Here is a 288,358-nt window from a genome sequence, read left to right on the forward strand (position 1 = left end):
AATGTTTTATAGTTCTCAGCATGTATTTTTTCACTGCTTTGGTCAGGTTTAATCCTAGGGGTCTTTTTGTTTGCTTGCTTGTGATTTTATTTTTGTTTATGGCTGTGTCTGGTCCTCATCTCTGTGCGTGGGTTTTCTATAGTTGCAGCAAGTGAGGGCTACACTCTAGTTGCGGTGCGTGGGCTTGTCATTGCTGTGACTTCTCTTGTTGTGGAGCCTGGGCTCTAGGGTTCCCAGGCTTCAGTAGTTATGGTGTGTGGGCTCCATAGATGCTACTTGAGGACTTTAGAACATGGGCTCAGTAGTTGTGGCTTTGTTGCCCTGTGACATGTGGGATCTTCCTGGACCAGAGGTCAAACCCAAGTCACCTACATTGGCAGGTAGATTCTTAACCACTGGACCACCAGGGAAGTCCAAGGTGACACTTAATTTTAAAAGAGAAAACTGAAGTGTAGTTTGTACAGCAACAATGACAATGACCTGATAATGATGTGGAGTAAGGTCTGATGGGCCTCCTGGACATGGAGGCCTTTTTGTCCCCCATTTCTTATAGGCAAGACTCCAGCCTCTAACACCTTCTTTGAATTCCAAAGAGCAGGTTCAAACAGTTGCTAATCAAGGGGCCACAAAACTGCCAGAGGCAAGATTAAAGAAATCAGAGAAATTCAGAGACCCCCACCACCTAAAACCCTGCTGCTGCTGCTAAGTCGCTTCAGTCATGTCTGACTCTGTGTGACCCCAGAGATGGCAGCCCACCAGGCTCCCCTGTCCCTGGGATTCTCCAGGCAAGAACACTGGAGTGGGTTGCCATTTCCTTCTCCAATGCAGGAAAGTGAAAAGTGAACATGAAATCACTCAGTGTCAGAACCTAAAATCCTGCACACACCCTAATCTTGTTAGCAAACCCACCCATCCTATTGAAATTTTGCAGAAGAAAGAAGAATGCAAGACTGTTACTTCCTTGATCCTTATCACATACCCTTGTCTAACTATATGTTACTGTTGTTGTTCAGTTGGACTCTTTGCAACCCCAAGGACCGCAGCCCACCAGGCCCCCCTGTCCCTCACCATCTCTTGGGAGTCTGCCCAAGTTCATGTCCATTGCACTGATGCCTTGTTGTGGCGAAAGGGCTTGCATAACTCAATGAAGCTATGAGCCATGCTGTACAGGGCCACCTAAGACAAATGGGTCATAGCAGAGAGTTCTGACAAAACTTGATCCTCTGGAGGAGGGAATGTCAAACCACCTCAGTATACTTGCCACAAGAGCCTCATGAACTGTGTAACTGCCTGACTATATAGCCTCTCTCTATTCCAGGGATTGGAAGTGGGGGTTGCACAGTTCTTGAGTTGCTAGCCTACTTTGTTCTTCCTTTTTCTGGCAAAGAAATAAAGCCACTCCTTCTCCTTCATAACTCTGTCACTGTATTTCTGTACATAGAGAGCCAAGATTTTGGCAGCAATGACCTCTCCAGAGATTTTTGTCGGCATCTGCTGGTGCAGAGAGGTTGGTGGCAGCAGTAGGTAAAGGTGCCACTTTAAAAGGGGCTATTTGTGGACATTCCCTTTCTAATATTTCTTTAGTTGGTATAAAGAAATGCAACCAACTTCTGAATGTTGCTGAATTAATTGATTAGATCTAGTAGTTTGTATGTGGAGTCCTTATGATTTTCTATGTATAGTATCATGTCATCTGCCTATAGTGACAGTTTTACTTCTTTTCCAATTTGGATACATTTTATTTCTTTTTTTTTAATTTATAGTTTTTATTGAAGGGTAATTGCTTTATAGAATTTTGTTTTCTGTCAGACCTCAACATGAATCAGCCATAGGTATACATATATCCCCTCTCTTTTGAATCTCCCTCCCCATCCCACCCCTCTAGGTTGATACAGAGGACCTATTTGAGTTTCCTGAAAGTGAGTGAAAGTGAAGTCGCTCAGTCATGTCCCTCTTTGCGCCCCCATGGACTGTAGTTTACCACACTCCTCTGTCCATGGGATTTTCCAGGCAAGGGTATTGGAGTGGGTTGCCATTTCCTTCTCCAGAGGATCTTCCAGACCCAGGGATCGAACCTGGGTCTCCCACATTGTAGGCAGATGCTTTACCATCTGAGCCACCAGGGAAGTTGAGACATACAGCAAATTCCCGTTGGCTATCTATTTTACATGCGGTAATGTAAGTTTCCATGTTTCTCTCTCCATACATCTCATCCTCTCCTCCCCTCTCCCCATGGCCATAAGTCTATTCTCTATGTTTCTCCATTGTTGCCCTGTAAATAAATTCTTGAGAACCATTTTTCTAGATTCTGTATATGTGTATTAGAATATGATATTTATCTTTCTCTTACTTCACTCTGTATAATAGCTTCTAAGTTCATCCACCTCATCAGAACTGACTCAAATGTGTTCCTTTTTAAAAAATATGGAACGCTTCACGAATTTGCATGTCATCGTTGCACAGGGGCCATGCTCGCCTTCTCTGTACTGTTCCAATTTTAGTATATGTGCTGCCGAAGTGAGCACCAGTTTATTTCTTTTTTATGTCTGATTGCCTTACTGTTTTGAATAGAAGTGGTAATAGTGTGCGATTGCCTTACTGTTTTGAATAGAAGTGGTAATAGTGTGCATCCTTTGACCCAGATTTTAGTGGGAAGGCTTTTAGCATTGAATATTATATTGGATGTGGGTTTGTCATAAATGGCTTTCATATGTTGAGATATGTTCCTTCTATACCCACTTTGGTAAGTCTTTATCATGAATGGATGTTGAATTTTGTCGAATGCTTTTTCTGCATCTTCTAAGATGATCATATGTTTTTGACTTTTGTTGCTGTGGTGTGTTACATTGACTGATTTGCCTATGTTGAGCCGCCCTCGTGAACTTGGGATGAATCTTGCTTGGTCATGGTGTATGATTTTTTTTGTGTGTTGTTGGATTTGGTTTACTAATAATTTGTTGAGCATTTTTGCATCTATATTCATCAAAGATATAGGCCTATAATTTTTTTATTTGGCAATATCTTTGTCTGGTTTTGGTATCAGGGTGTTGGTGGCTTTATAGAATGTCTTTGGGAGTATTCTCTCTTCTCTAATCTTTTGGAAGAGTTTGAGAGGGATGAGTATAGGTTCCTCTTTGTATGTTTGGTAAAATTCACCATGAAGCTATCTGGTTCTGGACTTTTGTTTGTAGCGAGTTTTTCTTTTAAGTCATAGGTTTCAAATTTAGTTATTGGTCTATTCAAATTATCTATTTCTTCTTGATTTAATATTGGTGGTTTGTATGATTTTAGAAAGTTGTCTATTTCTTCTATTTTATCAAATCTGTTGGCATGTTTTGGTATATTGTCAGTTGAGATTTATCCTTTTTCATATTTTACTTTATTGATTTGAGTTCTGTTTCTTTCTTGCTGAGCCTGGCCAGAGGTTTGTCAATTTTGCTTACCCTTTCAAAGAGTCAGCTCTTAGTTTATTGATTTTTGTTTTCTATTGTTTTTTAATTTCTATTTCTTTATTTCCTCCCTGGTCTTTATTAATTTTTATTTCCTTTTTCTGACTTTAGTTTTGTTCTTCTTTTTTCTAATTCTTTTAGGTTGTATGTTAAGTGTTTTATTTTTTCTTACTTTTTGAGGAAGGCCTATCTTGCTATGAACTTCTAAGCTTTAATTCTAAGAACTTCTTTTGATACATCCCATAGATTTTCTATGGTTGTGTGTTCATTGTGATTTGTCTCAAGGTATTTTTAAATTTCTTTTTGATGTCCTTGTTGACCCATTGGTTTTTTAGTAGCATTTTGTTTAGGATCTATGTAATTGGGCTTCTTTCTCATTTCTTTTCCTGTGATTGATTCCTAGTTTCATGCCATTGTGGCCAGAGAAAATGTTTGAAATAATTTCTATCCTCTTACATTTTTTGAGGTTAATTTTGTGCCCTAGTATGGGGTCAGTTGGAGAAGGCAATGGCACCCCACTCCAGTACTCTTGCCTGGCAAATCCCATGGATGGAGGAGCCTGGTAGGCTGCAGTCCATGGGGTCACTAAGGACTGAGTGACTTCACTTTCACTTTTTACTTTCATGCATTGGAGAAGGAAATGGCAACCCACTCCAGCATTCTTGCCTGGAGAATCCCAGGGACGGTGGAGCCTGGTGGGCTGCCGTCTATGGGGTTGCACAGAGTCGGATACGACTGAAGTGACTTAGCAGCAGCAGCAGCATGGGGTCAATGGCACCCCATTCCAGTACTCTTGCCTGGAAAAATCCCATGGAAGAAGGAGCCTGGTAGGCTGCAGTCCATGGGGTCACGAAGAGTTGGACACGACTGAGCGACTTCACTTTCACTTGTCACTTTCATGCATTGGAGATGGAAATGGCAACCCACTCCAGTGTTCTTGCCTGGAGAATCCCAGGGATGGGGGAGCCTGGTAGGCTGCCGTCTATGGGGTCACATGAGCCAGACACGACTGAAGTGACTTAGCAGCAGCAGCATGGGGTCAATCCCAGGGAATATTCCATGTACACGTGAAAGAATGTGTATTATGGGTTTTTTTGGGGGGGGAGGGGATGTAATATCCTGAAAATGTCAACTAAATCGAACTGTTCTATTGTATCATTTAGGATCTGTGTTGCCGTATTGATTTTCTCTCTAGAAGATCTATCCAGTGATGTGTTAAAGTCTCCTGCTATGTTCCCGTCACTTTCTCCCTTTATGTATTTAATATTTATTTTATACATTTGTATTCTCCCATATTAGGTACATATACATTAATGCCAAAGAAACTTTAAAAGAAAAATGTATTTTCTACTTGATATACCTTTCACAATGTCCAGTGATCATAGCTTTTACTTCACCAGGCAAATCATGAAAGCTTTAACAAAAATCTTGCAAACTTCTTGAAATTATAACTGTTCCTTTCACCTTCAGTCATCAGACATGGCCAGTGAACTAATAGAAAAACTACACTCAAGCATAAGAATTAATTGCCTAAGATTGAATGAACTGATAAATATGATTATAATTTTTTATGATTTGGTCTAAAATATTACTGATTTTTAATCATTTGTTTCCCAGATATAAGGAAATTTTTTTGTAAAACTTAAAACAATTTAGTAAATTAAAACCTTGTAAGCAGAATTGAAACATTTTTCTTTTTCTCCTTGATTTCTCCAGAATTCAGAACTCTCAAATTAAGCCCTTTTCCTGAAGCTAAATGACTTGATATAAACTTCAGAGAACTTGCCACAGCTCATATTTAAACAGTCCTCATGAGCCACTTCAGAAAGTTTACTTGAATACCTGATGGTATCATTAGAGGCATTTCAAACTGCAAAGGAAGCTTTCACTCTGACATCTAGACATCCTAATTGACTGTCTCTTGGACCCAGAAACTGGGTTATAAGTTGCTCCAATTATGAACTGTTGTTTTTCTTTTATTTCCATGAAAGTGCCTCTTATTAAATACCTGATTGCACCAGGGGCCTAGTTTTGGGAGCCCAGTATATTCATCACCTCCTACAGTGAGATGTAGGCCTTAGTTGTTCAGTCATGTCAGACTTCTTTGCAGCTCTTTGGACTGCCAGCCTCCTCTGTCAGTGAGATTTTCCAGGCAAGAATACTGCAGTGTGGGCGTGTGTGGTCATTTCCTCCTCTAGAAAATGAGATGTAACTATTTAACTAAATTGACCTGTTCTCAGAACTGAAAACTGGTTCAGACAAATGGAGGACTCTTCTAAACCATTGTTTCTTCACAGTTACCAGCTCATTTTTTAATATGTGAAACTTTTAGAAATGTTTTAGAAGATGGTGCTATCGTGGACCTAAGCAAAAGTGAAAGTCACTCAGTTCAGTTCAGTTCAGTTCAGTCGCTCAGTTGTGTCCGACTTTGTGATCCCATGAACCGCAGCATGCCAGGCCTCCCTGTCCATCATCAACTCCCAGAGTGCACCCAAACCCATATCCATTGAGTCGGTGCTGCCATCCAACCATCTCATCCTCTGTCGTCCCCTTCTCCTCCTGCCCTCAATCTTTCCCAGCACCAGGGTCTTTTCCAATGAGTTAGCTCTTTGCATCAGGTGGCCAAAGTATTGGAGTTTCAGCTTCATCAGTCCTTACAATGAACATCCAGGACTGATTTCCTTTAGGATGGACTGGTTGGATCTCCTTGCAGTCCAAGGGACTCTCAAGAGTCTTCTCCAACACCACAGTTCAAAAGCTTCAATTCTGCATTCAGCTTTCTTTATAGTCCAACTCTCACATCCATATATGACCACTGGAAAAACCATAGCCTTGACTAGACGGACCTTTGTTGACAAAGTAATGTCTCTGCTTTTTAATATGCTGTCTAGGTTGGTCATAACTTTCCTTCCAAGGAGTAAGTGTCTTTTAATTTCATGGCTGCAATCACCATCTGCAGTGATTTTGGAGCCCCCAAAAAGAAAGTCTGACACTGTTTCCCATCCATTTGCCATGAAGTGATGGGACTGGATGCCATGATCTTCATTTTCTGAATGTTGAGCTTCAAGCCAACTTTTTCACTCTCCTCTTTCACTTTCAACAAGAAGCTCTTTAGTTCTTCACTTTCTGCATAAGCGTGGTGTCATCTGCGTATCAGAGGTTATTGATATTTTTCTCAGCAATCTTGATTCCAGCTTATGCTTCTTCCAGCCCAGCGTTTCTCATGATATACTCTGCATAGAAGTTAAATAAGCAGGGTGACAATATACGACCTTGACATACTCCTTTTCCTATTTGTAACCAGTCTGTTGTTCCATGTCCCGTCTACCTGTTGCTTCCTGACCTACGTACAGGTTTCTCAAGAGGCAGGTCAGGTGGTCTGGTATTCCCATCTCTTTCTGAATTTTCCACAGTTTATTGTGATCCGCACAGTCAAAGGCTTTGGCATAGTCAATAAAGCAGAAGTAGATGTTTTTCTGGAGCTCTCTTGCTTTTTCAATGATCCAGCAGATGTTGGCAATTTGATGTCTGGTTCCTCTGCCTTTTCTAAAACCAGCTTGAATATCTGGAAGTTCACGGTTCATGTATTGTTGAAGCCTGGCTTGGAGAATTTTAAGCATCACTTTATTAGCGTGTGAGAGTCGTGTCCAACTCTTTGTGGCCCCATAGATTGTCCATGGAGTTCTCCAGGGCAGAATACTGGAGTGGGTAGCCTTTCCCTTCTCCAGGGGATCTTCCCAGCCCAGGGATCAAACCCAGGTCTCTCCCACATTGTAGGTGGATTCTTTACCAGCTGAGCCACAAGGGAAACCCATAAGTAGGCTACCCCAAAATATACCTTAATGGCATATTGATTCTTTTGAATTAAAATTACTTCAGAAACAGCCAATGCAAGAGGGCCATTCTCATCCACCTTTCTGTCTCCCTGAAAGCAGGAAATAAATCTGCCATGTGAAAGGTACACCCCCACATCTGGAAGTAGAAGGACACTCCTATCTCCAGAGATCGAAAATTCAGGCCAAGAAGCCTATAGAAACAAATATTATATCTTTAAATTACTTTCCCCAACCCAAACTCTGTTAAATGTAAGCAGTTGTAATTCTGGTTATTGTAACCAAGTTTCTTTATTGATTATATTATAGCCAGATGTTTAACCATGCCTTTTAAGTCTTGTAATTTATGGACAGTTATATTGTATTCTGATGCTGTTGCAAAAGTGCTTCATCTTCAAAACAATTCATAGGAAGACTATAGAAGCAGTTACAATAGTTCCACATAAAGAGGATGTTTATGCAAGGATTCCACCCATAGGGACTTAACACAGGAGCTGTTCTGCTCATGGGGCCTGTAAAGCAGGTATCCAGAGGTTTTTACTCCCTGATAGGCAGGGTCAATGCCCCTGCTTAGCCTTGAAGCAGCTATAGGAGACACCGTCTGTCACCTCCCTGTTTCCCGTACAATTATGGGAGTAAAATCTCTGAAGAGGGAACGAGACAAGGGAACAGGGTAGGGCAAAACCATTAAGAGAATGACACAGCTATTGAGAATATGACAAAAACCGGTTAAAACCAATTAGGTCAGAAGAATCGACTTCTGTAGACCTTGAGCCTGATCATACACTCACTGTAATATATTAGCTAAATGACACACCGCAGGCACCATGACAGTTCTGAGGCTGACCATAAACAGCAAGAAGTGAGTGGTGGCCAAATTCTGGAAATTTCCACCTCTTCCGTCAAATAGTTGGAATAATCCTCCCTCTTATCAGCCTATGAAATTACTCACCCCATAAAAACCAACCACCCTCCACACCTTGGGGCTCCTTGCTTTCTGAGTGGGTCCACACTCTGTATACAGAGTGTGGTGTCTCCTAGGGCCACTCTCACCTTTTGAAAGAGACTTCACTCTGTCTATGGAATGTGTATCTCTCCAGGTATGCCTGCTTTCCCACTTAGAGCAGCCTTGCCTGGCCCCTGGAATCTTTCGCAAGTGTCCTGTGTTAATAAGTCTACTCCTTGTCTAGAACTTCGGCTCTCACAGAATTCCTTCTGTGTTGTAACACACAAACCCTGAGCTTTAGTAAGTCCTGAGACCGGGTGTGTGATTTCAGCTGAGAGATTGTGGGTTCAAGTCATCTGAAATGTGACTGTGTTCAAGTCCCAAAATGAGGTGTGTGGTTTCAATTACATCCCCAAGGGATCAACTAACTTTGATGGTAATCAAAACATAACCTGCTTGAGACCATAACCCTCTGGTCTGTGTGCTCAAATGTGACCCGAGCCTAGAATGCACGCTTCTTGTCCCTCCTCCTTGCAATGCAAATTTCCCGGGCCAAATCCATCCCAGCCCTGAGGAACTCAATAGATCTGGAGCAGGTTATTAGCTATTTTGGCAATGAAAGGACCTAACAAGAAAAAAATGGATCATCAGTGCTTTCCAAAGGAAAGAATTCAATGATAACATATTTAAGATCAGTTAAAAATTAAATGGGGTAACGGGTTTTGTTATCCAAAATGGAGCTTGATGGCCATTGTGGATGTGTTTTCAGACGTGTTCCTGCATCACTGAGAACTTGAATTTTCTGAGCTGTGTCACAGTCAAGGATACCACCAGCCATTTTCAAAACAGTATCTGCCAGGAGCTGCCAGCTGCAACCTTCTGGTCTCAAAATCTTTCCCTGAAACTGTGCAGCTATTTTGGATACCAACTAACCTTGCTTAACAAGCGTTCTTCTTGCCGACTCCAATCCTACTTCCTGACAAACAACTTCTGTAACTTTGTGGGGTTTGCCTATATAAGCCTCCCTCTTTTTTGTGGTAGTCAGGTGTGAACACAGTTCAAGTGCTTCTTGAATCTGTGTCTCCCAGGCTATGGTCCTCAGCTTGGCTTGAATAGAATGCTCTTCTATTCCTTAAAATAGATTGTTTATTGATTTTTGTGTTGATGATAGCGTGGGGTAGAGGCCATGATTTGGATATCCCATTGCCCAGCACCATGTATTGAAGGGGCCTGAACTACAGTGGTGGCTTTGTCATCCTCAGGTGGCTGTGTAAGTGCAGCTATCTTTTCACGAGAGGAACTGGTCTATAAATTCTTTTTAATAATGTTTGTATTGATTTTTTTAAAGAGAATGTTGTCCTCATAAAAAGCATTGCAAAATACTCCATGTTTTTCTAGTCTCTGGAAAAATTTATATAAGATTGGTGTTATTTCTCTTTGAAGTATTTGGAAAAATCAGGAAAACACTTTGGGGTTGGAGCATTTTTTGTTGGTGGTTTTTAATTTGTCATACTTTAATAGATATAAACTATTCATTTAAAAAAATTTCCTTGTATCATTTTTGTTAAATAGTGTTTCTCAAGGAATTTATCAACTTTAAATTTTCAAATTTATTGGCATGAAATTATTCATAACATCCTTTTAACTGTCTAATATCTGATGATGAAGTACCTGTGTCCTTTTTTTCATTCCTAATAATGGTTGTTTGCTTCTTCTTTTGTACTTATTTATTTTTTCCTGATCAGCTTGGCTAAAGGTTTGTCAATACTATTAGTCTGCAAAAAGGCTCAAATTTATCTTAATTTCTTTATTGTATTTTCTCTCATTTCTGTTTCTTTGGATATAATTGTTTTGCTTTTCACCTTCTTGCAATTGATGCTTAGATAATTAATTTTCAATCTTTTGAAATTGAAAAATCTTCTAATATGTGCATTTAATGTTATATATTTTCTTTTAAGTATGAGTCTATCTGCATCCTTCACATGGTATTTTTATGCTTATTCAGTTCAAAAATATTTTCTCATATCTTTTTTTTTCTAGTTTAATTCCTAGTTTAATCTGATTATTCAGAAGTAGTGCATTGCTTAAATTCTGAGCATTAAATGTTTGGGGATTTTTTTAAATTTTCTTTTTTTATTGATTCACTGTTTAATGTAAGAGAACATATTTTTTATAATTTTGGTCTTTTATTTAAAAAGCATTTATTTATTTATGACTGCATCTGGTCTCTATTGACTTCCCTAGTGGCTCAGCAGTAAAGAATCCTGTGATTCAGGAGATGTGAGTTTGATTCTTGGGTCAGGAAGATCATCTGCAGAAGGAAATGGCAGCCCACTCCAGTACTCTTGCCTGGAAAATTCCATGGACAAAGGAGCCTGGTGGGCTACAGTCCATAGGGTTGCAAAGAGTCAGACGCTACTGAGCACGCATGGTGGTCTTGGTTGTGGCACAAGGCTTCTCTCTAGGTACCAAGGCTCAATAGTTGTGTGGATATAGTTACTGGGTGGCATGTAGGATCTTAGTTCCTGACCAGGGATCAAACTGCTTTCCCTGCATTGGAAGGCAGATTCTTAACCACTAACCTGCAAATAATTTTATACTTAAGCCTGGGTATATGGTAGAGGAGTCATTACTTTTTAAAATTTATTTTTAATTGAAGGATAATTATAATACTGTGTTGGTTTCTGCCATACATCAACATGGATCAACCATAGGTATACATATATACCCTCCCTATTGAGCCTCCCTCCCACCTTCCTCCCCATCCCACCCCTTCAAGTTGTCACAGAGGAAGAGTCATTATTGGAAGTTATTCAAATTTATGGGTAAACTTCTCTGTGGGTTTTATAAATTTATTGGCAAGCTCTTTATTAGTAACAATGATTAGGTAGGTGAGAACATAACTGACTTCAGTGGACTAGGGCCAAAGATGTTAAACCATTCTGTAAGGCTTGGGACAGTCCTTTAAAAGGATAAATTGTTATGTGTTTATTTGGATATTTATTTGGGAGATACAGCTGTTAATGATTTTATGCTCTATGCTCACTCTCTTTTATAAGCCTTAAAATAATTGTGTATCCTCTAGACACTGAATTCTCCATAAAAAGTATACAGAGGGAATACTGTTGTTTGTTTTTTAGTTGTGACCTATGGGCTCTAGTTCCCTGACCAGGGATTGAACCTGGGCTCCCTGCATTAAGGGCAGGGAGTCTTAGTCACTGGACCACCAGGGAAGTCTCACACTCACCTATATTTTTTCAGCTGTGCCTATGTTGAAGAGGATTCTACAGATAGATGCAAGCATCTGATCATTTCTTTGATCTATGTTACATAATGAAACATTTTGTTATACATCTCCTCTATTCATTCTTTAAAGTTGGAGCTTTATTGTGTATTTGAGTTAAAAATTATGTGTAGGCACATGATATTCCGTACAATTTTAGCTCAAGGCAATATTTTATTTCGGGATTTTTGTTATAAAAAGAGGGCAGGAATCTGATCAAAACAATAAGGATGTTTGATAAGACACAACTCAAGCCTTTTTATTACTATTATTTGTTGTTGATATCATTTTAAAAAGCTATTATTGTATGTGTAAATAACGTCGTTTTAGGCAGAGCAGCCAATTGCCTGCAGGTCAGGAACGTTCCTTTACCCTTCCCAGGCAGTTCAGGTTGAGATCTGGCCGGAACCTTGGCACCGCGACGCCGGTTTCCGGCGGGCTCTTTAGAGTGAGGAACAGCTTCGGGCCGAAGGACCATGAGAGGGCCGGATCCGGGTCCCGAACCTACGATGGAGGGGGACGTGCTGGATACTCTAGAGGCGCTGGGGTGAGTAGTCCTGGGATCGCCTTTCCCCGGAAGACGTAAGCTGTCTCTCTCCGTGGATGCCGCAGTCTCCCCCATGTGGGCCTCCGGTGGGCTCCTGCGGCTCGGTGCAGGCCTCCTTCCCTGCCTCGCTGCCTCCGGCGCCGACGGAGTTAAGAGGGAGGCGGGAGAGAAATCCGTTTGAGGGGTGGAGCAGGCCTGAAAAGCTAGGGCGCGTGGCCCCCTTTTCCGAACTCCTTGTTTCGAAACTCGGCAATGGGGACCCATGGCGAAGACGCGGAGGGGCCCGGCTGGCAGCACTCCTTTGGCAGAAAGTGTTGCTGCCTCGCGGGGGCTATTTTTCAGAGGCTCTGGAAGTCCTGAGTACAGCTGTTGTCTCCTACCTCTTACAACGTGTGGCTTAATTAGGGCCCCGGGGCAAATCACTCCTGCTTCCTTGACCAGAGGTGTTTTTAATTCAGTGTGAATCCATTCATTCAACTGTTTCTTCCATCCATTAACAACATATTAATTTGATGTTAACTTGTATTCACTAATGTGTATTTTATGTGCTAGGCCAAGGAAAAAGAGTTTTCAGATTACTAGTAGCTTAACTAGTCGTGAAGTGTATAGTCTGCTGGTGTTTGCAATTCAGAGTGGTGAGTGCTGTGAAAGCTCCTGGAATGATGTTAATACTTAAAGGCATGGGAATAAATACATGCAAGATAGATTCTTCCTCAGCCATAATCCTGTTTTTCTTCACAGCCTTTATCCCTATTCCAGATTATCTTGTCCTTCACATTTGTTATTGTCTCTTGAAAATCCACCCTCTCCACTCGCTAATACACACGCAAAAATCAGCTCTGGGAGAACAGGTGCTTTACCTGTTTTGTTCCTCAGAACATCTTACAGTCAGGTCTAGTACAATAAATAGTGGTTGAATGAATGGGTGAATGAATGGTGCTTTTAAACTGTGGTGTTGGAGAAGACTCTTGAGAGTCCTTTGGGCTGCAGGGAGATCCAACCAGTCCATTCTAAAGGAGATCAGCCCTGGATGTTCTTTGGAAGGACTGATGCTAAAGTTGAAACTCCAATACTTTGGCCATCTCATGCAAAGAGTTGACACATTGGAAAAGACTCTGATGCTGGGAGGGATTGGAGGCAGGAGGAGAAGGGGATGACAGAGGATGAGATGGCTGGATGGCATCACTGACTCGATGGACATGAGTTTGAGTGAACTCCAGGAGTTAGTGATGGACAGGGAGGCCTGGCGTGCTGCAATTCATGGGGTCGCAAAGAATCAGACACGACTGAGCGACTGAACTGTACTGAATGAAGAAAGGTTCAAAGCACAGAGTGCACAGAGGTAGGCATAGGGCCAGACAGTTGAGGGTCAAAAAAGGGAACTTGAGGTAGGCTGATACAGCTGGAGGGCAGAGAGCAGGGAGCAGTGTTGAAGACTGGATTGATGAGATTTAGGTGAGGCACAGGGCTTGCAGCACCTTTTAGGCCATAACAGAAGTGCAGCATGATTAATGAATTTGAAAAGGGGAGTGTTTAGATGTCTAGTTTAAAAAGTTCTGTCAGCATGGTAGAGAATAGATTGGAGAATTTTTTAGTAGTCTAGGCAAGAAGTGATGCTTGCTTAGTGGCAGTGGATATAGAAAGAAGTACATTACTCGTCTTGGGCTCACTAGGTGGCACCATGGTAAAGAATCTGCCTGAATGCTGGAAATGCAGGTTTGATCCCTTAGTCGGGAAGAAGTAGGAAATGGCAACCCATTCCAGTATTCTTGCCTGGAAAGTTTCATGGACAGAGGAGCCAGACAGGCTACAATCCATGGGGTTGCAAAGAGTCTGCACACCTGTACACATTACTGGTCTTAGTGATTAATTGGATTAGATATTAGAGCTGAAGGAGATGATGATATTGATGATTCATTGATAAGTATTTATTGAGCAATAAAATAAAATGATACACTTTGGAATCTCAGTTGGACAGGGAAGAAAGTGAAGACAGTCAGGAGCTAGTAAATACAGAGAATACAGAGGAACCATAGAAACAGAGGTAGAGATGGTATCAAATGTGGTCAAAAGAGCAAGTTGGAAGGTAGAATAAGTAGGGTGTGGTCAGGGAGTGACTTGTTCAGATTCGTGATTTCGGATGTGGTTTAGTTCCAAGTGATGGTGTGGCTTATTAACGTGTAGTGGCAAAGGTTGGAAAAGAGGCTGAGAACTCAGGGTATTGGAAAGGGTATACATATGGATTTTGAAGAAACTCAGTATCATTGAAAGACAGTAGGAGTGGAGAGGAAACTGAGCACAGGGAATGCTGACGAGCATCCAAGAGATTGATCAGTGAAAACCGTGAGAGAAAGAGGGTGGCACATCTGGCAGGCCTGGGCCTGGGGCGAGCAGGGGACATTCACGAGAAGATGGAGCCAGTCAGAAAACAGGCGGATGCTCTAAGTAGACGTTTCTCCAGGGAAGACATGCACACGACCAGCAAGTACGCGAAAAGTGCTCAGCATCGTTCATTATTGGAGAAATGTAAAAGCTACAATGCAGTCACCTCGCACTGGTCAGAATGGCCATCTTCAAAAAGTTTACAAGTAGTAGGTGCTGGAGAGGATGTGGAGAGAAGGGAGGCCGCATACCCGGTTGGTGGGGATGTAAATTGTTAAAGCCATTGTGGAGAACAGTATGGAGGTTCCTTAAAACAAAAAATAGAACTTCCATATGATCCTGCATCCCACTCCTGGGCATACATCTGGAGAAAACCATAATTTGAAAAGGTATATGAATGGCAGTGTTCATTGCAGCACTATTTATAATAGCCACAATAGGGAAGCAACCTAAATGTCCATCGACAGAGGAAATGGATAAAGATGTGGTGTATTTATACAGTGGAATATTACTCAGCCATAAAAGAGTGAAATAATGCCATTTACACAACATGGATGGACCTAGAAATTAAGTGAAATAAGCCAGTCAATGATAAATATCACATAGTATTGGTTATATGTGCAATCATATAAGTGATACAAAAATGAACTTACGTACAAGACAGAAGTAGACCCACAGGATGTAGTAAACAAACGTATGGTTGCCAAAGGGGAAAGATGTTGGGGGTAGGGGTAAATTAGGAATTATATATATAAAATAAACAGGGACCTACTATATGGCACAGGGAACTATACTCAATATTTTATAAAAATCTATATGGGAAAAGAATCTGAATAGAAAGATACGTTTGTACATATAGCCGAGTCACTTTGTTGTACATCTAAAACTAACAACATTGTAAAACAACTTTTCAATTTAAAAACAGATAGGAGCAGTGAGTGATATGGGATGCTGTATTGGGAAGCAAGGAGAGCAAAACCCCACTGTTTGACATTTAGGCACTTATGAGAGAAATACCCGAAGCTTGGAGTAGTGGTTATAAATCTTTCTGAGAAGACATTGACAGAATAGGAGAGTTGTTCTTTATGGGTGGAACATAGAGGAAGAGTTTGGGAAATAGGAAGAAGTGGAGAGCTGAATCAGAGACAAGCCAGTGGGGTGAGTAAATGATGGGGTGGGGGGTGGGGGAAAGGGGGTCTTGTATTTTATATGTTGGCTTATGAAAACAGAAAAAAGAAAGTAATTGAGACCTTGACTATGTCCTTTTGAAGATCTGCCAGTGGCCCTACTGGACTGAATTTGGTTCACCCAGCTTAAAGTGGTGTCATATCAGCAACTGTGGTTCCACTGTGTATGGCCCTGGGGGAGTCTAGGCCTAGGGGAGTTGTCTCCAGTGTTTGGAATTAGAGTGGCACTTTCCTAATTGAACAAGTGATAGAACAAACTGGGCATGATAATACCTCTCTTATAGGATATTATTATAATGTGTTAATATACATACAGCATGTAGCACTGGCCTAAGATTAGTTTATAAATGTTAGTTGCTATTATTATGATTGTTATTAACTATTCATGTTAAATGCATTTATTTTTCTTTTTTACTTTTGCCTGTTTTAATGAGCTGAGGCATTAAGGATTGTGTATTCAAGATTTAGTATTTTGGGTGATTTAGTAAATTTTTGTTGAATTTTACAATTGGCATTTCAGTAAAAGTAACATCACTAATAATATAAATTACTTAAATTTTTTTTGAGAGCCCATGATTGTTGCTTTATTGCAGAAATGAAAGCAAGTAGGGAGAAACAAGATGCTTACTATGAAATCTGAATGAGAGGCTCTGTAAGTCATGGTAGCAAGGTAACAGCAGGGGAACCAGTCTTGGTTAGAGGAACAGAGAGATGGTCTAGTGCTAGCTGACTGCATTGCTTGGCCAGGTTATTTACTTTGTTTCCTTGTTAGTGTGGACAGAAGTTTGAGTTCACATCATGGGTCATCATGGGTCAAATCTGGTTTTAAAACAATGTCATCACTTGTTTATCTTCTGATATTACCTTGTGTAGTATAGTGTTAGTTGCTCAGCTGTGTCTGACTTTGTGATCCTATGGATTGTAGCCTGCCAGGCTCCTCTGTCCATGGGGATCCTACAGGCAAGAATATTGGAGTGGGTTGCCATTTCCTTCTCCAGAGGATCTTTCCGACTCAGGGAGTGAACCCACGTCTCTTATGTCTGCTTCCTTGGCAGGCAGGTTCTTTACCACTAGCGCCACCTGGGAAGCCAGAATTAAGATAATTTTAACTTGAAAGCATTACTGTAAAGAGGGGATGATTGTAATATTCCTCTGGCCTGCTGCATAAGGCAGGTATCCTAACTTCATTAAGCCCTAATTTCTTATCTGCAAAAGGGGACTTGAAAAAACCCTTCCTAAAATATGACCAGAGAATTTAGAGAAAAAGGAATGCAAATCACCTTTAAATGTATGAAGAGGATACAGTCTTGCCATAAGAGAAATGTAAATTAAAACTATATTGAGAAAACCATATGGTCAACAATCCAAATGTTTGGCAACTTTGGTGAGTTATGGGTAATGGATACTCTTGTATTTTAATTGTATAATCCTTGTATAGGAAAACTTTATAGTATCCAGCAAAGTTACATATCCATTTACCCTTTGATCCAACAATTGCACCTCTAGGAATCTATCCCAGATATACAGTGACAAAAATTTGCCCAATTTTTTTTTCTTTGTCTAATTTTTGATAATAGCAGAGCACTACAAAAAAACAAACTATCCTTCAGTGGGCGGATAGCAAATAAAATATGGTACAGTCCAGACAGTGGAGTACTGTACAACCATAAGTATGACTGAATAATATCTCTGATTTCCAATATATATAGATATGTGTGTGCATGTATATATGTTTAAAAAAAGGAATAAAACAGTAGATAGTAGGCTGCCTTTTATCTAAACAAGTACATGTTTGGGTGTGTGCATGCATGTATGGACTCCCCAGGTGGCGCAGTGGTAAAGAATCTGGCTGCCAGTGCAGGAGCTGCAGGAGACGTGGGTTTGATCCCTGCATCGGGAAGATCCCCTGGAGAAGGAAATGGGCACCTTCTCCAGTATTCTTGTCTGGAAATCTCATGGACAGAAGAGCCTGGTGGGCTACAGCCCATGGGGTAGCAAAGAGTCAGATGCAACTGAGTGACTAAGCACTCACGTGTGTGTGTGTGCCTGTGTGCCTGTGTATACATTTTTTAAAACATGGTTTGACTCCCCAAATTAATCCATGTGATTTCCTGTGAGGAATGGAGGAAACAGCAGAGGGAAGAGCATTAAGATTACGAGCTAGATTTGTCTGAATGTGCCATGTGCTGTTTTTGACATTGAAGCCATATAAATGTTTTACATAATGATAAAGCAAACCTAGAATGAAATCAAAACATAAAAAGACAAATCTCTTTTTAAAAAAAAGCAAAAAGAAAAAACTCTGTCAATATATTGTGTAGGATTTAATCACATGGAAAGAAATTGTTTTCCTATACACCGAAGAATTGATGCTTTTGAACTGTGGTGTTGGAGGAGACTCTTGAGAGTCCCTTGGACTGCTGGGAGATCCAGCCAGTCCATTCTAAAGGAGATTGGTTCTGGGTGTTCATTGGAGGGACTGATGTTAAAGCTGAAACTCCAGTACTTTGGCCATCTGATGCGAAGAGCTGACTCATTTGAAAAGACCTGATGCTGGGAAAGATTGAGGGCAGGAGAAGGGGACGACAGAGGAGGAGACGGCTGGATGGCATCACAGACTCGATGGACATGGATTTGGGTGAACTCCGGGAGTTGGTGATGGACAGGGAGGCCTGGCAGGCTCCGGTTCATGGGGTCGCAAAGGGGGACACGACTGAGCAACTGAACTGGAATGGATTCTAGAAACAAAAATATAAATTGTTTTCAGTAATTTTATTAGTAATAATGCTGTTTTTTCTATTCTGAAACTATGTAATTTATATTTTTATATTTGTTGCTGTTTAGTCACTGAGTTGTGTCTGACTGTGCGACCCTCATGAACTGTAGTCCACCAGCTCCTTTGTCCATAGCATTTTTCAGGCAACAATACTGGAGTAGGTTGCCGTACTAGGATTTTATGTCATAAGAAACCAGAATTTGCATTGTAAGAGAAAAACAGATTAAAATGTAAAGCAAAATAGGTAAAAACCCTATAATTCTAAATCTGAATTGAAAATAGCAGTGTGAACTCCTGATGTAATTTCTCTTAAAAAGGTACAGTTGCAGTGACTAACCTTTACTGCCAGATTATGTACTCTAAATAAATACCATTGAAGAGAATCAGGGCTTCTTGGAGAAATGGCCAGTTGCAGGTAAAAGGCAAGAACATATTGTCATAGAAATCAAGAAAAATATTCAAAGAATTCTGGGAACTAGTCAGAGAACTCATTGACTAACATGAATGGGCTCCCACTAATCAGAGATAGGACAATTTGATTATCAAATGAAAAATAACTGCAGTGGGTTGAAACCCAGCAGATGTGCTAAAACTTAAAAAGTTTGTAACGGGGGGGGGGGGGGGGGAGTTCAGGTACACTAAGAACAATAAAAGAAAACTGATACAAATTCAATTAACATACGTAAAAGTGGTTTGAAAATTTAAGGTTCTATTCAAATATACTTTGTAGCAGTGTTTAAAAGTATAAACTTACAAAAGAAATAAGAGTAAAATAATCTCATACATCCCTTTCGGCTTTAAGTTTTTAAATTTAAAATTTGCATCCGTTCTCCTTTAACTGTTACTTTTTTCTTATTCCTGTAACTGGTATAGTTATTACTCTGTTTGACTTTGTTATATGTAATATTTATCTTAAAATAGGTTGATAATTTTACTAAAAAACTTTGAAACAAAAAAATGAAATGTTAGTTACCTAGAGCAGAAACCAGCAAACTATTTTTATAACAAACCAGAGAGTAAAACTTTTAGGTTTTGCTGGCCATGCTTTCTCTGTCACAAATATAGGGAAACAGTCAGATAGATGGATACATTTATTGCCTGTGTTCCAATGATATTTTATTCACAAAGACAAGCAGCAGACTTTGATTAAAAAGTATTACATGTATTAGGGTTTTGCTTATTGTTTTAATCTTTTATATTTTCCTTTTTAGGTATAAGGGACCACTGTTAGAAGAGCAAGCACTTACAAAGGCAGCAGAGAGTGGACTGTCTTCACCTGAATTTTCAGAGCTCTGTGTTTGGTTAAGCTCTCAAATAAAATCACTGTGCAACTTGGAAGAAAGTATCACTTCAGCTGGTATTGCTATTTAGTTTTATTTATTTTTCTGTTTACTAGTAAAATTAAATGATAGGTTATGATTTACAGTTTTATCTATAATGTGCTCACTGTACAAAGAAAAGTCGTTAATACAAAGAACTTCAGTATGTGATTTAAATATCTTTCAATTTAATTTCATATTGATTAACCCAAAATTATTTCTTAAATTTATACAAAATTATAAATATTGTTTATCTGCTGTCTTGAACTTAGTATTGAATTTGGTTATTAAAAAGTTTAGTTTTTGAATACTTCATTTTTGGAATTAAGGTTTTTTTTTTTTCCTGTAAAGTATGTGTAATCCCTAATTTAAGTTGTATTACCAAACCTATAACTCAGGACATGGATTCACATAGGAATACATTTATAAAAAATTCCGCTGCTAGTTTACAAGTTTTAATTCATTACTATTGGTAGCTGGAATTCTTGTGGGTCTTTGGTAGAAAATAAAAGTGTGTTGGGCATTTGCTATAAGATAAAAGTAGCATTCCCTTCTGATGCTATTCTTAACTTTTCAAATTGTTTTTTTTTTCCTTGCCAAATCTAATAGAATTCACCTGAAGTAAAGTAAAATAAGCTGCATCAGAACTTATGACACAAGTTCCCACGTAATTTGATTATGAAAGGACAGGTGCTGAGGTTTAATTAGATGATTGCATTTATTATCTAAACCCATAGAAATACAATAGAAATGGATCATTTGCTCTGAAGCTAATTAATAATTATAGCCATAATAATGCTGTAATATTTCAGTTACTAACATAAAATATTTCCATTTTATCAGCTTTTATGGAAAGCCCTTTGGAAGATACTTATCAGAGATTTAAATATAAGAAGATTTACAATTTCATGATTAGATACTTATGTTCTTGAATTTAAGTGTCACTTTCTATATGTAGAAATATGTTTTGGTTACTTTAACCTAAGCTTACCTAATATGTTACTTTTGGTCACACATTTAAGGATTTAATGTTGAAGTGAAAATTTAGAATTGATATAAAATTAAAATCAACTAGTAGATTTGATAGTATCAGATTATGTCATAAATATTTAGTAAATGTTTTATGCCTCTTCTTTTTTAAAGGGAGAGATGATCTAGAAAGCTTCCAGCTTGAGATAAGTGGCTTTTTAAAAGAAATGGCATGTCCATATTCTGTACTCATATCTGGAGATATTAAAGACCGCTTAAAAAAGAAGGATGATTGTTTGAAACTACTGTGTAAGTTACATTTCTTTGAACAGTTTAAATGCCTGTGTTTGATCTGGTTTGTGTTATTTTCAAGTCAAGATTTATGAACTATAATTAATGAAGCATTAGACATTTTGTGTATTAGGTTTTAATATTTGGCTTAAAATGTGAGACTGACTCAGATATTTGTATCAATGTAGGATAAATTCTACTAATGTACTCTCTAAGATTTCCATAACACTTATAATTTATTTGGCCAGTGTAGATTACCCTTTGTTTATGACTAGTACTTTAGCAGTTTTTCCTTCACCTAATTCATCCCTTGACATTTATTACTAGTTGGCTAAAGTGGTGATCTCCAAAGTCCTGTTTAATGTTAAAACTCTCTGAAATTAGGCTGCTAAGCAAATTATTAGATGATAGGCACTTAGTGATAGTTCAGAAAATTTATTGATCACTTTCTGTTGTATTAGAAACTGCTCTAAGCATTAGGGATATATCTGTTTAAAAGAAAATTGTGCCCTTGTGCCACTTGGATTCTGGTGCATGTGGCCTGTGTTTCATCAGGGATGAACTTGAAGTACAGATTACCCTATGTCTAAACAGTTACTATAAATAACAGATGCATTTGTTTACATTGGGTCCCTTAAATTTTTTTCAAATTTAGTTTAATTTCATGCTATTTTGAAAGTTCTACAAACAGTGATCTCTTGAAAGAATTTTTCTAGCATCTTCTATTATTGAAGATTTCTGTTATTTTAGGCTGTACCATTTATAAAAAGATGCGCATGATCTATTCCTTTATGCTCTAGTGTTAAGATGTTAATTTCATTACAGCAGAAATCATGTTTATGTGTTTAGTGGTGATAATCAAAATCTCGACAGTTGAATTATCTTGTGTGTTGGGGAGAATGAACATTATGTGCCCCCATTTCTTACACTCTTTCCTTGTCTTCCTCCCATTCAGTGTGAGTCACTGACTTAATGAACCATTATTAATGGGAGGGCACAATAACCCATAAGTGTATTAGGACAAGAGGAAGCTAAGAAGCACTGGCTATGAGGAACTTGTATACTCTTTATATTAGTCAATGAGAACTATGTAAATCATGTTTCCCTTTTTGCCTTTGCTTCTAAGAAGCTCAGCAATAATAGTACTGTAAGTTTCTGATCCAAGTAAAGTATAGAGGAACTATAAGAGAGGTTGGTATAGTTTTTTTTCTGATTTATAAAAATACATGCTTGAGAGGTAGGGTGAAATGGAGAATTAGTGTAGGGAGAATTAGTGTAAATGAGTACAGAGTTTCTGTTAAGGAAAATGAGAAAGTTCTGGAGTTGGGTGGTGGTGATGGTTATACAGCTATGTGAATCTACTTAAAGCCACTGTATACTTAGAATAGTAAATTTCATGTTACTTGTTGGAAAATTATATTCTCATCATAGGAATCTTACAAAGTAGATAAATACGTAAAAAAAATAATTTATCATTTCACTCCCCAGAGACAGTCATGAATAACTTTTCAGTGTATTTCCTTTTCCTTCTTTTTCCTTTGTACACACATGTTTAAATAAGATTGAGATTTGTTTCATGTGTAATTCTTGCTCTTCCTCTTTTTCATTTAATGTATCTATTTTCCCATCACTTAGTATTTTTTGAAAAAATGGTTTAAATTGGCTACATAGCTTTCTACACTATGGACATTTTTATTTAATAGATTTCAAATTTAGAGGTATTTGGATTTTTTATATTTTAAGTTAATTACTTTGTTCATATTTTTGGATGCTTTTACTTAGAGATTATGAACATTAAAAAAATTCTGTCTGGATATATATTGCCATATTTTGTTCCAGAAAGATCCTTTTAGCAATCTTACCAGCATATATTTCATCTTTAGTTTTACTACCTTTAAAACATACTGCTTTAATAAGTGGCATGTTCTTAGAATTGTTGGCATTGTGTGTACAACTAAAAGGGCCAAATTGCTTACTATATGAAGAGCTTTTATAAAGATAAAAACTCACTGGGAAAATATGTAAAGTACATAAGGCATGAAATGGCATCCTACAGAAAAAAGTTTTTTAAAAATTGCTTCTAAGCATTTAAAGATGCACAAAGTTAGAGTTGCAAAAAAAAAGAAATCATTTTTCACTTACCAGGCTAGCAAATACCAGGAAAAAAAAGTCGTAAGGAAGCATTCTCATATGCTACTTCCAGGTATTGAAGTGTGGTGGTAGAATAATTGGGACCATTTTTTTGGAAAGGCAAATTTTCAGTAACGCAGGTAAAATTCATCTGTTGTTTGAACTGGCAGCTCAGTGACTAGTAGTTCATACTGAGTGTACGGAGATATACGAGAAGAGTGTTCATTATGGCATTGTTTATTGTTAAATAGAAATAGTACATCTTCGAGTGATACCATGATCAGTTCAGTTCAGTAGCTCAGTCGTGTCCGACTCTGCGACCCCATGGACTGCAGTACACCAGGCCTCCCTGGTCCATCACCAATTCCCAGAGTTTACTCAAACTCCTGTCCATCGAGTCAGTGATGCCATCCAACCATCTCATCCTCTGTCATCCCCTTCTCCTCCCGCCTTCAGTCTTTTCCAGCATCAGGGTCTTTTCAAATGAGTCAGCTCTTCGCATCAGATGGCCAAAGTATTGGAGTTTCAGCTTCAAAATCAGTCCTTCTAGTGAACACTCAGGACTGATTTCCTTTAGGATGGACTGGTTGGATCTCCTTGCAGTCCAAGGGATTCTCAAGAGTCTTCTCCAATACCACAGTTCAAAAGCATCAGTTCTTTGGCGCTCAGCTTTCTTTACGGTCCAACTTTCACATCCATACATGACTACTGGATAAACCATAGCCTTGACTAGAGGGACCTGTGTTGGCAAAGTAATGTCTCTGCTTTTTAATATGCAGTCTAGGTTGGTCATAACTTTCCTTCCAAGGAGTAAGCATCTTTTAATTTCACAGGTGCTGTCACCATCTAGAGTGATTTTGGACCCCCCAAAATAAAATCAGCCACTGTTTCCACTGTTTCCCCCATCTATTTGCTATGAAGTGATAGGACCAGATGCCATGATCTTAGTTTTCTGAATGTTGAGCTTTAAGCCAGCTTTTTCACTTTCCTCTTTCACTTTCATCAGGAGGCCCTTTAGTTCTTTTTCACTTTCTGCCATAAGGGTGGTGTCATGCCACCCTGATACCATGATAGAGCCTTTAGAATGAGAGTAGATAAAATGTGTAAATATGGAATGATCTCTAGAATATATTGGCAAAGAAATACACAGAAGATGTATACTCTTGTTTCTGTAGTAGAAATAAAAGTGTATAGATGGTAGAAACATATACTAAATATACATATACATATATGCTTTAAAAGATACCCAGAAACTAACATTGGTGATGGCTTTGGGGTGGGGAGTCTGAGAATCTGTATGAGAAGACTTATCACAGTATTATTGTCCATCTGCGTGGATTAGCATTTTAAATACTAGACTGAACTCTTGTTTGTACTCTTATGTACAACATGTTTCTGTAGAACGAAGACAGACTTCAGCCGTGGTTCCAAAATATAAATTTTTGAAGAACGGTGATCTGTTTTAATGAAGTTTTAAAATCAGAGGGACCTTGGCATAGTAGTCATAAGCAAAGTTTGATATGTATTGGTCTTAGCTTTTTGTGGATTCCTTAGACTATTATGTGTAGATTACATGGGAAAACCTTAAATTAGTGGCTCTCAATCCTGTCCGTGAGAATCACCTTGGCTCTAAAACCATACAGATTCCCAAATCGAACTTAAAATGTTCTGGTTCAGAATCTCTAAGGGTGGGATCCTTGTACTTTTAAACAGTTTCTCAGATATCTTTTCCTGCTCTACTGAAGTTGAAACTATTATATTAAATTGTGTGTGTATAAATTTAACTGAAATGAAAACAAATGAACCCCCAGTATCTGTCTTTACTGTTCTGAAAGTTAATTTAAAAAAGACTAATGATTTAATTTTTTGCTTTCCAAAATGATGTGGGTTTTTTGTTTTTTTTTTTACTATTTTTTTAAATTGAAATATCATTCATATAAATATTATGTTAGTTTCAGGTGTACCACATAATGATTTGACCTTTGCATATGTTGTGAAATGGTCACTGTGGAAATTGTAGTAGCCATCTGTTTCCATAAAAAGTTATTACAATATTATTGACCGTATGCTTTAAATTATATATTACATCCCCGAGGCTTATTTCTTTTCTAAGTGGAGATTTGTGCTTTTACCTGTTATACCCCCACCTCCACAGCCTGCTCTCAGCCACTGCCTTTTACTTCTCAGTATGTGAGAGTCTGTTACCGTTTTGTTGTATTTTTTCTATCTAAGATTTTTGAGTAATTTTTAGAAAGATGACTGTTGAAAGGATGAAATGGTGACTGTGAAAGGACTTGTGAACAGTCTGGAGTGGTCTGTCCTAAAGGCGGTTTTACAGATTGCTCTCTCTGCTTATAGATCACTTAAAGCTATACATTCTCCCTTGGCTTGAGCTCTGCATATCAGAGAGAGAGTAATTTTTCAGCTCTATACATTCTTGAAGATTTTAATGTTGTTCTTTTACTGATGGGTCCCTCCTACTAGACTTTAGACTCTGAATAGGCACTATTTTTAAAATTTCTTTCTGCCCTTTTTTAAAATTTCCTTCTGCCCTCTTTATTATTTCTTTTTGTGATAAGAATACTCAATGTAAGATTTACCCTCTTAGCAAATCTTTAAGTATACAACACAGTATTGTTAACTGTAAACTGTTACAATGAAACTGTTAACTGAATATAATACAGTATTGTTATGCTGTAAAGTAGATCTCTAGGACTTATTCATCTTATGTAACTAATATATGTCAGACTTTGCTTATGAGGACTGTGCCAAGATCCCTCTGATTTTGAAACTTCAATAAAATGGATCTGCTGTTCTTCAGAAATTTGTATTTAACAAATAACCCTGTTTCTTCCCTAGATTGGTGACCACCATTCTACTTTTCTGTGTTAGGAGTTTTAGATTCCTCATAAAGATGGTGTCATTAGTATTTGTCTTTCTGCATCTGGCTTGTCTCATTTTGCATTTTCCAGGTTCATCCATGTTGTCACAAATGACTGGATTCCCTTCTTTTTAAAGCTGGGTAATACTCCATTGTATGCACATACCACATTCTCTTTATCCATTCAGCTGTTGAAGGACACGTAGGTTGTTTCCCTGTCTTGGCTATTATGAACAGTACAGCAGTGAATATGGTAGGGAAGACCTCTTCGAGATCCTCACTAAAGGTCCTTTGCATGTGTACCCACAAGTGGGATTTTTAAAGCATTCTTGTGCATTTTAACATTATTTGTTTTTCCCTTTTTTTATTATAGTATTTTTAAGTACAGAGCTTCAAGCTTTACAGATACTACAGAACAAGAAGTGTAAAAATTCTCAATTAGATAAAAATAGTGAAATTTATCAGGAAGTTCAGGCTATCTGCGATACCCTTGGGATTCCCAAGTCAACAACTTCTGACATTCCGCTTATGCTAAACCAAGTGGAATCAAAGGTATTGTATTTGTTTTATTTTTTATTTCCCCCGAATTCAATTAAATGCTAACATGTAACGCTGGCATGCTGCAGTCCATGGGGTCTCAAAGAGTCAGACATGGCTTGGTGACTAAATAACAGCAGCAAATGTATTAAACTTTATTTATTTATTTTTGGCTGTGCTGGGTCTTCATTGCTGCGCAGGCTTTTCTTTGGTTTTGGAGAGCGGGAGTTATTCCCTAGTTGTGGCATGCGGCCTTCTCATTGTGGTGGCCTCTCGTTGTGGAGCATGGGCTCTGAGGTGCGTGGGCTCAACAGTTGTGTTGCACAGGCCTAGTTGCTCCATGGCATGTGGGGTCTTTGTGGATCAGGGATCAAACCTGTCTCTCTTGCATTGACAGGCAAATCATTTACCTCTAAGCCACCAGGAAAGCTCCTGTACATGTATTAAGGATGAAAATACAGTTGACCTTTGAATACTGTGTGGATTAGGGGTGCTGATCCTCTGTGGAGTCAGTAATTAACATACAGCTTCACAGTTGGCCTCTGTATCTTCAGTTGGTATTTGTAAATTCAACCACCTGTAGATTGGATGGTACTGTAATTGTTTTTAGTGAAAAAAATTCATGTAGAGGCGAACCAGCACAATTCAAACCCATGTTGTTCAAGAATCAACTGTATTTCCTTTAAGTACAAAATATACATTCTAATTAGACAGTAATCTTCGTGTAAAGCTAAATTTTTCACGTAAAACTAAATAGTAAGCTTTTGACTTTATTTGCCTATTACTAGTATTCAGGAGGGAGAAGGCAATGGCACCCCACTCCGGTACTCTTGCCTGGAAAATCCCATGGACGGAGGAGCCTGGTGGGCTGCAGTCCATGGGGTCGCTAAGAGTCAGACACGACTGAGCGAGTTCACTTTCACTTTTCACTTCCCTGCGTTGGAGAAGGAAATGGCAACCCACTCCAGTATTCTTGCCTGGAGAATCCCAGGGACAGGGGAGCCTGGTAGGCTGCTGTCTACGGGGTTGCACAGTCGGATACTACTGAAGTGACTTAGCAGCAGCAGTATTCAGGAATCAGGTCTTAATGACGAAGTGCTAGTCTGAAAGTTTGCTGTTTGCCCTGATAGAAATCTCTGTGCAAATTTAAGGGTCCAGTTTCTAACCAAGGTTGAATTACAGTATAATGAAAAAAGTAGAGTTTTTCTTTAAAGGCAAACTGAATTTCTTTTTAATGGATGCTGTTAATAAAATTTCAGTGTGATTGTCTTTGGCAGTGAGCAAAGAAATCTGTAATTTCTGATGGATAAGTGTTTAGGAAATGTTTGTTGTATAGTTAATAAATGAATGAGTACCTTGATGGAGTAATTAAGAACAACTAATTAACAAGTAATTAACAACAACAAAATGATATCTCTAGCTTTTGAATTTTTTTTTTCCTCATTCCCAGTCAAGGCATAAATTAGAGAGAATACTGCCCTTGCAGACCAAATTCTAGCCTAATTTCTAGGTTTTGTAGGAGTCCTCTAGGAGAATAATACAGGATTCATTTTTCAAGGAAAAGAAAATTTTCACCCTCAAGAATAGGCAGTAAAACTGTTTTTAGACTTGCTGTTTTAAGCTATATTCTTGAATAAAGTACTCTTTTGCACTGATAATTTATGAGCTGGAAACAAAATTTGTCTTAATGAATGTAAGAGAATTTTAGTATCATTAAGATAAAACACAGTATTAAAAAGTTTTGTTTTGTTTTTAGAACTAGCAAACCAAAAAATAAGCCTGTGAATCCCAGCTCAAGAATATTGTTCTGTAGTTCATAAATTGCTCTTCAGAATTTGTTTCTCTGGATTAAGAATTATCTGGGGTTGCCTAATACCTGCGGCTGTTTCAGATTGAGACAGATTTCTAGACTCTTCCTAATCTTCCAATGCATCCACATACTGATCCAAAAGATATAATTGAAGTGCCATAAAGTATGCCCATTTAAGGTGTACAATTCAATGGATTTTGTTTATTTACTTGTATGTCATCATCAAAATCTAATTTTAGAATATTTCCATCATTCTCAAAAGAAGCCATGTACCCACCACTTAACAGTCACTTTGCATTACCACCACCAATTTCCGAGCTAATTTTGTGTTCATAATCGTTAATTCTTTTTGAAAAGAGATCCCCCAGTATTAAGCTTCATACTCCTCAAATGTGACCTGTTCCTATTTTCTCTATTATATTATAAACTAAGCAACTGTATATATTTCATCCTGTTTAAATGACTTCTGATATTGTAAAGCAAAAGCAAATGTCTAAATCTTGTTCACCAAAAATAAAAATGTTTCAGTTCAAATCAGTGGCTTTGCAAAAGTGATGAAATGTGCTGCTGCTAAGTCGCTTCAGTCGTGTCTGACTCTGTGCGATCCCATAGATGGAAGCCAACCAGGCTCCCCCATCCCTGGGATTCTCCAGGCAAGAGTACTGGAGTAGGCTGCCATTTCCTTCTCCAGTGCATGAAAGTGAAAAGTGAAAGTGAATGGTGACTAATTGAGGGCTTACTCTCTTTCATTGTCTTGGTGAACAATGGAATGTGTACAAAATATTTAGTTGAGTAAAACCAACATACTCGGGGCTTCCCTGGTGGCTCAGACGGTAAAAAATCTGCCTGCAGTGCAGGAGATCTGGGTTTGATCCCTGGGTCGGGAAGATCCCCTGGAGAAGAGAACGGCACCCCACTCCAGTATTCTTGCCTGGAGAATCCCATGGACAGAGGAGCCTGGTGGGCTGTAGTCCATGGGGTTGGAGAGAGTTGGACACGACTGCAACCTACTCAGCAAAGGTTTTATTTATTTATTTTTTGTCAGGATGTAAGAGTGTGCTGTCCTAAGAATATGAATTTATTTCACATGGAACTTAGATTCTCATAATAAAGTCTTTTGGTAGTTACTTCAGTTGTCCATGTATGTTATTTCTTACTTTGGAAAAGGTGTGCTATAGCTTGGATTAATGTAACTTGCTTCCTTGAGGAAGATACTCTGCATTGTAGTGAAAATCTTTCTTAGTACGTGAAGTGAAGTTGCTCAGTCGTGTCCAACTCTTTGTGACTGTGGACTGTAGCCTGCCAGGCTCCTCTGTCCATGGGATTCTCCAGGCAAGAATACTGGAGTGGGTTGCCATTTCCTTCTCCAGAGGATCTTCCCAACCCAGGGATTGAACCCGGGTCTCCTGCATTACAAGCAGACACTTTATCCTCTGAGCCACCAGGGAAGCCCTTAGTATGTGAAGGTATGTTTTAATGATTTCTTGTTAACATTTGATTAATTCTCTGGCATTCACAACATTTTAAGCATGAATAAGATTGTTTTAAATTGGGGATATACATTTTCACAATCTTCTATGTTTAATTTTAGGTGAAAGATACTCTCTCAAAAGTCCAGAAAAATCATGTGGGAAAACCACTGCTGAAAATTGATTTAAATCTGGAACAGGCGGTAAGCCATCCCCCCCTTTTCATTAGTTTTATGTAATTAGCTATATTAATATAGCTTAATTTTATGAATGGACATCTAGATTTTTGCATGCTTTTTAAAAAATTTTATATATATATGTTTTTGCTTTAAAAAAATTCATTTATTTTAATTGGAGGCTAATTACAATATTGTAGTGGCTTTTGCCAAATCGACATGAATCAGCCATGGGTGCAACATGTGTCCCCCCATCCTGAACTCCCTCCCCACTCCATCCCTCTGGGTTGTCCCAGAACACCAGCTTTGAGTGCCCTGCTTCCTGCATCAAACCCGGCATTGGTCATCTGTTTTACATATGGTAATACACATGTTTCAATGCTTTTCTCTCAAATCATCCTGCCCTTCCTTTCCCATATAGTCCAAAAGTCTGTTCTTTACATCTGTATCTTGTGCTGTCTTGTCTGTTCAGTTTAGTCGCTCAGTCGTGTCCGACTCTTTGTGACCCCATGGACTGCAGCATGCCAGGCCTCCCTGTCCATTGCCAACTCCTGGAGCCTACCCAAACTCATGTCCATTGAGTCAGTGATGCTATCCAACCACCTCATCCTCTGTTGTCCCCTTCTCCTGCCCCCAATCCCTCCCAGCATCAGGGTCTTTTCAAATGAGTCAGCTCTTCACATCATGCGGCCAAAGTATTGGAGTTTCAGCTTCAACATCAGTCCTTCCAGTGAACATCCAGGACTGATCTCCTTTAGGATAAACTGGTTGGATCTCCTTGCAGTCTAAGGGACTCTCAAGAGTCTTCTCCAACACCACAGTTCAAAAGCATCCATTCTTGGTACGCAGCTTTCTTCACAGTCCAACTCTCACATCCATACATGACCACTGGAAAAACCATAGCCTTGACTAGGTGGACCTTTGTTGGCAAAGTAACGTCTCTGCTTTTTAATATACAGTCTAGATTGGTCATAACTTTCATGGCTGCAGTCACCATCTAGAGTGATTTTGGAGCTCAAAAAAATAGCCACTGTTTCCTCTGTTTCCCCATCTATTTGCCATGAAGTGATGGGATTGGATGCCATGATCTTAGTGCCGTCTTGTAGATTTTTTATATTGGAGAATTAAAATGGATTGATATTCTAGAGCAGTAGGTCCTAATGTTTCTTCATTAAGATTTTTAATTAAAAAAAAAAATTGACCAAAAGTATTTACGGTGCCTAATATGTTAACATAGTTGTAATTTGAAAAGTATAGTAGCTCAGTGTCAATAAGATGGGAAGTTATTATTTTCTTTCCTTACTGGTCCAGACTACTTTGCAAATATACCTTTCACTTAAATTAATATATTTGATTGAAGATCAGATAAACTAAAAACTGTTGAGTTTAATTTGCATGTTTGATATCTGTTGAATATCATAAATGTTCTATCAATTATCTTAATTATTTAAACAATTTACTGTTAGGTCTTACGGGATCAAAATGACCAAGTACCATCTTTTGAATTAGTAGGAAACATTGACCACAATTTTTAAGATTCTTTTATGTGCATAATTTTAGGAAAAACTGGAAAGAATCAATGATGCTCTTTCAAGTGAATATGAGTGCCGCCGGCGGATGTTGATGAAACGATTAGATGTGACAGTGCAGTCCTTTGGGTGGTCTGATAGAGCAAAGGTAAGGCTGTTTTCCCACTTGTGTCCTGTAGGTGGTACTCTGTGACAGCTCTTCAGGCTCTCTCGTCTGTTATGTAATGATGCCACATTTGCACTTTATTGCTCTATCTGAAGTTCCTGCCTAGAGCAACTACTGGTCTTAAAGAATCCTGGTCTGTGTTCATAGATATGTTCATTTCTGACTGTATCTCTCACATTTATTTAAAACTCAGTTGTTATGATTTATGCAAGGATACGAGGAAGTCTGGTGGGGTTGCAAAGAAATGGACACGACTGAGCCACTGAATTGAATTGAACTGATACATAAAAGAAGGCATCATATGTGGCAGTGAGATAGATATAATGAGCAACTGGTCAGTTAGGCAGCACTGATGTCTGAACAAATCTTAAAGGTGTCTTAAGGCTGTGAACTGTGTTCCAGTTGAAAAGGGTTGCAGGGTGGGAGCATTCCCAAGTATGAATCTCTTCAGATAGTTTTCTGGAGAGCTGTCATCCATCATTCCCTTTTTATGCCTTTAATCTGTACCCAGGCTTCATCTGGGATCATCCACCCCACCCTGCATTACAGTCTGGAATCACTCCAGACAGTAAGCTGGGACAAATATAGGAAAACATTTGCTTCTCCTCTTAGAGGGATCATTGTCCTATGCTTCTGGATATCCAGTGTCTGAAAATCACTGGTTTGTGTGGATTGTCCAGTTTTATAGTTGTTTCAAGTGACAGGGTAAATCTGTGCCTGTTACTCTGATACTATTATTACATTCTTTAGGTAAGTGGGTGGTTCTTCTGCCCCATATTGTATCAGCTGAGGTCACTTGCGCAGCCTCATTCAGTGGGTACCTGGGCTGGGGTGGGTTGAAACATCTAAGATGGTTGTCTTGCATGTCTGGGTTCTGCTGGTAGCAAGGGGTGCCTCACTTGTCATCTGTGCTCTTAGGTGGTCTTTCTCTCCGTTTGGTGCCCTATATTGGTTTCCTGTGGTTGCTGTAACAAACTACCGCAAATTTAGTGGTTTAAACAATACACATGTATTCTCTTACAGATCTCAACATCAGAAGTCCTAAAATGAAGGTATTGGCAGGGTTGCACCTCCTCCCAGACACTGCAGGGGAGATTCTGTTTCCTCGCATTTCCTACTTTCCAGATACCACCTGTGTACCTCAGCTTTTGACCTGATTCTCCATCTTCAAAATTAACTGTGGGATCTTCCAGTCTTTCTCTTTCTGCTTCCATCGTCATATGCCTTCTCCTGTGTCTCGCTTATCAAGATCCTTGTGATTACGCTGGGCTCACCCAGATAATTGATCTCAAGATCCTAACTTAACTTGCATTGGTATCTGCAAGGCAGCATATTCACAGGTTCCAGGGAGGATGGAGACATCTCTGGGGAGCCATTCTGTTTACCAGATGTTTTATCTTCCTTTTAATGGATTTTTTTTTCCCTGCATTGTATTTCTTTACCATATGCTGCTGCTGCTTTTTTCTTCCTTTCCTTTATTTGTTTTTAAAAATCAGGTATTCGGATGAGTCCTTTTTTTCTGTATTCTTTCACTCTAATGGCTTGTATCCTCCTATTGCAGTTTGGGCCACTTGCATGAGTACCTATCCTTGGGTACTCCACTATTTCCTGGATCCCATGCTCTTCTCTTTCATTGTTTTTTTCCCTCAACCTGCCACAGTAAATGCACAAATAGGGGTGTTTTTCTGAATCCTTACATTATGAAAATATGTTTATTCTGCTGCCACATTTGATTGATAGTTTGGGTAAACATAAAATTCTAGGTGGAAAGCATTTTTCTCGAAGAATATTGAAGGCATTGCTTCATTGTTCTCTAGCATGTAGTGCTGCTTTTGAGAAACCCAATGCCATTCTCCATTCTTTTGGATGAGCTTTTGTTTTTCTCTGAGAGCTTTTAGACTCTCTTCTCTCTTTCACAGCATATGTCAGTCAGGGTCTTTTTTTAACTCATTGTGCTAAACATTAGGTGGGCCTTTCAATTTATAAACTCAAACTTTTATATTTCTTTTATATTTTCTCTTTCTGAAACTCTTATTCAGATATTAGACTTTCTGAGTAGATCCTCATAAGTTGCTTTTATTTTTTTTCTCATTTTCGCTTTTCCTTTTTGATTCACTTTCTTGGAATTTTCCTTAATTTTATTTTGTGCTTGTCATTAAATTTTTGTTTCTGCCATCATTTTTTCCTTTCTGGGAATTTTTTTTTCTTCTTGAGTTTTCCTTTCACGTGTTTGTAATTTTTTCTTCTTGTTTTATGACTGTGCTATCTTCTTAAATGGGGATGAAAAAAATTTTTTATAAAAGGTATTTTGTTTTGTTTTTTCCGCTTCAATTATTTCCTATCTCTTCCAGGGCAATTTTTGATTTGTTTTTCTTGGTCTTTGTCTTGTGCAGGCTTTCTTCAAATGCATTATGGTCTTTCGTTGTCCATATTTAAGACAGGACACTGAAAAACTGATTGGGAACTAGTCATTGATCAGGATTGTTGATGTCAGGTTTTGGGGCTGGCTACTGTGAACTGGAAATTTCTAATGCTCACTTGTAGAAGTGTGACTGCTCATTTTTTTAAAGAAAGGAAGCCTCATTTTTTCTGTACATTATTCTCATTTGGCCAGGGGAGGAGTGGCAGCATGGCAACAATGGTTGGAAGAATAGATTATTCCACAAATGGACTGAGTTAACCCCTATTTTTGGCTCTTGATCTCATTTTCTAATATGTTGGTTCTCTTCTTACCTGTATCCTTCTTTCTAGTCTCTTTATTGTAGTATATGTGTACTTTTTTTAAATAATTTAGTATGTGTAATCTGACTCATTTACCTAAAAATACTCCCTTATGTATATACGTAGTTTCCTTCCAAACACCTAGCAGACAGATGCAAAAAAAAATTAGAGTGATTAGAACAGGATTGTTGGTGAACTACTGTTATTTCACAGGAAAAAAAAAATTTTTTTTAGCATAGTAATAGAATAGCTGTAAGGGGGAGTTGAGTACTGTCTTATGTGTATTTTCTTTCAATAAATATTTACTTAGCACCTCACATGTTGCACACATTACAATGTACCTGGTTCTGGATGAGCATCTCATTACCTTATATGATGAGATGTAGAACATTTTTAGAATATTTCACTGTCTGTAATATCGAATTGGCTTCTCAGAAGATTAAAACCTGTTTCTCTTCTGCATGCATACCAGGATAAATTTTAGACACGTGTGTCCATGTGTTTGGAGTAACCGTTGTATGTGAGAAACCTAGATGTTCCTCTAAGAGGTCTGAGTTACCAAAGAAGTAGATGACATGATTGCTGACTTAAAGAAAGGAAATAGAATTTAGATATATGCAAAGTATGAGTTTTACTGACCCCTGGAAACTTAATAGAGGTTGTATACATATTGGGTATCCAGTTTAATCTGCTAGAATTTTAATGAGAAAAGGAATTTAGGAATATAAAGAACATTGTGAAAGGTACTGCATTAAAAGTATCTTAACATACTAAATTGGAGGATATTTTCAGTGTTGTCCTTAAGCTTATAGAAGAACCCAAAACAAATGAGTTTTGCCATGCTCTTTGACCATTCAGAGTGGCACAGACTCATGGTAATGTGTACTCTTGACTAGCCTTAAACTTAGAGACTTTGAGAAAATACTTTTAGGAAATACCTTGATATTTTTATCTTGGTGTTTTTTCATCATGTTTTAGGACAAGGAGATTATGTTTTCAGTTTTCTTAATTTTGGAAGATTTTTTAAATGTTTTTTTCTTAGATTATGATCAAATTTTGGCCTTTCATGTCATCCTTTTCACTTGTATATAAGGAGAAGGAAATGGCAACCCACTCCAGTATTCTTGCCTCTAGAATCCTGTGGACGGAGGAGCCTGGTGGGCTACTGTCCATAGGGTCACACAGAGGTGGACATGACTGAAGCGACTTAGCATGCATGCATGCATACGCATTTATACCCTGAGTTTTCTTGTTAAATTTAATGGATCTTTATATTATTCTTCCTATTTCATGTGTCTGATATTGTTGAATGATTGATCAACTGTTGTTCTATAGCATTTAAACTCTTTCCACATTTTATCATATGGATATACTCTATTGATTTTGAGGTTTCCTTTAATTTTGTCATCTTTACCTGTAATGAAATCCTTGACAACTACATTTTTGTTCATGTACATGATATATTCCTTAAAGTGTAATTTCTTGATCAAAGAATATGCATTTAAAAAATACTCTTCGTACACCCTGTGTAGAGTTGCCCTTCAAGAAGATTATACACATTTATTTGTATGGTTAATCTGGTTTCTCTATTACTTTGCTAGTATTGAAATAAAAGTATAATTTTATAGTTTGATTTTAAAAATGTATAATTTAGTGGGTTTTAGTATACTTTATTGGAGAAGGTGATGGCACCCCACTCCAGTACTCTTGCCTGTAAAATCCCGTGGATGGAGGAGCCTGGTAGGCTGCAGTCCATGGGGTCGTGAAGAGTTGGACACGACTGAGTGACTTCACTTTCACTTTTCACTTTCATGCATTGGAGAAGGAAATGGCAACCCACTTCAGTATTCTTGCATGGAGAATCCCAGGGACGGGGGAGCCTGGTGGGCTGCCGTCTATGGGGTCACACAGAGTCGGACACGATTGAAGTGACTTAGCAGCAGCAGTATACTCTCTGAATTATGTAACCATGATCTAATTCTAGAACATTTCCCTCAACCCCAACAGAATTATTCCTTTCAGTGGTCATTCACAGTACCCTCACCTTCCTTTCAGTTCAGTTCAGTCGCTCAGTCGTGTCCGACTCTTTGCAACCCCATGAATTGCGGCACGCCAGGCCTCCCTGTCCATCACCAACTCCCGAAGTTCACTCAGACTCACATCCATCGAGTCAGTGATGCCATCCAGCCATCTCATCCTCTGTCGTCCCCTTCTCCTCCTGCCCCCAATCCCTCCCAGCATCAGAGTCTTTTCCAATGAGTCAACTCTTTGCATGAGGTGGCCAAAGTACTGGAGTTTCAGCTTTAGCATCATTCCTTCCAAAGAAACCTTCCTTTACTATAATCTAGTTTGTCTCTCTTTGGATTTGCCTGTTCTGTGTATGTCATATATATAAGGAATTATACAATGTGTGGCTTTTATGTCTGACTTCTTAGCATAATGCTGTCAAGTTTCATTCATGTTTCCCCACATAACTGCACAATCAGCCTTTCATGTCTGCAGATGTGAAACCTGTGGATTCCTAAATGGAAATTCACTGTCTCAAAGGTTATGACTCTTAATGGTCTTGATTCACACGGCCAGATTGTTTTTTAGAAATTTTGTATGAATTTAAACTCGTACAAATAAGGTCAATGCCATTTTGCTTTCACTTTAGCCCCTTTAATATTTAGAATATTGTCAATTTTATGGCTAACTTGATGGTTAAAAATGACTAAATTGTTTTCATTTGTTTATTTGTCTTATTAGTAAAGTTGAACTTTTTTTCATAAGCTTATTAGTCATTTGAATTTCCTATTTTTTTGAAATTTCTATTCGTGTCTTATATTTTTTTTTCCCCTGAGGCCTTCCTGTTTTCCTTCTGATTGAGCTTTTTATATATTAAGGAAGTTAGCTAGTTGCTTTATTTGTTGAAAATATTTTCCCCAGTTGTTGTTTCTGTCTTTTGATGTGCAGAAATTGTAGTCTTTATAACATAGTTAAGTTTTTCAGTTTTAAAACTTTAAAAAAAAATAACTCTTTTAAAAAATTTTTTACTTTTTTTTTATTGGAGTACAGTTGATTTACAATGTTGTGTTTCTCTTGTACAGCAAAGCAAGACAGTTATACATATGCCTACATCCAATCTTCTTCAGATTCTGTTCCCATATAGATCATTATAGAGTACTGAAGAGAGTTCCTGTGTTATATGTAGGTTCTTACGAGTTGTCTGTTTTATGTACAGTAGTATGTATATGTCAGTCCCAGTCTCCCAATGTATTCTTCCCTCCCTTCGTCCTTAATAACCATGTTTGTTTTTCTACATCTGTGACTCAATTTCTGTTTTATAAATAGGTTCATTTGTATGATATTTTTAGATTTCATGTATAAGCAGTATCATATGGTATTTGTCTTTCTCTGTCTGACTTAACCTCACATAGTATGATAATCTCTAGGTCCATCCTTGTTGCTGCAAATGATACTAGTTCTTTTATGTGGCTGGGTAATAGTCCATTGTATATATACACCATACCTTCTTTATCCATTCCTCTGTTGATGGACATTTAGGTTGCTTCCATGTCCTGGCTATTGCAAACAGTGCTGCAGTGAACATGGGGGTGCCTGTGTCCTTTTGCATTACAGTTTTCCAGGTATATGCCCTGAAGTGGGGTTGCGGGATCATGTGGTAGCTCTACTTTTAGTTTTTTTAAGGACTCTCCATACTGTTCTCCATAAAGAAAGTGAAAGTTGCTCACTCGTGTCTGACTTTTTGCTACCCCATGGCCCATGTAGTTCATGGAATTCTTTAGACCAGAGTACTACTAGAGTGGGTAGCCATAGTAGTGTTAGATTAATTTACATTCCCACCAGCATTGAAGAGGGTTCCCTTTTTTCCATACCCTCTTCAGCATTTATTGTTTGTAGATTTTTTGATGATGGCCATTCTCCCAGTGTGAGGTGATAGCTCATTGTAGTTCTGATTTGCATTTGTCTAGTAGTTAGTGATGTTGAGCATCTTTTCATGTGCTTTTTAGCCATTTTTATGTCATCTTTAGAGAAATGTCTCTTTAGATCTTCTGGCCATCTTTTTTTTTTTTCATGTTGAGCTGCATGAGTTGTTTGTATATTTTGGAGATTAATGACTTGTTCACATTGTTTGCAAATACTTTCTCCTATTGTGTGGGTTTTCTTTTAGTTTTGTTCATGATTTCCTTTCCTGTGCAAGCACTTTTATTTGCCATTTGTTAATTTTTGTTTTCATTACACTTGGTGGTGGAACAAAAAAGATCTTGTGATTTATATCAGAGTGCTCTGCCTGTGTTTTCCTTTAAGAGTTTTACAGTATCCAGTCTTACATTTAGGTCTTCAGTTCATTTGAGTTTATTTTTCTGTATGGTGTTAAAGAATGTTTTAATTTTATTCTTGTACACGTAGCAGTCCAGTTTTCCCAGCACCACTTCTTGAGGAGACTGTCTTTTCTTCGTTGTATATTCTTGCCTTCTTTATCATAGATTAGATAACTGTAGGTGCTTTCTATCTGTTTGATCTATATACCCTACTAGTTAGCATTGTAGTATAGTTTGAAGTCAAGGAGCCTGATTCCTCCAGCTCTGTTTTTCTTTCTCAAGATTGCCTTGACTTTTTGAGGTCTTTTGTGTCTTCATACAAATTGTAAGTTTTTTTTCTAATTCTGTGAAAAATGATATCAGTAATTTGTTAGGGATTGCATTGAATCTGTAGATTACTTTGGGTGGGGTATAGTCATTTTGAATATTGATTTTTCCAATCTGAGAACTTGGTATGTCTTTCCATCTGTTTGTGTCATCTTTGATTTCTTTCATCTGTATCTTACAGTTTTCTGAGTACAGGTATTTTATGCTTTTTGTGCTCACTCAGTCATGTCTGACTCTCTGTGACCCATGGACTGTAGCCCAAAGGCTCTTCTGTGCATGGGATTCTCCCAGCAAGGATACTGGAGTGGGTTGCCATTTCTTCCTCTAGGGGACCTTCCCAACTCAGGGACTGAACCTGCATCTCTTATGTCTCCTGCATTGGCAGGCAGATTCTTTACCACTAGCACCACCTGGTAAGCTCTTAGGCATTTTCATGTGATGGTAAATAAGATTGTTTCTCTAACTTCTTTTTCTAGTCTTTCATTGTTAATGGATACGAATGCAAGAGATTTCTGTGTATTAATTTTATATTCTGCAGTTTTGCCAAATTCTTTAAGCTCTAGTAGTTCTGGTTGCAGCTTTAGGATTTTCTATGTATAGTATTATGTCATCTTCAAACGTGACAGTTTTACTTCTTTTCCAATTTGGATTCCTTTTATTTCTTTTTCTTCTCTGATCACCATGGCTAGGCCTTCCAAAACTATGTTGAATAAAAGTGGTGAGAGTGAACGTCCTTGTCTTGTTCCTGATCTTAGAGGGAATGCTTACAATTTTTCACCATTGGGAATAATTTTGCTGTGGTTTTGTCATGTATGGCCTTTATTAAGTTGAGGTATGTTCCCTCTGTATCCACATTCTGGAGAGTTTTTATCTGAAATGGTATTGAGTTTTGTCAAAAGCTTTTTCTGCATCTGTTAAGATGATCATACGGTTTTATTCTTCAGTTTGTTAACGTGATATATCAAATCGATTAATTTAACCTATGTTGAAGAGTCCTTGCAGCCCTGGGATAAATCCCACTCAATCATGGTGTCTGATTGTTTTAACGTGTTGTTGGATTTGGTTTGCTAGTATTTTTTTGAGGATTTTTGCATCCATGTTCATCAGTGATATTATCCTGTAATTTTCCTTTTTTTATGGTATCTTTGGTTTTGGCATCAAGGTGTGGCCTCATGGAATGAGCTTGGGAGTATTCCTTCCTCTGCCAAGTTTTTGAAATAGTTTGAGAAGGGTAGGTGTTAACTCGTCTCTAAATGCAATTCACCTGTGAAGCTGTCTGGTCCTGGACTTTTGTTTGTTAGAAATTTTTATATTTACTAATTCTGATGATCTGTTCATATTTTCTCTTTCTTTCTGGTTCAGTCTTGGAAGGTTGTATCTTTCTAAGGATTTGTCCTTTTCTCTAGGTTGTCCATTTTATTGGCATATAGTTGTTCTAGTTAAACAATGAACTTTTGTTATATTTGGAAACCCTTGTTATAGGTTATGCATTATTACTATTACTTTACAAATAGACAACAGTTCATTCCAGCACCATTTAAAAAAATGTTTTCTCATTGATCCTTTTTTATGTTTTAATATTCTTTATTTTTTAGAGCAGTTTTAGGTTCATAGCAATATTGAACAGAGGGTTCTGAGATTTCCATTTAGCCCTTGCTTGCACACATACTTAGCCCCATCATCAACATCTGCCACCAGTGTAGTAAATTTTTGCAGTTGATGAACCTACATTGATACATCATTATTATCCAAAGTCTGTAGCTTACATTAGGTTTCACTCTTGGTGCTGTACATTCTATGGGTTTGAAAAAATATGCAAAGACGTATATCTACCATTATAGTATCATACAGAGTATTCTCACTGCCCTAAAAATGTTCTCTTCTTTGCCTATTCTTCCTCCCTCCCCGCAACCTTTAGCAACCCATTGATATTTTGTATTATCTCTATAGTTTTGCTTTTTTCAGAATTTCATATAGTTGGAATCATACAGATTATTATTTTCAGATTAGCTTCTTTCATTTAATAATGGGCATTTAAGTTTCCTCCATTTCTTTTGTCTCACTGATCTTTGATGCTTCCTCTATCATTTATTGTATTCATACATTTATGAGGCCGGGAATCTTAACTGCCTCTTTTGTTTGATTAGTTCATTCCCTCCCCTCAACAAGTTCCATTTAATTAGAGTGAGGTAGGATAGTGTACCTGTACAACCACTCTAAAAGGATGTTTTGAGGATTAAAGAAATGATATTAAATGAAGAATATCATGGCACTTTTAACAGGTCGTCAGTGAATGTAAGTTGTTAAGGCAGTGATGAATAATTTCATATTACCTGTTAATAGATGATAAAACTCTTTACAAAATTGTTTTAGTCATTTCGTACATATTTCATTTCTGAGTTAACTGTAGGTATCCCTTACCTCCCTGCTCCACTAAAAATACATCCCAAGACAACTGCGGTAAATTGTATAAGTTAATTTCAAGGAAGACTGGCAGTACTCAGTGTCCCCATTCAGAAACATGGTGTTTCTCTCCATCTGTTCAGGCTCTCCCTTTGTTTTGTAGGTTTACTAATGTTTTCTTCTTAAAGTTTCTGTATGTGTTTTCAGTAGAGCTATTTTTAGGTATTCTGCTCTTTGTTAATATGAGTGGAATCTTTTTTGTGTTACTTTTAAAATGAGTTGTTATGGGTAGTTACGTAGTCTTTTAGCATTTGTTGGTCTCTTTTTTCCCCCTTCATTCTACTTACAGATTATCAGATATTTGAATGTTTTGCTGTTTATTTCTTTGCTTGTGTTTTATCTTTTTTTTTTTCCCTGAAGATTGATTGCCATTGCTCTTTCATTGAAATGTTCTTTGGTTCCTTTTTCCCCTGACTTTTGTCATTTAGTTAAAAACAGATGACATAGCAAGAATTTACCAACCTAAGCGTTATGCTTTGTCACCCAAGACAACAATAACCTTGGCACATTTACTTGCTGCCCGTGAAGATCTGTCGAAGATCATCAGGACAAGTAGTGGATCCAGCCGGGAGAAGACAGCATGTGCCATTAATAAGGTTGGTTTTTCTTTTAATACAGTGGAGAAAGAATTTATAATAGCCTTGATTGATGTTTTTACAGATTTAATCCATTTTTCATCCCAGTGAACTCTTAGAAAAGAGAATCAGTTTAGGCTTACTAATGTTTTCTATGTGCATGTTTATTTGAATTTCTGTATTCATGAATCAGTTTTATCTGAATTAGAGGAATTAAGAATTATTTTTATCAGTATCATTAGCCAGAATTATTTGCCTTCTTTCCAATAATCTTACCATTTTTTGTCAGTAAAAAATCTGTAGGAGTCATTTTGTATACCCACACGTACTCCTTAGATCTTTGGTACAGAGGAAAACGTATGTGCTTTGGAGTCATACAGGTTTGGGTTCACATCCGAACTCTGTTTACTTAGAGAAATCACTTCTGCAATTTAGAAATTGCAAAATCTCTTGGATGTTCCATTTCCTGATTCAGAGTACAGGTCCATTTCTCTGACAGTGGTCTTAAATCAACTCAGAGTCTGAATTTTTTCCTTTACAACAGTGGCAGCAACAATAAGATAATTTAGAATGTTTATATCAGCTTGTCTAGTATATACTCTTCCGTTAGAGCACTCTATGACAAACTTGAGGGCCAAAAGTCAGAAGTATGGGACTTGGGTAATTTTACAATATCAATTCTCAGTGCAGTGAGAAAGGTGTCCTGTAGCAGGAGATGGTTGTATATAAAGTCAGTTTGCTAATTATCGTTAAGTTAGGCACCAGTGTTTGGGCCTTCCTGCTTCCATTTTAGATCAGCCTCCTCTATTCTGAAAGTGTTCTGTTTTTAAATATGTTACTTTATATCTTGCATCAAGGTCTTTCTGGATTAAGAGTTCTCTTAAGTGATATTGCCCGTCTCTTTTCTGAGTTTGTAATTGATAGTCTAATTATTTGAGGGCAATCTTATTATCAGATCTTGGAACATTGAATGTTTGGTGGAGAGACCAATGAGGATAACAACCAAGAAAAGCTGTTTTTTGGATTTGGTAATTAGGACATTATTGCCGACTTTATAGTGTACTTTGAAGAATATATGTGTACTTTGAAGCTTGTCCAACAGTGAGGAATTTGTACTTTTTTGTCTTCATTTATGATATAAAGTAGTAAAACATGATTTTGATTAGAGGATCAGGAAAGTAGAACACAACTGATTCATAGGTCATTTTGGCTGAGGCACATTTGGCTTTATCTTTACTGAAAGACACTAGCAGGAAATGATTTGCTTCCTATTGGTCTCTGTTCATGGACATATAAAGTAGCTCATTTCTACAGAAATTTAGGTACTTGAAGCAAACTCTTCCTTAGTTTATCCTGTGAAATATTATGAAGCATGGTTAAGGAAGTATATTGTCTTTATTTTTTTAATAATATAGTAACTAGTATCATTGAAAGTTAGCTTAAGTTTCTCATAAAAAAGGGAATAGTTCATTGAAAATCCTTATAGCTCTTTGCAGTTGATAACCTTTGTCTCTGCCTGTATTACACCCACGTGTTATCATATGTACTTCATACTTTGTTGAAATAAAATGTGCTTAGAAATAGTCTTTTATGAGGTAGTCTATTACCAAACCAGTGGCAATAGAAAGTCCAGAGTTGTGTGAGTGAATATGGAGTTAAGTTGTATAGGGTATGAAGTTTATGTACATGGTAAATGTTTTGCTAAAAAGTTTTCTTAGTGTGATGGGTACTACATTTGTTATAAAATTTACTAAAAAGGTTTAAACAAGTTCTTAAGTTTCATAAATATTCTCTCACACTGTTTAAAAAACAGCACATTGTGAGCAATTTGTCACACATCACTTTTATATTTTCAATATTAGTTCATATTGCCATGTCTGGTACTTTCATGTCCTAAAATATTTGGCTTCTGTTTCTTTATTAGAACAATAACTTCAATGTTGCTTGCATCCTTTAAGTAAATTTTGACTTTTGCAATATTGGACACTGAAAGAAAATATTTCTTCACACAGGTGCTGATGGGAAGGGTACCTGACAGGGGAGGACGGCCGAATGAAATTGAACCACCACCCCCTGAGATGCCACCTTGGCAAAAGAGACAGGAAGGCGGTGGAAGGGGTGGTTGGGGTGGGGGAGGTGGCAGAGGAGGTGGTGGGAGTGGGAGAGGTGGTGGAGGGGGGTGGGGAGGTGGTGGGGGAGGGGGAGGGGGGTGGGGGGGTGCTGGGGGAGGGGGTGGTAGAGGAGGAGGTTTCCAAGGCAGGGGAGATTATGGTGGGAGGGGAGATTATGGTGGAAGAGGAGGCTATGGAGGAAGAGGCGGCTATGGTGGAAGAGGTTATGGAGATCCGTATGGAGGAGGTGGTGGTGGATATAGAAGATACTAAAAGCCACAAAATTTAGATAGCAGTGCTTACTTCTTGATAGGTACATTAGGCATAGTATTCTAAACAACTACTTGAGTGTCATCTTTGAAGTAAACACCATGTTAGATTCCCTGATGGTATCATTCTTGAATTGGCTTGACTATGTAAAAGAACATTGTTTTATATTACTGTTTGATCTCTTAGACAAAGTGATGATTTTTTCCATACTCTGTGTACTCTTGAGCATGTTCAGTCTTTTTAAAAAAGAAAAAAAATGAGGAAAAAATATTTTTAAAAGTGTAAATATATTATTACCATCAAACTTGGAAAATGGAAAGTATTTTATTGTCATGATTGAATTTAGATTGTTACCTGTATTTTATTCAGGTCTGAGACACATAAATGACCCCACTTGTAGTGGAAAGGAATATAAACTTATTGCCTCATCTGTAGTCCTGTGGCTGTTTTGTATTTGTTAATTCTCTTTTACAAAATAGGAAAAGAGACTGATAATTGTGTTCAGTAAGTTGTCATGACTTGTGTTTTTCTTTTATTCTGAGCAATTCCTCTGGCCAGGTTTCTGTTAAAATTCCAATAATTGAAGCCCAAGTCTATTTTTTGCTACACATATTTATTTTCCAACTGGATTTGAAATCTGTATGATTTTGTTTGACAGAGCAGAATTAAAGACTGAGGTCAGAATTACTGTAAAGGAACAAAGACATGAACCAATTTTACATGGTGTTGTGAGAAAAATTTCTGCAAATTGGTTTCTTCATTTGTGGCATCACTTTAGGTATCCAAATATTAAAAGGCAGGTTGCTCTGTGCTGTACAGGATTAGGACACTTATATCCGGTTTTATCGATCAAAGGTAGGGCCATGATATCCTTTGGTAATTATGATTCACAGTTAGATTTGGGAAACACAGGGTTAGAGGATGTTTAAATGTGATTTGTTGGTTGGAGCAGTCAAAGGCTTGGAAATCAGGAGTTGTGAATTTAAATCATGGCACTAGCCCAGGGCGGGGGCTGTAGGCTTAAATGGCCATAGCTCTCAGAGATTAATTTGTCTTCTTTTTTCAAACGAGGAATGCGACACTTGAGCCTTCTCAGGTTGTTTTATAAAGACCTAAGTACAAGTCCAATTTGTTGAGAGTTTATAGAGGCCCATTGTGAAAGGTGTAAAAGGTGGCCCAAGTAATGCATTTTTCATATAGTATATAAAGAGAAAAAGATGTAGTCATATAAATTTTTTCAGTTCCACTTTAAAATCTGTAGACTCCTGGTGTAGTAACAACTTTCTGTAGTCTAACCAACTCAAAAGATAGAAAGCTGAGTACCTGTGGACAAATGGATTTGGCAGTGTTACTCTTGTTTTACAGTAAACCCCATGGTAAAATCTAAAATGTTAAAACTTTAAATATTGTGTATACCATAGTCTTGGACATGTCTTTTTCAAGCTAACCCTTCAAAGAAATTTGTTCAGGAGAGGAAAACATAAAATTATTTTATTTGTAAACTTAAAAAAGATTTATATTTATTGAAGAGAGAATTTCATTTGTGATAGTTGAAGAAAAAGTCTTTCCATATAAGGAGCTATGAACTCTGAAAAATGAATAACTTAAAAATATATAAGCAAAGACCGCTGGAGTAAAATATTTCAAAAAATTATTAGTTAAAATATTCATTTAAAAGCTTTAGATTTCAGTTTCATTTCTTTTCAGGAGCTTTAGTCACTGATACAGAATGGGTTTACAAGTATATTCAGCTTTTTTTTTAATCAGTAATGGTAGAAAAATCAGTTTATTAATTTCTGTAGGATTTCTTTGTACCTGCATAGGCTTGCTGTTGGGTTATCTGCTTCTCACTGTAAATCTTACCCAAGTTTAGCTCTTGGCTCCTGGAATCATGTTCAAGCTGGAACCACTCTTATTTACACATTCTTAAAAACTTTACTTGAATGAAAAGTAAAGTGGTCCAGACCCTAATATCTTTTTCTTTCCTGTGGGGGTAGAGTTTTCATGATAATCTTCTCTTAGCAAAAACTTCTTTTGTAGAAAATTACTCAGTAATATCTAGAATAGCAATAAGGTAATTTGAAGGGCCTTAATGTTATAGGTCATAATGTGAAAATGCTTTATAAATTGAGTGCAGTCAAATGTAGAGTATGGTGAATGGCACTTAAATGCTTCCTGAAATCTAACACTTTTTTCTGTGCTATCTCATCATCATTCTTTTTGCCTAGTTCTTAATTTTATTTTTTCCTGCCACCTCATTTTCCCTCCCCACTTTTCTTCTCCCTGTCTTGGTCTATCCTGTGGTACCTAATAGCACCTATAGACATATTATTGGGAGTATCTAGAATAAAGAAGTAACTGATGTCTACCCATGCATAACTACCGCACTGTTACACATAAGCTCTCAAAGATGGAATGAGGCATTTCCTTTTAACCCGTTCCCTTGTTTTTTGCAGATCAAGGAAATCTTGCCTCACTAAACAGAAAAAAATGTTTTAAACCAAAACTATTTCATTACCTTTTTGTGTGTCAAAAGAAGGTATGGCTAACACCCAAAATATCTGAGATGGAAAATGTTCTGAGCAGTGATGCCATCTGTTCTTTGTCAGGGACACAGGGGTGGAAGTATTTGGAATGGGAATTGGAGACAAAGGAGGGGGAGGTAGTTTAGTCTCTCCTCTTAAGGGGCAATTGTTATTGTAACTTGATTATTTTCTATGAAGTGTTGAAGTATTGAATTATTTTCTATGAAGATTTGAAAAGACACAAAAGGCAAAGGAGAAAAGGAAAGATACTTTGCATTTGAATGCAGAGTTCCAAAGAATAGCAAGGAGAGATAAGAAAGCCTTCCTCAGTGATCAGTGCAAAGACATAGAGGAAAACAATAGAATGGGAAAGACTAGAGATCTCTTCAAGAAAATTAGAGATACCAAGGGAATATTTCATGCAAAGATGGGCACAATAAAGGATAGAAATGATATGGACCTAACAGAAGTAGATTTTAAGATGTGTTAACAATACACAAAAGAACTATACAAAAAAGATCTTCATGATCCAGATAACCACAGTGGTGTGATCACACACCTAGAGCCAGACATCCTGGAATGTGAAGTCAAGTGGGCTTTGGGAAGCATCACTACCAACAAAGGTAGTGAAGGTGATGGAATTCCAGCTGAGCTATTTTAAATACTAAAAGATGATGCTGTTAAAGTGCTGCACTCAATATGCCAGCAAGTTTGGAAAACTCAGCAGTGGCCACAAGACTGGAAAAGGTCAGTTTTCATTCCAATCCCAAAGAAAGGCAATGCCAAAGAATGTTTAAACTACTGCACAGTTGCACTCATCCTACACACTAGCAAAGTAATGCTCAAAATTCTCCAAGCCAGGCTTCAACAACACATGAACCACGAAATTCCAGATGTGCAAGGTGGATTTAGAAAAGGCAGACGAACCAGACGTCAAATTGACAACATCCGTTGGATCATAGAAAAAGCAAGAGAGTTCCAGAAAAACATCTGCTTTATTGATTACGCCAAAGCCTTTGACTGCGTGCTGCTGCTGCTAAGTTGCATCAGTTGATTCCAACTCTGTGCGACCACGTAGACGGAAGCCCAGCAGGCTCCCCCGTCCCTGGGATTCTCCAGGCAAGAACACTGGAGTGGGTTGCCATTTCCTTCTCCAATGCAGAAAAGTGAAAGTGAAGTCACTCAGTCCTGTCTGACTCTTCGCGACCCCATGGACTGTAGCCTACCAGGCTCCTCCGTCCATGGGATTTCCCAGGCAAGAGTACTGGAGTGGGGTGCCATTGCCTTCTCCGTTTGACTGGGTGGAGCACAACAAACTGTGGAAAATTATTCAAGAGATGGGAATACCAGACCACCTGACCTGCCTTCTGAGAAATCCATATGCAGGTCAGGAAGCAACAGTTAGAACTGGACATGGAACAACAGACTGGTTCCAAATAGGAAAAGGAGTACGTCAAGGCTGTATATTGTCACCCTGCTTATTTAACTTATATGCAGAGTACATCATAAGAAATGCTGGACTGGATGAAGCACAAGCTGGAATCAAGATTGCTGGGAGAAATATCAATAACCTCAGATATGCAGATGACACCACCCTTATGGCAGAAAGTGAACAGGAACTAAAAAGCCTCTTGATGAAAGTGAAAGAGGAGAATGAAAAAGTTGGGTTAAAACCCAACATTCAGAAAACTAAGATCATGGCATCTGGTCCCATCACTTCATGGCAAATAGATAGGGAAACAATGGAAACAGTGACAGACTTTATTTTCTTGGGCTCCAAAATCACTCTAGATGGTAATCCAGATGGTGATTGCAACCATGAAATTAAAAGATGCTTACTCCTTGGAAGGAAAGTTAGGACCAACCTAGACAGCATATTAAAAAGCAGAGACATTACTTTGCCAGCAAAGGTCCATCTAGTCAAAGCTATGGTTTTTCCAGTGGTCATGTATGGATGTGAGAGTTGGACTATAAAGAAAGCTGAGCACCGAAGAGCTGATGCTTTTGAACTGTGGTGTTGGAGAAAACTCTTGAGGGTCCCTTGGACTGCAAGGAGATCCAACTAGTCCATCCTAAAGGAAATCAGTCCTGGGTGTTCTTTGGAGAGACTGATGTTGAAGCTGAAACTCCTAAGGCTTGACTTAGGCTACCTGATGTGAAGAACTGACTCATTTGAAAAGACCCTGATGCTGGGAGATTGAAGGCCTGAGGAAAAGGGGATGAGAGAGGATGAGATGGTTGGATGGCATCACTAACTCAATGGACATGAGTATAAGTAAGCTCTGGGAGTTGGTGATGGACAGGGAAGCCTGGCATGCTGCAGTCCATGGGGTCGCAAGAGTTGGACATGACTGAGGGACTCAACTGAACTGAACTGATTGAATGCATTCCACTATGGAGTTTGAGTGACTAGACCATCCCCCTGTTCCCCTTCTTTGGTCTAGTTAGACAAAAGTTGCCTGGGGATTAAGGAAAATTCATGGGTATCTTTAATTACTCTAAATGATCACTAATCATGAGCACAAATGAATTGCTCTGGGTGATCTGTACACTAGATTGAACAATCCTTTACCAGTTCCATCCACAGTTTCAAAGTTTCTCTTTTCTTGCTAGTTTTCTTAGAATTGTGGATTTAAAGATGAAAGCTATAGAGAAATGACCACCTCAGACCTGTCTCCTTCATGTTAAGTGGTTATAGACTTAATATTTGGGGATCACATTTGGAGATCACTGTCATTATGGAATAAGGTGGGAAATGATTGAATATTTCTATATGTTACTAGTTCATGTTACATATTTAGAAAAATGTATACTAAGTAATTAGTTGCTTTGCTTTTCCTTTCAGGACACCTGGTTTGGTTAATAGAATTAGGGAGTGGTCTCAGCTGTTGATTATAGTAAAAATTCAGATGAAGCATCTACATGTTTATGAACTAGAAGAAACACAGGACATCTTTGTTGTAGGGAGTCTACTGTCTTTTATCATATAAATATTACACAAAACTTATATTAGGTATCAAAAAAAAAAACCACCTTTACAATCTGTACATTTGTTTTTTTTCCTTGCAGTTCTTTTACATTATACATCTTTAAATGGAAATTCACAAGTGCCCAGTAAAACAGCAAATCAATTTACCAATGAAAAGAAGTGACACTGTTGTTAATGAAACAAGATTTGTCCCTGTTTTGATGGATAAATATATGCCCAAAGTTATTTCAAGTTGATACAAGATACATAAATTTGTACTGTAGGCTTGACAAAAAATTTGTTCCGGATTATTTCTGTAGATTCTACTAATCCCACATTACTCAGAGCAAATAATACTGATTTACACACTATACTTCTTTGGCCCTTGCTGGACTTGTGGAGAAACTACTGCTTCCTGTCCATTTCAGTGATAAATTCTGGAAGGCCTGAGACCTTCTAGCCATGTTAGTTAGACTGCCATGTTAATTAGACTAAGGAGACAGTGACCTTTTGAATTCCTCTAGATTACAAGTTATTTACATACACTAACCTGGGCTCTGTATTTTGGATGGGATATAAGAGTGAAAAAAATTCAATGGTGTTTTATAACTCCGCATAAAGAAATTGAGCTATACTGTCTTTGGTTTGTATTAGAGGAAATGAATAAGTAAAGTATTTTAAGGATGACTGTAAACTCATTTGTTCGATATAAGGTAAGTAGCAAAGTACTTTATACATGATTATATACCAAGTAGTGGACCTAAACAGCCCTGCCATGGGGATTTCTGAGTTTGGATGTAGAAAAAGGTAAATTTGTGTGTACAGTGCTTTTTTAAAACACTAAACACTAAGTGAAAGCTAGTCATTTGCTTTTTCACTAAAGCTCAGTACAAGGGGGTATGCAAATGGGAACTGGTCTTTCATGAAAGAAACTTCTTAAATGGTCTGAATCCTCCCAGGAAACTATACTGCATATATAGTTTGTTTCTGACTAAGACTTGGTGTTGCCAGTTTGGAACTTTTGGTTGTTGAGATTATATTCTTGGCAGTTGGTCAGCTTGTGTATGAATTTTAAGTTAGCTCGGCATCAGGCATCCAAGCATGGAAGGTAAGTTCATGGGCAAAAGAAAAGGATCATATGAATTTTTTTAGAGAGAAATAGAGGCTGACAGAGAAGTTTGTGAACAGTTGCCCAGATAATTAATTGAGCCCATTTATCATTAACCTTCATTAATAGAAAACTCACAGGACTCTTGTGATTTTGCCAAACAATATAATTTACATTATAAGTAATTTCTTATATTGTAACAAACTGAACTTTGTGAATTTGTATACATGACCAAAAGTCTAAATCACTTCCACATCTGAAGGAGAAAACAGAATTCCAAGCCACATGCATGTCTGATGTTGTATATATACAATATGTACATATGTACATGCTGTCAGCTATTATTGAAACCTCTCATCCAGTTAGCTTATTCTAAATAGTATTAATAGTGAAGACAGTACAAGCACAACTTCAGTTCAAAAAAGTTACTTCAAAAGAAATGGCACATGTAAGTTAAACAGACTTTTTTTTAAAAAAGGTATAAATTCTTAATTATATCCATTGTAGATTATGTAAGGGGCAAATGTTTGTGTTGTTATATTTATTTTAGCCAATTAGCCAGCCATGTATGAGGTGGTAATAGCCACGTTTCCAGGTACTTAATTTGGCTATTTTATCATGATTGTGAGACTAAAATTGAGTTGACTTGTAATTGGATGATGTCATGTTGTTTAATAGCTCCTTCCTGCCCCCCACCCCCAAATTTATGGCTACATCTCTAGAAGTTCTCTTCTAGATAGATATCCTTCTTTGTGTAAGAATATAGTGAGGAAGGAAGGGAAAAGGCAAATTGATTAGATCTGAGGTAGTGAAGTGGGAACCAGATTCGTAAAGAATGCTGAAATACAGAGGAAGTGATTTTCCTTTTGGAATGTGGGTATTTTTCCATCATAAGCAAGTTTTGGATGGAACAATGCCTCAGAAAAAGCCAGGGAAGGAAACATTCATTTTCCAGGGATTTTAGTTCTAAGGAAGAAGCAGCTGGACAGGTCATGTAGAAGAAGCTACCTTGTCAGAAAACTATAGTCATGTTTTTACCATGCTTTTGATATTAGTCCCAAGGGGAGAAAAAGTTTGTGGAATGAATGGCAAATATTTTGCATTCTTCAGCTTTCCTCCCTTTGATTCAACTGACTGGAAGAGAAAGCCTTACTGCACAGTAAGAATCTTTTAAGTAAAAAAGTAGCTCCTTTTCTTTAAAGTACCCTTTTTAAAAGCCAGTCAGTCTAAGGTTCTCCGGGTCTTTGTGTTGAGGTTTAGGAAATGAGATCTCTGATATACTCTACAGTTTGTGTTTCTTGAGTTTCTGAGCTAAGAACAGTCACCCTGCTCCATCTGAGCCAATACATGATTGTTTCTTGCAAGTTGGAGGGTTTCTATCTTCTTTTGTGCATATTTCAGTTGGATCTTTAGAGCATTATTATTTGCTTTCAGGGTATTTATTTCCTAAAAGAAAAGGAGAATGAGGTATGTTAATAAAGCAGCAATAAATGGCAGATTAGTTACATCAGGAGTACTACACTTGACTGGCATCTTTTCACTGTAGCTGCGAAACTGTTTTCAAGGTAGTTATTTTGCCCTGAATAAAAGCTCAGTTAAATACTTATCAAATGATCATGTGTATCAGTTTTATTATATCACATCTTTGTTATATCAAAGATGTGAGTGGCTAACAGGCAGAATAAACCATTCATGGGCAGTAGATGGATAATAAAATCTTTGAATATTGTGTAGCAGACCGAAATGTGGCAGAAAAAGCCTTGGTCAGGTTTGAGGTATGAAAGCAATGACTTTGGAATGTACTCTGTGCTAGTACAGTTCACAGAGGAGATTACATACAGTATCACGTACTACGTATTTTCTTCTCCAAATCATTGAAAACTAACAGACTTGAGAAAGGTGAGAATTTTATCCCATCCCCTTAAACTGGGATTTAATTATCTAATTTGCAGTGATTTGGTTATAGAGGCAGCCATTGATTCCAATGTTACAAATAGAAATTCAGTTTTTATATGGCTGAGTAATATTTCATTGTGCATATGTATTGATATATGTATATGCATTTACACACACATCTTTATCAATTCATCTGTTGATGGACACACAGGTTGCTTCCTTATCTTGACTATTTAATACTGCAGACACTGGGGTGCATGTATCTCTTTGAATTAGTGTTTTCATTTTCTTTGGATATATACCCAGGAGTGGAATTACTAATCAAATGGTAGTTCTTTTTTCAGTCTTTTGAGAAATCGCCATAGTGTTTTCCGTAGTGGCTATACCAATTTTCATTCCTACCAACTGTGTACAAGGATTCCTTATTTCTGCACATCTTCACCAGCACTTGTTATTTTCTTGATCACAGTCATTCTAACAGGTATGAGATATCATCTCATTGTGGTTTTGATTTTCGCTTCTCTGATTAGTGACATGGAACATCTTTTCATGTTCCTATCAGCCATTTGTATGTTTTGCGGAAAAAACCTATTTAGTTCTGGTTTTTAGATTTTGCTGTTGGTATTGAGTTGTATGAGTTATTTACATATTTTAAAGAACCCCTTATTGGATATATCATTTGCAAATATCTTCCCCCATGCAGTAGGTTACCTTTTCATTTTATTGATGGTTTCCTTACTATGCAAAAGCTTAGTTAATGTAGTCCCATTTGTTGATGTTTGGTTTTGGTGTCATGTCCAAAAATTCACTGCCAAAGACCAATGAGAAAGAGCTGCTTCCCTACTTTTTTTTTCCCCTAGGAGTTTCATAGTATCAGGCCTCATGTTTGTCTCTGATCCATTCTGAGTTAATTTTTATGAGAGGTGTAAGATGGGGGTCGAATTTCATTGCTCTGCATGTGCTGATCCAGTTTTCCCAAGACTATTTGTGAAGAGACTATCCTTTTTGCCTTGGGTGGTGCTCTGGGCTCTCTTGTCAAGTATTAGTTCACTGTATCAGTTCAGTTCAGTCGCTCAGTTGTGTCTGACTCTTTGCGACCCCATGAATCACAGCACGCCAGGCCTCCCTGTCCATCACCAACTCCCGGAGTTCACTCAGATTCACGTCCATCGAGTCAGTGATGCCATCCAGCCATCTCATCCTCTGTCGTCCCCTTCTCCTGCCCCCAATCCCTCCCAGCATCAGAGTCTTTTCCAATGAGTCAACTCTTCGCATGAGGTGGCCAAAGTATTGGAGTTTCAGCTTTAGCATCATTCCTTCCAAAGAAATCCCAGGGCTGATCTCCTTCAGAATGGACTGGTTGGATCTCCTTGCAGTCCAAGGGACTCTCATGAGTCTTCTCCAACACCATAGTTCAAAAGCATCAATTCTTCAGCGCTCAGCCTTCTTCACAGTCCAACTCTCACATCCATACATGACCACTGGAAAAACCATAGCCTTGACTAGACGGACCTTAGTCGGCAAAGTAATGTCTCTGCTTTTGAATATGCTATCTAGGTTGCTCATAACTTTTCTTCCAAGGAGTAAGCGTCTTTTAATTTCATGGCTGCAGTCACCATCTGCAGTGATTTACACAGGTTTACTTCTGGGCTGTCGTCGGTTCCACTGGTCTATGTGTCTGTTTTTGTGCCGGTACCATAGTGTTTTTACTACTGTAGCTTTGTAGTATATAACTTGAAATTAGGAAGTGTAGTACCTCCAGCTTCTTTCATCAGGATTACTTAGGTTATTCATAGTCTTCTGTTGTTCCATACAAATGTTAGGACTTTTTTTCTCTTTCTGTGAAGAATTCCATTGGTATTCTGATTCAATCTGTAGATTGCTTTGAGTAGTATGGGCATTTTAACAGTCCTTTTAAAAAATTGACTTTATTTACAATGTCATGTTAGTTTCTACTATAAGCAAAGTGATTCGGTTATACACATATATATTCTTTTTTATATTCTTTTCCATTATGGTTTGTCACTGGATATTGACTATAATGCTCTGTGCTACACAGTAGGACCTTGTTGTTTATCTAATCTATATGTAATAGTTTACACCTGTTAATTCCAAACTTCCATTCCATCCTTCCCCCACCCTCTCCCTTGGCAACCACAGGTCTGTTCTCTTATGTTTATAGGTCTTTTCTGTTTCATGGATAAATTCATTTAGGTCATATTTTAGACACCACTGCTGCTGCTAAGTCGCTTCAGTCGTGTCCAACTCTGCAACCCCATAGATGGCAGCCCACCAGGCTCCCCTGTCCCTGGAATTCTCCAGGCAAGAACACTGGAGTGGGTTGCCATGTCCTTCTCCAGTGCATGAAAGTGAAGTTTCTCAGTCCTGTCTGACTCTTCACGACCCCATGGACTGCAGCTTACCAGCCTCCTCGGCCCATGGGATTTTCCAGGCAAGAGTACTGGAGTGGGTTGCCATTGCCTTCTCCATTAGATGCCACATATAAGTGAAATTTTTTTTTGTTTTTCTGACTGACTTCATTTAGCTATGATAATCTTTAGGTCCATCCAAATAGCATTACACACACACCCACCCACACCCACACACACACCCATCTTTATCCATTTATCTGTCAATGGATACTTAGGTTGCTTCCATGTCTATTATAAGTAGTGCTGCTGTAAGGTGGTACTTCATTGCAGTTTTGATTTTCATTTCTCTAATAATTGTCTCATGATGATGAGCATCTTTTCATTTGCCTGTTGGCCATCTGTATGTCTTCCTTGGAAGAATTTAGGTCCTCTGCCAGACATTTCAACAGTCTTAATTCTTCTATCCATGAACACAGCATGTCTTTCCATTTGTGTCTTGGGTTTCTTTCTTCAAAGTCTTTTGTTTTCCTTGTATAAATCTTTCATTTCCTTGGTTAAATTTATTCCTAAATATTTTGTTTCTGATGCTATTGGAAACAGGGAAGTTCTTTTTCAGATGTTTCGTCCTTAGTGTGTAGAAACACAACTGATTTCTGTAAGCTTGTTTTGTATCCTGCAGTTTAACTGAAAATGTTAGCTGCAACAGTTTTGTTTGTTGATGTTTAATCTTTGGGGTTTTTCTATATATGGACTCATCATCTGCAAGTAGTGACACTTTTGCTGTTACTTTTCTGATTTGGATGCTTTTTATTTTCTTGTCTTGCCTAATTGCTTTAGCTAAGACTTTCAGTACTTGAAAAAGTGAGAGTGGGCATCTTTGTCTTTTCTTAATCTTGGTAGAAAAGCTTTGAAATTTTTTCCACTAAGTATAATGTTAGCTGTCAGTTATATATGGCCCTTATTATGTTGAGGTATATTCCTTTTATCCAGTCTGAGCAGGGTTTTTATCATGAAAGAATGTTGTATTCTGTCAAATGTTTTTTGCATCTGTTGAGATGACCACATGATTTTTCTTTCATTTTACTAATGTGATCCAGTACATATATTGATTTGCATATGTTGAACTGTCTTTGCATCCTAAGAAATAAATCCCATTTTTCATAGTGTATAGCATCTTTTTGATGTGTTCTTAAAAAAATCAGGTTGCTAATATTTTGTTGAGAATTTTTGCATGTATACTTGCCAGTAACATAGGTCTATAGTTTGTGTTTCTTAGTGTTCTTATCTGACTTTGGTATTAGGGTAAAACTACCCTGATGGTTTGAAAGTATTCTATTTTTTAGGCGGCTTTTAAGAAGGACCAGTGTTAATTCTTTGAGTGTGAAGCCGTCTGATCCTGGGTTCTCTGTGTTGGGAGGATTTTGACTACTGAGTCAATGCCTTTGCTTGTTATTGGTCTGTTTAGATTTTCTGTTTTTTTTTCTGGATTCAGTCTTGGTCATTTCTGGAAATTTATACATTTGTTCTAGATTATCTAATATGTTGGCATATTCATAAGTTTCTTATGGGTCTGTGGATTTGTGCAGTAACAGCTGTAATGTTGCCTTTTGTTTTTTTAATTTTACATATTGAAGCTTCTCTCATTTTTTCTTAGTGTGAATAAAGGTTTGGCAGTTTCACCTTTGGTTAGTGGGCCTGAAGTTTTGGTTCATGATGGTGCACCTTTTTTTTTTTTAAGGCAAACAGTCTTGCTTAAATGATTATTCACAACTGTCAATTTTGTTCACCTTTTTTTTTTTCTGGTCTCTCTTTTTCTTCCTGATAGCAGTGAATCAGCATGGAGTAGGCTAACCAACTCCCTTGGGTTCAAAGCCCTCTGTGAGGTCCTGTGTAGTACTTTGTGAAGGCCAGGTGGGTAGAAGTCTACTGGGTGTTGTGGTATAAGATGCACAGTCACTTTTGTTTATGAATGACCAATATGGTTGTAAATAAAAGGGGAGATTTAAAAAGGAGTGACACACACTACTATGATGCCAGCGTCCCTGGGTTTTGAGACTTTGATTCTCGTGTTCTTACCTTGCTTATACTGTACTGATTACCCCCCAAAATATGGGGGTAATCTGAGATACATGAGTTACTTCTCAACGTAAATTACCTATATAGCTGTCTGTTAGCTACTACGTAGTACTGAGTATTTGCTATGTGCAGGGTAACTGTGTTGTTTAGTCATGTCAGACTCTTTTGCAACCCCATGGGACTTCAGCCTGCCAGATTCTTCTTGCCTGAGAAAGCCCATTGACAGAGGAGTGGGGTGGATTGCAATTTCCTTCTCGAAGGGATCGTTCTGACCCACAGATCAAAACTTCATCTCCTGCATTGGCAGGCGGATTTTCACTGAGCCACCAGGGAAGCCCCAGGTACTGTGTTACATGATGATAGAGGTGGGTATAGTATCAGACTGGTGATTTGAATCTAAGAGGCATTGTATTTTCTGTTGTCCTCAGCTGGTTTAGAGGTATAAACATACTTATTGGCAGTCCACTCCAGTATTCTTGCCTAGGGAATCCTCTGGACAGAGGAGCCTGGTGGGCTGCTGTCCATAGGGTCACGTAGAGTCAGACACGACTGAAGCAACTTAGCAGCAGCAACAGCAGCATACTTACAATATTAATATGTATTGTACATTATTTTAATATTACATATTATTTTAAATACTCTAAGACAAGGATAAAAATAGAGTTTACATGCTCTGGTATTACTGGGTGGGAATTAGTTCTGGACCTAACTCACTTATCTGAAATCTTTCTACCACTCACTCCTTGCAGCAAGAAGTCATTGTTGCTACCTACATTACTCCTTTTCATGGGCATGTAAAATGTCAGGATCTGAAGCAAGCTGTAGAGAGCATGGACAGCTTCTGGCTTTCTGTATTTTAGAGAGGACCAAACAGGTCACAGAGTGTAATAGCAGCAGTAAGAAATAGTTTGGATTAGGAGCCCAGATGTTTGTCACCAAGACTGAGATTCTTTCTACTCTATGAAGTTCACTTTTCAAAGTTTCTTTCATTGTTCTTAAAAGTTGATTCTGGCCATTTTACCCCTAGGGAGAGCTCAGGGTAGCCCACATTGTGCCACCTTCTGTTTCTTAAAGCATGTCCTAAATATTCTGAGTGAGAGTACTTTTCATCTGGAAAATCAAGTGTGTGCCTCCTAATATTATGTTCTTTGTTCTACGCACCAAACCAAGAGTTTCACAGACATCATCTAACTTGTTTCTTTGATTCAGTTCTTGGGGGTCTAACAGGGAAGGTGCAACACTGAGGACCAGGTAGGGAGTCCTGAAACCCTAATGTTGGTTTTGTGTTTGTACTGATAGGCCTCCCAAAACACATTGCTGACCTTGATGTTCTGGGCATAAAAAGCAGACAGGCCTTCTCCCCTTTAATAAGGTGAATGATAATGTTGGAGCTAATGTGTCCTTGGAATCTCTACAATGACTAAGTTACCTATCTTTGATAAGAAACTACCGTCCCATTACAAGAGGTCTAACCAGCTCTCACTCTGAGCTTTGTATTCTACGCAAAAAGAAGTACATTAGTGATGACCCTACAGAATTATTTGGACAATGACCTGCTGTCTCCAGTTGTCCTAGCTCCTACTTACCTTTCCTTTCTTTTTTAACCTTATTGTGTCTTTTCTCATGCCTCCGTTACGTACATTATAATTAGGACATTATGAGCCTAATAGGAAAAAGAAAACTCTTGGTACCACAGCTGTTACCAATTAATAGATTATATTGCTATATGTAATAATCAACTGTGCCTTTCCAGCTACTGTTGATTTAGCTATTCTAATGTATAAATATGTAAATCAGTACATCTTAAGTTTTAGAGGAAAGCTCTCTCATTTTACATTAAGGAGAAGGCTTTCTGTGCAGTGAGCTAAATAGTCTTTTGATAGCATGATGTTCACCTCCCTTGTTTTAAGAAGATGCCCAGGTAACCTTCATGAAGTACTCCCCTCCGCAAACGTAACTCTGAATAATGTAACAAAGACTTCTAGGGAGGGAAGATTTAGGTGACTTGCTTTCAAGTCTAGAGAAAGGGTGTGGTGTTACCACAGTAAAGCTGATCAGTAGAAACTGGTTTTCCTCAAGGAGCCTGCTGTGAACAGAGCTTTGGACCTTGGTACCAGCACTTTGAGACTGTACCTTTATGGCAACAGGGAGCCCTGTCTATCCTGTCCTAGATATGTAATGCGAACCAGGGCCCTCATTGGTTTCTTTGAGACAAAGCAGAATCCTTTTCTTACCTTTTTTCCTTTTCTTCCCCCTTGATCTTTCTAATAATCAACCTGGTCAGAATCTTCAGTTTACATGTTCTTCCCTTGTTAGCCCCACTTTCTCAGAGTCTGAAAAAGAGAAAAAGGAAGGTACCTGTTCCAGCTCTTGGTATGTTGGGAGCTTGAGGTGACGGAGCTCCTCCTTTGATTTTATGAAGGATTCTTTGTTCTCCCACTTGACGAAAGCCCGCTTCCTGACCAAGACTGGGCTGGGGCACGGAGACGTAGGGCTGGGCAGCACATACAGAGTATCCTGGGCTGTCCTCCTTGGGGACGACAGTACCAAGTGACTGGAAGGGCCCTCACTGCCAGGCCAAGACAGTGCTTCAGTCTGGGTGGCCTTATGGGTGACAGTCCTCTTCAGCCGAACAGAAATCTTCTGCGAGGATACCCCCATGAGCATGATGGTCCGATCCTTACTCTCCTCACTGTGTTCCGCAGCCTCCCCGTTAGGGAATGTGAACGGTCCTTCCTCAGGTGCTGTAGGAAGAAGACATGTTGGTACTTTAGCTTAGAAAAGCAGTCACTCGAAATTTACATATTAGTATCAGTTGAGGCTTTTGCTACAGGAGTCCACGGGCCCAAAGTGGACTTACTTTCAGGCAGCCAGTTTAGGGAGTGAGGCAGCTGAAATCCAGAGGCCTTGCTGGCCAAGCTATGGCTGTTGGTGTCAGGCTTCATCCACCATGAGAAAAGGCCATCCTTAAAGGCTCCTTTCCTGTTGGTTGCTTTCTTTTGCTCCCCAAAAGGCAGAGTGCCTAAGATTCCATCCCAAGCTTTTTGTATGTCTAGGAATTTGATCTAAGTCACAGAAGGGTTTACTGGGCATCACTGTTACCTACTAACTGGTGGTCAGTTTTTTCATTACAAGCAGACCTTGCCTTAGAGCACTTCTACATCAGTGTTCATTTGTTGCCCATAGTACACCCGTGTTTAACTTACCCATTCTTCTTCCCGGAAGTTCTAGGAAAGTCTCAGAAGTCCTAGCATCACTACTGGACAAAGCTTTGGGGACAGGTGGCCTGCGGGTGCAGCCCCTTTCCAGGCTTCAGTCTGAGGCCTCAGACCTTCATGCTGTTCTCTGCCACCTTTCTCCTAACAACGTCTGCATTGTGTGTGACAGAACTGTTGCGCCCACAGGTGACAAGGAACACTTAATAACACAAGGTGCATAATATAGTTTCCAATACGAGTAGGAAGGATAGAGAGAATCTTTCCTTCCCAAAAACTATATTCTTCCGACTTCATTTTCCAAGATGAATGTTCCCAGTGCCTGCTTACCATGGAGCAGATCTTTGGCTCCCAAGGAGCAAAGGTTGGACGTTGGCCCCACAGAGGTGCTGATCTCTGTGGGAGCTGTTGAGTTCTTGGCTCGCTTCTTGCACTCAAACACAACCAGGTCTTTGCACTGTTTGTGGCAGTTCATCCCACAGTCTGTGGACAAGACAGCCTGGTAAGGAAGTCTTTCACTTTCTCCTCCAGCATCTCAAAGCCACACCCAGGCACTGTTCCTGTCACATATGCCTTTCCTAAGTTCTGGAGCTCGGGCACCTAACATTTCTAATGAACTTAGCATTCTCCTTACTGGGTCACCCCTTGATCTCGGTCTTGTCACAGCCCTTATGAGTCTGAGAATCAGAAGTGGCACCCTGTTATCTCGGGCAGAAGAAGGGTGTCTTTTTTGGTCATCCTGCACGTACTGCCCACTCTAAGGAGACCTCTAGAGACCTCTTTCTTCCTTTCAGTTAAATGTCTTTGCTCCTTTACTCTTGAACTTTTCTAATCACAAGGACAACTATGGTAAAAGGGAAGCTGACAAGGGCCTTTGGTAATCACTTATCTTCTGTTTCAAAAGTGATTCTGTGCCTGTCTTTGGAGACCCATGACCACATGAGAACATAATCTAGCAGTCACCCCAATTTCCAGGGCAAGGCAGGCAAAGAGAGGATCTTGTAACAGAGGCTGCATAACTAGCCACCTAGGGATTCCTCTCTTTATGGTGGCAGTCACTCTCAGGGGTGCTCTAGGGAAGCCAGTTAGGGGATGAGGCTGTGAGTCAAACATGCCTTACAGGAGAGCCCCTAGGACTAGGGAAGACAACATGCTGGACAAAGCTGTGCCTTACCTTTACACCGATACCCTTGTTTGATCACTCCCCAGAGCTGTGAGACAAAGAGGAGATGGTTAGAACGTGCTGCATGTCCATCTTACCTGGTATGAACCTAGACACTGAGATCCATTCTTTTATTTCTCTGCATCTGTCTCTGCCTCAAGTGGGAGGGAAACCTCCTTTATCTCTCATGTGTCTTTATCCCTCCTGGTCTTAACTCTGATTGGCACAGACTTTTCCTGTTTTCAGTTTAAGTGTTTAAGAAGCTTATTACTACAGTGGATTTATGACACAGGTCTGAAGTGGATAGATCACAGGACAAATAGGATTCTTGAGACTCCAAACTAAAGGGCAAGAATATAGAATCCTGGGGTCAGGGAATAAGTTTAGGAGGAAACTGTTGGTCAAGGATGGGGCAGCCACCCAGGTGACTTCTTTTGAAGGGGGAAGGATGTGTCATATTTCTATTTTCTAACATCTAAAACAGCATATGGATATAATACTTAAAAACTATAGCCTCAGTTCAGCATTTCCTTACCATTTTATTTGAGGCCCCACCTACCAGAGGGAAAAATAAGTCAGGAAGAAATGGGAAAAGATGAGTGAAAAGTAAAACCCACGCATTTAAGGACAAGGTTACCATAGGTGTTTCCTTAGACTCTAGGCTGGGACAAGTTGATAAAATGTGTGTGAGGTCTGTGCCTGGTTAATCTCTTAAACTATCTCATACTCCTCCCCAAGTTCAACCCCGAAGCACTCTTAAGAACAACTCACAAATCCAGCACAGTTGTCACAGAAAGTGGGCTTCAGGTAGGTGGTCTCTTGGAAGTTGTGAGGAAAACCCAGGCCCAACTTGGAGTAGATGGAGCTGGCCCTCATGAAGTAGGCTGTGATCTCGTCTCTGCTGATGAGGCCTTCCCTGCCAGCAAATGAGAGATGAGGTGTGAGTGGGGTTGGGTCACAAGGCTCCTTCTAGGCTTAGAAACTTACTTTCTCTGTATCCTTGAGGGGTAGTACAGTATATATTACCTGATAGTTACTTCCAGCAGCCCTTCTCTTAAGAAGGATGCGTAGGTTGCATGTAATAATTAGGTAAGATGACACTGCTTATCTCCACAGTTACTCTTTGGCTAAACCAAAGAGCAGGTTTGGTTCTAACTAATTTAACCACTATCCATTAAGACTTTAAAAAGAAGTGATGGAAATGTGAGTATAGGGAGACAAATACCTTATGCTGTAGTTTCTGGCTTTAGACAGTACATCTACACATAACGAACCCACCAATCAAACATTTGGTTTCACACAGAGAACCACCAACATAGAACTCATGTAATCTTGAGACAAGTAAATATGCAAAATATTAATAATATTAGTTTTTCATGATCTGTAAGGAAAGCAAGAAGGGATTTAAACTTTTAAACTTTTTTTTTTTTTTTTTGAGTTGACGGTTCCTAAACCGGCAGTTATGGAATCTTCAACTCAGCATTTTAAAAAAGCATGCATTTTCTCATGCTCCATTGTGGTCCAAACTGAAGCCAGACAGGCATTTGCTTGATGATAGCTCTCTTAGTTCCAAAATTCATTCTGTGACCACAGTAGCATATGTAAACCTATCTGAGTTTATAGATTCTTCTGGCAGAACATTCATGAGGCATTCTCATCACCAGGCTCATAGCCACATATTCCCATGCACAAACTCTCACCTGTCTTTGTCCATCACACAGAAGGAAAATGGAAAACTTGCAGCAATCTTTTCAAATTCTTCCTGGGAAATGTATCCATCCTGGTCATGATCATAGTTCTTGAAGACAGACTGTGAAAAAAGGTGTTTCTTTGGTGATTACGAAGAGAGAAATCAATCATAGCCAAATGACGAAGGGGCTGGAACACCTGATAAAGGCCTCTCCTCAGTCCTGAGTGACAGGAACAAGGAAACCTGCTCCTTAAGGTGCTGCAGAGACTTGGTGGGTCACATCCCAGGTCTTTGGCAGGCACAGCATCTATAGGGTGGCTAGGTGCTTTCAATCCCATTAGCATGGCAATAGGATGCTCCCCCACGGCCCCACCCCCACCCCCGCTCACTGTGCCCTTAGTGCACCACACCGAGGGACGTTCCCCCCCTCCACTCTGCCCTTCCTTCACTGCACAGCTCAGGCTGCAGTGTAGCTTCTACTAGCAGCCTAAAGTGCTCCCATTACTTGCTGGCTTGTACTTTTCTTGTTACACTGGAGTAGTCCACAGGATAAAGAGAGAAATATGAAGGCATGTAGCACAGTGAATTGAACCAAGCAGTGCCAAACTTTTTAGATTCTCCTTATCACCTTTAACTTAAAGCTTTTCTAACCCCTCTCTGCCTGCAAATCAACTGACAGCCTTTAAATGTATGCTCTCTTGCTAGGCTTTTAAGAGGTACACTTCCCTCCATGAGGCCCAAGTGTGTTGGCAAAATATAACTTCTGAACTGTTCTGCAGCCACAATATGAGAAGTGGTTCCCTGTGCTCACATAGGAAAGTTCCAACTTTCTTACCCTTTTTGTTTCTACCGCTGTACTCCCCAACCACCCCCCCCCCCCCCCGCCCACACACACACTCCAACCCCCAGAATTAAACCAGGCAGTACCTTGCTTTTTGCCTGCATGGAAACATGGCTGTACTTACATCTACCATCCTTTGGACGTGTTTGCTTATGGTCTTTGGATCAGGTTTGGGAGATACTCCAGACGCCCAGTCCACTACTACTGGTGGCTTTGAAGGTGTTAGTGGCTAAAATGAAAATATTCAGAGAAATCCCAGTAACTATAATGCAGTCTTAAAACCTACAGCTCGCTCTTTTCCCATTACCTGGTAGTTGCATCTGTATCCCTCAACTATGCAGTGGCAGGGAGCAGAGGGCCCACATATAATCGAAATCTAGAATAGTTCTTTCTCCATTAAACTTTTTGTTGAAGCTATTAACAGAGTAAAATAGTAGTTAATTTAGATTTCCTCCCTGTAAAGCAACTAGAGAAAGAATGAAAAAATAAAATTGATAAACCTCTAACCTTTAGCCAGACTCATCAAGGAAAAAGGAGAGGGCTTAAATCAATAAAGTTAGAAATGAAAAAGGAGAAGTTACAACTGACACCATAGAAATACAAAGGATCATAAGAGACTACTACTACAACAACTATATGTCAATAAAATGGACAGCCTAAAAGAAATGGACAAATTCTTTGATACAATCTTCCAAGACTGAACTAGGAAGAGACAGGAAATATGGGCAGACCAGTCACAAGTAGTAAAATTGAAATGGTGATTTAAAAAACTTCCAACAGACAAAAGTACAGGACCAGATGTCTTCACAGGTGAATTCTATCAAACATTTAGAAAAGAGGTAACGCCTATCCTTCTGAGGCTCTTCCAAAAAACTGTAGAGGAAGGAAGACTCCCAGGCTCAATCTATGAGGCCACCATCACCCTGATACCAAAACCAGACAAAGATACCACACACACAAATATTACAGGTTCATATCAAATATAGATGCAAAAATCCTAGGTGAAATATTGAGTTGGCCAAAAAGTTCATTTCCATAACATTTTATGGAAAAATACAAACTTTTTGGCCAATCCAAAACTAGCAAACCAAATCCAACAATATATTAAAAGGATCATACAGTAAGTAGGATTTACAGCAGCAATACAAGGATTCTTAAGTATCCACAAATCAATGTGATATATCACGTTAACAAACTGAAGAATAAAAACCATATGATCATCTCAATAGATGGAGAAAAGGCTTTCAACAAAATTCAACAGCCATTTCTCATAAACTCTCCAGAAAGTGGGCATAGGAACTTACCTCAACATAATAAAGGTCATATATGACAAATGCACAGCTAACATCACTTTCACTCACTGGTGAAAAGCTGAAAGCATTCCCTCTAAGATCAGGAACAAGACAAGGATGTTCACTGTCACCACATTTACTCAACATGGTTACGGAAGTCCTTGCCATGGCAATCAGAGAAGAAAAAGAGAAAAAATCCAAATTGGAAAATCAGTGAAACTATCACTGCAGAGGACGATACCATACATAGAACATCCTAAAGATTCTACCAGAAAGCTAGAGGTTGTCAATGAATTTGGTAAAGTTTCAGACTACAAAAATCTCTTGCATTCCTATACACTAATAATGAAAGATCAGAAAAAGAAATTAGGGAAACAATACCATTTACCATTGCATCAAAAAGAGGAAAATACCTAAGCATAGACCTACCTAAGGAGACAAAAGACCTGTATGCCAAAAAATGTAAGATGCTGATGAAAGAAACTGAAGATGAAACAAACAGATGGGAAGATATGCCATATTCTTAGATTGGAAGCATCAGTATTCTTCAATGACTACCCAAGGCAACCTACAGATTCAACACAATCCCTACCAAGTTACCCATGGCATTTTTCACAGAACTAGAACAAACAGCTTTAAAATTTGTATGAAAATACAAAAGATCCCAAATAGCCAAAGCAATCCTGAGAAAGAAAGAATGAACTGCAGGAATTGGACTCCTTGACTTTAGTCTATACCACAAAGCAACAGTAATCAAAACAGTATGGTACCGGTGCACAAACAGAACTATAGATCAATGAAACAGAATAGAAAGCCCAGGAATAAACCCACACAATTATGGTCAATTAATCTATGACAAAGGAAGCAAGAATATACAATGGAGAAAAGAGTCTTTTCAGTAGGTAGTGCTGGGAAAACTGGATAGCTACATGTAAGAGAATGAAATTAGAACATTCTCTAACACCATACACAAAAATAAAATGGATCAAAAACCTACATGTAAGTCCAGATTGTATAGAACTCCTAGAGGGAAGCACAGGCAGAATACTCTTAACATAAATCACAGCAATATCTTTTTTGATCCACCTCCAGCAGTAATGAAAATAAAAACAAATGAAACCTAATTAAACTTAAAAACTTCTTCACAGCAAGAAAACCACAAACCCACCAAAGACAACTGAGAAAATGGAGAAAATATTTGCAAACAAAGTGACAAGGGATTAACCTCCAAATATACAAACAACTCATGCAGCTCTCCTTAAAAACAAACCCTATATATATATTATATAAAAGGCAGAAGATCTAAATAGATCTCCAAAGAAGACACAGAGATAGCCAAAAAGCACAGGAAAAGATATTCAACATCACTTATCAGAGAAGTTTGAATCAAAAGTACTTTGAGGTATCACCTCACACTGGTCAGAATGGCCATCATCAAAAAGTCTACCACCGATAAATGCTGAAGAAGGTGGGGGGAAAAGGGCGCCCTCCTACACTGCTGGTGGGAATGTAAATTGGTACAGCCACTATAGACAATAGTATAGATACTCCTTAAAAACTATAAAGAGAACCACTATATGATCCAGCAATCCCACTCCTAGGCATATATCTGGAGAAAACCATACTTTGAAATGATGTATGCACCCCAGTGTTGATTGCAGCACTATTTACAAGACATGGAGACAACCTAAATATCCACGAACAGATGAATGGATACAGAGAAACAACTGACGTGAGGATGCTTTATAATCAACAAGAGGGCAAGGTCACTCCAGCCCACCATGCTATATCCCCTCTCTAACTAGTAAACTACCCTCAGATTCTCCCACTTCTGACACTCATGGCATATTGTTATTTACTGTTCACATATGAGTCTTAACCCCTTGAGTACTGTGCAGGCTCTTTATGGTCAGGAAATATTCCTCATATGTACTCAAGTTTTCCTTATTCCTAGCACAATGTTAGGCACATAATAGAAACAATATGCTTCTTAAACTGAACTAAAGTCTGTTCCAAGATTAATGACCTTGATGAGCAACTTGTAAAGCACCTGTTACATATGGGAGGCTTAATATGAAAAACTCACTGGGGCTTTGTGATTCCTGGGTTCCCGGGCATAGGAAAGTTCGTAGATTTCATCTTCAGTGTAGTAGAGATCTAGGGATAACTGCGAAGCAAAGCAGAACAGAGTTAATTGCTAGGATGCTGTTTGCCAGTGCTTCTTTTCTGGTGTTCCCTCTTCCAGGCTGTAAATTACTTGTTAAAAATTCACAAAGTTTTGGGGATATAACATCTACTGGAGTAGGGCAAGCATTAGTTCTTCAAAATGTTTTTAAATTTGGAGAAGTTTCTTTTAAACTATAGTTAAATAGCTAAGCTTCTATGTAGAGCTTAGACCAAAGGCCCTATCTGGTCAGATGGTCCACACCTCAGGTGTTCTCTCCCAAAGCAGACTGAAAGGACAGTTTTCATGGCCAGATACTATTAAAATTTGATTCCAGCAACAGAATTCCATCTAGGAGACATTATCAAATGATATTAAGAGTTTTATATATCTTAGAACTTTAACATTTTAGAGGACAGCAGTCTTAGAAATAATCTTGTTCTTAACCTAATTCTGTGGATGGACTTCAGGGGGTTAAGAACTCAAAAACATGCACATGTATTTTGAGTGCGGTTTATGTATGTTTGGGGTAGAAGAATGTTCACTGCTTTCCTCACAAAATTTGTGATCCAAGAAAATTAAGATTGTGCCTGTTTTCTCAGATGTTACTGTCTTAAGGATGAGACCAGCCACAGTCACCTGGCCAATTAGTAAAAAGGCTGGGATTAGATACTAGCTGAATGCAAAGCCTGAGGAACTATCAGAATAGTCCCCTGAGGTAGGAAGAGGCTACAGTGACTATTCCATGCTGCAAAGAAAAAGGAAAAAGAAAAAGCACAGATTAAAAATTGTACAATTTTAGTACTGAAAGAGAAATGAGAAGTCATCACAGAGATGAACCCCTCTGATTTCACAGAGAAGGAAACAGAGTTCTGTGCCCACAGTCACACAGCTGGTGAACTACAAAACCACAGTCTGGAAGGGAGTTCATCTGCTCACACACCGCACCCAAAGGGCACATCCTGGCCTCCCGCACCAGACAGGCGCTCACCTGCCCTGGGCTTGAATGTCTCTGGAATCTAAGCCAGTGATGGCAGGACCCAAACAATGAACCTGTTTTTGTTTTTTTTTTTTAACTCACTGACATGTCCCCCCCAACGCCCACCATTTTTTTTTTTTTAAATGAAAACCCACTGTCTCCATCTCTTACCAAGTCTTGTATCCTGGTTTGCTATCAGCTCCTCCCAGACAGCTTAGGACTGGCTTTTCTGTGAGGAAGGGAATTCTCCTAGAAGTTGAAGGAGCACAGCCCTGGAGCCCCACCACCTGGGTCTAAGACCAGGCTCTGCTGCTTAATAACGTGCAGCCTCTGCGAAGTTATGTATTTTTGCCTCAGAATCCCCATCTGTAAAATGGACGTAACGATAGTATCCACTTCACAGCTTTGTGAGGCTTCCCTGAGCCGATATCTGATAAGGAAGTGCTAGTAATCTGTCTCCCACGGAGCCTCACCGTCAGCAGGTGCACCAGGTCCTTGTTGGCCTCCAGGGGCGGGGCTACCTCCTGTAGCTGGACTAACTCATTGATGTGGTTGTACAGGGCCAGCAGCTTATGGACGTTCACCTTCCCCTCCTCCAGGTAGTCAGGCATGGCTTCGTACAGGGAGATGAGGTCCTTGAGGTGCACCCCCAGGATGGGGATCTTGAAGTGGGTGCACTCCCCATAAGCACGCCGGTAGTTGTCATAGTTTCTGCAGGAGGACAGCAGCTCAGTCATCTCACCTAGAACCTACAAAACAGAAAAGGAGAGCTGGTTACAGGTACCCTCCAGGCGGGCTCTGCTGTCTGCAGCAGCCACCTGTTTACTCTCAGCCCCTACCACGATCACACCTGGTCCCTGATGAGTCAGGCATGGGGCGATCCATCTCAAGGTGCAGGTTCTGACTCTCCAGTGACAATGCCAACTTAACGTTACATGTCACGGAGCAGGCTTACCAAGCGCAAGGTGTACTTTACTTCATAGCTGGAAAATTCTAAGTAAGGTTTTAATATTTTTATGTTAAAGTTGTTCTTTTAAAAAATAAGTGATACAAGCACGTGATACATTTTTTTTAAGGTACAAGATTATACAGTGCATGGCAAGTGTCCCTCTGAACTCTGTCCGCAGTCCCCTTCCCTTGTGTCCTCCAGAGACAAGTGAAGTGTGCTGCCCACAGCTGGCGTACATTAGTGTCTGTGATTCTCTCCCTGTGTCACCTCTGTGATTTGGAACAATATGTGCCTCTTCACTTGTTCTGCCTGGTCTCAGCCAGCACGATCAAAAAGCTATAAGGTGATCAGACCACTGGAAGGTGTGGGTGGAGCGGCATCCTCCAACCCCAGTGTTGTGAGAGCAGGGATGGTTAATAAGAGACTTCCTGAAAGAAGGGTGAACACCTGGGAAAAACAGATGGGGCAATGAGGCTAAGATATTTCTTCCCTAAGAAGAGAGTCTCCTTCTGTATCAGCTCGGAGGTGGGGGCTGGGGTTTGAGTTTAGTAAGAAAGGCCCGATGAGATGAAATACTCAGAGCAGTCATCATCAAACCTATATGATATATAGCTGCATTTGTATCTGCACTGTATCATAATGGTTTATATGTATAATAATAGTCCTGTATCATAAAGGATTAAAGTCTCTATAAAATCTAATGTAGGAAAGTACATAGGACACTTAATAAATACCAATAAAATACCACCTATTACAAAATTGTACCTGAAAAGCTTATTTCCAACTATCTGGGAAAGTTCAACTTTCCAGAATGTCACTCTCCAAGGTTTCTGGCTAGTTAGATTTCTAACGTGTCGCTATATAACCTCACTTGACATGCAAACTGAACTATGGTCACTGAACCACCACTGTTCCTTGCTCAAGCAAGGGAGTCAGTACTAAAGATGGTGGCTCTGGACACTCAGTGGCCAATGAGCATGGAGAAGAGGCACATGTGGTTCCAAATCGCCAGCGGGAAGGAGGCGGTAACACTGGCCAGACTGACTCAGTCATCTGCAAATCTGTGACGTCTTTTCTTAAGGGCTTCTCTCCTGGGTATTCTGCCTGGTTAAAAAAGGGATGGTGTGGCTTGGAAATGGTCTCTGGGTTGCCCCTCAAGGAGGAAACGCTGACACTGGTCCTAGGAATGCTGCTGAAGGGCCCTAGAGGAGACAGGAGCACTGACCTTATTGATTTCATGCGGGACATGTGAACTTGTCTCCTTGAGCCTGGAAATAGAGCTGTGACATAACCCTCCGATCACGGCCATCAACGTATTGAAGTTCTGCAGCTGATGGAGCTTCTGTGACACAGAAAACATGCTAGCAGAGTCACTGTACATGTCAGTTACGTGGGAGCTTGAGGGTGTCTCTTGTCTCTATGCTATGAGTATTCCTAATTCTGGCCAAAGGCTAGGGATCAGGTATTTCAGTTTTCCAGACATTTCTTTCTCAGGCTTAGTTCCAGACCAGCAGATCCCAAGTCTAGCAAAGCATCCCATCTTCTTCCTTTCATTTCAGCTCGTCTGCAGACAACTCTCTACATCAGTGGTTTCTAAGAAACACACATTCTGGACCCAAGTCCTGATGTTTAGATTCCCTGGATTTGGGGCTGAGCTTTAGGGATCTATGATTTTAACATACCTTCAGTTAATATCAGAGCAAGTGGTCCATGTACCACACTTTAAGAAACATTGGTTTAAGAACATATAAAGCTAGAAAAATATATCATTCAGTGTAATCTTTTATATCCTTTACCCCAAGGTAACCAGACTGCTTTATTTTTGAGGGCAACACCATGGCTTAAAAAGGACTGTAACCAACTGGGATAGAGTGCTAGAATCTCTGTGAAATTTCAGATATGTATTCACAGTCTCTGCTTTTCTCTCATCAAATGCTTAAAACCTACTCCTTAAACACTAAACCCAGCCATTCAACATAACTTGGGCTCACAGACCTAAATCAAGTTGGCCCAGCTATACTGAAATCTGAATTACCCTTTCCTTTGCTAAGTGGACCACATTAGGTAAAACAAAGTTGGCTGGTAATCATCTTCTGAAACGTGTTAAAGATTTAAACAGAACTAAAGCTGTACCCTGACTCTGAAGATGGCCTACGTGGCCCTCTCCATACTGATCTCATATGGGATGTAGAAAAGTCATCACATCGAGATCTGAGGACAGGTGAAGGTGCACAAACCCCACCAGGAGATTCATGAGGGGAAAGCAGCTCTCAGGGACAGGCTAGGCTGAAGGGGGAGGGAGTAATTTACCCGGTAGCCCAGGCCTCAATTCTTCATCCAGTCACTCACCTGAGCTACCTGGATGAACTTGATGAAGACTTCAGCTCGGAGCTGAGGGGTGGGGCGGCTGAGAACCATCAGCTGCACCCACTGGGAGATGCCGTTGCACAGAGCAATGGACCGCTCCATGGTGGGGTTCTCCTTCACGCAGCTATTCACGAGGTAATTCTGATAATCAGAGAACTGGGGAAAAAGAAACTCATCAGCACTGTGCTCCAGCATTCCTGGAGACCCGAGGGGCGTGCTACCTCTGCTGAGCTGATGACCAGAATCTGCTAAGGGACAGAGGAGCTCTTGGGCCTCCTCTCCTTTCCTGCTGACAAGGATGGCAGGAAGGACACCTTTCTTATTCCACCCACAGCATGCCCCTCTACATCAGAAGTCATTAGGCATACATGGATGTGTACACATACTGAAAGTGAAAGTGAAGTCGCTCAGTCGTGTCCGACTCTTTGCGACCCATGGACTCTAGCCCACCAAGCTCCTCCGTCCATGGGATTCTCCAGGCAAGAATACTGGAGTGGGACATACTAGTTAACCCAAATATTATGCTGAGCAGATATGGATAGGATCTTGTTTAAACTCTAAAGAGTACAGTATAAAAGAAAAATCTCAGAACTAGTTCCAGCTCTGCTGCTGAAGGGGAAGAACAAAGACAATCTCACAAAATCTATTATGTCACTCTGTCTCTCCAGCGAAGCTCTGTTGGCTTCAGTGGAAGCGAGTTCTCTTGCAGGGAGCTAGTGTTCTTTGGTATCACATATAGCGTTTCAAGGAGCAAGGCCTCGATCAGCAGAGTTTATCTCTAGGATCAGGGGTGACTGTGGGGCCATGTCAGCAGCCCTTCAAGAGTTTAGGTAAATTCTGAACTAGACCAGTAGCGTCTGATTTATTTTGAAATTTCCCCCAGCCATCCAAAGCCTATTCTAGAATGAATTCAAACTCTTACAGGACTTATCCTCATTTTGGGGGAGGAAAATTTTAAAGAAAATTTCAGAAAGACTAGTGATTATCAGGGGAAAAGTGTGTGTGTGTGTGTGTGCGTACACATATGTTTTGTGTGTACACTCATGTGCACAGGGTATTGTGTGTGCATAGTACTACCACCTGAACAAGGCGTGGGGAAGGGGAGGTGGACCTGGAGGGTGGAGCAGGGAGCAGAGCAGGAGGAACACAGCCCAGCAGCGTGCCCTGACTTGCCCAACTACACACAGCCTGACTGGAAAGCCCACCAGCCCAGACAGGACTTCAGGGGGAGGAGGCGGGCGGCCTGTTGAATTCCTCTGCTTACTCAGAGCTGTCGCAGGGCAGCTTTTCTCCAGCCCTGTGGGTACATACCGATATCCTCCGGAAGGACTTGAACTCCAGGTAAGTGAGGTGCTCAGACAGTTCTTCTGGCTCCAGATGGTCAAAGAGCAGGGAGACTTTCCGCTTCTTGCTAGTATTCGATTTTATCCTTTGGGTCAGTTTTCTGGACCAGTCACGGGCATTGCTTTTGTAAGTAAAAGTGAAAAGGGAGAAGACGGGGGAAAAGAATAAATCAAATTGCTTTTCTAATGCAAGTAAATCCATGAACGTTTCTCACAAGAAGATGCAAAGCACCGTTAGCTAACTTTCCGGGGCCAAAACAATGCATTAACAGTGTCCTTTAATCAGCTTTTCCTGTGGTGACAGCTAGGGAGCCTTGATGGTTCCCATGAGCCTCCTGAATGTGCTGTGGGAACTGGGTAAAATGTGCTGATCTTAAGGAAGTGGGAACGACACAGCCCTGGTCACGGTGCCCTGGCCTTCAAGTCCTGGCCCTGTCACATATGTTCTCTCCATGTCCACTGGGTGTTCCTTCATCTCATGAGGGTGATGGGGATTCTTATCTGGTTGGAAATCCCACAGTTTGGGGGCAGTTTCCATGCCAGAAGAGCACAGAGAGAAGATGCCATGCTGGGGAATCATGTGTAGGAACACATGGTCCTTCTGGGCAGACTTGTGACATTTTCCTCAAATGTCCCCAGGAACTGAAATGACCAAGGAAGCCTCGCTAACTCTAGAGTTGGCCCCACACACATTTTCTTGTAATCGACCCACATATTTCTTATTCAGTTTCCTTCACTAAGGAAGCAAAGAGAAAGATAGCAGGTTGCAGACTGTGTTTCCCAAACAGGGATTGCTGAGAACCTTGTCTCCTGACTAAAGGGTTCTGTGGTCAGACAAGTTTGGGAAATGCTACAAATTCTGCAGCCCTTTTAGCCAAAGAGACTACTGAGATGCATTGAGACTTGAGATGCGTTGCAAAAGGGAAGTTCAGTTCACTATTTCTCAAGTATATCTGGTCAGGCAACATCCCACTGACTAATTCCAATTCCTAAAGAACATACTGTGGAAAATATTGGTAGAGGAAAGTCAGCTAGGGGTGTACTGGGACAAGGAAGTCAGGGTTTCAAAACTGTCCCAGGCCCTGTGTGCTGCATTTTAAAGAAGATGTTGCTATTGCAAAACCTTTTATCTTTCACGTTGTTATAGTTCTAAGGAAAGAAGTTCAGAGAGTCCAACCTGTGAGGGAGATTTAAGTGGGACTCTGGTACGTGATTTGGAAATCATTTCTATGTGGCTGTGGCACAAGGCACTAGGGGCTCTCATAGTGCAGCTTCTGCTGTCATTAACTCAACTAGCTCTGTATCCCCAGACGAGCCAGTCTTGCTGAGCCTCACTTTCCCAAGATAAAAGCATCTTTAAAATATATTTCAGCACTAGAATTCTATATCCTAGGGATCTGTATTATTCTAAAATAAAGCAACCACATTATGAAAACCTTGGCAGAAAATGAGTGTACTCTCCTCCCCTCAAATTAGGACAGGCATTCATTTTTTTCAGTCTGGGACATCTCATAGATAAGAAATCCCTAGGAACAATATGATATATTCCTGAGTACTTTTCCACCTCTGCACAGATTGGCGTGTCTCTTGCAGATGTACCATGTATGTTATAAACCCTCTGAGGGATCCATTTTCTAGTAGTATCTTATGTATTTGTAAGTTCAGGGTGCCTCCAGGCATTGGCTGCTGAAGAAGCACCAGTTTAGTCACTGCACTTTCAGTTTCTCTGGATTTGTAGAAATTTTAATCTGCGTCTTGCTACCTGATTTCTTTTTCACTGAGACTTTTTTTCCTGCTCTGAAGATAGAAGCCACATACAGCATTATCACCAAGGACTTCTCTGCTTTCCTGGTACATGGCAAGCTTTTTTCTTTGGTAAAGCCACTGAACCTGCCTGAAGGCTTCTTGGGTCACAGCAGGACACAGAGCCTTGCTGAGCAGCCTGGGTTATATTACAGGAGGGAGGTGGTTTTGAAAGATAGGATACTCACATTTGTGTTGTGTCAATCAGGCGGCAGTGGAGCTCCTCGCCATTTGCTTTCACCAGTTCCTGAAACTCCTCCATGGTGCTTGCCAAGCTGGTATCCATCTTAAACATGATCCAGAATTCTGTTATCCAGTACCTACATGGTGGGAGTCACAAAATAAGCCAAAACTGAAGCCAAGGACTCACATTTTGGTAGGTTCTTCCCACAAGAAGGACTCAGAAAAAGATGGGCTGATTTGTCCTGTATTTCTGGAAATAAAGACTATATATTTCTCTCTACAGAATATATGGAGCTGGAGCGGGGGTAGGGGGAAGAGAAGAAAACCACCCACTGACAATCAGCTGTGGGTCCCCACACGTGCCCATATCAAATGCTGTGCTATGCTAAAGTGAATCATAACCTGGGAAGCCATGACAAAAGGTTTAGGCCCAACAACATGTGGTTCTTTTGTTTCACCCCACCCCACAAAGTCCCAAATGTATGCAGAAATGTTACCTTACAAAATAGCAGATCTTCAGGCAAAGCCCTGGTGAATTCTTTGCCAAGGCATCCTTATAGGTAGGGCTGTGGTTAAGGGAAATGGAAGCCTCTGTTATAGAAACCAAGCAACTTCTTATCTTTGGGAGATTTGCTAAAACTGCCCTCCCCCAGCCCTCCTAAAATTTTCTTTTAATTAAAATGTTTTCTTAGGTCTCTGGACCTAGGATAAAACCAACTTGATGTGTGTAGCTGTATGCTTATTATCACCTAGAAGGGCGAAAGTTGTGACTTTATCTAGCCCATGCTAAAGTGGCTTATGGAAGAATGCCACAGCATCTCCTCTACAGAAGGAGGAAGTCACCAGCACAGCAAGGCACGAACAAAGAGATCTGTAAGAAGTGAAGAGAGGCCTCTGCCCACAGCCAAGACTAGGAGTCTAGTCTGCCAGAGAAAACAAGCTAAAAAGAAGAGCCCCTTCTTTTCTTTCCAGCAACTGATTTAAAACAAAAAACACCTTATGCAGTGAATTAGAAGAAAAAGAAGGAATAAATATTCAGATATAATGAAAATTCAAGCAATAATAGGAAAATGATATGCATAGAGGGTGTCAGTAGACTGATCTTACAGGTTGTAATGGCAAGTCACAAAAAGTCATGTGAATGACCCAAATACAGTTGGAGAGCATGTGAAGGATCAATATCATTGGGAATATTCCATGAGAATGATGCCATCCTAAGAACACAAAAGAACAGCAAAGGTCCACCAAGTTCACATGTCTCTAGCGATATAAGCAAAGAATATACATTTATTGCAAAGGTCAAAGAAATGCAAAATCCAATCCAGTGATGAAGCTGTGTGGTTGTACTCTGTTCCATCAACATACTGAGGAATACTATGCGGGCTGTGTGCTATATAAGCCACTGCCCTCCTCCTCTTAAGAACCACCAGAACTCTGTGAATTCCAGCAGGTCCCTGAGAGGACTCCACTGAGCAGCCAGCAGATGTCTCAATTAAGCAGGGCTGAGCAGTCTTCATTCACTGGGTATGCATGTTTTACCCCTTGGAAAACACAGATGTAGATATAGTAAAAGACAGTCTAAAGCTTATTACCTTTTTAATTAGGAAGGAGTCTGTGTATTTTGAAATCGTACATACCTGTAGTATTTAAGAGCATATTAGAGTGATAGCTGTGAAACTTCAATTTGGAATATATAATTTAGGCTTTAAATTTTAAATTCAAACCTTACTAAGTTTATGCATAGCTTTGAAACACCTAAGATGTCAGCTTTACTGTTTATAATTTTAATCTACTGAAGTTAGAAGCCTATTTAGAATTCAGAAAGGTCCTTGAAATAGTTTAAAAATCTAAAATATAAAATTCATAATTATGTAAGTATATACCTATCAATAATTACTTTAAATGTAAATGGAATAAATGTTTCAAACAAAAGACACAGAGTGGCTGAATGAATACAAAAGCAAGATCCACATATATGCTGCCTACAAGAGATGCACTTCAGAATCAGACTGAAAGTGACAGGATGAAAAAAGGTATTCCATGCAAATGGAAATTAAAAGAAGGCCATGGCAGTGATACTTATATCAGACTTTAAAACAAAGACTGTAACAAGAGACAGGAGGACATTACAGAGTAACCAAGGGGTCAATCCAAGAAGAGGATATAATAATTGTAAACATATATGCACCAAACATAAAAGCACCTAAACATACACAGGAAATGTCAACAGACATAAAGCAAGAAATTGACAATAAAACAATAGTAATAGGGGATTTTAACACCCTTATATCAATGAACATCATCCAACAAAAAAATCAGTAGGGAAACACTGGCCTTAAGTGAAACATTGGCTTAGGTGTGTTAAGATAAACAGAGAACATTCCATCCAAAAGCAGCAGGATACATACATTTTTCAAGTGCAAACAGAACATTCTCCAGGACAGATCACAAGCTAGGCCACAGAATGAACCTCAGTAAATTTAAGAAAACTGAAATCATACTCACCATTTTTTCTGACCACAATGCTGTAAGATTAGAAATAAGCTATAGAAAAAAAAATCACAAATGTGTGGAGACTAAATAATATGCTACTATACAACCAATAGATCACTGAAGAAATCAAGGAACAAATAAATACCTGGAGACAAATGGAAACAAACCCACAAAATCTATGGGGTGCAGCAAAAGCAGGTCCCAGAAGGAAGTTTACAGTGACACAAGCTCATCTTAGGAAACAAACAAACAAAAATTTCAAATAAATTACCTAGCCTTAAACCCAAAGGAACAAGAGAAAAACAAACACAACCCAGTTAGTAGCAGGAAAGAAATTATAAAGATCAGCAGAAATAAATGAAACAGAAGCTAAAAACAATAGGAAAGATCAATGAAACTAGGAGCTGTTTTTTTTCAAAGATAAAACTGGTAAACCTTTCTAGACTCTTAAAAAAAATGGAGAGGGCCCAAATCCATAAAATCAGAGATGACAAAGAAGTTACAACGAGTACCAGGGAAGTGCAAAAGATCATAAGGGATTACTACTATATGATGATAAATTTGACAACTTAGAAGAAATGTATAAATTCCTAGAAATGTACAATTTCCCAGGACAGAATCAAGAAGAAATAGAAAATATGAGCAGACTAATTACCCATAACAAAACTCAATCAGTTAATTTAAAACAATACAATGAACAAAAGTTCAGAACCAGATGGTTTTACAGGTGAATTCTACCAAATATTTAGAAAAGAGTGAACACCTATCTTTCTCAAATATTCTAAAAAAAATTCCAGAGGCAGGAATACTTCCTAACTCATTCTATGAGGCCAGCACCACCCTGATACCAAAATCAGACAAAAAGTTCACATAAAAAGAAAATTACAGGCCAACATCACTGATAAAAATGTGATGAACACAGATGAAAAAATCCTCAACAAACATTAGAAAATCAAATTCAACAGTATATTAAAAGAATTATATATGACAATTAATTTGAATTTATCCAATGGGTACAAGGAAAATTCAGTCTCCACAAATGAGTCAGTGGGATATACCCTACTGACAAATTGAAGAATAAAAATCATATGATCATCTCAATAGATGCAGAAAAAATATCTGAGAAAATGCCACATCCTTTTATGATAAAAACTCTCCACAGTGTGAGTAACGAACATACCTCAACATATATGCCACATATGACAAGTCCATAGCTAACATCATACTCGATGGCTGAGGAGCTTAAAGCATTTCCTCTAAGACCAGGAACAAGACAAAAGATGCTCACTCTTGCCACTTTTATTCAACATGGTATTAGAACCCAGCCACAGCAATCAGACAGTAAGAAGAAAGGAAAAATTTAAAACTGTCACTGTTTGAAGATGACATAATACTATACATAGGAAAGCCTAAAGATGCCACCAAAAACTACTAAAGCTCATCAATAAATTCAGTAAACGTGCAGGGTACAAAATTAATGTATTGAAATCTGTTGAATTTCTATATACTAACAAGGAACTATCAGAAAGAGAAATTGAGAAAACAACATCATTTACAATCACATCAAATAGAGATAAAAGACTCATACTCAGAAAACTTTAAGACATGGATGAAAAAAATTGAAGATGACAGAACAGATGGAAAGGGATACTTATGTTCATGGATTAGAAGAATGTTGTTATGACGACCATACTACCCAAGTCAGATTCGATATAATCCTTATCAAAATACAAATGGCATTTTTCACAGAATTAAATAATTCTAAAATTTCTATGGAAACACAAAAGACCCTGAACAGCCCAAACAATCTTGAGAAAGAATAACACAGGTGGAGTTATCATGCTCCCTGACTTCAGACAAACTACAAAGCTACAGTCATCAAAACGGTATAGTATTGGTTTAAAAACAAACGTGTAGATCAATGGAACAGAAGAGAGAACCCAGAAAATAACTTTGAAACTTACAGTCAATTAATCTAAAACAAAGGAGGCAGGAATATACCATGGAGAAAAGACAGTCTCTTCAATAGATGTTACTGGGGAAACTGGACAGCTCCATGCAAAAGAATCAAAATGCACTATGCAGTCACACCATACACAAAAATAAATTCAAAACTGATTAAGAACCTAAAGGCCCAAAACCATCGAACCTATAGAGGAAAACATAGGAAGTATGCTCTTTGGATATGTCTCCTCAGGCAAGGAAAACAAAAGCAAAAGTTAAGTGGGATTATATCAAACTAAAAAGCTTTTGCAAAATGAAGGGAATGATCAACAAAAAAGAAAAGGCCACCTACTAAATGATGGAAATATTTGCAAACAATATGTCCAATACAGGGTTAATATCCAAACTATACAAATAACTCATACAACATTAAAAAAAAAAAAAACTGAGGATCTGAATAGACATTTTTCTAAGAAGACATACAAATGGCCAACAGGCACATGAAAAGATGCTCAACATCATTAATCATCAGGAAAATGCAAATCAAAACCACAAAGAGATCAACTCATACCTGTTAGAATGGCTATTATAAAAAAGACAACAAATGACAAGTGTTGGTCAAGATGTGGAGACACTGCTAGTAAGAATATAAACTGGTGCAGCCACTATGGAAAACAGTAAATAAGTTCCTTAAAAAATTAAAAATAGAACTCCTGGGTATTTACCTGAAGAGAACAAAAACATTAATGAGAAGAGATATATGGAGCCCTATGTTCAATGAAGCATTATTTACAATAGCGAAGGTATGGAAGTAAACTAAGTGTTCATCAAGAGATGAATGGATAAAGAATACTTGGTGTACACGAACACACAATGGAATATTACCCAGCCATAAAAAAGAACAGAGTTTTGCCATTTGCAACAACATGGATGGACCCAGAGGGTACACACTAAGTGAAAACAGTCAGAGAAAGAAAAATACTGTGCTTCATTTATACATGGAATCTAAAAACACTAAACAAATGAATATAATGAAAACAGAGTTATGTGTACAGAGGACAAACAGGTGTTTGCCAGAGGGGAGGAAAGAAACAAGTGAAGGAGATTAAGAGTTACAAACTTTCATTTGTAAAAATAAATGAGTCATGGATATGAAACGCATTGTATGGGGAATACAGTCAATAATTACGTAGTATCTTTGTATGATGACATGTCATAACTAGACTTATTGTGATCATTTTGAAATGTATGTGTGTGTGTGTTGCATTGTATCCGACTCTTTTAGACTCCAGGGACTATAGCCTGCAAGGCTCCTCCATCCATGGAATTCTCAAGGCAAGAATACTGGAGTAGGTTGCCATTCTCTTCTCCAGGGGATCTTCCTGACCCAGGAATCGAACTCACATCTCCTGCATTGCAGGTGGGTGCTTTACCATCTGAGCCATATCAAATCACTGTTAGGTGACACGAACTAACATAACGTCATAGGTCAGTGATACTTCAAAAACAAATAAAGAAAAAGAAATCAGATTTGTGGTTACCAGAGGTAGGCGGTGGGAAAAGGGGGGAATGTAGGAAGGCACTCAAAAGGTACAAACTTCCAGTTATAAGACAAATAAGTACTAGAGATGTAATGTACAACATGATTAATTAACAATGCTCTATAGTATATGTGAAAGTTGCTAAGAGGATAAACTCTTAAGTAATCATCACAATAAAACTTTCATCTATTTTCAATTTTGTATCTATATGAGATGATAGATATTCACTACGAATCATGCTTTAAACCTTAAACTTTTATAGTGCTTTAAGTCAACTTTATCTCAAAAAAAGAAACCTGGAATAAAAAATAAAATCCAAGTTGCAGTTTAAAACCATTGTAAGTATTTAATTAATTGGCATTATTTTAATTAACCAAACATTTTTAAAGGTCCCTTACAAGTGCTTAGAGGGACACTCTAGACCTATGGAAAGAACAAGATTAGCAAGATAAACTTGAACCCCTAAAGAAAAACTATGACTGTGAAATTTGTACTTTTCATAAAAGGAGTTTAACTTAAAAAACCTAACTTTTGATAGACTTATTGTTTATAAAATCGATCCTTAAGGGCATGAAAACCAAACAGAAACACAAAACATAAAACCACACACACATACACACATCAATAAAGATAATCAGTATAAAAAATAAGCCCAGGTAAATGTCCTGAAGTGAACGGTTCCGATCCTTGCCTTTCTTTGGGCACAAAAGGGAGGAAAGAGAATGAGATGATTTTATATTTCTTTATGACACGTGTTACTCATCCCTTCAGTGCAAAGAGAGTCAAGCATAAGGCATATTCAAGAGAAAAGTGTTCCAGAGTCTGTATTTTTATTATCTGATCTAGTAGTTGAAATTTTTAACTTCTTATGAATGAGGAAGGCACACAAAAAGAGCCACTTTTCTTCCAAAACGATTGGATGGACACATGAATCGACACGGTGCCTCTTACTGTGGAGTCTGTCTTCTTCCTGGTCGCTCCCCATCCCTCTCTTCACATGCCTGTTCCCCTGTGCACAGTGCCGGCTACACTGTGCGCAGCAGGGTCTGTGGACCCCGTGGGTCTTCATCTGCAGGCCAAGCCTGTGGGCACCCAGAACGTCACTCAGGAGGGCAGAGCCCCCCAGGGTCACAAAGAGCGTGCCACAGTGGGGCCACCTGAGCGAGGCAGGCGCTGCTTCTCACTCGAGGAGATGAAGCAAGCAGCAGCACGTGCAGGCCACGACTGAGGCTCAGGCGTCTGCGGGGGCAACCGTCATTGTTCGCTGGGAGCTTCAGGCGCCACATCTTCATAGGCAGTGCTGTGGCAACAAAGTACCAGGACAGTTCCAACTGTACCTTACAGGCATCCAAACTATGCAAAGCACATTGTTAAATTTTTCTCCCTCAACCATGGAAAAACAGGAAACAACAGGAAACGATCCAAGCTTTTTTAATGATCAATAAAAAGGACCCACTCCAGTCTGGTGTATTGAGAAGTCTGGCATGGAGGAGAGAGGGTTTCTGAGAGAGCTGAGGACGGAGCAGGCAGGGCACACAGGGTAAGCTGAGGGTCTACCATCCCCCTCTATCTGCAGAGGCTCTGAAGCAAGGTCTCATTTGCTTCTTAGGAAAGTAACTGCAGGGCTGGATAATAAAGGAGGAGGTGGCTGTGCAGATGAGCAGCCCCGCATGGGACAGAGGCCGAGGAGAGAGACTTGGGGCCCAAAGGAAGGCGGAGGCATGGGAATTGAGAGGAGAAAAGAGCTCAGAGTCATTTCTGAAGCAGGAACCCTGGGATTGGGTGACTGGCTCCGTGGGAAGTGAAAGGCAGAGAGGATCATAAGGGCTTTGATGTTGCTGCTTCAGGCCATCAGAGGGGCAACGACATCATGGACTGAAATTGAAAATGAAAATACAGGTGTCAAAGCAGAACTAATGGGGTAGTAGTAGTGGAGGTGGCAAGTTAAGTTTTGAGTATATTAAGACTGAAGTGTCTATAGGACAAAAGGGTCCCAACATTTTTTTAAAAAATGGTTTGAGTTAGAGAAATATGGACTTGAAGGTCATCAGAGGAATGGTGGTGGAAATCTTGGTGATAAATCACCCAGGGAAAGGATAGAGCGAAGAAAACCAGAATGCTATCTCATTTTGAAGGGGTTCTCAAAGAAAAGGCTGGATGGAGAGCTGGAGGCGGGTGTCCCAGGAGAAGGGAGACCCAGGAAGGTGCAGTCCAGAGCCCTGGAAGGAGTTTGGAGAGGTGGGGTGCTGTCAACAATGTCTCTACCGGGAGGTCGCTATAAACGAGGATGGAAAATAAACTACTGGGCTTGACAACCAGGAGGTCACTGGTGACATCAGAGGAAAGTCTGAGTACAGGGGTGGAGGCCACAGTCGGGTGAAGGAGTAAGTGGGAGTTGAGAGATGGGAGATAGTGAGCGTGGACTATTTTAAGAAGTTTGTGCATCACATTTCTAACCCTAACAATGGAGTGAAGGGGAGGCAGGGTTGAGAGTTTATTTTTAGGTTAGGGAGATGTGAATGAGTTTTAGACTGAGGGGCAGGTGCCACTGAAGATGCAGGATTTAAAAAGACAGGAAAGAGGGGAGATAAACTATAGAGAAAGATTCTGCAAAAGTGGAAGGGAGGATAGCAGGGAGGAGGACTCTGGGTCCACAGTGAGGGCCACAAATTAGTCCTTGGAGAACAGTTTTTTCTTTGAGTATTTAATTACTGACACTATTGAGAACTGCTGCTACATGGAGTTCTAGTATGGTTTTAGAACGCTCTGTAGATTAGACATCCATTTATTACCTGTACCTCTCATTACGTGGACTCCTCCAAAGGCCACTGAAATGCCACTGAAAACGGCTTCTCTGAGAGGTTTATAAGCAGGCTTAGGGAATGGATTCAGTCCTGATGGCTTTTATGCTATTGCTGAGTGCCATGAGATGAAAAGGGAGGGCTGGGGAGAGCGGTAAAGAATTAGAAGAGCTCTACAGCATGACTCAGTGCCCAGGACCTGGGCTTCAAGGTGCTAAACAGTCTCACCCCACCTATAGCCCACAGTGTCATCAGGCATCAGAAAGAGAGAAAGCAGTCGTTTTGCCCACCTCACTCAATTTACAGCCCAAAGAAGGTCAGAATCCAGCAGGGTTTGCTTGGCACAGCCAGTGCCTCAGTCTAAAGCAGAAAGGCACCAGCTGCCCTGGTGTCAGGAAACTCTCTTCAAAACCTGGGAAGGTTGAAGAATTAGACAGGAAAGCCAGAATGCAGCACCCGTGTCAATTTGCATGTGATGAATATGAATTTGGATTAATCTTCGGGAAAAGTATTTTTCACTAGCAAGAGCAAACGAAGAAGACCGTGTCTGCATGTTAATCTCTTTGACCTCTTCCCAGAAAAATCAGCATCAGTAACACTGCCTTGTCCAGCAGAAGACACATATGCACACACAACACATATCCCCAGACACGCATGCCATTCCCTGAAAGGACACACCACTCAGGGTCATGCCAAACCGACCAAAATGAAAGCATCATTCAAATTTCAAGATGCTTCTGAATCGATCCTATTTGCAGATTGCTGCCAGGCACTGAGCTAAAGGATATAGAGTGATAACTTTTTGGAGCAGTTCAGCAGAGGAAATGAGAATTCGGTGCATGGTCAGCATGACTTGCAACAGGTGGTTACTTCGACACAGGTTTCCGTCTGCATCTGAAAACACAAAAAGCAGCATCTGAGGAATTAGTTACCCGACGGGACACCTGCCAGCTCTCATCAGTCGTGGGGGAGAGCAGAGAGCAGGCTCTGCCGGCATAGCGCCTCCTCCGTGGCCTCCGGCTCGGCACACCCCTCGCTTCTTTGCTTTTCTTATCCTCCTGCTGCATACTCCCCTTCCCCAAATGCCTGTTTTGATGCTCACTAATCACCCCGCCAGAAGGCGGCAGGATCGTGGGGAAGCGGTACCATTTGCACAGGTACACGAGTCTGCTGAAAGCAGAAGCAGATCCAGGTTTGTGGCTCCCAAAGGGCATGTGGTGGGGGGAGGGAGAAGTTCCTTCTAGGATCCCAGTGAAACGAGTTATAGTCTTATTAGACCACAGTTAACATGCCTTGCTTTTGTAAACTGCACAAAAACATATGACCATATGAATGCATTTCTAGGGCTGGCCCATGATCTTGGAAGGGCTCGTGCCAGAGAGGGGACCTAAATTGCAAGTCTCCCTAATTTCACGGGCAACGCGTCTCTGGATGGGCATAAAGGAGGAAGACTATGGGCAAATGTGACTTTGGGAGATTATGGGTGGGTTTACAAGTACCTATGATGATTTGTATCAAAGAGCATGGGTAGCTTCTTAATTGGGCTTCCAAATCCCACTGGTATCAGACAACAAGATTTTTTCCATACACTGGCACTGGGTATAAAGATTCCCCCTAGAGTGGTTTTCAAAATCTTTTGACACTTGTGGGAGGAAGTGTTAGGGGCTGGTTGTTCACAGACATCTATTCTCTGTCCTCCACCATGGATTGCATCGCCAGTTCCCTTGCCAGTTAATCTATAGTTGGGTTCAGCCATTGGGAAGCATCAGCAAGAGATGGGAGGAGAGGGAAGTCAGGACATTTCTCTCCTTCCTTCTCTGCTTTGGTACCACTTTTCTGACAGCTGCTACAGGTCTCTTCGATAAATGATAAATACTGTTTGGCCCCTCTTTCAGGGCTCCAGCTCTCACTGGGATCTAAAACTATTCCTCTCCCTTGACTTTAGTCCTAAGGATGGAAGCACCCTTTGGCTGTCGACAGTCTCTGGGTATCTGGGTCCAGTATCTCCACTCCACTCTCTGTAAGTAGTGCCCCTTCATTAAAGTGTCTTCACTTAAACTGTGTGAATTCTGTTCCCTCTTGGGAACTTTAATGATTCAGTGGAAAATATCAAATGAAAGAATATACATGAATTGTGTTTTTTTTAAATCATTTTTTGCTCTTTAAAGCACATTATACAAAAGGGGTTGTCACTTTCTAAGTGCACCAAATTGTAAATGAAGGACACAGTCCATCTGGGCTCAGAATTCAGAAGTCTGGGCTCATCTTCAAATGGTGATCTAAAGTCATAGTTCATTGACTACAATGACTACATAGTTCATTAACTACTTGTGAAAACATAAGGAACCCTGACGAGATCACTCCCCTTCTCCTCACCACATCCACCAGTTCACCTGCATTCTGTTACTCTTACTTCTCGCCTTCCTCTGTTACCATGGAAAGCACTTCAGAAGCCAATGCCTCCACTGAGCTCTGAGGATCTTTTTCTTAAGGACAGTGACACCATCTTTGTCCACTTTCTCTCTCCAATATCAACTTTTCTCTCTCCTGGTTTACTTCCATTGGCATTTAAATATGCACCAGAACCTCCTATTTGAAACAAAATGAAATAAAGCAAAACCTGAAACCCTTGTCCACTCTAGCCATCTCTCAATTTTGCTCCCCCTTTCAGTAAAACTTCACTGTCATCTATTTCTCATCTCCCACCCCCTTTCAACCATTCCATTTTTGACTTCTACTTCCATTATCCTACTAAATCTTTTATTTTCAGGGTCACTGATCAGGTCCATATTGCTATATCTAAGAGTTCATTCCTCTGTCCTCATCTTACTCCATGACTCAAGTTGCATTCAATCCAACCCAAGCCAAGCTGACAGCTCTGTCCTCCTTCCTGAACACTCTCTCCTCTTGGCTTCCTCAGCATCACACTCTCTCAGCTTCTCTCTGTGCCTCTTGTTCTGTCTCCTGTTCCTTTGCTGAGCTCTTAAATGTCACCATGCTGTGGCTTACTCCTCCCACTTCTTTTCCTTTTCTAACAATTTTTAAAAATTAAAACTTAAGTTTTAAATTTACAAAATTAATTTATTTCTTCTAGGCAGGGAAATTCATCTATAGTCCTTTGGGATAAAATACCACTGATATGCTTGTGACTGCCCAACAGACATCTTCAGCCTTACTTGGTGAATCCATATAGATGTCTAATTTCAGACTCAGCTCATCCAAGCAAAATTCTTGACCTCTCCCTTCCCCAGTTCACTTCTCCTCCATTCTTCCTCATCTCAAGAAATGGCAGCACAACCATCCTTTCACTTATCCAAACAGAAAACCTAGGGGTCACCCTTTATTTCTCATTTTCCCTCATATCCAATCCATTAGTGAGCCTTGATTCTACTTTCAAAACAGGTCTCAAACCTCTCCGTGTTCCCGCATGCTTGCCACCATTCTAGTTGTGATCATCACCATGGAGACCTACTTGACCTCCCTGTTTTCACTGTTATCCACCTACCCACCATCTGTTTTCCACAAAGCAGCCAGGAGTGAGCTCCTAAAACCCACAAATCAGGTCATGTACTTAGTATGCTTCAATGGAGCCCATTACCCTTGCAATAAAGCACCGACTCCCGACTGCAGGCCACAGAGCTCTCCCCATTCTGGTTCCTTTCAGTCTTCCGTTTCATTTCATACCATATTACTCTTCTCCGTACTCCTGTCTATACTTCCAACGTGCCAAGCTTATTCCTACTTTGCATGTGTTCTTTCCTTCAATGTGGCCTTTCTTCCCTTGGACCATTCACGTCATTCACGTCTCAGTTTCAACGTCACATCCTCAGAATGGTGACCCTTAATCTACCTCTGTGCCTGTGACCCTGCCCGAGTTTCTTCAACGTCACATCCTCAGAATGGTGACCCTTAATCTACCTCTGTGCCCATGACCTTGCCCGAGTTTCTTCAACATCACATCCTCAGAATGGTGACCCTTAATCTACCTCTGTAGCCGGGACCCTGCCTGAGTTTCTTCATAGCACTTACCAATGATCTGAAGTTATCTTTTTTATGTGTTTAATTTTCATTTTCTGAGTCTCCACTAGAATACAAGCTTCATGAGATCTGACCTTGACTGTTTTTTTCATAACCATATCTCTAGGGTCCAGAACAGTACAGATACATGCAGTTACTTACAGAGTAAATGAGTGAACTATACCAAACAGGAGACCCCTTAACTTTTCATGTTGCTTTGGATATTGTGTTTGCTTTTTTCATTAGCTATTTCATTAATGATACTTAATTGTTGTTGTTATTCAGTTGCTAAGTTGTGTTCAGCTCTTTTGCAACCCCAAGGACTGTAGTCCGCCAGGCTCCTCTGTCCATGGGATTTCCCAGGCAAGAATACTGGAGTGGGTTGCCATTTCCTTCTCCAGGGAATACACCCAACCCAGAGATCTAACCTGCTTCTCCTGCTTAGCAGGCAGAATTCTTTACCACTGAACCACCTGGGAATGCCCAATGATATATAATATACACACTTATTTTCTTCTTGGCCACAGCTTATAAAGTTACAATTAACAAAGTTATAATTTGATAAATCATTTTTAAGAAGTATTTATCTAGCCTGTTACAGTTTTGTAAATCTTTCATTACTTGTTCTAAACTTACCCTCTGGTGAGAGAGGGTTAGTACGGCTAACTCTCTGTTTTCTAGCCCACATAATTTCCGTAATATATATCTCCTGCCACAAAAATTCTGTAAAACAAAACATCCCAAAATTCAGTGATGGAAAACAATGATCTTTTATTTTCTCAAGTGTCTGTAAGTTGGCTGGGGGCCGGCTGATATTGGCTGGGCTTTGCTGGGGCTCCTCCCCTACATGCCCCAGCTTCCCTGGACCAGTGGGCTAGCCATGGTATGTTTTCATGGTGACGGCAGGGTGCTGTAGGGTAACTGGAACTGTCCAAGGCCTCTATCCTACCCTTGGAGCGGGCATGCTGTCACTTCCCCTTTATTCTGCTGGTCAAAGAAAGTCACTGATGAACCTCCAGGCAAAGGGCAGGAACCTCAAAGTCACATGGACAAGATCACTGACATGGAGAAGGCAAAAAGCTGGAGGAGGGGACAACAATCCACTCTGCCACAATTATGGGATGTAAGTGTTCAATTTGGCATCTGACAACATAGCTGTTATAATGCACCTCTCCTCACAGAAGCAGGAGTGCTCCTATCCCCATACATCATGGCACAAAGTGGGAAGGTCTGAAACGTATTTGTAGGGCGTGCATCAGAATGTTCACAGGAGTCATGGACACAATCGCAGATGCACTCAGTATGGACAGAATCTAAAACCGGTTCTCTCAACTGTTCTTTGTGGTTGGCAAGCATCTTTCCAAGGACTCTCACGTATTAGGGAAAGGGGCTTAGACGTGTCCTGAGTCAGATCAAAACATATAGAAAGATATAGAAAGATTCAGGGACCCAAATAGGTTTATTATGGAGAAGATTCAGGAGCGATATTAACGTTATCTTCAAATATTTGTAATGCTATGTGTAGGTGGTTTAGACTTCTTCTGTAGGGCCACAAACTGTGGAACCAGAGAGGATGAATAGGAAAAAGTGACAGGAAAGAGAACTGGGCATAACACAGGGTGGAAAAGTTCTAACCCTGAAGCCTGCCCAACAGTGGAGCCAGTCCCCTCACAGATGCATTCAAGACGAGGTGGGCCAGGACATTTAACCACATCACTGTATCTGGCTTAGCAGCTGCTATTTACTGAAATGAAAGTAAAAGTGTTAGTCACTCACTTATGTCCAGCTCTTTGCGACACCATGGACTGGATGCACTGTAGCCAGCCAGGCTTCTCTGTTCCTGGAATTCTCCAGGCAAGAATACTGGAGTGAGTTGCTATTTCCTTCTCCAGGGGATCTTCCTGACCCAGAGATCGATCCTGGGTCTCCTGCATTACAGGCAGACGCTTTACTGTCTGAGACCTGAAGTCCTACTCAATACAAGGGACTCTGCTAAGTACTTTAACAATTTTACTTCTAATTCACACAACACATCTAATGTTGTCGGTCCTGCTTATAATTTATAGCTGAGAAAATCAACACACAGAGAGATGAGTTCCTTTGTTCTGTCTGGGTCAAAGGGACAACGGGTGGAGGAGCTAGGATCTGGCTGCTGGTTGGTTTGATTCCAGATCCCCAGCTCTCCATGACACTGCACAGCCATTTGTCAGAACAGGGAATTCAAGTATGAAAAAGTGGAAACGGCTAAAGTAGATAAGCTTTATGATCTCTTCCAGTCCTGAGGGCTACAAGACTAAGAGATACCACTGGCATATTGGATTGGAACCAATTAATGCACATTTGAAAGGACAGCTTTTTGCATCTGACGATTTCTGAAAAACTCTCCTATATGCCTTGGTGGATGGACTCTGATCATTCAAGTTGCCTTTAAAATAAGAAGGGTGCTGTGCCTAAGACTCACAGTCATAGTCACTCTCCACTTGTACCTTGCACTCTCCTCTTCCCCAGGGTTCTGTGATGCCCCCGCCCCCCACACTTCGGGCATGTGTTAATCCTCACATGTTCTGTGGGAGGGCGGGCTGGCAAATGGTAAGGCCGGGAGGGAGTGACTCATCCAGCAAAGGGAGGCAGAGACAGAGGAGGGAAGGTGCGTCTCGGCATCTCAGCCGACACCCCGCTCCTCTGTGCCCCCTTTTCCACAGGAGAACATCCTGGTGTGTGCATTTGCCCTCGTTCCCACCGCTGCCTCTCCCTGATGCGACCTTCAACATCTGTATGACTGCATCAAGGAGGCACTCGCCTCCTGTCCTCATCTCAGAGAGCAGCGCTTCTTCCTTCTTGAGGGGAAGAGCCTCCCTCTGAAAGGCAGATCTCAAAGTGGGTGATCCAGGGGATCACCTCCCAGTCTTCTGGATTTTATTTTGATAGTTTGGTATAACTGCTGTAAGCTGATTTAAATATTTCAGTGAATAATTTAATTTTGTTTGCAGCCTTAGGCTTTTGAAAAACACAGGATGTCATACTAAAAATTCTAATAAGTGAAATGTGCAATGCATAATAAAATGTGCATATTTTCTCATTTCCATCTGCTTCTCCTTCTACTTCAGAGGAAGCCTGCTCTAAAAGGTTAACCTCAGTGGGACATAAAATGTCAACCTTACGTACTCCATCACGCGACCTGAGGAGCAATGTGCGCTGCTAGTCAAAGACCCACCCGACCTGTGGTCCATCTGCTCCACAGAACAAACAGGAAAGCCATGTGGCTTCTAGAGACATCTCTCTGTGAGCCAAAAACGGGGTTTCCATCCTTCGATTCAGTGCTGGCAGCAGCCACGCTTCATGGGATCCAAGCATCTCAGGGTGGAAATGACTCTAGCTACCTTCCACCTCAACCTTCTAACTGATGCACGACCCCCTCCCCTAAAGGCATCACAGGTAACAGGCCCTACCTGTACCCTTCCAATGACAGGACACAACTCTCTAACTACTCTACAGAGCAACTTTTCACTCTATTTCAATTAAAAACATTTTATCATTAACTGACTCAGTGCAAGGTATGGTCCTAGGTACCAAAGGAGGTATGAGGAGCTACAAGAAAACCCTTGTACCCAAGGAGCCCAAAATCTAGTGGGGAAATAAGACACACACTCAAGATACTTGAACATCATCTCAGGCGGTCTATGCTAGAGGTGAAACCTGTGAGACCATGCTGAATTGGTGGTAAAATTCTGGGGAAGAAGAAACCCTATCCAGTCGTGGTAACTCGGGAAGCATCTCTTGATATCTGAAGTGAGGTGACCCCCAACGTTTCAAGAGGCCATCTGGTCCAGCCCTCTGCCTCTCGGTTGGCCTGTGGACGCTGTTCTTCCTTTCTGTGGTTTAATCTTAAATAAGCTGTTTGCCTCTCAGGGTGACTATCTTCTCCCTGGTGATGAGACTCCTGTGAGAACAAAAAACCTGCAAAGGGCTGCATTCTAGGCCCCACTTCTTGCTGACAAGGGGTGGGGGCGACTTTCCTACGTGACGGCTTATCTGGGGGGTGAGGTGGGAATGACTCATTGCAAGACGGACATAGAACATATCCACACCACAGAAACTCCAGAGCAGAGTCTCTTTTCCCCCTCTGTTTTGGTTACCATGGAAATCTCTTGAGTGTGAAAGGGTTTGGTAGCTCAGTTGGTAAAAAATCTGCCTGCAATGCAGGAAACCCTGGTTTGATTCCTGGGTGGAGAAGATCCCATGGAGAAGGGATAGGCTACCCACTCCAATATTCTTGGGCTTCCCTAGTGGCTCAGATGGTAAGAATCCGCCTGCAATGCAGGAGACCTGGGTTTCATCCCTGGGTTGGGAAGATCCCCTGGAGACAAGAACGGCTACCCATTCCAGTATTCTGGCCTGGAGAATTCCATCAACTGAGGAACTTGGCAGGCTACAGTTCAAGGGGTTGCAAAGAGTTGGACACGACTGAGCGACGTTCACTTTCAAAGGCAGAAAGTCAGAAATTGGTATCCTGAGGGTAAGAAAGCTGTCAACACTGGGTGGGGGCGGGGCACTGGGCTTAGTCGCTCAGTCATATCTGACTCTTTGCGACCCCATGGACTATATCCCACCAGTCTCCTCTGTCCATGGAGATTCTTCAGGCAAGAATATTGGAGTGGGCTGCCATGCCCTCCTCCAGGGCATCTTGCCAACCCAGGGATCAAACCCAGGTATCCCGCATTGCAGAAGGATTCTTTACCAGCTGAGCTACCAGGGAAGCCAACACCAGGTGTGCTGAAACCAGAGGCCAGATGGTGGTAACGGGAAAGCTTGCATCGGAAAGCTGGGGGGCAGGGTTAGAGCTAGAGCCTAGAGCAGGACTGCCTCTGCTCATGCAGATCAGTGAGTCCAGAAACAGAAGAGGCTGCTCCACATAGAACCTGCCAGGCACACCCAGAGTTCTGAAGGGACTACAAGGCGATACATGTTCCAAAGAAATGAACCCTCCTTGACAGCAAGACTGTTATACTCATCAAATCCTGTCTGGAGAGTGCAGAGAAACTGGCAAGCTGAGAGCAAGTTTACTGGTGTGTTGTTTGCTTGGTGGGTTGATGTAGAGCCTAGAGCTGCAGCTGGGGCAGGAAGTGCACGTGAAGAATGTGGTGGCACGCACATACGCTGAATTCTCAGAGCTCCTGCTACCTGAGCAGCTTACGACATGTGTCAGTGCCACCTTAATCTTTCTTTCTGGTCCTCAGCCCCTCCAGATTTGTGGGAAGACTACAATTAAGAGAAAGTAAGTGATTTGCTAAGAACGGAGTCTCACTTCACAGGGCAGGTGTGCTAACCAGCGTGGCTGCTGCTGGGGATGCGCTGTTTAAACAGCAGCTCTCCTTGGAGAGTGAGGGGGACTGCAGTGTTTGCAGATTTCTGTGGTGTTAACGCTCCCTCTATGGCCAACGCCAAGCCACCAGTATGAAGTCAGGGTGGGGAGCTGGGAGGAGAGGCTGGCAGTTGGCTCTCAGGCCGGGTGCAGCTGCTCCCAGATGCCATGGCTGCCACTCGCACCTATGGACCTGGGGTCAGCTTCCTTCCTACCTGGGCATCTCGTTCCCAGTGCTCCCAAATTCACTTTCCTCCTCAATCCTGATCTCGTGCCCTCTGGGCTTGCCTGGGATTAACTGACCAGTTAATCTCTATCACTGCAGGCCCTGGGAGGAGAGGAAGACATACGGGAGCACCCTTTTAGATGTCTTCATTGTAACAGTGACTTCTTGGAGTGCTTACAGCTCTCACCCAAGGATGAGCATTTCAATGTAGAGTGGGAATTTGGGACAAGGGAAGTGCCCAGCTGCCCATGCCTTGTTCTGGGTCCCTCTGGGGTAACTTGGTACATCATACCCAGACCCATAGTGAGTACCCAGACCACATGACTGAGAAAATCTAGGTCTAGTTGGAATATTTTCCATTCCTTGGCCCAATATACTGTCCAGGAGCTCTGAAGACCTTGGTTACAAGTAGGTTTTAATTACTTATTTGCACTGACTGGAGGACACCATGATGCAGGACAATACAAGGCCTCCATTTAACCATGACCTGCAATTTCACACTTTTGCAACAACCCTTCAAGCAGCATCCCACCCAAGTGGGAAAGGGCCGGCTGGGCTCATGTCTTCTCAGTGGGGCTGCTGACAGTCAAAGTCAGGGATACAGAGGACAGGAAAACCTGGCTCATTGATCCTTAATTTCATCTAATCAGGCTTCTCTCAACTACTGTCCCAGATAGGCCGACCTGGAGGCACGTTGTAAAGGAAAGGGACTGTATTTGCTTCCCATGAGTTTTTGGATTTATTCACCATCAGGGCTGGGGAGCAGGAGGTGGAGAGGGCGTTCAAGTTGCCTAGCATCTGGCTATACACACCCATCCGTGTACATGCACAATACATGTACATGCATAACACGTGCACACACAGCTGCCCCTGACACCCCCAGAAGCTGGAGAACCCTTAAACCCGCCGCTTGTCCTGACAACACGAGGGCTATCATGGGCACCATTTGGCTAGGATGACCAGACCCTGGAGAGCCTGTGGCCAGTGGCTGCACAGGTGAAAATGCCCAGTCCCCTGAGAGCTCATAGCCCCCATGTGGCCCACCCCTCTCTCCTCTTGCAACAGACTCTCCACTCCCTCAGCCAAACCAGTCAGCCCCGGGGACGGTCCTCCCTGGGCATGGCTCTTCTTCGAAGCATGAAGCTCTATGTAAAGGATGACCTAGATTTCTTGGATGAGCGACTGCAGTCTATAAATGTCTAACCATGCGCACAAAATCGCCTGAAGTGGAAAAGAGCTTTTAGCTCTATTGCCTTGACTGAGCCAGCCAATGGCCTTCCTTGGGGACTGCAGCCTCCATCCGGACCGTCAGGTCTCAAGAATGAGGGGTCTGAGAAAAGTGAGGGAAGCTGCCCTCTTTGCTTCTGCAAACTGGAGACAGTCTTGGGTGTGGGCGTGGGGAGGCTGCACCAGCACTAACAGGCAAGCGGTGGAAAGATGCGTGACCGGTGCTGGGCGGGCCCGTGTTGGGACTCTTGGACGAAGCTGTGACTGCACATTCTAAAAGCCGCTTTGGAAGACAGCGCCAACTGAATACCCCGGGTGGGTGGCTGTTCCTCCAGGGAACATCCAAGTCCCTGGGGAAAATTGGATTATCTGGCTAGGTAGAGACGCTGGGATTTGAGTCCTTGGTGATCTGCTGTCAACGCAGCCTACTTGGCTCATGACGTGACTGTCCCCCGACAGGAATGTGCCTGGTGGGGAGTGGATGGCAGTAGGGACCCAGCTCAGCTTCCCAAGGAGGATACAGAGAGCTGCCCACAGATGGCTGGAGGCAGGCCAGGCAGAGAGGGGATGGACCCAAGACAAAGACACGACACAGAGGAATCTGGGGCAGGGCACACTGTGCGCTCCTCTTGCTCACTGGAGCGTGCTCGTATTGCTGCAGTCTTGTCTGCTAAACCCTGGGCCTTTTCTGGGGCATGTTTGTTGACAGGCTGAATAGGTATTAAGAAGCAACTTGGAATGTTCCAAACATTGACTCAGTGAAATAACACAAGGCCTGAGACTTACTGGATAGCCATGAACTCAGCCTTCTTCAGAAAGTTTTTCTCAATATTGACTTGATCCTAACAGCCACCTAGATAACCTCATTCCAGTGTACCACAACGGGGCTGACAACACAGTCTCACTGCAAACTCTGCTTTCACCATAGAAACTGTCCTTGGCTCATAATTCTCTGCAGTGAACAGTCCTGGACAAAAACCATCATCGCACCACCATGTAATCAAGAGAATTGAGCAAAGCCTTCTGTAATCAGATAGAAGTTATTCTGAAAGCCTCCTCACCCCTTCGTTGGTTGTAGTTAGGATTAAATTACCTTTGATTAAATATAGGAAAATGCTTAGTAATCCATTAAGCACTGTAACGGTGGTGACTATCCTTACTTCTCTTGCTGGATTTGGAACAATATTTTGTTTTTCTCTTTGCTCCTGCTAGGCTTTGGTTATTCCAGAGTGGGACAATGATTTTTCATGAAATACGTCTTTATAACCAAAACTGAAAGAGGGATCCACAGCGGTTGGTCACACTGTCCATGCCCATGAGATGGGGCATGGTTTCCTCTAAGCATGGTCCCCATCCATGGCCGAGGGAGCAGGGGCGTCCGAGTTTCTTTCCAGTTCTAGGTTCTAAATGCAACCTGTCCCTCAGGCCCTCAAGGTCTCAGAAGGGTTTTTCAGGGTTTACTGAGGTACTGCAGGGAAATCTGCATGAGGACCCATGACTTTGAAACAGAGAACTTCACAGGTGGGTAAGGAACTTCTTACTACAAATGAAGCAAAGGAAAACAACAAACTGCCCTTCAGTCAGGTGCCAAGAGCCAAATAAGAAAACATTTCATACATCCCCAGTCAAGAAGCAGGGCTGTGCCACCGACTTACAGACAGCTAAAACGCAACACTGAAACTCTCAGGGCTGGTGTTAATTGGAACACGCAAGAGCCAGGAGCAGTGTTTGGTACTGCTGGAGGAAAAACATCTAATGGGAACAGATGAACTACATTCAAAGTCTCACCTGACTCTCTCCCCCTTGCTCATTGTCTCTCTCTTTCTCTTGTTGTTAAACACCCACAGAGTGTTTCCTGGATACCAGGCAATGTCCCGAGAGTCTTCACATGTGTCAACTCTACGAGATAGGTGGTACTGTCATCTGATAGATGAAGAAACCGGGGTAAGGTAACTTGCTGGAGTTCAGCTCCTAAGCAGCAGTCCTGGGATCTGCACCCAGCTCCCGGCCCTGGGAGAGCTCTGTCATCTCCGAGCCTCCACGTGCTCACTTGCAGAGGAAGAGCTTGATAGCATCTTGCTTCCATCCCTCTCAGCAGAGAGATAATCAGGAGATCCGTCAAGATAAGGAAAGCGCTTTGATATCTTTTGGGGAAAAACAAGGTCCTGAACTAAGTCCAAACCACTGTGATATCTGGGTGACTGGAAGGTCACAAATGCCTACGCTGCCTGACAGTCGTCACGTAGTGCCCAAGCCTTCACCGCACTGTTGACGTCCTAACAGCGTACATTTATGATCGCTTTCTCTCCTCACAGGTTAGCTCATCTCACACCAACTCTGCGGGATGAGTATTATCTTTATTATTCGATAGATAAAGAAACAGAGAAAGGTGAGGTGAGCTGCTTAAAGGCACACAGTGACTTACAAGTGGTGAAGGTCTTCAACTCAGCCCCACCCTTGCTGCTGTATCCTCCTGTCAGTCACTCTGGGTCGTGAAGATTAAAGGCACCTCCTTTCTGTCTCAGCTCTGGAGGGTTTCTGGTGCCAGTCTACCTGGGAAAGTAGCTGAGCATCCCCTACGCCTGTGGGTGGGCTAGGCTATTGCAGTGTAAGCTCTGATCGTTGTTTTTTTTTTCTTTTTTGTAGTACAAGTGCCTGACCTAAGCTTTGATTGCCAAGGCGTCCATTTCAAAGAGGCGACCTTGGAAGATGGCTATCTCGCAAATAAATGCACTGCCAGCCACAAGGCTAGATAAAAAGCCAGGCTGCCGACTGGCTCTCCACCCCAGGCTCCTTGGTTTTAGAGACTGTGGTTGATTTCAATAACTGACCATTGAGCTACTTGTTTTTCCCTTTCATCATGCTTTAAACTCCAGCCCTATGTTTAAAGTTCAGCAACGAAGAGAGAGACCTGCCCCCGCCCTCAATCCCAATAAATGCAGAACCCCTGGCCTCTTGCTCCTCTTTTTCTTTCCTTCCTTCCCTCTCTCTTCCCCTCCTCTCTCCCTCCCCCCCACCTTGCTGTGTGGACTGCCTCTGGCATGCTGTGTAATTTCCAGGTCTTGTAAGTAATAAACTTTTATTTTTTCAAAGTTTCCTGATGGCTATTACTGCACGGTATCTTGTACTCATAATAAGAACCACACAGGCTGGTCCAGCCACAACACTGGTAGCTGACAGCCTGAGACACACACAGAGCAGCCGTGACACAAGCGTTCTAGTTTTCGCCACACTCACGCTGCTCCGTTTCACGCGAAGAAACGGACTCGAGGACGGCAAAAATGATCCATCGGTGGTCTCACAGTTAGGAAGGCGCAGGAAGGGGCTACAAATGATTGTTCTGGTTACTTTCTCCAGGAATACAATAGTACTATTATATTTATAATATGAAATATAATATTGTATCAATATAAATATAGGACTCAGCCCTATGTTCTGAGTCTGGGGCCGTAGTCTCTGGCAGACCTGCACTGCCTTCTAAATGAGGATCCTCTGAGGATAAGGACAAGGGTTTCTTGACTTCCTGTCAGTTCCCTGGAGTCTCCAGTCTCGGGCTGTGCCTAGAACTGGGCCATTTCTTTCACCCAAATCACACGGCAGTAGTCTTTATCTACATCCACGGTAGACATGTTCCACCACCCCCAGTGGATGCCTGCAAACAAAGATAGTACAAAACCCTAAATATACCACATATGCTTTTTCCTATTCCAACAACTGGGTAGAGTCTACAGTGTGGATCTGCCGGATGATTCATGTCCCGGGCAGGACAAAGCAGGACAAAGTGTGAGATTTCATGACCATACTCGGAATGGCATGCAATTAAAAAACTAAAAATAGAGTTACATATGATCCTGCAATCCCACTCGTGGGCATATATCTGGAGAAAGCTCTAATTTGAAAAGATACATGCACCTCAGTGTTCAAAGCACTATTTACAACAGCCAGCACATGCAAGCAACCTAGACGCTCACTGATGGATGAATGGATAAAGAAGATGTAGTGTGTACACACACACACACACACACACACACACACACACACAATGGAATATTGCTTGGCCATAAAAAGAATGAAATAACATCATCTACAACAACATAAATAAACCTTGAGATTATCATACTAAATGAAAGTTAAGTCAGAGAAAGACAAATATCCTATAATATCACTTATATATGAAATCTAAAAAATAGATACAAAATGAACTTACTTATAAAACAGAAATAGTCTCACAGGTAGAAAACAAATTTATGGTTACCAAAGGTGAAACAGGAGGAGGGATAAATTAGGAATTTGGGATTAAGATACATGCACCTCAGATACACACCACCATATATAAAATACATAAACAACAAGAATTTACTGTACAGCACAGGGAATTGTACTCAGTCTTTTGTAAGAACCTATAAGGGAAAGGAATGTGATGAAGAACATGCATATATATGTAAGTAGATTCATAACTAACTCACTGTGCTGTATACCTGAAATTAAAAAGATACTGCAAATCAACTATATGTAAATAAACAAGTTATAAAGCACATATTAAAAATGTCACATAAAAATAAGAAAATAAAACCTACAAATTGCTTATTTCTGGAATTTTCTATTTAATATTTTCAGACTGTGGTTGACTGTGGGTAACTGAAACTTCAAAAAGCGAAGTCTTGGATAAGGGGGGACTGCTCTGTGTAAGAACAGATGTTGACTAGTAGCCAATGATAAACAGGAACAGTAGCTGTGAACCTATCAGTTCAGTTCAGTTCAGTCGCTCAGTCGTGTCCAACTCTTTGCGACCCCATGAATTGCAGCACGCCAGGCCTCCCTGTCCATCACCATCTCCTGGAGTTCACTCAGACTCACGTCCATCGAGTCGGTGATGCCATCCAGCCATCTCATCCTTGGTCGTCCCCTTCTCCTCCTGCCCTCAATCCCTCCCAGCATCAGTCTTTTCCAATGAGTCAACTCTTTGCATGAGGTGGCCAAAGTACTGGAGTTTCTGCTTTAGCATCATTCCTTCCAAAGAACACCCAGGGCTGACCTTTAGAATGGACTGGTTGGATCTCCTTGTGTACTTATAGGAAGAGTTAAATGTCTTTGGAAGAAAGATGTAGTGAGGGTTTGTGTTTTGGAGATGTGAGAGAATGCAAGGAGGTGATGGTAAGGGAATGACCACAGGTTTTAGAAGAAAGGGTCAAAAGAAATCAAGGAACTATAAGGACCAAGCAGGACCTAAGATTCAGGCTCTTTGTTCAACCTGTGTTAATGCCACTGGCACTTAACTCCATTTACAGATCTAAACACAGCAACCCCTTGACTCGGTGACAGTCAAGATTCCCAGGTATCTTTACGGGTTCTGAACTTTAAAGCCACTGTACAACAGAACAAGCCTCCTCAAGTGAGAAAAGCTTAGACTACAGTTTAAAAAGGCTTCCTGGGCTTGCAATCTTGAAAAGAATTCCCAAATCATCCACTGAAAAATTGACATTTTCGAGACTGAAATGGCAAAGGAAGATGCCTGAAGAAGCTGATAGCCTAAGTGTTTGTGAGATCTAACAGGCTGATGCCAAGGTTTTGTTGGCTTGTGTCTGATCAGCAGCTTGTGGTCAGCTCTGAAGTCTGCTCTGAGCAGAACAGAGCAGGAGGGAATGCCAAGGGCAGGGTCACCAACCCCACATGGCACTGAAAACGCCATCAAACAGCCAAACAAACACACCTGATCTCAGCACTTTCCATCACACAATTCTTCCACACACTCGGCCACATCTGACCATCATATCCACTGAGGTGGGCAGGGACACAGCCACTTGGCAGATCAGAAAGGCACAAGGACAGGGCTGATCTTCAATCTGTCTAAGTGGTATCTGCGCGGACAGACGGGCCTGTGCTGTACCAGTTAGTAAGCATTTTGAATGTCACCCTGGATGAACAACTGGCCCATGGATAACATCACCAGCAGTGACAGGGCTGGTGCTCCAAGCTCAGATGCTCTCATCACAAGTCCAGGATCTTTGTTCTAAGAGAGCTGTGCCTGGTACTGAGCGGGGAGCAGATAACCAAGGTCCTATTCTAGCAACCGTCCAGAAGCTTCCAGCTATAACATGGTACAGAACACAAGGGCCTGGAGGAAGGTTGAACAAAACACTAAGGCAGTGTCGGGGAAGGGGAAGGCTCGATCTGACTAGGAGAAATGACTTAACTTTCATGGAGGGGTGGCGTGTGAGGCGGGTCTTGAAGGAGGGGGTCAAACCTTGACAAACTAAGATGGAGGTAAAGACACTCTGGGTGAGGGAAGACATGGTTTCTACTCTTGGAGATGAGAGAGTTCAAAGTATATCCAGGAAAGGATTGTGAAGCCAGCTGGGTTGAATCAGAAAGCACCTGTAGATAGGAGGTATGGAAACACGGGTCAGGGTCAAAGTGTTGGGGACCTAATATACCAAAGTGGGGAGGGGCCCTTACTCTGATCTTTAAAATCCTGCAAAAGCAGATGGTCTATCCACACAAAGAAGAAGGCAGCAACCTCTCACCCAGTAATCTTTTAAAACTGCAGGTGGTCGTGTCTTACAACCTGAGCCCTAAAGGCTCGTTTCAAGGTGGATCATTTCTAAAGAGCCTAGAACCTTAATTTCTTTTTGCATCTTTTCCCTAACTGCATTGCTACCAAGGGAATGCTGGAGAGTGTGTGAGTGGGTGTGTGAATGTGTACGTGGGCATGTATGCATGCTTGCTGCTACAGTGAGGTCATATCAGAGCATGAAATAAAGGCTGGTTTTGCCCAATTTTGCTGTAATTCAGGAAGCTCAGTTACTTGAAGTTAATTTTCCTCCCACACTTTGCCAGCATGAGCATCTTAACTCTCAATTTCCTTCCTCGTCATCAACCTTCCCAGACGACTTTAGAAGCCAAGGAACCATACGGAAGGCCATCTGATCACAAGAAAGCCATGACTCTAGGGCTTCCCAGATCCGTCACAGGGATGCTGGCTCATCCACTTTCAAACAAATTCAGACCCCCAAAATGTACAAGACATCAGCAAAGACGGGACTGAACGTTGGCAAGGTTTGGCTTCAGATGCTTGATTAAGAGTTTGGTCACAGCAGGGTCAATATCATTATTTCATCTTTGTCCCCTCCTAGGCACCAGCTGGCAACTGTGACCCTGATTCATGCTCGTGAGTCAGGTAAAATTATGATCCCATAGCCATTCTGGATAAGTCTAGAGCAGACGGAAAAGCAGGAAGCACTTCAAGGCTTTCCTCACTTCGTGTTCCCCTTACCTCCCACCTTCCCACACACCTGGTCACCTGTGGAAACCATAGGAAAGATCTATCTGTGTTAAGGTAGTGAAGACTTCAATTTCCCTTCATTCGTATTTGCATAATAATTTGTCATTCTGAGAGAAGATAACATAATGAAAAAAATCCACACCAGGTCAAATTTTCAGCTTTAGTGGGTGACTTTGTTTTGTTTTTCTAGTGAGGTGGCCTTAATGGTAATGGAGAGTTTCAGGGCAAAGAAAAAAAAAAAAAGGTTTTCTATCCTAGGATGAGTATGTTCAGACTTATCCAGAAGCAAGTGAATATATTAAGTCTGACTCACATTTCAAGTGAAAATAGCTTAAAAATAAGACAAAACAAAAAAATAAACCAAATGACCTCCCTCAAAATAAATCTCAAGGTCTTATCTCTTATCTATTCCATCAAAATATTCAGGGATGGACATATAATTTATATTTTAAAAAATCTCTCCAAAAGTATGATGGTCGCTCAAGTTTGCTTAGATTGCTTTAGACCACTTACTTTATTCCTTGCTAAGGAAGGGGCAGGTCTGCAAGCTACTAAATAACCTTTGAAGACATTTCTAATTTCAGCAGTCAATGGTGAGGTCTTCCAGTTGTCATCAGGACTCATGAGGAAGTGAAGTGAAAGTGAAGTCGCTGAGTCGTGCCCGACTGTTTGCGACCCCATGAGCAGTAGCCTGCACCAAGCTCCTCCATCCATGGGGATTTTCCAGGCAAGAGTACTGGAGTGGGTTGCCGTTGTCTTCTCCAGGGAATCTTCCCAACCCAGGGATCGAACCCAGGTCTCCCGCATTGTAGACAGACGCTTTACCGTCTGAGCCACCAGGGAAGTGCTTAACAAATAGGTGATCTGGTGCCAACATTTACAGACTCCTCAGTGAGGACTGGTTAGTTTTAATTCATAAAGCACAATCAGAACCAGATCAGAAATCAATCTGGGGGACTTCCCTCGTGAATCAGTGGTTAGGACTCTGTGCTGCCAATGCTGGGGACCTCGCTTCTATCCCTAGTGAAGGAACATGCCACATGTGGGATTCCACTAAAGATTCCACATGGTGCAACAAAAGATCAAAGACCCCATGTGACACAACTCAGCCTCGCCACAGCCAGATAAATAAATAAATAGATATATATAAATGAAAGAAATCAATCTGGGGTAAACCAGAGGACCACGAACCTGTTCTGACCCAAGGGAGTTCCTATTGTTTAGCAAACCCCTCTCTTCCTCGGGCTTGCACAATCATAGTCTAAGGGGATATTTTATCTCTGAAGCCAGAGATCAGGGCCCTGCACACACTCCAACATAAAGATGCCCATTCTCCCAGGCCTTTCCACAGGCTTTGCTGATTAAGGGTCTTTGCCTATCTGGGATATCTTCTCTCTCCCCTCTGCCCTGGAACCCTGGGAATTGTCCACTCTTCTCGGGCATCAATGTAGGGATGACCCTGCTCTTTGGTGTTGAGTCAGGGGCATTTTATCCATAGTAGGAAAACATGTTTTTTTCTCCCTTTTCCACCATCCAATTCTTGGGCCTTTTACCACTCATAATATTTCTGCCAGAGAGAGGACCCATGAGGAATTGAACACCAGTCATTTTATACTATTTCAGCCACTCCAGTAAAACAGCTGGAACAGACGCAAAAGTATGATTAAAATGAAATGTGTGGGTTCTTGGTCAGTTTCAATGAACCTCTCTTCTGCACCAGCGTTGTTTCGCGAATTAGCTTTCAAGGAGTTGGCCATTTCACCTCTTTGGTTATTGTGGTGCTTCATAGAGCATTTCACTAGCACCAGATCACCTGATTAAACAAGGATGTTCTTGGTAGAGTCTTATTTATCTCCCTAACCCTGCCAGTATTTATCAGAAGAAGGGGCTCTGGTTTCTGAGTCACTAGACATTTTGTTCCTCAGATCTTGGCCCTCACTTATTTAATCAACACACAATCACAGAGGAACCCAAAGAATTAAACCAGAGGTGAAAGAGAAGTTAGTCATTGCTATCTGGTAGGCACTGAAAAGTCTTGGCTTTGCCTTCTAGCAAGCTCTACCACATGGGACTAGATGTGAAAAGATTTCCTCTCACTTGAAGTCCATACAGAAGGAACTTTTTATGCTAGCCAGTTTGCATTTTTTTTTTAATAACTTTTTCTCTTATTGAGGTACGGTGAAAGGCATATGTTTTAAAATATAGTTTGATGTCTTCTGACAAATACTTACATCCTGATAACCCAAACCCCTCTCAAGATTTAGCATATTTCTATGACCCAGTAAGTTCCCTTATCTTCTTGGTCAGTTCCTCCTACTCACCCAACCATAAAACCATTTTTCTTTTTTTCTTTAAATCATAAGTTAGTTTTACCTATATTAGAACTTCATATATTGGAATCATACAGTATTTATTTTTGTGTGCAACACTTCTTTCACAAAGCAAAACATTTTTGCAATTAACCAATGCTGACTCTTTCAGTGGCTCAATCCTTCTTATTGATGAGTAGGTATTCTGTCGTATACATGGCATATTGTTCATTCTTTATGATGTTGTGTGATATCTGGGTTGTTTCCAATTTTGGATTTTCATGGCAAAAGCAATTAATATAATGATTTAAAATTCACAGTCTGAAACCGTAATTACTTTTTCATCAACCTAATATTATGGACTTTCTTGTATAAGTCATATCATATCTTGTATAAGTCATAAGTCCATGATACGACTCATACTTTTCCTTTCTCTTGCATGAATGCCTAGGGGTGGAATTGAAGGGTCAAAGGGTAGGTGTATATTTATTAGAAGTGGCTAAACAGTTTTCCAAGGTGATTATATCATTTCCTCATCTCATTCATAATGTTCAAGGGTTCTAGATGCTCCACATCCTCACCAACAGTTGATGCCGTCAGTCTTCTGATTTTATTGTTTCCATTTATCTATCGAGTTACTCTTCTGTTTTCCTTACTTCAAATCCTTCAACACATTTATAACAGCTATTTTAAATTCGCTACTTATTAATTTCAACATTTGCATCATTTCTGAGTCTAGTTTTATTAACCTTTTTTTCTCTTTTGGTTATGGTTCACACTTTCCTGCTTTTTTAAATTTCCTGTAGTTTTACATTATAAGCTAGGCACTGTGGATACAATGTGGAGAATCTGTATCATGTTAATTTATAGCCACATTTAATTTACGGGGGCTTTAAAACTGACCCTGTCAAAGCTTGGATTTAGGCTTTGTTAGGGTGGCTCAAGAGCAGCACCTATCCCAGGGCTCTAGGACTCCTCCTCCAGTGGTGTGATCTTTTGGATGTCTCAACTGAATGCCTCAGGTGTTATCTCCTACATTCTGGCTGGTTCCAAACTGCAATATTTCACAGACTATAAGACCTCCTTTGACTTACAGAACCCCAGTAACTATTTGGTACTATGGAGTCTTACCACATTTGTACACAATTTAATACCTTGCAAAAGTCTAAAGGAGAGCCCTTTTTTCCAGTACCCTATTCCAGAAATTCCAACCACCCCAGAAGCCCTGAACACAAACTCGACTTCCTCTGCCAGGCAAGATGCTGAGTTCCAGTCTTCTGTGTAATAATTTTTAAAGTGCTTCCAGGAGGATGTCAAGATGAGTTCTGAGGTTTCTGCATATCTTTCCATTTTATCCATAATCACAAGTCTGTCCTGTTTTCTAATACCTAAAAATAGTTGTTTCACATGTTATATCCAGTTTTATAGTTGTTCACAGCAGAAAAATACTTCTAATACTCAATAAACCTTTAGAGCCAGAACTGTTTTGATATTTAATACTTCTATAAATTGGAAGCCTCAGTTCTTTGGTGAAATTTTAGTTCATTGACTCTGTATCTGTTCTCCTGGAGGTAAACAACTCATACTATCTCTTCTATGCATAACATTATCAAGACAAACACATGCTTAACACTGTTAAGATTAAGAACTGAACTGAAAAAAACAGAATTTGAAAAAAACAGTTATTTGTTTTCTTTTCAGCTGCTGTCATCTTATATCCCCATATAATTTATTTCTATATCATTCATTAACTGTTTATATTCTCTGTACTCTTTCTAGCCTTCCATTCTTATCTTAAAACCCAGAGACTAAACCTAAATTTAATAATACCCTACACTCTATATTGTTTGGCCAGATCTTGCTGTAATAGACAGATACTGTTTTAATGTGCCCCGAACATCAGCAAACATGTAGCAAAATTTTTTTCCCCAAATTCAATCATGTTCTACTCTTAAATTACTCCACCCCTGTGGCCATAATTGATTGGTTTAGGTAGTAGCCATCTACCCCAATTTGAACTAATCAAAGTTCTTCACTGACAGTTTTTCACTAACTTGAGGAAAAAAATATTAAATCTCTAATGGTTAAAGACACAGGATTTGAAGCTGTTAAGTGCCACATTCCCTGACTTGGGAGGAAACAAATCTTCAGTGAAAGAAAATGATAAGCTGATAAGCAGAGAAGCAAGTCAGAGAAAGAAGAAAGAGACAGAAAATACATTTTGGTATCTCATGATAGTGTTCGAGTCCCTAATTCTAGAGGTTTCCAAGGCCTACAGGTATCTTCTACTCCTGTTCTTCAGTTATATCAAATACCTGTATTCCTTCAATAAATTGCATAAGAGTCCATATTGGATTTATCACTGCCCTAATATTTGAAAAACAATGAGAAAATCACTTTTCGGGATCTTATTGACTAAATACCTATTAATATAGCTCATATTCATGTACAATGTAAACTTCTAGTACTACCTGCTAGGTCATACTCACATGTTCATACTTGCATGTGTCCATTATGACAACATCTGGTAATTTTTTTGACCCAGCCATTTTGACCAGATATCTCCATGATGCAATTCTGGATCCTTTGATAGTCTGCATTATTAATCTAGGAAGATGATACACTAACATTCAAGTCTATAAACTAACCCTAAACCCTAACCCCAACATTTTGCTTATCTACTATTCTTGATTACCTACTATAACAACAGTGTTAATTACTCAGTCATGTTTGACTCTTGACAACTCCGTGGGCTGTAGACCACCAGGCTCCACTGTCCATGGACTTCTCCAGGCAAGAGTACTGAAGATTCCCTTCCCCAGGCGATCTTCCCAACCCAGGGATCGAACCCAGGTCTCCTGCATTGTGGGCACATTCTTTACCGTTTGAGCCACCAGGGAAGCCCCGTCTACTATAATAGTTTCTGATGATATTTTACATAAATGATTTCTTTCTACTTAAGATACGCACTTCACAACAAAACAGAGGTTATGTATTAAATTTCATGTTGATAGAAACTGAGTCTCAGAAATGTTAAGAAACTTGCTAACGGCAAAAATGTTCTTATGTGTGAGCATTAGGACTAGAACTCATAATTCAATCAAGGTATTAGTCCCTTAACCGGAAAAGTCTATTTCTATTAATGCAATTTCAGATTATGTTAACTTTTTGAGAAGTCACATGGCACTAATGGCTCATACTGAAGTAATAATCTACTAAAATCCTTTGATATTTTTCATAAGATGACAATCTATTTTTTTTCTATCCAGAATATATACAAAGCAACATTACTAAACGTAAGTGCGAGACATTTATTCTTATTGAAGTGTCATCCAAGTTCTTTGTTCTTCCTTATTGGTCTGCCTGAACATTGATTTTTATCTAATCCATAAATCCATCTAATCCTTAGTATTTCCATCAGTGTGTCTAACAAAAGCGCAGATTGTGTTTAAATTTGATGAAATGTCCAGAGCCGCTCATAAGTGTTTACATCTGCAGAATGACATCCATCCATGCCCATGTTTGTATGCGCACACTTTGATTTTAGTTGCTAACCAGTGCTGAGTCTATCCAGATCTATCTGCAGCCTGTGCCTGCCCATCCAACAGTTACTGAGCACTTAGTTTTGACTGCAGTAAAGCCATCAGTGCCTCACCCATATACTCTTAGGCCTTCCCATTACAGTATATGCCCACCCAATTTCCACCGGCCTGAGGGCTTCCTTGGGAGGCCCCTTCCATCCTTACCTGTGTGCAAGGCAGCCCAGACATGGTGGAGAATTAACATCCCTTAGAAGCAGTCCTTAACCATGTAAGTACCCCAGCTCCTTTACCTTAAGTAATAGTTCTGAAACCTCCTACCCTGACTCCAGAGTAATAACCCACTTGACAATGCACCCTTCATAAACTGCCTTCCCAGTTTTTTCCTAGAATTATCTTTGACGTAAACTATTTGTATTCAAACTCTTGTCTCAGGATCTGCTTCTGAGAAAACCAAGCTAAGACATTTGATTTTCACCTAAACAAAAATGACCTTTAAAAGCCTTCACCATTATTATCTGTTTTGCAGATGAGAAAACTGCAGTAAAGTAAGTTGCCTAAGGCCCGCAATTGGTCAACAGAAGAGTCAGGAATGGATTCCAAAGACCACGACGCAGAGTGGCTTCACATGGCCTCTACTGTAATCCGTTCACTGCCTTCTAGGATCAAGTTCTACCATGACCACAGCATTCCCGTGATTAAGGCTGGGGTGTGGGTGTGGGTGTGGGTGTGGGTGTGTGTGTGTGGGTGTCCGTGTGTGTGGGGTGTGTGTGTGTGTGTGTGTGTGTGTGTCTCTGTGTGTGTGTTTCTGTGTGTGTGTGTGTGTGCACGTGTGTGTGGTGGGGGTGTTGTGGCGTGGGGAGGAGTATGATACATTCTCTCAGTCACTTAACTCCAAGTCCTTCCTCTGCCTCTGACAGTAGGACTGAAGATTTAAGTCTGCAGTTCTATTTCTGGTCTTTCTGGATACTAGGAAATCAGCATCTCAGTGTTGAACAGGGAATGGGCTGACTGTGGGATATCACGTGCAGGACATGAATAAGTATTTCAGTGCTATGTAACCAAAGTTGTTGTTGTTTAGTCACTAAGTTGTGTGTGACTCTTTGGGACCCCGTGGACTGTAGCCCACCAGGCTTCTCTGTCCATGGGATTTCCCAGGCAATAATACTGGAGTGGGTTGCCATTTCCTTCTCCAGGTGATCTTTCCAACCCAGTGATAGAAACCATGCTCCTATACTGGCAGGTGGATTCTTTACTCTGAGCCACCAGGGAAGCCTGTGTAACCAAAGTATCTTATTCTAGACTCTCCTCTTTTCCTTCTTTAAGAAAGGCATAGCACTCTAATCTCTAATTCATCACCCAAGAAATTAGACTAGATCCCTTTGAATTTTCTGGAACTTAACCATCTGTTTTTCTATGCTCTGAGAATACTTTTCTCTTTAAGATGGGGTGTTGTGGCGTGGGGAGGAGAATAATACATTCTCTCAGTCACTCAACTCCAAGTCTGTCCTCTGCCTCTGACAGTAGGACTGAAGATTTAAGTCTGCAGTTCTGTTTCTGGTCTTTCTGGATACTAGGAAATCAGCATCTCAGTGTTGAACAGGGAATGGGCTGACTGTGGGATATCACGTGCAGGACATGAATAAGTATTGGAAAATTGGAAATTTAGAATATGGAAAATTATAGGCATATACCACAGTAGGCAAAAATAACGTAAGGGACCTCTATGGACCTACCCATCTTCAACAATGATCAGTACATGGCTAACCATCTATACCCCCACTCACGTCTCCCTCTCATGTTTTTCAAAAGCAATTCCCAAACATGATATGTCATTAGTAACTATTTCAGTATGTATTTTAAAAAAGAACTTCTAAGAAAAAAAATGCACCATTAATCTGCCTAAAATAAAATCAATAGTAATTACTTAATATCATCAAATATCTAGTCACTAGCATATAAATTTCCAAGTACATATAATTATAAAATAATTATGCCTATATTTGTGTATATATTTAGAAAAATGGTTCACAGATTATGACTGGTTGACATATCCTTAAGTCTCATTTAGTCTAGAGAATCCTCCTCTGTCTTTCTTACAAGTTTCAGGGTACACTTTCTCAGTTAACTGAAGCTAAGTCTATCTCAGGCAGACTTGGTGCTTGCTGGCCAGGTAACAGGACTCTGGCCATGGACAGACAGGCTGGGGGAGTCATGGGCACAGTAATTGCAGGGAGGGGGTCCTTCCAGGTTGATTTAAAGCAGTACCAGTCAGGTGAACTCCAGTCACCAAGCGCTCAGCTCATCCTTGGCAACAGCAGAGGACAAAGTCCAGCAGCCAGGACTGTGGGAACTACAGCTCTCTTCTGGGAGGCAACAGTCAGAAGCTAGAGTGATTCATGGTGGCCTCAACCACCCAGGAGTGAGGGTCAATGAGGAACCCACCAAAGCAGATTTGGATGGAGTAAATCTGGAGCCCAGGATGCTAGTGAGCTAGGGAGAATGAGGGAAGGGAGCATGAAAACATCCCTATGCGTCTGGCACTAAATAAGTGAATGCAGAATTAACCAAAGTAATTAACTGCTCATCAGATTTAAGGACGCTCTGCAGGCTGTAACTACAATCTAACAAGTCAGTTCAGTCACTCAGTCGTGTCCGACTCTCTGCGACCCCATGAATCGCAGCACACCAGGCCTCCCTGTCCATCACCAGCTCCCAGAGTTCACTCAGACTCACGTCCATCGAGTCAGTGATGCCATCCAGCCATCTCACCCTCTGTCGTCCCCTTCTCCTCCTGCCCCCAATCCCTCCCAGCATCAGAGTCTTTTCCAATGAGTCAATTCTTCACATGAGGCGGCCAAAGTACTGGAGTTTCAGCTTTAGCATCATTCCTTCCAAAGAAATCCCAGGGCTGATCTCCTTCAGAATGGACTGGTTGGATCTCCTTGCAGTCCAAGGGACTCTCAAGAGTCTTCTCCAACACCACAGTTCAAAAGCATCAATTCTTCGGCACTCAGCCTTCTTCACAGTCCAACTGTCACATCCATACATGACCACAGGAAAAACCATAGCCTTGACTAGACGGACCTTTGCTGGCAAAGTAATGTCTCTGCTTTTGAATATGCTATCTAGGTTGCTCATAACTTTTCTTCCAAGGAGTAAGCGTCTTTTAATTTCATGGCTGCAGTCACCATCTGCAGTGATTTTGGAGCCCCCCAAAATAAAGTCTGACACTGTTTCCACTGTTTCCCCATCTATTTCCCATGAAGTGATGAGACCAGATGCCATGATCTTCATTTTCTGAATGTTGAGCTTTAAGCCAACTTTTTCACTCTCCTCTTTCACTTTCATGAAGAGGCTTTTTAGTTCCTCTTCACTTTCTGCCATAAGGGTGGTGTCATCTGCATATCTGAGGTGATTGATATTTCTCCCGGCAATCTTGATTCCAGCTTGTGTTTCTTCCAGTCCAGCGTTTCTCATGATGTACTCTGCATATAAGTTAAATAAGCAGGGTGACAGTATACAGCCTTGACGTACTCCTTTTCCTATTTGGAACCAGTCTGTTGTTCCATGTCCAGTTCTAACTGTTGCTTCCTGACCTGCATACAGATTTCTCAAGAGGCAGGTCAGGTGGTCTGGTATTCCCATCTAACAAGACAGACTCATAAATCATAATGCTGGGACATTTCCTGGCTTCTTAAATGTCATGGCCCCATTTAAAATGGGGTTGTTCACAAGATTACAAAAACAAGTCCTAGAGGACAGAGGTTAAGAGACATCAGTGCAGGGAAGCCAGACATAGTGACCTTTGCTCCTTCACCCAAGAAATTCCCAAATGATTTCACCCCTGGCTGCCTTACTGCTCTGGTTATTCCACGCTCACCTTCACGCTAGAACTGCCCATCTCTGCTTCCTCTTCCTCCTGAAGAACAGTGCTTCTGGTCCCCATTCTCTGTTCATGTCAATTAACCACTGTCATCTCTACAATGGAAGCTCCATCCTGGCAGCATCTTCTGCCTGAAGACTTTGGTAAGAACCTCAGCAGTCTCCCTAGGGCCCTGGACCACTCTCTGGAAAAACCAAAGCAGACAACACGGCCTCCCCCACACCACTGCCAACCATCTCTTCTACTCCGCAGAAGATTCACAGATGTACCAAATTGTAGCATCTCTGAGTTTCTACTACGTATCTTTCCCAGTTGTTACTTCTTAAGAGTCAGCAAGTTAACAAGGCCCTAAGATTTTTCCTGGTTTCTGAAAGGAAAGCTTCCCTTTAGCAAAAGCAATCTGACTTTTCCTATTCATTAGGGAAAAAAAAAAGAAGCTCACCTCAAGACTTTTAAGTTAATGGGAGCATTTGTTTCCTTCGTTTATTATAACTATAATCAGTCATAGTTATCATAACTTAATTAGCATTTAGCACTGAAAAGAAATGAGTAACTACTCTTCTTTTCTTGTAATGTCTTTAATTCCTCATTAGAATCATTTTAGTTGCCAAGCAACCTTCACTTTTATGCCTCATACATGAAGAAATTATGCCAGAATTATTTTTTAAGATCGATTTTAGGATGGAGTAGCAACTCTGTATGCTAGTACACCTCTTTATAAATATTGATTTCAAGATCATAATTGTTTACAATGTGAATTATGAAAGGCAAAGAGTTAATTATAGTCAACCTACCAGAAAAAGTGAATATGATTGCAGAACATAAATATGCATAGAATAGAATCTAGGAAGACACACCCAACTGTGTCAATAGCGTTTATCTTGCTTTTGGTGGTAGAATGGATGAATGCAATTTTCTTCTTTTTGCAAGTCTGTGTTTTGTAAGCTTTCTATAGTGAATATAATTTTAAAACCTATTAAAATTTTAAAAGTAAGACGTAAGAACTGAGTTACAATTAGATCTTTGTAAATACAAGAAAATGGATGTTAGCTAAACTTACTGTGGTAATCATTTCACAGTATATATCAATCAAGCCATCATGCTGTACACCTTCACCTTACAAAGTGATGTACGTCTATTTCTCGAAAAAGCTAGAAAAATGTAAGTATGTGCGTTAGTCAGATCTTTGTAAATACAAGAACTTATAAAGTGACAAATTTTATGTTACGTACACTTTACCACAATAAAAGCGCCTATGCAAGTACAACATAGATTCAGTCTAATAATTTAGGGGAAAATGGATTTAAATTTGGTTGGCCTTCTAATTTCTCACCCCAAGATACTGACTCTTCTAATAATCAAAAGTACTTTCTTTAAAAATACACAAGTTCCCAAAGGACTTTCAAGTTCACATTCAACATCATAATTGAAGCCTGATTATGGTATTTTCAGTCTCAGAAATCATTTCAGGAATATGACAACAGGGGAAACTGAGGCTCGGAGTTACAAAATGATAAGTCTAAGTGCTCTGGATTTAAGCCAATGCCAACCTCAAAAACAAAACTGAAAGTTTCTTATTTTTTCACTGAAAACCACCAATAAACTTCTACCAAACATCCACAACAGTGGAATATGAAATTACATCATAAAAAGTGAAGTGAAGTTGCTCAGTCGTGTCCGACTCTTTGTGACCCCATGGACTGTAGCCTACCAGGCTCCTCCATCCCTGGGATTCTCCAGACAAGAATACTGGAGTGGGTGGCCATTTCCTTCTCCAGGGGATCTTCCCGACCCAGGGATTGAACCTGGGTCTCCCGCATCGCAGACAGACGCTTTACCCTCTGACCCACCAGAAAGCCCTCATCATACAGCGGATTTAATAAAACTTTGATTAAAGTGACAATGGAGGGACTTCCCTGGTGGTCCAGTGGTTAGGAATCTGCTTGCAACGCAGGGGACAGGGTTTCAACCCCAGTAGGGGAACTAAGGTCCCACATGATGTGGAGCAGCTAAGCCCGTGCGCCACAACCACTTAGCCTTTGTGCCACACCTAGAGGGACCGCGCGTCGTGCCGCAGCAACAGGAAGATCCCACATGCTGCAACCAAGGCCACAGCAGCCAAATAAATGGACGAATAACAAAAACGACAATGGAACAGTCACCAAAGCTTTGGAACAGGGACTTTTTGTTTTTTCAAGTTTAGAGTTAATACAGGAAAAGATAACAGATAAAACAAAACATCAACAATTTAACTACATAAAAATGTAAAATTTCACTTCATTAATAACCCAAAACCAACATAAAAATGGAAAGGAGTGAGGAAAAAAATGCCGGTAACAAATACCCATCAAGCAGTTAACAGGCTTAAAAAATAAAATAAAATAAAGCTTTTGCAAACCTCTAATAAGAAAATCATTAAGCAAATGATAACTAGGCAAAGGATATAAACAGTTCACAAAATTAGAAATATAGTAAGCAGTAAACTTATGAAAACACATTCAACAAAAGCTTGCTTTTATGTATCAATAGTACCTGTGACCACATGGAGAGATAGGAAGGCAAATGATTAAGCAGATGGAATAAGAAACAAAGAGTGACAGCATATAACATATAAACACATGAAGAACAGAGACACAAAACTGAGGTTTAGTTGACCAGAAATAAGGGAAAATTTAATCACGGAGAATTTTTAGAGGAGGTAAATTAAGAGAACAAAAACACAGAGTGATAACTTTGACTCTAGAATGAGAATCTCTCAGTATTAAAGTTCCACTGTGACACCTTTTTAATGTTATATAGGTTTCAGGTATACAGCACTGTAATTCAGTGTTTGTATACACTACACAGTGACCACCTCCAAAAGTCTATTTACCACCTGTTACCATAAGGTCCGTCTAGTCAAGGCTATGGTTTTTCCAGTGGTCATGTATGGATGTGAGAGTTGGACTGTGAAGAAAGCTGAATGCTGAAGAATTGATGCTTTTGAACTGTGGTGTTGGAGAAGACTCTTGAGAGTCCCTTGGACTGTGAGGAGATCCAACCAGTCCATCCTAAAGGAGATCAGTCCTGGGTGTTCTTTGGAAGGAATGCTGCTAAAGCTGAAACTCCAATACTTTGGCCACCTCATGCGAAGAGAAGACTCATTGGAAAAGACTCTGATGCTGGGAGGGATTGGGGGTGGGAGAAGGGGACAACCGAGGATGAGATGGCTGGATGGCATCACCGACTCAATGGACATGAGTCTGAGTGAACTCCGGGAGTTGGTGATGGACAGGGAGGCCTGGCGTGCTGCGATTCATGGGGTCACAAAGAGTCGGACACAACTGAGCGACTGAACTGAACTGAACCATACGACTGACCCCCTCACCTCCTTCCTCCAACCCCCACTCCCCTTCTTCTCTCGTAACCACAGAACTGTCACTTCTTTAAGAAAATATCTCAACTTCACTGATACATAACTCTATCTCTAAGGTATACTGTTCCTTTTCTTTGAAGAACACATGGAGAGTTGTTCTATAAGATACTTAGATGAAAGAAAGAAGTAAAACAAAGACAAATAATAGTTCTCCTAACCAGGTAACACAAAGTAAGAGTTCCAGTTTTCAGCTTCCTACCTTGGCCCTTTGCCATGTAAGCATCCTCTGTAGCTGGGGAAAGTGCTAGTAAATGTTTAACAATGTCCTCTTCAGGGGTGGGTTGAGAAGAAGCCCTGATTAGTAGTGTTGGCCCATTTCCTTGGTGTAAATACTCCCAAAGCAGGCAACATCAAGCTCCTGGCATTTCTTCATGACCATGGAGCTGGGAAGAGATGCAGGTGTGTCTACCCACTGTAAGTATTCATACATGCATGACATGTATGTGCTATGCATGAATACCATAGCGCTACAAAGCATTCCTGGGCTTCCCTGGTGGCTCAGACAGTAAAGAATCTGCCTGCAATGCCAGAGGCCTGGGGTTTGATCCTTGGGTTGGGAAGATCCCCTGGAGAAGGGAACGGCTACCTACGCCAGTATTCCTGCTTGGCGGACTCCATGAACTGAGGAGCCTGGCAGGCTACGGTACGTGAGTCGCAAAGAGTCAGACGTGACTGATTAACTGAGCACAGCACACACACAGCATACAGCATTCGTCCCATACAGACACAATGAACATCATCTCAAGATAATGGATGACAGTAAAATGTGATGACATATTAGGAAATGATGAGTTTTGAGAGTTTATTTTTGATATAATTGTGTTTATACAATTTAATCTTTATTGATGGTTGCGTTTAGCAACTGGCTGGCCAAACTCCTGAAGATGTAACAGAGTAAGCGTAAGGCTTTCAAGATTGTGACAGCATCCACTCGAGTGTGGTGCCCTGCGTATCTGCAGAGGCTGTGTGAAGCTCACCTGCTTCCACTCTCGCACTTTCCCTGCTGTCTTCCTCCTAACCACTTTAGGACAACCACATCCAGCTGGCAGCTCAAACTATCTGCGGACCAGGGCACTAAGTCCAGCAGCCGTAACTACTCCAGGAAGAAATAGGCGGGTCCTGCCCTCAGGAGCTGGGCCAGAGGTGGGGCCCGCACTTCAGATGATCTTCCTCGGTGGTCTCACCACCCATCACTGCTGGTTCAGCCAACAACTGAACATAACATATTGCTCTTTTTGGGGGGCCATATTGTGTGACATGTAGCATCTTAGTTCCCTGACCCCGAATCCAAATCTGAGCCCCCTACATTGGAAGCACAGTCTTAACCACTGGACTATAAGCGAAGTCCCCTGAACATATTGCTTTTGCTTTCACAATACTTCCTAACGTGTTTCCATCATGAATTTAATAACCTTCATGTCAACAGAGGGCCTTAAAAAGTCTGCTGGGAAAGCAGCATTCCTGGAGCAGTGCTCAGAGGCGGCACTGCTCCAGTTCCCCCGGCTAAGCCACTACTTCCGAGTCTTGACCTGTGGGGAACAGGCACACTCTAAGAAGCCAGGCCCCCCAGCACCACAGTGAACTGGGCTGAGTGTGGCTTACAGGTGGAAATGCAGGTTGGGAATGCTGCCTTTACGGGCCAGGAACCAAACTACAGTAATGGCAGACACCCACTTTCTGTTTATTCCATGGCCGAAAGACTGACAGGCGGGAGTTTTCAAGAGAGTTCCTACAGCTGAGAAGGGATAGAAATGCAGGTAAATCTGAAGGAAGTGGGCACAGTGTTACAAACCTGCTCAGGGGCAGGGGCCTTTCTCTTGTTAGATCTGGACGGACTGCTTCAGACATGCCCAGGAGGCTGGCTCCACCTCACGACTGTCCGGTTCACGGAGCTGAAAAGCTATTTGCTCTATCGTTTTTCAGAGGATTTGTGTTCTTCAAGCTTTCCGTGTTTCCTTAGAAAGCCTGAGAGAATGCTCTGATATGTCCAAGAAGCAGGTATGTGTGCTGTAGGATGGTATTTCTCAAAATCAGTTTGTGGGTCACCTCCTCAAAGCCACAGTGCCTGCAGGCTTAATGAAAAATCCTGGAGTTGACCCCCAGGAATCTGAACGCTGAACACACCCCACAACGATGACTATTCCTGTTAAAGTTGGAGAACCTCTGGTAGAGTGGAGAGAACAGGAATCTGAGACCAGAGTCTAGACCTCAGCAGCTCTCCCACTCATGAGGGAGGCCACTTTCCACAGGTTAATAATGTTCCTGAGCTTCAAATGCCCATTAATTTTTAATTAACCCTCACAGGGTTGTTGTGAACGTGGATGAGACCAGTCCGGGTGAAGGCCCAGCGCCCTGCTGAACAGGCACCAAATAAGTGTCCAGCCACCGTCAGTCTCCTGTCTACCTGTCTCTTTTCTCTCAGTAATCTCACTTCTCTGGCTGGAGTTTCTGAACTAAAATGCTCAGCCCTCCTGAACGCTGTCAACCTTACGCATGTACACTGTGAGGACCACCTCTCTTCTCTGTTGCAGATGGAGGTCTGCTCTAAACACCATCGCACAACACAGCACAGATGCGAGTGGAGGGGACTGCCCATCTCCTCCTTTCTCAGGCCTGGCAGTCACTGTGTCTCACACCCAGGAGAGGGCAGACATGCCAGCCTGGAAAAATCCAGCAAAGAGGCTCCTTAGAGTACACAGCATCCCCATCACACAAGCTCACTCCGGGGGCTAAGAATGGTCATACCTGGGAGCTGCTCTAATGCCCAGAAGCTTCAGGACGTGGGTGCCTTAAGGACCATCCTCTACAGTGAAATCTTGTAGCTATGACTCCCAGAGATGGGACTTCCACTGAGGAGGCTATTGGTACCTCTGTGGTCTTCACAAAGGGCCTGTGCTCACGACGGCCAGTCTTCCTGACCATACACTTGGTTTTGTTCCTTGGAGTTGCTGGTTCTTGGGTCTGAGTGCCCTTCAGTGTCATGGCCCTTGGCTTCTGGCCTTGTGCCTCTGTTGCCTCTGGACACCTGGCTTTGGTGCAGACTAAAGCTGCAGAGTGTGGAGGAACCCTGAACCTTGCCTCTGCCATGGTGGGGACTGTAGTCCCAACAGGAGTGTGTGTGCTTTTTTGGTTCTAACTTTAAAAACAGATGTAGTGTTTTATCTTTAATTCGCTGAGGTCTATACAATGCTTTTAACAACCGATGTCTATACAAAGCTTTTAACGACCAACTGCAGGAAATATACCTGTTAGTGGTATGGGAAATAAATCTACCAGTCTCGGGGTTTTCTTCTTTGGGAGACACAATGCATACACTAATTTTAATTAACTCAGAATTTGTTTGAGAGAGAATTTCAGGCAGATACCTGGTATATAGATAGAGCTCAATAACTATTTCCTGCATTGAATGGAATTTAATTTCTAATCCGGGGGACACTAAGCCTGCAGATCGTGGGCACAGAGAGCAGATGTGTTCTGTGTGGCCTGAAGGGCTCCCCTGAGTGAGGGGAGGCCTGCCCTAGGAGAAGAACCCAAGCATGGCCCAGCTCAGGTTGCAAGAGGCTTCTGGGAGGGGAGACATGAAGGAAGTTTTTTTAATTCTCATAGGTTTTATTTTCTTGTTTGTCCATGGAGATAGTAATACCAGACCTGTTTCACAGTTGTTTTTAGTTTAAAAGAAAATCAATACATATAGCCTTCAACACACACATACACAATAAATAAGATACCACTGTGTTTCCTCCCTCATTGATATGTAAGACAAAGATGCTGAGGTTCTTCCCACACCCCACCTGGGAGCAGGAGGACTGCCTGCTGAGGGTCCCTTACTGGGGCATGCCTGCAGTTTTCTTTCTGATGCTGTCACAGTTGTCTTATGTTCAGAGAGGGGCAGAATTGGGATATCTGAAACCTTCCATTTGGCTCTCAAAGCTGGCAGCCCTCTTACAAAGTGAAAACATTATAAAGAGCTCAGATGATCTCACAGGTCTTTCCTACCTCTGAAACAGATGGTGTGATTCACATACATTTGACATAAACGTACCAGGTTGTGATGATCTGCCTCGTTATGCTCACTGGAAGAGTGGATTCACCAGCAATAATACGGTGAGGATATAAAAGCATGACCTCTGCTTAAAACAGAAGGTGGGAGTGGGTTGTTTCATGGTGAAAGCAACACACGATGACTCAAGGCTCTGAATTTCTAATCACAGATCTGTAACCTTGTGTGTGACACTGGGAGGCTTACTAGTACCTTCAAGAGTACCCTTAATTTGCACGTGCTGGTCATCCACCCTTAAAAGCCTTGTAATAAGTCCTTCCTCTGAGAACAGTGTGGGAGGTAATTAATGGTTAATAATTCTAAAGGAGAAGCCATCTGTGTAGACTGCCAAATACCTAGGATGCCTTAGAGTCTAGTAGCTGGAGCTGCTAGAAGAATGTAAATCCCACACTGCTTTTCCCCTTTGAGTCAACCGTCCACCCAGGCTGGCAACACTGAACAGACTTTCTGCAAAGAAGGGAATATTTTCTATTTACTCTGTCCAGCAGCAGGTACCACTCATGACTCTTGAGCATTTGAAATATGGCTGCTGAGGCTCAGGAACTGAATTTTACATTTGATTTAATTTTAATTAAAATGTCTACATAAATAGTCACATGTGGGTAGTGGCTACCATATTGGATTGCAAAGCTATAGCCAATTCAAAGCATCTACACCAAGGTGAAGTTGAGAAAGTAGTAAAAAATAAATTAACTAATAAATTAACTTATCAGTCTTTATGTTCAAAAGAGTTTTTTTCCCTCTACCTTTTTTTCCAAGTTGGTGGGAGGAGTGGCTGAAACCTGAGTCTAAAGGGAGAGATTACCCCCCAAGAAAAACTTCCCCCACGTTTCAACAGTGCTATTTCCCTCTTTTTGTGGGTATTCAAATAAGAAGACTTCTAAACTCACGAAGAAAAACTAAGCCAGACTGTTTTATTCTAAAGCAAAACTCTTCTATACTAAACAGAGAAAATAACCAGTAAGATGTCTCAAAAAAATTAAAAAAATTAACCTCGCTCATTACTATTCTCTGATCATCTCCGAGGAGACCTACAAAGGCAGAAGTGACACGGCTGGCTGCCTGTCACTGTCCTGCTTGAGTCCCCAGCCCCACTCCCCTCCAGCTCCACACCCCTCCTCCACTGGACAACTCAACTGAAAACCAAAGTCAAAATCACAGACGAAAGTGCGGGCTCCCATTCCCTCCAGACATAGGGTGTCTTTTCTTTTCTGCCTCTTTCATGTAAATTCTGTGGCAGGAAGTCCTTCAGGACATCACGTGCAAAGCCTTGCCTTGAGATGGCTCCTTCCTGCCTCCCGCAGCATTCTCACAGTCCTGCTCAGAGATTTGAACAGAGAGTGGCTGCTCTCCCCAATATGTGTCCTCATCCCTAGAGTGAACTTACTCCAAGTCTTCATGGTTTAACGAGTTTATTCTTCCTACGTGCCTTAGCTTATCACTGCCCTGTCTTTTGCATATTTCCCCCCCACCTTAATAGTGCATTTCTCAGGAATTCTAAGCTTGAATAATGGAAAAAGGGGTTTGGTCACTGTAATTCCTCTCATGCAACAGCCAGTCAGGTGCAATTAGGGGCTTAATTAGGGACTATCTATGCTTCATGATAATGGTTAAAAGACCATTAGACTCAACCGGATTTTTATACCTTTGGGATTTTAAGGTACTTTTCAGTTCAATATAACCCAGGAAACAAAGTATCTTTAGCCCTCTTAGGGTTCATTCATTGAGGAGATGGGTTAGGCTTGCTTATTCTGCAGGGGTTCAGAATCCCTCCTGTATTTTTCAGGTTGACGGCTGGACAATTTGAAGGTTAGAAAAACAGCCCTGAACCCAGAGGGCAACTGCATGACTGGCACAGGAGGAAGAAAGACGGCAGGATTGTTGGGTCCTATTTCCTCAACAGTGAAATGCAAAGAGGATAAAAATGCTTATTCATGAAATAGCCACAGTGCCCTGCCAAAGACCGATAAATAAGATGACCATGACTGTGTGAGAAGCCTTGCAGCTTATGAGCTGGGAACCAGGTGAAAGTCAAGTGCCTGATGAACAATGGCTCATCACCGCCATGCTTCCCCCCACCCCGCTGGCTTCTAGTTTATGTCCTTGTATGGCTATTTTCCAAAGGGGTTAAATAGAAAACCATTTATTTTGCTCCTGAATTCATCTTTAGCTGAAGGACTAAAGTATAAATAAATAACAATTTAATTAAAATTTAATGCTGAATTATTAAAAAAAAAAAATGCTCATTCTTTTCCAAGTTAAAAAGTCTAAAACAAAAAAGCAGTGATTCTCGAAGTGAGGTTCTTGGATCAACTGCAGCAGCATCACCTGGGAAACTGATAGAACAGTAAGTTCTTGGGCCCCACCTTGGACCTTTGCAAATAGCCAGTCTGGGGGTGGGGCCCAGCAATCTGGGTTACCACAAAAACCACCACACGATTTCACAGGAACATTTGAGAACCGCTACTTTAAATCAATGTAGGAATCATGGAGACTATTCAATGCTTTGCTAAATCCAATTAAAGGAGAATCCCCAAAACGCCCAGTTTTCCTAAGTCTACAAATAAGGTCTGACCGAGCACTACATAGATCCAGTGAAAGTCACTGAGTCGTGCCTGACTCTTTGTGACCCCATGGACTATACAGTCCGTGGAATTCTCCAGGCCAGAATACTGGAGTGGGTAGCCTTTTCCTCCTCCAGGGGATCTTCCCAACCCAGGGATCGAACCCAGGTGTACCACATTGCAGGTGGATTCTTTACCAGCTGAGCCACAAGGGAACACAGATCCAGCCAATGAATAAATCCCTCATTGGGAGTTCTAACAATCCCGTAGTCATGCTACCTGGGATTCTATCAAGCACCTGGAATCTGATCAAGTCTTCCAGAACACCTGGAAGGTGCCAGGGTGGGGTGGTCTGGGGCTTCTGAGCTGAGCCACACAAGCTCATCGGCTTCCCAGTGGGAGACAGGTCCCAAAGGAGCAGAGTGGGTACCAGTGATAACGGAACTCTATGAATTTTCCATCATTCCTTTATCAGGGAGGGGAACAAATGTTTAGTGCGTTTCCATCACTATTTCACATATACAATCAAAAGAGCGTGCCTACAATTTTTTTTTTTTTTTCAAATAGGGCATCTTTGCCGATAACCCTTGACAGCTGCGCTAAGCTGCTCACCCCTCATGGTGTGTCGGGTGACGACAGAGGGCAGCATCCAGATAACTCCCTGCTAACACGTCTGGCTGCTCCTTTCACACATCCCCAGTCTTCGATCGCACTGCTCATTTGCCAGTAGCTCCCAGGCACAGTTTGGCCTTACTCAGTCCTTTCCTACTCCGCCACAACCACCCTTCGAGACTGTGAGGGGAATTATTCAGACTTTGCCATCCAATGACCCAAACTGCTGTCTGGTAACAGCGTTTGATAGTCTTTGTGTGCCCCCAAGAACAGAAAAGCGCCAGATGCACCACTGCATTTTATGATATTTTTCATCACGAGAAAAACCTCCATCCTGAGAAGATTGGAAACACAAACTCTCCTCACTAACTTTTCTCGCTTTAAATCGCACCTCTCATCACGACCTATTACACCCACACAGTCATGTGCCATAGGCACTGTCTCCAACATTTCAAAGGCTCGAAAGCTATTTTTAAACCCCAAATGCAATGTAGGTTGCTATTCTATAAAACACTTTTTAAGGAAGAACAAAGTAAAAGAGCCCCATTTATGCATGTGGGCAGTTTGCCAACTCACCAAAAGATTGAACACAGCTGTCGATGAGATCGTCCAGGCTGGCTCCTTTGGCGAAATGTCCCAGAGGCACCATCATTCGGAACTGGGTGATCTGGGCCAGGCCGGGATGGGAGGGAAGGGGGCTGCTGGCGGGTTTCGCCTCTAGTCTCCCTTTAGGGGCTGCTCTGCAGCCATGAGATGGTTTCCTAGGGAAAGAGAAGAGGCAAGGAATGAGAGCAGAGCAGCCACGGGACAGACCACACTGACAGCTCCGCACTCTGTAGGCAGACAGAGCAGAAAAGGAGATAAAACAATTAATCCCGGGAGTTGGGCTGATAAGACATACCCCTCTTACTTGGTAAAGGCACCAAGTGGACTGGTTAGCTGTTAAAGGGATATCTCCCAAGTAAACAGCAAGGTGAGATTTCAGGGCTGCAAGCAGGGCTCTTCAGCCTGAGACTGGGGTTGCTTTGGCCTGCTTTCTCCAGTTCTTGAAGGGGAGAGGCAGATGCAAGACAATCCTGGCAGGTTTTAGCTCCGAGCAATAAATTTTCATTTTAGCCCAGAGACCACTGACTTGGGTCTTCAGAATTGTTTCAGTTTGGTCCCATCTTCAGCTAAATTCATCCATCTTGAGCAATACCAGAGTTATTGTCGAAAGTCAGGTAGCCTCAAAAACATGTTTAAGGATGTGGGGAGGAGAAGACAAAGACTGAGGACCTGTGTGCAGGGGGTGAGGGTTATGGAGGTGGTGTTTAGATAATAAGCTAAATCTTGGTGGGTTCTAAGATTCTGTTTTTCATTATTGATAGTCATTGAGTCATTTTTATCATTAAACATCATTCTATCAGTCCTTACTGATTATAAGAGCTTTATTCCAGATGTGAATGCAAAAGGACAAGTCTGAATCTGGAAATGGCTTAGTAGCCCAATAGGTCAGCTTCATCCACTTTCACTTAGCTTTATCTTTGGTCATGAGTTAAAGTCAAGTTGTTGCAAAATATCAACAGGTTAACTGAGCATTTATTTTTTCTTCCATTAAAAAATAAACATAACATACACAGAGACATATCTATCATCTCTGAAGGTTTACTAACGATAGGTATTGTTGCTCCTTTGAGCATATTCTCCCCTTCCTACTGTGCCTCTGGCTATCATGTTTATTACCAGAGAAATATACCTTAGATCCATAACTTCAATTACACATATTTGATAAACATATGACGGCATCAATTAATCAATAAGTACTTATTCTATGAGTAACACACACGTGACAGACCAGAGAGGACCCGTGAGACAGTCTGTGAAGGTACTCTGCAAACTATAAAACACACTCATTATATGTTAGTTGTTGTTGTAGTATGAAGGTCATCTGCAAGTTCCTTAATACAAAAATCTAGCTGGAGAATGAGAAGCAGACCAAGAAAAGATAGCTCTACAAATCTTAAATAACTGGCCCGTGAATGTCAAGGGCAAGAAGTGTGATGTTCTCAGAGGAGGGAGAACCAGTTCCAGGTGGAATGTTGGGGAAAGCTGTAACTGATAAGATGTAATGTCACCCAGAAGGGGCTGAAGAAGTACTTGGCTCAAAATAAAATATGGACATACACGTGGATTTGGTGAAGCCACCCTGTTAAAAGACAATGGGACCACTTACTGCACAGCCAGACTGTGGAGGGAACACCAGCCCCTTCGAGTTCCTTTTCAAAGTAGCTCCGGAACACTGGTCTGGCATTGGCTGCTGCCACCTGTTCTGACCTAGGATGGGCTCAGTGAAGTCCAGTCAGAAACTGGCTCTTAGGATCTGCTAGCCCAAGGCAGTGATTGCTGAAAGATCAAGTTGGTATTATAGGACTTGATCAAGTTTCTGGCCACTGCTGATTTTCACCCAGGCCCTGTGATGGCCCCAAGATCAGATCAGTATCTGAAACTGAAAGGAAACAGTAATGGCCACCGGAACGAGTACCTCTGATAACAGCAGGCTCTGTGAGGGAGATTTACATAGTCTTCAAAGCTTACAGCCAAGATGTTATCTCCATTTCACAATTTGAAACTGAGTCTAAAAGAGGCTAAGTGACACAGACAAGGCTGTATAACTCATATGTACTAGATCTGGGACTTGTACTTGGCACCTCTCTGATTCTGTTTAATAAATATTTACTGTGCCTGGAACTGTGCATCTTTCACTATTTCAGAATTAGCAAAAAGCTGGATAGCCCCTCCGAGGTCATTCTCCCAGCCCTTCAACCATGCCTGTGGAAGTCCAGGCTTGGAAAGACAATGGGATGGGGCACCAGTGCCGAGCCAGGTAGAAGCTAGGCCTCCTCTGCCCATGTCATGCTCTCTTCCTACCGCAGAAGCAGTGATGATCCTAAACTTGGCACTGGTTATCCACTGTTGGGATGAGTCAGCTTTTAGCCTTAGCTGCTGCCTGTTCACCTTTAAGACCTCCTCCCAAGGCAGAGCTGGGAAAGATGAAAAGAAAGTCCTTCTGGTTAGAAGTCTTTTTTTTTTTTTTTTTTAATCTCATACGCCTTCCACAGTCTCTTAAGCTCAGAGAGATGAGGCCACGGCAATGAGGCTGTCTCCATATGCAGCTCTTCCCACTAGGACTGGGAGGTGGCTGTCCACCTCTGTCTCTCAACTGGCCAATCCAGGGAAAAATTCCATTTTCTCCCTCAGTTGATAGCATCAACCATTCAGGACTCTGAAGACTGCCCTGACTCTAATCTGAGTAATGTTTCCCAGTGTCACCTGAAGGGGAAACCACTTTGGTCCAGGAGGGGATTCTCAAAGGTAGATGCTTTTACCAGAACTAGGAGGGGCTGGTAACATTAACCCAAAACGAAGGGAGTACTTAGGGAGGAGGAAGGTAAAAGGAAGGTGAGAGATGCAGATGGCAGAGAGGCTGCTAAGACTCAGAGGGCTTGGGCAGGAGAAACCGGGGAGAAGAGAAACTGCTAAAACCCAGGCAGCATTCAGAGAGGCGGGGAAGATGAGAAGTATGTGCACCATAAATTAGGAAACTGGGCAGTTTTGTTGTGCTGTCTCTTGACTGGCTGCTTTGTGACAGACCTTCAAATTGTTCTGTCTTTTCTCGTGAAATGGCTATACATAAGAATTTATAAACCACTTTCTTTTAGGCAGGTCTAAGGGTGTTTTTCCAATCCATAGAACCAACAGCCTCTAGTCTGTAAACGCTCATGTATTTTTAAAGGATGGTAGGCAAATGTTTCCTCACCAGCTTAACAACAACAACAAAAAGGCCGGAGAGAAACAACTTGTAAATGTTCCCTAAGGCTACACCTGGTTAAGGCCCCATCTAGCTTGCGGAAGGAGATTTTCAAAACTCTGAACTGATTCAGGTGCAATCCTCTCCAGCCTCAGGTACCTCAGTGGAGGTCACAATTTCGCGCTGAACTTTTAATGAAATTCAGCCCAGAAGAGTGAGGGGAGAAACAGACACAGAGAACGAAGGGAAACTCCCACAGTTTTCTTTAGTGAAAGAGGGCTTTTATTGGCTTCTAGTGAGGATGTCTTCCCGTCCTGTCCCCTCCCTCCTCCCATAATACAGGCTGAAGTTAATTTACCGGAGCCCCCTCCTCTCAATCCCAGGCAGAAACAGCGCTGGACCTTCACGGGCAGGGCGGGGGAGGGCATAAGGGGCCGAGAGGTCCCCCTTTTAGTTCCAGGAGGTCCAGCAGGGCAACGCTTCCTGCTGGACGGGGCATGTCAGGTGCAACAGAGTCTGCGTGGATGGAGGTGGGAAGAGCCCAGCTCGCCCGGCCCTATGCTGAGCTCAGGCAGCCGTCCGGTTCTGGCCCTTTGGGGAACAAACTCAAAGTTGCCCGGCCCTTCCGGGCCTCTTTACCCTGCCAACAGATTTTGACTCACGGTCACTCTTCCGTCATTTTCTGTCACCCCAAGTCCCTCCTGAAACATGTCCCTAGGATCGCGGTGGGTGAGGGGAGTGTAGGTTTCCCCCCAAACGGTTGCGTGCCTCGCCGACCCCTGCGCGCTGACGGCAAACGCAGTTGTCCTTCCAGACATCCGCGGAGCCGGACGGACCGCCAGGTGGCGCTGCCGGGGCCGCGGCAGGTGCGCGGGGCGCGGAAAGTCCGCGAGTGGGAGTCCCATGGGCCCAGCGCCGAGGGACCCCGGATCCAGTCGCTTACCGCGATTCCAGGTCTCGCCGGATCCACTCAGGGCGCGCGTCCGCACAACCGGGCACCCTCCCCAGCCCGTCGGGCGAGATGCGCTGGGCCACCCGGGCGCGTCCGTCCCTCGAGCCCGTCGCCCTGGACTAACCCGAGACCCCGGGAGGCCGCCGCCCTCCGCACCTCGGGCCCGCAGCTTCCTATAGGAGATGGCGCCGTGCCAGCCATCCGGCGAGGTCCCGGGGTCGTGCGCGCCGTGTCCCCCGCCCCAAGAAAGGAAACAGGCGCGCCTACTCACCGTGGAGCTTCTCTCGCTTTGCCCAGGGTGCCCATGGCCGCAGCCGCGCTCCCCGAGCCCCCTCACCCAGCGCGGCCGGACTGGCTCGGCGGGGCGCGGCGCATCGCCGCAGTCGCCGCCGCCGCCGCCGCCTGCCAAGCTCCTCCGCGCCGGGTCTTCTCGTCCGGGCCGCCCACCCGCCGCTCTCCCAGCTGGGCGAGCCGACCGCGGCGCACCGCAGCACAAACTTTGTGTGAGCGCGCCCCCTCGCCCTCCTCCCTGCGCGCGCGCACACTCTGCCGCACCACCACCTGACAAGCGCTGATGGTTATCGCCCGAGGAAATGTGTGGCGCTCTTCAGCTCTTCCCCGAAACCTGCCCTCACGACTCCGTAGTCCCCGGAGGCCTGCGCCTCCCTCCACTCTCGCCTTTTGCTCCCGGTGCCTGCATCGGCCCGGGGCTGAAGTCGGAAGCGGAGCTGGAGGGGCGAGGAGGCTCAGGTGCCCTGGATCCCACCCGGCCCGCGCCAGGAGTTCGGGTGGGAGCCGGAGGAAACTGGCCTCGCTCGGTGGCTCTCAGGGCAATCCCCACCTCCTTCGCCTTCCCGAATTTCAGTCCAGGCTCCCGAAGACCCCGTATCCCCTTGCCAGCCCCTCTAGTATACATCGGAGCGCAGAGTCGAGGGTGGGGTAAGGAACGAAAACAAAGTTGTGGGTCCGCCTTAGCCTGTGCTTTTGAGTATCATCTTGTTAGTAATTAGCAACTGGGCTGGAGATACTTGTTCTGCACCCCAAGGTACACTCCAGATGCGATCCATATCAGGGGAGACGCAGCTGCGCGGCCTCTGTTGGGTATGGGACTGAAGGGCGCAGAGTTGGGGAGGAGTGGGAGAACTTTCTGACGGCAGATCTGATCACGAATGGTAAAAAGATAGTGATGACAACAGCAAATGTTGACTGAGCACCTTGTGCTTAACTGCTTTCCTCATTTACACCGTGTCCCCCAAATACCAAGAGGTCACTGTTTTAAAGATGAAAAATATTAATATGCTTCCCATCATACAACTAGTACACACCAGAGAGAACCACGACCTGTGTTGAGATCTGGCTGACTCCCTGTAGTGGCTGCGGGACTGTCCTAATAACATATCCATTATCACGGTCACATGCCTTAACTCCAGCCTCTTTAGTAAGTTCCTTCCCAGCCATGATGTTCTGGACCTTAAAGCCTCATATGTATATGCCACCTTATCCTAAAAAGGAAATTCAAGATAGCTTACAAAGTTGCATAATTCACCAAAAGAAGTGTATGAAATGACATGAAATGTGAAATTAAAGTACATAAAATAGAGACAGAAATGAAAGGTTGCTGATCTTTTGTTTTTTAAAACGCAACTCATAGAACAAGTGGGACCAAAGACTTTTCTCCTGGATTTTGAGTAGTCATGTTCAAAAAGGAGGCCTTGTCTAAAGTTCAATTTCTGTCAAAAAACTGACAGAAATGCAAGACAAAACAAACACAAAAACAATTGCTCATGAGATCAACTCTTCTGATGCTGAGACCAAAAAGAAGTTTGAGAATGCTCATGAACATTGGGTAACAGACCGAAGTTCTCAGTCACAGCTGTATACACAACTGAAGAATATTTGGATGCTTAATATTAAACTATGACACTCTTCCAGACTTACACTGAATATGCATATGTATATACACTAAGATGATAAACACACACCTTTATATGAATGCATAATTATATGAAAATATGTTTAAATAGACAGACTACTGGGTGTATACACATAATACTGAGCACAATTTCAGGCAGTTGCATACAGCTACAAGCCCGCAGTTCATTATGTAATAAGTACAGAAATGATTAGCTATTAGTTCACTCAAGAAACGAGTCTTGCTGAGTTTTCTAAAGAAAGAGGCCTGCATCTGCCTAGGAAGTTGCTTTTTCTCAGGCTTCCTAAGTAAGAGCTGTGCATTCTGCCTGCACCTGACTAGGTTTCTGGGCCCAGCTGAACTCTTTGAAGGGGCTTTCTGGTTGTTCCTACTTGAGCAATTTGTCTTTTCCAAACATAAAAATCAGATGTTAGCTCCATCTCTTTATTCATCTTCAGCCATGTGGTTAGTCTCCCTGGTCCTGTCTGAGGCGCCTCTGACCTCAGGAACAAAGCACTCCTTCTTTACTTATGTTCTCTTATCCTTTTTTCTGCTTCTCTAAACAACCCTCTGATGGGCAATAGTCAATGTCTCTGTAACAGCTGAGAAAGTTTGGGGCCCACTGTCGTCATCTGCTTACCCTTTGGGTAAGGTCATTCCTTGGGATCCTTTCTCTGATATTCTTTCTTCTCCCAACCAGAGGCTCTTCAATGATATCCCTGGACCTTTTGCTCAGCTTTTTGTATCTGAGAAGCCTCTGCCACTAAAAATGCCTGCTCTTGTCAGATTTTCTAAATGACCCACTACTCAGATGTTTTGTGTTTTTTTTTTTCCAAATTAGGTGTTTTCAATTTCTTCTATGACTTCAGCAGGACCCAAATGACTCCTGAGTCTGGATATCTAACCTTGATATCTAACATCCCAAAACATGTTTCCAACTGGTCACCTCCTTGAATCGTCCCTCAAGGTTTCCTCTCCATCTCCACCCCCACATGTCTTGGCCCCAGTTATCTCTAAACCTGAACATGTGTCCTAGCTTCATAAATGGCCTTCCTAGGCCATGGCACCCCACTCCAGTACTCTTGCCTGGAAAACCCCATGGACGGAGCAGCCTGGTGGGCTGCAGTCCATGGGGTCGCGAAGAGTTGGATACAACTGAGCGACTCCACTTTCACTTTTCACTTTCATGCACTGGAGAAGGAAATGGCAACCCACTCCAGTGTTCTTGTCTGGAGAATCCCAGGGACGGGAGAGCCTGGTGGGCTGCCGTCTCTGGGGTCGCAGAGAGTCGGACACGACTGAAGTGACTTAGCAGCAGTTCTCTAATCCTTTTTTCCTGTTTTCAGAATTACCTGATCATGTCATTTCTTTGTTTCCAAACTGCTGAGGATTTCTCTGGTTGCCTACAGAATAAAAGACAAAGTTCTTAACGTTGCTCACCTTCACAAACTAACCAAACCTGTTCTGCCTGGCAGGTACCTGACCCCTTAGGTCATGACCTGGTCACTGCCGTAATTGCTGTGCCCTTGCAAGCCTCAGTGCTTTGGCTCCTGTACTTGCTCCCACCTGTCATCTCTTTTCACCTAGATGCACAAAGGCACAGTTATACCAAACTCATATCAAACTGGCAGTTCGACCTATAGAACACACACAGGGCTGCTTCCCAGGGGCAGAGGGATTAAAAACCCACCTTGCAGAATCTGCCTGATGACTGGTTAGGCTTGGAGAAGCTATTGTCTGCCAGAGCTTCCACTACGTGGTCTAACATTTTTTCCATTCGTTTGAGATACGTTCACTGGTTCCCTACTGAAGTGTCAATGCTTGGCATTGAGAATCTGAAGGAGACCAGGACAGACAAGAGCCTTGTTCACATGATCTTACACGTCTAATAAATAGACAGTATCCAAGTCCAAGTATGCCATGATGTTACATCCTGATTTCCAGAAGCTGCCCCTGCAGTCGGGTTACCCCTGCCCTCATGGGACACCATGGGCTATAGAGGTGCCCACATGCATCAGTGAAGACAGAGCTGCCATTTACAGGTGGCTCAGACGGTAAAGCGTCTGTCTGCAATGCTGGAGACCCGGGTTCAATCCCTGGGTCGGGAAGATCCGCTGGAGAAGGAAATGGCACCCCACTCCAGTACTATTGCCTGGAAGATCCCATGGACAGAGGAGCCTGGTAGGCTACAGTCCATGGGGTTGCAAAGAGTCGGACACGACTGAGCGACTTTAGTCAAATCCATCAAGCACTACAGGAGAGTGAAGAGAGATGGAGATGGAAAATGAGGGAGGGGATTGTGGCACCACCATTTCCTCCTTTGCTGAGTTGCGCTTCTGTTTCTGAGTTGGGAGAATTGGCCTCAGTATTTTATTATTGCGACTGGCTGCCTTGCAGGGAACACTGCATTCCTGTCGCTGCTCACCTTGACCAAAGCTAGAGAAACTGTCCATGTGAGAAGCAGCTTCATGTGCTACGGGCCTGTAGTTTGGCGCCTTGCGGTTGGACTCCCGCATGATTCTTTGTCCTCAGCATCTTCTTGTGGGTGCAGCCCATGGTTTTCTGAAAGTCTCTCCATCCACGGGCCAGCTCTTCTGGAGAGCATTCTATCTTCCTCAGATACCCCCAGGATTCTCCGTAGGGAGTTTGATGAATGTCATGTAAATGATATTTTCAGATAAATCACCCCATACCTAGACTCTGCGCATATCCACTTTTGTTTTCAGCTGAAGGATGCTGCTTGTCTTTGTTGAAATCCCTTCCCAGAGGCCCAAGCTCCCTTACAAGTCATATTTCTTTACATCATGGAGCCCATATTTTTCATTTGATTTTGGAATTGTTTCAGGATATTAACAAACAAATAGAGATATATGTTGTCTCATGGATTTTGCTGTTAGGGGGATGGGGGTCCCTGGAAAACTTTGAACAGAGGAGGGAAGGGATCCAAATTGTGCTTTACTGGGTCTGGCTGCTGAATTCCAAAGTGACTCATGGGAAGTAAGGGCAGGAGGTTCTCTGTGGAAGGGACCTTCATAATTTTCAGCTTCTGGGTCTGCCCAGTTGGTGGCTGTCAAACAGTTTTTAGTATTACTCCGTGGTGAGAAGTGTAATATCACATTTTACACTCTGTGACTCAGATGTACATTTGTGCTATGCGTCAAACTGAAACACAAGTTGTGTGAAACACGATCCTTTCAAAAATTTTTTAAATGGTATTAAAAAACAAATGCAGATCAGGACCCCTAACATTGATCCATCAGTCGGATGGGATCATATTATACAAAATGCAGTTCCAAGGCTTCCTCTCATGATAATAATACATCTCAATAGTTATCTCTGGGAAAGGGGAACTAGGTGACTCTGAGTAGGGGGACTGTTGCTTTCCATTGTTTCCCCTTCTGTAACTTTTATTTTTGTATTGTGTGCAAGCATCTAATCCATCAATAAATCCTATTTTGAATCATTCTGGCATAGAATTTCTTGCTTTCTGTTGCTGGCCCAAATGGCTAAAAAAAAAAAAAAAAAAATACAGAGGCTGAGACCAGGAAAGGTAACTTGTCAGTGAAACTGATTTGTTCAAGTTAATATATATATATATCAAAGAGTATGTTTTCCACAAATACTTGGGAGGCAGAATAGCACAGCAGTTCAAAGTGTGAGCTCTGGAGTTAGACTGATTTTGAATTTCAGTCCTCATGCTTCCTTTGCAAGTTAACTTTTCTAGCCTCAGTTTCCATACCTGTAAACATGGGTACAAACAAGCCCTACCTATGCAATTTTGCTAATGATTACATGACACAGTTCATGCCTGGCATGGACTGACCACTGTGGACACATTGATGTTTTTAGTGCCTGGTTACAGGGACATGAGGTGAATGTTTCAGTAACCTAGTGTTTTGCCACATTGAAGGGATACCTGCCCTCGTCTTGGTTGATGGGAGCCGACTTCTCAAAGGAAGTGAGGTGTGGGTTAAGATATAAAGGATGAGATGAATAGTGAACCAAAGAGAAGTGAGGAGCGAGGAGAGGTGAGGCGAGGCTGGTGTTTCAGAGACAAGGAAGATGCAGAGGTAAGGAAGAAGCAGAGCCTAGGGCTTTGCTCTAACTGAACACAGGAACTTACTCTGATTCTCTCCCACTCCCTGCCGATACATAAATAAGGCTCTCAAGTCTGACAATCTCACTGCCTTTGCAGAAATCGAGAGGTTTCTCATCTTGAAGAATCCCCTGTGAGCTCCTTGAATCCCTTGCTCCACTTTAGATGTGATTCAATTAAGGCTACTTCCCAAGTTTACCTTTGTTTGCTTGAGCTGAGCACCACTGCAGAGGGCTGAGTTAATTACCATTCAACACTGAGCTTCTTTTCAAATGGCTGCCCTGCAATCAGAACAGCAACAGTTGAAAAGCTAAAACTAGTTTAGTAATGCAACTGCTATTTTTAAAATCCCTATTGTGCACCCAGCACCACCCTAGCACTAATACTACTTAATCACTTAACACCTACAAAGACACAGGTAAAAGCTTGAAAAAAAAAAAAAAGTTAATAGAAAGATTCAAATGGCCTGGACCAACCAAAGGATGTGGTTTTCTGAATACAAAACTGTTTAATATGCATTCAAAAAAGTGCTGTGATAAGCATAGTATTGAAATGAAAACTCCTGAGTATTAATAAAGACACTTTGCATGTGAGCAATGGAGAAAATAATTGTAAATTAATATAGGTGGGTGCTTCTCATTCTCACACTGGGATCATCAGCAGACACGTGTTTAGTCCTTAAGGGTCTAGAAGACTTTTTTCCCTTTAAAAGGGGTCATATTTAAGAAATAGTAAAGTAGGCTGCTTCACACACCACTTACATTTTTACCAATTGATCTGACAGTGTTGGTTACCCCAGCACACTCCTTTATGCCAAAGCCTAGTTTTCCATCCCACATGGGGTGTTGTGTCTTCTTATTCAGTTGGAATCTTTGTTGTGGGAATAGAGAGTGAAACTCTCAAAGGCAGATAACACGTCTAGGAAAGTATAAATTGGGATGGAATAGTCTGGCTTGCCTGACTCTGACATTACCTCTGGATGTAGAGCTATGAAGTGAGCCCGGCTAAAGAAGAGTGTGACTTAACCTTGTAGGCAGACTTAACCCCTGTATCCCCTTGCTAAAGAGATGGTGTTTCACAGATAATCAAGTCACACCCAAGAGAGCAACATAAAATTAGAAGTGCATTGATTAAAAAACAAAGGTGAAGGCTTACATTTCCTCCAAGTATTGATCAAGATTGATCTGCCACCATGTCTAATTGGCAACAGACTCAAACACTTTGGTTGAAGTAATTTCTTGGCATTCGTTCAACTGAAAGCCAAAATTTACTGTAAAAGGAAACTATCTTTTTATTTTGTGTTGTTTTGTTTCTGCACCTTACATCAAACTGAGAAAACTTCCCTCTGAACTGTGTGTGTGCAGCTGGGGGAGTCAGCCTGGTGGCTTCATAAGTATAAATAGAGACCTAACTGTCAACAAGGCAGTCAACCAAGTGTTCAGCTTAATTGATTCTTAAACTAAATCAATCGGTGAAAAAGATTGCCATATGTTGTGATAAATCCAATCAGTGCCTATTTATGTATGATTTTCAAGTCCCCAGAAATGAGGTTTTGCTTCCTGAGGAAGGTTACCTCATGCTGGCTCTCAATTTGGCTCATGCAGGTGTGTTCCCAAGGCAGTGTTATTGCTCTGACATTGCCTGTCTTTGGATGGAAGTGTAAAGAAGTCTGGGTTAGACTTGTTATGGAAAGAGACAAATTCTATATTATCAATATTGCAATTGTTTAAAAATTCCTCTTTTCTAAAAAACTGAAGTATAATTGATTTACAATGTTGTGTTAGTTTCAGATGTACAGCACAGCAATTCAGTTACACCCATACATACATATATATATGTATCTATTTTTTAGATTCTTTTCCCTTATAGGTTATTACAAAATATAGTTCCTTGTGCTATATAATAAAACCCTATTAAAAATCTAAATTGCTGTGACTTTTGTTCTGTACCAGCCAGAGGAAGCACATGGGTCATGTAGGAGGTGGGGTCCAGGTGGGTGAGTTTGCCCCAGGTTCTCCCCACCTTGGACCACTCTAAACTAAACAGGAGTGGCAGGGCCACAGTGTGATATCTGGGGGCTCCTTCCTCAATACAAATATATTTTAAAATAAATTCTATGATTGCATTGGCATAAAGATGAATAGAATCCAGATCAGATTCGTTATTATACATACAATCTTTGGTTTTTTAAAACTGATGAAAACCTTTCTGTGGGCGCCTCTAAGTATTGCAAGCTCTCAGCCCCATACCTCCTGGACGAGTCGGCCCTGGGAGTGAGCCTGGTTCCCTCGTGAAAGATAGAGTGCTCTTTCCTGGCTCTGAGAAAGTAGTGGTTTCTGGCTTTTGGGAGATGTTGGTATAAAACAAGGGGAAAAGCGAGTTTCAAGGAGGGACTCCCTCTGTCCCATTTGAACATACAATAGGCAGGCATATGAAAGGTGACCTGTAGGGCAGTGAGGTGAGAAATGGCATGGAAAGTGGAGGTTTGCCTGGGGATGAGAAATAAAACTAGGGGCTTTGCAGGGTCATTCAAGGCCACAGGGCCTAGCTTGGAGGAACCAAAAACATAGTATTTACTGACCAAGTGGCTGCTGGTGTAGGGAAAAACAAATACTAGTTCTGTGCCAGAGAGTAAGTACCTACTGCTTTCATGTTAGACCTGGACTTGGCACTAGAGTACTCAGAGACCCAGCCAGAAAGGATCTGGCAGTCCTTGGTCTATTGCAGAAAGCAGGTTAGGCTACTGGGAACAATGGGTCGGCAGTGAAAACAACCAACAAACTAAACCAAAAGGGGTCAACTTACATCTTCAGCTACGCGGAGCTGGATTCTACGATCAAACAGAACGTTTTTTATTTTTTTCCGTTTATCCTAGATTCCTCATGCTGATTCTATGAGCTGACATATTGAGCACTTCCTACATGTCAAGTACTGAGCCAAGAAATAAGTACACATTATTTCACATCATCCTTGCGAAAAGACTTTATGATGATTTACCATAGTTGTTCTCACTTTATATAGATGGTGGGGTCGCGGGAGGTTTAAGGCTGAAAAAGGTTAAGTGACTCACCCAAAAACACGCAACTAGTAAAATGTGAGGCTGGGTTTCAATTCAGTGTGATTTTGGAGCCCAAGCTTATCACCATTTAGTTACACCTCCCACTCATGATATATTAGATTTTACACTCAAAACAGTTGAGTTCGTTGGCTATTAGAACCTATTAGAAAATTCTATAACCTATTAGAAAATTCTATAACCTATAGAATTCTATAACCTATAGAAAATTCTGGGTGAGGTAAAGAGGATCATTAACCAGAACTAACCATATTGTTCATGGCCTCAATGAAGTGTTGAGCTTTCAGCTGTCTTATCAACCACAAGTTATAAAACAGAGCATCAAAGGATCAAAATTTTGGTCGAGTGACACTGCTCCTTTAGAGCTCAAACTAGAACTGCCTCTAAAAAGATTTGGCCATTGGTTAGGGGAGGGAAAGCCAATGAATTAAGACTTCTTCAGGCTCATGTTTTCACTTTGAGCCATATGAAAAGTGAAAGTATAACTATTGTCAATGTGCTATTAACGCATTGGTCAGGGGCTTGTTACCTTATTATGTCACTTCTCAGATAACGTGTACTACATCTCTTGTGTACATGTGTCTCTGCATCTGTGAATGTTTCCTTAGCAGACTGGGCTAAAAATGCAGTTCCTACTATGATTTCTTCCCCATGATTCCTTGTCTAGAGATTTTGGTCTTCTCTTGAAAAAAAAAAAAAAAAAAACAACCAAGGAATTGTTGTATCAAGTGATTCAAGCATTATTCCTTCAGGCTTTCTTACTACAACCCGAGAGCTCTGATTTGTTTGCTTGTTTGTTCATTTGTGCAAATAGAGTTTTAGCTCATCATTATACTTCAAATAAAGATCTCATAACTGAGTTACTATTGGAACTGTACTCCAGTCTTAAAATTTACCCTCAACATGTGTGGATATCTTTCTGAGGTGCTAATATGAGTTTAGTCATTTGGTCTAACCTGTCAAATTGGGAGTGAAGACTGATTCTGACTTCTGGTGTTTAGATTATTTTGTCTAGTTCCTCAGTTTCCCATCCTTTCCTGGAACATCCCAGAAAGCCAAGGTTCCCCGGATCCCCCCTCCTTGTCCCACGTAGTATGCCTACAGCTTCGGATGCAGATTTGGACACTGAAGAAGAAGGGACTCTTGCCTACCTTGATCTCAACATAGAGCGATTGCATGCTGGGAAGTTCCTGACTCAGTGGTGCTGCTGCTTCTCCTGTTTCTCAGCCTCTCTGGGAGACTCACAGGTGACACATCAATTTCCCTTCCTTGCTATTTCCATCAGTGTCTCACCTTTCCTTTTACTCTTCCAAGACATCTGAGGACCACTTCTTATTTTACTCTTCTGTCCAATGTGATGTCTAGGATCTCTGCCAGCCCCAAGTGCACGTGTGCATGTTAAGTCGCTTTAGTCTGCCTGACTCTGTGTGACCCTATGGACTGTGGCCTACCAGGCTCCTCTCCATGGAATTCTCCAAGCAAGAATACTGGAGTAGGTTGCCATGCCCTTCTCCAGGGAATCTTCCTGATCCAGAAACTGAACCCTGGTCTCCTGCTTTGCAGGTGGATTCTTTACCATCTGAGCCACCAGGGAAGACCACCAGCCCCAAGAGTGCATGCCAAATCCTGCCCTTACAAACCTGGAACCCACGCAGGAAGGGTTAGATGGCCAACCATCCAAGATGCCTGTTAAATCGGGGCTGGAGATAAGGAAGTATGTGGAGACACATCAAGTAGGAAGCCTTGCCTACTTTCCAGCTTCTGTTACAAAGAAGCATGATGGGTTCAGTCTCCTGAAAGCTTAGCTATGCCCCATCCTATTTCATCCTCCCGGGAAAGAGCTTTTCCTCTTGTGTTTTTTCTCTTGTCACTTGGAGGCAGGGGGTTGAGCCGCCTGAAGTTGACAGCAGTCTTAATATTTGTTACACCATGACTTTACTAAGGCTGGTAGGCATCTGAGAGTCAGGGCTTGGCTTTTGATTCAGAATCTCAAGACCCAGTGTTTTTAGCAGATGGAGCTCTTTCTGAACAGCAAGTCATTGTTGAGTGACATGGATAGGACCAGGGCTAAAGGAAATTAGGGTTTCAAAAGACTGTCTAAAACAAAAGACCTTTCTGTCCTTGGTATTCAGGATTTCATCCCTCTCTGAACCAAGGTTGCCCATTTTGCTGGGAGAAAGTACATGAAACTCTGCTGCCTGGAATCCAAGCACACTCTGATTTGCAGGTCAGCCACCATAGGAGAGGTGCCAAAAAGTTGCTTGCCATAAAGTTCATCAGGAAAAGGAAGAAATCAATAACCCTTTCAAGTCTTATCTGCACTTACTCTCACCTTGTATTTCATGAAGGGCATGGCTGTTACTACAGGCGCAAATCAAACAAAAAATAACATCATTCCAGTATCTTTGATGAATACAGACGCAAAAATTCTCAACAAAATATTAGCAAAGAGAATTCAACAACACATTAGAAAAATCACACACCACACCCGAGTTGGATTCATCCCAAGGACACAAGCATGGTTCAACATATGCAAATCAATTAGTGTGATATTCTACATCAATAAAAGATGAAAACCATGTGATCAACTCAACAGATGCAAGAAAAGCATTCAATAAAGTTCAAATACATTCATTATAAAAACTCTTACCAAAATGAGCACAGGGAAAACATATCTCAACATAATAAAAGCTATTTATGGCAATCTCACAGCCAATATAATACTCAATGATGAAAAGCTAAAAGCCTTCTGGCTAAAATCTGGAATAAGACAAGGATGTTCACTTCTCTTTAACATAGTGTTGGAAGTCCTAGTCACAGCAATCAGATAAGAAAAAGAAATAAAAGGTATTTGAATTGGTAGAAAAGAGGTAAAGTCATCATTTCATGCAGAGGACATGAAACTATATATAAAAAACATGAAAATTACTAGAACTGATAAACTAATTCATCAAGGAAGCAAGATGCAAGATTAACATACAGAATTAGTTGCATTTCTTTACATTAACAATAAAATAACAGAAAGGGGATGTAAAAAAAACAATTCCTTTTAAAATCACATCAAAAAATACTTACAAATAAACCTCATCAAGGAGGTGAATGACTTTTATGCTGAGAACTACAAAGTATTAGTAAAGAAAATTGAAGATGACTCAAAGAAATGGAAAGATATCCCATGTTCTTGCACTTCAAGAATTAACTAGAGTCTTTTTGTGTTTTTTTGGTTGCACCTCGTGGCATGCGGGATCCTAGTTCCCCGATCAGAGAGAGAACCCATGTCCCCAGCAACTGAAGCATAGAGTCTTAACCGTGGACCATCAGGGAAGTTAGGCTTGGAAGAATTAATATTGTTAATATTACCATATAATTCAAAGCAGTCTACAAATTTAATGTGATCTCTAACAAATTATCCATGACATTTTCCACAGAACTAGAACTAATAATCCTAAAATTTTTACACAGGGCCACAAAAGATCCAGAATTGCAGATGTAACCCTTAGAAAAAAGAAGAGAGCAGGAGGCATAGCCCTCCAAGGCTTCAGACAATACTACAAAGCTATGATAATCAAAGTACAATGACATTTGTAAAGTATATATATAAATCAATGGGACATAACAGAGAGCCCAGAAATAAGCCCACATGTTTATGGTCAATTAATCTTTGACAAAGGAGGCAAGAATATACAATGGGGAAAAGACAGTCTCTTCAGCAAGTGGTGTTGAAAAAAGTTGGACAGCCAACTTTAAATCAATGAAGTTAGCACACACCCTCACACCATACACAAAAATAAACTCAAAATGACTTAAAGACTTAAATAAAAGACATGTCACCATAAAAATCCTAGAAGAGAATATAGGCAAAACATTCTATAACATAAATTGTACCAATGTTTTCTTAGGTCAGTCTCCCAAGGCAGTAGAAATAAAATAAAAATAAACAAATGGGATTTATTCAAACTTACAAGCTTTTATACAGCAAAGGAAATCATAAACAAAAGGGCAACCTATGGACTGGAAGAAAATATTTGCAAATGATGTGACCAACTAGGGCTTAATTTCCAAAATATACAAATAGCTCATGTGACTCAATATCAAAAAAACAGAAAACTCAGTCAAAAATGGGCAGAAGACTCAAGTAGATATTTCTTCAAAGAAGACATACAGATGGCCAATAGGTACAAGAAAAGATGCTCATCATCATTAATTCTTAGAGAAACACACATCAAAAATACAGCGAGGTACCACCTCTCACTGATCATAATGGCCATCCTTAAAAAGTCTACAAGTAGTAAATGTTGAAGAGGGTATGGCAAACCCCTCTTACCCTGTTTTTGGGGACGTAAACTGGTGCAGCCATGATGGAAAACAGTATGGCGGTTCCTCAAAAAACTGAAAATGGAGTTGCCCTGTGATCCAGCAATCCTACTCCTGGAAATATACCCAGAGAAAACTATAATTCAAAAAGATCCACACGCCCTTATGTTTATAGCAGCACTGTTTACAATAGCCAAGACATGGAAACAACCTAAACATTCGCCAACCTATAAGGGATAAAGAAGGTGTGGTAAAAATATATAATGGGATATTAAGTGTAAGTTGCTCAGTCGTGTCCAACTCTGTGATCCCATGGACTGTAGCCCATTAGGCTCTTCTGCCCATGATATTCTCCAGGCAAGAACACTGAAATGGGTAGCCATTCCCTTCTCCATGGGATCTTCCTGACCCAGGGATCAAACCCAGGTCTTCTACATTGCAGGCAGATTCTTTACCACTGAGCCACTAGGGAAGGGGATATTACTCAGCCGTAAAAAAGAATGAAATAATGCCATTTGCACCAACATAAATGCAACTAGAGATTATCATACCGAGCAAAGTAAATCAGAAAGACAAATACCATATGATATTACTTACATGTGGGATCTAAAATATGACACAAATGAAATTATCTACAAAACAGAAACAGTCTCATAGATGCAGAGAACAGACTTGTGGTTGCCAAGTGGGAGGAGGTGGGGAAAGGAAAGGATTGGGAGTTCAGGATTAGTAAATGTGAATTACTATACCTAGAATGGGTAAAAAACAAGGTCCTATTGCAGGGCACAAGGAATTATATTCAATATCTTGTGGTAAACCATAATGTAAAAGAATAGGAATAAAGAATATATATGGATAACTGAGTCACCCTGCTGTACAGCGGAAATTAACACAACATTGTAAATCAACTATCAGTTCAGTTCAGTTCAGTTCAGTCGCTCAGTTGTGTCCGACTCTTTGCTACCCCATGAATCGCAGCACGCCAGCCCTCCCTGTCCATCACCAACTTCTGGAGTTCACTCAAACTCACGTTCCTCGAGTCGGTGATGCCATCCAGCCATCTCATTCTCTGTCGTCCCCTTCCCCTCCTGCCCCCAATTCCTCCCAGCATCAGAGTCTTTTCCAATGAGTCAACTCTTTGCATGAGGTGGCCAAAGTATTGGAGTTTCGGCTTTAGCATCAGTCCTTCCAATGAACATCCAGGATTGATCTCCTTTAGAATGGACTGGTTGGATCTCTTTGCAGTCCAAGGGACTCTCAAGAGTCTTCTCCAACACCACAGTTCAAAAGCATCAATTCTTCGGCGTTCAGCTTTCTTCACAGTCCAACTCTCACAGCCATTCATGACCACTGGAAAAACCATAGCCTTGACTAGACGGACCTTTGTTGGTAAAGTAATGTCTCTGCTTTTGAATATGCTATCTAGGTAGGTCATAACTTTCCTTCCAAATCAACTAAACTTTAATAATATTTTGAAAATTTTCCTTGAGAAAAAAAAAGAATGAAAACAAAATAAATGAATTTTTAAATTAAAAAAAAAAAAGGCTGAAAGGAGCTCCAAAGGAGCCCTATGGAGCTAAAATCAAGATGCTGATATAAATACTTTCCTTATGGAGGCTCCAGGGGAAGATCAGGTTTTCTTTCCTTTCCAGCTTCTAGAAGCTGCCAGAACTCCTTGGCTGTGGTCCCTTCCTCCACCTTCAAAGTTCAGCACTCCAGTCTCTACTTCCACCATCATATCCACTTCCTCTGACTTTGTCCCTCTTGCCTGCTCTTAAAAAAACCCTTGTGATTACACTGGGCCAACCAAGATAATCTCCCCATCTCAAGACCCTTCATCTCTATCTGCAAAGTCCCTTTTGCCATATAAAGTAGCAGATTCACAGATTCCAGCAGTCACATTTTAAGGGGGGCAATATTCTGTCTGTCACACATTCCCAATCCCTAAACATTCCACTACCTGTTTTCCTTGATTTTGTTGTTCAGTCACTCAGTCAGGTCTGACTCTTTGGGACCCCCATGGACTGCAGCATGCCAGGCTTCCTTGTCCTTCACTATCTCTTGGAGCTTGCTCAGACCCATATCCACTGAATCAGTGATGCCATCCAACCATCTCAGCCTCTGTAGTCCCCTTCTCCTCCTGCCTTCAATCTTTCCCAGCATTAGGGTCTTTTCTAATGAGTCAGCTCTTCACATCAGTATTGGAGCTTCAGCTTCAACATCAGTTCTTCCAAGGAATTTTCAGGGTTAATTTTCTTTAGGATTGACTGGTTTGATCTCCCTGCAGTCCAAGGGACTCTCAAGAGTCTTCTCCAACACCACAGTTCAGAAGTATCAGTGCTCAGCCTTCTTTATGGTCCAAGTCTCACATCCATATATGACTGCTGGAGAAACCATAGCTTTGACTGGATGGACCTTTGTCAGCAAAGTAATGTCTCTGCATTTTAATATGCTGTCTAGGTTGGTCATATCTTTTCTTCCAAGGAGCAAGCGTCTTTTAATTTCATGGCTGCAGTCACCATCTGCAGTAATTTTGTAGCCCAGGAAAATAAAGTCTGTCACTGTTTCCATTGTTTCCCCATCTATTTGCCATGAAGTGATGGGACCAGATGCCATTATCTTAGTTTTTTTAATGTTGCGTTTTAAGCCAGCTTGATTTTCACTCTCCTCTTTCACCTTCAGTAAGAGGCTCTTTAGTTACTTTTCACTTTCTGCCATTAGGGTGGTGTCATCTGCATATCTAAGGTTCTTGATATTTCTCATGGTAATCTTGATTCCAGCTTGTGCTTCATCCAGCTGGCATTTTGCATGATGTACTCTGCATATAAGTTAAATAAGCAGGGTGACAATATACAGACTTGACGTATTCCTTTCCCAATTTCCTTGATTTCTGTACATGCAAATACTTACTGTTATAAATTGAGAGGAGCTCAGTTTTTCTTTTTTCTTCTTTTAATGAGAGGCAGAATAAGTAAAAGCAGAAAGAGAAAATGGAAGGTTCTGGGGTATCTATTCTAGTTCTGGCTGAAGAACTGAACTTGAGACCTGCTGGATAGACAGTGATGGTCAGAAAGGGATGGAATCACTTAAGAAAGACTATGTAGCTCTGGACACTGCTTTAGGATCAGAGGGAAATGTGACTTAGAGTTACCTGTTTTAGCCAAGGACACAGCAGACTGCCTATGTACAACAAATGGCAGTGTACAGTGAGAAGAGACAGGTGAACGTGTACATCAACTGTACTCCATCACAAGCAAAACAAGGCCCCATTTAGAGTCTTCCAGAAAGTCTTCCTATGACATGGGGGCAGAAGCAGAACAAACGTGTGTGTGTGTGTGTGTGTGTGTGTGTGTGCGCGCGCGCGCGCGTGTGCACGCGCACAGGCACGCACGCTCAACTTATCAATATATTATGAGCACATTTTCCATATAAGTAATTTCCTTCTATGATACATGGGATATCCCAATATTATATGTTTGAAGATGTACCAGTATTTGTCCAACTACCCCTCTCTTGCTATGGCTTCTAATTTTTCCCCCTATTTTAAACCGTAGTAGGGTGAACATTCTTGAAACTCAGAAATTCACAATTGCTTTCTTAGGATAACTTCCCTGAAAGTGGAAGATCTGGATATGAAGGGGATGGGACTCATTCTGAGGTTTTTGAAATATGAATTATAGTTCCTTATCTATATAATGAAAGGGTAAGATGAAATTGATGGCTTTCAAGAATTTCTTTCCTTTTTCGCCACTAGATTCTTCTTCCAGAAGAAACATCTGCTGAAAATTGGGAAGTGAATGAATCAGAGGTGAACCCACTCTGGTTTGAAAGGCCCATTTGTTACTGTCTCCCTGTCCTCTCAGCTGCCAGGGGCACTGAGGAACTTCCAGGTCTCTGAGGTACACAGTTTGCAAACCACGGGGTGAGGTGACTTCACATTCCTTTCCCCTGACATCTTGCTATCAGGCGCCTTGCTGTCAATGTCTAGACGGGTTTGAGATCACCATTGCTGGGGCCTGCCATGCCCTCTCCCTAATTGGGCAGTAGGTACTTGTTAGTCTTTGATAAAAGCCAGTTCACAACTGATATGAGGCAGCAAGGATCCTGCAGGCCAAGTTGAAAGGTAAGAAACTGGGGCACACCCACTTGGGGAAGATGAGTCTGGGACCGAGATGAGACAGATGAATTAGGGGAATTCCTGTGACTCTGCACTTGGGGAATGCAGATTAATATATAATAAAAATATCATCTCAAAAAATATCATCTTCAACCTTCTCTTTTTGTAGATGAGAAACTGGAACCAGAGTAGGTAAACATCTCACCCCAGGGCATATCCAGCAACTTGGTGGTATAATCAGGTATCCTGAAAACGACATACAGGCTTTTTTGCTTTTACTCCTTTGATCATTCCTCCCACCCCCTATAAAGGGAAAAGAACAGAGGGGAAGAAAAAACTAACATTTACAACACCAATTATAGCCAGACAATGATCTAGACACCTTCCTTATACTTTGCTCATAATCAGGATAAGGTATTGTGCTAATGTGCATGTGTGGTCTTTGCCTCAGAAGCTCATTCTGTGCTCCATAGGCACCCAGGGGTAAATGACCTTTTGCAATTTGAACTCAATCTCTCATTCCAAAGACCATTCTGTCCCAACTTGAATCTATTTTATTAAGCTAGAAAGGTACCTGTTGCCTACATATCAGATTACAGAGGAATTTGGGAAGTATTTGAAGACAAAATAAGGTAAAAGGCAATAACTAAGAAACTGATAATCAAAGCTATGGCTTCTCCTGTAGTCAAATACAGATGTGAGAGCTGGACCATAAAGAAGGCTGAGTGCCAAAGAATTGATGTTTTTGAACTGTGGTACTGGAGAAGACTCTTCAGAGTCCCTTGGACTGTAAGGAGATCAAACCAGTCAGTCCTAGAGGAAGTCAACCCTGAATATTCCTTGGAAGGACTGATGCTGAAGCTGAAGCTCCAATACTTTGGCCACCTGATGCGAAGAGCCAACTCATTGGAAAAGACCCTGATGCTGGGAAAGATTAAGGGCAGGAGGGGAAGGGGGCAAGAGAGAATGAGATGGTTGGATGAAATCATTGACTCAATGGACATGAGTTTAAGCAAACTCCAGAAGTTGATGAAGGACAGGGAAGCCTGGCGTGCTGTAGTCCATGGGGTCACAAAGAGTTAGACACAACTTAGTGACTGAACAATTAGCAACAAGACTCTAAGTAGGATGTAGACACAGTGATTTGATTCAAAAGCATCAATTTAGGAGTATGTGACCAGACACCCTGCCCAGAACACGATCTTAGGAGGTCCTTCTTGGCATGAAAGTTGGTGCTGCAGGAAGTGGTGTAAGAAATAGAGAGAAATCCTCTCCCTCAAGTCAGATTCCTCTTGGAAATTCCATGCAGAGGATGGCATTCCATCAACATACTAATGTTCTCTCTGCTTAGGAACCTTCGGTACACTTCATAAGAACGTGAGGTTTAGGTATAGGTCTCCAGTCATTCAGCAGGCTTGGGTACCCAAAGTGCAGGCACAGGGATGTAATTCTTGGGGAGAGGGGGCGTTGTGGAGGCCAGGATAGGTACACTGCTACCTTGAGCTTGAACTCTAGCACCACCTTTGGTGCAGCCCAAATCTACAGCAGATACTGTGGCCAGAGCCCTGCTCTGCTTCTCCATTCCTCCACAGAGTGGATTCACTCTGGATTCCACTGTCCTTTGCTTAGGTCACTAATACTTACTTACTCAGCCTTTTATTCCTGAAAGCTCCAAGCTGCTACATCAGTCTGGAATGCTCTCCATTGCCTCCCAAACTCACACCTCCATAGAGGCCTGTCTTCTGCTGCCTTCCTGGCAGCATCACCCTCTGCCGTTTTCTCTGTGTGCATCAGTTACATCCTTCCTCTCTTAAACCTCAGAGATTGTCACTAGCTGCTATATTATATTGCTCTCTAATTTTTTCATGTGTGTGAATCCCACTGAACTCATAGTGTACACATATCTTGAGATTAAGGCAGAGGTGTGGTGATGAATTTGACTTTCATTTCAGTGCAGTAAATCTTAGAGAATGGAGAGCAGGACTTTAAGTCAGAGTGCCCAGGTTTCAGTGCAGATTCTGTCTGCCTTGATCAAGTTACTTAACTCATCTGGGCTCCAGTCTCCATATCTGTAAAATGGGCACAATAGTGGCTCCTACCTCACAGGGCACGGATTAAATCAGAGAATTCATATAAAGTGCCTGGCATATTTTAAGTCTTCCGAAATGTCAGCTGCTATTATTTCCATGTGCCAAGCGCTGAGTAGGCCATTTTCATCCATCATCTCATCTGTTTATCCCAAGAACTTTGTGGGGTGATGTAATAAACACCACTGGTTGCCACATCAGCCAGCTACTGCTTCTTCCTCATCCATATAAACCTTTAGGTTTTTGTCCTCCTATCACCCTATCTTTGGGGAGGGTGAGTCTGCCCTCACCCCAGGGGTAACTGCTGAATATTTTAAACCATTTATGACCTCTGTCACCAGTGCCTGGGTCATACATGGTCATGTGATCACCTTCAAGGGAGTGAGAGGTTTGGGAAGACTTCCTCAATGAAAAAGACTTCCTTAATGAAAAAGAGATTTTGTGACAAAGGTTTGATCCCTGGGTTGGAAAGATCCCCTGGTGAAGGAAATGCCAACCCACTCCAGTATTCTTGCCTGGGACATCCCATGGAACGAGAAGCCTGGTGGGCTACAGTCCATAGGGTCACACAGAGTTGGACACAATTGAAGTGACTTAGCATGCATGCACGGGAAGAGATATTCCTTCTCCCTGCTGCGGTGTCTGGATGTTTGCCTGGTACTTCTATGTAAAGGAAACCGACACAGATGGAGGAGGCCAGAGCCAAGTGAAGCAGAGACAGGCCCCAGGTCATGGCGTACCTGTGAACTTAGTGACAGGTGAGATGATTGTTAAAGCGCTTGAGTCATGCTTTTTCTGTAACTTGTGCCACCAGAAATAATACACTAGTACATGTGAGTATTTTGCTCTCAGGACTTCCCTGGTGGCCCAGTGGTTAAGAATTTGTGTGCAAATGTAGGGTACTCAGGTTCAATTTTTGGTCCAGGAACCGAGATCCCATATGCTGTAGAACAGCTAAGCCTGTGTGTTATGACTACTGAGCCTGAGTGCTCTACAGCCCATGCTCCTCAACGGGAGAAGCCCCTGCAATGAGAAGCCCGCACACTGCAACTAGAGAGCAGTTCTGCTTGCCACAGCTGGAGAAAGCCCATGCACAGCAGTGCAGATCCAGTGTAGCAATAAACAAGCGAACAAATAAACTAATTAATAAAAAAGTATTTTACTTGCTATGTCCCAGACAAGGAAACAGAAGTTCAAAGGGATTTGCATTATTTACTCCAAGTCAGACAGATAGCAAGTGGCCCTGCAGAGCAATGTCCTACATCCCTTGTGGCCTCTAGGGCCTAGGACATCACAGGACCAATAACTGTTGTTTAATGAGTAGGCAGCATCTCAAAGTCTCCTGATGCTTGCCAGTCTGCCTTACCTGCAGGTGGTCCAAGACTTCTGTGGCCAGGAGCAGGGAATGTGATATTCTTGGGAGGTTTTAATGACATTTCACCACAGCGTGCATGGCGAGTCTCATGAGTTCTCTAAAAAGCAAGAAGAGTGATTATCTAAAGTGATTTTTGTTTCCAAGGCATACTTCAACACACTCAGCTTTGTCATAAGTAATGATTGCTCTTTACTTAAATGATAGACTTTGGTTTGGTAGTTAGCACTTCTTAATGTCATCTTCTTTTAAAAAGATGAGATTCATACTACAAAGGCTTTATGAAGTCTAGGTCTCCTTTTCTGCTGTAAATTGATCTTGATGTTTATCTCCACTCTAGAGTCCTCCACCTGTGGGTCTAGTAGGAAAGCTTGGGGTGGGGTAATAGAAAAACAATATCCAACTGCAATGGGAAGTGGATGTCTCAGATTTTTCTTATCTGAGGAGTCTGTGTCATGTCTTAATAGATGCCACTCTGATTTTCGTCAGGAGATAAAACACCAAAATACACCTTTAATTCTTTTTTGTTTTTTTTGTGGTGTTGGATAAGATTCTTTTTTTTCTTTTAATTTTTATTTTTACTTTATTTTACTTTACAATACTGTATTGGTTTTGCCATACATTGACATGAATCCACCACGGGTGTATATGCGTTCCCAAACATGAACCCCCCCTCCCACCTCCCTCCCCATAACATCTCTCTGGGTCATCACCGTGCACCAGCCCCAAGCATGCTGTATCCTGCGTCGGACATAGACTGGCGATTCAATTCTTACATGATAGTATACATGTTACAATGCCATTCTCCCAAATCATCCCACCCTCTCCCTCTCCCTCTGAGTCCAAAAGTCCGTTATACACATCTGTGTCTTTTTTGCTGTCTTGCATACAGGGTCGTCATTGCCATCTTTCTAAATTCCATATATATGTGTTAGTATATTGTATTGGTGTTTTTCTTTCTGGCTTACTTCACTCTGTATGATCGGCTCCAGTTTCATCCATCTCATCAGAACTGATTCAAATGTATTCTTTTTAACACCTTTAATTCTTTTGGAAGCTCACCAAGGGAAAGTAACTACCAATGACGTACTACACAGTCTCAGAGGCATGACTGGGATCCGTTTTGTGCCGAGCTCTAACCAAGCTCAGTCCCCACTGAACATGCACCTGGGTAGAACTTCAAGGACAGTAACCTTGACTGATAGGGCCAAATGAGGAAGTTAGGGGCCAGTGGGCTAAGGTTGTAGCTGGGGAAATGCCTCAGTATTATTCCCATGACTGCCAAATCCATTGTTAAACTCTCCTCCTATGTTAAGAAATAATCATAGGCAAGAAGCCAGTAATAATAAGGGTGACAGTTAATACTTCCTGAGCACATAACACACATCAAGCTCTGTTTTAAACTCTATACATGTATTGTATTTTTTTTTAAACAACAGAAATTTGTTGTCTTACAGTTCTGGAGGTCAGAAGTCCAAGATCAACATGACAGCAGTTTCAATGACATTCTCTTCCTGGCTTGTAGATGGGCACCTTCTCCTCAGGTCCTCACATGGCCTTTTCCCTGCTTGTGCTGTGGGGGTAGTCATATATATATATATATACAAATTGTAATTTTAAAAATATTTATTTTATACTGCTGCATAGTTGGTTAACAATATTCTGTTAGTTTCAGCAAATATATTGTTATGCATATGTGTGTACATCTATATATATCTATAGTTTTTCAAATTATTTCCCATTTAGATTATTATAGAATACTGAGCAGTGTTCCCTGTGCTATATAGTAGGTCCTTGTTGATTACCTATTTTAAATATAGCAGTGTGTACATGTCAATTCCAAAGTCCCAATTTATCCCTTTTCCGCAGTCTTCCTCACTGGTTATCATAAGTTCACTCTCTAAGTCTGTGGGTCTATTTTGTAAGTAAGTTCATCAGTATTTTTTTTTTTTTAGATTCTGCATATATAAGTGATATATGATATTTGTCTTTCTATGTCTGGCTTGCTTCATTTAGTAATCTTCAGGTCCATCTAAGTCACTGCAAATGGCATTATTTCATTCTTTTTAGTGGTTGAGTAATATTTCATTGGCTATACCACATCCTTTTTTATCCATTTCTCTGTTTATGGACATTTAGGGTGCTTCCACATGTTGGCTATTTGTAAGCAGTGCTGCAATGAACATTGGGGTGCATGTATCCTTCCAAACCATACTTTTCTCTGGAGGTACACCCAAGAGTGGGATTGTGGGATCATATGGTAGCTCTGCTTTTAGTTTTCTAAGGAATCTCCATATTGTTTTTCACAATGGCTGTACTAATTTACATTGCCACCGACAGTGTAGGAGAGTTCCCTTTTCTCCACACCCTATCCAACATTTATTGTTCGTAGATTTTTTGATGATGGCCATTCTGACTGGTGTGAGGGTATCTCTCATTGTACTTTTGATTTGCATTTCTCTAGTAATTAGTGATTTTGTGCATCTTGTCATGTGCCTCTTGGTCATCCGTGTGTTTTCTCTGGAGAAATATCTATTTAGGTCTTCTGCCCACTTTTTGATTGTTATTTTTTTTGGTATTGAGCCACACGAGCTGTTTATAAATTGTGGAGACTAATCCCTTGTCAGTCACACCTTTTGCGAATATTTTCTCCCATTCTAAGGGTTGTCTTTTCATTTTTCTTATGTTTTCTCTTGCTGTACAGAAGCTTTAGAGTTTAATTAGGTCCCATTTGTTTATTTTTATTTTCATTTCCATTACTGTAGGAGATGGCTAGGAAAAGACATTGCTGTGATTTATTCAGAGTGTTCTGCCTATGTTTCCCTCAGAGTTTTATACTATCTGATCTTACATTTAGGTATTCAATCCATTTTGAGTTTATTTTTGTGTATGGTGTTAAAGAAGGTTCTAATGTCAGTTTTTTTACCTGCAGCTGTTCACACCATTTGTTGAAATGACTCTCTTTCCTCCACTGTATAGCCTTGCCTTCTTTGTCATAGATTAATTGACCATAGCTGCATAGGTTTGTTTCTGGGCTTTCTGTCCTGTTCCACTGATCTGGAAGTCTGTCTCTGTGCCAGTACCATACTGTTTTGATGACTGTAGCTTTGTAGTATAGTCTGAAGTCAGGGAACCTGATTTTGCCAGCTCCATTTTTCTTTATCAAGATTGCTTTGGTTATTTGGAGGTTTTTTTTTTTTTAATGTCTCCATACACATTTTCAGACTTTTTTGGTTCTAGTTCTGTGAAAAATGCCACTGGTAATTTGATGGGGATTGTATCAGATTTATAGAATGCTTTGGGTAGTATAATTGTTTTGACAATGTTGATTCTTTCAGTGTAAGAACACGGCATATCATTCCATCTGTTCTTGTCATCTTCAATTTCTTTCATTAGTGTCTTACAGTTTTTGGAGTACAGGTCTTTTGTAGCCTTACGAAGGCTTATTCCTAGTTATTTTATACTTTTTGATGTGATGGTAAGTAGGACTGTTTCTCTAGTTTCTCTTTCTGATCTTTCGTTGTTAGTATGTAGAAATGCAACACATTTCTGTGTATTAATTTTGTATCCTGCAACTTTACCAAAATCATTGATGAACTCTCTGTGTATTGTAATTTGAATTCACACAAGCTGCGTTAGTTAAACTGTCACAGTTTGTATTAATTAGAATATCTCTCACAATAATAATAGTAGATACCATTATTACACATGAGAAAACTGAGGTACTGAGATACAAAGCAACTTACCCAGGGTTTCAAAGCTAGGAAGTTTCAAAGCTATTTCAGAATTTAAATCCTGGTTGAGAATCCAGCTCTACTCACCACTCTCTAGTGCCTTAATAGCCAAGATTATTCGTGAGGAAGAACAGATGGTTTGAAAATGGTAAGCAGATGGTGAAGAGCAAACACTTTGATCAAGCTCATTTCATTTCTCCGTCTTAACTGTGCCCGAGAGGCAGTGGGGCAGCGGGGAGGGCCTACATGTCGAGATACCTGGAGCCCAGTTTGGATCTGTCCTGATTTGTGTTTAAGACCCCTAAAGGATAAGCACCATCCTCCCCTCTTTTTGCTATTTGGGCTGAAATGTAATGACCTAACAAACTTTGAAGTACATTTGAATCACCACTGGTTCACAACATTTAGGAGAAAATGAATCTACATTTCTAATAAGTTCTCCAGGTGACTCAGATGCAAGTGGACTTTAGATTGGCCGGTTGATCCCTGGGGTTCCTTTCAGCCACTTATTTAGTGACAGCAGATCAGTTACCCTGGTGGTTGTATTTCTGGTCTGCTTTTGTCTGTAGAAAAGATCAGGGGCAGTGGGAAAAGCAAGGCTGAGAGTCAGCAGTTTGTGACTCTAGCCACTGTTCACTGCCTCCAATCTTTTTTATCTTGTAAAGTAGGATAACAGAGAAGGCAATGGCAAGCCACTCCAGTACTCTTGCCTAGAAAATCTCACGGATGGAGGAGCCTGGTGGGCTGCCGTCTATGGGGTCACACAGAGTTGGACACGACTGAAGCAACTTAGCAGCAGCAGCAGGATAAAGGAGACCAAAAATCAAAGGCATGAAATGAAACAGCTGCTCGGTAATGTCAGCAGCCACCCCCTCATCATTACAGCCACGTTCTGGTCTATGTTGCCATGCTTGAATTAAGAACAGAGAAAAGTTGGAATCTAAAGAGTCCCTAATTCTTTTTCTTTTAAAGTTTGTTACTTTTACTGATTGTGGTAAGAACATTTAACATGAGATCTATCCTCTTATCAAAAATTTGTAAGTGTACAATACTGTATTGCTGACACAATGGTATACAGCAGATCTCTAGTAACTGAAACTTTACACCCACTGTATGGTAATGATATTTTCCCTTCCCCTTAGCCTCTAGCAACCATTTTATCCCCATTTCTATGATGATTTTAGATACTTCATGTAAGTGAAATCATGCTGTATTTGTCCTGCTGTGACTGACTTATTTCACTTAGTATAATGTCCTCTAGGTTTATCCATGTTGTCACCATATGGCAGGATTTCCTTCTTCAAAAAAACTGAATGATATTCTATGGATCTTGACAATGATTTCTGGTATATGACACCAAAAGTGCAAGCAAAAAAAAAGAATAGGTAAATGGGACTATAAAAGTACACTAAAAAGAATCTCAGTTCTTAAGTATCTTAATAGAATTTAGAACTCTCTCCATATTAGTTTTCTCCACCCCTCTCTTAAAAAGATTTTGTCCAAACTCTACTAGTGTGGATCTAGCGTACACACAGTGTACTTGCAGACATACCTTTCATATCCTTTCTTTGACTGCTAATTGATACTTTCCTGTTGGTTCAGGTTCATCTTAATGCTCCAGGAAGTCTCTACCAATGAATTAAAGGTGCTTTGTAAGTCCTAGTCCCAGGGTTAGGGAGGGATGAACTGGGAGTCTGGGGTTAGTAGATGCAAACTATTACATTTAGAATGGATAAACAACAAGGTCCTACTGTATAGCACAGGGAACTATATTCAATATTCTGAGATAAACCATAATGGAAAAGAATATAAACAGGAATATGGCAACATTGACTCAATGGACCTGAGTCTGAGTAAACTCCAGAAGATAGTTAAGAACAGGAAAAAAAAAAAGATAATTAAGGACAGGGAAGCCTGGTGTGCTGCAGTCCATGGGGTTGCAAAGAGTCAGACACGTCCGAGTACTGAACAGCAACAATAACAGATGTATAACTGAGCCACTTTGCTATACAGCCGAAATTCACACAACATTATAAATCAACTGGAGTTCAATAAAATAAATACGGAAATAAATAAACAAATCCCTAGTCCCCTTGCAAGGAATCTTTTAAGACTTTATTTACTTTTAAAGCTTGCTCTTTTTGAGAGTCAGCATGATCTGGCATCTGGTCTAATCTTAATATTATACTCTAGAACAGAAGAGTAAGAAAGGATTTTTATTATTAGCTATCTATTGTCAGAGAATGATTTTTTAAAAAGGTAAAACTATGATGCTCACACAAACTGAATACACATCAAACACTTTATTTATGAATATTGAGAAAACTAGTAAGATATCGGACTTCCCTGGTAGCTCAGTGGTAAAGAACCTGCCTGTCAAGCAGGATATGTGGGTTTGATCCCTGAGTCGGGAAGATCCCCTGGAGAAGGAAATGGTAAACTTCTCCAGTATTCTTGCCTGGGAAATCCCATGGACAGTAGAGCCTGGTGGACTACAGTCCATGGAGTCAGAAAAGAGTTGGACATGACTTGGTGACTAAACAATAACAACAACAAATAAGATATCACAACTAGTCCAAAGGTAAAGCCAAAGTCCAGTTATTGATTTAAATTTGCTGCTGCTGCTAAGTCGCTTCAGGTGTGTCCGACTCTGTGCGACCCCATAGACAGCAGCCCATCAGGCTCCTCAACAGCCTTTTCCACAGGGTGAAAATCAGTGCCCCCCCACCTCACCCCCCGCCTGACACACACAAGAAAAAATTCGTTTGATTTTTCATGGACAGGAATCATTTGCATTGCTCTCAGCTTTCCATGGGTGAAAGTCTGTCTCTGCAGAGTTGTAAAATCTTTGAAGACCAAGGAAGGACAGGCCTCTAATGAATCAGACAACCCTAGGAGGGTCTTCAAGACAGTATCTTGCATTTCACTGAGAGAATGCTCAATAATCTTGCACAGAGTTTTTCCATTTTTCTTGACCCTGCTATATGCTTCGATCTATAGGAATGCTGAACATTCTTTGAAATCATGGCAGGAAATCCTTGGTGGCACTGATTTCCTTTCTGCCACATTGTTATGCAGTTGAAAACAAGTTAAAATGAACATTAAGTTATCCTTGAAGCTGGTACTTGCCCTGCATTTCCTGCTTCTTGTCTATCTGTCCCAGCCACTGAGACCTAGTGCTAATGACCAGGCCCCAGGAGATGGTTCTGTCTCGCTTTCCCTGACCCGCAAGCACCTTCTCAGGGGGTCCACAGCAAAGAGGTCAAGGATGAAAAGGGAGAACAAGGGGCAACGTGAGTCTAGATTAGAACTCAAGTCTTCTGATCACTAATTTGCCTCAATTTTTTAGAAAAGAACTAATTCTAGAGGGAATGCAGGGAGGCAAAGTTGCTGTGTGTGTGTGTTGACCAAGATTCTGTCTTCAACCAAACTTTGGCCAGGCATCTCTCTCTCCAAGCCCTTTCTCTAGGAAGTCCTGTCTGGGGCCTATTTGGTGTGGTTTTAGCAAGAATCCTGATGAGTCAGTTGAGCAGGAACCCCCGACACCCTTGCTATCTGGTGTGCCTAGTGCCCCATCTTTGATATCTAAGTGACTGGCCTGCAAGTTTAGCAAGAATACCCCTACCTTTGATGTCTCCTCTTAGTAATTTTCCATCCAATGGACCCTCCTGGATTCAGTCCCCACCTGTCCTGAGCACAACAGACCCAGCAGCCCGTCTCGCCCTACAGAGAGTGAATGCAGGGGGAGGAGATAGGGTACCTTCCTCCCAGGTTTCTGTTCCATTTCCAGGTGACATGTAACTTCTTAGCTCCAGGCTCTTTCTTTCCTCTCAGTGAAGGGGACACCAAAATAGAGAGTCTGAGACAAAAAAAAGTAATGCTAGCTCTGCCATTCACTATGCTAGCTGAATAGGGGATTTACCTTTCTTTCCCTCAGTTTTCTAGACTGCAAAATGGACATAATAAGAGTACCTATCTCATAGCATTGTTATATGAGTTTATTAACATTATACTTTTGAAATATAAACATTAGTATTTATAAAGTATTTATGTACATTTCACATATATGTTTGGTTTTGTTATTAAATAACTATTTAATAGTTAAAAGTATTTTCTTACTCTTTAAGAGTACTATTATGAATATTTTTAACCTAGGTAAAGTGATATAAATGGTACAAAGGACATCACAAGCAGTGAAGAATGGGAATAATTTGAGGAGAGGTGCTTTTCTCTGCTCTGAGTGGTTAAATCCTCAAGAAAGCGTCCTTCACTCTGTAATGTCTGCTGCTAAGTCGCTTCAGTTGTGTCCAACTTTGTGCGACCCCATAGACGGCAGCCCATCAGGATCCCCCGTCCCTGGGGTTCTCCAGGCAAGAACACTGGAGTGGGTTGCCATTTCCTTCTCCAATGCATGAAAGTGAAAAGTGAAAGTGAAGTTGCTCAGTCGTGTCTGACTCTTCACAACCCCATGGACTGCAGCCTACCAGGCTCCTACGCCCGTGGGATTTTCCAGGCAAGAGTACTGGAGTGGGGTGCCATTGCCTTCTCCCCTGTAATGTCTAGCAAGTTAATTTTGCTCTTCCTCTGAGCAAAAAAGAGAGGTAAAAGAGATGGTAGCCGACTGGACTTCCCAGAAAGGTGACTCAGAAGTGCTCAGGGTTAACCGCAGAGTGCCAACCAAAAGATGGAGTGGGGAGTCGTCAGGCAGCCAGTGTCCCCGGAGAGAGTGGAGGTGGGAAAGGCAGAAGACGTGGGAAAGGGGGAATCCCTTTTCCATCTCTCAGCAGGCACTCAGGAGGATACTAACCAATGTCACTCTTGAGAAGCCCTCCTAGAAGAAACATATTCCTTGTTTGTGGAGGACAGTCTGGACCACTGATGAAGTGATATCTGCAGCTTGCAGGTGAGAGAAGGGGCTGCCCTCTGCCCTCAATGTGTTAAACACTGAGACTGTTCCCTGGAAGAACCACCCCAAGAGTACAGAAGAAACCTTAGAGATGAGAACCTGATGGGGAGAAAAGCTCTGGGAGGCCCAGGCCATTCTGGATCTTGTGAGAAGGAAAATACAATACAGAAAGCAGCCAGTCTCCTACCCCGTCCCTCCAACCAGGGTGAGGACAGAGAGGAGAAAAATCACCTTAAAATATGACTGCCTCTGGGAGTGACCACAGGCAAGGAAGCTCAACTGTTTCCCCACGTGGGAAATCTGTGCAGTAAATTGGATCAATGAGTTTTATCTGGATGTAAAAGGGGTCGGGCCAAGAGGTGTCAAAATTAATTCTTCTGAGGAAAGTTGTTTAGCTTGATAACTGGGGAGCTCCTGCCACTGATAAGTGTCATGCTACTTGTCACACTACTTGTGACAAAGGAGTGTGATCAAGAAGGCCTCTCTCTGCTTGTGCTGTGGATTTCAGTTGGTTGGTGAATTAACAGTCCCCTTTTCCTTAATGCCACCATCATTGTTTCTGGCAAACACAGGGTGGCCATTCCATCTTATGTAGAAGATGTTGATCTCCTGAAAGCCAGTTCTCCCCGGGGATTAGAGAAAGGTCTCTTTGGGGCAGGGGGAGCCACAAGATGAAGAAAGGAAGGGGAATCCTCTCATTGCTCACACCGCTGACATCAACCCAGATAAATGAAAACATGTAGGTGGAGGGGAAAACTGAAGACAGAGGCTACCTGGACTTTCCACCAGAAGCTGGAGATAGAAATTCTATTTCTGTACTAATCTGCCCTCTTAATGCCTGCTTCAGATCTTTCAAGTTTTACCTACCGCCTTTATAGGCTTCCTAATAGCATGCTGCCTGTCCAGAAATCTTTCTGAGAATTAGTATTACTTCTAGAAATTAGTTTGGGCTTCCCAAGTGGCTTAGATGGTGAAGAAACTGCTTGCAATGCAGGAGACCTGGGTTTCATCCCTGGCTCGGGAAGAGTCCCTGGAGAAGGGAATGGATACCCACTTCAGTATTCTTGCCTGGGAAATCCCATGGACAGAGGAGCCTGGCAGGCTACAGTCTATGGGGTCGCAAAGAATCTGATATAACTGAGTGATTAACACTAAGAGAGGATGAAGCAAAATAGAATGAAGCATAATTTTTTTCACTAACTTACATATGTCACTGAATGATTGTTTTTTAACATGGTCTAAAACATTTTCCAAAGAATATTCCACTGTAAGATATTAATAAATAACATACCCCAGAATATGGTCAAATTTTGAGGAATACAGGGTTAATATGAATTATATAGGTTTCTTTGTGGTAAGACTGCTCAGGTGAAAGTGAAAGAGAAGTCGCTCAGTCGTGTCCGGCTCTTTGTGACCCCATGGACTGTAGCCTGTCAGGCTTTCCGTCCATGGGATTTTCCAGGCAAGAGTACTGGAGTGGGGTGCCATTGCCTTCTCCAGAGGATCTTCCCGACCCAGGGATTGAACCTGGGTCTCCCGCATTGTAGGCAGGTTGCTCAGGGCCTTTAATAAAGTGATGGGTATTATATAAATCAAGATGATCTATCTAATGAACAGTAATTCCCAAGCTTACTCTTGGAGTTTCATGACACAAAAGTGATAGAAGGAACATGTTTTAAGATAGACCAGTTATTTCTCAGCTGGTAGATTTCGTTATTTGGAAGGTTACTTCTATATTAATAGTTTTCACCAGAAGCACACCACAGGGAGACATTATGGGGCAGTGAATTGACTCATGAGTCAGGAGATGTGGCTTCTAGTCCTTCTAGTCCTTCTTACCAGCAGGGGCAAGAGTACTAATTTGCTAGGCTTCAATTTTATCATCTGTAAAATTGGAGAGTAGAGGCTTTACTTTCTTTGCAGGGCAATGGTTGGGATTGGGAATCAAATGAAAAATCTGAAATAACACAAACATAAATTGGTGGCAGTTGTGATGCCTGGGCTGAGAAATCACTTATCTTGTTTGTCTGGATGATGCCTTGGGGCAACCCTGCCTGTTTCTGTTCTTAATCTATTCTGTATTATCAACAAAAGTCAGAATACCTATTTGGCATAAAGCACTGTTTGCATTGAACCTAGAAGAGCTATGCAGTCTTCTGGAAATGCTTAAATTCCCTAGCTGGGTGTGGTGTCATCAATTAGGGGTATTATGCAAATACATAACTCACTCTTCGTGTCTGGACAAGTTCAGTCTGCTGGTTTTTTCCACCTGTTGTTTATCGTCATTAATGAAAGATTTCCTTGTTAAATGGACCAGTGGAGCAAAACCTGTGCCTTCAGGAGCAGAATTTGATATCAGGCATATCTGCCTATCGCTTCTATGAACTCCACTTTCTTCCTTCAAGATCTGGTTTTGACTACTTTCCCAAAGATAGCATTGGTTTGGGTCACTTGAGGATGGCCCTGGACATTTTCAGACTGGGAGTCATCCACCTCTGTTGTCTAAGACACTAGTACTAAGTCACTTCAGTCGTGTCCGACTCTGCACAACCCTATGGACCATAGCCCTCTAGGCTCCTCTGTCCATGGGATTTTCCAGGCAAGAGTACTGAATTGGGTTGCCATTTCCTTCTCCAGGGGATCTTCCTGATGCAGGGATTGAACCTGTGTCTCATGTCTCCTGAATTGGCAGGCAGGTTCTTTACCACTAGTGTGACCTGGGAAGCCCTGTTGTCTAAGGGTATCATCAAACCTGCACCAGAAAAGGATGTGTTTCCAGAGACATTTGAGTTTGGTAATTGTTGAAGCATGTGTTCTTGAAAGAGGTGAGTCAGGTAAACAAAGTTGGGAGTCAAGGGCATAGCATCCCAGAAAACTGGAGCAAATACGGTTGTAGAACAACTTGAAAAATGATACTATTCATGGCAATTACTTTGTATCAGGCACTGTCCTATGCACTTCCCATAGTTTAAGCCCTTTAAATCTCAGTATAGCACCAGGAGGTGTGCCTTTATTAGCCTGATTCTAGACATGAGGGAAGCAGCAAGTTTCCTATGCCCTCTCCAGGGCTCTATTTCCAAGGATAATAAGTGATGTCCCAAAATGATGGACGTATCTGGCAATTGACCTATGCTACCCATAGTTCTGGGGTGACTCTCCTGGCTATGGTCAGTTGATTCCTGCATAGATACCTGATGCAAACACAGCCAACTCATTGGCAAGTCATAGACACTCAAGAATTTGGATTGGGAGTCATAGAGATAGGGGTATCCACCAAAGCTCTGGGGACCCGGCAGCCAGTAGATGAGAAAGTAGAAGGAGCTCTTCCACTGAGCAAGGCAAAGAAGGAAAGAGCCACATGAACTTAAGAAATGACAAGACTGCATAAACACTCCAATTCTGGGGTCTCACAGGCCAGGGGTCTACTCTGGACTCAGTTATCTGTGAACATGGACAAATTGCCTAGCTTCTCTAGGACTCAATTTCCTCCTGTTATAGGAGTGATGGTATTGCATCAGGCAAATTGCTCAGCACAGTGCCTGACACAGGATATGCACTCAAAAGAATAGCTATTATCATTATTGTTACTATTGATGATGGATTTTCAGTTCTCCTAAGGCTTGACTTAATTTCTTTTCTAAGAGTCCATAATCTTGTTTGCTTATCATAAACCTCCTTTTACTAGAGTGAGACGATAGAAATGCATGAGTTGTCAAGTAACACAGCAATAACCTTCTCTCTCATTTTTCAAAAATAAACTTAATTTTTACAGCAAGACTGATCAGATGGCACAGAGATTTCCCATATATTTCTACCCCCACACATGCGTAACCTTCCCCATTAACAACCTCCTCCAAAGTGGCACATTTGTTATAACTGAAGAACCTACGTTAACACATCATCACCCCTCAAAGTCCATAGTTTACATTAGGGGTCACTCTTGGTGTTTTATATTCTATAGGTTTGAACAAATTAATAATGATATGTATCCATTCTATTATAGCGTCATACAGAGTAATTTCCCTGGTCTAAAAATTGTCTGTGCTCCATCTATTCATCCCTTCCTCCCTACAACCTCTGATCTTTTTACTGACTCCATAGTTTTGCTTTCTCCAGAATGTCAAAAAGTTGGAATCATACAGAGTGAAGCCCTTTCAGACTGGTTTCTTTCACTTGGTGATACGTATTTGAGCTTCCTCCATGTCTTTTCATGGCTTAATAGCTTATTCCTTCTTTGGCACTGAGTAATATTCCACTGTGAAGATGTAACATGGTTTATTTATCCATTCGCCTACTGAAGGACATCTTGGTTGCTTCCAAGATTTGGTAATTATGAATAATTCAGTTCAGTTCAGTCACTCATTCATGTCCAACTCTTTGTGACCCAGTGGACTGCAGCATGCCAGGCCTCCCTGTCCAATCATCTCCCGGAGTTTACTCAAACTCATGTCCATAAAGTCAGTGATGCCATCCAGCCATCTCATCCTCTATCATCCCCTTCTCCCACCTTCAATCTTTCCCAGCATCAGGGTGTTTTCCCATGAGTCAGTTCTTCGCATCAGGTAGCCAAAGTATTGGAGTTTCAGCTTCAGCATCAGTCCTTCCAGTGAATATTCAGGACTGATTTCCTTTAGGATGGACTGGTTGGATCTCCTTGCAGTCCAAGGGACTCTCAAGAGTCTTTTCCAATACCACAGTTCAAAAGCACCAATTCTTCAGTGCTCAGCTTTTTTTATAGTCCAACTTTCACATCCATACATGACTACTGGAAAAACCATAGCCTTGACTAGATGGACCTTTGTTGGCAAAGTAATGCCTCTGCTTTTTAATATGCTGTATAGGTTGGTCATAACTTTTCTTCCAAGGAGTAAGCGTCTTTTAATTTCATGGCTGCAGTCACCATCTGCAGTGATTTTGGAGCCCCCCCAAAAATAAAGTCTGACACTGTTTCCACTGTTTCCCCATCTATTTCCCATGAAGTGATGGGACCAGATGCCATGATCTTCGTTTTCTGAATGTTGAGTTTTAAGTCAACTTTTTCACTCTCCTCTTTCACTTTCATCAAGAGGCTTTTTAGTTCACATGAAATTATGAATAAAGCTGATATAAATATCCATGTTTAGGTTTTTGTGTTCATAAAATTTCAACTTACTTTAGTAAAAACCAAGGAGTATCACTGCTGGATCATGTGCTAAGAGTATGTTTAGTTTTTTAGGAAACTTCTAAACTGTCTCTCAAAGTGGTTGTGCCATTTTGCCTTCCCACAAGCACCAAATGAGAGTTCCTATTAATTTCCATCTTCATCACGTCAGTGTTAAGGATTTGGCCACAACCCTCCCCTTTTAAGCTCAGCTCTTTAGAATATGGTCTGGGGCATATATAGGATTGGTTCTTCATAGAATCACAACAAAATGATGGCAATATACATTATTCACTTTCCCTCCATTCCATCTCCTTCTTTCCTCATCAGGTATGGCAATATAGTATCAGTGATTTATTATATCCTTACTGTGTACTCAATACTTCACTGGACTTTGTGTATGTGTGTGTGTGTGTGTGTACACGTACACGTGTGTGTGTATGTGTGAGCGAGAGAGAGAGAAGAAGAGGGAGAAAGAAGCCCTGTTTCTGGCCAAAAGAGTTGATGGGTTTGTATGAAAAACTAAAGTAGCAAATTCCAAACAATAAAAACCCTTATGACAGTATATCAAATGCAACACAATTCTTTAGAGACCAGTAATTCTTAAATGAGGGTCTACAGGTACACCAAGAAACAGGCAAATCCAAATCCAAACCAAAAAGACAGATTTCCCATCCTCGCTTCCAAAATTACAAGTCCAAACAATCTGAGGAGGGGGATAATAAATATTTTAAGAACTCCTCTGAAAATTTTGCTTTGCCCTGGATTTCAGAAGCACTGTTGAAATATACAGTTAGGCTTTCTGGTGTTCAGAGTTGTCTAGTATGTCTTGATAGGAGGTTGAAAGTTAGACTTGGATCTTAGAAGATGTGAGCTAGAGAAACAAAGGAGGGAAAGATTCAAGAAAAGCAGGAGCATATGCAGGGAATTTGGCCTCTTCAGGGCACCTGTTAAAGGCTGGCAGGCGGAAGAAGGAACAAGACTTATGAAACAGAAGCAGCAGGCCCAAAGGGGAGAACCACTGGAGTGGCATGCTTACGTTTTGCATTTATATTTGCAGAGTCAGCATCATCTTGGCCTATTTTTGTTGCAGTCTTTTGTGAGGTGGGTGGAGCAGTGCTCCTCTTGGCCCTGGTGGTAAAGTGAGGTAACCTCGAGCTAGCTCTGAGGAGGTCTCATTTCTGCTCTTAGTCTCTGCTGTCTGTGCCACAAAGTAAAACCAGCCCCAAGTGAGAGAAGGGGACCAGTGGTGTTAGCTGCAGTGCTACCTCATCTTTGCAAGAAAGTTCTGGATTGGCGGGTTCAAGACACCTGGAAAAGTCACTTCAGGCCAACGTGAGCCCAGCCTGGGGCTTGGTGGTGGCTTCCAGGAAGTTGGCAGCTCAGCTGACTCACTTGGTTTTGTGGTGCTGACAGTCTCTACAGGACAGGTTTATGGAGGACACAAGAGTCTTAGCTCAGGAAGGCTTCTGAGAAACTAGACCATATTTAACAGAAACATTGGCCCTCTGTCTTTGTTATATATAGCTGTGCGTGAACACAGGGCTGCCGGCTCCCTTCTTTCCAGGGACCAGCCGCCTGTGTGCTAATCTGATGTGGAGTCTGTCTTTTCTGAGGGATCTCTTTCTCTGGGACCCGGCCTCCTGCAGCTTTGCCCCCATGTGCTCTTCTGTGTGTTATCCCAGAGTCTGGACATGGTCTTTAGACTTCTCCCTTGTCAGGTGTCACCTATCCTGTGTTATTCGAGATCAAGCTCAGATCAAATCTGTGCAGAGTAAGCCCTGTAGCAAATATTGCAAATGTTATAGCAAATTCTATAGTATTGGAGGCTGTGACTGCTCTCGGAATCAAAGCATTGCGGGCCCAGGGACTGACACTATCAACCATGATTAGAATTTCTGATATTCACTGACCTTCGTGGCTATCTAAACACAGAGCTCCTAGAGATATCCTGCCTTAGCTGAAGCCCCACAGTGAGGATATCTTGGTTTGTGATATGGAGGCAGGGGAGAAATGGTTTCTCAGTAGAGGGCCTTCCAAGCCCTGTAGCCTTTAGGTCGTCCTCTGTGAGGCGCTGTTGTTCAGTCACTCAGTGTGTCTGACTCTTTGTAACCCCATGGACTGCAGCACACCGGGCTTCCCTGTCCTTCACCATTTCCTGGAGTTTGCTCAAACTCATGTCCATTGAGTCAGTGATTCCATCCAGTCGTCTCATCCTCTGTTGCCCTGTTCTCCTCCTGCCTTCAATCTTTCCTAGCATCAGGGTCTTTTTCAAAGAGTAAGCTCTTTGCATCAGGTGGCCAAAGTATTGAAGCTTCAGCTTCAGCATCAGTCCTTCCAATGAATATTCAGGGTTTATTTCCTGTAGGATTGACTGGTTTGATCACCTTGCTGTCCAAGGGACTCTCTAGAGTCTAACGTATTCAGACTCAGGTATTCTTTACCTCCAATGTTCAGGTATGATCTGCCTTATTGTCATTGTCCTCCCAGCCCTCACAAAGAGCTGCATCAGAACAGCAGTCCTATGACTGAGAACCTCAGTGAGCCACGCTCTCTTACTAGAAGTGAAGACAAGAATATTTGCTATGTGAGAGAGATTTTTTTTCTTCCTCTCTGTGTGCACAGACTTGATGTCATTATTGGGGAGCCCTAGGTTGGGTGTGTACTCAGGTAACTCATGAGGAGGAAACATCCCTTTAGGGAGCATCACCTTTCTCATGGAGCATGAAATAGTCCCCAGTATTAAACTTACAGGACAGCAGGCCTTCTTTTGAATAAACTGTGCCACTGAATGAGTGAGTCCACATTAGTAAAACAAGTCCGAGTTCTCCGGAAGTATTTGTGGCACTGTTTAGAAGTGTGGTGGACCTCCATGATAAGCAGTGAAGAATCTCACTGTGCCAGTTCACGGGGTCACATCTCTGAGGGGCCCAGCACAGATGGGACCTCTGAGGGGCATTCTATGAGGTGCTATACGTTCCTTGTGTATAAGTTCCTTGAGGCATGAAGGTGAAGGCCTCATCTGTCTTGTTCATCATGGTGTCCTCAGTGCCTGTAGTAGTTGCTCAATAAACACATGTTGGATAAATGAACTGTTTGTCTTTGATGGACCAAATATGGTGTTAGAGGTATGAGTTGGGTAATATATGGGTGCTATGCTTGAAGAGTTCTCAGGCAACTATGTAAGGCAAATAATAGGGGAAAAATACATAATGTAGTTGTTGTTCAGTTGCTAAGCTGTGTCTGACTCTTTGCGACCCCATGGACTGCAGCACACAAGGCATCCCTGTTCTCCACTATCTCTTGGAGTTTGCTCAAGTTCATGTCCACTGCGTTGGTGATGCTATCTAACCATATAACTATAATATAGTAACATAGATATATAAAGGTCCCAAGGGAGTTTGAGGAGGGAGTTAATTGTGTTAGGGGGCATGCACGTGGATCAGAGCTTTATGCAAAAGGCAAACTTGACAGCAACATGTGAAAGTTTGAGAAAGATGAGAAGGATTGAGAAACATTATACAGTCAGAAAGACTCTATGCTTCTCCATAGGAATGGGAGACAGGATGGACCTTGGGAGAGAAGCACAGCACAAGCAAGGTTTCTATCGCTGAGGAGCTCTCTGTAAAATGGAGGGTCAGGGCAGATCCCTGTGAAGGCACATCAGAAAGCATAGCTACAGGATGTTACAATGGGACCGTTCCTGCCTCTGTTGTGATGAAGTACCAACATAATAATTACCAGCTGCCAAAGGGAGTAAGAAACAAACCTGCCACATCCTCACACTTGGTACAGAAGAACTAACTCTGAGGATGTGTCGCGTGTGTTCCAACTCCTCTGGCTGGATCAAAGACTTTTCAGGGCAAAGCTGCCATAAATGTTGCCCTGTGTCCTATGGACCAGATGAATGCCACTTGGGAGAGAGATGCGATGGAGCCATCTCAGCTCCTGTCCAATCAGAGAGGTCCTGTCTTGAGAAGAGAGGAGAAATTCCGTTGAAAGCAGCCAGAGATGCATTGCCCCATGCCCAGAGGATGAGGGAGGAGCTGTGAGAGGCCACCGAGAATAGAGATGTATTCACCAGGTCAAACAAGACTGAGAGGAGATAAACCTAGAGGAAGAGGTCTCCCGCCCAGGGCCACCAACATTAGCCAAGTACCAGGCCGGGAGAACACAGACCACCCATCAGGTAAACACTGTCCTAGCCCACACCTCTCCCCACTCCCTCCTCTCTTTTCGGCACGATGGTAAGGGGGTGAGGAAGATCATGAAGTGGAAGGCTAAAGTGTCAACCTCTTTCCCCACTCTGGGGTCCCAGCTTGAGACAGACCCAATGAGAGGGGATTCAACACTAAGTCGAGTTAAGCTTCTTGATTATTGCAGAGACTTGGACATTATCATGAGAATGTCTTTGTGATTTGAAGTGACTGTAATGCTGTTCTGTTCTCTAGGAAAGAGCAGAAAATCCACTTGACAAGGTTTTTATCTAGAGGCAGGAAAAGTTAACCCACTGAAAAACCAGTAAGCAACTATGGGAGACACTTATACTGTCAGTGGGAATGTAAATTGGTGCAGCCACTACAGGAACAGGATGGAGTTTCCTCTAAAAATTAAAAATAGAACTATCACATGATCCAACAATCCTGGGCGTGTATCCGGACAAAGCTCTAATTTGAAAAGATACATACAACTCAATGTTCATACCAGAACAATTTACAAGAGCCAAGATATGGTGACAACCTACATGTCTATCAATAGAGGAATGGATTAAGAAGATATGGTACACACACACACACACACACACACACACACATAATGGAAAATTACACAGCCATACAAAGAATGAAAAAATGACATTTGCAACAATATGGATGGGCCTAGAGATTATCGTACTAAATGAAGTAAGTCAGAGACAGACAAATACTATATGATATCACTTACACGTGGAATCTAAAGAAAAAATGATACAAATGAACTTATAAAACAGAAACAGATTCACAAAGAAATCAACTTATGGTTACCAAAGGGGAAAAGAGGTAGAAGGGATAAATTCAGAGTTTGGGATAAGCAGACATAAACAACTGCATTTAAAAAAGATAAATAACAAGGTCCTACTATATAGCACAGGGAACTGCATTCAATATCTTATAATAATCTATGATGGAAGAGAACCTGCAAAATTATATATCTATATCTATATACATGTGAATCACTTTGCTACACCAGAAACTAACAATTAAATCAACTATACGTCAACCACAACAACAAAATAGCGACAAAACCAATTCTGAATAACTTATAAGTACTTATTCGACATGCCTGTTACAGATACAAACTGTGCTTGGCTTGCATCCAGTGTTCAACAAGTATCTTTTTACTGAGTAACGTCAAAAGGTTTAACAATTGTACCAGAACTCTCTACATGGAGACAAAGACATCACAAGAGCACCAAAAGTCGAATCTAGAAGTTGTGTTTTAGTTGCTATGAACTCTTCAAGCACTGTTAACTATCTGACCTCCAAAGGTCATGATTACAGAGTGCCAGCAGTGACCTTGTGGCCTTTGAGCAGAGTAGAGTATCTAGGGAGTCAAAATCCTTATATTCCTTTGTGGAAGACAACTAACAATCAGTAACTCCTGCTCTTCCATGTCTACAGAAAACACACAAAAGATGTTTGACATCTCTTCACAAGTAAGGATACAATGCTACCTCAGGATTGGCCTGAAGATGCTTACTTTGCAATTGATAGAAGATAAAAGGATAAGACTTTCTCTGAGGTTTCATCCAAGGAGATTATGGTGAGACGGCTCATCCATTCATTCTGCCCTCCTCCCACAGCGCTTTCTTCTGTCCTGCAGAGGCTGAGTGTCTAAAAACTACATTTTTTCAACTCCCTAGAAGGTAGGCTTTGTGAAGCGATTCAAATTTGATGAATTAGTGACACTCCTGCAGATCTGGAAGACGGTCACGGGTCAGGAGCCATGCTTCTGAGGGCCAAAAAGTATGTGGACCTTTTCAGAGTCTATTTCTTTCATGGGTGGTGAAAGGCAGAGGATGGGGCATTTATCCAGAATACTGGAGTGGGCTGCCATTTCCTTCTCCAGGGGATCTTCCTAACCCAGGGATCGAACCCGGGTCTCCTGCATTGTAGACAGACGCTTTGCCGTCTGAGCCACTAGGGAAGCCCTCATATTGTAGCAGGTGTGTTGTAATCTGAGGCTGGCAGTCGTGGAGAATTCCAGGTCTTAGAAGCTTCCTGGTTGCTGTGGCAGCAGCGTGATTTTGCTGGAGGTAGCTTCCTGGTTAGGGAAGAGGCGGCAACTCCCTTGATGGGCCAGTTCTGCAGAGTGCCTCTGGAGTCTTTCCTGACAGCTCAACCTAGAGTTTGTTTCTTCAGGCCGCACTGTGATTCTACCAGCCATTTACTATCTTGAAACAAATACCTTCCTACTTAAACTAGTTTGAAGGGACTATGTTCTCTACCACCAAACCCCAAATGGATACGGCATGGCATGTAAAAAACAATAAAGAAAAAAAAATCAAAATATGTTTGAGAAGCTAAAGATGGAGAGGAATAAGTATAAGAGAGAACTGTTTTATCTAGAGGTGGTGGGTAACGTTCATCTTTTCATCTGCTGATCCATTCATCCCATATTTTTTGAGGTCTTTCATATCCCAGACACTGGGATCAGCAAGCCATTCACTAGAGGGGTGGGGCTGGGGACCGTGGAATCCCATATCCATGGCGTTCAGAGTCTCATGGGTTATCTTTCTCTCATTATCCTCCCTATCTGGCTGAGAACATTGTTTACCCTTCTTTTCATTTAGTAATCAGAGAGTTGAGTGACTTGCTCAACCGAAGTATTTGGTTCCTAGAGAGCTAAAAGCCCCAGGAGCAAAGCTCTACCCTCAACTGTCCAGCCAGAAATACGCGTGATTGAGTTTTTCCTATCAGCTACACCAATAATTAACTAACAAATAGAACCTACAATTAATGTTATCTTAAGATCAGAATTTAGTCCCCACACGTGAAGAACAAGTTTCCGTCATCTATCAGGACAGCAGATTCCCCTCTAATTTCCTTTATGTCAGGATGATGCATGTGTTTGGCAGCCATGGAGATGTGTTGCTCAGATCTCTCTTTAAGAGAGAACTTGTCATGAGGCATGCTGTTGCAGCAGGTTCCTTTGCAATCTGCCTCAGCTTTGAAACCCATTAAGCAGTGCCCAGGCAGCCTGGGCCGTCACTGAGCTCATTAGGGACAAGGGCCAATCACGTCTCCTCTGTCAGCAATCTGAGCCCCCAGATATTCTACCCAAGCCTCTCTTCTATTCTTCTCCTGTTGGGTGTCAGACCTCTATCACTGTCTGAAGCCTTTCTGCCCTCTTTCTCTTTCATTGGTCTTACCTTCAACAGATTTCTTGGACTCTCACCTCTGTCTTAGGTATCTGTTTTCTGGGGTACCCAAGTAGCCCACTGTGCAAAAATATCTTGTCTCTTCAGAGGTTTACCTATTATTTATTATTGGAGAGCTTTCCCATTTATGTTTGTCTTTCTTTTCCCTGATAAAGACAACTTGGGGCTGCCCAGATAGCTCAGTTGGTAAGAATCTGCCTGCAATGCAGGAGACTCCAGTTCAATTCCTGGGTTGGGAAGATCCACTGAAGAAGGAATAGGGTGTTCTTGGGCTTCCCTGGTGACTCAACTGGTAAAGAATCTGCCTGCAATGTGGGAGACCTGGGTTCAATCCCTGGGTTGGGAAGATCTGAAGGGAAAGGTTACCCACTCCAGTATTCTCACCTGGAGAATTCCATGGACTACAGTCCATGGGGTTACAAAGAGTCGGACATGGCTGAGCGACTTTCATTTTCACATTCTTTTCCCTGAATGAAGACTTCCATATCTGAGACTCTGGTTTCTCTAATGTAGACCCACCTCCATTCCAGCAGTAAAAGAGTGAAAAAGGACCTTTGCAAGTAATCAGAGTAAAACAAATAAATGAGGGGAAATATTGGGTAACTGGCATTTGGCTCAAAAACATCCCTGACCCTGGCACAGATTGACAGAGCCCCGAGTTCCCCTTCATGGAGCCAGAACTTCTGTTGTGATGGGAACAGTCACCAGTGGACATCGATGTATAGCCTCCCCTCTAGCATGTGCTGTTCAACTTGTTTGCACAGAGAAAAACTGACCAAGCAGGAATGCCTGGGCCAACATCGGTACCCATAGCAAGCTGCTTATTCTCTAAGGTCCAGCTTGTCGTCTCCTTGGTGAAAGCTTTCTGCTCTCTCAGGAGCATGGCCCAGCCCTGCGATGCTCTTACTGCTTGCTGGGTGGACACAGTCCTCATGATGCAAGGGGATTATCGGAATGTGTGACTCCTCCCTGGTTAGGTTGTAAATCTTAAGGGAGGGATGGTGTCTCTCTCAGGAATCTTAACATCCTCCTCATAGGTGTGGACCTGACACTTTGTAGGTGACCAGTAGTTGTTGGGTGAGTGGAAGGTGTCTGCCTGTCTAGAACATGGCAATGGGCTGGTTAGGAAGTTCCCTGGCCTGTGATTCCGGGCTCAGCCCAGGGCATTCCTGTACATCCAGTTGGTTCAGTGAGTATTGACCCCTGTTCACAGCATGCTGATGAGTAAAGAGAAAAGGTAGGTGGCCAGGCTGGGCTGCTCATTGTATTTCAATGTCCTTATATATAACTCAGGAAATCTGCTATGTCTGTAAGGACTTTCTAGCACCACGACTCCAGGTATCTGTGTCTGAGGACATGCAGCTGTGTCATCTGCCAGCCTGTCTATTTCCAAGGAGGCTGTATCTGATTTAGAGATGACATGTCACTCACCGTGACATGAAAATCCTCCATAACTACTTGCCCAGGCCAGGGAGGAGGGACTCTTCTGCCTACAGTAATGAGCTTTCACTTATACTCAGAACTGAAGGGTCGTAAAGAGGAAGAGGAAACATTTGTTGGGTACCTACAATGCCTGCTAGCTGCTTTTACAAATGTTATTTGAGTTTTGTCTCAGTCTATGACAATTCTGCAAAGTTAATAAGATCCCTCATTTGAAAAGTAGAGAAATGAGACTCAGTGGTTTAAAAAATCTTGCCATGCATCACACAGCTAGTGAACTAGTAGTAGAGGTGGGAGTTCAAGCCAGGTGTTTAGACCTCTAGACGGATCTTCCTCCTGCTGTGATTCCAGGCAGATGGCAGGTATAAATGAAGGTCCTACCCTGGAAAGTCATGGAGAGAGTTGGGAACTTAGGGAATGCTTCAGGTAGAGGGTGGAAAGCAGAGGGTTTAAAGGGTAATGGAGTGAGACAAGGCTGGCATGGTATAGTGGGTGTGCACATCAACCAGGGACAGTAAGCTTGATGTAACTGTCTGCACCAGAGAACCATAGACAGTTCCAAGTACAGATTGAGATACTCAAAATCATGTATAATGAAGGTTAACCTGGCTTTGAAGTAACATACAGATTGACTAGGGGAAAGATGAGAGACTTCTTACAAAACCTATGGAAACAGCCTTCCTCCATGATGACTCATTTAACAGACAAACGGCCTCTATGTACAAAACTCCTGAGTTGAGCTCCACACTAAAAGATACAGAGATGAAATAGACATGGGTCTGCCCTCAAGGACAGAAACGGTATGGACCTAACAGAAGCAGAAGAGATTAAGAAGAGGTGGCTAGAATACATAGAAGAACTACACAAAAAAGATCTTCTAACCCAGATAACCATGATGTTGTGATCACTCACCTAGAGCCTGACGTCCTGGAATGAGAAGTCAAATGGTCTTTAGGAAGCATCACTATGAACAAAGCTAGTAGAGGTGATGGAATTCCAGTTGAGGTATTTCAAATTCTAAAAGATGATGCTGTGAAAGTGCTACCCTCAATATACTAGCAAATCCGGAAAACTCAGCAGTGGCCACAGGACTGGAAAAGGTTAGTTTTCATTCCACTCCCAAAGGCAATGCCAAAGATTATTCAAGTTCAGTTCTGTAGCTCAGTCATGTCCAACTCTTTGCGACCCCATGGATTACAGCACATTAGGCTTCCCTGTTCTTCACCGACTCCTGGAGCCTACTCAAACTCATGTCTATTGAGTTGGTGATGCCATCCAACCATCTCATCCTCTGTCATCCCCTTCTCCTCCTGCCTTCAATCTTTCCCAGCATCAGGGTCTTTTCCAATGAGTCAGTTCTTCCCATCAGGTGGCCAGAGTTTTGGAGCTTCAGTTTCAGCATCAGTCCTTCCAATGAATAGTCAGGACTGATTTCCTTTAGGATTGACTGGTTTGATCTTCTTTCAGTCCAAGGGACTCTCAAGAGTCTTCTCCAACACCACAGTTCAAGAGTATCAACTCTTTGCCTCTCAGCCTTCTTTATGGTCCAATTCATCCACACATGACTACTGGAAAAACCATAGCTTTGACTAGATGGACCTTTGTTGGTAAAGTAATGTCTCTGCTTCTTAACAGGCTGTTGCTGCTGCTGCTGCTGCTGCTAAGTCACTTCAGTCATGTCTGACCCTGTGCAACCCCATAGACAGCAGCCCACCAGGCTCCCCCGTCCCTGGGATTCTCCAGGCAAGAACACTGGAGTGGGTTGCCATTTTCTTCCCCAGTGTAGGAAAGTGAAAAGTGAAAGTGAAGTCGCTCAATTGTGTCCGACTCTTCGCGACCCCATGGACTGCAGCCTACCAGGCTCCTCTGTCCATGGGATTTTCCAGGCAAGAGTACTGGAGTGGGGTGCCATCGCCTTCTCCAATATCCTGTTAGGTTGGTCATAAGTTTTCTTCCAAGGAGCAGGCGTCTTTTAATTTCATGGCTGCAGTCACCATCTGCAGTGATTTTGGAGCCCAAGAAAATAAACTCTGTCACTGTTTCCATTGTTTCCCCATCTATTTGCCATGAAGTGATGGAACCAGATGCCATGATCTTAGTTTTTTGAATGTTGAGTTTTGAAACAGCTTTTTCACTCTCTTTCACTTTGATCAAGAGGCTCGTTAGTTCTTCTTTACTTTCTGCCATAAGGGTGGTGTCATCTGCGTATCTGAGGTTATTGATATTTCTCCTGGCAATCTAGATTCCAGTTTGTGCTTCATCCAGCCCAGCATTTCACACCATTGTGGTTATCTGGGTCATGAAGATCTTTTTTGTATAGCTCTTCTATGTATTCTTGCCACCTCTTCTTAATATTTTCTGCTTCTGTTAGGTCCATACCATTTCTGTCCTTTATTGTGCTAATCTTTGCATGAAATATTCCCTTGGTATCTCTAATTTTCTTGAAAAGATTGCTAGTCTTTCCCATTCTATTGTTAGACAGAGTGCCTAAAACTATGGACAGAGGTTCATGACATGGTACAATGATCAAGACCATCCGCAAGAAAAAGAAACTCAAAAAGGCAAAATGGTTGTCTGATGAGGCCTTACAAATTGCTGAGAAAAGAAAAGAAGCTAAAGGCAAAGAAGAGAAGGAAAGGTATACCCATTTGAATGCAGAGTTCCAAAGAATAGCAAGAACAGATAAGAAAGCCTTCCTCAGCAATCAATGCAAAGAAATAGAGGAAAACAATAGAATGGGAAAGACTAGAGATCCCTTCAAGAAAATTAGAGATACCATGGGAACATTTCATGCAAAGATGAGCACAATAAAGAATGTTCAAACTAGCGCATAAAATTCTGCAGGAGAGGCTTCAACAGTACGTGAACTGAGAATTTCCAGATATTCAGGCTGGATTTAGAAAAGGCGGAGGAACTAGAGATCAAATCGCCAACATCCATTGCATCTTAGAAAAAGCAAGAGGCTTCCAGAAAAATATCTACTTCTGCTTTGTTGACTATGCTAAAGCCTTTGACTGTGTGGATCACAGCAAACTGTGGGAAATTCTCAAAAGAGATGGGAATAACAGACAACCTTTCCTGCCTCCTCAGTAATCTGTATGGAAGTCAAGAAGCAACAGTTAGAACTGGACATGTAACAATGGACTGGTTCCAAATTGGGAAAAGAGTATGTCAAGGCTCTATATTGTCACCCTGCTTATTTAACTTATATGCAGAGTACATCAAGTGAAATGCTGGGTTGGATGAAGCACAAGCTGGAATCTAGATTGCCAGAGGAAATATTAATAACCTCAGATACGCAGATGACACCACCCTAATGGCAGAAAGTAAAGAAGAACTAATGAGCCTCTTGATCAAAGTGAAAGAGGAGAGTGAAAAAGCTGTTTCAAAACTCAACATTCAAAAAACTAAGATCATGGCATCTGGTTCCATCACTTCATGGCAAATAGATGGGGAAACAATGGAAACAGTGACAGAGTTTATTTTCTTGGGCTCCAAAATCACTGCAGATGGTGACTGATCTAGTCAAAGCTATGGTTTTTCCAGTAGTCACATATGGATATGAGAGTTGGACCATAAAGAAGGCTGAGAGGCAAAGAGTTGATACTCTTGAACTGTGGTTTTGGAGAAGACTCTTGTGAGTCCCTTGGACTGAAAGAAGATCAAACCAGTCAATCCTAAAGGAAATCAGTCCTGACTATTCATTGGAAGGACTGATGCTGAAACTGAAGCTCCGAAACTTTGGCCACCTGATGGGAAGAACTGACTCATTGGAAAAGACCCTGATGCTGGGAAAGATTGAAGGCAGGAGGAGAAGAGGATGACAGAGGATGAGATGGTTGGATGGCATCACCAACTCAATGAACATGAGTTTGAGTATTCTCCAGGAGTTGGTGATGGACAGGGAGGCCTGTCATGCTGTAATCCATGGGGTCACAGAGGGTTGGACATGACTGAGTGACTGAACTGAACTGAACTGCCCTCAAGGTGCTTACTATCTCATAGAAGAGATGCATTACCAAGACTATGTGTTCTTATATTAATAGATGTCAGTGCTAAGGAAGAATAGCCACATTTCCAGTGGACAAACCCTTTCTTTTTAAAGGGGCCAGAAGTGAGCTTTTGGATATCTCTGTGTACAAATTATGGCTCTCTGCCTTTTTTCCTTCTCCTTTAAGCCTCGACTCTCCTTTCTGTGTGGGTCCAGGTATCAGAGAGTGCACTCTAGCCTACGTTTGGACTGTGGTGCAGAGCTCCTCTCCCTGGCATCTTCACGTGTGATTAAGGGACCTCCTTACTGGCTCCTCCTCTTCTCCACTGAGGCCAGGAATTCTTACATATCCAGGTGCCCTGAGTTCACTACTGGCCTTGAATCCCTTGTTCTCAGGAGATGTGGTGTGGCTCTTTCCTGTGTTTTGTCTTTGGCTTGGGGCTTCCCTGGTGGCTGAGAGGATAAAGCGTCTGCCTACAGTGCAGGAGATCTGGGTTTGATCCCTGGGTCAGGAAGATCCGCTGGAGAAGGAAATGGCGACCCACTCCGGTACTCTTGCCTGGAAAATCCCATGGATGGAGAAGCCTGATAGGCTACAGTCCATGGTGTCGCAATGAGTCGGACATGACTGAGCAACTTCACTTTCACTTCACTAACTCATCTAATGTTTGTTGCCCCATTGGTAGCCTGCACGTCATAGCTGGACCTTACCTTCAGTCACCCACTGGGTACTTTATCATCAGTTCTTGGATGTTTAAATAGCAGTTTTAGAAGGGCCACTCCTAGCTTTTAAATAGATCTTGGGGCTTGGTTGGGGGTCCAGTGGCCAAGACTCTGTGTTCTCTATCCAGGGGGCCCAAGTTCAAACCCTGGCCAGGAAACTAGATTTCACATGCTGCAACTAAAGATCCCAGGTGTTGCAGTGAAGATGGAAGAAAGATCCTGTGTGCCACAACTAAGACCTGGCAGAGGCAAGTAAATAAATAAAATAAATATTAAAAAGTAGATCTCCTTTGAGTGGGACATAGAGGCAATAGAGAAACTGCCACATTATTCTTATGCTTCTTCTGTATGTTTAATCCTTTCCTCTGTACCCAGAATCACGGAGAGGTGGAGCAGGAGGCAGAGTTGTTTATTTGCTCATCAAAATTTTACAGAATGCCCTCTGCCAGGCACTCTCCTCTCTGGGAGTCCAGTTACTCAGCAAGGAGCTGCCACTGGTTCACTTGGTGCCCATGCCATTAGCTCTGAGTGGCTGAAAATCATTCTGTCTTCTTCTCTAGAAGTTTCCCTCCTTCTTAAGAACCACCTGCATCGCACACAGTAACTACTAGGGAGAAAAATCCCATGCGAAAAGAACTCTGAGGCCAAGAGGAATTCCAAATCAAAAATTAACAACAGACTTTTTACAAGGCTCTGTACCCTGGCTGTTGCCCTTGACATTGACTTTTCCTTACTGAGGGACCCAGGGAAATATTTGTGCTAATACTGATATGATTGCCCTTATCATCACTACCTGACTGTCATTAAATATTTATGGAGTTCCACACACTGCAAGGAGCTATTTGCACGTAGTTCTAAGTAGAGGCCTTCACAAAATCACCCCAATTGCAATGTGGAGGAGGAAAAGCTTTGAGCATCAGAAGGGCCGGGTTTTGGTCCCCCTTGTGGCACTTTGCCCTCAGTCTCTGTGCTTTCAGAATGGGTTGGGAAAATGAGTTTGTATTTTTGGTTTGGGATTCTGTGATCCTGATTTCATCACTTTTTTTTTCATATTCTATTATCACTGTTTTCTCCCTTCTTCTTATTTTAACCATCTTCTCTCTGTGTCCTCTTTTTCTCTCTCTCCCTCCCCCTACTCTAATCAGCCTAGCCTACCATTAACCCTATGGTCTTAGTTTACAAGAAATAGCTTCTGGAAAACAGTTCACAAAACACAACTGTTATTCCAAGCTCTGGAACTAAGACCCTTTTCTCTTTCCAGTCCCTGAGCAAGTGGGCATCAATCTGCTTGTTTTCCTCTTAGCTGTGAACTTTAAAAGAGGTTTTAGGGGAAATAAAAGAAGGCAGAAATAAATTATGTTTTGCCAGATCCTTCTGTTCTCCAGGCCTCTCTCCTTGTCATGCAGTTTACCTGGGCTGTTTGTTACGACTTCTACCCAACAGGGTAGAAAGCTAAGCTTGTGATGACCAAAGGTCATTTATTACATTTTTAGTTGATTAGAACATCATGCTTGAAGCTGCATTAAATTACAAGTTTCTCAAGGACACATGGCACAGGTCTGGCACATAGTGGGTATGCAGGGAGCACTTTATTTTGGACTCAGTGATATTCAAGGATACATTTCTTGCAACTTTATCAGAGACAGAGGCTATTGATGATAATTACATTTTAAAAACAACACTGGGAGACACTGTTGGCCATGTAGGTATTTCTGATTTTGGAACTTACAATAAATTGTGAAAGTATAACTATTAAATTTGCTTTGTTATGCATTAAATGGATCACCTTTATTGAAAAGAATATGCATATACAAATTGGGATGATATCAGAAAATTGAACAGGTTATGTCATGCTCGTGGCTTACAGAACTAGAAGCTCGCTACAACATGTAAAGGATTTAAAAGTAACATCTTAGAAGAAGCAAATACAAATGTTGTCACTTAGTGAAGTCACAACTCAGGAATGGCTGCAGGATTGGTATGGGCACTAGTTAACGCATCTGTGGAACTTCTGGGTTCCAGCTGGAAGCAGGAATCATATAGAAGCTTCTTTGTGTTTAGTCCCAGGTGGCTAGAGGGGATGATCCTACCAAAGTATGTGAAACATGAACAGACAGAATTCATATTTGTAAGCTGGTGTTGCCAGCTTAGAGAAGCCAGCGGTTGGGGGCTTCCCTAGTGGCTCAGATGGTAAAGAATCTGCCTGCAATGCAGAAGACCCAGTTTTGATCCCTGGTCAGGAAGATTCCCTGGAGAAGGGAATGGCCACTCACTCCAGTATTCTTGCCTGGAGAATTCCGTGGGCAGAGGAGCCTGGTGGGAGCTATAGTCCATGGGGTCGCACAGAGTCGGCCACTTTGTTGTTGTCTCAGCCTCACTTTCTGCTATTTCTGACCAACTAGGATTTAGGGTTAGGATCCTGGAAGATGACGGAAGGAAATGGAATGTCTCACAGTACCTTTTCTGGGTATTGAAGAGCCTTCAGGAAAATTTCATTCTAATCCTCATCACCTGAACACAATGAAATGAAAAAGACAGACATCCAGGGCAATATTCTACTCTGTGAAGGCTTCAGCTAAGATGCACTTGTCTGGAGTGACACTGCAGAGGCTGGGAGGAGGGCTGGCTGCGCTTTCCTGATGCTAGGAGGGTAGCAAGGGCACGGATGCTCCACAAGGCCCTGCAGCACACACAGCCCACCCACTGAGGGCCAACTGCCCGTTCCTCTCATCTAATTTGGCTGCCTTAGTCTCCTAAGCCTCCCTGCTTCTGCTATTCTCTCCAATCTGTTTCTCACAGAGCAGCCAGAGCCTTCTTATAAAAATGCACAACAAGCTATGTCAGCTCTTGCAGTAAGCTGTCTGGTGTTTTTCCACTGCCTTCAGGATATCATGTGAGCACATCACTTTCTTACTCTGGTCTGGTTCTTATATTCCTGCTCTGTATGCAGAGCTCTTCGAAGCTGTGGCCTTCACCTACCTCTCCAGCCTCAGCCCCGGTTCCCTTCTCTTTCTGGAATGTACCCCGGGCATGTGGCCTTTCCTCTGTCCCTTAAACATGTAGACCATCTTCCTGCCTCAGGGCCTTTGTACTTGTATCCTCAGCCACCCTGACCTCAGTTCTTTGAATGACTGCCTTCTTCCCATCCTCCTGGTCTCAGCTCAGTGATACTCCCCTTGAGATCTTCTGTGACCTCCTATCTAAGTGAACTTAGGAAGTCTCTCACAATCACATTGCCCTATTTTATTTTCTTAATAGTCCTTATCACTTCCTAAGATTATTGTGTTTATTTAATGACTCATTAGTTTATCGACTGTTTTCTAACACCAGACTGAGAGCTTCAGAGAATGGGCTTGTAACTGCATTGTACACTATTATGTATTGAGAGCTAAGTTCCTGGCACGAACTAGGTCCAGAATAAATAGTTTTGGTTGGTGTTGATAAATGATGAAACTTAACCCATTCTCCCACCCCAACTCTCGTACCAACAGGCTCCGTGGATGGGACATACCCTTCCTTTGTAAAGGGGGTTGAAATGTCTGTTGACCTTGGAGGAAGGGCCAGTCCAGGACACACATTAGCACACTTGAGGCATTTAGTTTTAGGTGGGGCTCATGCACAGCATCTAATATCACTCAAGAGGGGCGATATGGTGGTCTCCAGAGACAGCCTCGACTAATTCCTTCCTTCTTACATATAGATGCCACTTCACACATCACGAGGAGGAAACCATTTCCCCACTTCTTGAATCCCATTGGACTAATGATTTGCTTTGATGAATATATAGAATACAGCAGAAGTGATATTCTGGGACTTTTAAATCCAGGTCTGGTAGAAATGGCAGCATCTGTTTCATTCTTTTTGGGAGTCAGTTTGCATGTAAGAAGGCCAATACCCCCAAGAATGCTGTGCTTTGAGGAAACCTGAGCTATCCACGTAGAGAAGTCCCAGGGAAGAGCACCGAGGCAGCAGATATATGAGTGAAACAAGGGACCCTGCAGTCCAGGCTGTAAATGCAGCCCATGACATCTGAAATGGAAAAGCCTACCAACTCAGCCAAGTTAACCTACAGAGTCACGAGGAATAAATCGTTAGTGTTTTAAGACCCCATAAACTTGGGTGAGGTTTGTTATGTAGCAGATAGCTATCAGCCAAATTCTGAGGCTTGAAGAAATTTGGAGCTTCTCAACTATTAGTATGCAAATAAATCATCAGGGCAAATTGTTTTTTTTTTTTTTTTTTTTTTTTAGTGTTTTTTTTTTTTTTTAATTTTAAAATCTTTAATTCTTACATGTGTTCCCAAACATGAACCCCCCTCCCACCTCCCTCCCCATAACATCTCTGTGGGTCATCCCCATGCAAATTGTTAAAGGTAGGTTCTGATTCTGTAGGTCTAGGGTGAGGTAGAGATTCCACATTTCCAGCTGGAAGTGATGCTCCTAAGTGATGTGCAAACCAATGACAAGAGTGCATGGACTATACTTTGAGTGGCAAGGCCAGTTCCTAATTTCCAGGAAGTTCCATACTTAAACCATGTTAGAAAACCCCAGGTTTTTCCCATGCATGTTTGAGTAAAGACTATTAAGAAAAGTGTTCTTGTCAAGTAAGTTTGGGGAACACCACCTACTCCATTCTGCTACTAGAGACTCACAACATATATTAGTTAATTCAAAGCTCTTAAGAGTTCCTCCAGCAAAGAAACCTGTTCAAATATAGCACAATATTTCCTGAGTATTTGATGTCTTAAAGAACTAGTGTTCTGTGGGACATGCTTATTGTTGTTTAGTCACTAAGTCATGTCTGACTTAGCGTGTCAGACTTAGCGCGGCCCCAACTGACTTTTTGTGGCCCCATGGACAGTAGCCCATCAGACTCCTCTGTCTGATAGGCTTACCAGCCAAGAATACCGGAGTGGTGGGATGCCATTTCCTCCTCCAGTGGGACATACTTGCAGAAACACAAAACCACCTTGTTTTTTTAAAAATCAACTCAGCTAGTTTCTTATTGTCCCTCAACAATGAATTCTTATGTTACACAGTTTTGCAATCCAGAATCTTTTTTCCTTAGCTCTAACCTAATTCCTTGCCCCTTGCTGCAGTGTAAGATGTCTCTATTCATTTCTCACAGAATGGAAGGACAATGCATGTCTCTGTTATCTAACCCTTTCTCTCCTTGAAATTCTCTCCTGCCTTGTCAAAGTCCTGGATCTTCCAGTTCTTTCAGTTTTTCTTTCCATTTCCCAGCACTTCAATGTTCTTTTGCCAAGCTGAGTGACCTTGGATTAATTTCTTGACATCTCTAAGTATAAATGTCCTCACATGTAAAATGAGGTACCTTTACTGTAAAATGAAGATACTCCTAGTTCTGGGGTGAGTATTAAATGCACCAGTCTCCAGGAAGCACTTAATATAAGGCCTGCAAATTTTAAATTACTCAGTAAATAACAGCTCTTGTCATCACTGTTCTGGGTCTGAGTACCATTTCTTAGAGCCCTAACTCTCCAGCACTATGGATGTTCATGTCCCGCTGAGCCTGGGAGTAGGTAAGAGATGGGGAGGTGGGGGGCAGGGGGACATGCAGCTGATTGAAACTCATCTAATTCCATAGTCTGATTTGAGCTGCTATTCTTAGCTGCCTTCACACCAAATCTTTCCCCCAGTACTGCTGAGCAGCTTCAGAAAGTTCAGGCTAAAGTTAGATTCTGAATCTGTGACTCTGGAAGTCCACCCACTCCTCATCTCTGGAAGCTGTTCTTTGGGGCCGACACTGGCATTTCAAGGGTTATCTGCTATTTTTACATTTTAATCATCTCTGTGCTGAAACAAGTCACACATTGCCCTCCAGAAGCCAGACTTTATACTAGTAGGTTTTACACTGCAACATGGTTCTGAACATCACCACTCCCGTTTACCCCTTTATTCCAGAGACTCTCTGTAAATAGGGTTGAATTCCTCACTTCTTCTGTTCCTCATTTGCTTAGGAAAGAGCAGGCAGCTTCTCATCCATATTAAAAACCTATGGCACTTTTCTCTTCACTGGCTCCTCTCTCCTGCCATTTGCAGACCCCACTAATAGCATCACACTGTAAGTCTCTGCTCTTATAAAAAATGCACAGGGGTAACTCAAGCTGTCCTTAGTTCTCTCTTCCTTGGCCTTAAAAGGAAGTAGCTCTGGTCACAAGACAAACTTCCTTCTCCATGAAGTGGGAGAAAAATCTGCTGGATTTTGTTTGCATTCAAGCCTGATATGATTTTCTAGTATGTGCAGATATGATGTAGCTATTATTATATTTCTTTGTGAGCACCAGTTGCTGTCCTTCACACAGGCTAGAACCCAAGCCAGGACTGAGGGCAGTGAGTGCTGTACTTGAAAGCAGTGATTTCAGATTTTCTCTGTAAGGAACAGAGAGGCTTGTATTTCCATGTAACTTAAAGATGGAGAACTTGACATGAAATGGCCAGGATTTAATGTTACTAGTGTGCCATGCATTGTGCTAACCAAAAATGTAGCATATAATCTTTATTCCCTTTTTACAGAAGATATCTAAGAATCTAAGGCTTAAAGCAAGTGATGTAACTTGTCCTAGGTCACAGAGCTGGTCAGTGAAAGAGCAGAATCAAACCAAGGGCGCTCCAGCTACTCCGATGGAAAGTTCCCTTGAAAAGCCAGCTGGGGCAATTCCAGAGGGAAATGCAGAGTTATGGCTTCTGGAGGGCTGCAGGGCCCTTTTGTGCCACTTAGCCCATTTCCCCGCCTGCAAAGAGCATATCACGTGGCCTGTCCACTAAGACATAGTGGCTCCTTTTTGTAAGTGGCTGTGAGTTAAGGCATTGCACAGCCGAGCATTGCATTTCATGACCCTTAGACAGGAAATGTCAGCCTGAGGTTTCTGACTATTTGTGCCTAGAAAAAAAAATCTGTGTGCTGAAATTTGAACCACTGTTATTTTCTCTTTCGCTTCCCACGGATAGGAAATGAATCCAGAGAAGTTGCAACTTCAAACTGGAGTGCACATATGGTGCGAGTCTTAGGACTACTGTGGATCCAAAGAAAGTTTTTATTACCAGTCTCATAAATTTTGCTTATTATTTGGATTATAAAGTAAAAGGCAAAAGATTTATAAGATCTGAAGAGAAACCAGAGTATGGGTTATAAATAAAGTAAAAGATAGCAATGACTTTGATTTGAAAGTGGTTTAATCCTGTTGTTTTTCTTAACACTATTATTATTAATGGCCTTACCTCTTAAATGTGTCTCAAGGGGCAGCAGCATCACCTGGGTACTTGTTATCAATGCAGAGTCTCAGGCCCTACCCCAGAACAATGGAATCATAATCTGTATTTTAACAGCATCCTGAGCTTATCTGCATGCATAAAAGTTTGACAGGCACTATTTTATGGAACTTACAGGTTGAGGCTGGGGTATAGACTGCTTATGTATTATGGCAATTGTTTACAATGCTGGCTACACCTTAGAGTCACCTGGGGAACTTGAGAATGTGTTAAAGACTGGGCCTCACTGCTCGAGATTTTGCATCCCTTTATCTGGTGTGGGTATGGGCATGGGTACACTGAAGAGCTTCCTAGGTGATTCCACTGTGTTGTCAGGGTTTAGCCACTGCCCGAGAAAAAGCAGAGGCCTGGCTCGGTGTCTACCACCATGAAGACACGTATCGGGTGTGAGGACAAGGGCTCTCTGCTGGACTCTAACTAAAGCAGCGTGGTTGTAGATGACTCTCAAGGAGAGACAACAGAATAAATATTGAAGTTAACAATCAAGCCTTATCATGGGTAGATATTTTTTTGATAAGGCCATGAAAGTGTAGCTCTGGGACTATATTCAGACAGAATCAGGGTTTGGAAAAACGCACCTCTAACTCAGTGAAAAGATGTTCATGGAAAAGAGTTAGTGTCCTTCATCCAAGATTTTGGCATTTTTCATTCAGCACACGTGCCTGTCTTAGGGTTGCCAGATTTAGCAAATAAAAGATACAGGATACTCAGTTAAATTTAAATCTCAGCTGAACAAAGAGCTGTGGTTTAATATAATTTTCTAGTATGCAATAATTGGGATATCTATATTAAAAAATTGCTCACTACTTATCTGCAACTCAGACTTAACTGGGCGTCATATATTTTATCTGACAACACTAATCTGTTTAAAATGGGGAAAATCCCAATTCTTCAGGACACCATGCATATCTAAAAAGATGTCTGTGGTGAATTATGAGGCTGAGCATCTCTGCATGTGTGTGTGTGTGCGCGTGCGTGTGCGCACAGGTGTATAAAGGATACAGCAGGGGTGGGGTTGTTTGGTGTTGGGAGTGAGGAGAAAGAGACAAAAACTTCAGCAACAGTAAGGAGAACAAGAAGAATTCTTCCAGTATGTCAGGAGAAAATTCACCAAAAAGTTACAGGCTAAAAAACAAAACAAAACTGAAGAAGGCTTCATAAAGGGAAATTTCCTCCATAAAAATAGATTTTTTTGTATGCAAAATTATCGAAGGGTTATTTGCTTGTAGAATGTTCAAATGGTTTCAGGCAGGTGTGGAAAGGAAAGCAAAAGTATATCACAGTCCCTTGGTATCCCCCCTAGAAGTTACCGCTCTTAACCCTGACTTCTGTGCCTCCTAGAAATCTCTTGGACATGAATTAACATCTGTATACATGAATTATTTAATTTCAAAGAAAAGTTAAAATTTTATACCTGTCTGCAAGTTGTTCTTATTTTCATTTAACAGTACATCTTAGACATCTTTTCATATTGGCATATACCTACCTCACTTTTTAATGAATATAGCTTATTTAATATTAGATATATTTGAATGTATTATTTATTTGAAGGATATTTAAAATTACACTCTCTCAGCAGAGCTTGGTGTAAGTGGTTGCCTCCCCTCATTCAGCACTTAAAGCATCATCAATATTTGTTATCAGTTCAAATATCATTCTCCAAAAGGGACCTCCCCTGCTCCCCCCATAGCAAAAATAGCTTTGTGCCCAACGACACCCTCACTTTGCCTAACAAATTACCCTGGGTTGCATTTTTTCAGTGGTACTTATCTCAATCTGAAAGGACCTAATATATTGGGTTGTTTGTCTCTTTTGATCTATCTTTCCCCACTATTTTATAAGCCTGAGGGCAGAGATATCATTTAGCTTGTGGCTTTCTCCCCAGCATTGAAAACATCACAAAATATACGTCAGGTACACAAAACACACCTGTCTGTGGATCAATGATGGACTAGTTGAATTGAGCATACTGTGGTCTATATAGAGGTTAAAAAGGTATGGCCAAGAAGCAGATGATTTATGGAACAGGGGACAACAGATGGCAAGAACTCGAATTCAAGGCATGCTGTTTTAAGAGAGGGATAAAATCAACTCTATGGGAGCCCATGGAAGGGAATAAATCATACACAGCAGGCAGACGGGAAAGGTGTCACTGGAAGGAGAGTTAGAAGTGATGATTTAAGGATGCGGATGACTTAAGGATGAGGATGGTTTAAGGATGAGGCAGGCAGGGACTGTGGGCCTGGTCCTGCAGGGCAGAGAACATGTGTGGACAAAGTCTAGAGGCAGCAGCTGCCTGGCATGTTTGGGGACAGGCACCTTGGCCACCATGGCGGCAACTCAGGATGCCTGTGGGAAAGAGGAGTGGGTTGTGGAAGGTTTGAAGATCATATGGAGGGATTTGGATTTTTTGATCTAAGCCTTGGGGAGCTAGTAGAGGGTTTTGAGGTAGGAGTGATGGGCTCATAATACAGCTGATCCTTGAGCAACACAGATTTGAACTCTGCAGGTCCACTTACAGGTGTAGTCTTTTTTTTTTTTAGTAGAAAATACTAGCCTATTATCCAACCAGTGGTGGGTTGAATCTGGGGATGAGGGCATATGCAGAGGGTCAGCACTCCTAACCCCCATGTTGTTCAAGGGTCTATTGTTTATTCTAAGAGGATAATATTAATACTGTCAGCAATAGAAAACATTTACTGGAGAAGGGAAAGACTGGGATCGAAAAGAAGATAAGGACCTGAACTAGGGCAGACAGATATGAAGGAGCAATCTTTTTCAGATGAAGAGAATTAGCTGTGCTTGATGTCTTTCATCTGGATCAGGAATCATTTAAGAAGATCCCCTGGAGAAGGGAGTGACAACCCACTCCAGTACTCTTGCCTGGAAAATCCCACGGGCGTAGGAGCCTGGTAGGCTGCAGTCCATGGGGTTGTGAAGAGTCAGACGCGACTGACAAGCAACTAACACTTTCACAAATTGTGTTCTGGGGGCCAAATCCTGCCCACTAACCTATTTTTGTGAGTAAAGTTTTATTTGGAGACACACTGTTCTCTTAGGTATTGTCTAGCGTTGCTTTGGTGCTCCACTGGCAGAGTTGAGTTGTGACAGCTTATGGCACGAAAATCCCGAATTATTTACTACCTCGCTCTTCACAAAAAAGCTAGCTGACGATGGTCAAGACTGACAGTATCTGTATATCCTAGATAGAGGTCACAGATGCTCAGTTCAGGGCCATCTTAAGAGAGCAAGATCTGTCCTTGTTGTCTGGGAACCAAGGGGAACAGTTTCCCCATCATCAGCTGCTGCTCTTTGCTTTGAGCTTTGTCCTGAATTCTAGTGAAGTTGGGAGCCATACAGCCAGCAACATGAGACACAGTTCTGAAAGGCTGATTGGGAAGGAGACTGTTGTCTGTGGCCAATGACCGAACAGCTCGACCTCCTCAAGAACCAACCTTTGCCTTTGCAGAGCCCATTGGATCGCCTCTTTCAGGACACTGCCTCCTTCATCCTCAGAGCTGTTTGCAAACCAGTCTCTTGTCCCAGATTGTATTAATACTTCCTCAAAGGACAATGGAAAGGTTTCTGATTTTCCTTAGCAAAGAGTGCAGCAGGGACATGACAGCCTTTCACAATGCCGATGGCCTTTGTGTATACACACACATGGAGACCTATCTCCAATAGCCTTAGAGTGGAGAGCCTTATGTTCGCAGCAGACAGCCTTTTACCAGCATTCCTGTTGCTAAGATACACGACATCTGATTGATGTTTTCAAGATCCCATATGAAATCCTTTTGTTTCCTTTGTCTTAAGGATATGTCTTCATGTCTTAGGTTTCAAATTGAGCCTGTGGTTGTGTCAAAAAAAAAAAAAAATTGGGCTGACCCTTTCAACAAGCTGAAAATTCACCAAAACATCATTCCTCCATTAGTAATAGTGATGTAGAATTTCCATTTTGGCGAATGGGCTTACAGTCTCACTTCAAGGTGCTGGGTGAATGGGAGTTTCCTTGCTGACTTTTCTCAGCCTATTTTTCCCTTTGACCTACCCACTTGAAAATCATCTCTTTCATATAAATAGTTCATACTTATTTCTAGAGTCAAGAGTTTATTTGTAGGTTGTTTACTGGGATGTCATCTGCCAAACTGCAGTATCAGGCTACTCAGGGGAAAGCTAATTTCCTTTTTAAAATTGCAATTCTGAAAGCTGCAAATATTTTATCTCTATCATCAATAGGAACAAAAGTATGCATACTTCATGCTGAGTGATATGCCAGCAGGCTAAATAAAAATAATTATACTAAGCAGCTAAAAATAGATAACATTGTTGTGAACTGACCACACTGTGGCACACACAAAATTAACTTTCAGGATCTCTGAGCCATCATCCTTCGACAAGAGGCTAGGGTAGCTGCCAGTTGAGAGAAGCAAGCTATAAGCAGTATAACTCTAAGAGAGGAAAGAAGCAGTAGTTTCACATAAGTTTCAAACTGAAAGTGACAAGGACAGATGCTTCAACTTATGGGCAATGATTTGCAAAATAAGCTATTTCGCACACAGGCAACTCTAGGTAGCATGCTTCAGGACACACAGCCTAGGGCAGTGATTTTCTCACTGAGGATGGTTTTGCCCCCACCTCCAGGGATCATTTGACGATGCTTGGAAGCATATTTGGTTGTCACTATTAAAAATGGGATGGCAAAACCAATATAGTATTGTAAAGTAAAATAAAGTAAAAATAAAAATTTAAAAAAAAATGAAAATGGGGATGCTACTGGTGTTTAAAGAGGCTAAATATCCTATGTTGCACAGGAAAGCCCTCTATAGCAGAATTATCCAGTTGTCAGTGGTCAAATCTAGGGATTTATTTCTTTAATGATGATTAGATATCCTCCTGTGCAATGCCTTTGTGGCCAGGTACTATTACCTGCGGATTTGTAGTAAAGTGTCTGTTGCTGCAGGAACTTGTTAATGGTGGGTAGTAAATGGAGGGACCGGTGACACCCATGCTCAAGGTGTCCCACCTGGGGGAAGAGATGGAACACCAGGAGTCCAGAGGGTGATGGGAGGGAAAGCCTATGGCTAGCTGGAGGGGGCTGGGCTTTCCTGGCCCACATTCATGGAATAAAAAGTTTGGTTTGGAGTGAACTAGGAAAGAGTTTGCTAGAAAATATGATCCCATAAAGAAGGGAAGGGGAGCAGATGGTGACATGGTGGCAGGCAGAGAGTTTCTTACTGGGGCGCAGATGGCTTCACGCTCACAGGTCAGAGCCTCTGCTCTCTCCCCTGCTCTCAGTGTGATGCTCCTTAAAGGAACCCTTTCTCTTAGGGAGGGAGACTTCCACCATTCTTGGTGAGTCTCCCTTCTCTATGCACCTACAGGAATGCAGGAATATGCTGCTCCCTAGGAAATCCCTGGGCAGCTCTCAGCAAATGAAGAGAACTTGGGAAATGAGATCCTAGACAGTGACAGAATCCTTTTCTGAAATTATACAAGCTTGCCGAAACCTTTCCAGTAAACACTGAATCAAGTGGGATTGCCTGCCATCAATATTAGTAAGGGGGCTTCCTCAGTTGTTAAAAATCCACCTCGCAGTGCAGGGGATATGGGTTTAATCCCTGGTCAGGGAACTAAGATCCCACATGCCATGGGGCACCTAAGCCTGTGTACCCTAACTGCTGAAGTCTGTGTGCTCTTGAACCTGCACGTCACAACTAGAGAGCCCTTACACCAAAACAAAAGATCCTGCATGATGCAACAGAGATCCCATGTGCCATAATTAAGACTTGATGTAGCCAAATAAATAAATAAAAATATTACTAAATATTGGCTTAGAGATTCTATTAATAGTATATTGATACTTAAAAAAATGAAAATTATTTGTAACAACATTGGGAATAGAGGAAAAAATAATCTCTTGCTGGCTATGCAATTGTATACTTGGAAAATCAGAAGATCCAGTAATAAAATACCAGAATTAATAAAAGAATTAAGTAGGTGGTTATCTATAAGATAAATGTAAATAAATCATGAACTTTTCTCCATATTACCATAAATCCTTAAGATGAACATAGAGAAAATATTTCATTTTCAATAGCAATGACAATTAGAAAAGATTTATAAAGACATACTTTGTTCCTTTAAAAAAAGCTTAGAACTATAAATAAATCTTCCTCGAACAAATGTAAAAGTTTAATTAAACTTCAGTGAGAATCTCAATAGACTTTCCTCTTAAAACTGGATAAAGCAATCTTAAATATCACATAAAATAATACATGTTTAATAATAGAAAAAGGGAATAAAAAGAAGGGGGGATTTTCTGAGTTGGTTTCACTTTATAAGATATCAGAACATTTTGTAATCATAGAATGATGTTCTTTTCAGAATAGAGAAATAGATTAGCATGACAGAATAAAGAAACTAGAAAAGAAGTGAAACATATGGAGGATCTAATGTACTTCGAAGGTGATTCAATGAGGAAATGATAGATTTTTTATATAAATGGTCCCGGCACAACTGTTTCTTCATCTGGATAAAGACAAAATTAGCTCTATCTTACAGAAAGTCAAATAAACTTCAGATGACTAAAGATGTACATGCAAAAAAAATTAGTGCAATGAAATACAGTGAAACCTAGGAAACTTCATGAATAATCTCAGATGCAGGACATTTTCTTAACTAAGACAGGAAAACCAGAGATTATAAAAGAATAGATAAAAGAGTATAAGAATATATATACATACATATGCACACAGACAAATAACAGTGAAGAGAGACCATAAATAACATCAAGAAACAAATAATAAATATGGAAAAATGTCATTCCAACAGAGAAGATTTTATTTATAATATTTGAAGAGCTCTCATAAATTAATAAAAGACAAATCATCTAACAATAATAAGGCAAAGGATACGGAAGAAACAATTCACTAGGGAGAAACCAAAATGGTAAGAAATACTTAAAGAAAAGTTTACATCACTAGTAGCTTGCATCTAAATAACAATAAGCTATCTACTTAGTCCCATCAGACTGGAAATACATTCTAAAAGCCAGCAATTGCTTTCCTGGGCATGCAGCCCACAGAAATAAAAGACCAAAATGTGGAGCTCTACATTCAGTCTCGTTTGTAAAAAACAAAAACAAGTGCTCATTAAGAGGGGAATGAATTAAAAAAAAAAATTGTGGGCCCATCATATCATAAGATATGATGTAACTTTAAACAGAATTTGCAATCGTACCATTTGACTTAGGGGAATTTCTATGGCATTCTGTTGATTGAGAAATGTATGACACTGAAAAGCTCATATAATTTGGTTTCCATTATTGTTAAATAAGTAATGACCCATTCTTGAAAATATATGAGTGTGCATGGAGAAAAAGATACAAAAGGATACCTACTAGGTTTTTAGCACTCTGAAGGTAGGAGGTATGAAGGAGGAGATCAGCAAAAGAGAAAAAAAAAGAAAGAGAAGACTGAAATACCCTTCCCTCTCATACCTATGACTTGATACAATTTATAACTTAAAAAATTATATTATATTTATTTATGTACTATGTATGTGTTTTTTAACTTTTATATGTGTGTATACATATGTGCCCAAGTCAACTGGCTGGGAAAAAAAAGAAAAGAATATAAATAATGGTTTTCAAAAATATGCTAATGCTACCTTGAATTTATACTGCAGTTTTCTCTCAAAGAATTCTTAATGCTTTCATGTATGCCATTCATTTCATCTACTCAACTTCCTAGACAATGTGACCTTGAAATGTCAGAGCCCACAGGGCTCTCTGCCTGGCCCCAGGGATGGACTTGTGCAGTGAGATGCCTGGGACAGCTCGCTTCCCTTTGTGTGAGTGGATCCAGGGAGCTGGACTTGGCTTCTGGGCACTTTCTGCCTGAAGGGCTCTGGGTGTCTCCAGGCTTCTCTGTAATTTGTCTGCTCCTCCAGACACAACTCACCGTCTTAGGTGAAAGGGAGCGCTTACCTGGGTGTGGATTCTGGAACCTGAATCAAGACAGAGGTGAAAAGTGAACAATCAGTCAAGGAATCCCCTAAGAAATGATTTTTAGGGACTGACGTGGGAAGATGGCTGAGTGAGAGGACTAGTTCTAAGAAGTAGTGGGTGTATGCTCAGTATAGTAAAGCAGTGCTTCCCTACACAGGCTGAATGGGGCCATATAAAGAGAGAGCTGGAGTGCAAGAATCAAGGATGAAATCCTGGTTTTACTGCTTCCTTGGAAGATTAATTGGAAGATTAACTTCTCTAAACTTGATAAACAAATCTTTCAAATCATTCTTATTTATTGGATTTTTGCAAGGTTTTCATGAGATGGTGGCTATGAAAGCATCATAATACTGCCTAGCACATCAGAAAAGCTTAACCAGCAGATGGTAGAAAACCAACGTAATGAAATTCTGTTAAGATAAGGCCTTGTATTTTATTTCTCCTGTCTTTCCCATCATGCTTTCTTCAAACATTTATCGAGCAGCTATTATGCCAAACATTGGGCACTGTAAGCCTATAGCCCAATGAAAGGGATTGCTGCTGCTGCTGCTAAGTCGCATCAGTCGTGTCCGACTCTGTGTGACCCCAGAGACGGCAGCCCACCAGGCTCCCCCGTCCCTGGGATTCTCCAGGCAAGAACACTGGAGTGGGTTGCCATTTCCTTCTCCAATGCATGAAAGTGAAAAGTGAAAGTGAAGTTGCTCAGTCGTGTCCGACTCCTAGCGACCCCATGGACTGCAGCCTACCAGGCTCCTCCATCCATGGGATTTGCCAGGCAAGAGTACTGGAGGAAAGAGATTGAGAAGAATCTAAATGCTACATGATGTGTTAAGGGTTTTTCCAAGCTTGGGCGGGGGATACATACAAAAAGCTGTGGAGAGACAGGAGGATAATGTTCAGGTGAGCAGTAGTCAGGAAAGGCTTCACAGAAAGAATGATATTTGAGAACTCATCTGTTTGGTGAATGGAAAATAACTGGTAATTAGCATGTGTTGGCAATGGCAACCCACTCCAGTCCTCTTCCATGGACAGAGGAGCCTGGTAGGCTGTAGTCCATGCGGTCGCTAGGAGTTGGACATGACTGAGCGACTTCACTTTCACTTTTCACTTTCATGCATTGGAGAAGGAAATGGCAACCCACTTCAGTATTCTTGCCTGGAGGATCCCAGGGATGGCGGAGCCTGGTGGGCTGCCATCTATGGGGTCGCAGAGTCGGACACAACTGAAGTGACTTAGCAGCAGCAGCAGCAGCATGTGTTGGATGAAGAAAATGTATGCACAGGAAGACAGATTAAAAAAAAAAAAAGAAAAGCCCAAAGGTGAAAAATCATTGATATTTATAGTACTGCTTTTTATATAAAAATTAACATGATCTGACAAAAAATTTTGTACAACTGCTGTTGCTCTGAGTTAGCTGTAATGGTTTGAACCCAGTAATAATACTACAGAGTAGAAACAGTTTGGTGGTTTATGGGGATAACTAAATAAATGATCAATATTTTAAATCACAACCGCAATAGCCAACCTATCACAGCCAAGATGACCTCTAGTGATGCTGGCCTCTTGATTTTCAGACCCTTGCACAGCATCCTTCCACAGAGCAGGGTTAGTTGGTGGGACCAATAGAATATGAAAGATGTATGTCACTTCTGAGATGCAGTGACATAAAATTTGTGGCTCTGTCTTGGGCTCCATTTTTTTTTTTTAACTTTTTCTTGGATCACTCACTCTAGGGGAAGCTGGCTGCCAAGTCGTGGGGGCATTCAGGCAGCTTCTGGGGAGGCCCATATGGAGAAGAACAGGTCTGCCAACAACCATAGGAGTGGGCTTGGAAGCAAAGCCTTCAGCAGTCAAGCTTCAGATAGCTGCAGCTCTGATTGACAGAGTAAGTGAAACTTCATGGAAGCTGCGAGATAATAAATATTTGTTGTTTTAAAGATAACGTTTTATGCAGCAATAGATATTTGTTCTCAATTTTTTATCTTTCTCTGCATCAATGACCTATGCTATGTGACATTGCTGTTTCTCTTACTAGAGGCAGAATAATTTTTCTATTCTATTGATGTTCAGCTTGGTGGTGCAGTTTGCTTTGGTCAGTGAAATGTGGGCATTTGTAAAAGTTTGTTCATTCTTAGTTATCAGGCCTTGAGTGGTATCATGTATTTCTGCCCATCTTTCTTGGAGTTCCCATCCTCCTCTATGAAGAAAGAGGAGAAACTACTGCCCGAAAAGCTGATGCCATTTCAGCCTAGGTCCCATAAGGGACACACATTAACAGAGCCACTGCAGCTTATTTGCAGGCCTGGGAGCCTGAGAATAAATTAGTCTTGTTTCAAGTCACTGAATTTAGAGTGATTATTACACATAATTGGTGTGGAAATAAATAATTGATGTTATCCCTTTAGACATGTCAGCAGCCAGGAGATGTGAAGACCACAAATGGTCAATGAGAATGGAAATCCAGGTCATGCCTACATTTGCAAGGGCCTTGAGAACCAAGTTTAGAATTTATTTTGTAGGGCATTCAGGTCAATTAATCTTAGAAAGAACATGTTTGTGACAGTGTGGAGAATGGATTCAATAGAGCAAGACTAGAGGCCAAAGACTGGGTAGGAAATTTTGCAAGAGTCCAAATGAGATGTAACAAGGGCCTGAATTAGGGCATGGGCAGTCACAGGAGAGGACAGATTTAACCTGGAGACTATCTCCTGAAACGACTTGTCTGTTCACCAGGGAATGTGTGGGGAAGAAGTCTCTCACTGCACATTTATGCCTACATTAAGCTAGGAAGTGCATTGGTTGGAAGGGTCAAAGAAACCCGATTAAATTTCCAGGCAGATCTCATTATTCTCTCTCTTGGATTTAAGGAATAAGTGCAAATTAGTCCTTAGAAGTTTGGGCAAATCCACTGTCCGATGCTTGCTGGGTACATCTGAGCCTACAATGGGTGTTCAAGGGTCCACCCTGCTCAAGACAACACTCCTTTTGCATACATATAGGTCATGTCCTTTCCTCTCTTTGACCTTACTCCACCCATTTCCTCCAAAGTTAGAGAAGTACAGATTAGCTGTGGATTTTGAGTGGAAAGTGTCAGACTTTATTTTTCTGGGCTCCAAAATCACTGCAGATGGTGACTGCAGCCATGAAATTAAAAGACGCTTACTCCTAGGAAGGAAAGTTACGACCAACCTAGATAGCATATTCAAAAGAAGAGACGTTACTTTGCCGACTAAGGTCCATCTAGTCAAGGCTATGGTTTTTCCAGTGGTCATGTATGGATGTGAGAGTTGGACTGTGAAGAAGGCAGAGCGCCAAAGAATTGATGCTTTTGAACTGTGGTGTTGGAGAAGACTCTTGAGAGTCCCTTGGACTGCAAGGAGATCCAACCAGTCCATTCTGAAGGAGATCAGCCCTGGGATTTCTTTGGAAGGAATGATGCAAAAGCTGAAACTCCAGTACTTTGGCCACCTCATGCGAAGAGTTGACTCATTGGAAAAGACTGTGATGCTGGGAGGGATTGGGGGCAGGAGGAGAAGAGGACGACAGAGGATGAGATGGCTGGATGGCATCACTGACTCGATGGATGTGAGTCTGAGTGAACTCCGGGAGCTGGTGATGGACAGGGAGGCCTGGCGTGCTGTGATTCATGGGGTCACAAAGAGTCGGACACGACTGAGCGACTGCACTGAACTGAACTCTAAGGTGGAGTTCAGAGATTGCTCAAGAGAAACTTGGTTGGAGTAGGGCCAAAGATTCCCTGAGAAATTTCCCAGTTTTTTTACCACTGGATACAAATTAAAATGAGTATTCCAAATAGGATAGTTTTGGGAGACTTTCCTCTTCACCCTAAAGACACAGTTGGGCTAGCAAAAATTGGATCCATCTGCCATCTTCTACACACTAACACATCAGCTGGGAGGACTCTTATGTTACTGCCCAAGAGTGGGAGATCTCTTAGGCTGATTGTGATGACCATTCTAATGTTTTGGAACAATGATGTGCATTTCTCACAAGTGAGTGTATGCTAAACAAAGCCCAATAAATATTGTTAATATGAACTAGTCATAGAATGAGATTGGCTTTAGTCCATATCTGTCTGAAAGTGAAAGTTGCTCAGTCGCGTCTGACTCTTTGCGACCCAATGGACTATTCAGTCCATGGAATTCTCCAGGCCAGAATACTGTAGTGGGTAACCATTCCCTTTTCCAGAGGATCTTCCCAACCCAGGGATTGAACCCAGGTCTTCCACATTGCAGGCAGATTCTTTACCAGCTGAGCCACCAGGGAAGACGACAGAATCGCAAAGCTTATATTCTTAACAGTGAAAGTAGAGTTGGGGAATTTGTAAATGGACCAGGGATTTCCAAATGTGAGAGACTTGGAGCTATGGGAGGGAGTATCGTGTCACTAGAATGTCTTGTGATCTAGTCTCAAGCTAACTTGTGAGGTATTAATAGTAGGAAAGCGTAATTCATTGGCTCCCTGCCTCAGTTTTGTCATATGGAAAACTGTTTCCTATAGAAATTTCCCTATGGGTCTGTTGAGAGAATTAATCAGCATTGACAAGGAATTTACAAAGACCTTTGAAAACTGGACAGCAGCTAAAGGGTGCCGTATAACAGCCATTTCCTCCAGGTGAGCGAGGAAGGAGTTAACTGTGAACATCTTTGGTAGTTAAACTCTGGAGCCCGATACCAAAGAGATTAGGAACGACAATAATTTTTGGTGTGGTGTGAAGTAGCAGGTCTGAGAACTGGTGGGAAGATTCAGGGCTTCTCTCATCCAGGAGATGAACATGACTTGAAGAGGAGTTTGAGTAAGCAAGAGGTGAAGTACAAAGACCCACTGTAAAACCACAACCACCTGTCACCCTGAACATCACACAATGGCTCTGCAGTCATTTTCTCTGGAAACAGTGCCGTTAAGTCAACAAGGGCTGCCGATGCCAGTGATGGCAAAGACCCCAGAGAAATGAGCACATTAGCCTCAGTGATAAGACTGGATGTGGTTGTTCTAAGGTCTAAACACAACACTTCTCACACGCCACTTGCTAGGATTAAAAAAATTCTGTTGCATTTCTTATCCAGATCAGAGACTTTGCCAGGAGACACTTCACAGTACCAAAAAGCAGGAAGGGTCCTGCTTTGGGGAGGAAAACAGGGAGAAAGCAGAATCCAATAAGGGAATTAACTTTGGACACGTTGATTTTCTCGCACTCTGGGGAGTCTCACTTGGAGGATGAAGAAGGAGGGCAAAGAGGTGAAGTGACTGCCTAAGGTCATACAGTGTATCTGTGGTCAAGCAGAAGCCTAGCCCCAGGTCTTCTAATTTATTATGATTATTATTTTTTACTGTTTTACCACTTTTGTTGCTGACTTCTTATTATTGATCATATCCCAATCTGACTCCAGAAAGAGGCCACTGCTCCCTTCAAATGAAATAGACAAAGCTGGTCCCCACTTCCTTTCTCCCTCCTGAGGAATTGCTCAGATGTCTCCCTGACTCCATCCGGGGAGTAGGGGGGTGGCATCTACCTGAGCTTCTCATCCATCAATCTCATTGCACCTGACCATTCTCTTCTACATAACTGCCCCTCCCCTCAACCTCTCCCTAGTAACGCAAAGCTTTTACACTTGTATTTTATATTATCTTCCTCAAGGAATATTGGAATTTTTCCAGTTCTTTTAATATGAGAATCCAAGGGGTGATCAATGGGAGAAAGCAGGTACTTAGAGAATCCAATAAGGGGATTAAGTTGGGACAAGTTGATTTTCTTGCACTCTAGAAAATCACACCTTATAGCTGGCCCCTTAGCAAACAACTAAACTTGAATTCTACACCTTTGACTTAAAGGAAAAGGGAACATAGTTTTGGGTATGTTTTGATAAAAAGTAAATTAGTAATATTATAGTGACAACCCATTCTGTGAGATACTAAGCAGAGAAGTACAAATAAAGATAGGCAACCATGAATATGCTGGCTAAATGGCAGTTAGCCTACAGTAAAATATAAATAAAGTTAGAACATAATTGTTCATATCCTATCACCTACTTGCTAATGTCTATTAATTAAATGGGGCATGATATCTTCTCCAAAATACAATTATTCTTTTTATACATCATCGCACCAGAGAATGACAACTGGACACTTTCTAATATTATCCTTTGCAACTCTAGAGAAACAATTTGTCTTTCCTGTACCCTTTAGTCTTGGTATCTGTAAAGAAGGCTAATGCCTTATCACATTTTAAAATAAGGCCCTTTGAACTTAATCTCCCCTAAATTTTCTTAGATTAACTATATCAGTGATATGTTGCCACACTAATGTTGAATAACAAACAACCGCAAAAATTTCCAAGGTTTACCATGATGATCTTGTCGGAGGTTAGGTATCTGCTGTGACTATCGGGAGCCACACTTGAGCCAAAACTCCCTTCATCACCCACCCTCCATCAGAACCCTGCTCTGACTAGTGGACACAGTGGTGATTTGGATCTCCAGAAACTACTGAACATCCAATAATCCCTGAAAGTCTGATTATTTGTCCTTTTCCAATGCACAGTCACTTTGATAAACGGTCAAAGGTGACTTTGACGGAAATTAGAAGAATCTACAATATAGTTTTTTGGTTTCTATAGGAGACCAAATAAGGGGGCCTTTACTCTTATTCTTTTTTTTTAATGTTTTAATGAATGAGAGTACATTTTATTTGTATTTATTTATTTATTGGCTACACTGTGTGCCATGTGGATCTTAGTTCCCTGACCAGGGACTAAGTAATCCATGTCCGTTCATTGGGAGTATGGAGCCTTAACCACTGGACTGCCAGGAAAGTCCCAAAGGGGTCCTTATTCTTTTTTATTTTTTTTAAATTAATTAATTTGGCTGCATCAGCTCTTAATTGTGGAATGTGGGATCTTAGTTCCCTGACCAAGATCTGGGATTGAACCCAGGCCCCCTGCACTTGGAGCACTGAGGCTTTGCCCATTGGACCACCAGGGAAGTCTTAGGGGCCCTTGTTCTTGATTTAAGGGGTTCTGTGTACTAGCTAAAGTCTGGGAACTGATTGTAATTGAAATTCCTTTTGATGGAAAGTGGTAAAATAATCCAGTTCCTTTGGTGTTTATTGTTCCTCTTCATGTGTCACACTTTTTTGTACCTTGCCTTCTTGGATCTTCTGGGAATTGAGTCAAGTTATAGCAGAAGCAAAAGTTGGTGGGATTAAGTCCAAAGGAAGGTCAGCAATCTCTTACAATGCAAAGCATATCATGGAAGGTGATTACAGGTTCTCCAGGCAAAGGACATTAACCTCCTTAGAGAGAGGGAAGGAAAAACTGCTTTTACAAGCAAAATAGGCTCAGTAGAGTTTTTGAGTTCAAGTTGTCCAGCCCCACTGGAATTAACCCATAAGTCCCATCCCAATATTCAGAGTCTCACTTTTTGACAATTATGACTCTAACTTTAACTTGGAAAACTATAATGTAGAGAACTCATTTTGCATTGTAATAATTCAGCCACCTGCAAGAATAGACTTTGGGTGTGATTCCAGAAATCTTGACCCTAAGGCTGAAGGCTAGTGAAGGTGATGGAATTCCAGTTGAGCTATTTCAAATCCTGAAAGATGATGCTGTGAAAGTGCTGCACTCAATATGCCAGCAAATTTTGGAAAACTCAGCAGTGGCCACAGGACTGGAAAAAGTCAGTTTTCATTCCAATCCCAAAGAAAGGCAATGCTAAAGAATGCTCAAACTACCACACTATTGCACTCATCTCACATGCTAGCAAAGTAATGCTCAAAATTCTCCAAGCCAGTCTTCAGCAATACGTGAACTGTGAACTTTCAGATGTTCAAGCTGGTTTTAGAAAAGGCAGAGGAACCAGAGATCAAATTGCCAACATCGGATGGATCATTGAAAAGGCAAGAGAATTCCAGAAAAACATCTATTTATGCTTTATTGACTATGCCAAAGCCTTTGATTATGTGGAACACAATAAACTGTGGAAAATTCTGAGAGAGATGGGCATACCAGACCACCTGACCTGCCTCTTGAGAAACCTGTATGCAGGTCAGAAAGCAGCAGTTAGAACTGGACATGGACCAACAGACTGGTTCCAAATAGGAAAAGGAATATGTCAAGGCTGTATATTGTCACCCTGCTTATTTAACTTATATACAGAGTATATCATGAGAAACGGTGGGCTGGAAGAAGCACAAGCTGGAATCAAGATTGCCAGGAAAAATATCAATAACCTCAGATATGCAGATGACACCACCCTTATGGCAGAAAGTAAAGAGGAACTAAAGAGCCTCCTGATGAAAGTGAAAGAAGAGAGTGAAAAAGTTGGCTGAAAGCTCAACATTCAGAAAACTAAGATCATAGCATCTGGTCCCTTCACTTCATGGGAAATAGATGGGGAAACACTGGAAACAGCATCAGACTTTTTTTTGGGGGGGGGGGGGGCTCCAAAATCACAGCAGATGGTGACTGCAACCATGAAATTAAAAGACGCTTACTCCTTGGAAGGAAAGTTACGACCAACCTAAATAGCATATTCAAAAGCAGAGACATTACTTTGCCAACAAAGGTCCGTCTAGTCAAGGTTATGGTTTTTCCAGTGGTCGTGTATGGATGTGAGAGTTGGACTGTGAAGAAAGCTGAGCACTGAAGAATTGATGCTTTTGAACTGTGGTGTTGGAGAAGACTCTTGAGGGTCCCTTGGACTGCAAGGAGATCCAACCAGTCTATTCTAAAGGAGATCAGTTCTGGGTGTTCTTTAGAAGGACTGATGCTAAAGCTGAAACTCCAATACTTTGGCCACCTCATGCGAAGAGTTGACTCACTGGAAAAGACTCTGATGCTGGGAGGGACTGGGGACAGGAGGAGAAGAGGATGACAGAGGATGAGATGGTTGGATGGCATCACCAACTCGATGGACATGAGTTTGGGGTGAACTCCGGGAGTTGGTGATGGACAGGGAGGTCTGGCATGCTGCAATTCATGGGGTTGCAAAGAGTTGGACACGACTGAATGACTGAACTCAACTGATATATATGCTTTATGTATAAATACATATGTACATGTATATTCCAAAGAATAGCAAGGAGAGATAAGTAAGACGTCCTGAGTGAACAATGCAAAGAAATAGAGGAAAACAATAGAATGGGAAAGACTAGAGATCTCTTCAAGAAAATTAGAGATACCAAAGAAACGTTTCATATAAAGATGGGCACAATAAAAGACAGAAATGGTATGGACCTAACAGAAGCAGAAGATATCAAGAAGAGGTAGCAAGAATACATAGAAAAGTGATACAAAAAAGATCTTAATGACCCAGATAACCACGATGGTGTGATAACTAACCTAAAGCCAGACATCTTGGAGTGTGAAGTAAAGTGGGCCTTAGGAAGAATCACTACGAACAACGCTAGTGGAGGTGATGGAATTCCAGCTGAGCTATTTCAAATCCTAAAAGATGGTGCTATTAAAGTGCTGCACTCAATATGCCAGCAAATTTGGAAAACTCAGCAGTGGCCACAGGACTTTAAAAAGTCAGTTTTCAATCCAATCCCAGAGAGAGGCAATGCCAAAGAATGTCCAAACTACCACACATTTGTGCTCATTTCACATGCTAGCAAAGTAATGCTCAAAATTCTCCAAGCCAGGCTTCAATAGTATGTGAACCAAGAACTTCCATATGTTCAAGCTGGATTTAGAAAAGACAGAGGAACCAGAGATCAAACAGTAAACATCCACTGGATCATAGAAAAAGCAAGAGAATTCCAGGAAAACATCTACTGCTGCTTCATTGACTATGCTAAAGCCTTTGACTATGTGGATCACAATAAACTGTGGAAAATTCTTCAAGAGATGGGAATACCAGGTCACCTTACCTGCCTCCTGAGAAACATACAATGCAGTTCAAGAAGCAACAGTTAGAACTGGACATGGAACAACAGACTGGCTCCAAATTGGGAAAGGAGTATGTCAAGGCTGTATATTGTTACCCTGTTTATTTAACTTATATGCAGAGTACATCATGTGAAATGCTGGGCTGGATGAAACGAAGAACTAAAGAGCCTCTTGGTGAAAGTGAAAGAGGAGAGTGAAAAAGTTGGCTTTAAAGTCAACATTCAAAAAAGGAAGATCACGGCCTCTGGTCCCATCACTTTATGGCAAATTGCTGGGGAAACAATGGAAACAGTGACAGACTTTATCTTCTTGGGCTCCAAAATCACTGCAGATAGTGACTGCAGCCATGAAATTAAAAGATGCTTGCTCCTTGGAAGATGAGGGATGACCAACCTAGACAGCATATTAAAAAGCAGAGACATTACTTTGCCAACAAAGGTCCATTTAGTCAAAGCTATGGTTTTTCCAGTAGTCATGTATGGATGTGAGAGTTGGACTATAAAGAAAGCTGAGTGTTGAAGAACTGAAACTACTTTTGAACTGTGATGTTGGAGAACACTCTTTAGAGTCCCTTGTATTGCAAGGAGATCCTACCAGTCCATCCTAAAGGAAATCAGTCCTGAATATTCATTGGAAGGACTGATGCTGAAGCTGAAACTCCAATATTTTGGCCACCTGATTCAAAGAACTGACTCATTGGAAAATCTTTCCCTATGTTGGGAAAGATTGAAGGCGGGAGGAGAAGGGGATGACAGAGGATGAGATGGTAGGATGGCATCACTGACTCAATGGACATATGATTGAGTAAGCTCCAGGAGTTGGTGAAGGAAGCCTGGTGTGCTGCAGTCCATAGAGTTGCAAAGAGTCAGATACAACTGAGTGACTGAATTGAACTGAACGAAGCACAAGTTGGAATCAGATTGCAAGGAGAAATATCAGTAACCTCAGGTATGCAGATGACACCACTCTTATGTCAGAAAGTGAAGAGAAACTAAAGAGCCTCTTGATGAAGGTGAAAGAGGAGAGTGAAAACACTGCCTTAAAACTCAACTTTCAAAAAATGAAGATTATGGCCTCTGGTCCCATCACTTCATGACAAATAGATGGGGAAAGAATGGAAACAAAGAGAGACTTTCTTTTCTTGGGCTCCAAATTTACTGCAGATGGTGACTGCAGCCACAAAATTAAAAGACACTTGCTCCTTGGAAGAAGAGTTATGACAAACCTAGATAGTGTATTAAAAAGCAGAGACATTACTTTACCAACAAAGGTCCATCTAGTCAAAACTATGGTTTTTCCAGTAGTCATGTATGGTTGTGACAGCTGGACCATAAAAAAGGTTGAGTGCCAAAGAACTGATGTCTCTGAACTGTGGTATTGGAGAAGACTCTTGAGAATTCCTTAGACTGCAAAGAGATCAAACCAGTCAATATTAGAGGAAATCAATCTTGAATATTCATTAGAGGGATTGATGTTGAAGCTGAAGCTCCAATCCTTTGGCCATCTGATGTGAAGAGCTGACTCATTTGAAAAGACCCTGATGCTGGGACAGATCGAAGGCAGGAGGAGAAGGGGACGACAGAGGATGAGATGGTTGGAGGGCATCACTGACTCAGCAGACTAGAGTTTGAGCAAGCTCTGGCAGATGGTAAAGGACAGGGGAGCCTGGAGTGGTGCAGTCCATGGGGTCACAAAGAATGGAACACAACTGAGCGACTGAACAACAACAACAATACATGTATGTTTAAGTTTGTAGAATACATAGAAAATATAGAAGATTCAAGCACAAAGAAAACATATACAAATGCATACATGTATGTATAAATATCTGCATATACATACATATTCCATAGAAAACCTGTGGCTTCTGTCAAAAGATTAGACTAAGAGAACCTGAAACTCTCCCACTACAAATTCTGAGAAAAGCCAAACAAAACATTTAAAAATTCTTTGAAACTTATAGTTGAGCTTGCAAGGAAAAAAGGGAAATCCCTAGATCCCAGAAATGAAGAGGGAACTGAAAGCAACAGCAGCAAGCTTATAAATGGACCCTGGCTGCCCTTGGTGTGGGGGTTATGGGTTCCCACAATCAGGGCCATTGGTTTTGAGGACCACTGTAGGTGAAATAAGGAGCTAGAATTTGCATGATGTGGGGAGTGAATCTGAGATGTCTGCAAAAGTTAGGCCTTCATAGGCTGAAACTGTACTCTCAGTAAAAGGACAGAGGAAGAAAAAAAATCTATATCATGGCCAAAGACTCAAAAAGGAAACTTCTCTGTTTTGATATGGTCCTTGGTGAAAAAAGAGTCTTATCTGAGAAAATGCAATCACAGACATATGCTTTGCATGGGCTTGATATCCAAATTTTTATTGCTGCAAGGTCTGGGAATTTAAAATGTGTAATAAATGACATGAAACAGTGAGAAACTGATGAAGAGCGATATAGACACCAACAGCACTAACAAAATGATGAGTATCACGGGGATGCAATTTGAAGGAGAAATTAAAGTAGACAGAACAATAACACGTAGGGTAGGAGAGAGTTTACTGAATTTTAAAAGTTCTAGTGGTGTTCTTGCCTGGAGAATCCCATAGACAGAGGAGCCTGGCAGGCTGCAGTCAGTCTGTGGGGTCACAAGAGTCAGGCACGACTTAGCGACTAAACCACCACCACCACCAGTGGTGTTCTATAATGTGTGAGGAAGTTGGAAATGCTGATTAAATTTAGATTTTTTGGATTAATCTTGTAAAATTTGAGTTATCCTCAAAATACAAAAATAAAAAATAAAACTTGAAAGCCAGAAGCAAAATAGAAAATAAAAAATATGATAAATCCAACAAAATTTAAGAAAAAGCAACAATAAGAAAGAAAGGGAAATAGAAAGCCTAAAATAAAATTCTAGAAACAGACCCCACCAAATAGGTCAGTAATCATGACAAATGTAAATGGGGTGAATTCATTGGTTCAAATCAGTGGCTCAGGTTTTTTTTCTTTTTTAAGCTCACAAACTTATAGTTTAGATATATGATAGCTTCAAAATGCATAAAGTATAATGTTACAAAAAGTTGAGAATAAAATGCTGATAAAAGGGATATCATGAAGACACTGAATAAAGAAATCTGGGATAAATACCTTAATCTAAAATGAAACAGACTTTAAAACAAAAAACTACTTTATTATAATATAATATTATAATATATAATAATGTATCATATAATGTAGGGATTATGGATTATAGTGGAACTGTCTAAACAATGGTTTTGATAACACCTCATAATTAGCTTGACCTTAGCAATATGCCTGAAAATTCTCAAAGTCCATTTGTGAAGTTTCTCTCTCCTCTAGGCAGAACTGGATGAGCAGCGTCTGTATTTGACTTGGTGAAAATCATTCTTCAGGCTTTCAAGGCTGAGCAAAACCTCTCTCTTCACTCCACTTCCAAATGTCTTTAGATTACTCAATAGATGTTCCAGTCTACTACTGGAATATTCTGGTCTTCATGGGAACTTTCCATTTCTCAGCTTTGATCTAATTTGGGTTGATTTCATAGTTTTTCTCTAAGTATCATCTTATTTTCTTATTTCCGAAGAACTGAAGAAGGAAGATGAACTGTATGCACCAAGAGAGGATACATTGACCTTAGTACTTTCCTGCCTTCAACACTCCAATAGTTCCCATTCTCCTGGACCAAGGGTCCAGCTCCCTGTAATGGCATGATCTGGCTTCTACCTACATCTGCAGTCTTGTCTCTTTCCCCTTCTGGCCTAGCACTTAACACTCAACTATGTTGCACCAACGTTCTGCTTCTTGTTCCACATGCTCTGTGCTATGTCTTGCCTCTGCCTTGGTTCCAGCTACCTGGAGGGCAAACCCATCGTTCATGATTCACTCAACTGCTGCTTTCTCTAGGGACTCTTTGCCGCCCTCCACGTCTCCCATCTGGAACTCACCACCATCCCTCTGTGCTCCCATAGCCACTTTACAGACTGCACTTAGCCTTCAAAATTTGAAATGTAATATATATATATATATCTCCCCAACTGGACTGATGACTCCTGCAAAGACAAGAGCATGTGGTTTCAGTTGTCTATCCTGTAATGTTCTTGATGCTAGCCACTGACTACCTCTAACTCTGCTTCTGGGCATGTGGTAGGATTGTACTTCCTGACCTCCCCTAAAGCCATACAACTAGTTCTGACCAATGAGATATATTGAAAGTCATTGGTGTTCAAACTGGGCCACAGGAGGAATTTGCCAGTGGCAGACCCTCTAGACTCTGGCTGTCCCCTTGGCTGACTGGCCAGGGATTTATTGGTCTGCCAACAGAGGACCCACAGTGAGAATGAAGATGGTGAGGTGATCCCTACCTAATCCATGGTGCACATTTAGTGTGAATACAAAATAAATGTCTCATGTTTTAAATCACTATATGGGGGCGTTTGTTACTACAGCATGAGTAAGTCCATCCTGACTGATACATATCCCCAGTACTTGGCCTGGGGCTAGCACCTGTAGGTGTTTTTATAATGTTTACTGAAAAAAAGAGAAAAACTACTCCAGGAAAAAATCAAATAAAGGAGTGTTTGTGAAAAGTACCAGGCATTTAGAAGGTACTTATTAACTATTAATTGAATCTAAGGAAGATATTTTTATTTTAGGTTTTCTTTTAAATACTTCAACTGTGTATGAGAATAAGTGTCTGCTGGAATGAAAATTAAATTACTAAGTTAGAAATAGCCATCCAGAAGAAGAGAAATGTTGCTTTACAGCCAAAGATAAAAAGTGATTAGGGAACACATTTCCTAAGCACAATATTTAGTCTCCCAAATTAAATAGGCATCTTGTTAAGAAAAAGTTAGCATTCGAAATCCTGTCCTAGGTCCCTTATGCTCCTAGAAGGCTGTGTAATTTGTTTTAGAATTATTCACTTAGCTCTTCACTGCCCTTTCCAGATTTTACAGGTTTTCCTAAGGTAAGGAAAGAATTATGTACTATCAGCAGTAGGGTGGCAGGAGCAGTGGGTGGGGAAAAGCATGGGAAATGTTTAATTTGAATAGTTTTCTTGGCTAGTTTAGTCGCTGTTACCACCTACAGTAGTGGCATGGGAGCTGAAATAGGAGCTCTTAATATTGGAACTCCAAGGAAAGTTAATTAATAAACAAGCAGCCACAGGTGTTTACTGAATATGTGGTAACGTTCCAAGAATTTACAGAGCACACAAAAGATAAAGCTCTCACAAGAAACGTACAAAGTACCTGGATAAACTTTATGCAAGAAGGTACTTGCAAATATATGAGGGATTATTATCCATACTCGTTGGGCAAATGGCAACCCACTCCAGTATTCTTGCCTGGAAAATCCCATGGACAGAGAAGCCTGGTGGGTTACAGTCCATGGGGTCATAAAGAGTTGGACATGACTGAGCACATAAACTCAAACTTGGGCAAAGACCAGGTGCATGTGTTAGCCTGTGGGAACATGTATTTCCCATATGTGTAGAAACTGTATTGTCTCTCACAAGACTGTGCTAAAGGCAGTGGTTGTGTGTTAACTGATAAAATTCACACTGCTTTTCTCCTCCAGGAAGAGCTGCCAGGTCCCAGGTGCTGAGAATGGTGTTCCAAATCTCAGAGGGCAAGGTAGAGAATGGGCAGTGAATGGTAGGAGAGAGCTAGTGCTAAGGTTGTAAAAGGGAGAAGGATACAGTGAAAATAAATTAATGCACAGGGGGAAATAAAACAAGTAAACCAACAACAACAAAAAAGGACTCGGTTATAGGCAAGAATGGAAGCCAGTTAAAACTCAGGCTCTGAACGCTAACCTAAAAGAGCCTCTTTTATCTGGCCCCAGGTGTCAACCTCCCCCATCACACGTGTCCTTTAATTCACAGGTCTCCACCTATACTCATGGTCCTGGTGCTCCTCAGACATTTTAAACTTTTTCTCTTTGAGCGACTTAGCACTTGACACGACTGAGGCGACTTAGCAGCCGCAGCACTTGACATTCCTTTTGCCTGGGAATCTGTTCCCTAGATATTCATTCACAAGGGCTGGCCTATCTTTTTAGGTCTTAGTTCAGATACAGCCACCTCGGAGAGACTTGGCCTGACTGTTACATTCTAAATGGATGAAGTCTAGAAGTATCTGTTGAAAAATGACCTGGATATAAATGGAAACAGTGTGCTCTGCTAAGTGTGTTGGAGAAATGTAAACCCAAGGCATCAAGTATTAAGGCAATTTATTGTGGATTATCCAGGCAGATGGGGAATCTGACATCTGACTGTAAATGTACTGCTATCCAAAGTCTGACACAGAGAACCAGAGTCTGGAGATACACCTCCTGTGATTAACTATCGGGAACCTATGTTTTATTATCCATGAAATGTACATTCTTTTTTTCCCCCTGGTCTTTAGGAGCTTAACTCTTTGGTGTTTTAGTGTTTTTATCTGAAGATATCAAAATATATGTTTAAAAAGTTTCTTAGAGCTGGAAGGAAACACGTGCAACTTGGACTGTAAAGAGGCAGTGAAAGTGAAAGTGAAAGTGAGCTCGCTCAGTCCTGTCTGACTCTTCGCGACCCGGTGGACTGCAGCCCACCAGGCTCTTCCACCCACGGGATTCTCCAGGCAAGAGTACTGGAGTGGGGTGCCATTTCCTTCTCCAGGGGTAAACAGGTAGTACTGCAATGTAAGAGAACTTCTAGAAACATAGAAAAAATGCACAATACACCTTTGAAAAATGGGCTGGAAATGTGAACAGAGGGTTCACAGAGAAAGAAAGGAAAATGGCTTTACACATGTTGAAAAGATGTTTGACCACAATAAAAATGAAAAATCCACTGAGATATAATTTTGTCATGTGTAAAATTGGCAAAAATCTGAAACAGCGATAATACTTTTTGTTAGGAATGTAAGGCAGTAGAGAAATAGACAATCACATATATTGCTAGTTTGGAAAGCAAAACAGTACAGACCCAATGGATGGGAATTTAACATATCTCGTAAAATTATATATGTACTTCTCCTTTGACCCAGTAATCTAACCTCTATAATATCCAGGGGCTTCCCTAGTGGCTCAGACAGTAACGAATCTGCGTGCAATGCAGGAGACCTGGCTTTGATCCCTGGAGAATGGAATGGCTAACCACTCCAATATTCTTGCCTGGAGAATACAAAAAACACATTGTAAAACATATTTTACACGTTTTATAACATCTTATAAAACAACAAAGAAAGACTTTTGTATAGAATAATACATTACAGAATTGTTTTTAATAGCAAAAGATTGGAAATTAGCTGAATAAACTATGGAACATTTAGTATGTAGGTACAAACAGGAAGAAGCCTATTTTTATATATGGCCATGGAGTTATCAGCTCAATAAGATGTTTAATGGGGAAAAAATGAAGATGAAAAGTATATATAGGGACTTCCCTGGTGGTCCAATGGCTAAAAGACTCCACACTCCTAATGCAGGGGGCCTGGGTTTGCTCCCTGGTCAGGGAGCTAGATCCCATATGCCACAACAAAAGATCTCACATGCCACAGCTAAGACTCAGCACAGCCAAATAAATGAATGAATGAGTGAGTGAATATTTAAAAAACAGATATAGTATTCAAGATTTATCTCAGGAAGGGTGGTATGTGTGTATGGATGACATTTAAGGAACCATAAAATAAAATAATTACTTAAAGTAATAAGAAGGGGGAAGGTAAAGAGAATAGAGGTGGAAGCTAGACTTTCCTGAATGTACTTTGTTTTGTGGACATAAAATTGATATAAATGTAAATGTCTCATATAATTATTTAATAATTAAATATAAAAGCCCATGATTTAAAACAGTCATGTGACCATACAGTCTTAATGTGGTAAACTCTGAAGATAAAAAGGACTGGTAAAGAAACCAAACAATAGCAACAACAACAAACACACAAAACACTTAATGATGGTATTGTTTGTATCATTACATATATATTACGCCCTGCCGTGCTTAGTCGCTTAGTCCTGTCTGACTCTTTGCGACCCCATGGACTATAGCCCACCAGGCTCCTCTGTCCATGGGTTTTTCCAGACAAGAATACTGGAGTGGGTAGCCAATCCTTTTTCCAGGGATCAAACCCAGGTCTCCCATATTTCAGGGAAATTCTTTGTCGTCTGAGCCACCATGGAAGTAACGCAGCCATTTTTTGCCCTAAGCCATTTTGTAACCTAAGCCTGGCCACAGTGCTTGTCCTAAGCACTAAGTTGTGTCTGACTTCTGCAACCCAATGGATTGTAGCCTGCCAGGCTCCTCTATCCATGGGATTTCCAGGCAAGAATATTGGAGTAGGTTGCCATTTCCTTCTCCAGGGGCTTTTCCTGATCCAGAAATTGAACCTACGTCTCCTGCATTGCAGGTGGACTCTTTACTGACTGAGCTATGAGGAAAGCCTTACATATATTATAGTATAAAGCAAATAAGTGATGAGGTTAAAGGGATTAGAAACACTGATTTTTTCATCTAAGACAAAAAAGTCACAAAATCACCAAAACAAAATCCTGTAATCCTATGGTTAAATTTAAAATATCACTATTAACCTATGATGTATTTTTTAAAATACTTCTTTCCTGCTTCCCTCCATAAAAAAAGTCAGTCAACCCATTAGGAATAAGCCCCCCTTGTGGCTAGATTGTAGATTTTCCAGTGAAAGCAGCCAGGGAATTTTGGGAAAATGCATGTTCCAGGTCTGAAGGTAGACAACAGACAAAAGGAGTTTGGATATCTGACACACCAGATTGCAAAGAAGTTATCAAAGACTGTTGGGCTTGTGTCAAATTTCTCAGGAGCCACTTGAACATCACAGTGGCCAAAGACAGCCATCTGAGCACCAGAGAAGCTAAAAATCACAATGAATTGAAATATATCAGATATGTTAAAACCCATGAATTCATAAAGATACTAAGAAAAAAGCTAACTGATCATCTTTGAAGGATGCTGGAGAACCAACTCATTATCCTGATAGCTCAGTTGGTAAAGAATCCACCTGCAATGCAGGAGACCTGGGTGAAATTCAATCCCTGGGTTGGGAAGACCCTCTGGAGAAGGGAAAGGCTACCCACTCCAGTATTCTGACCTAGAGAATTCCATAGACTATACAGTCCATGGGGTCACAAAGAGTTGGACACGACTGAGCGACTTTCAGTAACTTCACTCACTCAGAAGGAAAAGGTCAAGGGTTTATCTTTGTTTTCATGTGAGAATTCCATCTCAGGGTAACCAAACAGTTAACAATTCTCTCTCTATATGAGTATTCCAGTTAATAAGGAAGAGTGATAGAACTGGGATAACACTATTTTGCAACTCCTGATTAAAATAACAGATCTAGGTAATGATGACCAATGGCTGCTAAGACAGACAATCAGACATCATATACCTCTTGATGGATGCACACACCACCACCTTATGAAGCATTTGTCTAAAAAAGATTAAATATGAATCAAACTAGGCTTCTAGGTCAAACATCAATTTACATAGGAAATTGAATAGACAAAACCGAAACCAAACTGTGAGGATGCAATCAGCCAAATCCAGAAGGTGAGACTCTCTGCAAGTAAAGCAACCCAATTTATTCAACCGATAAAGCTCAAAAAAAAAACAAAAAAAAAACAAACGCATAACAATTAAAACAGACAAGGTCAATCACAGCCAAATGCCAAAGTACCCTATATAGATCCTGATTTGACAAGTCATCTAAAATTAAAAATTACATGCAAATGCAATTAGTGTTCAAATTTTCCTGGTCATCTTGTGAGTGTGAGCATGGTCTGGATGTGTGATGATTTTAAAGAATTACTGTAAATTTGGGGAGGTGTAACACTTATTATGGTTACATTGAAAAACTTAATTATATTTTATATGCTTTTTATGGATAAAATGATATGATGTCTGTGATTTCCTTCAGAATAATCCCAAGTATGTATGTTTTGGGAGGTACAGGGGGAGGTAGTTTGAAGGTGGCTGGGGTTAGAGTTGAAATAAGAGAAACAATGAGTTAATGATGGTGGTAGCTGAGTGTTTATCTTTATAGTGCTGAGTATATCTGGATCTTGTTTGAGACAGTGCCTGGCATACAGTAAGCACTCAACAGATGGGTCCCTTGGGGAATCTGGGAGCTTGAACATTCTGGAAACTCTGGGAAATGATATAGAATATATCTTCTTTCATGGATCTCAGATAATCTACGTGTGTAAAACAGGAGATTGTTTTAGAGCAGTAGCAGACTATTATCAATCTGTTCCTGACTTTTTATCACTTAATAATATCTCTTGGTAATTGTTCCATGTCAGTGCCCAGACAGCTTCCTCACTGGTTTTTTTTTTTTTTTTTTGCAACTGCTCAGTTTTCCATCTACGGTTACACCCTATTACATTTAACTCAGGCTCTACTGATGTCTGTTCCCATTTGTTTTTCCATTTTGAGTGCAGTAATTAAGAACTGGTTCTTATAGAATACAGAAGGGATTTTATTTCTGACAAAGAGCCCCATGGCTCCATAACTAGCCAAAGACAAATCAAGACACTTTCCTGACTTTGTAAAGCCCCATCCCACATCAAAGGAGTGCCCTCCACAACTCTCTCACAACAATTAAATCAACTGATCTTTGAGTAAAGCACTTCGAGACACACCCCTCCTGTGTGGGTTTAGGTTGGTCGCATTCGGGCGGGTGTCAGGTGGGTGGAGCAGGATGGATATTTCTTTACTGTTTGTCCTGTTTGAACACACATCTTCTTCCCAAGCTGGGGGCCACAATATTTCAGCTTCTAATAGGCATTTCTAGGGCCCCTGAGACCATCAGAGAGAACTGGTATCAAATCTCTCAGCAGGTATAAGAGAGTCAAAGGAAGTGCCTTTATGCCGGGCTGCTTGGAAATGGTGTAAGCTGCTGAATAAAAAAAAAAAGTGCAAAAGCAGAAAAGGGCCCCAGGGTATTTTTAAACCTTTTACAAATAGGAGCAAGTCCAAATTTAACACGGGGCTGGTTGTTTAATGTGGCTTTCTCTTTCACCCAACCTTCCCTTCAAAGGGATAGTTTTTTTCCCCTCTCTGCTGAAACACATGGGCTCTGGGTAGCAAATACTCAGCTCTGACAAGCAAAGCAAGTTAACACAAGAGCAGCACCCAAGTAGCAAAGGAAGCTGAAGTTAAAATAAAACCACACCTCCTTCCCCTTCAGGTGACAAAGATAACCCTCCCTTCAACGCTCCAGCCATGAGCAAGCTGATGCGAAGGGCCGTTGGACAAGAAAGAGGAACCAGAACCAGACTTATCTCCACCCCTCTGTCCTCACTCCCTACTCCCCGCCCCTCCAATTCCCATCTCTGCCCAGAGCTGGCCCCATGCAGAGATGTGAGGGAGGGAAACTCTTATTTTTTGAAAATACTTTCCCAGGCACCTGAAACTTCTTTCTTCTCTCAAAATAACTCTTAGAAAAGGTTTGATAAAAATGCATTTACAGGATGGTAGAGAAGATACTACAGAATCATCTGCCTTGTAGATAATTAATGAGCTTTGATGTGTCACCCCTCCCAAGGATTTTCTTACCCTTAAGCCAAATTACTTAGTGGGGCATTTCAGACATCAATGGCTCTTGAATGGGAGATAGTGTGGGTAGACAGTGTGCTCTGGACTCTAAGATCAGAGCATATGAGTGGCAAAAACACTAAACACACTTGTATGTGTGGAAAACTCTCATTGTTGTGTGACCTGTGTTCCTTCAGTCCTCTGCAGAAAAGCAAAGGCCTTTTGATGAGTGAAACTTGCATTTTTATGCAGTGATCAAGATCCAGGCAGGCCAGCCCCTCAGTCCACACAGAGCATGCTGAGTAAGCTCTGGCCTCTAAGCCTTGAGGTTTAAGTAGTATGAAGTCAGAGCAGTGAGCTGAGGTCAGAAGTTTGGTGTTACCTCTCAGCATAAAAGTCTTCATCCACTTCTTTATTCAAACTCAACATTATATTTGGTCCAAAGCCCAGTGTAACCTGTTTGGATCTGAGTCTCTACCTGGGTCAGCTTCTGTATTCCGGAACCCCCAGTTTGGGACAGAGATGATCCACCTTGGTGCAGGTAGGTCTTGCCTGCTGACTAATTCATAAAATAGATGACTCCTTGATTTTAATCCCTGAAACTAATTAACCTCAAGAGTTGGACCGAGAAGGAACTCAAACTGAAAACACATGCAAAGCAGCAGGCAGATTAGAAGAAGCATCAGATTAAAAGTGAGGAGACTTGCAGGCCTCCTCCTGTATCCTCTCTGCCCTTATCTGGAAGCCACTTTCTTGCAACCTAGCTTTGTGTAGTTGTCAAAACCCCAAATTTGAAGCTATTGGCTCAGTGATCTGACTCTGGGTTTTGGGGTCAGGAAGTTAGGTTGGGGACAGGGGGGTGAAGTTTTTCTGTGTCTGTCTGAGCAACTACAGAAGAATTGTTTGATCTTTTCAGGTTCCAAAAATGATAACCAGAGCCAGTGGGCCTTTGGGTGATGGGCCATCGAAGGGGCACCTCTTACTTGTCTTTGAAGAATGGGTCCGCTAATGTGACATTCAGAGGGGCAGCTCTGAAAGGAAATCAAACACCAAAACCCAGATAAATATGACAAAAGAGAATCAGGAAAAGAGTCCAGGCTCTGGCAGATTCTATAAACTTGCTCTAAAGACCTAGCTTTAAACCTTCCAAGATTCTGCAAACTTTCACCAAGAAGAGCAACAGACTGTGAAAGCTTTGGGAGAGACCTGTGGACAGATGCTGAATGATGTCATTGGTAAGTTAGGATACCTAACAGAACTTTGTTGTCCAATCTTGAGCTCTTTACTGGCCATTCTAACAGGGGAAATGTATCCAGGAGAAACCTCTTTTTTTCAGACCTCATTCAAGGAAAACATTAGACTAAGCCAAACTTCTCAAGAAGATGAGAATAAATGCACTCATTTCTTAAAACCTGATGGTGAAATGATAGGCACTCTTCCCGTTCTCAAACCCTGCCCCCCTCCCCCATTACACAAGAAGCCCAGGATTCGAACGTAAATAAATATAGGGGTCTTCAATAATTTCCTTGTCTAAGGAGGTTAGGGAGATGTCTCAGACTGAGTCATCATGCAAATGCAAATACTGTCTGTGGAGGATGATCTGGGTGGGGGGTGCTGAAAAAAGGACACACAGGGAAACAGAAAACCAGAATGCAGCACCCCAGGGAGCATGAACTGGAGAAAAGTATATCAGCAGGGCCGAGAACTGGCCTCAGAGCTGAGAATCACACGTAGGATTCCTAGGGAGGAGTTCCTCAGGACCTAGCAAATCAGGGGAAACCCTCCTTTAAACTGTGGGTTTCTAGAGCTATGGAGGAAAAACTTACTCCTCTAGAAACTAAATGGAGTTGATGGCACCATTCTGCATGGGACTGGAAGACAGAGGCAGAATCTGAATAAACATTCACAATCCTGAGCCATTAGGTTCTAGACTAGCTCCATTCCACAGAAATATAACATGAGTCACACAGGGAAGTTTAAATTTTCCAGTCTAGTAGCCACATTTTAAAAGGTACGAAGAAATAGGTAACACTATTTTTTATTAATCTATTTTACTTAGCATTATATCTAAAATACTACCCTTCCAACACATTCAAAATCAGTTGTATTTGAGATATTTTATACTAATGTAAATGTTGAATTAATTAAAATTAGATTACATTTTAAAATTTGGTTCCTCAGTTGCACTAACCAGTACATTCTGAGTGCTCAATACATGTGACTTCCATGACAAATAGAGCAGGCCTAGAATAAGAGTTCTCAAATTATGGAACTGAGGCAGGAGATAGATGGCCCCAGGCTGAGCAGATGGAGTGGCCAAAAAATAATAATAATATTAAAGATAAAGGAATTCATCTATTCTAAAAAAAGAAAGCTCACACACAAAATATTGAAAACATTCATCTTAGCAACTTCTGATAAAAAAGATAAACCTGGTTTTAATTTATTATTGATTTTTACCAAACTTTTGAACTTTAATTCATTAAAGAGGATAACAATTTATTCCCCCAGTTACTAATACTCATATTGTTTCAAATTCCCAAAAGGGAAGTCCAAAATACCATCCTATAGAATTTCTTACACCATGGACAGAAACTCCATAATAGGAGGATAATAGGAGAGGTGAAGCCCTCAGTTTAGTTCAGTCGCTCAGTCATTTCTGACTCTTAGTGACCCCATGGACTGCAGCACACCTGGATTTCCTGTCCTGCACCAACTCCCGAAGCTTGCTCAAACTCATGTCCTTTGAGTTGGTGATACCATCTAACCATCTCATCTTCTGTCATCCCCTTCTCCTCCTGCCTTCAATCTTTCCCAGCATCAGGGTCTTTTCTGGTGAGTCAATTCTTTACATCAGGTGGCAAAAGTAGTGGAGTTTCAGGTTCAGCATCCGTCAGTCCTTCCAATGAGTATTCAGGACTGATTTTCTTTAGGACTGACAGGTTGAATCTCCTTGCAATCCAAAGGACTTTCAAGAGTCTTCTCCAAAACTACAGATCAGAAGCATCAATTCTTCGGTACTCAGCTTTCCTTATAGTCCAACTCTCACATCCATACATGACTACTGGAAAAACCATAGCTTTGACTAGATGGATGTTTGTTGGCAAAGTAATGTCTCTGCTTTTTAATATGCTGTCTAGGTTGATCATAACTTTTCTTCCAAGGAGTAAGCGTCTTTTAATTTCATGGCTGCAGTCACCATTTGCAGGGAGATTTTGGAGCCCCCCCAAAATAAACCTCTCACTGTTTCCATTGTCTCCCCATCTACTTGCCATGAAGTGATGGGACTGGATGATCTTAGTTTTTTGAATGTTGAGTTTTAAGCCAACTTTTTTACTCTCCTCCTTCACTTTCTGAGTAGGCTAAGCCCTACTCAGATAAAAGATAAAGACCACATATTTCTCGTTCTCAAAGTCAAGGAGACCTTCTGGACTGTAAAGCTCTTTAGAGGGCAAGAAGGGAGTGATGTCAAGTCTACCCATAGGCTTCTTTGCTAGAATTCAACTTGGCTAAGAGATGCATATGCACTCATGGGAGGATCCTGAGATAAACCAATATGGGCTCAGAATCAGGCAAAGCAAGGTGATTAGCCAAAGGAAACCTGGAAGAAATGCCCCATATACGTGAGAAACTACCACAAGGGTGCAACTCTCTGAGTCTTCCCACGTGTCTATCCACATGTACTGTACTCTTTTCTTCCTAATAAACACTTTACTTGTTTCATGTTTTTGCAAACAAAAGGGCCAAGGCCTTGTCACCTGCCACTGGCCTAGTGGCTAGGATTCAGCACTCTCACCACTGAGATCTGACTTCAGTCTCTAGAACTGAAACCCTGCATCAAGCGGCTGCAGGCCAAGGCCACCTGAGATCAGAACCTTTCAACATTTTAAATTTGTATCCAGAAAGCTGAGTTATATGAATATATGTGTTTCACCTGAACTTGAGAGTGTGTATTTTCTTTTGTAAAATTGAGTTGTGTACACTTCAACAGCTGTGTGTCCAAGGTGGACAGACTGTATCCCTCAGGAGATTGTAAGAATGTGGCAGAGGGGCAGAAACAATAGCAGCTGTCTTTCCCAGTAGGACAGACTAGGTTTTATTTAGGAACAAAGAACTCCACAATATTGATGCTTTACCCAACACAAGTTTATTTCTCACATGCTACATGTCCAACCTAGGTTTGGTGAAGGGGGGTTTTGGGGAGATGAGGAGACTGTCTCTCTATCTCATTGCTCCTGATCCCCCTGACAAGGTTAGTATCTGGAACACTACTGGTCACGAAGGTAGAGGGGAAGAATGCTCTGGACAGTCTTACAACCAAATAAACGATGGACCCAGAAGTGGCATAAGTTATTTTCTTTCATTGACTAGAACCAGTTTCATGGCTAAGCCTAACCTCAAAAGGACAAGGAACCATAATTTTACAACGTACCCAAAAGGTACATTGAGGTGGAATACTTGGTGAATAGAACTTCTGTCTCACTGTCTTTCTGACCTCGGCTAGTTGTGAAGTTGACTCAAATTATATACAGGACCAGAATGGAGTACCATGTTGAACTGCATTAAAGAGGCTGGACCACAACTGTTTTGTTAAAAAAAAAAAAAAAGAAAAAGAAAATGCTGCCTGTGCATTTGTGCTTTTGTGGAGGGGAAGGCCCAGAAAGAAATTTTCAAGCAGATGAGGTTCAAATACAAGAGAAGACACAGGCGAGCAGTTTTTGTTTTCTTTTTTTTTTTTTAAGTTCCTCTGCCAGGAAATCAGAAATGCAAAAATTTTTATCTTGCTATGGAACAAGAACAAGAATTTCTACTCAGATACTAGACCTTGTGAAGGAGAGAAAGTAACACAAAGGACTGCCTATGTCTGGGGAGCGAATTTAGCCCAAGCACTATGCAATGTAAAAATAGCCAAGACCAAATATATTTTCAAAGGCAGTGACTGTGAAGATGTTAATAAGGGGGAAAGAGATTATTTTAAAAAATGGAAAATATTGCCTTGTTTATATTTGAATCACAAAATCATCATTTTTTTTTTTTGACAGCAGGATGTCTTAATTTCATTTTATAAATAGAATGGAAAATTAGGTGAGAGAGGTTAGATGCATTGCTTGAGACTGGCATTTAATTTTGGACCCCTAACTTCCTGATTAACACTTTATCCATCCTATTGACATAATTTACACACTGGTGGAATCGGGGCTCTTCTATTTCCTGCCTTTCTCTTCATTTCTAACCCTATTTTCAGTCTTGATAGGAGATAGACGTGAGTTTCATGAGATGAGGGACCATGAATCTCCCTCTTTCTTTAATTAACATTTCTGCTTGTAGAGAAAAATAAACCTAGGGACCTGTTTGGACCAAACTGTGTACCCTCTTCCTTCTCTCTCCCCCTACCCAGTTCTTATGTTGAAACCTGAACCCCTATGTAGGTGTGATTAGAAATAGGACTTTTAAGGGGATAGGTCAAATGAGGTCACAAGGGTGGGGCCCTAATCCCAGAAGACTAGTGTCGTTACAAGAGCAAGAGAGCTCTGCGCATGCACAGAGGAAAAGGCCATGTTTAGTCTCTGGTAGTTTATTATGAGGGCCTGAGCTGGCTCCTGTGGAACCTATTCTGTAATTCGTTGCACCAGTCGTATAGAATGACTTGCTAGGACACAGTGAGCAAGATATCTCACGGAAGTGTTCAGCTGCTACCTGAATTCAGAAAAGCCTGTATTTGTGGCTGGCACCAAATTAGATGCTGAAGGGGATGGGAAGCATGACAAGACACTGCCTTCAATGAAGGCAGAAACAGAGATTCAGAAATGACCATGGTAAAAATCAATGTGGTCTATAAACAATCGAGTGGGCCCAGGAAAAACAAATTCTGACAGGGACGTTGAGAAGCTTCCATAGAGGAGGCAGCAGTGGTTGGGGAGGAGTTTTCCCCTCAGCTCTCTCCTCCAAAATCATCCTTTCAGTTTGACTTCTTTGTTCATCATTGGTAAATACCATTTCTCAGTGAAGCCAAGATGGGCATATTTATTAATGAAAAAGAAACGAACATTTATTGAGCACCAACTATGTGTAAGACATTTACAGATTTCATTTCTTAGAACCCTACATCCCAATTTCATGTTTTTGTGCCTACTTTACAGGCTTCAGCAATATGTGAACCGTGAACTCCCTGATGTTCAAGCTGGTTTTAGAAAAGGCAGAGGAACCAGAGATCAAATTGTCAACATCCGCTGGATCATGGAAAAAGCAAGAGAATTCCAGAAAAACATCTATTTCTGCTTTATTGACTATGCCAAAGCATTTGACTGTGTGGATCACAATAAACTGTGGAAAATTCTGAGAGAGATGGGCATACCAGACCACCTGACCTGCCTCTTGAGAAATCTGTATGCAGGTCAGGAAGCAACAGTTAGAACTGGACATGGAACAACAGACTGGTTTCAAATAGGAAAAGGAATGCATCAAGGCTGTATATTGTCACCCTACTTATTTAACTTATATGCAGAGTACATCATGAGAAATGCTGGACTGGAAGAAACACAAGCTGGAATCAAGATTGCCGGGAAAAATATCAATAACCTCAGATATGCAGATGACCACCACCCTTATGACAGAAAGTGAAGAGGAACTAAAAAGCCTCTTGATGAAAGTGAAAGAGGAGAGTGAAAAAAATGGCTTAAAGCTCAACATTCAGAAAATGAAGATCATGGCATCCAGTCCCAGTCCCATCACTTCATGGGAAATAGATGGGGAAACAGTGGAAACGATGTCAGACTTTGTTTTTTTGGGCTCCAAAATCACTGCAGATGGTGATTACAGCCATGAAATTAAAAGACGCTTACTCCTTGGAAGAAAAGTTATGACCAACCTAGAGAGCATATTCAAAACCAACCTAGATAGCATATTCAAAAGCAGAGACATTACTTTGCCCACTAAGGTCCGTCTAGTCAAGGCTATGGTTTTTCCAGTAGTCATGTATGAATGTGAGAGTTGGACTGTGAAGACAGCTGAGCGCCAAAGAATTGATGTTTTTGAACTGTGGTGTTGGAGAAGACTCTTGAGAGTCCCTTGGACTGCAAGGAGATCCAACCAGTCCATTCTGAAGGAGATCAGCCCTGGGATTTCTTTGGAAGGAATGATGCTAAAGCTGAAGCTCCAGTACTTTAGCCACCTCATGTGAAGAGTTGACTCACTGGAAAAGACTTTGATGCTGGGAGGGATTGAGGGCAGGAGGAGAAGAGGACAACAGAGGATGAGATGGCTGGATGGCATCACTGACTTGATGAACGTGAGTCTGAGTGGACTCTGGGAGTTGGTGATGGATATGGAGGCCTGGTGTGCTGCGATTCATGGGGTCGCAAAGAGTCGGACCCAACTGAGCAACTGAACTGAACTTACAGGTGAGGAAACAGATTTTAGGTAACTCCCCTGAGAGGACAAATGTGTCAGTGATGGAGATAAGATTTGATCCCAGATCGGGCTGATTTCAAAAAATCAGCATATTGTTTCTGTAGAGTGATAAACGTTGCTGCTAAAGATCTCAGATCAATCTTTCTCAAAGATCAGTCACTGGTGGACTTGACATTTCATTTTATCTGTAGGCTTATCGATTGGGATGGTAATTTTATTTATTTATTTATGGCTGTGCTGGGTCTTTGTTGCTGCTTGGGATTGTGACAAGTGGGGGCCACTCTTTGTGGTGGTGCACAGGCTTCTCATTGTGGTGGCTGCTCCTGCTGTAGAGCAGAGGCTCTCGGGCACAGAGGTTTCAGCAGTTGTGGCTCCCAGGCTCTAAAGCACAGCCTCAGTAGTTACAGCGCGTGGGCTTAGTTGCTCCATGCCATGTGGGGTCTTCCCAGATCAGGGGTCAAATCTGTCTCCTGCACTGGCAGGCGGATTCTTTACCTGAGCCACCAAGGAAGCCCTATTTATTGATTTTCTTAAATTTTGATGTCCTTGCTCCTCTATTTCAGGGATCATTGTGTGGTTTTTTTCCACTGATGTTTCCTGATCAGGGCCTGGTAGTGGTGCTTAATAAATGTTTTTTGAATGAATAATTGCTCTTAGTGCTTTAAAAAGATATAAAATGTAATGTTGAGAACAATAAATAGATACTAGTTTTACTGATCTCTCTACTTCCTGGAAGTGCAAAGAGGTAAGATACTTAATGATGGCTATGAGTGGAGAATCTCTCAAGCCAATGACATGTTTGGACTTGTGGAATCTGAGGAGTTGTGGAGGTCTGAGGAGGTAGCCAATAGGTTCCTGGAAAAGTCAGCTTGGAGAGGAAGATACGCTTCTGAGGCCCCTTCAGAGGAGGTAGCTTAGATCATGGAAAGAATGGAGTTGAGAGAGGCAGGGCAGGATGAGTGTGGAAGAAGTGAATGTCCAGGAGATTCGTTAACTTCCTATTAGTATAAGGCATGTGGGTCTCAAACTGAGCTATTAGGCCTTTATTTCTCCTCACTATCAGCCCACAGATGTCAGGTCTGTTCTCTAATATCCTTTTCTTTATGGTTTTGTTGACACCTTTTTCTTTCTTCTAGACTCATCTACTCTGTGTACCCCCATCCTTCAATTCCAAATTCTATGGAACACTCCCTGATTTCAGCTTTTACTGCTTTATCTTCCTTTGAATCTCTGCTCTTCACTCTTAAGCCAGAGATCTCTGTTTATTTGACTGCATATGCCTAGCAGCAGAGCATTTTTTAAAAACATATCTCCCAATACATTATGTAGAAAAGAGAGAAACTTTAAAAGATTAAATAAAAAGGAAATAAACAGTATTTTAAAATGTCATGCTTTTTGTGATTTATTAACATATCTCAAGGAAAAATATTGACTTAGGGACAGAGTTCATTATTAATAACAGTGGATGTAAGTCTAGGCTTCAAATGCTTTTTCTTCTTTGATAATTTAAAAACTTTTTACCTGATATATTTGAGAAGATCATCTTTGTGATTGCCTTTTCCTCAAGCTGATAAGGAGCTTGCTCCAGGAGAGGTAGAAATGTCAGTCCTGTCACTTTCTTGTGGTTAATTCCTACTAAAGTTATTAATATTATTTTCAATGAGTAATTTGCCAAAAATATCCATGGCACTTGTCCATTTTGTGGGAGCTATATTACCTAGTCTGTGTTAACTAGTTGGTAAATTCATTGAAGTAGGGATAGATGAGTCCATTCGTCCCAATTACTGGAAAGTAGAACACCCTCTGCCGACTCTGCCCGCCTGTAAAAACCCTGCTCTTCTCTCTGGACACATGACTGTCTTACTTATGGTGCAGGTGAAGATACCAGTGTCTCCCTTTGCACCCCCTTTTGGAGAACTGTGGTCCCATCCATAGTCCTAAATGCTCAATTACTTACTGGCTTGAGTTGTTCTGTTTCATATGCTCATCTCTTTACTTTCTCACATTGTTAATAACACCTTGAAAGTAGAGATGACCATGTTGTTGGTCTCTCCTGATGAATTGGTTAACATGCACTCGCTCTTTCCTCCTTTGTTTCTGTCATCTTTTTCATGAGGTTTGAGTTAAGAAGCAGCTAAGGTCCAAAGATTAATTGAGTGGTCAGCATGCCCAGTGTGATATACGCAAACAACCTACAAGAATGGAGTCCAGATCCGACACCAACATCTATGGTTATTTCTGTCTGGATTTCCCAGTTTACATCTCTTTTCAAGGAAGGGTGCTCTCGCTTAAAAGCCCTGCACAGTTCTCACTTTTTAGCTGTTAATTAGAATGTTCTATTCTTGTATTCTGTCGCTCTCCCCTCCTCCCTCCTCCCTTCTCTCCCTCTACTTCCAGCTCCTTCTGCAGCACAGAATATCTCACCTGACCAAGTTAAAAAAAAAAAAAATCCACAAAACAACTTGGGAAATTACATTTTGTTTAGCTTCCCTCCCCAGGATAGCAATTCAGAAACAGCACTTTCTGTGTAGTCTGTGGTAAGTAGCATTTCTTGGCCTGAGTCTCAGAATTGGCACCTTGCTAAGCACTTTCACGTCTGGTGTGAGACTGAGGCAGACTCACCTGAGCCCTTCACTGTGTTCAGTAAAGTTTGATAATAACTGATAGGGATTGAAAGACCCCTCACTGTGGTGACGTGGAGCCTTGTACACATTCTTTCTATTCATCATGGTGGATAAGTCACTTCATGGGTCTGTGTGTTTCATTGTAGATAAAAATCATACCTACTTCATAAGCTTGTTTTCAGGATTATTGAGGACTGGTACAGTAAACATACTTTGAAAAACATACACTTGTAAACCTTATCCATTTGTCCAAAGCTATAAAACGTACAACATCAAGAGTGAACCCTAAGGAAAACTGTGGGAAACAATGCTTTGTCATCATCAGTTATCATGAATGTTCCACTCAGGTGCGGGATGTTAATGAGGGAGACTATGCTTGTGTAGGAGAAGGGGGAACATGGGAAATTTCTGTACCTTCCTCTCAGTTGTGGGGCGAACCTAAAACTGCTCTAAAAATAAAGTCTATTGAAAAAAAGCACAAGGTGTTACACAAATGTAAGATGTCCTAACAAATTTCCCCTTTTCTGCAAATGTTCTCCATTCTTCTGCTCTTATAATCCTGGGAAATAGGTCAGAATCCAGGGAGAGTGAGATGCACAGGGAAATTATTTCATTTTAATCAGTGCATAGAAAGGGGTTAATGCACAGAAGTATCAATAGTAACTAAGAGTGGCATTTTAGACTGGACTGAGGATGGTAGGAGAAGGGATCTGGATGGGAGCCCCCTAAATTTTTGTTTCCTTATTTATCCTTCACCTATTGACCCATTTTTTTTTTTTTTAACAGTTTTCATGTGCTCACTTAGACAATATATTGGCATTCAGGCTGAGGAAATGGTACTACACCATACCATAGATATCCACCTGATTAATTCTTTATTCATTAGTTAATTTGGCAACACTTATTAAGTACTAATCTGTGCTATACATTATTTAAGGGGCTGGGATAAAATATGCTCATCTATAAGCAATATTCTCTGTCCTCAAGGAGCCCTAGTTTATGACTTTTGCTGTATTTCAATATTGAATACACATACCAAATCATCTGCCCCTAAACAAATGCTGGACTTCTGCAGAGTTTAAGTTATCAGGTTGGATATCTTATTGAGGCCTGGGTTGTAGTGTGTGTAAAAGAGTTAAAATTTATTCAATTACCCTGGGAAATAAAACCTCTTTTAAACTGTCTCAGTTCTTACTTCTTCTTCTCCTTTCATGGTACCCACGTCAATGTAGCTAAGAACATTCCCCCAAAAATCCCCATTGCATCACAAAGTTAGGAACCAATCCACGTGTGCCCTGAAACAAGCAATGTCTTTCTAGATTGGGACTAGCAAGTTGGGTGGGGTGTTGCTTGAACGGGCCTCTGATTTGTGTTTTTTAGAAGGAAATTATTTACAGCCCATGGAGTTCTGTCTGATAAAATACAGCACCTTCCATTTTCCAAGCACTTATTCTAGTCTTGATCTCCTATGACAGGGGCAGGATAGTTGTTATGCTTATTTTCACCATGGAGAAATGGACACCAAGTTGAAATAAATGATGATTCATTGTGTGAAATTCCTAAGCTGGAGAGTTAAGACTCTACAGCTAACTCTGGAAGATAGTGAAGGACAGGGAAGCCCAGCATGCTGCAGTCCACTGGGTTGCAAAGAGTCGGATGTGACTTAGCGACTGAACAACTGAGTTAGGACTAAAATTCTTCATAGAAATAAGTCTGTGATAACATTCTGCTTCTCACATTTGGTTGCTGGCATTTCATACTATGTCACTGCCTGTCATCTCATGTCATGCTGATTCCTCTCCTTTCTAAAATTTATACGTACTTCTAGGGTATCATTTTTTTAAGGCAATGTTTTAATGCAGAGATAGATGTGGTATGTTCCTTTGGTTGAAAGAACTTGCAGTCTCTTGTTGTATTTCTACTGATGCTTCCCACTCTTACTTGCGTTCAGCAAAGACACCTACTCCTGATGTCACACAGTTGTTCACATGTCGGAGAATCCAGGGTCTAGCAGCAGTTGTAATGGTGAGTGTTCAGCAGCACTCGATCCAGGTGGCATCAGCAAAAAAAAGCACAGCAGATGACATGACTTATTTATATTTTCTGAGCCTGGTTTTCATCTTTTCTGTCAATTCCCTTATGTGCCCAATATTCTTCCAAAATTTTGTTTTTCTTTTTAAATTAACATTAGTTTCTGTTGCATTTGACCAAGAATCTTGATCTATTTTCTCAGTTTACATGTGTGTGTGTGTGTGTGTGTGTGTGTGTGTGTGTGTGTGTATACCTGTGCAGTGCTGTGCTTAGTTGTTCAGTCATGTCTGACTTTTTGCAACCCCATGGACTGTAGCTCGCCAGGTTCCTCTGTCCATGGGGATTCTCCAGGCAAGAATATATATACATGTTTTATATAATATGTATAACTATATAAATTATATGAATATATATATTTCCTGTATTTGTTTTTGCATGTGTATATGTAGAAGAAATATTTATATAATGACATTATATTCCAAAGAAAGATTCTAGTACAAGGATTTAAAATCTACGTTTCCATGGTCACTCCTACACAGAACACCCCTCACCGATGGGTCACCATTCCATGCTGCTGCCCCTTGTCCTTAGCACTGTCCTCTGTGCACTCTGTCCTCACCTGATCTCAGAGTCTCCCATCTTGCACTCAGTACAGATTCAGTTTGCAGAGTCTAGGTAGAGAAAGAAATGCTTCTGAAAGCAGAAATTGTTATCACATGAGTATATGCCCTTCTTGATGCAAAACATCACCAATCTAGTTCTAAAACCTAGGTTCTGGGAAGGGGTGCCTCAGGTTCATTACCAGATACATCTGGCTAGCACAAGCCTAATTTGCAAATTGGAGCCACTGTGAATGGGAAGAGCTTGCGGCCAATCTGTAAAATGGTTTTGACAAGAGACTGTCTTAGAAAACCATAAAATGAAGTAGAAAGGTAGCATTTGCTACAGACAAACCAGAGAGCATTGTCTGTATCAGAAAATGATCCCAGATTTTAAGTGAATTCTGGAATTTTCTATGGACCTTAGAGTCATCTGCTGCCATCTACAGGTCTTAGAATAGGCACCTTTGGTTTTAACTTCCACATGGGGCCTGTTTACACATTCAGAACTTTGGGCCAAAATAATAGGTTTTAACCTAAGTTTCTGTAAAATGATCTTGATATACTATCTATAACAAGGACTCCCTCATGGCTGCACATCAGAAACACTGAAGGAGATTTCCTCAAAAATTGATGCCTAGACTCAAAAATTCTGATATAATTGGTTTGCTTTTTGTTGTTGTTTTATTTAGTTTTGGCCACACCATGTGGCTTGGGGAATCTTAGCTCCTGACCAGGGATTGAACCTAGGCCCATGGCAGTGAAAGCCCATGTCTTAACCACTGGACCTCCAGGGAATTCCCTGTTGTTGTTTTTAAGATTCCCCAGTGGATTCTAATATGAGGCCAGGTTGGGAACCATGGATATATAAGAACAAAAACACTAACAGCAAAAAACTTAATTTGGTCAAAGTTTTCAGCAAGGAAGAGAAAAATGGGATAGGTCAAGGTAGGAATTTGAAACTCATAACAACCCTTAAAAATAATACCTTTGCAAATCATTACTCTCTTATTACAGGCATGGTAAGAGAAGTCCCCTGGGCTGCAAGGGGCTCAAATCAGTCAGTCCTAAAGGAAATCAACTCTGAATATTTATTGGAAGAACTGTTGCTGAAGCTCCAGTATTTCAGGCATCTAATACAAAGAACCGACTCATTGGAAAGGACCCTGATGCTGGGGAAGAAAGCAGACAAAAGGAGAAGGGGACAGCAGAGGATGAGAAGGTTAGCATCACCCACTCAATGGACATGAATTTGGGCAAAGTCTGGGAGACAGTGGAGGACAGAGGAGGTTGGCGTGCTGTAGTCCACGAAGTTGCAAAGAGTCAGACACGACTTAGCAACTGAACAACAACATGGTGCAGCAGCTAGAATCACTGATCGTCTCAACTTCGCAGATAATAAAAGTCTTTGCTTTTTTGTACCTCCAGAAATGTCCAGCATAGTGCTCAGAGAGCTACACAGATAACAGCAATACTCTGCACTTTCCCATACTTTGATCCCTTAGTTTCTAGCATTCTTTTCTGTTCTCCTTAGGAAAGTACTCGATCTCTTGTTCCTCAGCTGGTTTCGTCTGCAGGTGAGAAAATAGCTTAGGACACTTCAATTCAAACCACACAGCTTCATGAAGCCCAGAAAGTCTTCAGATACGTTGAACTGAGAGCTCCAGTTCTTTACCTTCAAGGATCCCTCCAGAAGGGCAATGCTTGCATGTACACTTAGATTTTCCCCTTTTTCTTCCTTCTCTCTCTCTCTCTCTTTTTTTTTTTAAATGAAGGAAAGGATACCAGAGCTCTGGATGAATGCTTATAGCTCTGTGCTTTGCCTCAAAATGTATGTGCACACATGAACACCTCAAATGTTCGTGAGTCCCCATCAAGAACAGAACTATTTAAAAACTGTAATGCTCTCCATTGACACCTCCAGTTGAAGAACAATTTTATAGCATAATTATAATGTATTGCATAATTTGGAAAAGCTTTTGTTCTCATTGCGATTATCCTCAGAGAGCTCCTTTTTCACCTCCCCCTTCCCACACTAACTGACTTAAGAACATCCGACCTTAAAGGCTGTTTTGCCTTCATAGAATAAAAACGAAGCTTTAAGATGAAGTGCGTAAGTGATGGGTGGGAGAGAAATTTTGGTACATGATTCACTGTTTTACTGTGGTGAAGGTAATTTCTTGTTCTTAAGAACTTCTTCCTAAGATTTCACTGGGGAAGAAAGACCTTTGGGGGAGAACTGTAGGCATCAAAAGCCCCCGAAAGAAGTTGGTTTCCTAATTGGTTCCTGCCCCGGAGCAATTCTCAGGGCCCTTTGAGAGCCCAGTTCCCTCACTTTGAAAAGAAGGGAACTAGATCAGATGATTCTTAAAGCCAAAGGTTAAATACTAGAATTCTGTCATCAAACAACAGATCCACTCTTTGTAGATCTTGAAAATGAAAAATTCTATTTCCCTTTGGGATTCTTGTTTTAACAGTCAGGACAAAGGATGTCGGAATGGAATTATTTCCAAGTCCCCCAGAAATGCTGATTTTTCTACATAAGAAAATGCTGACTTTCACTATTTGACCACAACCAAGAGCGCTTAAAAAGTGAAAAGAGTGAAGGCTTCCAAACATACTATGAGGAAACTTCCCTGGTGGTTCAGTGGTTGAGAATCCACCTGCCAATGCAGGGGACACAAGTTCAATCCCTGGTTCAGGAAGATTTCACATGCTACAGAGCAACTACGCCTGTGCACTGCAACAAGAGAGGCCACTGCAATGAGAAGCCTGTGCATTGCAGCTAGACAATAACTTGCAATTGCCACAACTAGAGAAAGCCCACGTGCAGCAATGAAGACTCAACACAGCCAAAAATACATACATACATATATATATATATGTATATATATACTATCAGCCATGAGGCACCCTACACTGGGACTTGTTTAGCATGCATGAGATGCTAAATGAATCACGTCAATCTCCTCTTTTTCTTAGTAAGTCCTGAATTTTGAAGAAGTTATTGTTTTCCCCCAGCCATATCTAGCATCCAAGGAGGCCATCATAGAGACGGTAAAACACACAGAGCGGTTTTCAAGGCACTTGGAACATCAGGGACTTCCACTGTGCATTATAAATCATCCAGGTAATACATACATACTGTAAAACACCAATCAGTACAGCAAATTTAAAATAACAGTCAATTCTTATTCAACTCCTTCCTTTTCCTTGTTCTCCTTTTATTGATTTCTAACTTTAGCTCTCCTGAGGGTTATCTCTGAGACGAAATAAGGTGCTAATGGTTTTGTGCCTTGATTCCTTTATTTTAGATAACATTCATCATCTTCTTTCTCTAAAAGGTGAGGGTTTAGGTCATTCTCACTATTTCCCCTCTTCCCATGCCTTTTCCAATTTTTGATACAGATGACATTGATTTTTGTTCTTCTCTTCATTACTTTTATAACTTTAAATTCTACAATTTTAGTTTTGGGTCTTGTTCTATAAAGCCATGGGCTTCTTAAATGTTCTTGCTCTATCATATTTTCGGGCCAGACCTTGCACACGATCTATCCGCTTGTCCCTCTGCTGTTGATCCTCATCCACCACTCCCTCCAATACACTGGTTTAAATGTCCTCAACCTTGAGGAGTTTAACTCAAGTTTAAAAGGTGGCCATCCTTTAGTCACTTATTTCATACATTCGCAATATTAGCATAATTTTATGTGCTTACCTATATCCTGTATAATGGTGTCTGTGCTGGTCCTAACTTCTTAATCCAATCAATAATTGAGGGTAGACATGATCATTATTTCTAATCTTCCGATGGAAGCTTATGTAGACAGAGCTCTGCAGTGAAAGTGTGCTCAGTTCATGCTGCTGATTAAAATAACTAAAGACACATTCCCATCCCCCAAGTTACTGTTGACAATTTTGAACTGTCAGTGCCAAGTCACAGTTTTGAAAAAAAAAAAAAAAAACAGAAGAGAGATTCTTTCCAGCCTAGAAGAGCACTTCTGTTCACCCCGAGAGAGTGTTAATTAACTGAAACCTAGTACATCTGCAGCATCCCTTGAGAGTTACCCCCTTTCTTGGCAATAAATCAAATGGGCTGGCATTAAGCCTTAAAAGGAATAGATAAAGACCAGGTATACCCCATACATATTTTTGGACATGGACTTGGTTTTTGTGTTGCTTAGTGTGAGGTTTGATGGTTCTTGGTTTCTGATTAATTTTTTGATCTGAGTGGATGAACGTGAGGAACACACATTGCAGGTGATGTCCTTAGGAAAGCAGGAACGTGCTGAGCAACCTTGCAGTGGTTCTATCCTCACCATGGTAAGAGGGTGGCGGGTGGGGGAACTAAAGATACTGAACCACTGAAAGGTCAGGAATCTTCTTCCTAACCTGTATTCCTAGGCATGCAGAATAGGCATAATACATTCAAATTAACTTGCTAAAACTGGCTTTTCAATCTTCTGGTCACTTTATTAATAAGCTCTTATTCACTTTTTGATTAAGTTATGAAGAAATGAAAATATGAGAGCCTTCGATGCCTTTAAAAAATAATCAAAAATTCAACTCAATTCAATTCAGTTCAATACGGTCATAAGTATTTTGAACAGTGACAATCTATTTGGCTAATAGGAAGCATCCCATTTCCTGACTAGGGTGGGTCATATATTTTATTTATAAACTCAGAAAGGAAGTTGTTTTGCCTACACCCTCTACATTTAATCGACTGCTCGTAGCTCAACCAAGTGATGGAGATTCCCAACTGTTCTGTGGTGACCCCAGATCAGTACCCTTTTAACTGAAGCCTCACACTGGCCCACACTGAGGTCATGCTCTCAGTTCAAATGGAGCAAAGGGGGAGTGAGCTTGCTATTCTGTATTCAGGGTAATAGGGGAGCCCCTCCCCACCACTGCTTCATCATGACAAAACAACTCCCATGTGCTGAATGGAATAATTCTATTGCGTGCGTAAATATTGGTTCTATGTACTATTTTAGTATTGGGTGGTGGTGGTCAAAACAAGGACTTGCCTTGGGCTTAGCCAGCATGACCACAGCTATCAGCCATATAAAAGGGGTGTGGTCATCCCCAGCAGAGGGGCTCCTGAAAATACACATAGCATTTTTCCAGAGTCCATGACTGCCTATTCAAGAACACTTTCCAGTGTTTTTTGAGAGGTGGCCACAGTACAGGCTTACTGTCTCAGGAGAGCCAAGCTCCTCTGTAATAGTGAAGAACTGGTCTTCACCTCTGACAAAGGAATAAGAGTTTCTCATATGGATTTTCAGAGGTGGAAATTGGTATTTACTGGCTTCTAATTTGCTGTCTGTCCACCTTAATATTTATCTGAAGTACAAACATGACCAAGGAAGAACTGGCCTCTTCAAAGCCTATTCTGCTTTCTCTCTTAAACCCTGAGACAGCATGATCATGCGGAGGCCATTTCCCTCTCCGGTGGCCATTGGGTCCTCTGTCCAGAGGGCTGTGAAAGGCTTCACCCCAAGGGTGTGAACTGCTCAGCACTTTCTGCTGTTCACTCAGCAGTTGCTCAGGATGCCTTAAAAATAATCCTTTCTTTTCACGTGGAGTGGATTTGCAGGTCTGGAGTCTGTAAAGCCAATTTTCATTTTTAATCTGGTGTGAGCCTATCTCATTAGCCAGCCAAGGCCTCCTTTTCACACTTGCCTTGGGCACAAAGGAAACCCAGTTATGAGCTGTTAATTAGCTATTAGGGGACTGGGAAACTTCCAACGAGTCATTATTCACACTGTTTGAGGCTAATACTTATTTAATTAGAACTATTCCTTTCCTATCATAAATCCCCAGTTAAAATAAATTTAGCTCAAATTGTCGGTTTAGCTTAAAAAGAAACTAGTGGCTAATTCCAATTCTACTGACTTTTTATGAGACAAATGCTTTAATAAGTGCTGTCCTGCCAGTCCATGCATGGAGACTAGAAACCGGCCAGAACTTGCACTTAGGGGGATGTATGTGTGTGCATGTAGATGGAGAATGCTCACGAAATGAAGCAAGTGGGCTCCCCTTGGGTGCATATCACTCTCCCACATATTTTCCTTAGTCTTTTGAAAACTTTGATGGGAACCCAAGATCTGATCGTGGTATCACCTGCTATGTATCTCTATCTTCCTATGTGGTCATACATTCTTAAATCCAGGATTAGCTGAGGCAGGGGTGGAATGGAGCATACTGACTAACGAAGTATCTAGACAGAGAAGGGCTCAGCAGAAAACTTTTTGTTTCTGTTTCTGAAGCTTGTGAAAAAAAGAGTTTTTATATTTTCTTCTTGTTTTGGTTATCTATGGCTATATAACAAGCCATCAAAAACTTGGTAGCTTAAAATAACAACTGTTTTATTTGTTAGTCACTAATTTGGATAGGGCTCAGTTCGATGATTCTTAGCTCTCTATGGAGTCTGCTGGGGTTCATTTGACTGCATTCAAGAAAGTTTTATCATGTTATGTCTGTTACCTCAGTCTACTCCACAGGGTCTATCTGCTTGTCTATCTCTTTCTTTTATAGCTAGTCTGGGCTTCTGCACAGCAAGAATGTCACAGGATAGGTGGATGTCTTACAGGGTTGTTGGGTTCTAAGAGGAAGTGTTTCAAATGGCATGATGGAAGTTGCAAATCTTTTAAGGCCCAGTCTCAGAAGTTATCTAATGTCACTTCCACTGCATTGGGTTAGTCAGAAGAGGCTACATGGTGAGCCTAGTCTCAAAAGAAGGGAAAACTGACTTCCTCTCTCAGTGGCCGCCAAATCACAAAAATTTGTCCCATCTTTAAAGTATCACACGAAACTTGCCATGTCCAAAGTCTGACTTTTATTGGTTGATTGAGTGTCGTATGGGGGTCTCTCAACCGTCATTCAAAATATGAGTGAGGAGTGCACAGTTATGTAGATGCTGGGGGTGTGGCAGATCCCAGCATTAGTTAAAGATGATTTCAGCTGTGAAGAACAGGCAGCCTAAATCAAGTCTGATAATATTATGTAAAAATGTATTTGCTTAATAAGCAGAAAGTCCAGAGGTGGAAGGTAGTCTTCAGGGTTGGTTTATACAGTACTTCAGTGATACCACTGAGTGATGTCTTATTACTCTCATCTCTCTTCTGTGACATTCCCCATGTTGGCTTCATCCTAAGCTCCTCTGCTTTTGGCTGGGTGGCTGCCAGTAGAGACTGGCTGCTTGCTTCCTTGTTCATGTTAAGTGGGAGAGAGAAAGAGAAACACTATTTCTGTCTTTTTCTTAAAAGTGAGAAGGAAGTTTTCAGAAGACCCCAGAAAATTTCTCTTCATGTCTTACTGGCCAGAATTGGGTCCCATGCTCATTTCTGAAACAATTACTGACAAGAGGCATGGGATTATTCTTATACCAGTATGTCTCAACCTGAACTTGAAGGTGGAGGTGGTTTCCCTAAGATATATTGGCTATGTAGAATTAAAAAAAAAAAAGTTTGGGTTATATTAGGAAGAAGGAAGATGGCAATTTTTGTATAGGCAGCCAAGAATGTTATTGCTTCGCCTTAAAGATAAATCCATGGCATCAATTTGTCTTAAGTTAGAAAGTAAAAATTCCTTTTGAGACACAAAAGACCCCAAATAGTGAAAACAATCTTGAGAAAGAAAAATGGAGTTAGAAGAATCAGGCTCCCTGACTACAATTACAGCCATCAAAACAGTATGGTCCTGGCACAAAACCAGAAATATAGATCAATGGAATAGGATAGAAAGCCCAGAGGTAAATCCACACGCCTATGGTCAATTACGGAGAAGGCAATGGCGACCCACTCCAGTACTCTTGCTTGGAAAATCCCATGGGTGGAGGAGCCTGGTAGGCTGCAGTCCATGGGATCGCTAAGAGTCGGACACGACTAAGCGACTTCACTTTCCCTCTTCACTTTCGTGCACTGGAGAAGGACATGGCAACCCACTCCAGTGTTCTTGCCTGGAGAATCCCAGGGATGGAGGAGCCTGGTGGGCTGCCGTCTATGGGGTCGCACAGAGTCGGACATGACTGAAGCGACTTAGCAGCAGCAGCAGCAGCATGGTCAATTAATCTATGACAAAGGAGGCAAGTCTATATAGTGGAGTAAAGACAGTCTCTTTAATAAATGGATTAAACACCTAAATGTAAGACTTGATACTATAAAATTAGAGAAAAACACAGGCAGAACACTCTTTGACATAAACCTCAGTAATATCTTTTTAGATCTGTATCCTAGAATAATGAAAATAAAACCAAAAATGAATAAATGATACCTAATTAAACTCAAAAGTGTTTGCACAGCAACAGAAACCAGAAACAGAACAAAAAGACAGCTCAGAGAATGGGAGGAAATCTTTGCAAACAATGAGACTGACAAGAGATCAAGCTCCAAATTTTACAAACAGCTCCTGTGGCTCAATCAGAAACAACTCAATAATAAAATGGGCAGAAGACCTAAATAGACATCTCCCCAAAGATATACAGATTACCAAGAGGTACATGAAAAAATGTTCCACATCACTAATTACTAGAGAAATGCAAATCAAAACTATAGTGAGATATCACCTCACACCAGTAAGAATGGCCGTCATCAAAAAGCCTACAAACAATAAATGCTCGCGAGGGTGTGGAGAAAATGGAACCCTCCTACACTGTCGGTGGGAACATAAACTGGTACAGCCACTATGGAGAACAATATGGAGTTTCCTTAAAAAACTAAAACTGAACTATTATATGATTCAGTAATCCCATTCCTGGGCATGCTTCCAGAGAAAGCTAAGGTTCGAAAGATACAGGCACTCCAATGTTCATTGCAGCACTGTTTAGAGTAGCCAAGACATGGAAGCAACCTAAATGTCCATCCACAGAGGTACGGATAAAGGTGTGGTACATATCAATACAAGGAATATTACACAGCCATAAAAAGAATGCCATTTGCAGCAACATGCTTGGACCTAGAGATGATCATACTAAGTAAGTCAGACAAAGACAAGTATCATATGATATTGCTTACATGTGGAATCTAAAAAATGTGGTACAAATGAACTTACAAAACAGAAACAGACTCAGAGAATTAGAAAACAAACTCATGGTTACCAAAGGGGAAAGGTGGCAGAGAGGGATGAATTGGGAGTTTGGGATTGACATGTACACACTACTATAATTAAAATAGATAACCAACAAGGACCTACTGTATAGCATGGGGAACTCTGCTCAATATTTGGTAATAGCCTAAATGAGAAAAGAATTCAAAAAAGAAGAATATATACATGGATATGTAAAACTGAATCACTTTGCTGGACACCTGAAACTAATATAACATTATTAATCAAGTATACTCCAATATAAAATAAAAATCTTGAAAAATTTCCTCTTAACTGAGTATTCAATTTCAGAAGAAATTATTATAGAATGGGCAACATTATGAGGCAAAACTGTTGCAAATCCTACTTGGTACCAAGAGAGTAATCTCTCCAATGTCTCTGTTTTCCATCTCTAAAATTAGAATAATAGTACCTATTTCTCAGGGTCAGGATTAAAGAGAGATAATTATGTAGGATGTTGGGGCAAAGTAAATAACCCTATCCTTGAGAGCGCAAAAATAGAGGTCCTCTTGAAGGAACAGCAGGGTGTTTCTGAAGAGCCCAGCAGAGAGGGGGTATGAGACACAGTAGCTTTTCAAGGCAGAACATAAACATATCTGAAAACCCAGAATGCAAACTCTTGCAATAAGAACCATCTGGAGTGGGGAGGGAGGGTTGGGGCAGATCCCTCTGGGTGTTTCCTCCTCCACAACATGTTTTTTAGAACTGAAATCAGGTTATGAAGAGTATCAAGGCAGCTTTGAAGAGGAAGTCACAAAAGGACAGGCAACAGCTTGGGGACATGGGTGCACGCTGTGTGCTCCTTGGGGGAGGGGAGGGGAGCTGACTTGCCTCCTTGACCTTGCCTGATGGCATACCAGATCATTAAGGAGGGCCTTACCTCCTCCACACCGCCTGCCTCTCTGGCTCCCCACTCAGCCCGGGAACCAGTGGGAACATCCCAGACCCAGGCTAGGCTCTGGGCCAATCCTCCCCACCCAAAGGATGACGACCATACCTCTGACTCCCACTATTCCCCACATCCTATCAACAAAGCACAGTTTTTTTTGTTTTTTGGTTTTTTTTCCTCTCTAATTCTCTATTTCCACCATCCCCTCTCAATACTACCAGGCCGTTTATGCTCTATGAGAGTATTTGGAATGTTAAGAGCTTCTCAGGGAGAACTTTCCATCATTCAGTCAGAATTGGTTTTTCATGTACATTAACTCCAGCCATCATGCCAACGTGTCTGATGTCCCATAAGATGTAAAATTACGAGGCAATATCTTCTTCAAAAGTGAAAAACAAGCCCCAGATGTTTCCAACAGCAGTTAAGAGCCACAAAACACTTTAGAAAATTTCCTCTAACTTTAACTCTAGCACAGATAATCTAGACAAAAATCTTAAAAAAAAAAAAAATCGCCTTAGAAAGTACTTTGATGTTGGGTGTAGAATTAGCTAAAGCTTCATATTTCAAATATTTGAGGCAAATTTGAGTATGTTTTGGGGTGACATTAAACCTGAAATTAATGTCAGAACCTGGCTAAAGAACTACAAAAGACACAGAAATCTTTATATGGTGGATGTCAAGAAGCACAGACCATTTGCCTGTCCTTTTCCTCCTGTACAGAAGCTGTAAGGGACGTATTACTATCCCACCCCACAGATGAGAGAACAGGTTCAGAGAGTCAATGTCAGACATGTAATTTACCAAGTCGATTCCACTTCTAAATGTGTTACAGTGGCTTCCTGCTGGCGCAATGATCTATCTTAGCCATGTTTTAGCTCCCTGTGCAAGATAAGTCATGCCCAAATTGGGAAATGTGAGTTCCTGCCCTAGCTCTGCCCCTCATTAACAGGGAGGAATTGGATAAGCCACTTCCCCTCTCTGGGTGAATGGGCAGGCTAGACAGTCTCTGGAAGCAGAATTGTCGTGGAAGAGCTGAGGTTGCTTCAACTATTTTGTGTGCCCAGCTGAATGCTTCTTCAGCCTGATCCTGCCTATTAGTTCTGCTGAGGGCATGTGACTGGGGCAGAGTTCACAAAAATGTCTTGGGAGGAAGGAACCACTGTAAAAATAAAAATCAGATCTTTCTTGGCCCAGAGAGCCACCACTGGCCACGCCTCCTCGGCATGCAACACTGGAAGAGGATGCTTGGTGAACAACTTGGGCTGTGATGTGTTTTCAACCCCAATATCACACTGTCAAATGTCTGCGGACTGAAAAATCAAGGAGAATTTTTGTTGAGGAAACCTTGCATGTTAGGAAATCTTATGGGTATCTCTAAAAATGACTTTGCTATGCCTATAAGGCAATATATAAATGAGATCACACTGGCATACTGGCTGTTTACAAACTGTGAGAGGCAGAGTCAGGGAGGGAAGCTAGTGGGTGAGATTCCCTGGCAGGCTTCTCAGAGATCAGTGGTTTTGGAAAACAAAAAAAAGAAAAAAAGAGGGAGGGGCAAATCCAGGCATGGTACAGAAACCATTTCCTTTTGGCTGGGAGCTTGAAAAGCAGCTGGGGGAAGCAAAAGGCAAAGGACAAACTCTGAGGATATGGAAGATGCTTGCTAAAATTGGGGTTTACAGAAGGTAATAAGAGGTCAACTTGGGGTCTGCTAGAAGGTGATCACTGATTTCCTCTGCTTTCTTTTCTTCTAGGGCAGCTGCATAGCACGGAACATGCATTCAGATATCTACAGCAGGTGACTGGGCCTCGGCTAACTGGCAGTGGGCTGGGGGATGGAGGAGGAAGGGTGTGTGCAGAGGTTGGAGGCAGATTAAGGAGACCTTTCAGCTCCCTGAAGGACAGTCATCTTCTCTTATAAACATTTCTTCTTTTCTCATCACTCCTTTTCTGTATTTACCCAATTCACTGATGGCAACTCACGAAAGATTTGCAAAGCCTCAAGTTTTCATTTTGGGCTTCCCTGGTGGTTCAGTGGTAAAGAATCCACCTTCAGTGCATGAGATGCGGGTTCAATTCCTGGGTCAGGAAGGCCTTGGAGAAGGAAATGGTAACTCACTCCAGTATTCTTGCCTGGGAAATCCCATGGAGAGAGGAGCCTGATGGGCTACAGTCCATGGGGTCACAAAAGAATCAAGCCCGACTTAGTGACTAAAGTTTTCATTTTAGTTGCCAGCTGGGCCTTGAAGGAGGATAAAGCAGACTTTAGTCACATCTGCCCTTGTGGATGCTGTGCTCTTGTTTGTTAGAGATGATCTCATACTGTCTGTGGTCATCCAATAAGGTGCTTACAGAACAAGGCTGAGAAGGCCTCCCCCATCCCCACTTTCTTTTTTTTTTTTTTTTTTTTACAAAGAACGCTTTGAAAGAACGAACACAAAATCGAGCCTGGTTCCTGAAAGTTTTCATGGCCGCAGCTGGTTCTGAGATACTTGTAGTGAAAACCTCGGGACTTTGTTGCTAATGAGAAATATACAAGATGACAAACCACCCTGACCAACTAGTTTAGAGGAGGTAAATCCCAGCTTTGTCTAAATCAAAAACCACAGAGTAATAGGAAGATATCCTCTCCCACCAAATGGGATGTCCTTGACCAGCATCCAAGATACCTGGTTATGAACCTCTTCGTCAACATCCTCTGTGCTGAGAAACTAACTGCTATTCAAGGTACCCCAATGACCTATTGTTGAAAAACATTCCTCTTTACATAGAGCTGAAAACTGCCTCCCAGTAATTTCCACCCACAGATTCTAATTCTGGAACTACATAAATCTATTTCCTCTTTCAGATGACAGCCTTTCCAATACAGTGCGACCATTATCTTGCCGCTCTTTTTCTTCTCTATTCTTCCTCATAAAAGTCTGTTTTCTACGTCTGAATTCTTTCAACTGTTCCTCGGTCTTCACTGACTTCCAGACTATTCTTCTGGGATGCCCTATATTGTCAGTGCCTAACTAAGGAGAATTATCTGAGAGGAAAATATATTACAGATGGGGCTGCCTTGCAAAGAGCCTAGCGGGGCTATGATTTCCCTTGATCTGGGATGAATTGCTATCATGGCTAATAGCCATACAAAATACATTAAAAGAAAGAAGCTAAACATAAAACATTAGAAACAGTATGATTCCATTTATATAAAGTCTCAGAATAAGCAAAACAAATCCCTGATGGAAATCAGAAACTGAGGATGGGTGAATTCATTGGACAGGAGCACGAGGGAAATTTCTGGGGTGATGGAAAAGCGTCTTACTTTATTTGGGATAATGGAAAATAGGTGTATAGTTGTCAAAAATCATCAGTCTCTGATCCGTGTACTTTACTGTAGGTAAGTTATACCTCAATACAAAGAAAATTCAGAGAATTCTCATATAGCAAACCACCTTCTTTTGCCCTCAAATTTTCCTGCCATTTGTTCAGCTTGAGGTATTTATAAGACAGCAAAATGCCACAAATGTATATCAAGAAGTGCAGCTGCCAGCTTTTCTATTGTTAGTCAATTAAGCATGCACAAATTTGCTTTCTTCATTATGTGATTCTACTTTTATGTATTGAAAGAAAAAAGGAACTAAATCTCAAGCACAAGTAATATTTCAATGCCAATTACCTTCATAAAAACTACTTTATTCTTGATATTTTATTAAAATACAAGGATAATAAAGCAATTAGAAAAACATCTTTATTGAGCTGAAATAAGACTTAGGCACCCTTGTGATGAGGGAGGTGGTACCACTCAAACAAATGCTAATTAACTAAAAGCTAATGTTAATTGCTAGTTTCTTTATAGGTTTGCTGGTGCAAAGAGTAGGTCTTTTTAAAAGCAAAAGTGCTCCAAAACTTTTGTTTCTACTATTTCTGACTCAACGCACAATTTGAACATTAGTACAACCCACTGAAGCAAGAAAAAACTGAGGTTTTTTAGACATCAGAAAGAACTCTCTTCAGTCAGTAATTGGGATCATTTTCAAAGTCATCCAAGACAGAACAAAATTAAAAAGCCAACAAAGCCCCATAACCTCAGTCTTACCATAAGGAAACTATCTGACAAATTCCAGTATAAGAACATCCTACTGTACACCTGACCAGTACTCCCCCAAACTGTCAAGGTCATCAAGAACAAGGAAAGTCTAAGACTCTTGCCATAGTCAAGAGGCACCTAGGATGTTCTGGATGGGATTCTGGAATGGAAAAAGGACATTAGGTAAAAACTAAGCAGACTGAATAAAACAAACTTTAGTTAATAATAATGTATAAATGTTGATGCATTAATTATAAAAAATGTGCCATATAATGTTAAGATGTTAATAATAGGGGAGACTGGAGAGGGGTATAATGGAATGTTCCATACTATCTTCTTGATTTTTCTGTAAATCTAAAATTGAGTCTAAAGAATAGGTTGTAGAGCATGGGGAAAAAATCCAGAAAGTTCCACACTGAGGTTTTCAGAGGTAATATATCTTCATGATGGCTGAGTGCCAAAGAATTGATGATTTCAAATGGTGGTGCTGGAGAAGACTCTTGAGAATCCTTTGAACTGCAAGGAGATCAAACCAGTCAATCCTAAAGGAAATCAACCCTGAGGATTCACTGCAAGGACTGTTGCTGAAGCTGAAGTCCCAATACTTTGGCCACCTGATGTGAAGTGTCGACTCACTGGAAAAGACCCTGATGCTGGGAAAGATTGAAGGCAAAAGGAGAAAGGGGTGGCAGAGGATAAGATGGTTAGATAGAGTCACCAATTTCAGTGGACATGAATTTGAGCAAACTCCGAGAGATAGTGAATGACAGAAAAGCCTTTCATGCTGCAGTCCATGGGGTTGCAGAGTCAGACATGACTGAGTGACTGAAAAACAACAATATATCTTCACGATGGGACTAAAGGATTTAAAAAGCCATGAAAGGACGCCTTCAGAACCTGTACCTTTTATGTCCTTCATTGGGTCTAGGGGAGGGAAGTGCTGGCTTCTGGCCATGTGCTTTGACTATACTAGGTCTACCATCTGATGATAACGAGGCTGAACTTGGATCCCCAAATCAAATGTTCCACATTCTGTTCAACATTTCATAATGCCAGTCTTCCAGGTAACAGTCATTTTAATGGGTGTGAAATGATGTCTCATTATAGTTTTAATTTGCACATTTCTGAAAACAACTGGTACTCAGCAGGTTTCCATGAATTATTATTGGCCATTTGTAGATCTTCTCCTGCAAAGTTCTTTCTTCTGGGAAACTAGCCTTTCCTTCCATTGTTGGCTCCAAATCTGAAACCTTGGTTAAGCCCAATAACTGGGTAAGTGATGCTGGATTTTTATTGGGGCAACTGCTTCTTGATCGTCCATTTTCAGTTTATTTTGATGGTAAGTCAGAGAGCAGTTTGTGTTGTTGTTGTTTTTTTTTTTTTGCCCCTAAGGATGCTGAGTTCTGTTAACAATTTCTATAAATATCTTGGCCAAACCCTCTTGGCTATTATTCCAACCTTGCCACTCATGATAATCAGATCCATTCTGAGAGTTAAGCATCATTATCTGGCTTCTATTTTTAAGAGGTGGGGTTCCTATTATCTTTATAGGATTAAGCTAACTAATAGTAATAACCTCCTTTCCTACTATCCCCAGCGGTCTTGAAAGAAGTGTCACCACCAAGCTTCTGAGTGACACTAGTGTGCCTCACACATGTGTACTCTGTCTGTGAAATATAATTGTTTGGTGGGTAATCTGGCCATATATAATGTGTCTGTTCCAGGGAGCTCACTTCTCTGAGTCTTTCCTCCAGCATCTGCTGAGGGTGAAATTCCTGTCTTTCACCCTTTCACTTACCGGAAGCCATTGCTTTTTCTGTGTATCTGGAATACAGCCTCGTAGCAAGTACATGCCATTTCTTGGGGTCCTTGCCAGGATGTTAAATCCTGTGTTCCAGAAAAGTACTTCCAGACCAAGAAATGTCCTCTCATTCAGTGTTGTGTTCTAGCCTCTTTAATTAAGAGCCCTCAGGGTCCAGTCCCATGTGTGTGCCTGCTCGGGAGGGCTTGGTGCTCCACTGGGGGGGTGTAGCCATTTTTTCCTTATCAGGCCAGCAGATACGCAGCTGGGTGGAGCTGCAACTTAACCCTAGTTTTAGACCAAGTGGCCAGGAGGAGAGGTAGAGGCCTCTGCATTGTCTTTACGTGAGAGAGTGATTCCAGCTCTTTATGAGAGAGGTGGATCATCCTTCAGGCTCAGAGAGTTTAGAGGAATCTGGGAATTACTTCAAATGTTTGGGAGAAATCAACTGAGACATTCCACCCCGTGGGTCAGAGTTATTTCCCCTAACCAAATTGCTTTTGGCTTTGGTAGAACAGACTTGCCTGGACTGGGAGATTTAACCTTCACTGGAGTTTGGGCTACACTTCCTATTAAGACTCCATTCTCCTTCCCCATCTTCAGGTGAGGAAAGCCGCTTCATGTACTTTTATGGAGCGCTTCTGATGTTGTCACCTGACTTTCAACTGCTTGTTAACTGTTCTCAGTCGTACTCTGAACTATATTCTTTTGTAGAACGCCAACAGTGTGGCAACAGACATCCTCTCTCTCTCTGCCCTCCAGGTTACTCTTTCTTTTTAACAAAAATTTAAATTTTTACTTGTTTGGCTATGCCAGGTCTCCTTTGCTGCACGTGGGATCTTTAGTTGTGGCATGCAAACTCTTATTGTTGGCATGTGGGATCTAGTTCCCTGATCAGTGATTGAGCCCAGGCCCCCTGCATTGGGAGCATGAAGTCTTAGCCATTGGACCACCACAGAAGTCCCAAGGTTACTCTTTTTGTGACACTTTAATAACACCAATACATAGCCCAAGTTGTGGCTTAGCTGGTTAAGAATCTGCCTGCAATGTGGAAGACCTGGGTTCAATCCCTGGGTTGGGAAGATCCCCTGGAGAAGGGAAGAACTACCCACTCCAGTATTCTGGCCTGGAGAATTCCATGGACTGTTAGTCCATGAAGCTGCAAAGAGATGGACACAACTGAGCAACTTTCACTTTCCCACCTCTGTACTATCCTGTTTCACACACTGGCAAGATTTAGTGATTGTATCAGAGGCTGTCTGTACTCCAGCCACCCTCAGGGATGGGTCCCCACTGCCAGCTGGCTGGTGAGTGATCCAGCTGCCACACATAAGTCTTCCTTGGGCCACTGCCGGCATCAACTTTCCCAGGCTGGGTCTCTGGGAAGCTGACTCCAAGGTGGAGTTCAGTGTGCAGACTGCTTACTCGGGAGTGCCCCAGGACCCATACCCATAGAAGGAAAGAGGAGAAGCAGGACTGGGTAGTGGAAAGAGTCATTTAAAATCTTACAAGAATTACACTATTATTGTAGAAAGTATAGCAGATAAAAAGAAGCAAAGCGAAGCAAAAATCTCCCTCCATGCTAACACTACTAATCTTCCACTTGAGGAATATGTTTTACACATTGTTAAATAAATGTATACATAATTCCTTATTAAAAATGGTTTTCATACTGTACATAATGTTTCTTAGTCTGCCTTTCTCCATCATATATTAGGAACACTTATCCATGACAGTGAATATAAATCTATTCTGTCATCTCAGCGATGGCAGAGAGAGGCTTCCACACTCTGTGGGAGGCTTGATGATGCTTGTTTAACAGGGCAGCCTGCCTGGGTGCCAAGGCCGGCTCCACATTTATCAGTTTTATGACCCGGGATGAAACAGTGAGCCCCTCTGCAATTGAGTTTCATCATGTGTAAAATGCTATTGTAGTGCCTATTTGTTGGGGGGATTGGGTGAGTTAATACATGCAAAGTGTTGAGAACAGAGCCTGGCATTTGGTAAATGCAATGTAGGTGGTGCTAGAACTTTGTATGAAACACTATTGTTTATTTTACCAAAGTCTCCACTTTTTGACATTTCCTCTGGTAAAAATAATGTCTCCTGTTGTCTTCTGCTCAGGGGAGAATTGGGGATACCTATTTGGTTATTTCCCTCAGATAAACTCCTAGAATTAAGATTGCTATGTTGAAGGTGGGGGTGGAGATTGGGGGGGTAGGGGTGGGGGGATGGGGATGGGGAGTTGGTGTTTGGTGGGAATGGAGTTTTGGTTTGGGAGAGTGAGAGGTTCGAGAGATGGGTAATCGTGAGAGTTGCACAGCAGTACAGGTAGGTGTGCTTGTTGTCACTGAGTATAGTTAAAATGGTATGTTTTGGTTAAGTGACTTTTACCACAATAATAATAAAAAAAATTTTGAAAAACTGTCGTGTTAAAAGGAACGTGCATTTAAAAACAAAACAAAAAAATTGTTTTTTATTGTTGCCCGATAGGCCAGTTGGAAAGCTGCAACAATGTTCAGAACCAGCACTGAGGTATGAGAGTGCCCATTGCCTGAGACTGTCTCCATCATTAGCACTGACACCCATGGACAGCCTGGCCAGTTGGTAGAAAGTGAGGTTTCCATGTATATTTATTTAATTACTAGAGAGGCTGACTTTTTTCTAAATTCTGTTTGTCAATACTACCACTTTTTGTAACTGGCTACTTAAAGCCTTTACCTGCTTTTCTCAGGAGTTTCACTTTTTCTTTATGAGTTTGAAAGGACTTTTGATCTCTTAAGGATACTCTGAAAAATTTTCAAGTCTTAAATATAAAACTAGTTGATGAAACTTGAATATGATATTGAAGTTTGAGTCAGGCATTAAAGCTATGTTTGATATGGAAGAGATCAGTTGTTTTCTAGAAACTCTTCAGAAGTGCACTAGTGAATCTGGGTGAAGGGTAAATGAGTGTTCTTTTCTCTCTTCTCCCATTTTTTTCCCTGTAAGTATGAAATTATATCAAGTTCCCCCAAAATACGTACCTGAAAAGAAAGTTGGCTGGTGGGTTAGTGGTGCCTAGTTAAGCCCAGCTGTGAAATACCTGACTGCTCTCCTTCATTATATGTGTGGCAGGTATAAAAAGACATCCAACATCTCAATTCAGTAAAGACAGCCATAACTCTGTGGCCAGTCTGAGACAGGGTGTGAGCTGGTCCTGCCGAGACCAGCTGCCTACAGCCGTGCCCTTCCCTGGCCTGACTCAGGTCTGCTGGAACCATCATACCCTCTGCTCTGCGGCCCTATGCTCAGTACCTGGCTTGGATTGGTAAGAAAAGGGTTAGGGAGCTTTCCTTTCTTCCCACTGGTCTCAGGAGGATTGGAGATGTTTTCTCTGTCCTTACAAAGTCTGTGCTTCCCATGTGAAGTCTACTCACTTAGGGAAAAAGGATCTCACTCTTAGCTCTATCCTTGGTCCTCAGTCAGACCAACATACGTTCTAGGTTAGGCTGCAGAAACAAATGACCGCTCCCTGTCTCTATGACTTAATTCCATAAAAACTCATGCTACTGACCCAATGTGAGCAGTGAAGGTCTGGGGTGGGCATGGGGTTTAGTGAGGGCTCTGCTCCAGAGAGTCACCCGGGCAGTTCAGGCTGACAAAGGCTTGACTGTCTGTCAAAGCACCAGCTATCACAGCAAAGGGGGAGAGAAGCATGGAGAAACTACACTCACTTTTCTCGGCATTGGCTGTAAAGTGCACTCACACCCATTGCCCTGAACCAGTCACAAGGCCCTACCAACATGCAAACTGGCTGGAGCATGAGCAGAAGGCCCTAGAATATGGGGTGAGTGTTCCCATCTCTGCCCACTCCCAGCATTAGGCTCTGGACACTTCCTTCCAGCAATGTAATTTAACTATTTATAATCTTTTGTCCAATGTCTGTTTCTTGCTAGACTGGGGGTTTTGGTGGGGTTGGGACTCCGTCTTTTTTGCTCACCATTGCATTCTTCATGCCCAGCCAGGTATCTGGCACAAAAAAACAGCAATAAGGCTGTTAATTCCATCTCGTGGCAGCACACATATAATGCAGGAGTTGTATCAGCTAGGGACTCTGCCTTCAGTTCTTTTGGGGGGTCAAGAGTCAGGGTGGAAGGGGCTTCCCAGGTGGCACTAGTAGTAAAGAATCTGCCTGCCACTCCAGGAGACATAAGAGACTTGGGCTCGATCCCTGGGTCAGGAAGATCCGCTGGAGGAGGGCTTGGTAACTCACTCCAGTATTCTTGCCTGGAGAATTCCCTGGATAGAGGAGCCTGGGAGGCTACAGTCCATAGGAGCACAAAGCATCATGCACGACTGAAGTGACTCAGCATGGTGGGGGGCAGGGGGCACGGGGAAGAGTGCAAGTGGGAGTGTGAGGAGGTGGAACAGAGAGTTAGAAAAGGAGAGATTTTTCAAGAGTTCAGTAGACAAATGCTTTAGAATAAGAATCTCCAGATGTTATCTGGTAGTTAGCCTATCAGTGAGGATCCCATCCCAGTTTTACCCCTTCCCCACTTTGGCTGGTAAAAGAGCTGTGGGATATCAGAGTTGGAGGGTGACAAAATGAATTAAAATTACATACCAAATAAAAATTTTAAAATCTACTTGAAAGTGTTAGTCTCTCAGTCAGGTCTGACTCTGTGACCCCATGGACTGCCACCTGCCTTTGTCCATGGAATTCTCCAGGAAGAATACTGGTGTGGGTTGCCATTCTCTTCTCCAGGAGATCTTTCCAACCCAGGGATCAAACTCGGATTTCCCGCACTGCAGGTAGATTCTTTACTGCCTGAGCTGTCTGCTTACAGCTGCTAAATTAGTTGCTAAATAAATTGGTTTACTGGTCTGTCTCAATGCTGTCCTGCCCACCCTCAGCACCTGGGACAGAAAACAGACAAAGCTAGTGATCTTCCCCACCTCCCTCCACCCCTCAATATCACTTCTTCAGGATCTATGTTCCAGGGGCTTCTCTCAGAGCTGAAAATATTCAAGGTAAAGAGCCATGTTAAGATTTCTAAAAAAGTATCTAACTCTGGACTTTGAGGTTTCTGAGAAGAATCAGGGCCGGCTCTGGCTGCCAACTGCTGGGCTGGATGAAAGCTAATGACCCCAGAGGGCAGACAAAGGGTTCAAAAAGCAAAGCTTAATTGATGTTAATTGTGGGAGACAGGAAAAATTGGAGGACAGGAATGGGAGGTGAGCATTTGTACGGTTTCTGCTCCATCACCCTCTACCCAGAGATTGTGGGCCCTTCTGTGTAAGCGGTCCTGTGCTCTTTGAAGTCCATTATCTCCCCAGGATGCCCTGTTACCTGCTTGGTGAGATGGAAACTATGGTGCCCTGCTGCTGCCTCTGGGGAGGAGGAACCTGGGGCCAACAACATTTCAGAAAATAAGAAACAAAGCAAAACTTAGTTATCGATGAAGAAAGAGGAGGCGGGCTTTCCTAACCATAGAGCAAGCTGGGAAGTTTTCTTTATTCATAAGAAACTGATTAACTGAATGTGGCTAAGGTGACGAAGGAAGAATTAAAATGTATACATGTAACAAATGCATTTTGTAGACGTCTATAATACAGATATATTATTTGTAGACATAATACAGAAGAAACAAGACAAGTTCATGGAGGTGACAGACTTTCTTTCTTATGAAGGACAATCCTGAATTTTTAACTAATAGTAACATATTTATGGGGCACTTGGTAGGTGCTGGGTACCAGGTGAAGTGCTTCTACATTCCTCAGTTCTTACAGGTACTCTGTGTGGCGGAGGTTTCTATGATCCCCATTTACGGAGGAGAAATGGGCCCATCAGGGTTCTGTAATTTGCCCCAAGTCATGCAGTTAGGAGGGGTGGGACCAGCATTCCACTTTCTCTCCAGAGTCCTGGCTTTCACGGTGCTTATACAGCCACCTCTTTGTCCTTTTCTGTGCCTTGAGTCCTAGCTCCTAGCATTACTAGTATTCCTCCTGACTCATTTTGCCTCTCAATGCTGCCTTTCCTGCACGATGACCTCCTTTCTTCTTTGCCTAAAGAAGAGCCATAATCAACATCATCAAAATGTACTGGGGGGCGGGGGGGGGCGGGGGGCAGGGGACGTAGCCATGCGTGAAGGAGCGGCCCTCTGGCCCCAGAAGTGATGTATTTGCCTACCCGAGGTTTTGCATGGCCGGTTCTTCTGTGCCTTGATCGCCCCTACCCACCCCTTCTCCCCTCCCCTCCCCCACCTTTCCTTGGCCCCACCCACATTTCAAAGCTCTGCGCTCAGAGGAACCCAGAGAGAACAGCTTGAGGCCCCAGAGCCCTTTCCTGTGAGAAGATTCTTAGAATTCTTCAAAGGGTTTACCTCGTGTTACAGGGTTACAGGCTATCACTGAGGAGCTAAACACCACATTGAAGTATATCTTCTTCAGCGGAAGGCTTTAAACCGGTTGAAACTCTGTTTTCTGAGGATTATTAGTTTTTGATCTGACCTGGACAGGGAAGGTATGAAAGGTGATTCAAAGTGAAAAAGGTCTTCTGGGCTCTGAATTTTCTTTCTTTCTGTGTAAATAAATGTTTGCACCTACAAACATGAAAGGGACCAACCAAAGGTCTTCTCTGCAGAATGGTGGGAGAGTGTACAGTGTGAGGGGCCCCTGACTGGGGCCATGGGGGTAGGTGGGACTCAGAGGTCTCTGTACTTTCAGCACAGGTAAGTGTGCTAGGCTGGCGTCTTCTTGGACTCAAACATTGGGTCACTGTTGGAGTCAGAGTTTAGGACCAGGAGCTGAAACATTAGGGAAGAAGGTTTTGTCCTGTCCCTGATGATCTAAGATCCTAAATACATCATTTAACTTCTCTGCCCAAGTTTCCTTATCTGTACAGAGGGTGTGACATTTCTCATGGGTTTTTTAAATTGACTAAAATCAATCAAAACTAATAAATTATTTTGAAATGCTCTGGTTAAAGGTTCAAGTAATAAGTAGATCTGACCACATGAACACTCTGTTTAAAAACCGTGTTCTTGGAGTGGGACAATCCATGTTACTGAAATGACTGTACTACCCAACACAATCTATAGATTCAGTGTAATCCCTATCAAATTACCAGTGGCAGTTTTCACAGAACTGGAACAAATAGTTTTAAGACTTGCATGGAAACAAAAAGGCTTTGAATAGCCAAAGCAATCTTGAGGAAGGGGAACGGAGCTGGAAAAATCGCACTCCCAGACTTCAGACTATACCACAAAATAATCAAAACAGTATACTACTGGCACAAAAGCAGACACGTAGACCGATGGAACAGTGCAGAGAGCCCAGAACTAAACTCGTACACTTATCATCAATCTACGACAAAGAAGGCCAGAATATACAGTGGAGGAAAAACTTTCTTCAATAGGTGGTGCAGGGAAAACTGGACAGCTACATGTAAAAGAATGATGTTAAAACATTCTCTAACATCATACACAAAAATAAGCTCAAACTTTATTAAAGACCTAATTGTAGGACTGTCTTACTATCAAATTCTTAGAGGGAAACACAGGCAGAACACTCCTTGACATAAATAGAAACAATTATTTTTTTGGATTTGTTTCTGGGAATAATGGAAACAAAGACAAAAAGAAACAAATAGGACCTAAATTTAAAAGTTTTTTCACAGCAAAGGAAACCATAAACAAAATGAAAAGACAGACTCTACAGACTGAGAGGAAATATCTGGAAACGTGACCGATATTGGGTTAAATTCCAAAATATACAAACAGTTCATACAGCTAAGTATCAAAAAAACAAACAACCTAATCAAAAAGTTGGTGAAAGACCAAACTAGGCATTTCTCCAAAGACATACAGATAGCCAAAAGGCACATGAAAAGATGCTCAATATCACTAATTATTAGAGAAATGCAAATCAAAACTACAATGAGATATCACCTCACACCAGTCAGAATGGCCACCATCAAGAAGTCTACAAATAACAAATGCTGGAGAAGGTGTGGAGAGAAGGGAACTCTCTTACACTGCTGCTGGAAATATAAACTGGGGCAGCCACTATGGAAAACAGTATGGCGGTTTCTCAAAAAACTAAAAAATCGAGCTGCCATATAATCTAGCAATCCCATTCCTGAGCATATATCTGGAAAATATGAAAACTCTAATTTGAAAAGATACATGAACCTCATGGTCATTGCACCACTCTTATAGTAGTCAAGACATGGAACAGTGTAAATATCCATCAGCAGATGAATGGATAAAGAAGATGTGATATATTTATCTATATGCCAATATATATTATTCAGCCATAAAAAGAATGAAATAATGCCATTTGCAGCTACATGGTTGGACCTAGTTATCATACTCAGTGAAGTAAATCAGACAAAAACAAATATCACCTCCATGTGGAATCTAAAAAGTAATACAAATAAACTTATTTATAAAACAGAAAGAGACTCACAGACATTGAAAATAAACTTATGATTATCAAAGGGGAAAAAAGAGAAGGGATAAATTTGAAATTTGGGATTAACATGTACACACTACTGTATGTAAAACAGATAAACAACAAGGACCTACTGTGCAGCACAGGGAGCTATATTCAGTATCTTATAATTAACTATAATGAACTACCGCACAATTGCACTCATCTCACACAGTAGCAAAGGAATGCTCAAAATTCTCCAAGCCAGGCTTCAGCAGTATGTGAACTGTGAACTTCCAGATGTTCAAGCTGGATTTAGAAAAGGCAGAGGAACCAGAGATCAAATTGCCAACATCTGTTGGATCATCAAAAAAGCGAGAGAGTTCCAAAAAACTATCTACTTCTGTTTTATTGACTATGCCAAAGTCTTTGACTGCGTGGATCACAACAAACTGTGGAAAACTCTTAAAGAGATGGGAGTAGACCTGCCTCCTGAGGAATCTGTGTGCAGGTCAAGAAGCAACAGTTAGAACTGGACATGGAACAACAGACTGGTCCCAAATTGGGAAAGGAGTATACCAAGGCTACACATTGTCACTCTGCTTATTTACCTTATATGCAGAGTACATGATGTGAAATGCTGGGCTGTATGAAGCACAAGCTGGAATCAAGATTGCCAGGAGAAATATCAATAACCTCAGATACGCAGATGATACCACCCTTATGGCAGAAAGTGAAGAAGAACTAAAGAACCTCTTGATGGAAGTGAAAAAGGAGAGTAAAAAAGTTGGCTTAAAACTCAACATTCAGAAAACTAAGATCATGGCATCTGGTCCCATCACTTCATGGCAAATAGATGGGGAAACAGTGACAGACTTTATTTTGGGGGCTCCAAAATCACTGCAGATGGTGATTGCAGCCATGAAATTAAAAGACACTTGCTCCTTGGAAGAAAAGCTATGACCAACCTAGACAGCATATTAAAAAGCAGAGACATTACTTTGCCAACAAATGTCCATCTAGTCAAAGCTATGGTTTTTCAGTAGTCATGTATGGATGTGAGAGTTGGGCTATAAAGAAAGCTGAGTGCTGAAGAATTGATGCTTTTGAACTGTGGTGTTGGAGAAGACTCTTGAGAGTCCCTTGGACAGCAAGGAGATCCAACCAGTTCATCCTAAAGGAAATCAGTCCTGAATATTCATTGGAAGGCCTGATGCTGAAACTGAAACTCCAATACTTTGGCCACCTGATGCGAAGAACTGACTCATTTGGAAAAACCCTGATGCTGGGAAAGATTGAAGGCGGGAGAAGAAGGGGACAACAGAGGATGAGATGGTTGGATGGTATCACTGACTCTATGGACATGAGTTTGAGTAAGCTCCGGGAGATTCTGATGGACAGGGAGGCCTGGGCATACTGCAATTCATGGGGTTGCAAAGAGTCGGACAAGACTGAGTGACTGAACTGAACTGAACTATAAAGAAAAATGAACTAAAAATGAACGTAGATAAACGGAATCACTTTGTTGTACACCTGAAACTAACATTGTAAATCAACTCTACTTCAATTAAGAAAAAAATCTTTGGTTCAGAGTAGAGTGCTACCTTTCAGCTTGGCAGACCAATTCCCTCATCATCCAGCTACAAGGTCATGTCCCTCCACTCCCTATACAGTTTTCCCTTGGTATCCATGAGGGATTGGTCCCAGGAGCCCCATGGATACCAAAATCTGTGGATGCTCAAGTTCCTTATGAAAATGGTGTAGTTATTTGCATATAAACCTAAGCATATTCCCTTATATAGTTTAAATCATCTCTAGATTGCTTATCATATTTAATGCAATATAAATGCCATGTAAATAGTGGCCAGTGCAATGCAAATTCAAGTTTTGCTTTTGGAAGTTTCTGGAATTTGTTTTTTTAAATTATCTTCAATTTTAGTTGCTTGAATCCACGCATAAGGAACCCGTGGATATAGAGGGCCAACTGTACTCCCACTAAACACATCTTTCTAGAGATCTTAATCAAACACGCCTCTTTGTACTTCTGTCCAGGCTGTTTCCTTTGCCTGTGATGCTCTAAATTTTCTTGCTTGCTCTGGAGTTTGACATTAACCAATGTCTATACATTCAGAAAACGAAGATCATGGCATCTGGTCCCATCACTTCATGGGAAATAGATGGGGAAACAGTGGAAACAGTGTCAGACTTTATTTTTTGGGGCTCCAAAATCACTGCAGATGGTGACTGCAGCCATGAAATTAAAAGATGCTTACTCCTTGGAAGAAAAGTTATGACCAACCTAGATAGCATATTCAAAAGCAGAGACATTACTTTGCCGACTAAGGTCTGTCTAGTCAAGGCTATGGTTTTTCCTGTGGTCATGTATGGATGTGAGAGTTGGACTTTGAAGAAGGCTGAGTGCCGAAGAATTGATGCTTTTGACCTGTGGTGTTGGAGAAGACTCTTGAGAGTCCCTTGGACTGCAAGGAGATTCAACCAGTCCATTCTGAAGGAGATCAGCCCTGGGATTTCTTTGGAAGGAATGATGCTGAAGCTGAAACTCCAGTACTTTGGCCACCTCATGCGAAGAGTTGACTCATTGGAAAAGACTCTGATGCTGGGAGGGATTGGGGGCAGGAGGAGAAGGGGATGACAGAGGATGAGATGGCTGGATGGCATCACTGACTCAATGGACGTGAGTCTGAGTGAACTCCGGGAGTTGGTGATGGACAGGGAAGCCTGGTGTGCTGCAATTCATGGGGTCGCAAAGACATGGCTGAGTGACTGAACTGAACTGATACATACCTCCCTCCTCAGACACTGTGATTCTTCCTTTATAAGCTGAATGAATTTATACAAGTTACTTGGTTTATCTGAGTCCTGGTCTCCTCATCTCCAAATTAGGACTAACAGTAATTCCCAGTGATGTAGCTAGAGGTCCTGGGGGGAGTGAGAGTAAATGAAGTTAGCCCAGACATGAGTGCCATGAAGACTCGGATAAGAGGATGTTAGAGAAGCGGTTGAAAAGCTGGGTTTGCTCAAATGCACTTAAAACATTAGTGTTCAGAACAAGAGACAACAGAGGAGATGGTCAAAAGACAGGGGCTTTTAAGAAACATGTTCCTTCTCCTGATAGTAACACCTGCCCATGCTCCTGATGTCATCTCTGGACCAGCTGGTAGGAAGGCTAAGGAGAGTTTATGCAACTTCTAGTGCAAGTCTGGACACACTCAGGAAACATCAGTTATGATGATTATTTTGTTTCATCAATGCTCCTATGGTGCTTAATACATAATGTATTATGTCATTTATTTGGGGGGAGTTGCTGACCTGCTTTGTGCCCCATCTGCAAGATGGGAATGAGAATAGTGTTCATCTTTGGTCGTGAGAAGACAAGCTGAGATACTAGGTGAAAGCTCTCTGTACACACTGAGCACCCAGAAGTGGTGGCTGTTATAGACATTTGTTGTTAGCATGTGAAGCAACAGGGAAGAGTGGGCCTCTCAAAAGCATCAGGTATATTCAGGCAGGTTTGGGAGAACATAAATGTTAGGGCTCCCTCTAGCGAGGATCTGGAGAAGTGCAGCCAGTGCCCCACCAACCTGGGATAGGTGCGCATCCACAGGCAGCTGATGAGCGGCACAGCAGCAAGGAGCCTGTGAGCTGGGAGTCTTGCAGGCTTTGCTGACCTCCTGGGTTGGATTAGGAGATTTATGGAGAGGCAATAGGATTTCAAATGTAAAGGTTGTGAAAAACATTACACATCGTATGGGACAGGCCAGGGGTTGTGCAAGCTTCCTCTCTTGTAAAATTGCTTGAGAATGGGAGACTCTGGGAAAGATTTCTTTTCCAAAGAGCATCCCAAGTAAGAGTAAAGGTGTGGATCACTGCAGCCACTTATGGTCTTCCAGGTGGAACAGGTGGTAAAGAATCTGCCTGTCAACACAGGAGACACGAATTCAATCCCTAGGTCGGGAAGATTCTCTGCAGGAGGAAATGGCAACCCACTCCAGTGTTCTTGGCTGCAGAATCCCATGGACAGAGGAGCCTGGTGGGCTGCAGTCCATGGGATCGCAAAAAGTCAGACACAACTGAGTGTACACACACACACAGAAACCCTTTCAATGCCCCAGAGTTCTTCTGGGTATTGAACACTGATCAGAAAGAAGAGATGTTGGGGATTGTGTTGACATCTATCTGACTTAAAACATACATGTGGATTAAGGGAATGGGCTGAGGCTTAAGGGGGAAAATGCATGCCTCAACAAAAGCCCTCTTGGTTTCTCAGGCCCCCTCTGTGGCTCACCATCTTTTAAACAGTCAGCCTTTGGATGGCCCTCTTTTTGAACCACTTCCCTCCAGAAGCACCTCTGGGAGGATGACTAATCCTGGGAGAAGGAAACTCAAGGGGGCAAGTGGAAAAAGTCAGGCCAGGCCATCAAGCTGTGGGGTGGAGAGAGAATAAAGGGAAGATCTTCTTTCTCACAGGAAGCTGTGGCTCTTGGAGATATGGGAGGCGTGAGGCTGGACCAGCACTTAGTGGCCATTGTCTCTATTGTCTGAAGGGAAAAGGAATCAGCAAGAATGTTCTCAGACCTGGAGTGGGATGCTCTAAGAAGGTAAACTCTGATCTCTTCCTCCAGAGAGTTCAGTAGGATATGACCTGATCTTCAAGAGTACACATTAAGAACCAGAGCAACCATAACTCAGGGTTTGGGATATTCTAAACACAGGGGCATGCACCATGAGAGATAGATTCCAGGCTGGTCTCAGTTCGAGGTGGGAAAGTACTGGGGTGCTGGATGGGGTGATATGGAGCCAAGAAGGGAGGTAGGAGGTCTGTTACTGCTGAAGCAATCGAAGATTAAGTAAGCAGTTTCTACTCTGGAAGCTGCTTATTCTCCAGGGAAGCAAGGACACACTGTAATAGAGTTTCACATGAGGATGCAGGCTGGGGAAGTAGGGCAGAAAATGCAAACTTGGCTGCCTTATGATACTGTTGTGATGTGTGTATTTTGCTCATTGGAGCTTCACAAACTCATATTAGGGAAAGCCACTGCAAGGCAAAGGGCTAAGACTTACCATCAGGCAGCAACTTCAACACCCAGCAAAGTGTAAAAAGCATGCATTAGTCCCCCGTTATCCTTGAGGATACATTGTAAGACCTGCAGTGGATGCTTGAAACCATGAATAACACCAGACCCTATATATACATGTGTATATATATGTGTGTGTGTGTGTATATATATATATACACATTATTTTTTCCTGTACACACATGCCTATGATAAAGTTTAATTTATAAATTAGGCACAGTGAGAGATTAATGATAATAAAATACAATAATTAAAATGATATACTATAATAAAAGTTACATGAATGTGATCTCAGTACAAGCTAATGCCTTTCCTACCTTAATGAAGCACTTAATATACACTGTGGCTATAACTTGTAGTTGAGGTACAACACTAGAAAAACTAGCAAGAATTTCTTTATCTTTCTTCGCAGCTTTATGGATAGAAGACTCATTCTCACCAGAGAACAGCCTCAGCACTTACTTCCCCCGCCCTTTCCTTATTAAGTTGAGGACTTTTAGTTTTCTCTTAAAGGGAGCACTTAACGGCTTCTCTTTGGCTTATCTGAATTGCCAGCATCACTCCTCTTGCATCTGGGGGCTGATATCAAGCAAAATAAGGGTGACTTGAACACAAGCCCTGACTTGAACACAAGCCCTATCAGGACGGTCAGATGACCCAGGAAGCTACCATGTGACTCATGGACAGGATGTACTGACACTCCCAGGAGGACCAACTGACATTCCCAGGAGGGCTGAGGAGGATGGACTGACACTCCCAGGAGGACCGACTGACATTCCCAGGACTTCTGAGGAGGGCAGCACAGGATTTCCTCATGCTGCTCAGAATGGCACACAATTGAAAATTTCTGAGTTATTTCTGAAACTTTGAATGTAATATTTCTGGACTGTGGTTGACCACGTGGAGCTGAAACTGCGGGAAGTTAAACCACAGATAATGGAGGACTATGGCATTTTGCTCATATGTACGTACATGTGAGACCATCGTGGGAAAATTATGCCTGGGAAAGTAGCAAGCATCAAATGGATGTGTTCAAAAATCAAGACCAGGCTGGTAACTGCAGACCTAAGAGCTTTGTTCTCTCCGGAGCCTGAATGTGAATGCAGGCATTGTTCCTGCTCCAGACACCCTTGTCACTGAACATCAGAGTTTCAGAGGATTTATACTGCCTGCCTAGGGTGTGCTCCTCACAGCTCTTCACAGAGCTCCAAATCATACCTTCTGGAACTTTCTATTCTTTTTGTGCCACAAAGTATTATGCATTGCATTCAGTTCAGTTCAGTCGCTCAGTCGTGTCCGACTCTTTGAGACCCCATGAATTGCAGCACGCCAGGCCTCCCTGTCCATCACCATCTCCCGGCGTTCACTCAGACTCACGTCCATTGAGTCAGTGATGCCATCCAGCCATCTCATCCTCTGTCGTCCCCTTCTTCTCCTGCCCCCAATCCCTCCCAGCACCAGAGTCTTTTCCAATGAGTCAACTCTTCGCATGAGGTGGCCAAAGTACTGGAGTTTCAGCTTTAGCATCATTCCTTCCAAAGAAATCCCAGGGCTGATCTCCTTCAGAATGGACTGGTTGGATCTCCTTGCTATCCAAGGGACTCTCAAGAGTCTTCTCCAACACCACAGTTCAGAAGCATCAATTCTTTGGCTCTCAGCTTTCTTCACAGTCCAGCTCTCACATCCATACATGACCACAGGGAAAACCATAGCCTTGACTAGACGGACCTTTGCTGGCAAAGTAATGTCTCTGCTTTTGAATATGCTATCTAGGTTGGTCATAACTTTCCATCTAAGGAGTAAGCGTCTTTTAATTTCATGGCTGCAGTCATCATCGGCAGTGATTTTGGAGCCCCCCAAAATAAAGCGTGACACTGTTTTCCACTGTTTCCCCATCTATTTCCCATGAAGTGATGGGACCAGATGCCATGATCTTCGTTTTCTGAATGTTGAGCTTTAAGCCAACTTTTTCACTCTCCTCTTTCACTTTCATCAAGAGGCTTTTTAGTTCCTCTTCACTTTCTGCTATAAAGTTGGTGTCATCTGCATATCTGAGGTTATTGATATTTCTCCCGGCAATCTTGATTCCAGCTTGTGCTTCTTCCAGCCCAGCATTTCTCATGATGTACTCTGCATATAAGTTAAATAAGCAGGGTGACAATATAGAGACTTGATGTACTCCTTTTCCTATTTGGAACCAGTCTGTTTTTCCATGTCCAGTTCTAACTGTTGCTTCCTGACCTACATGTAGGTTTCTCAAGAGGCAGGTCAGATAGTCTGGTATTCCCATCTCTTTCAGAATTTTCCAGTTTATTGTGATCCACACAGTCAAAAGCTTTGGCATAGTCAATAAAGCAGAAATAGATGTTAATGCATTGCATTAACCTAAAGCAATTAGCTTTATCAGGAAGAAAAGAAAGACTGGACTTGCCTTTTCTCTTTCCAGATGGAGAAACTGCCAGATCAGATGCTCTGTTTCTATCTCCCTTTGGGCAGTTGCTTAGTGCTATTGTGGAAATTTCTAACCATCTCAATTTTGCAGATGAGCAGAAGCAAATAACTCCCCTCCCCTTAAGCAGCCTGTAGGGACAGGGCCCAAGAACTTCCCCAGAAACACTTGTATTTCTGATGACTGATTTGCACTGGAACTTTGATTAATTTACAGTGATTAAATAGTAAAGGGGCCTTTTTACTATGGTTAACTTGGATGCTCTGAATAGAAAACTACTGAAGACTCAATTCAGTCGAAAACCTGGTTAGAATCATAACTCACTGAGATTACTGGCTGAAGTGAACAGTCAAAGTGTTGGTCGACCAGTTGTGTTCAAGCCATTGCGACCCCGTGGACTGTAGCCTGCCAGGCTCCTCTGTCCGTGGGATTTCCCAGGCAAGAATACTGGAGTGCGTTGCCACTTCCTTCTCCAGGGGATCTTCCTGACCCAGGGATCGAACCCGGGTCTCCTACATTGCAGGCAAATTCTTTATTATCTAAGCTACCAAGGAAGCCTGAGATTACTGGCTGGGTGAGTAGATTTACTGGATATTTAACCAAGATCCAAGACAATTCAGATTCCTTATTTTAGGTATGAATTTTGATAATTTTCTAAATTTCAAATATGGCTTTTTTCCTCAATTTTATTTTTTTTTTAACTAGAAGCTGGCAATTAACTATCTAGATAGTAGTTTCATTTTCAGATAGGGATTCTGATGAACAGGAAAAATAAAGAAAATGGACACATCACAACTTTGCAAACTACCTTTCATCAGTGGAAAACTGTAAAGAAATCCAGTGATCTAATGCAAATAACCTCGCAGTCATCTCTTGGCCTCTCCTGACTCTTGGCTTCTATTGACTGCCTTTGAGTTAGACTTGCCTTGCCTCAGCTTTGCTACTTTCTGTAGGACCATATCATTTAGGGGCTTCCCAGGTGGTGCTAGTGGTAAAGAATCTGCCTGCCAATACAGGAGATGCAAGAGCTGCAGGTTTGATCTCTGGGTCGGGAAGATCCCCTGGAGGAGGAAAATGGAAACTCACTCCAGTGTTCTTGCCTGGAAAATTCCATGGACAGAGGAGCCTGGCAGGCTACAGTCCATGGGGCTGCAAAGATCAGACACAACTGAGCAGCATATCATTTAGGAAGCCCAGTGAGATGGTAGTTCCAAGCAGTGTTTGTGCCCAATTAAACTGTCCTCCCTAAGAGTTACTTCTCACACTTGGGGCACTCTCTTGAGTTTCTTGACTTGAGGATATTCTGAAAATGCTATGTCTTTGTTTCCAGAGGTCTTCACGGAAGCTCTCTGGAAATAAGATCCTCCCAAAGGGTAGGAGAAGGGGCGATAGGGGATGAGATAGTTGGATGGCATCACTGACTCAATGGACATGAATTTGAGCAAACTCTGAGAGAGAAGTCTGGCATGCTGCAGTCCATGGGGTTGCAGAGAGTTGGACACGACTTAGTGACTGAACCACCGCAACAAAGGGTTTGCATCCCAGGCCTGGAGGGTCCTAGTTATCTCACACTTCGGTGCTCTTCTTCCCTGGGGTGGGGACAGTCGGGGGGAATGACCTAACACAGGCTTATGTTTGATCTGGAGCAGCCGTTCCTCAGGGCATCCAGCCACCTGGTCCCGCCTCTTTGCCAGAGTCCTGGTCCACTCAGGGGTTTCCTGAAGAGTCCCATGACCCTGCTCTCCTCCTCAAGTCTGACCCCATGGGGATGCCCAGACCATCCCACACATCTGTCTGAATATGACTTTCTACATTTCTTCACCAACTCTCTGTTGGCTGCCAGCTGTGTTCCAGGCACCTTCGGAGGCCCTGGGAACATGGCAGTGAGCAAGACGGACAAGAGCCCTGCTTCCAGAAGGCTCACACTCTTGTCAGGTGATGCAAGGCAGCACAAAAAGCAAACCAGATCAGACCATGCCGGACAGTGAGAACAAGAAAATGAGAGAGGATGGTAGGAGAGAAAAGCCTTGGGTGGGTGGGGCGGTTGGGATGCTTCAGAGAGGGTGTCAGGGAAGCCTCTCTGAGAGAAGACGGTATAACTGAGGCCTGAACCCTAAGAGTGACCCAGCCACGCAGACAACCACAGGAGGAATGTTCCAGACAGAGGGAAGATCAGGAAAGGCAGTGAGGTAGGAGCAGCCCTGGGATGTGGGAGGAAGAGTGGGAAAGATGTGGGGTGGAGCAGGGGCTCAGGCTCCCGGCTTGTCTGAAGGGCACACATGGGACTCAATCCAGTCTCAGCACATGAATGGCGCTTCCCTAGTGTCTCAGTGGTAAAGAATCTGCCTGCCAAGCAGGAGATCCGAGCTCAATCCCTGGGTCGGGGAGATCCTCTGGAGACAGAAATGGTAACCCGCTCCAGTATCCGCGCCTGGGAAATCCCATGGACAGAGGAGCCTGGAGGGCTACAGTCCATGGCGTTGCAGAGTCAGACACAGCTCAGTGACTGAGCGAGCACGTGCCCATGCAGGACAGGAACAGAAGCCGGTGTTCAAGGTCCTGAGGAGGGGACGGGCTAGTTGAGAAGTTTGCCAGATGTTCTGCAGCAGAAACCCTGTCTTCCCAGGACACGTGAGCCTCTCCCAGTGACAGTGCTGCCTAACCACCTGGCCCACCTGCCTTTTCGTGGCACCCTGTGCGTGTGCTCCGGTAGGTCAGACTCTTTGTGACCCCATGGACTAGAGCCCTTCTGGCTCCTCTGTCCATGGGATCTCCCAGGCAAGAATACTGGAGTGGGCTGCCATTTCTTTCTCCAGGGAATCTTCCTGACCTGGGGACCAAACCTGTGTCTCTTGGGTTTCCTACACCACAGACGGCTTCTTTACCACTGTGCCAATTGGGAAGCCAATGGGAGACCGGGGAGGTCAAGGAAGCTTGCGTCTTCTTGGTAATGAGCAGCAGTTGAGTTCTGTCACACTTGGTTCTTGAAGTTCAGCATGCATGTGATGAGAACTGCTGATTATCCTGGTCATTGTCATGGCTCTCTCTGAGGAAAGATTTCCTTGAACGCTGAGCTGGAGGTCAGTGTCCTTCAAGAGAAACCCAGGGCATACATACCCTGCAAGAGCTGCTGTAGTAATTCAGGGCTGGGGTGATGTGGGGACTCTTTAGAGCAAGACTCTCCTTCCAAGCCACAGAGCTAGTAATTGCTGACAAGTGTCCTCCCTGCTCTCAGCTGCTTTTGTATCACTCAGGGCAAGCATCAGGGACATGAAGAGCTCTGAAGCAGGGCACAGAAAAGATAAAGTGAGGAATGTTATGTTTTGAAAGCATCACCTCCTAAAGATCTCTCCTGCTAGCAAGTTTTAAGTGGTAGGGGCAGAAGCAACTGCCACTGGCATTTTGGGTTTTGTGGCGTGAGTAATGAAGGAAAGAAAAGAAAGTGAAGTCGTTCAGTCGTGTCCGACTCTTTGTGACCCCATGGATTGTGGCCTACCAGGCTCCTCCGTCCATGGGATTTTCCTGGCAAGAATACTGGAGTGGGTTTCCGTTTCCTTCTTCTCCAGGAGATCTTCTCGACCCAGGGATGGAACTCTGGTCTCCCACATTGTAGGCAGTCGCTTTTACTGTCTGAGCCACCAGGGAAGTCACGTGAGTAGTAACGAATCTTTTAAATGAGGGGTACTGAGCACCCCTTCCCAGTAGCTGGTCCTGCCACTGGAAGCTTGTGTGGCCAGGATGTGGTGCCGTGAGGTGGACTCTGTGTGCAGGGTGCTAGTTGTCAGGGCCTGGCTCCCAGATACGGACGCCAGAGCAGAGGAAGGCAGAAAGCCTCATCAACTCCCTCCCTCCTCAAGTCTGGCCCGAAGCAGACAGATGCCGTTGGCCAAATGCCAGCCTGGACTAGTCGGACCTGGCTGATATCTTCTCTGGTTTATCACCTTCACCTTTCACACCATGGCTGTGGAAGCCCTGCACCCAGCTTGATGCATAGCTGCTTGGGTGTGCCCCTGGTGGGCAGTCAGCCCAAGGAGGCCTTGGCCTGAAGGGAAGATGGTGGTGGGACCACGGCGGTGGGGCCAGCTGCTCAGGATGCTGCTCCACCTGGGGCCTGCGGCTGAGAACTAACCACTGTGCTGACTCACCATGATTGTGGTTGAGAAAAACCTAGCAAGATGATGGCTCCCATGAGCTCAGGAGCTATAAAATATAGGCCAGGGAGCCTCAGTCGGATAGGGCTTCAGCAGTAAGAAATCAAGGTTTTTTCTGCCCTCTCCCCATCTCTTTTATGGTATGGAGCCACAAGGGACCTAGAAGATCCTGGGCATTTCCCCCTCTAGCCCCGTGGGGACTGCAAACCAGGTCAGGAAATGGGCAAAAGGGCAAGAAGCAGTGTCTGTGTCCAGGCCTCTGGGGCCTCATCAGTCTCTCTACTGTGGCTGAGCCCAGATCTGGCAGGTTCCCTGTCTCAGTCCTCTGGTGAGCTTCACTCTTAAGCTTCCCAGAGAATTGGCACGACCCTTTCCAGAGATCTCCAGCTAATGCTGGACCAGGCGGCAGCCTCATGGCTCAGGGATGAGGGTTGGGGAGCCAAGGAGGTGAATGGGGTGGAGGTGCAGTTTGTATTATATTTCAGCAGACGATGCTCCCTGAGGTGTTCCAAAGGAGTCATAAGACAGAGGTCCCCTGTGCTGCCTGCCCACCCCACCCCCAGCTTCCTCCCCAGCCTAACTCCCCTGACGCCAGCATCTGAGACCCAGCACATAGCACTGTGCTCGGCCCATTAAATACAGAACGGTGTGGCAGACAGAATAATGGCTCCCCAAAGACGTTCACGGCCTAATCCCCAGAACCTCTGAATATGAGACCTGACTTGGCAAAAAGGGGTTTTGCAGGCGTGATTAGCACTGTAGACCTTGAGATAGAGAGGATTAACCAGCTCTTGTTGTTTAGCCTCTCAGCTGTGTCTGACTCTCTGCAACCCCGTGGACTGCAGCCCACCAGGCTCCTATGTCCATGGGATTTCCCAGGCAAGAGTACTGAAGTGGGTTGCCATTGCCTTCTCCAGGGGATCTTCCTGACCCAGGGACTGAACCTGGGTCTCTTGTATTGGCAGGTGAATTCTTTACCACTGAACAACCAGGGAAGCCCCAAATTATCCAGTGGGCCCATTCTAATCATGGGAGTTCTTAAAAGCAGACAACCTTCCTTGGGTGTGCCCAGAGAAAGAAATGTGAGTGTGGAAGAAGGTCAAAGAGATGGCAGGGTAAGGACTTGTGGTCCCGCTGGTTCTGAGATGTCAGTGGGCTATGTGAATGACCAGAGAGAGTCCTCCAGAAGCTAAGGGTGACCCCAGGGGACAGCCAGCAAGGAAATGGGGACCTCAGTCCCACAGCCCATGAACTGCCAACACCCGAAAGAGCAAAGAAAGGACTCTTGCTCAGAGCCTAAGCAGAGAAACAGCCCTGCTGATGCCTCGATTTCAGCCCCGAGAGCCTCAGGGGGCTTCTGGACCATAGAACTGAGATATGATATCTTTGTGTTTAAAATTGCTTACGTATGGCAATGTGTTATAGCAGCAATAGAAAACTAACACAAATGGCTACGGAGTAGAATATATTTTATAAATCAATATAATTATCTTGCCTGTGGGACCCTGACTTCCTTGGCAGCTGCCAGTGTTGGAGAAGTCCCTTTGCATGGCTGGCTGTGTGCTGGTGAAGGCAGGGATCCTTCCTTCTGGCCCTATGCCTTTCTCGGCACTTCTGAGTTTACTTCTCTGCTCTATTGCTGGCATTGCCCCAGCCTGGCCCCTGGGAGAGATGCCGCTAGAGGCTGGCCTTTTCAGGAAGCTCATAGGATCCCTTACTGCTTCCTGCCATCTTTGCTGCTTCAGAGAGGCAGCCCCTGACCCCTCACCCCAGGCTGGTGGTTCACACGCAACCTCCAAGCTCCTCTTCTCTCCTCCAAGTGCTGTCCTGGAGCAAGTAAGTTGTCTCAGGTGGTAGCTAAGGCCTCCAGACCATGCTGGGTCCAAGCAAATTCATGGCTTTCCTCCACTACAGCACTTGACTTCAGGGAAGCCTGGAAGTGGCCTCAGGCCCCTTCCACAAACCACCCCACCTGTCCTCTTCCCACTTCCTCCCTCCTCGTGACCCAGGGGCAGATGTGTCTCCTGGGACTGCTGCTCAGGAAACTCCAGCTGGAATGGGCGGGGTGGGGTGGGGGTGAGCATACAATCTCTCTTCTTGGATGCTTGGTGGGGAGTCCCACGTATTTCTTTCCTTCCCCACCCCTCTTGGGATGGGCCTGTCAGTGGTGGTGATGGCAGGGGAGAACCCCTTTCCACTAGCTCTTCTTTCACACCTTGCTCTCCCTCTCCTCCTCAGCCTTTTCCCAGCTCACACTCCAGTAAAGAAACTGTTCCTGTTCACAAAGCCTGTAGCCCCTAGTGGTTATTAGCTCGTAGCTGGTGCAGTGTCTTGCTTGTATAGAACAGGTACTTAATATATGTCCTTTGCCTCCACCCCTCAAACACCGAGAAAACAGCAGACAACAGTTTCAACCATAAACAGTTGGGTAGAGTCCCACCCAGTTTTCTCTAAAGCCTCTAAACAGGAAGATTTAAAAACATTACCAGGGGCTCAGCCCTTTACCCTATCTCCACCCATCCCCCCTCCCCGCCACCCCAGTGGGCCCGATTCTAGCTGGGGAGGGCCAACAAGACACTCCTTTACCTTTCAACATTGTCTGACCTGTGCCTGGGATTCCACATCTTTCTGATTTTGTGGATGTGGTCAATTTAGTTATTTGCTAAACTTTCAGTGAAATAATGTCTAACGGCATTTGATTTCAATACACATACTGTATTCCCCATAATTCCATTTTCTTCGTAGATGATTTTTGGCCTTCATTTTTCCACCAGCAGGGCTTGTTAAGTGAGCTTCACCTCATGGTTCATGTTGCATCCCCAGACTACTTGAAGGACTCTGCAAGGCAGAGTCAGGCTGGTCATACTGAGAGTGAAACTGCCACCTAGTGGTCATTAGCGGTGTGACTACGTTTCCACGAACTCTGGTTACTGATAACAGTATTTGGAAAACATTCATTTAACAGTTTTCTTTTAAACTCACTTAGAACGTGTGGAGTCACAAGTGGAATCACACTAAGAAATGTATCCACTTCAAAACATTAAAGAGGTTAGGTATATATGGATATCAAAATGATTCATGAAACAAAAATCAGATTGATATGCACCAGAGGGTCAAAGTAAGACATTTTCTTCTTTGACTAAGACGTGTATGTGTGTGCTCAGTCCTATCTGACTCTTTGCAACCCCCTGAACTGTAGCCCAGCAGAAGCCTGTGTCCATGGGGATTCTCCAGGCAAGAACATTGGAGTGGGTTGCCATGCCCTCCTCCAGGGGATCTTCCCAACCCAGGGATTGAACCTGTGTCTCCTGAATTGGCAGGTGGATTCTTTACTGCATCACCTGGGAAGCCCTCCGTTGACTAAACTTAAATCCCACAAAGTCCCACAAAGATAAAACAAGCAAACCAGGCAGTAAAACACCTAAACCAAACAGCTCAAAAAAAAAAAAATAAAATAAAATAAAAAAGGAATAGCTTTTCATATTTTTCATATACCCCACACACATCTTCCAAGTGCTGGCTGGCTCTGGTCAGTGCCCAGAAGTTTAGTGGGCATTGGAGCAGCTCATCACAACACACTGTGTGATTTAAAACCAAGTATAGGAGAATGTTGGAGATGGCAATGGCACCCCGCTCTAGTACTCTTGCCTGGAAAATCCCATGGACAGAGGAGCCTGGTAGGCTGCAGTCCATGGGGTTGCTAAGAGTCAGACACGACTGAGCGACTTCCCTTTCACTTTTCATTTTCATGCATTGGAGAAGGAAATGGCGACCCACTCCAGTTTTCTTGCCTGGAGAATCCCAGGGACTGGGGAGCCTGGTGGGCTGCCATCTATGGGGTCGCACAGAGCCAGACACGACTGAAGCGACTTAGCAGCAGCAGCAGCATAGGAGAATGTAGCAGGAGGCCGCAAGGGAGACCTGCTGACTCTACAGAGAGTGAAATCTGAATTGATTCATCAAGATTAGGTGTTGTCCGTTAGGAGTGACAGAGGCAGGAGGGAGTTCTATCAAACTGAAGGAAGGGCCCATGCAGGCCCTTCCCAGAGTGTGGACCAGACATCTGAGTTCAGGTGTTGGTGGGATGAATAGTGTGGCTGAAAATGTAATGCAGCCTAAAGTCTTGTGCATGTGTTTCTTGATTGCCTATTTTACCTATTTATCAGCTACTTATGTTTTCTAAGTACACATACAAAAGTATAAGACATTGGGAGAGATTTAAGAAGACATGGAAACATGAGGTAAAGATATCAGTTCTCACCACTTTGAGCTTATAGACTTAAAAGAAATCCAATAAAAGTCCTATCATTTTTTTCTTATTGTGCAAATAGACAAGCTACTTCTAAATTTTGTTTAGAAATGCAAAGGGCCAAAGACAGCTAAGACCATTTTGAAAAAGAACAAACTGCAAGCCTTATCTTATTAAAGACTTGATGAAATTAAATAAATGAATCATTAGAAAACCAGCAATATCTACTGCAAAGGAACATACATGTACCCACTGACCCAGCCATTCCACTCCCAGGCATGTACCCAAATGAAAATGCATAGATATTTAACAGAAATTTATACTGGATCATTCAAGGAAGCCCTATTCAAAATAGTTCTAGACTGTGACCATTCAAATGCCTATCAGCACTGTGATATCTTTGCAATATGAAATTCTATACAGCAAGTGTGAATAATTTACAAGTATACACAACCTTATGGATGCATTTCACAAACATAACATCAAAAAGGAAATAAGCCAGAATACACACTATACAATTTCCATTAATAAAGTACAAAAATGGCCAAAACTGATTGCGACAGTTGATTGTTTTTCTTGCTCTGCTTCTTCATCTTTCCTGATACCTTTGTCCTGTGCCATGTGACTACAGCTCCTCTCACTAAACACATGGAGCACACTTCCCCAGCGGGGCCAGGATGAGGGTGAGACAAGCGAGGCGTTTAATTACCCTGGACACTAAATTTGAGGGGTCATCAAAACCTTCAGTAGTCAAGAGGATTTTAATGCAATATTAAAAAAATTCAAAAAACTCATGGTGAACAAAATATCAGCATTTTCAGTAAAGAAAAGAAATGGAGCCTGCACCTGTACAACTTACTGTACTAGAGTGTTTGGAAAAATCTGTGTAGTTACTTATTTTGAACTCTACCCACAATCACATATAACAAAACACTTAGCATTATTTGGATCATTATTTTTAAATTCATTAGGTCCAGAGAAAATTAAAACATAAGAATGTTTTCTGAACTAGCATTTCATTTACTTTGAATTTTTGCTAAATTCATCTTTACAGTTAGCTTTAAATCGACCAGCTTTCAATGAAAAGAATAATTTTTATGATCATTGTTTTTCCAGCCATAAGATTACTGCTAACATGTGTAAGACCAGAAAACATGACTTTTTTATGCATAGAAATTAGATATGATTATCATTTAGCATTGATTGTTTGAGGAGCAACTCATTAACCATCTATTGATCAACTGTCTATCACTCAGCAACCCACCATCTATTTGTCTTCATTCCTGATGGGAAGAAGTACAGGAACTAATCAGAAATGTGATTTATATGGTTTTCCTGATGTGGAAACTTCCTTCTCCTCTTAGCTGGGTTGGATTGATTCTGAGGTAGCTGGGAAGATCTTATCAATTTGATGCCAGAGAAAGTAAGATGAAGATAAAATGGAAAAATCTGTATCTAAATAATGGCACTTGCGATTTCTTCCTGCAGCTCTCCATAGAATGACTTATTTGCTTTTCAAAAAGACATACAACCATTATGATGAGATCTTTCTGGAGAAAATAAATTTCTATTTAGTGTCAGATTTTCTACCTAGTTCAAGCCCTGCCCCCTCATCTGGCCCTCACAGCACTGTGCCACACTCTGCCAGGCACAGTGCCAAAACCTGTATCGTATCTCCTTTTTATGGATCAAGACACAGAAGCAAAGAGAGGTTGCCTCATTGCCCTAAGGCTCACAGTGAGAGCTCACAATTAGCAGAGCTCACAATGAACTCAGCTATCAAACTCTGGAGTATGAGCTCTTCATAAGCAAAAGTTGCCTTCAAATTGTGCCATAAACTCACAGTTTCAAAAGAGCTGTGATAAATCCTCTTTTAAAGTGCATACTTATCTTTTAAACAGGGCTACATCTCCCTAATTTACGGCAGGTGTAAATCTAAATTTTTACACACATTAGGTTTGCCTAATGTGTGGAGGGGCATACCTATAGTATGAGTTTATAATAAATGAGCTCATTCTGAAACTAATGACTTAGAACATGTGCTTGTAGTTTGATTAACAGGGCCACAGCCAAGGTCTTATAGCTTAGCAGAGACTCTGGAAAGAAATGGAATAAAATGAAAATAGCGTTCTGTAAAATGGACTACTGGTACATATGTAAGCTACTCAAATGTTTTCACTGACGGGAAAAACACCGACAGTATTTCTGGCTATAAAGCTTCTTTCTCTGTTTTGCCCCTTCTGTATTTCTGATTTGTAGGAGACTTCCTCCTGCTTTTGTCCTTTCTCACCAGCATGAGCAGAAGCAGACAAGTAGAAAGTTTTAGCAGATCATTCAACAGACCCCCTCCCCTCTCTGAGCTTCTTTCACAGTCAAAACACTTCAGCTGGACTTCCCTGGTGGAACAGTGGTTAAGAATCTGCCTGCTAATGCGAGGTACGGGGGTTTGATCCCTCGTCCAGGAAGACTCCACATGCTGCTGAACAACTAAACCCCTGCACCACGGCTTCTGAGCCTGTGCTCTGGGATCCACAAGCCACAACTACTGAGCCGGTGTGCTTAGAGACTGTGCTCCGCAACAAGAGAAGCCACCACAATGAGAGGCCTCAGCACAGAAACCAAGAGTAGTCCCTGCTGTCTGCAACCAGAGAAAAGGCCGTGCTGAGCAACAAAGACCAGTGCAACAAAAATAAACTATATATACGGATATATATTTTAAGCAGAACACCTTAGCTTTTAGGAGGCCATGGCCTTCAGTCTCTTTTTAAAGTCTATTCCATTCTCCTTCCTGGGAACCTCAGAGAGCCCTCACCATCCGCATCAGTTCAGTTCAGTTCAGTCGCTCAGTCGTGTCCGACTCTTTGCAACCCCGTGAATCGCAGCACGCCAGGCCTCCCTGTCCATCACCAATACAGCCCTTTGTTTCTCACTCTCAGAAGGGTGAGTTGTGAGATTTCAGGCAAATGGTGGGAAATCTAGAGGCTTCTTCCGGTCCCATAATTCCTGCTTTATGTCCAGCTGGGGATGCACTTCTGGGGAGACTGTCCTAGACTCACATTCCTCCTTCAGTCAGGGCCAAGAGGTCACAGCCAAAAGGATTCTTAGAGTGAACTGGTGACAACATGTACTGAGGCTATCTGTTCTTTTTTTTTTTTTTTGTAATTTCTACCAGTAGGAATTACAGTCTCTGTTTTAAATGAAGTGCTGGTTCTAATCACTGACACTGGCAATATAGCCTTGCTCTTTAACCAAATCAGTCACCAGTTTCTTTAAAAAATGTAGCTAATATAAGTTTCAATTGTGGGTAAAGTTCTCTCCTAGGTGCATCAGGGCATGGAAAGGTGAGAATACAGGTCTGTCCCCTGGGCAGATTGGAATGTGTTGACAGGGAATTAAGATACACACCACCCGATCAACTCTAATACTGTGACACAAGGACTCTGATAAAGAATGCGAGAGTGGGATAAATTCAGAGTGGAACAGGTGAATTTTGATGAGGGTATTTAGGGTGGCTTTTTCTTGGAAATGGGATTCACAGATCACTTTGAAGAAAACATGCTTCCTTTCATTTCCCATCTTCGTTCCACCGTTTAACTCACTCCAAAGTTGCCACAAGTGCTCTTATTAATCTTCTAACTTCCAGTCTTGCTCCACGAGATGCCTACTAGCTCACTGGCACAGTTAATGTTCCAGAGTTACCCAGTCTTGGACCAGAAGGGTTTCTTTCTTGGGTAACCATGCACTTCACTCCCCATCATCCAAGTCATTTTTCCTTTCTGGACTTAGACTTTGGTGAACAATAAAATGATCATAACTTTCATAGTTTGTAGAGAAAAGATTTGGAAAGAAATCAGCCATAGATTATATACAAATTGGGCTATTTCTTACCCTTGACGATCTGGAACCAAAGCTACATCTCCTGGAGGCAGCATAGGACTGAAGAGGCAGGGATTTTATCCACTGTGCGTTCCCTTTCTCAACAAGATACAGCTGTGAAACATCCAGGAGGTCACAATTTTGAGCTCATGGGCTGGCTGCTTTTTAGAATCACTGGGGCAGCATTTTGAACCTTCGGTTTCTTGAGTTCCATCTCTAGAGTTTCTGTTGCAGTAGATCTGAGTAGGGAAGAGAAAATTGCTTTAAAAAACTTGTATAAGCCAGGTTTGGAAGTGACTGTTGGAGGGGATGTTCGTTGGTCTGTTAAATTTCTGATGATTAGTGATACTGGATTAGTGCTCTCCCATGATTCCAGTTTCACAGGTCCTTACAAGATCTGCAGCTGACTTAGGGAAGGAAAAGAATGGTTGTTGGGCAAGATTGGTAGTGGTCACCACATGTGAATTGGTTGCATTTTTTTTTCTTCTATGTGGGAGAATGTTTCCTGTGAGTATGATACACCGTCACAAAATGAGGTCGCATATACAAAGCATAATATTAAGTGACGCTGGAAAAAGAAATCAACCATACTGTTGCTATCTTTATACATTCCGCTTTTCACTGTTCCTCATTTTTTTCTTTTTATGCTTATGATCATAACTGATACACTTTTATCCTCCTGTTAGTATCCTCCTGGACGCTTTCTCACATTGTTACAGAGGCTTTTTGCATCCTTGCCTCCCCTTTTAAGAACTTATCTATTTTATTGCATTGGGTCTTAGTTGCAGTATGTGGGATCTTCATTGTGTCAAGAGGGATTACGTGGTGTAGGGACTAGCTAGTTGTGGCTTAGTAGTTGCCCCTGGTGGCTCCGTGGCACATGGGCTCCTGGTCCCCAACCAGGTACAGAACCTGCACCCTCTGCATTGCAGGGCGTGTTCCCAACCACTGAACCATCAATCAGGGAAGTCCCTCACTTTCCCTTTTAACACGTGTCTGCTCTTGCCAGCTTTCAGCATATCTGGGTGTACACCACATTGGTGAATTTTATTACTTGGCCCAATAAATGTCCTGGGGGTTTCTGGGAAGTCCACACTCACACTTCCGTATTTTGAGGACCATTCATTGACACCAGTATTAGCTTGATGTACTTTTACGACCTGAAAGTTACTAGAAGTGCTCAGCTCATCAGGTTCCCTGTTTTCCACCCTGTGTAACAAACAAGATATACCAGGAGATGGCGCTGTGGGTCAACTTTTCCCCCACAATCTGTACTGTCGGTTTTCTCCAAGAACCCAGGTAAATTATCCAAAGACAAAGCTTTCAATCCTTTCCTACTGGGGCTAATGAAACTGCCCAAATCTGCAAGCTAAATGAAATCTTTAAAATTAAATTTTAACTTTTAGCTACACATGAAAGATGACAATGGACTGACTTGGAACCTTGCTCTAAAGGCATCATATGTAAACTTGAACCTGGAGAAGGTAGAGTTGAGTGTTTACTGGTAACTTCCGGTCGTTAGCAAATGGGTCAGAGAAGACTTTTGAGGAAGCCAAGAGGCCAATCTAGGGCTTCCACAGAGAGATGATTGCAATATAAACAGAGCTCTAAAAAAATACATACATATATATATATACATATATATATATATATATATGTATATATATATATATGTTCTTGGTTTAACCATGAAATGTTAGGCAAAAGCTGCTATCTGCAAAATTAGCATAAGGAAAACATCTGATACCAAGGGCCATAGGATTTTGCCCAAGCCCTTTATAACCACTAATGCATCTGGCTCACTTTCCTAGGCATTCTGAGAAAAAGCTAGCAGACTGTTTGGCTTTCCTCTTGTGTATTGATAACTTCTTCTGGTATTTGCAGTTAGAATGCAGCCTGCTGGAATGGATTTTCCTCCCCTACTTGCATGTAAATAACATGATCATGACCCTGTAAATTTCCCACAGGCCACTTTAGACACAGGGTGTTGTTATCCCAGAGGTGGGGTCTCTGCACCATCCCTAAGAGTGTCTAAGCCAATTAGCTCAGTTGGTTTGAGCCTGACTGTAAGACATCCAAGGTCACAGTAACCATCTGTGGCAAGATTAGCCAAGTTACAGAAGAGACAACCTGTGTAGTCTCCGCACCAAGAGGAATGCTTTAACCCAGCAAAATGTGAGTTCCTGGTGACATGGAAAAATATAATGAGCATGGCTCAGTATCCCTTGATGGCTAACAGAACAGGCACTCAAGTCAGTGACATCATCATTAACAGCAGAGCCCTTTTTGTCTATACAGGGGCACCACCTTCCTAAGAATGAAGTTGTATGAGCCCATGATTCCTCACTGAGAGCTTTTATTTTGTGACTTTTCACACAGCTCCCTATGTCTCCTAAATTTTTTACCTTTACACACAATACTTAGGAAGAAATAGGAAGATAAACCTGCTTGTTGATAGCATCAGGAAACAGTTTAAAAGAGGGGATGATTTTCACACTGCAGCTCATTTTCCCATTAGCTGCAAAATTTTAGGGAAATTGTGCAAAACAGATTTCCCGTCATTTATGCCTGCTTTCTACTATGTCTATTAGCTACTCTGATCCAGATGTGTTCTTAAGATTTACAGTTGTTTACTTGGAAAGCAAAAACTCATCTGAAACAGAAAATGGATTTTTCAGATAAAGAATAAATCTTCGTGGTAGAGATGAAGAAGCAAGTCTTTCTGAGCTAAGTTTCTGCTGCTGGCAGGGTTGAATGGCTGGCACACAGCAATAGCTCATATTCATTACTAAGGGACAGGCTCTGTGCTGAGCACAAGATCAGCTCTTCTTTGTGGTTGTTAGTCGTTAAGTCATGTCCAACTCCTTTGCGATCCTGTGGACTGTAGCCTTCCAGACTCCTGTGTCCATGGGATTCTCCAGGCAAGAATGCTGGAGGGGATTGACATTTCCTTCTCCAGGTGATCTTCCCAACTCAGAGATCGCTTATGTCTCCTGCAGTGCAGACAGATTCTTTACCACTGAGCCACCTAGATACATCTTTGAATCCTCACAAAACCTTATGAATTAGGTACTGTTGTTATCTGAACTTTTAAGGATAAAGAAATAGGCCCTTGAAGTTAAAATGAATTCCCTGAAGTTCCCTGCTAGTAAATGGCAGGGCCATAATTTGAATCCAGGCCATAGAGTTCCAAGGGCATATTCTTAGCTACTGTCCTATCTTCTTTGGCCTATAGCTTATCAGAGACAATCTAACTACAGTCTGAATCCTATTTTTTTCCCCCAAACAGGATGACATATGTATAATTCTATAATTGGGAAGTAGGTCCCAACTTCCATATTCACATATGCCTCCTTCCATATTTCTCTTCAATAGGCTGCAGGTATGCAATGAGGTTAGGAATCCCAGGGTCAGTGTGCCTGTTTTTTTTTTTTTTAAGTCCTTCATGTGTTTAACATCTCTCCTTGGAATGGGAGGCTACCTTTCCTCTATTGTGCCCAGGTTGGAACTATGTCAAAAATTTTGATGAGATAAGACCCATGTGGTATCCTGTTACAATGGAATACTCCAGTCATTTCAGTGCTCAAAAAAAAAAAAAAAAAAAAAAAGAAAGTTCTGTAGTTAATAGGAAATATCCTCCTGACCATGCACCCAAGCATCTATCTATTGATACTTTAGCATATTCTCTGGGGTTTCATCCATTCAAAGTATCCCCTTTATCTCTGACAATACATACAGTATTTTTATAAAGGAAAATCCTTCAGTAATTATCAAGAATAAAATTTTCTTCCCATTAATTATACATGTAACTTTAAAGCAAAACATAAAGAACTGGTTTTTAATGTTTATCTCGAACACATACTTTTAAAGGTTTAAAACTTAACTTCCCCTCCCTTCACTTGGAGGTTCCTTGTTACTTCCCTGTGGGCCTTCCCCTCTAAGAGCATCTGCCTTGGGAAAAGCATGGCATTTTGCTATAGGGGCTTGGATAAAGGGGATGTCACTATAGACAGAGGAAGTTTCCTAGAAGTTGAATATGAGTTGGATCTTGAAGGAAGTGCAGAATGTGGACTGATAAAGAGGTGGGGTTTATCACATGCAGAAAAAAGAAGGATGAGCCAAGATTAAGTGCTGAAATTGAACCTATTGGCTTAGACTAGGAAGCCTGATAGAAGTAGATGGTAACTTGTCTATATGGTGTGGGGCGGGGGACATAGCCTGAATGGATGAGGAATGTACAATTAATGGAGGATTCAGTGGGGTTGGCAGAATACCAATGGCAGTATTTTAGTGTGGATGTGTCTTTGGAGACCACTTACTCCAAAAGTAGCATCTTACAGAGGAAGTCATGGAGATTCAAGGTGATGAGGTGAACTTCCCAGGGTCTCACAGGGTGTCAGTGGCAGAGGGGTCATCCAGCACTTGCTCCTTGGTGCATTCCTGATTCTGTGCTTTGTCTGAGCATAAACATGAATCCATTGTAGGCCAGGAAGTAAGAAGCCCTTCCATGGTACAGCCCTTCATGGTACAGAAAAGACCCTGATGCTGGTGTCGAACAGGGAGAAAATCGGAAGGAGAACTATTATTATATTAAAAGCATCTATGGAAAAGACAACAAATAACAAGCATTGGTGAGGCTGTGGAGAAAAGGATCCCTCATAGGCTGTTGGTATGAATGTAAATTGATGCAATCACTATGGAAAACAGTATGGAAGTTCCTCAAAAACTAAAACATAGAACGATCATATGATCCAGGAATTCCACTCCTGGATATTAATCAGGAGAAAACAAAAACACTAATTAGAAATGATATATACACACCTATGTTCACTACAGATTATTTACAATCGCCAAGATGTGGAAGCAGCCTAAGCGTGCATCAGTAAACAAGCAGATAAGAAGATGTGGTCTGCATATATAAAATGAACTATTACTAAGCCATAAAAAGAATTAAATCTTGCCATTTGCAACAACATGGATGGAGTGAGGGGGTATTATGCTAAAATAGCAACTAAGGACAACCACACAAGCACAAACAATGCTAAATGAAATAAGTTAGACAGAGAAAGACAAATACTATATGGTACTACTCATATGGAGAATCTAAAAAACAAAGCAAGAATACAGAGAACAAACAGGTATTTTCCAGAGAGGAGGGAGCTGGGGGAGAAAAGAAACAGGTGAAGGAGATTAAGAGGTATACACTTTCAGTTAAAAGATAAATAAACACTGGTATGTAATGTAAAGAAAATAAAAGACATGAAAGGCAAAGGAGAAAAGGAAAGATATACCCATCTGAATGCAGAGTTCCAAAGAATAGCAAGGAGAGATAAAGAAAGACTTTCTCAGTGATTAATGTAAAGAAATAGAGGAAAACAATAGAATGGGAAAGACTAGAGATCTCTTCAAAAAATTAGAGATACCAAAAGAACATTTCATGCAAAGATGGGCACAATAAAGGACAGAAATGGTATGGACCTAACAGAAGTAGAAGATATTAAGAAGAGATGGCAAGAAAACACAGAAGAACTGTACAAGAAAGAGCTTCATGACCCAGATAACCATGATGGTGTGATCACTCACCTAGAGCCAGACATCCTGGAATGTGAAGTCAAGTGGGCCTTAGAAAGCATTACTATGAAAAAAGCTAGTGGAGGTGATGGAATTCCAGTTGAGCTATTTCAAATCCTGAAAGATGATGCTGTGAAAGTGCTACATTCAGTATGCCAGCAAATTTGGAAAACTCAGCAGTGGCCACAAGACTGGAAAATACGTTTTCATTCCAATCCCAAAGAAAGGCAATGCCAAAGAATGCTCAAACTACCGCACAATTGCACTCATCTCACATGCTAGTAAAGTAATGCTCAAAATTCTCCAAGCCAGACTTCAACAGTAATTGAACCATGAACTTCCATATGTTCAAGCTGGATTTAGAAAAGGCAGAGGAACCAGAGATCAAATTGCCAACATCGGATGGATCATCAAAAAAGCAAGAGAGTTCCAGAAAAACATCTATTTCTGCTTTATTGACTATACAAAAGCCTTTGACTGTGTGGATCACAACAAACTCTGGAAAATACTTCAATAGATGGGAATATCAGACCACCTGACCTGCCTTTTGAGAAATCTGTATGCAGGTCAGGAAGCAACATTTAGAACTGGACATGGAACAATAGACTGGTTCCAAATTGGGAAAGGAGTACATCAAGGCTGTATATTGTCACCCTGCTTATTTAACTTATATGCAGAGTACATCATGAGAAACGCTGGACTGGATGAAGCACCTGCTGGAATCAAGATTGCCGGGAGAAATATCAATAACCTCAGATATGCAGATGACACCACCTTTATGGCAGAAAGCAAAGAAGAACTAAAGAGCCTCTTGATGAAAGTGAAAGAGAAAAGTGAAAAAGTTGTCTTAAAATTCAACATTTAGAAAATGAAGATCATGACATCCAATCCCATCACTTCAGGGCAAATACATGGGGAAACAGTGGAAACAGTGACAGACTTTATTTTTTGGGACTCCAAAATTGCTGCAGATGGTGACTGTAGCTATGAAATTAAAAGATGCTTGCTCCTTGGAGGAGAAGTTATGACCAACCTAGACAACATATTTAAAAGCAGAGACATTACTTTGCAACAAAGGTCCGTCTAGTCAAAGCTATGGTTTTTCCAGTAGTCATGTATGGATGTGAGAGTTGGGCTATAAAGAAAGCTGAGTGACAAAGAATTGATGCTTTTGAACTGTGGTGTTGGAGAAGACTCTTGAGAGTCCCTTGGACTGCAAGGAGGTCCAACCAATCTATCCTAAAGGAAATCAGTCCTGAATATTCATTGGAAGGACTGATGCTGAAGCTGAAACGCCAATATTTTGGCCACCTGATGTGAAAAACTGGCTCATAAGAAAAGACCCTGATGCTGGGAAAAATTGAAGGCAGGAGGAGAAGGGGACAGAGGATAAGATGGTTGGATGGTATCATTGACTTGATGGACATGAGTTTGAGCAAACTTCGGGAGTTGGTGATAGACAGGGAAGCCTGGCATGCTGCAGTCCATGGGGTTGCAAAGAGTCAGACATGACTGAGCAACTGAACTGAACTGAACTGAACTGATGTAATTTACAGGGGCTTCTCAGGTGGCATTAGTAGTAAAGAACCCGCCTACCAATAACTGGAGATGGTTATTGGTAGAGACTCGAGTTAGAGACTCGAGTTCCATCCCTGGGTCAGGAAGGTCCCCTGGAGAAGGAAATGGCAACCCATTCCAATATTCTTGTCTGGGAAATCCCATGCACTGAGGAGCCTGGCAGGATGCAGTCCATAGAGTCACAAAGAGTTGGACACAATTAGGTGACTTAGCACAGCACAACATGTAAAATTTACAACATGATAAATATAATTTACACTGCTGTATGTTATATATTAAAGCTGTTAAGAGTGAATCCTAAGAGCTCTCATCACATGGAAAATAGTTTTTCTATTAAAAAAATTTTTTACCTGAGTTGGATGTTCACTAAATTTATTGTGATAATTACTTCATAATGTATGTAAATCAAATCATTTTCTGTATGCTTTGAAGCTCTGAACAATGGGGTTCCCTGGTGGCTCAAAGCTGGATACTTTGAACCTCTGGACTATGGGCTTCCCTGGTTGCTCAGCTGGTAAAGAATCTACCTGCAATGTTGGAGACCTGGGTTTGATCACTGGGTTGCTGAAGTGTCAGGAGGGCAAGAGGGGGAGAATCTGTGTCTGGATCTGTTTTGTGAACAGACTTGGCGATAGACAATTGGAAATAACCATTCATTCATTCATTCATCCACTGAATACTTATTGAATGTGTACTCTAAGCCATGTGCTAGGTGCTCGGTAAACAAGATATGCTTGGACTGGGACCTTCTGGAGCTTTCGAAGTTTTCTGATGGGGGAAATATGGGCTTAGGTGAAAGGCATGCCTTGTCTCCATCAGCAGCATGGTGCTTGGCGGGTGACCTCTTGGCAGCTCAATCCAGCACACATCTCGGTAGATTAGCACTAGATATGAGGAAGAGGTATTTCAGTAAATCAGTTTAATGCTTTTCTAAGTATGGGATGATGCAAGAACCCAAGTTCATAAAAATTTTCTTCTGAAACATATCTAACTAAGGACTTGTTCTGCCTGTTTTCCCAAGACACAGAATGTCTCATCCCATCCTTTGTCCTGAATTCCTTTCAGGGTGCCCTGTAGTCGGTGCTCACGACTTAATCTTTGTAGAACTAGATTGCGAACAATATTCTGTGTTTTACAGTATTAACAGGTTATGAGTTTTAAATACATTGTCTGACAAGTTTTACAACCATTTCCCTTCTCATTTCTTTTTATTTAAATCAATTATTTAAGCTTGTGCCCACCAATGAATTCTTTAACATTCAAGTGAATAGAGTGAATGATTGAATGGACTGCCAATAGGGTCAATGTGTCCACTGACCGAATATAAAAGGTGACAGGCTCTAATTATATGTAAAAAAAAATCCTCTGCCCACTGAGCCAGCAACAGGCCCTTTGCTTGGTTTCACTTGCCAAGATTCTTCAGGCTGCTCCACCAGGTGATGGTAAATGCTAAACCCTCTTTTTTTCTACATGGTTTTAATCCAAGCTTGGACTGGCCTTTGGGTAGATGAGGACATTTTGACCAATGAGCTCCTAAAAGATTTAAGAATTTAAGGGCAGGCTTGAGAACACCCCACAATCTCCTGATTAAACAGTAAAAGTAGTTGTCAGAGGTTAAGAGAAAATCTTTTTGAATGTTAATACTTGCTTAAATTAGCTTTGATTGACATCTTCAGAGCCTTGAAATTATAATATAATTTCATTATATTATAATGATTAATTCTGTTATATCTGAACCCCCTAAAAACTCCCAGAAGCAATCACAATGTAGGTCATACAGGTAAAGGAGTAAATGTTAAAAGCGGGTCTATAGAACTTCCCCTGCAATCCAGTGCTTTTGGACTCTGGGCTTCCACAGCAAGGGGGTGCAGGTCATGGAACCTGACCTTCAATCCCTGGACAGGGAACTGACATCGCATATGCTGCACAGGATGGCCAAAATACAAATCTTTTTAAGAAGCGATTGTATAATGAAAAAAAAAAATTGTCTTAATAGCTGAAGTTCTTAATAGTCTTTTCCAGAAATGTCTTCTTAGAGTGAGATGTGTATTCAGAAGAACTGTAGAAGTTTACTCTTTGAAGGACTGCACTGACTGGTGAGCTGAAGAAATTTCTAGATCCCTCAAGGGCAGCCATTCTCCATAGCCTTCTTTGTTCTGCCAACTCCCCACTCTTCTCCTTTCTGTGTAATTTTGTGTGTGTGTGAAAGAGAGAGAGATCTTTCCCTTCTTGTCTGTGGAGATGCTCAGTACCCTGGCGCTTCCGCTTCCCTCTCTTGAACGGTGTATCTCTCTAGCCTTCTCTCGCTTTTCTTTCCCAGGACACAGAGACTCTTAGAATTTTGCTTCTACCTGCTCTTATCCATTATGATTTTACTGTGAATTTTAACACTCAGAATAGCATTACTTTATACTATAGTTGATGCTGGGAATGGGTGAAAAGTGTCTCACTGTGTCCCCCATGTGTAGACAACAATAATCTTTGTGCCTGGAACAGCTGAGAAGGTCAGCTCTGGGAACTTCGGATCTTAAGTTATAGCAGCACATCTCAATCTTTTCTGAAGTGCACTGTGAATAATTTTCAACCACTAATAATCTTAACCCTCAAGTATGTGAATGGTTATTCTCAGAAAAAATCAGAGAAGATGGCACGTTATCCCTAAAATCAGTCATCCTCATTCTTTGCATTCCTGTGCTTTCTGGCATAGAGGAGAAAAACCCACAAAGCTGCAGAAGGAATATAACCCACATTCAATCTGGGTACCCATGAGTCTGTGTGTTCACAGGTGCTTTTATATATTATTATTATTGTTTTTAAGGGTAGGAAGTGGGAACGGCATCATGGAACTATCTAGGGGGTAAAATCCAGATTTAACAATGAATCAAGCAACTCTGAGGTCCAGATATCTTCCCTCATGAATACTGAAGTTTTTCTGAGTAACAGAGAATGAAAAGAAATTTCTACCTTAGTGTGAAAGTGTTAGTCACTCGGTTGTGTCCGACTCTTTGTGACCCTATGGACTGTAGCCCGTCAGGCTCTTCTGTCCATGGAATCCTCCAGGCAAGAATATTGGAGTGGGTGGCCATTCCTTCTCCAGGGGATCCTCCTGACCCAGGGACTGAACCTGGGTCTCCCATGTTGCAGGCAGATTCTTTAATGTCTGAGTCACCAGGGGAACCCACCTTAGTGTAGGTATGTGAAAATGTATAGATGGCTTCCAGGCTCTATAGCACAGGCTCAATAGTTGTGATGCACAGGCTTCATTGCTCCTGGGCTGGTGGCACGTGCCACAACTGTTGAGTCTCAGCTCCCTAGAGCCCATGCTCTGCAGCAAAAAATGCCATCTCAAAGAGAAGCCAGCACACTGCACCTGTTCTCCACAACTAGAGAAAAGCCCGCAAGGCAATGAAGACCCAGCACAGACAAAACTAAATATAAACTTAAAAAATGTATAGCCTGAATAAGATCCATAATTAATTGTACAAATTTAGCTTCATCACAGAGAAGGCAATGGTACCCCAGTCCAGTACTCTTGCCTGGAAAATCCCATGGATGGAGGAGCCCCGTAGGCTGTGGTCCATGAGGTTGCTAAGAGTCTGACATGACTGAGCAACTTCCCTTTCACTTTTCACTTTCATGCATTGGAGAAGGAAATGGCAACCCACTCCAGTGTTCTTGCCTGGAGAATCCCAGCGACGGGGGAGCCTGGTGGGCTGCCGTCTATGGGGTCGCACAGAGTCGGACACGACTGAAGCGACTTAGCAGCAGCAGCAGCAGCAGCTTCATCACACACACCTTGCTCTTCAGAGACCTGCCCAGACATTTCAGCCCAGCATTCACTGTTTCTCTGCCTGTCTCTGTTTCTTTCCTCTGCGTTCCTGCTCTCCTTCCTCCCCTGCCTGCCCCCTCACTTATGCCCTCACCAGACCCCACCTTTCCTCTTCTCGGAACAGAGTCTGTCTCCCTACAGTCTGGCTCTCTGCCAGGAATAATGGAAATGGCGAAAAATTCTGTGGTTAGAGGTGAAGCCGACAGTGAGCGAGGCTCCTCCTTCTCTCTCATCCCCACCCCAGACACCCTCCTCATGCAGTGCACCTTCAGGCAGGGGCAAGGAGCACGGGACTGCTGGTCAGGAGAGACCGGGGAATCTTGTTGCCTCTCGGTGCCTGCTCTGTGCTCTGAGGCAGGAATTAAGAACATTTTCTGGAGGTGCTGGGAGCATGGGAGAGTGCCAAGTAAACACAGCTCTTCCTCAGAGAGGAAGAAAGGCCCCCCCAAACTACATGAACCCCCCCCCCCCCCCGCCACCCCACCCCATGGACATCCAGCACACACACAGACCCAACCGAGTAAATACCAACATGCCTTCTGGGTCCATCTGGCTCCGTTTAAACTCCTCCCCTGTGTGTTTGGGTTAGTCCATGAGAGAATTTCCAGGACTCTTGAAATGCTTGTGGGTAACCTGGAATTTCCTGACAGACCTGGATGCTGAGATCACTAGCCAGATTTAGGGATCCTTGCCTTCTGTGAGTGACAAAGACATTTGTGTAAAAGTGAGATGCAGAAAATCTCTGCACATTTTTGAGCCTTCAATTCTCAACTATAAAAGTTCCAGGCTGTGGCAGAGAAGGCCTAATTCTCAATCAAGCTAGAGATATATAGGCAGCTCTTACTTGTCTTTGGCTCACTCTCAAAGTCAGCTTTTTAGTATTTGTGGGTACAGGTCACGTGACTACAAGATCAATAGTCGTTTTCTTAGTTCTTTTTGAAGTTGAAGCCTTGTGGGGCTCATTGGAATTCCCAAGGTCTCATAGGCCAAGACACAAAACAGTGGTTGAACAGTTGGTGTTCTGAGCAGAGACTTAGTTGACTTTCCTAGTCGATGCTGGACCTAAATTCCTCCAAGAGAAAGCTCAGAAATGGCCGTCTGTGCTCTCCTTTGGAGATGGATAGTAATGGCCACTCTTACTGAAGCCACTATCAAGTATACACATGCAGGCACAGACACCTTCGGTGCAGGCCGCCACTTTCCTTAACTGTCAGTATTAGCACACTCCTTTCTCAGAGATCACATCGTGCTGTTGCTTTTGATCCACTTCAAAATTATTCACTCCACATGTGCCATATCCTTTATTAGGTAGTGGGGAAATAATCATGAGGGAGACAGTCCCAGGTCCCTGCCCCTTAAAAGTGTAAAATCCCCATCAAGCGGGAAAGAAAGTTCCTCGGATGCCACGCTGATGGGCACAGGCTCCAGAGCCCAGACGATACTGCTGGTCTTGTCTATCCCTCCCTCTAGATATTGCGGCTTCAGGATGCAAAGAAAAAGTGTCACCTCCTATATCAGTAAACAAAGGATGCTACAGCCATCAAACCACTACAGGCACCCCTACCCTTCTATGGTGAGCCCTGAGGGAATTCAGGGTGGAGACAAACAGGCATGCCAGCTGCCGAGCCCTCAGCCATTGCAGCTGGCCCCCAGGGTCTCAGGATGGGAAAGGACAGGATACTGCCCCTAGACAGCTAAGGTGCATATCAAAGCAATAATTTCAATAAGCCCAGACTCTTGCATCTGCTCATCCATAGAAAGGTGCTAAATCCATTAACTTGAGATATCTGGTTTTCCTTAATTAGTGGTAATTTTTTGAGTTTCCGACTATCTAGTCTTTGTTGCAAAAACTTCTATATATCCTGGCTCCTCTCTTACCTCTTTGGAGCAGTCCCTCAGAGCTAGCTGAGAGTCTGCATCCTGGGCTTAAGTCTTTAGTTTTGTTCGCCAAATAAAACATAATTCTCAACTTTTAGGTTGTGCTTTTTTTTTTTTTCCTTCAGTCAACGAGGAGTAGCTGCAGCAGCCCCGACCTTGGTTCCAGTCCTTTCATTTTTGGCTTTTCTAAGAGAGATGTTTGGGCAGGACAAAGAAGCTGTTTCCCAAACCAGGATGCAACTCTCTAGGCCACCCACTTTTGACCACCATTTGATGATGTTTTAATAGTTTCAGCAAAACCTATGTGACTTAGTTTCACTCCAAGAAGCAAAACGAACCTGTAAATGCTCTTCCTGTGCTCAAAAACAGTCCCAATTTTTTACTTTCCTTCTAAATGTTATCATTCAATCCACCAAGGACCCTATGCCAGGGAACTGGCTATATGCATAAGGAAATAAATAAAAACATGGAGCATCTAGGGAGAGGGACATGCGAGGCAGCATGGGTCAGACAAGAGGTCATTCTTTGGGGCTGAAATAACCAGGGACTGTTTCCGAAAGGGATGACATGGGATCTGAAGCACGAAAAAGAAATGAAATGTGGCTGAGGGAGGCATTTTTATTAGAGGAAAAATATGTGTACAGGTGTAGAGAAAGAAGTATTTGTGGCATGTATGATGGCAAGGAGGAGATGCCCACCTGGAGCTCCAGGTTTTGTTTGGATAGAAACCCAGCTACTCTGTCCAGGGATGTCACCCAGGGATCTCCATGGCTCAGAGAGAACTTCCCCTGTGGAGAAAGCAACTCACGTGGCCTTTTGCCCGTCACTGCCACTACCATAAAGCCATCAAGACAGAAATGAGGAGAAAACAGCTCATTTCCTCATCCTTTGCTGAAAGCATCCATTTTCCAAGGGCAATTTTGTAAACAAAGAATTTTCCTGTGCTAAGGGATAGGTGAGTTCCTTTAATAAACAGCAGGTTGAAGGAAATGATCACACACTAGTACTCAAATCCCCCAGTGTTTAATGGCACCCTTCATGCACCAGAATGGAAAAGCAGAGTTCTCCTAATGGCCACAGCCACGTGACCGGTCTTCAAAGAGAAAGGCCTTGGACTGCCAAGAACTGAAGCCAAGAAAAGACCGTAAAAGGTACATTCTCTGTCGAGGTGATGCAGTAGGGTACAAAGCTGTTCTGTCTGAGATCTGTAAAGCTGCTTGTGCTGGAGCTGGATTGTGAATTTAACTGGCAGCCAACTGTAAGCCAGCAGTGAGGAAAACCTATCCTCAATAGATATCCATGCCAACACGTGGGCACAGCATCACTGTGCACAAAGCTGGCCATCAAGAGCATCCTGGGTGACAGCGACTGCATCAGAGAATCAATACTGGACTCAGATACCACCACAGCCCAAGACTTTTCCAAAGAAAGCTTTCAACATCCATCAGCGTGAGCATCAGATGTGCTGCTGAGGTCTTCTCTTCCTGGCAGATGCGGGGAAGGATCCTCTGGTGAAATGTTCTTAGTTCTCAGGTCCTGGAAAACTTAGGTTCCTTTTTGCTTCATATGGTGAGAGAGAAGAGCGAACCAAAGGGGTGAACTTGCTAGGGTGTTTCCAACCTAGCCCTAACCTACAGAAGTTACAGAATATGACTCTCACTGGAAAACAAGAGCTCCCTCTCACCTTTCATCCCTTTCCAAACCCCATCTGTCTCATTACTTCCCAAAGCAAAGGTGCTCAAGTCATGCTTCCCAGACCATGCTGTCAGCCTCCCGGCCTCCATACACTTCTGCCTGCCATTCTCCTTGGCCTGGAGTTCTCTTTCCTGTCTCCCTGGTTATCCTAAATCAAATCCAGCTTTCAAGATTCATCTCAAATATCTCTTACTCAGAACAACTTCCTTGATCACTGCAGTCTTGTTGAAAGTTTCCTGCCCTTCAGCCACCATGGTTTTGCTGAGTGACATTAACTAATGACAGTAGCATTGTGTGTGACACGCTGCCTCATGTAATGATCATCTGTGAGTTAACCCCCTAATTCACCCAAAAGCTTGGAGAGGGGGAAGGGATGGGTCATGTGTGACTCATTTTTTATGCCCTGCTATCCAAATTTCTTTGTGTTTAATTTCTAGACACACATTGGTTCTCCAGATCAACAAAGACATATTTAGGAGGTAAGTTATTTGGAGTTTGAAGGACTCACTGAAGAAATCAGCTAGAATCAAAATACTCCATTAGACATCAAGAAATCATGCCTAGGCTTCATGCTTGTGAAGTTCTTTTGATTTCTTACTAAACCCAAGACATATTGAATTTGTGATTCAGAGCTTATGCACTGAACATCTGAGCCTAAAAGAGATGTTGCCAATAACTGATACAGTGATGGATACAAACTGGGAAAGGGAATAAAGAAGCACATTCCCAGGGGGTTGAGACGGAGGTCAACATAGGCTTCTATGAGAGTGACCAGCCTGGACATTAATTTTGGGTCTCTCTGATTTTAGTCCACTGAGATATGGGGGGAAACCTTTGGTCAAGATGAAGAACAGAGAAAACATCAATCTGCTTCCATTTACAATTCCTGTTGCCTCAGCTAATCTTCCTCTAGGTAGCTCTTGTTGTTCACATTTAAAGCCATCCACAGTGAACTTGACTATTTCCTTGTTTGGCGGCCCTTACCTTGTAACTAACTCAAAATTCTCTTTTTGTGTTGAGATATAATTCACATGCTAATGAAACACACCTGTTACAATTCAGGGGATTTTAATATTCTCACAAAGTTGTACAGCTATTACTGCTGATGACAGAATCATTTTCATCACCTTGCAAAGAAAAATCATACCCATTAGCAAACCATGTCCTATCCTCCTGTCCCCTCAGCTATGTAAAACCTCAAATCTACTACTTTATATCCCCTATGGAGTTGCCTATTCTGGACATTTCACTGAAAAGCAATAACACAATTTACAACCATTTATGTTTGGCTCCTTTCACTTTGGATAATGTTTTGAAGGTTCATCCATATTGCAGTGTGAATCAGTACCACATTCCTTTTAATGGCTGAATAATATTTTATTGTATGGATATACCACATTTTTTTAATCCATTCATAAGTTGATGGATATTTGGATTGTTTCCGCTTTTTGGCTGTTATGAATAGTGCTGCTATAAAAGCCATACAAGTAATTTTTCCCCTTTTTTTGGTGGACATTTGTTTTAAATTTTCTTGGGTATATACCTGTGAAAGGAATTGCTGGATCAACTGACAACTCAGTATTAACTTTCTGGGGAGCTCTTTTCCAAAGTGACTGCAACTTTTTCTATTCCCACCATTCCTCCATAGTCTTACCAATATTTCTGACTGTCTTTTTGATTATAGCCATCCTAGTGTGTGTGAGTGGTGTTTCATTGTGATTTTGATTTGCATTTCCTTAATAATGTTGAGCATTTTTTCGTATGTTTATGGACCATTTATATCTTCTTTGGTGAGATGTCTACTCAAATTTTTGGCCCATTTAAAAACTGAGTTATTTTCCTCCTGGTATTGAGTTGCAAGAGCTCTACCTATAGTCACAGTCAGCTCAGTTCAGTAGCTCAGTCATGCCCGACTCTTTGTGACCCATGAATCGCAGCACACCAGGCCTCCCTGTCCATCACCAGCTCCCACAGTTCACTCAGACTCACGTCCATCGAGTCAGTGATGCCATCCAGCCATCTCATCCTCTGTCGTCCCCTTCTCCTCCTGCCCCCAATCCCTCCCAGCATCAGAGTCTTTTCCAGTGAGTCAACTCTTATCATGAGGTGGCCAACGTACTGGAGTTTCAGCTTCAGCATCATTCCCTCCAAAGAAATCCCAGGGCTGATCTCCTTCAGAATGGACTGGTTGGATCTCTTTGCAGTCCAAGGGACTCTCAAGAGTCTTCTCCAACACCATAGTTCAAAAGCATTAATTCTTCGGCACTCAGCCTTCTTCACAGTCCAACTCTCACATCCATACATGATCACTGGAAAAACTATAGCCTTGACTAGATGGACCTTTGTTGGCAAAGTAATGTCTCTGCTTTTGAATATTCTATCTGGATTGGTCATAACTTTTCTTCCAAGGAGTAAGTGTCTTTTAATTTCATGGCTGCAGTCACCATCTGCAGTGATTTTGGAGCCCCCAAAAATAAAGTCAGCCATTGTTTCCACTGTTTCCCCATCTATTTCCCATGAAGTGATGGGACCAGATGCCATGATCTTCGTTTTCTGAATGTTGAGCTTTAAGCCAACTTTTTCACTCTCCACTTTCACTTTCATCAAGAGGCTTTTTACTTCTTCATTTTCTGCCATAAGGGTGGTGTCATCTGCATATCTGAGGTGATTGATATTTCTCCCAGCAATCCTGATCCCAGCTTGTGCTTCTTCCAGCCCAGCATTTCTCATGATGTACTCTGCATAGAAGTTAAATAAGCAGGGTGACAATATACAGCCTTGATGTACTCCTTTTCCTCTTTGGAACCAGTCTGTTCCATGTCCAGTTCTGACTGTTGCTTCCTGACCTGCATATAGGTTTCTCAAGAGGCAGGTCAGGTGGTCTGGTATGCCCATCTCTTTCAGAATTTTCCACAGTTTATTGTGATCCACATAATCAAAGGCTTTGGCATAGTCAATAAAGCAGAAATAGATGTTTTTCTGGAACTCTCTTGCTTTTTCGATGATCCAGCAGATGTTGGCAATTTGATCTCTGGTTCCTCTGCCTTTTCTAAAACCAGCTTGAACATTAGGAAGTTCACGGTTCATGTATTGCTGAAGCCTGGCTTGGAGAATTTTGAGCATTACTTTACTAGCATGTGAGATGCGTGCAATTGTGCGGTAGTTTGAGCATTCTTGGGCATTGCCTTTCTTTGGGATTGGAATGAAAACTGACCTTTTCCAGTCCTGTGGCCACTGCTGAGTTTTCCAAATTTGCTGGCATATTGAGTGCAACACTTTCACGGCATCATCTTTCAGGATTTGAAACAGCTCAGCTGGAATTCCATCACCTCCACTAGCTTTGTTTATAGTGATGCTTCCTAAGGCCCACTTGACTTCACATTCCAGGATGTCTGGCTCTAGGTGAGTGATCACACCTTCGTGGTTATCTGGGTCATGAAGACCCTTTTTGTGCAGTTCTTCTGTGCATTCTTGCCATCACATATCTATCAACTGTTTACCACAGTAGTTGTATATTTACCACAATATACAGCCCTTAGCATGCTGATGTTCTGCACTACTTCTTTTTCAAAAAATTATTATTTATCTCTTTTTGGCTGCATTGCTATGTGGGGGCCTTCTCTAGGTGTAGACGAGTGGGGCTACTCCCTAGTTGCAGGGCATGGGCTTCTCAGTGCAGGGGCTTCTTGTGTTGCGGAGCATGAGGTCTAGGCGCAAGGGCTTCAGTAGTTGTAGCTCAGAGGCTCAGTAGTTTCAGTTCACAGGCTCTATATCTGTGTATTAAAAAGGATGGCATGCCACTTTGGGAAGAGAAAAGAGCCATTTCCTAATTGGATCGGTATTAATTTTTACCGGTGCATAACAAATTATCACAAATGTAGAGACATAAAGCAACACGCATTTATTATGTCAGAGTTTCCAAGGATCAGGAGTCTGGGCCTGGCTAAGCTGGGTCCTTTGCCCAGAATCACACAAGCTTGCAATCAGAAGTGTTATGTTCTCACCAGGGGCTTAGCTAGGCAAGATCCGCTTCTACACTCCCTCAGCCTGGCATGAGGAATAGCAGAACAGACTTCCTAGCAAAAGGACAGAAATAGAAAGGACCTAACAGAAGCAGAAGAGATCAAAAAGACATGACAAGACTACACAGAGGAACTATACAAGAAAGGTCTTAATGACCTGGATAACCATGATGCTGTGGTCACTCACCTAAAGCTAGATGCCCCGGAGTGTGAAGATAACTGGGCCTTAGGAAGCATCACTATGAACAAAGCCAGTAGAGGTGATAGAATTCCAGCTGAGCTAGCTCAGATCCTAAAAGATGATGCTGTTAAAGTGCTGTACTCAACATGTCAGGAAATTTGGAAAACTCAGCAGTGGCCATTGGACAGGAAAAGGTCAGTTTTCACTCCAACCCAAAAGAAGGGAAATGTCAAAGAATGTGCAAGCTAAGGTGGCAATTGCACTCATTTCACATTCTAGTAAGGTTATACTGAAAATCCTTCAAGATAGGCTTCAG

At 41.8% G+C, this 288,358-nt stretch overlaps 2 protein-coding genes and 1 non-coding gene across 3 annotated transcripts; 1 reads left to right on the top strand and 2 right to left on the bottom strand.

The window, feature by feature from the left end:
- Positions 1-2,418: 2,418 nt before the first annotated feature.
- On the bottom strand, positions 2,419-2,525 carry LOC128054941 (U6 spliceosomal RNA). Its single transcript, XR_008200082.1, has one exon. It is a non-coding gene; the product is annotated as a U6 spliceosomal RNA (small nuclear RNA).
- A 9,446-nt stretch (positions 2,526-11,971) lies between these two features.
- FAM98B (family with sequence similarity 98 member B) lies at positions 11,972-44,980 on the top strand. Its single transcript, XM_052646920.1, has 8 exons — positions 11,972-12,058; positions 19,615-19,760; positions 20,866-21,000; positions 26,367-26,545; positions 29,932-30,012; positions 31,546-31,662; positions 41,945-42,112; positions 44,104-44,980. The coding sequence occupies exons 1-8, from the start codon at positions 11,988-11,990 to the stop codon at positions 44,473-44,475; spliced, it is 1,269 nt and encodes a 422-aa protein (XP_052502880.1). The 5' UTR covers positions 11,972-11,987; the 3' UTR covers positions 44,476-44,980.
- Positions 44,981-52,384: 7,404 nt separating this feature from the next.
- On the bottom strand, positions 52,385-127,728 carry RASGRP1 (RAS guanyl releasing protein 1). Its single transcript, XM_052646770.1, has 17 exons — positions 127,694-127,728; positions 123,260-123,444; positions 84,973-85,078; positions 75,903-75,965; positions 75,411-75,542; positions 73,388-73,541; positions 72,059-72,232; positions 70,935-71,051; positions 69,234-69,509; positions 67,704-67,784; positions 64,450-64,554; positions 63,495-63,604; positions 62,566-62,710; positions 61,807-61,843; positions 60,963-61,115; positions 59,776-60,161; positions 52,385-52,519 (listed from the first exon to the last, which is right to left on the bottom strand). The coding sequence occupies exons 1-17, from the start codon at positions 127,726-127,728 to the stop codon at positions 52,385-52,387; spliced, it is 2,394 nt and encodes a 797-aa protein (XP_052502730.1).
- Between the last annotated feature and the right edge of the window lie 160,630 nt (positions 127,729-288,358).

This window comes from Budorcas taxicolor, chromosome 10 (assembly GCF_023091745.1).
Source record: "Budorcas taxicolor isolate Tak-1 chromosome 10, Takin1.1, whole genome shotgun sequence".
Lineage (NCBI taxonomy): Eukaryota > Metazoa > Chordata > Mammalia > Artiodactyla > Bovidae > Budorcas > Budorcas taxicolor.

Excerpts from the sequence above, each read along its gene's own strand:
- FAM98B (XM_052646920.1), top strand. The coding sequence starts at position 11,988 with ATGAGAGGGCCGGATCCGGGTCCCGAACCTACGATGGAGGGGGACGTG. Across the intron at positions 19,761-20,865 it reads AGAAAGTATCACTTCAGCTG|GGAGAGATGATCTAGAAAGC; the intron begins GTATTGCTATTT and ends TCTTTTTTAAAG. Across the intron at positions 30,013-31,545 it reads ATTTAAATCTGGAACAGGCG|GAAAAACTGGAAAGAATCAA; the intron begins GTAAGCCATCCC and ends GCATAATTTTAG.
- RASGRP1 (XM_052646770.1), bottom strand. The coding sequence starts at position 127,728 with ATGGGCACCCTGGGCAAAGCGAGAGAAGCTCCACG. Across the intron at positions 75,966-84,972 it reads CTCCAAAAAGTTATCACTCT|CTATAAGGATGCCTTGGCAA; the intron begins ATATCCTTTAGC and ends CCACAGCCCTAC. Across the intron at positions 61,116-61,806 it reads ACAAGGGTATCGGTGTAAAG|ACTGTGGGATGAACTGCCAC; the intron begins GTAAGGCACAGC and ends TCTTGTCCACAG.